The 260,544-nt window shown below is 42.5% G+C and overlaps 3 protein-coding genes across 6 annotated transcripts; all 3 read left to right on the top strand.

Moving 5' to 3' along the window:
• Window positions 1-29,942: 29,942 nt before the first annotated feature.
• Window positions 29,943-47,716, top strand: NOBOX (NOBOX oogenesis homeobox). Its single transcript, XM_063434091.1, has 9 exons — window positions 29,943-30,027; window positions 33,040-33,537; window positions 33,822-33,928; window positions 34,545-34,756; window positions 35,053-35,135; window positions 37,479-37,683; window positions 38,188-38,453; window positions 42,309-42,506; window positions 47,596-47,716. Exons 1-9 carry the CDS (start codon window positions 29,985-29,987, stop codon window positions 47,709-47,711), a joined length of 1,728 nt encoding a protein of 575 aa, XP_063290161.1. The 5' UTR covers window positions 29,943-29,984; the 3' UTR covers window positions 47,712-47,716.
• Window positions 47,717-73,876: 26,160 nt separating this feature from the next.
• CASP2 (caspase 2) lies at window positions 73,877-105,199 on the top strand. 2 transcript variants are annotated; one of them, XM_063434926.1, is made up of 11 exons: window positions 73,877-74,154; window positions 92,475-92,619; window positions 92,730-92,891; window positions 95,688-95,742; window positions 96,941-97,029; window positions 98,775-98,948; window positions 99,403-99,531; window positions 101,336-101,426; window positions 102,965-103,111; window positions 103,837-103,946; window positions 104,765-105,199. In XM_063434926.1, exons 2-11 carry the CDS (start codon window positions 92,476-92,478, stop codon window positions 104,894-104,896), a joined length of 1,233 nt encoding a protein of 410 aa, XP_063290996.1. In that variant the 5' UTR covers window positions 73,877-74,154; window position 92,475; the 3' UTR covers window positions 104,897-105,199. The 2 variants fall into 2 exon arrangements, with proteins under 2 accessions (XP_063290996.1, XP_063290995.1); XM_063434925.1 differs by having other exon boundaries at window positions 95,685-95,742.
• Window positions 105,200-127,222: 22,023 nt separating this feature from the next.
• Window positions 127,223-250,743, top strand: CLCN1 (chloride voltage-gated channel 1). Of its 3 annotated transcripts, none has more exons than XM_063434836.1 (23): window positions 127,223-127,387; window positions 176,556-176,682; window positions 184,105-184,236; window positions 186,553-186,681; window positions 191,766-191,899; window positions 201,803-201,880; window positions 218,126-218,204; window positions 218,627-218,752; window positions 220,569-220,653; window positions 220,922-221,023; window positions 221,489-221,573; window positions 221,645-221,794; window positions 222,434-222,503; window positions 224,206-224,316; window positions 224,838-225,051; window positions 226,813-226,946; window positions 228,888-229,087; window positions 229,664-229,736; window positions 232,881-232,963; window positions 245,699-245,734; window positions 246,716-246,820; window positions 246,982-247,068; window positions 249,410-250,743. In XM_063434836.1, exons 1-23 carry the CDS (start codon window positions 127,343-127,345, stop codon window positions 249,695-249,697), a joined length of 2,673 nt encoding a protein of 890 aa, XP_063290906.1. In that variant the 5' UTR covers window positions 127,223-127,342; the 3' UTR covers window positions 249,698-250,743. The 3 variants fall into 3 exon arrangements, with proteins under 3 accessions (XP_063290906.1, XP_063290907.1, XP_063290905.1); XM_063434837.1 differs by lacking the exon at window positions 127,223-127,387 and adding an exon at window positions 152,332-152,429; XM_063434835.1 differs by lacking the exon at window positions 127,223-127,387 and adding an exon at window positions 162,907-163,535.
• Window positions 250,744-260,544: the final 9,801 nt, after the last annotated feature.

The raw sequence follows: 260,544 nt of genomic DNA, 5'->3' as shown, positions 1-260,544 counted from the left end.
TCTGCTGCATTTTGCCACATCCGAGATAGCCGCCGCTACCTGCTGTTCCTGGAAGGTCAGAAACAGCAGAGATCGTGGGAGCGTGATCTTAAGCCCGCCCTGCCATCAGCCAGCCACTTAGTTCAGACATGAGAGAGCCCGCCAAGCAGTCAGCCAGCCAGCCCTGCCGTCAGCCATTTTCTATCACTCGTGGTAGAGGAGTGATAGAGAGTGGAGCTGATAGTTAAAGCACTGTTATTGTCATGGAAAGCTCTGTTAGGTAGGGACATGGAAAGCTCTGTTAGGTAGGGACATGGAAAGCTCTGTTAGGTAGGGACATGGAAAGCTCTGTTAGGTAGGGACATGGAAAGCTCTGTTAGGTAGGGACATGAAAAGCTCTGTTAGGTAGGGACATGGAAAGCTCTGTTAGGTAGGGACATGGAAAGCTCTGTTAGGTAGGGACATGGAAAGCTCTGTTAGGTAGGGACATGGAAAGCTCTGTTAGGTAGGGACATGGAAAGCTCTGTTAGGTAGGGACATGGGAAGCTCTGTTAGGTAGGGACATGGGAAGCTCTGTTAGGTAGGGACATGGGAAGCTCTGTTAGGTAGGGACATGGGAAGCTCTGTTAGGTAGGGACATGGGAAGCTCTGTTAGGTAGGGACATGGGAAGCTCTGTTAGGTAGGGACATTGAAAGGCATTTATAGAAACTGAGAAAGAAGATGCAACTAAAAAAATCCAGAAAACATGCCCGAAATAGTTGTATCTTCTGTTCCTCAAACAGCAGAGACAAGTGAAAAGTAACGAGAAAAGCACACAATGCTAGTCAATCTTCTCAAACAAAGCGTGTGCAAAGGTTCAAAGCATCAAATTACTGATAGACTCCTTATTACACTCAGTGTACACAGGTTTAAAGCAGCAGGATACGGATAGACTTCTTACCTTTGCAGCTGGCATTATAATTAATCTGCAGTGGTAATGTAGAGCCAATAAGTAGCTGACATGGTTAACAGAAGCGACATTCATTACATATTAAAAATTCAAATCAGATCAGTCCTCAGAGTTACAGCCCCAGTCCTGCAGTTTGAAGCTTCACAACTTTTCAACTAGCCACAGCATAAGTGTCTGAGGTCTCCGTTATAGAGTGGCTGAGCACTTTAAAAAAGATGGGAGTATGTGCAATAGGAGTTAATAAAATTATTCGTTCCAGCAGCACAGAGCTCTGTGTCAGAGTTATTCCCCTTTCCCTTTTCACCACGATTAGATATTGTATAGTAATTTATTTGAGTAAATTTAACTTGCTTAATCAGCCCTCAGGCAGTCACTAGGGCTATTGGGGGAGCAAAAATTACATTTGGTAGGGGCCAGGAGCTGCTGATGCGGTGCTGTTTCCAAGATGGCTTCTTGCTTCTCTCTCCTCTGAGCAATATAACACCTGGTGCTCTCAGGCAATGATGGCCCCTTAATAGAGAGGACAATAGCATGCCTCCACCCAAGGGAAGCTGCCTCTGGTGCTCTGATGGCATCTTCATGGAGTTTCCTAAAATTCCTTCTTAAAGTACACTAGGCATGTGCTGAGCCTGCTGAAACAGGGTAGATTGCAAACCTGCCCCTTTTCTGACATCCCTAGATGCTCTCAAGTAAGCTTCTCCAAACAGCTACCAATGAGGGGGACCTGCAGAACTGAAACCTATTTCAGAACTAAAAGGGACACTATATGTCCCCATATTTTTGTGGCTTAACACCCTCCACTTCAGAAAATAATAATCTGTGTTTCTAAAATACTGCAAATGTCCCCCCACCACTACATAACAACTGGTGGGGCGCTGCTCTAAGTGCCCCTATGTACTGCACATTTTCTTCTAAAAGCCGTCACCAATTGCAAGTTATCGATCATGATCTCTTCTGACAGTCTTCTTCTCTGCTTCTGAAACCAGGCTCATCCTTTGTGGTCTTTTAATGAGCGGAAATTAGCCATGTCGGGACAGTGGGAAGAGTGTGGGTGTGAAGGGGTTAATGCATTCCAGTGTACCAGCTGCTGGATATTATATGTGCCCAAAGCACTGTTTTTGTACTAAAACTTTACAATTTAGATATTAGTCAGGAGACAACCAGAAAGACACAGCGCAGTAACTTGAGAGAGAATGACAGTTCGAGCAGTTAGATTCCTAGCACATACACACATCTTGCTCATGCAAGCACGCAGCATACATGCCAAAGAACACAAGTCCCTCTCTCTCTCTGAGTCTATGCTTAGCAGAATGATAAAATAACAGTAAGGGTTTAACATAAGTGGAGTCCAAGTTGTCACACCCCCAGCAAGGATAGGGCAGATTGGGGTGGTCTTGACCAGACCCAATCACTCTGTACGAATGTATAACATTTCTAACCATGCTCTTGTCTTAAAAGGCCAATGTTTACTTGGCATAATCCGGTCTGTGACACAAATTAAGGCTGTAAGGATAGGCTCTGTCATAGAAGGCAGCCATTGTCCCTGAAGACCGGCTTGAAATACGTGACAACTGTAAAGTCTTGCCCATAAAGATGGGTTGGAACTTTTTGAGGTCCCATACTAGAGCCAGGGTAGTGCATTCTTGGTCAGTAAGGAGTTGTAAGATGGGACACATTTTCTAAAATACCCGGCTGTTCCCAAAAATGCAAGCACCTGTTTCTTAGTCTGGGGAACTGGGCAGTTAACAATAGCTGCTACCTTCGCAGGCTCTGGTCATAGTTGCCCACTTCTTACCCGGTGTCTTAAGACTTTGGTAGGTCACGTGGTCAATCCAGAGGCCCGAATCCTGTATAGCACAGAGTTTTCTTGGGCATCTGGGGATAAGGGTATCTGCCAATAGTCCCTACTTATGTCCAGGATGGTCAAAAAGCAAGATCCAGACAGTCTAAGAGGTCATCTACACGGGGCATAGGGCAGGCATCTGTGATGGTTATGTCATTGGGTCTCTGTGTAATTAGGTAGGTAGTATTATTCAGACTTTTGACCACAGTCCAAGGGCCTGACCATACAGCCCAGAGTTTGTACTGGGTAACAGTCACCAACCCAAGCACTGACGGTCCTACTTAAAAATCTCTATATATATCCGTCCTATCATACCAGACTTATTGCTTGGTCTGGGCCATTAGGAGGTTCTCTCCCAACTCCATAAGGGTTTCTAGCTTTTCCCCAAGTTATAGCACACAGAGAACAATTGGTGTCTCCTTGGAAGAGCACCATCCTTCCCTATATTCCCACAATAAATCTAATGGTACACATACCTTATTGTCTAAATAAAAGTTCAAAGGGTAAAAATTCAATAGATTCCTGCAGTACCTCTCAATATACAAAAAGCAAGCATGGCAGGAAACGTTCCAGGTCTGTGTCTATGAATGCTTTAATCATCTTCTGGAGTGTCCCATTAAAAAGTACGTAGATGCCATCAGTCTGGGGGTGGAAGGGGATGTCTATATTGAACAGCGGTGCGGAACTTGCTGGCACTATATAAATAATAATAATATTGCCCAAATGTCACACAGTTCCCACATCTGCTGCAGAAGTCCTGAGACAGAGTCCCTCTGTCGAACAGGATCTCACTTGGGAATCCTACTGGAGTAAAAATGCAGCCGCAACCTTCTTGGAAAATATAGTGGATTATGCCATTGCTTCAGCATATCGGGTATCATGATTAGTATATATCTTTTTCCTGACTGGCTAGGTTTGGCAAGAGAGCTGATAACATCGACAGTCACCTGCTGAAAATGTTCCCCAATGACTGGTAGGGGTTGAAAAGACCTTCAGGAATGATCGTTATGTTTTCCAACCCATTGACAAGTGACACAGGATCGACAAAACTTGAACAGAATCTCGACTAGCAGAGAGAGGCATGGTGCAATGGGCTTCAGCAGCCCTGCTAGTATATTTATCCACCAGGATGCAGACTAATTCAGCTTGGTCATTCCAGGACAAATAACAGTGATGATAAAAGTCCTGCAGGAAACTGTAAATGTCCACTTTGTCCTCATCAAACCTTTGGAAGGTATGGTATATGACCTTGAGATGAATGCATTTGCTTGACTCTGCCTCAAATAGTGGTCTGTTGTATCTCGTGTCTGGTCCAATTCTTCTAGGACTTGTCACATTACCTCCATGTCAGCTTGAAAAAGACCTCTGTTGGTCGAAACGTTGCTTGGTGTTGCATTTTTTCCCAATAAATCTGCATACGGCTTTAATTTCGAGTGCCTGTGGTCTTCTCTTTTTTGTATATTACCTCCATCATAATGAAATCGGAGACAGGATTAGACGGATAGGCTAGTCTCTCTTCATTCTCTGCTGAAAATGGGTGTCTGCTTCCTCCTGGGAGGTTGCCAAATTCTCTACTGAGTATCCATCTCTTCCATTCTCACCATCCACGGTAAGTGCGACAAGCTCTGGCTTGTGGCGTTGACTCGGGTTTAGAACCTCTGATGGTAGATAAATTACCCTAATGCTGGCACAGCTGCTCATAGACTGCTTTCATTAATGGAACACAAAACACACTCATTAATGGAACACAAAACACACAACATACATAAATATCACTGATTAGCTTACTGTAGTGGGAATTTCTCATTAATCAAAATAACGTCCAAGGGAAGTTCAATTTGATCTGGGCTGGCATTCGGGTATTAACCGGAGTGTTCTTTTTTTTAAGGGAAGTCAATCCCCCCTCCTTTCCTTTCTGGGTGAATAGACAGTTTTTGCTGTGATGCATCTGGGCTGTGCCAACCTGCCTCATTATTTGTAGATTGTGTAAATAGCGACTTGCGTCCATCAAGTTCAGCCTTCCTCACATATGTTTTTTGCTGTTGATCCAAAAGAAGGCAAAAAAACCCAGTTTGAAGCACTTCCAATTTTGCAACAAGCTAGGAAAAAATTTCCTTCTTGACCCCAGAATGGCAGTCAGATTTATCCTTGGATCAAGCAGTTATTACCCTACATTGAAAGATTATATCCTTGAATATTCTGTTTTTGCAAGTATGCATCTAGTAGCTGTTTGAACATCTGTATGGACTCTGATAAAACCACTTCTTCAGGCAGAGAATTCCACATCCTGATTGTTCTTACAGTAAAAAAACCTTTCCTTTGCCTTAGACGAAATCTTCTTTCTTCTAGTCTAAACGCATGACCTTGTGTCCTATGTAAAGTCCGGTTTGTGAATAGATTTCCACACAATGGTTTGTATTGGCCCCGAATATATTTGTATAATGTTATCATATCCCCTCTCAGGCGACGTTTTTCTAAACTAAAGAGGTTTAAATTTGTTAACCTTTCTTCATCGCTGATATGTTCTATTCCTTTTATTAATTTTGTAGCCCGCCTCTGCACTTTTTCTAGTGCCATAATATCCTTCTTTAGAACAGGTGTCCAAAATTGCACAGCATATTCAATATGTGGTCTTACCAGTGATTTATAAAGAGGCAAAATGATATTCTCGTCCAGAGAATGAATGCCATTTTTCATGCATGACAATACCCTACTGGCCTTGGCCACTGCTGATTGACATTGCACATTGTTGCATAGTTTGTTGTCTATAACAATTCCCAAGTCCTTTTCGTGTGTTGTTATCCCTAATTCGCTTCCATTAAGGGTATACGTTGCTTGTGTATTCTTTACACCGAAGTGCATAACTTTGCATTGTTCAACATTAAATTTCATCTGCCATTTAAGTGCCCAGTCCTCCAGTCTATCTAAATCCCTCTGCAGCAAAGTAATATCTTGCTCACATTGTATTATTTTACAAAGTTTTGTGTCATCTGCAAACACTGAAACATGACTTTCAATGCTGTCTTCAAGATCATTTATAAACATGTTAAATAGAAGGGGTCCCAGAACAGACCCCTGAGGGACACCACTTGCCACCTCTGTCCAGCTTGAAAATTTACCATTAACGACAACTCTTTGTACTCTGTTTTTTTTTTTTTTTTTTTAATTCTTTATTTTGTCGTGCATTGAGAAAACAAGATTACATTTACCCCAGCAATGCCACAACGGCTTATGCCAGAGTTTCCATAAACATAGAAAAAACAGCTGCATGGCATGGATAAAACAGTGCACATTTTTTTAATTTAAGAAGAGCAAACTTAGTGTGGTGTAGGTCCTAGCGTGCATGACTATATTAGCTTTTCACTGGTTAGGTTAGTAAGAGTGTCCTAGATAAGACCTGTGGAGTTAAGTAGTACTATAAAATAGGAGCAGGGGATAGGTCTATGTGTCTGGGGCCATGTCAGGTAACTCGGGTAGGAATGTCATCTCACCGTAATCGAGTGACCCTGTAGGAGCTCAGGCTGGTTAGTCATGACCTTTAGTCAGCGCTTAAGGGAAGGAGGCCACCAGATGTAGTAGTAACTGGGTGCTAAGTGTTAATGGGGTTGAACGGGAGACATAAGTACAAGTGTAAAGCACGAGTATTAAATCGCATGCAGTAGCTATATTGCAGTGCCGTGTGTGAGAGGGAACAGCGGGCTATTGCTATGGCATATTTAGTGTCCCCTTGTACCCATCTTGCTCAGCCTATGCCCTTAGCTGTCAGGCACAGTCCAGACCTTTTTGCAGGGTAGCATGAGCCAGCCAGCATGTCTCTTGCATCGGTGGGGACTGGTTCCCTGTAGCTGCCGGCTGTCCTCTCTATGCGAGCTTGAGCACCGTAGGGTCGGGTCTGTGAGGTCCACAGAGGCTGTCGCTGGTGCCTGTTGCGTGCTGGTCTCCGCTGGGTCAGTAGCTTAAGCGCGGTTCTCTGCCGCCTAGAGTGTCGTCGGTGGCTTCTCACCTGGATCATTACCCTCTCGCGCCGGAGTCGCTTGGGCATTTTGGTCCGCCGCCATGTTGCAGTCAGTCTGGTAAGCTGAGCCTGCAAGGCGTTCGTCGGCATAGGAGGCAACTGCTTGAGTGGGTGGCTGCTTGTCCGCTGTGCGGTTAGCGCCTTGGTTGAGGTCAGCTTGTTCTTGCTTGCGGGTATAGCTGATGTGGGCTTTCCTGCTGGCGGGAGCAGTCGCCTGCGATGGCGCCCCTTGCTTGATTGCCTCCTGCTATAAGGTGTGCCTATGTGTCGGGAGCGTGTGTGCGGCAGAGGCGGTGCATACACTTCTGGGGCTTGTATCATGGCTTGGCGTTCTTCCAATTTGCTCCAGAAGGCTGAAAATATGGCATTCAGCCGTGCTATAATGTCATTTCCCGTTATCGTGTGGAGTGTGCCAGTGGCTTTTGCCGCCATTTTGGGGTCAGCAGGCTCCATCTGAGGTCGCCGATCTGCTATCCTGGTGGGCACTCCCGGGACCGGGATAACCCCCGCCGGTCCATAGGGGGGGGAACGAAGGCTCAGTAACCCGTTTTCAGCCGTTGAGGGCTGCGGGGGAGCGGCCGTCTCCCCCACAACACCCATGCTTGCAGGCCGCAGGTGTCTCTCCATTAGGTTTTGTCAGTTATGCTGATTCTTTGGCATCTGCATGTGCCCCTCGATTTTACCTCTCCGGTAGTGTCACTTTGGAGTCGGTTGAGCGCCGTTTATGGCTGATTTACCGCAGTTTTGTCTATTACCGCCGGAGCAGTTCTTTCCTGCGACCGCTCAGTTCAGCGGTCAGGCCCCGCCCCTTTGTACTCTGTTTTTAAGCCAATGTTCTACCCAAGAACAAGCATTTTCATCTAGACCGATTTCCTTGAGTTTGAACAATAATCTTCTATGTGGAACTGTATCAAATGCCTTGGCAAAATCCAAATAGATCACATCCACTGCAACACCCTGATCTATACTTCAACTTACTTCTTCGTAGAATGCAATCAAGTTAGTTTGACACGACCTGTGCTTCATAAAACCGTGCTGATTTTTGCTGATAACCATGTTTGTACGTAGCGGGGAATGTGGTGCGACTGAGAGTAAGGAGACTACCCCAATTCTCCCCCCAATAATGACAAACAACGAATATTGGATAAAACAGGCCACAGCATTTATTAAACTTACAACTGTAGGACTCATCCGAACTTTATTCTTTTTCTTTAATTCAAATATAAATAAACATATAAATATATACATATACATACCATAATTAACATATAAATTACACTTATTGCCCTACAGCCTCCAACTTAAATAACCGTCCTTGCCAACGAACTTAACCAGGTGCCTATGCACCAAAACTTTACCCACTGGTGTCTCGCCTCCCCCTCGTCCAAACCAAAAATTCCCATCATCTTAATTGCTCTACCACCAGCTGGCCTTTTGCTCGGTGGGCACGTCCTATTCGGTAACTTAAAAGTTTACCTTACAGAGCAGGGGAGGTTGAGACCCACCATGTCCATCTCCTGACATTCCATCTGGTCCCCAACCCTGTTGGCAAGGACACGCTCCCCGCTAGCTGTGACGGAACAAAAACAGAAAATTAGGGTGGGTGGGAGGGAAGATGTTTGCTGGCCAGAATCCCAAAAGGCACTGAGGTAAGATGATCCCTGCCCCACTACAAACCCATAACCACTCCCCTAAACACATATAGCCAATTACTAGCACCATCCCCACACTCATACATTGTCCGTTTAGCTGTGCTGACGCCCCAGGGCCTTGTTCTTCTCAAGGAATTCTTGAATATTATCCCTTAATAACCTTTCAAATATTTTACCAGCCACAGAAGTTAAGCTCACAGGTCTATAATTTCCAGGCAAGGATTTTGAATTGAAGAGTGCTTTTTTTTGTAGAAATGTCACTTCTATAACAGAATGCTGTAACAGCCGGGAGGAAGGGGTGGGTATTCATCATTGCTCGATAGGAATCAGCTTCAGCTGTTCCACAAATCCATTCAGAGTCAGATACTCCACTACATACTCCCAACTTCCATCTGTACGCCACAACATTTACTATTATCTGTCATTAGTAAATTCAACTGTTATTATATGCTTGCTCTGTCTCTGATTAACTGCCACCTTCAGAAGGTCTACTTTAACCCCGAAATAGAAGCTTGGAAAGCTCGCCCACCGTCATATTTAATATAACTTCACTGTGTTTGTTGCACAGACAATTGTCGACAACCACCGCCAGACCTCGACTGTTAGATATTGGCTAGATTATGCTTAGCCTTTTCTGCCATTGATCAGTAAGTTATCTGGCTTTTCAGGCCAAGGCTTTACTGACACACTAACACCAACACAATGATGTCAAGGGTAAAAATGACCTACCATTCCCATGGTTTGTAAAGTTTCAGCTCACACCAGACAGATTTGGTCACAATATCCGTTTATGTAGACTGGTAGAACAATCTATTGTAGATGGCACAGTTAAACAGCCAACCGCCAAGGATTACTCTATAACAACTCTATCATTAAATATCTGGTGTAGAGAAAATACAGACTGATCCCACCCAAGGATCAGTAGAAAAATGTCAAATCTCTTATTGAGGTGTAGACAGAACAATTCAGCAGGACTAAAAAACATTCATCAGGTGAGTGTAATATACATGCAAATATATGTCAGAATTAGTGATGTTGCGAACATAAAAATTTCGGTTCGCGAATGGCGAACTTCCTCAAACGTTTGCGAACCGACGAACCGCCATTGACTTCAATGGGCAGGCAAATTTTAAAACCCACGGGGACTCTTTCTGGCCACAATAGTGATGGAAAAGTTGTTTCAAGGGGACTAACACCTGGACTGTGGCATGCCGAAGGGGGATCCATGGCAAAACTCCCATGGAAAATTACACAGTTGATGCAGAGTCTGGTTTTAATACATAAAGGGTATAAATCACCTAACATTCCTAAATCACAATGGATATGGATTGACACCTGACATATGACATATTGACACCTTGACATCGGGATTGACACCTGTCCTCAGAGACCCTGATACACACTGACACAGAGCAGAATAGGGACTGTTCCCCCTACATAGGGTCACTTGGCAGATATGGATTGACACCTGTCCTCAAAGCCCCTGATACACACTGACACAGAGCAGAATAGGGACTGTTCCCCCTACATAGGGTCACTTGGCAGATATGGATTGACACCTATCCTAAGGATCCCTGATATACACTGACACAGAGCAGAATAGGGAATGTTCCCCCTACATAGGGTCACTTGGCAGATATGGATTGACACCTATCCTAAGGATCCCTGATACACACTGACACAGAGCAGAATAGGGACTGTTCCCCCTACATAGGGTCACTTGGCAGATATGGATTGACACCTGTCCTCAGGGACCCTGATACACACTGACACAGAGCAGAATAGGGACTGTTTCCTCTACATAGGGTCACTTGGCAGATATGGATTGACACCTGTCCTCAGGGACCCTGATACACACAGACACAGAGCAGAATAGGGACTGTTCCTCCTACATAGGGTCACCATTTTTAGCCCAAGGCAGCTCATCTCATCAGGCCTTTTTTAATCGAATGTATCGCCCAGTGTCAGTCCCTTCAGGATCCATCCCTCATTCATCTTAATAAAGGTGAGGTAATCTAGACTTTTTTGACCTAGGCGACTTCTCTTCTCAGTGACAATACCTCCTGCTGCACTGAAGGTCCTTTCTGACAGGACACTTGAAGCGGGGCAGGCCAGAAGTTCTATCGCAAATTGGGATAGCTCAGGCCACAGGTCAAGCCTGCACACCCAGTAGTCAAGGGGTTCATCGCTCCTCAGAGTGTCGATATCTGCAGTTAAGGCGAGGTAGTCTGCTACCTGTCGGTCGAGTCGTTCTCTGAGGGTGGATCCCGAAGGGTTGTGGCGATGCGTAGGACTTAAAAAGCTCCGCATGGGGGGCGTGGCCGGACCGCAGACTAAGATGGACATGTAGTCTGTGAGCTCCGCAGCATCCGAGCGCAATCTACCCACTATCAGCAGCATCGAGCCCCCAAAACCAGCTACATTACCCCCAACATGTCAGGGGCGCAGTCCGGAGTCAAATCGCAGCGAAAAAAAAAAAGGTGAGCAGAAAGAAGCCGCTGTATCGGTAGCCGATATGCTTACCTCTCCACGAGGCTCACAGGCCGCACAAGATGGCCGCCGGTGCAGCCCGCATCACTCTCCGGCAGCCACAACGGGCCCGGACTCACCCAGCCCCATTCAGCCAGACATAGCCAGCGTCCTGAACAAGCTGTCAGAAGTCAGGCACTACCTGGCAGGGGAGATCTCCAAGAGCACACAAGCGCTGACGGCAGAGATACACGCTCTGGGCACCAGAACTGCAACACTAGAAGCCAGAGCTGACGCTGCAGCGCAAGCCCACAATCAAATAGTGGCCCACTCACAAGCCGCAGAAAAAAGAATCGCCGACCTGGAGTTAGAAATAGAAGATCTGGCAAATCGTTCCCGCCGGAATAACGTTAGGCTGAGAGGTGTACCGGAGGAGCAAAACGAAGGCCCCCTGGTAAAAAAGATGGAGCTTTTCTTTCACCAACTAATACCCGATATCCCCAAAGACAAATGGGCGATAGACAGGGCGCACAGGGCACTGCGCGCCCGAAGAGCAGAGGGGATGCCGCCAAGGGACATTATCATCAAGTTCCACTATTACTCCTCAAAAGAGGCGGTCATGCAATACACACGCCAAAACACTCTGCAATACCAGGGCGCAACCATCACTGCATACCAGGACTTGTCACCGACGACTTTACAAAGAAGAAAAGCATGGAAACCACTGACGGCGCTACTACAACAACACACAATAAAATACACGTGGGGCCATCCCTTCAAGCTGGTGGCCTTCAAAGAGGGAGCCACCCACACCCTCTTGCCCGGGAGCGACCCACAGCGCTTTCTTCGCAACCTACGCATAGAACCCCCACCAACCCTCAACCTGCAAACGAACCAGATGCCAGAACTCACAACGCTTCAAAGTGAATGGACCGACGCCTAAGTCACAAGAAGGCACGGCGGACACAATAACTTTACAACTGGGGACATTGAGACCGATTTGGTACAGACCGCAGCAACGTATCGCAGCTAAGTACCACTCATTTTCCCTAAAGGGAAGGTCTTAAAGATTCGGGGGGGGGGGGGGGGACACTATACCCAAGGCCCAATACCCCATACCCTTACACTCCAAAGAGAGAAAAACAGTATGTTAAAAAAACAAAATGTGTGTAAATGTAAATATGATAAGTAATGAGTAAGGGACAAATAGACACCAGAGAGCCATTCCCTACTCCGACCTATAAAGCGAAGGGCAATATAGACCATTAGGTATATGGGACAAAAGCTCACTCACTACGAGCAAAGGTTACACAACACTCCCTAGGGAAGAGCAAATAGAGAGAAGAGAATGTCCTATAACCACTACTACTCCTACCCAGTTGGTAGCGGGACTGAACGATAAAAGGCACAACACACACATCACACAATAGAAGGAAAGGGGGGGTGGGAGGAGGGGGGGGTACTCACCCACCCATACGATGAATGGGGTGAAGAGGGGGGGGGGGGTGGGCCAAATGGTGAAGCTACCAGAGGGGGGGACAAACAACCGGACACGGGGCTCACGACACCAAGGCTCGAAAGATGCGAGGAGCATCCGCACCTACCCGGGTATTAACAGTAAAACCCGTGTGATAGGTGCATGCTCAACGTATACTCTGGCGATTTGTAAGACCAGAGAAAATGTGCAAATGTATATATGCAAAGCTGTTTATTGTTATGTAATTGATTTTGATGTTAATGTTTTAACTGTTTTGAATGATGTCACAAAGTCACAGGAAGTTACGAAACAAACGGAAGAGACTGACCTCTTACAGCACCCACCCCACCCATCACTAGATCACTGGGGGCTACACCCAAGCGGTCCGCATATCAGACGACTGATTCCATGACTCTGAACATACTGACAATTAATGCCAAGGGCTTAAACACACCCAACAAACGCAGAATCCTACACAGAGACATTAAGGCTAAACAAGCGGATATCGCTCTAATACAAGAAACCCACTTACCCAGGTCAGCACGCGTACACCTGAAAAATCATATCTACAACACAGTCCACGAAGCGAGGGCCCTGAGGAAAAAAGCAGGAGTGGCCATCCTGATACACAAACAATGCCCATTTAACCTGACTAAAGCACACATAGATCCAGAAGGCAGATATTTAGCTCTTACCGGCACCATACACTCCACGAAGATGCATATAGTAAATGTCTACGCCCCCAACACTCCTGAAACAGGATACTGGGATTCTTTGAAAACGCTCTTAACGCACCTCACAGGTGGCATCTTAGTGATGGGGGGAGACTTTAACGCGGTCCCCTGCCCGGCAATAGACAGGAGTAGCAAACCAGGAATGACTCGCGCACAGGGGGGGGGGGGAGACAAGACAAACTGCTCAACACTTTTCTTACACACACAGGGCTATTAGACGCCTGGCGCATACAACACCCACACACAAAAGACTACACATATTACTCAGCACCACACAACACATACTCAAGGATAGACAACATATACTTAAATGGGGCTGGAATATCCAAATTGAGCCAAACAGAAATCCATAACATCACATGGTCAGACCACGGAGCAGTAACAGCGACCCTGACTAAAATACAGCACCACAGTAGCTGGACATGGAAATTAAACACGTCACTCCTGCAAGACGACACCATACTCAATGACACCAAAAAAGCTATAACAGACTACTTCACCACTAACGAGGGGGAGGATATAGGCCCAACACCACTATGGGCAGCGCACAAGGCAGTACTGCGAGGACATTTCATTAAAATTGCAACCCATAAAAAGAAAACTAAAACGAAGCAGCTCTTAGAACTACAGACTAAATTACGGAAAGCGGAAACTAGACACAAACAGGACCCCACCGCAGATAACTTTCAAACACTCCAAGACCTTAGACATGCCCTGAAGGAAATGTCCATAGGTGAGATCACCAAGGCCCTTACGTGGTCAAAACGCTTTTTCTACGAAAAAGCGGGCAAAATGGACACATTACTGGCTAGGACCCTGAAACCCAGGCCCGGATTTCGACCAATCACGACCATAAAGACACATACAAACACTATAGCTAGCACACCTGAAGACATCAACAAAGAGTTCACTAGCTACTTCAGTCACTTATATAACCACTCCCCCCGCAGTGACAACGAACTCCACCAACACTTGACAAACATAGAGACCTTCCTTAACCACTCGGATCTGCCCATAGTATCAGAGGGAGAAGCCGACCTCTTAAATGAACCGATCGCGCCAGAGGAAATCGCAGCAGCGATCTCAATACTCAAAGGCAATAAAGCCCCAGGCCCTGATGGCTACGATATCCAATACTACAAAGCATTTAAAACAGAACTGATCCCACAACTGACCAAACTATATAACCATTTTATGACAGGAGGAACCCCCGACCGAGACATGGCCACAGCAAACATAGTGCTGCTGCCAAAACCCAACAAAGACGCCACTCAGACCGCCAACTATAGACCAATCTCCCTTATCAACACGGACTTAAAGATATTCGCAAAAATTCTGGCGACAAGACTTGCTTCACTGCTGCCTAAATTAATACACTCAGACCAAGTGGGTTTTATCCCAGGCAGACAGTTATACGAAAATACCCGCAGAGGGGTAGACTTACTATGGCACATGAGACAGACCAAATCCCCATCATTGGCCCTGTCACTGGACGCAGAGAAGGCCTTTGACAGGGTACAAGGGCCCTTTATGTTCCGACTCATGGAAAAGCAGGGATTCCCAGAAAACTACATAACAGCTACCAAAGCACTCTACACGGACATACAAGCCCAAACACTTATTACTGGCGCCCAAAAAACACCTTTCAGTGTAAGTAATGGAACGAGACAGGGCTGCCCCTTGTCCCCGCTCCTCTTCGCGATGGTGTTAGAACCCATGCTGCAAGCCATCAGAAATGACCCTAACATCAAAGGGATACAAGTAGGCACAAAACAGTACAAAGTGGCGGCGTACGCGGATGATGTTCTGCTCACGCTATCCGATTCGAAGCCGTCACTGACACACCTGCATGCGCTCCTACTGGAGTATGGAGAGGTGTCGGGATACAGGGTGAACCTCACCAAATCGGTGGCTCTCTCATTCCATAACACAGAAGAGGACAACACTCATCTAACCAACACATACAAAATTAAACTGGCTAAAGAACAATTCACATACCTAGGGATACAGTTAACAAAAACACATTCCATGCTATACAGGCAAAACTACACAACACTAATGCACAAACTGAAAAAAGACTTTGAGAACTGGTCGGACAAACCAATTACTTGGATAGGAAGATTGCACTCCATAAAGATGAATGTCCTGCCCAGACTCCTTTTCCTATTCCAAGCATTACCCGTTAAAGTCACAAAAAAGGATATAGCCGACATCCAAAAGGCAATAGACGAGTTTATATGGCAGGGAAAACGACCCCGGATAGCCAGAGCGGTGCTATACAATCCAAAGTGGAGGGGGGGCCTAGGACTACCACACTTATACCACTACTATCTAGCAGCACAGATAGCGCAAATAGCACATTGGCACAGCCCTGAGGGCCGACATCAATGGGTAGACATAGAAACCACCCTCATGGGCAAGGACCCACCACAACAACTCATATGGACCCCCAAAAACCACAGGGTAATTCTCAGAACCACCTGCCCAGCAATTCTAAACTCTATAGACATATGGGACAAAACAGCCATAAAATACCAACTCATGAACAACCCCTCCCCCATGACACCGATACTACGCAACAGAGCGTTCCCGCCAGGACTGTGTACAGAAGCTTTTCTAGGAGTTAAAGCCACAGGGACACAAAGATATACTCATCTGTACCAAGATAATCAGGTAATCACCTTTGACCAACTAAAAACTCTAGCACCCCTGACAAACCATGATTTCTTCAGATACATTCAAATCAGAGACTTCGCACAAACAACAGAGGTCAAAACAGCAATACACAAACGCAAAACCTTTTTTGAGCGCATGTGCCTTAGGGAACACATGCCCACGAAAATGATAACAACACTGTATAACCATATAGGGGAGGAATCAGGAGAATGGGGTACGTTAACCTACTGTAACGCTCAATTGTTGATAAGATGGAAACAACTGCAGATTTCTGAGTTTGATAACGTTTATTACTTTAAATAAAAAAGATAATCAAAATGAACTGTCTCTTTAATTCATGGCAGGTTATAACCAGCAGCGGTGTTTGAAGTTGTTTTAGGATAAGGTAATTTTAACACAACCAGCGAGAAGTTCCAAAGTAGGATGCAGATAAGTAGGTGTTGGAATTAAGATTATGAGTTGATGTGGAGCAGATAGCGAACCACTTAGATTTAGGATGGTTATATATTAAGGTTGAGCCAATCTGGTTTACTTAACTTATGAAGGAGTGATGATCCAAATTGGTGATGGAGATTCCAGAGAGAATCGAGGTTGTAGCAGGCAAGAGAATATCCAAAAACAGTCCGAGGTCGTAGGAGAGGAGAAGGAGGGTAAATGATTAAACAGTCCGGGTCCGATACACAGTAGAAGTAATTATTCAGTTTGAAGTTCGCGGGAGCTTTCGAGTTGATCAAGCACTGTGGTGTTGGCGCGGACTCTCTATGAACCCTGGGAACGACCACGTCATAGGAGGGGGAGTGGCCGCGCTCCGAGAACCCGGAAGTCCACGGTTAGCGAATGCCGGAAGGTCTGACAGAACCCCCCTCATAAGAAGCAGCCACCGGATGCTATCAACGAGGTCTGGATGGGTAGCGAGCATGGTACGCGTTGATAAGTCGACGAGCGTGCACCGCGGAGGACGACACCCATGAGTCTTCATCAACTCCGTAGCCCTTCCACCGGACAAGATACTGTAAGGAACCACGATGGATTCGTGAATCGAGAATCCTCTGAACCTCGTATTCCTCTTCACCTTGTACCAGAATGGGATCAGGAGTGGTATGAACATCCCTCATGAAAGGGTCGGAGTGGTGTGGTTTAAGCAACGACACATGGAAGACTGGATGCAGCTTCATGGTAGGTGGAAGTTTCAATCTAACCACGTTTTCGTTGATGAGTGACAATATACGAAAAGGCCCAAGGAAGAGTGAACTTAGTTTCTTTGAGGGACGGTTGGTAACAATGTTTTTTGAAGAGAGCCATACTAGATCACCAACCTTGTAAGTAGGGGAAGGTCGTCTACCAGTATCGAAAAACTTTTTCTGAGCAGATGATGCATTTTTAAGGTTATCACGTAACCTGAGGAAGAGGGCAGACATGAACGAGTTATGGTTGGAGACGTATGGATTAGAAGAAGGAAGTCCTTGATCGGGGAATGAAGAAGGATGGAATCCAAAATTTGAGAAGAATGGAGTCATTTTGCTACTAGAGTGTACCGAGTTGTTGTATGAGAACTCTGCCATTGGTAACCACGTGATCCAATCATCTTGTAAATGAGAGCAATAACATCGCAAGTATTGTTCAAGACATTGGTTAACTCTCTCTGTTTGTCCGTTGGTTTGAGGATGATAGGCTGAAGATAATTTACGTTGAATGTTGAGGGAGGAACACATCTCATTCCAGAATTTGGAGGTGAACTGTGTTCCTCTGTCTGATATGATTTCTTCAGGAAGACCATGAAGTTTCACGATGTTGTTGATGAATACTTTTGCAAGTTCAGATGAAGAGGGTAATTTCTTTAAAGGAATAAAATGGGACATCTTGGTGAAACGGTCTACCACTACCAGAATGGTGGTATGATGTTGCGAAGGAGGGAGTTCTACCAAGAAATCCATTGAGATGGACTGCCAAGGTCTTTCTGGAACAGGTAGGCTCAGTAATTGACCGAATGGTGGATGATGGTCAGATTTTGATCTCAGACAGGTTGGACAGTTTTTGACATAAGATTCTATGGTTCTGTCCTGGCGAGGCCACCAGTAATATCTTTTAGACAGCTCAAGTGTTTTTCTTGTACCAGGATGACCAGCCAGAGGGGAATCATGAATCAGGGAGAGTATTTTATTCCTAAACAAGGGAGGAATGTATAACCTGTCTTTGAAGTAGTACAAACCGTCCTTTTTTGATAGATTGCCTTGTTTGGGAAGTTCAAGATCTTCTTCCTTGAGATGTTTAATATCATCAGTTAATGACGAGATAATACCTATGATTTTAGGAGGTTGAGTTTCATTTGCAGGAAGATCTTGGTGAATTCTGGACAGGGCATCTGCCTTTTTATTTCTGGATCCAGGTCTGTAGATGATTTGAAAATTGAAACGGGAAAAGAAAAGATTCCAGCGTACTTGTCTGGCAGAGAGTGTTTTGTTGGAATGAAGATATTCAAGGTTCCTATGGTCGGTATAAACAATTACAGGAGTGCGTGTGTCTTCAAGTATGTGACGCCAGTTTTCGAATGCAGCTTTAATACTTAATAATTCTTTTTCTCCTACAGGATAATTTCGTTCAGCAGGAGACAAGGATCGTGAAAAAAAAGCTACTGGATGAAGAGGATCTTGAGGCGTTTGGTGTTGAGAGAGGACAGCCCCGATAGCTGTATCAGAAGCATCCGTTTCCATGACGTAGAGAAAAGCAGGATTAGGTAGTTGAAGAATGGGTGCACTTGTGAATCTCCGTTTTAATTCATCAAAGGCTGCTTGAGCCTCTTCGTTCCAAGCAAAGGACCGTTTACTGCTATTGAGCAGGTTGAGGGGATGAGCAACCTTGGAGTAGTTTTTAATGAACTTCCTATAGAAGTTGGCAAATCCCAGAAAACGTTGTAAGTCTTTAGTATTAGTAGGAGTAGACCAGTTGACGATGCAATCTATTTTGGAGGTATCCATACTTATTGAATGAGGGGAGATAACATATCCCAAAAAAGTGATTTCATTGACTTCAAATATACATTTTTCTGGTTTTGCGTATAATTTGTGTGTTCTTAATCTGGATAATACCCATCTCACGTGTTTTCTGTGTTCTTCAAGGTTGTTGGAGTAGATGAGAATATCATCTAAGTAAATGATGACACAAACGTCTAGGAGATCTCGGAAGATATCGTTAATGAAATGCTGAAAGGTTGCAGGGGCGTTACATAGCCCGAAGGGCATGACAAGATATTCGTAAAGACCATATCGGGTTCTGAACGCCGTTTTCCATTCATCATTGGCTTTGATTCTAACAAGGTTATATGCCCCACGAAGGTCAAGTTTAGTGTAGATGGTAGCTGTTCTTAATCTTTCGATCAGTTCATTGATCAGGGGAAGAGGGTAACGATTCTTGATAGTTATTTTATTTAAAGACCTGTAATCGATGATTGGCCGAATAGTCTGGTCCTTGTTTCTTACAAAAAACATGCTGGAAGCGGCTGGTGAACAGGAAGGTCTAATGAACCCCTTCCGGAGGTTTTCATCTAGGTATTCCTTGAGGGTTTTTAGCTCTGATTCAGAGAGGGGATAAATATGTCCAAAAGGGATAGGAGCACCAGGAACAAGGTCAATCGGACAATCATAGGGTCGATGAGGAGGAAGTGTCTCTGCTTCCTTTTTACTGAACACATCAGCGAACTCCGAATAACTGGAAGGTATAGTGGATTCCCTAGTAACATTCAAAATGGGGATGTGTTGTAGACATGTTTTCTGGCAATATGCAGAGTTAAACGTGAGAGAGAAAGGAGCCCAGGTAATAAGTGGGTTGTGAGTCCGTAACCAGTCTATCCCTAATATTATAGGATAAAGAGGAGAATTTATGACATCAAAAATAAGAAATTCAGAATGGACATAATTAGTAGTAGTCCTTAAAGGGACGGTTTCAAGGCGAATGGGCCCCGAGGAGATTAAGGAGCCATCAATAACTCTGACAGAGACGGAATTACGTTTTTGAACACAAGGAATTTTATTTTTTGTAACAAAGGATGAGTCCAGGAACACCCCATTAGCACCGGAATCAATAATGGCCTTAGTCGTAATTCTTTCTTTGTCCCACTGTAATATGAGAGAGACAGAGGAGAAATGAGAGGTTGGTTTAGAAGGAAGTACTCTCATTATAGTCGTGGTAGAACCATGCTTACCGCCTCTTGGACGTTTCAATAGGGGACAGTCTGGGACCACATGTTCTTGCGAAGCACAGTACATGCAGAGGTTCAGTTGTCTTCTTCTGGTTCTCTCTTCTGGAGTAAGAGAACTTCTCACAACCCCTATTTCCATAGGTTCAGCGGGAGTTATAGGTTTCTCCGGTGCCTTTGAAGAGGTGAAGGGTTTTTTCCATAGAGAGCTAGTGAGTGCTTTCTCAGCTTTTCTTTCCCTAAGTCTTCTGTCGATACTGATTGACAGTTGAATAAGTGTATTTAGTGTAGTAGGTAGTTCAGTTCTGGAGAGCTCATCTTTGACAGCTTCAGATAACCCAATACGGAACTGGTTACGTAGAGTTATGTCATTCCACTGAGTTTCAGGTGCCCATCGTTTGAATTCAGCAATGTAATCTTCAACAGGCCGGTTTCTTTGCTGCAGTGTTCTAATGGTTAAATCTGCAGTCGCTTGTTTGTTTGGGTCTTCGTAAAGGAGAGACATGGCTTCAAAGAATTCATCCAGAGAATCCAATATGGGATCATCATTCTCAAGAAAGGAATGAGCCCAGGCCATGGGTTCACCTCTCAAAAATGAAATAACAGAACAAACTTTAGATCTTTCTGTGGGATATGATCGGGGTTTTAATGCAATCAACAACTTGCAGGAATTGATGAACTCTCGGTATTGGGACCTGTCTCCAGAGAATTTTTCGGGGTTGGAGACAGCAGGGTCACTAGCCGAGTGTGTAACTATGTGAGGAGTATGGGTTTGCAAGTCCCTTACATAAGTAAGGATTCTTTCATTGGTGATCTGTAGATCTTGCATGCCTTGAGTGAGAGTATCCACCCTTTGGTTTAATCTGGTGATTTCAGAAGTGAGATCTGCTGTATCCATTAATTAGGCTTGATCAATCTGTAACGCTCAATTGTTGATAAGATGGAAACAACTGCAGATTTCTGAGTTTGATAACGTTTATTACTTTAAATAAAAAAGATAATCAAAATGAACTGTCTCTTTAATTCATGGCAGGTTATAACCAGCAGCGGTGTTTGAAGTTGTTTTAGGATAAGGTAATTTTAACACAACCAGCGAGAAGTTCCAAAGTAGGATGCAGATAAGTAGGTGTTGGAATTAAGATTATGAGTTGATGTGGAGCAGATAGCGAACCACTTAGATTTAGGATGGTTATATATTAAGGTTGAGCCAATCTGGTTTACTTAACTTATGAAGGAGTGATGATCCAAATTGGTGATGGAGATTCCAGAGAGAATCGAGGTTGTAGCAGGCAAGAGAATATCCAAAAACAGTCCGAGGTCGTAGGAGAGGAGAAGGAGGGTAAATGATTAAACAGTCCGGGTCCGATACACAGTAGAAGTAATTATTCAGTTTGAAGTTCGCGGGAGCTTTCGAGTTGATCAAGCACTGTGGTGTTGGCGCGGACTCTCTATGAACCCTGGGAACGACCACGTCATAGGAGGGGGAGTGGCCGCGCTCCGAGAACCCGGAAGTCCACGGTTAGCGAATGCCGGAAGGTCTGACACCTACACGGACAGGTGGGAAAGGGATCTGGGAGAGAAGCTAGAGGGGGAGGAGTGGCGGGACATATGGGACGCAAGTTCCAAGATTTCCATATGCACCACCTTACAGGAACAAATGTACAAAATCTTATTCAGGTGGTACACCACCCCGACAAAACAATGCCATATGGGCCTGAGCCCATCAGACACATGCTGGAGACTATGTGGGGAAAAAGGCACTTACATCCACATGTGGTGGGAATGCCCCAAGGTTAGAATATACTGGAAGGAGGTGACAGACCAGAACTCACGCATATTACAGAAACCACTGACCGCAAACCCATGGGCTTGCCTCCTGTCCAGACCGACCGAGGGGTTAGACAAACATAATCAAAAATTACTAAACTCACTAAATCTGGCAGCCCGCAGGGCGATAGCGCAACATTGGAATAAAACGGACACCCCACCTATCACGCTTGTACGGACGAAAATTAGAGATAACTGTCTGATGGACAGGTTGACAGCCCAAGTGCGAAACACCTCATCCACCTACCGAAAAGTTTGGGAACCATGGGAACAGTTTGACACATGATTCAGGGGACTTAACTCTTAACTCTCAACTGGTGAAACCAATGGTTGGGATAATAACGCTGAGTCAAACAACCCTGTAATACACAACTATGTGACATATGTTAACTAAGTTTATATTGTTTGTTAAATTCATGTTTTAACTAATTACAAAAAAGAAAAATGGACGGTTACCATGAAGGAAACAATGGGCTTCTGCGTAAGCCAAACAAAGCATATGTATTATTATGTAACTGTCAATACCAAAATAAAGAATTGAAAAAAAAAAAAAAGCTCTGCATGTCCTCCATCAACAACACATCTGTAAAGCGTCCTGTCCTTGCCGGTGTGGTCATGGGAGGAGGAGGATTACTTTCACCTCTTCCCCTGTTAGATTCCCGTTGTGCTGTGACATCACCCTTATACGCTGTGTAAAGCATACTTTTTAATTTATTTTGCAAATGCTGCATCCTTTCCGACTTATTGTAATTTGTTAACATTTCAGCCACTTTCTGCTTATACCGGGGGTCTAGTAGCGTGGACACCCAGTACAGGTCGTTCTCCTTCAGTCTTTTTATACGAGGGTCCCTCAACAGGCACGACAGCATGAAAGACCCCATTTGCACAAGGTTGGATGCCGAGCTACTCATTTCCCGTTCCTCCTCCTCAGTGATCTCAATGAAGCCACGTACAACACCACGGGTACCAGATAGGTGATAACGAGCACCCTGGGTTGCCTGTTGTGGTTGGTCTTCCTCCTCCTCCTCAAAGCCACATTCCTCCTCTGACTCCTCTTCCTCACAATCCTCTTCCAGCGTTGCTGCAGGTCCAGCAAGCGATGCTGATAAGGCTGTTTCTGGTGGTGATGGTGACCACAACTCTTCCTCTTCCTCTTCACGCTCATCTACGGCCTGATCCAGCACTCTTCGCAGGGCACGCTCCAGGAAGAAAACAAATGGTATTATGTCGCTGATGGTGCCTTCGATGCGACTGACTAGGTTTGTCACCTCCTCAAAAGGACGCATGAGCCTACAGGCATTGCGCATGAGCGTCCAGTAACATGGCAAAAAAATTCCCAGCTCCCCAGAGGCTGTCCTAGCACCCCGGTCATACAAATATTCTTTAACGGCTTTTTCTTGTTGGAGCAGGCGGTCGAACAATAGGAGTGTTGAATTCCAACGCGTCGGGCTGTCGCAAATCAAGCGCCTCACTGGCATGTTGTTTCGCCGCTGGATATCTGCAAAGTGCGCCATGGCCGTGTAGGAACGCCTGAAATGGCCACACACCTTCCTGGCCTGGCCATGGCATTTTATATATATATATATATATATATATATATATATATATATAAAAAATATATATATAAAAAAAAATCAAATATTTTCTCACCCCTCCTGGGTGGTATGTTTATTCCTCATTCTCGAGTCCTCTACCTGAGGCCTGGGAATTTGAGGGTTCTGCTCAGTATCTTAGCTGTTCCTAGAATGGCGCTCTTCTGGACAGCGATCTCTGGAATCTGTTGAAACCACTCCCCCAACTTGGGAGTCACAGCCCTGAGTGCTCCTATCACAACTGGGTCTGCTACTGCCTTCACTTTCCACATCCTTTCTAGTTCTTCTTTCAGTCCTTGGTATTTCTCCACCTTCTCGTGTTCTTTCTTCCTGAGGTTATGGTCACTGGGTATTGCCACATCCACTACGACTGCAGTCTTCCATTCCTTGTCTACCACCACGATGTCTGCTTGGTTGGCCAGTACTTGCTTATCTGTCTGGATCTGAAAGTCCCACATGATCTCAGCCCTGTCATTCTCAACTACCCTTTGTGGTATCTCCCATCTGGACTTGGGTAGTTCCAGCCTGTATTCTGTGCAGATGTCTCAGTACACAATCCCAGCAACATGGTTGTGCCTCTCAGTTTATCCTGTTCCTGCTAACATCTTAAAATGTGAATCTTGGTGTGACCACTGCGCATGACACCTAACGATATATATTTACCACTCAGCTCAATAATATGAGAGCAAAACGAACCAAGAGAGTCATGCCGGCTCGGATGTCACCCGGATTACCAAGGTCAGATGCTAGGGAACCAGGGCAATCTGACGACAAGTGGGCTACTGGAACAAACCATTCCTGGACATGAAATGAGAACCTAGACCTGCTTGAATGCTACTATAACATCAGACCCAATGAAAGGGGCTACATGAAACATATGTAGGAAGTTTGGATGAGGGAGAGAGGAAGAGAGAGAGAGAACGAGAATATGTTAGTCGGCAAACATTTTTATAGGAACAGAAGGGCCTTAAAAGATAAATAAAGGGGGGCGGGGCCTGGCCGCCGGCCGGATCAGACATGCTTTGTCTGAGCTCCTGCCTCGGAGCTGGTAAATCGGAGTAAACTGCGGGCCAGGGGCACACACCAGCCTGAAAAAGCAAGCACAACATCACCCAAGCGATGGCGATTCCAGGGGTACCCGATAGGACCCCCAACGGCTCCAAAGTCACCTGATCGAGGCCTGAGGCCTACGGGCTTGAGCTCGGGTGGGACGGCCGCTCACCCAGTTCTCCGGCCGGCGGTCTGCCACCCCCCCCCCCCTCTGGGCCGGGGGGGTCATCCCGGTCCCCACGGGCGACCACCACCGCACACAGCTACACTTCTACTCGGATCGAGCACTGTGCAGCGGAAGGCGCATACCAAGATGGCCGACCCCCAGCCATGCGGCATAACTACAAGCAGCGCACAAACGAGCCTATTACCTCGTGGCGGAGAACTGCTGCGGCTCCCTCACCAAGCCCCCCTAGTGCCATCCGAGCTAACGACCTCCCTGGGCATTCCTCATCAGGCAACGATGCAGGCACACAGGAGACTAATTTCCATCCACACAATCGGAAGCTATGACTCCACGCACCGCCAGTGGCCCCAAGGGGTCTCTAGCTGGACTTTCACTCTGCCCACACAAAGCAGCGGACACAGCACACAGGCAGTATTCTACACCCAAAGCTGAAGCTGGAAGACGCACAAACGCAAGTACAACCATGGCGGGCAAATCTCGAAGCAATCAAGCACCAAGCGGGAAATTATAAATGGACTTGATGATGCCCAGGACGCCATCCGAACCAGCGCAGCAGCAAGAGTCGCTAAACTGCTGTATATATGTAACTAGAATTCTAGCAGAGCACTGTCTATTAATTGAGTCTAGCAGACCCCTCTTATTATTATTATTATTTTCCTTGATTTTAATGCAATATTTAGTATCACTACTAACCTGCATAGATATTACCCAAAATTGCCTGAACCTTGCATGAAAGCGAAACCTGGCTAGCTCAGTGGCTCACTGCCACCTGGTGGTCAACCTTAAGCAGTGGAAAGAAACTTACACCCGACACAAATTTACACAAGCCTGTAACTTACTACTAGTAGCATACCGACTTAAATAAGCATGTATAGCTCAGCTATAAAGTTTTATCAACGTACGCCAAACCTGTTATATCTAAAAGCTAAATGAGCTGTTTACATTACCATACCTTTGTAAGACGCTATTGTTTAACCTTTTTCATCTAAAAAATGTATGCATACCCAACTTGTCACAATAATGATATCATATGTCTAAAAAAATCGAGCCTGTCAATGCTGTTGTGGCGACACAGGCAATGTTGTAACTAACTGCATACCAAAAATAAAGATTTAAAAAAAAAAAAGAAAAAAAAAAAGATAAATAAGGAACACACACAAGTACAATATGTGTAGGTATACACCCAAGAATAAACTGGTCTCGCACTGTCAATAGTCAAAGACCTGCATTAAAGGGTTGTGGTTAGACCGACAGGGCAGCTTGGTAATCTGTTGAGAAACACCCTTATGTTCACATATTATTGTAACATGAATCATAGTGCATGCTTAACCAAGGTTAAATGTAAGGAAAGATGAGGATTGCTAGTGCTGATCCTGAGCAGTGGTTAAAAGACACGGTCCTGTTGTGGGTTGCGGTGAGAAGGCTACAGCCATGCGCCTTGAAAGTTGTGTGTCTGGCATTAAAAAGAACGGCATCAAGTACTGAAGGAGGACTCCCCAAGGCTTCCTAGGCAGGATGGTGTGCTAGGAGGCATTTTTTCAGCGGATTAAAACAAGTTTGTGGGAGCCACCGGAATCTGTTTGGCCACGCTGTCTGGCTCTACCCACCATCTGGAGTCTGTTTGCAAGCATATACCACGACTAACACTTGCTACACAATGTAGCCTACCACAACATGGCCATTAAATCTGTTATTATCTCTGTTACCCTCATAAATGGTACATGGAAAATGCCAAGTGTTTTAAATGTGACCAATCATACATTTGATTAAAGTATTGTTTAACTAGAGTGCTGAGAAGAGTTATGTCAGTGGGAGGGGGACAAAGGGGGCACCTTGATGAGACAAATTGGGGCAGATCTTAATGAGATTGTGTCACTGGCTCCACCAAAGCAGGACAATCCCACAAAAAAAGGGTCAACCCAGCCCACTGAGGGGAGGCTAAGCAGTGAGCCTGTTTCAGTCCGGTCTGCAGGGTTCTAGTGCTCTATTCGCTATACTTTTGGGGACATTTCCCTGGTGTCCCTAAATGCAGGACAGCAGGAAATAGGGAGAACGGCAAGACAGGACCCGAAATCGGGATGATCCATCAGCGCCTTTGTCCGCAATAAGAGGCTTTCCATAGCAGCACTCCATTCCTATTCCAACCAAGTGTCCCAATTTGGAAGGGCAGTCCCTATTTTGGGCCCAAATCCCTCTGTTCCTCTTTTTTCCTCCTAATGTCCCTCATTTCTAGGAGCTCCATACTGTTGGCGTGTCTGAGTGTATAACAGAGCTCCACATCAATAATACTCCCAGTAATGTGTCTGAGGGTATAACAGAGCTCCACACCAATAATACCCCCAGTAATGTGTCTGAGTGTATAACAGAACTCCACAGCAATAATACTTCCAGTAATGTGTCTGTGTATAATAGAGCTCCACAGCAATAATACTCCCAGTAATGTGTCTGGGTGTATCACAGAGCTCCACAGAAATAAAACTCCCAGTAGTGTGTCTGCATGTATAACAGAGCTCCACAGCAATAATACTCCCAGTAATGTATCTGAGTGTATAACAGAGCTCCACAGCAATAATACTCCCAGTAATGTGTCTGAGTGTATAACAGAGCTCCACAGCAATAATACTCCCAGTAATGTGTCTGAGTGTATAACAGAGCTCCACAGCAATAATACTCCCAGTAATGTGTCTGAGTGTATAACAGAGCTCCACAGCAATAATACTCCCAGTAATGTGTCTGAGTGTATAACAGAGCTCCACAGCAATAATACTCCCAGTAATGTTACTGAGTGTATAACAGAGCTCCACAGCAATAATACTCCCAGTAATGTGTCTGAGTGTATAACAGAGCTCCGCAGCAATAATACTCCCAGTAATGTGTCTGAGTATATAACAGAGCTCCGCAGCAATAATACTCCCAGTAACGTGTCTGAGTGTATAACAGAGCTCCGCAGCAATAATACTCCCAGTAACGTGTCTGAGTGTATAACAGAGCTCCACAGCAATAATACTCCCAGTAACGTGTCTGAGTGTATAACAGAGCTCCACAGCAATAATACTCCCAGTAACGTGTCTGAGTGTATAACAGAGCTCCGCAGCAATAATACTCCCAGTAACGTGTCTGAGTGTATAACAGAGCTCCACAGCAATAATACTCCCAGTAATGTGTCTGAGTGTATAACAGAGCCCCACAGCAATAATACTCCCAGTAATGTGTCTGAGTGTATAACAGAGCTCCACAGCAATAATACTCCCAGTAATGTGTCTGAGTGTATAACAGAGCTCCACAGCAATAATACTCCCAGTAATGTGTCTGAGTGTATAACAGAGCTCCACAGCAATAATACTCCCAGTAATGTGTCTGAGTGTATAACAGAGCTCCACAGCAATAATACTCCCAGTAATGTGTCTGAGTGTATAACAGAGCTCCACAGCAATAATACTCCCAGTAATGTGTCTGAGTGTATAACAGAGCTCCACAGCAATAATACTCCCAGTAATGTGTCTGAGTGTATAACAGAGCTCCACAGCAATAATACTCCCAGTAATGTGTCTGAGTGTATAACAGAGCTCCACAGCAATAATACTCCCAGTAATGTGTCTGAGTGTATAACTGAGCCCAACAGCAATAATACTCCCAGTAATGTGTCTTCAAACTACAATAAATGTGTTTAGAAATCGGTCATAAGATACAGTGTTCTTCGAAATTACATTTTAGTTCTATAACTTGTTATAAGTCATCTAAACAAGCAGAGAGTTAAATAAAGGGTTACTCTAATCATTTTTAAGTGCTGTTGTATTTAGCACGCCAAACCCTAATTACGCTCATTCCATCTGTCACCAGAGCGCTGATCAGATATAGCGAAATATGTATACACACACACACACACACACACACAAAATGTACTATTTTTATTTTACTACACAGATTCCACATCAGGCAGGCCAGAGTTCCTTCTGCCTATGTCACGCATTGGGGGTCCAACTAGACCTGGGCACAAAAATCTCATGCTGGGTTTTCATCAGAAATTCCGCACATACAGTTTGCTACCAACATGACAAATTCCAATAGCAGAAGTGGTGATGGTGATTGGAGAAACCCTTTATAGACTGCGTCCATCAGTATTGGCTCCCAATAATATAATAAACACCTTGCCAACACGAACAGGTAACCTTTAGTTAGACCACCTGTGTGCAAGCAGGAATTTATAGCTAACTAGGAATTCAAAACTTCAATTAGAAAGCGTTAAACTGCCAGTAAAATCTGGCTTATTCACGCACGTAAATACGCCAGAAATTCACACATGGTTATTTGGTAAATCAATTCAAAGCGAATTTCAAATTTAAGGTAAAGGTAGCCAAACTGGACACAGAGGTGAATCGCTGACACTTTTTACAGTGCAGTCATTCTGGCCCTGAACTTGGAATACACTTTGAATTCCCAACAAATATCCCTTTTTAGAATAACCCTGAAAGAGAATTCCATATTGTATCCTAAACTAGCCAAACAAACAGCTGATGGCTTTCAATCGTTATTTTGGGCAAATATTCTCAGTTTACCGAATAAACGCTGAATGACAAAAAGGAATCATGCTGAGCCGTTACTTTCACACTTGCAGCATGTGAATGCTACATACCAGGGGCAGCATATGAATGCTACATACCAGGGGCAGCATTTTTATGTGCTGTCCATGAACATATGAGCCCTGGGGCTGGTAAACACCTTGAAAATAATGCATTTTGTTTATTACTACTACTAATAAAAAAAAAAAAAACATTTAAATGTAACCCAGTAATAATAATAAAAGGAATAGACAACCCTACCCAGCCCTCACAGGACCCAGCTCAGTAAATTAATAATAATGATAGCCATTAAGATCCAGCTCAGTAAATTAATAATAACCATAATAATATTTCCAGACATTAAGACCCAGCTCAGCAAGTTATTAATATCAGCCATTAAGACCCAGCTCAGTCAGTCTACACTAGAGGAAGCTTTACTCAGCTGATTCTCTTGATGAGAACTGGACCAAACCACTAGCAGCACTAATAGGGGTGCCCTTTGCCCTGAATTGTCCCTTTTCTAATTGAATCTCTTCTCTTCGCTGATTAACTCACTTCTAAAGCAACAGATCGTGTCACTATTTCCCCTGATTAAGGCCAGTCTGTCTAGTGAATTAACTAGTCCAGCACCCTTAATGACACAATTAACTGCCTCCCCCCAGAGGAATGAATGGTACCGACCAACGCACCCTGAACTGGAGAAATTGGGCTAAATCAACGCAGACAAAGTTACAAAGTTTTCAAAAAGTGGAGAAAAGGAAAAAGCTAAAAACAAGGAGAGGATGGAAGGAGATGGGAGCCATGAGGAGGAGAGCAGGCAGCTGGGTAACAATCCATATTAAATCCTTAATGATCTATTTATAATAATTAGCAGCCAGTTAGAGCATTATCTGAGTAATAATCACATTATTGCCCTGTGTGATAAATCATTAGCCCTGGGCCATGCATGATCAGTCACAGGGTTAATATGCCTTATCGCTGTTTATTCTCATTTTCTGCAGGAGGATGTGTGTTATAGGTTTAATGTCTCCATTTAGACCTGTTTACCCCTGCATGGGTGCTGCATGGGATCATCATTTTAATTAACTGGTGGGCTGTTAATTATTGGGTGCATTATTCCCTGATTTTACGTGTTTTTTAACAGAGACAGGTTTTTCAGCAAAGTGAATTTCAGATTTAGGGCCACAATAGCCAACCTGCACGGATTCTCCAAGTCAGCTGTGCTTCCATTTCAGCTACTTCACTTTGAATCCCTGACAAATGTCACTTTAGTAAATAATGCTATAAGTGTGCGAGATCCTCCGATTCTCCTGAATTAAATACATTTCCATTCGCTGTAATCTGTGGCCCAGGATTCCCACGGAGTTACTCACTAAACATGGCCATTCTCCTATTGACTAACTGAAGGCGCCCGCGGTGGTCCGACCATTCGGTGTCCGCAGTAAAATCTTGTATAAAATATAGGATTTGCTTATTTACCAAATATGATTTTCTACCAGTTACAGGCAAATCCGGTGAATAAATTCACTTGTAACTTAGCTGAGGAATTTATTGAAATACACAAAATTTGCCAGGCCAGATAATTTTATTTTAAAAAGCAATAAAAACTTAAGCAAGTTTTAAGTTTTTTGTTTTTTTTAAATTAAAATAATAATTAACAATTGCAATATGACCCCCATTTAACTTTCAGGAACATTTGCTGCATGCAGTGGGGGCATATCTATTAAACAGTGAGCTGCCATTAATACCCCATTACCTTGGCAGGGCAGTGTCGTATTAATAGAATGGAAACTGCTCGCTATGGAGTTAAAATAACTAACTTTCCATTTGGAAGCTATGGCTGCACAACCTCTAAAGCTTGCTTCTGTTATTGGGGAATGGGGCATGATCTTCCATGTGGAGCCTTGGCCCTAGTCCTGCTACCCCCCACCCATTGGTAGCAGCTGGGGCCTCATATAATATGGTTTGGATGGGGGGCTTCGGGGCTCCTTTTATATTGTAGCTTTATCTTTTATTATGTTAATGCCGTCTGTACGGTGAGATGGGGTACCTGTGGCCGCCCATTCGCTAGTCATATTAATTCTCCAACTGCTGGGTGGGGTGTCGAATAAACTGGGACAAGAGACGGGTCACTCCTTGTTCTCATTACATGGGTGGGGGTATAGTTATGAGGGTTAAATTGTGCCCATAGGCCTTTATGGTGGTTTAGTGACTTGGGAAGTTTTATGTCCTAACAGTTTTACTTTAGCCAGATAGAGGTTTGGAAAATCAATGCTTCAGAACTCCGTAGATACTTTCGCCACCTGGTACATTGAATGTTCTTTTAACGCATAGACTCGTTGTGACGGACCGCCTGGCACCCCGACCAGGTACCTCCGTCATTCGCTGCTTCCTAGTACTTGAGAGCACCATAAGTACTGCACTGGAACACTATAACCACCGCACTGGAACACCATAGCCACCGTAAACCCCACAAACCGCTGCAGCTTGGTTGGGGTCTCCCTGTCCTCCACCCACCCTGGACCCAAGACCAGCTTCCAGTGGGTAGACCTCCCCTAGTCCAGAAAGCGAAGCAGGCTGCTCTTACAAGAGCAATCATTGAGATCCAAGGGAATATAGTGATTATAGAGATCCCCAGAGTGAATGTAGCTATCCAATCCCCCAAACACGAGCCAAGACTTCATGAAGGGGTAAACTGTTCTGTTTAATGGCAGCCACAACTGGCCTTTTATGACAGTCCCCATGCAAGGGACACCCCCCCCCCCCCTCAGACCTGAGAGTAGACTACAGTAAAAACATACACACAATTGCATTGGCTCTCGGGTCCAGGACACTCCCATACAAGACAATCCCTCCCCTATGCCTGGGTGATAATTGAGTCAAGAACTGAACTAACTCAACTATCTCCAGGCACGAAAAACACAACTTTTAACAACATCCCAAAAGTACCACCAAAACCCATGGAAACCCCACAAAAGTTACATCACCTGATAGCCCAGATCTGGGTGACCAACATATCCATAAATCACCCAGATCGGTTCAGGGGTTCGGGATTTTCATGGAAGTCATAATTTTGACCGACTGTGCACATTGTCCTATGCCCAAAACAATTCCAGGGAATCAGGGCTAACGGTTGGTCTCTCTGTCTGGAGTACAAAAGTACATAACTAACATGAACAGAGCCTTTTAAAGTGCATTGGGCAAGGTATATCGCAGGGCCTATAGTCCTGAGGCAATAGGCTGGCTAGCAGGCCCCTCCAAGAACCCGTGACGAGGTTCAGTTCTTCACACTCCTAAAACATGCAATGAACTATAACCACTACAGTGCACTATTACCTGGGATTATTTATTTATAAAATATTTTATCTGGAAAGATACATTGAGATTTCTCTCGTTTTCAAGTATGTCCTGGGTCCACAAAACATTGCATTGATTCAATTGGGTACAATAAAACACAAAAACAATATTAATACACAATAAATACAAAACTCAACATAGAACAGGTAGGACATATGTAATCAACCATGACAGGTGCATTCTGTTTTGAGGTATGTAGAGAGGGATCTCTTAAAGGACTTTAGGCTTGGGGAAGATTTGAAAGTGTGCGGGAGGATCTGCCGGGTGCTGCCCCCTGCCCTTCCCCTGATCCTGAGAGCAGAAGCTCCTGCTACATGGCTTATATTATTCTAAGTATCTGTAATACACTGTATTCACTAATATAGAAATCATAAGGAGCAACCAAATTAAAAATTTCTGCAAGCCTGCTCTACATTCAACTGAGATGGCAAATATTATAGTGGGCTATCTCATGTTACATCTCGCTTTGTCTCTCTCAAGTTATCAAGGAGGAGATGGAGCCATCGCTGCTATGCACAGAGAAAGAGGAAGAGCCGGAGGGGTTTGATACAGTTACAGTTACAGGACAACCTGAGGACTTGGTTATAGCCGACCCTGGAGAATTGAACATTAATGCTCCTGAAAATTCAACAAGTGGAAGTGGAAGTGGGCAGTGCCAGCTGAATTTGTTGGCAGTTTGCCGGCCTCTTCCTGAGACGACGGGTGGTTGTTACTCTTCGTTTGATGGAGAGCCCACACAAACTCAAGGATTTATTTCTGCTGGAGGACAGTACCACCCTGTAAATACAGAGCTGGAGGGACATTTCCCTTCAACAGCTCCTCCTCCACGTCGCTCTGCTCGCTGTGCAGCCTCATGTCGAGTTTCCACATTTGCATATGACGGTGGTGGAGATCGGCAAAAGGATAAGTGCCCACCAGAAAATCCAGAGGAGCCTGTAGCACCTTGCAGGAAGAAGAGTCGGACTCTTTACAGCATTGGTGAGCATGGGACACTGCCTCATAGCCACATTTCTGATATTACACTCTTTGCATGCATCTCTTTACTGTCAATGTTTATGCCCTTTCCGCACTCATTTAATCCTATCTCTCTTTATGCTTTGTGGACGAGGTCTTAATTCTAAATCACAGTAATAACTACTGACCTGTTTCTCGAAGTAAAGTTTTTATTCTACTTCTGATTATCTTCTGGTTTCCCTGATTTCAAACAATTTGTGCTGGTAATGTACGTAAACACTGTCTCCATGTGCCGGCCTGTCCTGCAGATCAGTTGCATGAGTTGGAGCGTCTGTTTGAAGAAGACCATTATCCGGACAATGAGAAGAGGAGGGAAATTGCGAATATAATTGGTGTTACTCCACAGAGGATAATGGTGACTTTCTGACTTTTTTTTGCATCTCTCTTTAACCCCTTAAGGACCCAACTTCTGGAATAAAAGGGAATCATGACATGTCACACATGTGATGTGTCCTTAAGGGGTTAAACTCCCTTAATGAGTTGAGGTCTGCTGCATGCTTTGTGTGTATATCTGTGTATTTTCATTCATCACTTGTGGTTTTTTTTTCTTCCAAGGATTCACTTCAGCAAACCCTTGTTCACTCCTGAAATGATAATTGTGATCAAATCCAATAATTGCTAAGAGTATTTAGGAATTTTAATTGGACATAGATGTCCTGGACTTGACATTTGAACCTGGCACGACCCAGCAATATCTGCCAATTCCATTACAGAAATTTGCGAGGGTTCAGAGTAATTGTGTAGCAGTTAGAAGATCCCAGATTTGGTGGTGGGATTCACAAAAAGCACAAGATCTGATTGACATTATTGGGTTTCCAAGTTTGGTGAGAATCAGCATAGCTCTTCTCTGTGCAAGCGAGCAATGCTAAGTTTTACCACCATACTGCTAACTTTCAGGCAAGTTAAAAGGTCCCACTTTTTTTATTTTTGATTGCCATTTTTCCTCCTGAACCACTGAGATTTTCTTCTAGGTCTGGTTCCAAAACCGTCGAGCCAAATGGCGTAAAGTGGAAAAGACCTGCCTGAAGGTTGAAATGAAGCCTATATCCTCTTCTTCAGGGATGTGTCAGCGTGAAATGCTCACTGTTTCTTCTGCTGCTGAACTCTCCCACCCGGAGACCGTCGCCCTCGGTGTCACCGCTGCACATGCTACATATGCCACCATCCCACCAATGCGGAATGGGTAAGAAAAAAAGTGAAAGTAACAGCCTAAGAAAACATAACTAGTTTCTCAATCTTCCTAACTCAGATTCTGGATTATCCATTGTTCGAATGTAACAGAAAAGGTTGTAATGAAGTACCATGTGCTGTAATCTGTGTCTGTAGATTCCTGATTTACCAAACACTCAGACATTCTAAGTTCCTTGAAATGCTCTTTTATATGTAGTTTATCCCTTTTTTAATGTTATTGTGACTGTTCTAGAACTTTGGGATCACCCTAAATTGATTCTATGGTTTTTTTTATCCTCTCATCTTCAGCAGTCTTTCTCTCGTTGCTGGGTCTCAGGCCTGTGATATCATCTCACAACACAACTCCTGCGGTTTCAATGCACCCAATTCAGGTCAGTGAACAGTCATGAGAAACTATCAAGGTATTGCACTAAAGTGAATTTCAAATGTAAGGTCAATACAGCCAAACTGGGACAATTCTCTAAATCAGTTGGCCATTCTGGCATTAATATTGACTTTGAATTCACATGAAATTCTCATTTTAGGGCACTTTTGTGTATAACTTGTTTGCAGACATATATGAAAATAAAAATCTAAATTTACACCATTTTTTTATTTTTCCCCAAAAAAAATGGGTTCTTTCTAACATACAGTAGATGTGACAAATAAAGCTAAATTAAAAAAAGGTTGAATTCATTGCTTTATATGTATTTCTAAGGACACCAAAGGCATTACTAGCAGTGCAACTCACTGAAAATGGCAACAGAATGTAAAAATAATGCCTTAATTTGAGCATAATGCCCACATACAATAAATTCAGTAAGGGCATATAGTTTTAAAATAAAGGTATTTAAAACTGCTTTATCGATCTTTATCAATATCTGGATCGATAGTGTAATCCTAACAGTGAAATGGTAGAGTATATTCACCCCACCCCCTCCCTGACTGTAGGAAAGGTATGACCCATTGAAACTTCCTGTACTGTTTTGAAGCAGGGGATAAGCTGATATTTTCAGCAAAGCTGCATTACATCAGTTGCGTGTGACATCTGGCAGAGAATTATGTTCTTCTACAGGGTGTCACGACTAGTAATGTGGTCCAGCACGCAGAAACTATGTAACTATGTAAACATATACATAGGTAAGAAAAGGAAAATAACAGGATAGAGCGTAAACCGGACCTTAGAATGGCCGGACTAATACGCTAGAGACAGAGAATGGTCAAAGGGAAAGCCGAGGTCAAGGAAGCCAGAAAATACTCAATACCGATAAAACAAGCCAAGTCAGGGAAACCAGAGATCAGAATAACCAGGGAAACGCCAAGGATCAGGATACCAGGAAATCAGAAACACAGAATTAGCACTTTCAGGAAACCAGGAAACTGAAACCACGACATGGCAAAGTAATGGGGAAAGCTAGGGGTTTAAATACCCCTCTCTAGGCTATGATTGGTCAGAGGGCGACCGCACACGTTGGTATAATTTTCGGGGGCGGAGCTACTCTTAGGCGCGACCACGTGGTCGGCGTCATGTTTGATGGTAAGCTCGTGTTGTCGGCGTGGCCGTGCCGGTCGGGCATGGCCGTGAGGCTCGGCGGGCCGGTGACCGCAACACAGGGTTGTAATCATAACTAGGGGATGAGTGAGGCTTTACGGACTAAATTTAATTTTGCAAAATGCAATGAAAGTAAAAACATTTATACTCTATTTGGCAGTGAAATCACTCAATTTGTGGAAGAAACACTCCTATTTATTTTAAATCTCATACAAACCCTTCTTATTGGTTTTACACATTTTGTGCCCTTGGTATTCTATATATACATTACCAAATCCAAGGCCCTATATTTGGTTCAAGTGGAATCACAGAAGCACTCTGAGCCTCTGGCTTTAAGTTGACATCATGCCATCTTATCTTTCTTGGTGTAAAAATACAGAAAATTTTATTTTTTTTACCCAAAAATCTGATTACACCCTGTGGAAAGTTGTGTGAATCACCCGAAGCCACCTGCTGTTCCTCAATGTATTCTTTTTGGGCAGCGAATATATATATATATATATATAAAAGACAGGCCTGCCTACTGGGATATCATAGGTTGTTGACACCAGGGGTGGAGTTAGGACCCCCCTTCCCCAATGCAGCCTTGAGCATGGGTTCATTGAGGTAAGTGGCTATTTGTTCTACGAATTAAAAACCTAATTTTCCTATATTGATTGGTTTCAGAACCCATTGATCTATAATTCACATTCTCCATTCTCTCGATGCCACCATCAGCCAAAATAAAGATACCTGTCGCACACTTCATTGTTTTGCACAACTATTAATAATCAACTGCTGCTTTATCATCTCTCATTTGTTTTCCTCGTCTTACTTTGAATTGGTTTAGTTTTGGTAGCTGTTGTTTACAGCATTTATATAAAGTAAAATTGTAGGATATGATAAAACCTTATTAGTTGATGGACTCATTGAAATTACTGAATATTACAAAAAGTTTGAAAATGAAAAATATTGAAACCAATATTTTAACAATGTGTCGCTTTATATCAGCGGAATGAAGTTATACTGACTTTGGATAAGAGGCCATTAACGGAGAATTTTTAAAATCCGGTTTGTGTTCTGCAGGTTCTAACTATTGGATTTAGAATGTGATAAAGTATTTTACAATCATAAATAAGGATAAATTGCCACAATTTCAGTGATGTGTTTTAATGTGATTACTTTCTTATTTCTCTGTTCCCAGGATTGGGTTCCTCTGGAGAAATGTGCCTCCCTTCATCCCATGAATATCCCCCCACATTTTCCAGCCCCCCACCTCTGCGCCGCGTCGGTCTGCCAATGTCCATGACCTTTAACCCTGGCACTCATATGGTCCCGTTGATGCTGGATACACCAGAGAGTACTTGCACACCTACATCCTCTGATGGAGACGTGTTTACCTATCAGGAGTAAGTGACCATCTCTTTAACCTTACCAAGTCTCAGCACTAACATAGGCCTTAGGGAAATATGAAAGCTTTCCTGGTTAGGAGGAATGGCAGCAGTGACAATGAGTCAACCTGGGTAGACATCTACCCGTTTTTTTTTTGTTTTTGTTTTTTTAAAATATTTATAAAAGAATATGGGCTAAACAGAGCTAAAATGTTGGCCATATTCTGTAAATGCTATAAAACACTACAGCTTGTCTGGGTCTGCGGAGCTTTCTCAATTATTGGACCTGTGTAGCTCAAGGGAGATATCTGGCTAATCCTGCAGGAAAAGCTGGATGCAGGAGAATGTCTTCTTTGCAACATCACCAGATTCAGAGATTTGTCCATGGCTTTCAGCAAGGAACCTCCTTTTTTTTTAGCTGCTACTGTCCCATTTCCCATGTCTAATCATTTATGGTTATTGTAGCTTTTGTGACAATTAATCTGTCCAGAGCCAACACGCAATCTTTGTTTCTCCTTCTAGGTCACCAAGCATGCAGGAGAACATGGGAACAACACTGAGATTTGGAGCCCAGTATTATCACCAAAATAATCAGCTGGGTCATTTCCAAATACCCCAGTACTCCCAATACCAACGACTCCCCTTTCACAATCTCACCCCAACCTCTCCCGAGGACACCCCCTTTTTCACAATGGCAGGAAATAACCCCAGTCTGGTGACCTATGGAAACACTGGAACCTTTTTACAAAGTCGGGCAGGAGGACACATCCTGCTGCAGCCCAGCACAGGTGACATATCGAAAGACAAGTTGTGTTATGTCTGTTTTTGTGGTGGTTGTGATAATCCACCATTTTGTTGTGGTTGTGATAATCCACGATTTCGTGACGTAAAGTCACCATATTATTAAAGGCAGTATTATTCTTAGAGTTATTTACTAAAATGAGTATTCAATTTTCTTTTAATTCCATTAAATAAGGTTTCATCTTTAAAGAGATTCTATAGTATAAGTAATACAGAGTCGTATTCCTTACACTACAGGTCCCTCTCCCCTCCTGGCACAGAAAGGGTTAAAAAAAAAAAACCGTTGAAAATTTACGTGATTCCAGTGCAGATGTCTCACGGCGCTCCGCCTCTTTCTTCAATGTTTTCCTGTGGGGATTTTACTGGATTGCTGGATGCCCTCATGCAGAGCGTGAGAATGGCCAATGTTCGTTAGCTGACCAAAGGTCACCTAGCAAGCAGGAAGTGCCTGTAGTGGCTGTCTGACGGACACTAGGGGCAGTCTTACTCCTGCAATTTAATCATTGCAATTTCTCTAAAACTGCAACGATTTACATTGCAGGACTAAGGGGAACAGGGACTCTGCACCCAGACCACTCCAATGAGATGAAGGGGTCTGGATGCCTATAGTGTCTGTTTAATTCCCTTTGTCTTAACCAACTATTTTGACTTAACCCTAAAAAAACTAAATGTTGGAAAAAATATTAATTGTGTTGGGCACTTATAAGGAGAGCTATTTCTTCTAATATGCCCCCTGTTTATTAAATTGTGACTTTACATCTAACATTTGGGAGAAATCCTGAATTTTATTCTAGATTGGAGGCTCACATTAGGCTTGTTTAAAGTCTCCATTAACTCATGACAGTAATATGAAGCCCCATTCTACAGCGCTACAGAATCTGATGGCGCTATATAAATAATAATAATAATGACCACCTGGTTTAAAATAAACATATATAAATATATATTGAGTAGTCCAATCAGCTGCTTTGAGAATGTCACCTATAGCTGCTCTAGTACTTAAATCTATGTATGCCTGCCATGTCTGTAACACCCCTCGCTCATCAAGCTAGAGTGGCTGTAGGTACCGGTAAAAAAAAAACAGCATACACAAGCTTGCTGCTCAGATCCTGTGTGTTATAGGAGGTGTGGGGAGCTGCAGTGAGCGTGCTGCTCAGGTAGTGTGGGTTATAAGAGGTGTGGGGAGCTGCAGTGAGTGTGCTGCTCAGGTAGTGTGGGTTATAGGAGGTGTGGGAGCTGCAGTGAGCGTGCTGCTCAGGTAGTGTGTGTTATAGGAGTTGTAAGTAGCTGCAGTGAGTGTGCTGCTCAGGTAGTGTGGTTTATAGGAGGTGTGGGAGCTGCAGTGAGTGTGCAGCTCAGGTAGTGTGGGTTATAGGAGGTGTGGGGAGCTGCAGTGAGTGTGCTGCTCAGGTAGTGTGGGTTATAGGAGGTGTGGGGAGCTGCAGTGAGCGTGCTGCTCAGGTAGTTTGGGTTATAGGAGGTGTGGGAGCTGCAGTGAGTGTGCTGCTCAGGCAGTGTGTGTTATAGGAGGTGTGGGGAGCTGCAGTGAGTGTGCTGCTCAGGTAGTGTGGGTTATAGGAGGTGTGGGAGCTGCAGTGAGCGTGCTGCTCAGATAGTGTGGGTTATAGGAGGTGTGGGGAGCTGCAGTGAGTGTGCTGCTCAGGTAGTGTGAGTTATAGGAGGTGTGGGGAGCTGCAGTGAGTGTGCTGCTCAGGTAGTGTGAGTTATAGGAGGTGTGGGGAGCTGCAGTGAGTGTGCTGCTCAGGTAGTGTGGGTTATAGGAGGGGTGGGCGCTGCAGTGAGTGTGCTGCTCAGGTAGTGTGAGTTATAGGAGGTGTGGGGAGCTGCAGTGAGTGTGCTGCTCAGGTAGTGTGAGTTATAGGAGGTGTGGGGAGCTGCAGTGAGTGTGCTGCTCAGGTAGTGTGGGTTATAGGAGTTGTAATTAGCTGCAGTGAGTGTGCTGCTCAGGTAGTGTGTGTTATAGGAGGTGTGGAGAGCTGCAGTGAGTGTGCTGCTCAGGTAGTGTAGGTCATAGGAGGTGTGGGGAGCTGCAGTGAGCATGCTGCTCAGGTAGTGTGTGTTATAGGAGGTGTGGGGAGCTGCAGTGAGCGTGCTGCTCAGGTAGTATGGGTTATAGGAGGTGTGGGGAGCTGCAGTGAGCGTGCTGCTCAGGTAGTGTGTGTTATAGGAGGTGTGGGGAGCTGCAGTGAGTGCTGCTCAGGTAGTGTAGGTTATAGGAGGTGTGGGGAGCTGCAGTGAGCGTGCTGCTCAGGTAGTGTGGGTTATAGGAGGTGTGGGGAGCTGCAGTGAGCGTGCTGCTCAGGTAGTGTGGGTTATAGTAGGTGTGGGAGCTGCAGTGAGCGTGCTGCTCAGGTAGTGTGTGGGGAGCTGCAGTGAGCGTGCTGCTCAGGTAGTGTGTGTTATAGGAGGTGTGGGGAGCTGCAGTGAGTGTGCTACTCAGGTAGTGTGGGTTATAGGAGTTGTAAGTAGCTGCAGTGAGTGTGCTGCTCAGGTAGTGTGGGTTATAGGAGGTGTGGGGAGCTGCAGTGAGCGTGGTGCTCAGGTGGTGTGTGTTATAGGAGGTGTGGGGAGCTGCAGTGAGTGTGCTACTCAGGTAGTGTGAGTTATAGGAGTTGTAAGTAGCTGCAGTGAGTGTGCTGCTCAGGTAGTGTGGGTTATAGGAGGTGTGGGGAGCTGCAGTGAGCGTGGTGCTCAGGTGGTGTGTGTTATAGGAGGTGTGGGGAGCTGCAGTGAGTGTGCTACTCAGGTAGTGTGAGTTATAGGAGTTGTAAGTAGCTGCAGTGAGTGTGCTGCTCAGGTAGTGTGGGTTATAGGAGGTGTGGGGAGCTGCAGTGAGCGTGGTGCTCAGGTGGTGTGTGTTATAGGAGGTGGGGGAGCTACAGTGAGCGTGCTGCTCAGGTAGTGTGTGTTATAGGAGGTGGGGGAGCTGCAGTGAGCGTGCTGCTCAGGTAGTGTGGGTTATAGAAGGTGTGGGGAGCTGCAGTGAGCGTGCTGCTCAGGTAGTGTGGGTTATAGGAGGTGTGGAGAGCTGCAGTGAGTGTGCTGCTCAGGTAGTGTGTGTTATAGGAGGTGTGGGGAGCTGCAGTGAGCGTGCTGCTCAGGTAGTGTGGGTTATAGGAGGTGTGGGGGCTGCAGTGAGCGTGCTGTTTAGGTAGTGTGTGTTTATAGGATGTGCTGCTCAGGTAATGTGGGTTATAGGAGGTGTGGGGAGCTGCAGTGAGCGTGTTGCTCAGGTAGTGTGGGTTATAGAAGGTGTGGGGAGCTGCAGTGAGCGTGCTGCTCAGGTAGTGTGGGTTATAGGAGGTGTGGGGAGCTGCAGTGAGCGTGCTGCTCAGGTAGTGTGTGTTATAGGAGGTGGGGGAGCTGCAGTGAGCGTGCTGCTCAGGTAGTGTGGGTTATAGAAGGTGTGGGGAGCTGCAGTGAGCGTGCTGCTCAGGTAGTGTGGGTTATAGGAGGTGTGGAGAGCTGCAGTGAGTGTGCTGCTCAGGTAGTGTGTGTTATAGGAGGTGTGGGGAGCTGCAGTGAGCGTGCTGCTCAGGTAGTGTGGGTTATAGGAGGTGTGGGGGCTGCAGTGAGCGTGCTGTTTAGGTAGTGTGTGTTTATAGGATGTGCTGCTCAGGTAATGTGGGTTATAGGAGGTGTGGGGAGCTGCAGTGAGCGTGTTGCTCAGGTAGTGTGTGTTATAGGAGGTGTGGGAAGCTGCAGTAAGCATGATGCTCAGGTAGTGAAAGTCTTGGTGGGTAACTTGAATTGGAGTTTGTATGTCCTCTTTCAATGTTGAATCAATTCTTCTCTTTTGTGTTATTGGTATGTATTTTCAGCGGGACTGACCTTTCATGCCCCTCCATGGAATGACATGTATATACAGAACCCGTCCTTCCAGTGCCAGCGGCCTCCGATCAGGGGGACGTGCAACTTACCAGACCAGACACACTACTCACAGCCAGCCTCTTGTGTTATTCAGCATCCAAAAAACACTCCAATACCTCAGACAGCCATCGAGACGGAGAACACAGAGTGTAAGTGACCCAGAATATGCTCCACTACCTTTGTTCTGTGTCCTGGTGAACAGACGCCAGAGAACTTTAAGTTTGGAATTAAAGATATCTTCCAGCGTACAACTCACATTATTTATTTGTTTAAATATAGTTCTATTTTTTTTTAATATATATTTCCATTAATAAAACCGCACTTTTACATCATCTTTAACCCCTTCACGACCATGGATGGTTCAGGACCGTCATCGGAAAAATCCCCTTGAGGACCGGTGACGGTCCTGAACCGTCATAATGGTATTATGTACTTACCCAATCGCCGTCGTTACCCCGGCGGCGATCGGCGTTGCTCCCGGTGTGGGGAGACTGCCATATATGGGATATGTCCAGTCTTTTTTAGTAGCCACTTGGTCAAAAACACTGGCCAAAGTTAGCGTTCATAATTGTTTTTTGCATTTTTAAAACATAAATGTTAAATTTGGCCAGGCTATTAAAAAAGACTGGACATACCCCATATTGAATACCCTGGGTTGTCTACTTTAAAAAAAAATATGTGCGTGTGAGGTGTGATTCAGAGATTTATGACAGATAACAGTGTTACAATGTCACTATTGATACATTTTAAAAATATATATTTTGAAACAGCAATGTCATACTTGTACTTATAGCCCTATAACTTGCAAAAAGAAAGCAATGAGGCACATAAACACTGGGTGTTTTTAAACTCAGAACAAAATTTTGAATCTATTTAGCAGTTTCTTTTCTTTCGCTTTTTTGAGGAAAGTAAAAGATTTTTCAAGCAAAAGTCAAAAAACATGTTTTATTTTTTTTTAATTTTTCACCATCATTTTTTTTTAAAGTTAAGTATATGACCTGATACAAATAATGGTATGTAAAGAAAGCCCTTCTTGTCCTGAAAAAAACAATATATAACTTGTATGGGAACAATAAATGAGAGAGAGGAAAATTACAGCTAAACACAAACACCACAAAAGTGTTAAAAGAGCCCTGGTCCACAGACCAGGCATTTCAAGCAAACTATATTTTTATTTTTATTTATCTATTTATTTATTTAGTGTATAACCCAGTTCAATTGTATCCATGTGTATTTGCCAGAAGTGACATTTCAGTAGACTGGGCTCACAAGGTGTGTACTCTTTGCAGTTAAACAGAATTTTCATCACATACCTTACTTTATTTTCTTTATTTACATTCGTCCATAAAGTTAAGCCTTTTTCAAATCAGTTTTTCTTGTTGATCCAAAAGAAGCAAAAAAAAAAAAACCCAGCTAGGAAAAAATTCCTTTTTCAGAATAACAGTCAGATGTCTCCTTGGATCAAGAAGCTATTCCCCCACTAATTAAATTGTAATGCCTGAATATTATGCTTTTGTAAGTATTTATCCAATTGCTATTTAAACTTCTGTATAGACTCTGATAAAAACACCTCTTTAGGCAGAGAATTATACATCCTTATTGTACTTACAGTTAAAACTCCTTGCTTTGCCTTAGATTACATTTTCTTTTTGCCAGTCTAAAGGTGTGACCTTGTCCTATTTATGAATAGATTTCCAATAAATGGTTTGTATTGGCCCCGGATATATTGGCATAATGCCATCATATTCGCTCCGAGGTGCCGTTTTTCTAAACCAAGCATATTTACATATGTTAACCTTTCTTCATAACTAAAACGCACTCCCTGCATTTTTTTGTAGTGCTATAATATCCTTCTTTAGAACAGGTGCCCAACATTTATTCATATTCAAGATGTGGTCTTACCAGTGATTGATTTATAAAGAGGTAAGACTATATTATCAATAGCCTCCTACTCCTACTGGAACACATTGGATTGACTGAGCGTCAAATTTGATGATATTCAAAAAGGGTTCTAAATTCTTGCCTGGAAATTATAGACCTGTGAGCTTAACCTCTGTGGCTGGAAAAGTATTTGAAAGGTTACTAAGGGATAATATTCAAGAAGTCATTGAGAAGAACATGGTTATCGGCAAAAATCGGCATGGTTTTATGAAGCACAGGTCATGTCAAACTAACTTGATTGCATTCTACGAAGAAGTAAGTAGAAGTATAGATCAGGGTGTTGTAGTGGATGTGATCTATTTGGATTTTGCCAAGGCATTTGATACAGTTCCACACAGAAGATTAGTGTTCAAACTCAAGGAAATCGGTCTAGATGAAAATGCTTGTTCTTGGGTAGAACATTGGCTTAAAAACAGAGTACAAAGAGTTGTCGTTAATGGTAAATTTTCAAGATGGACAGAGGTGACAAGTGGTGTCCCTCAGGTTCTGTTCTGGGACCCCTTCTCTTTAACATGTTTATAAATGATCTTGAAAAAAGCATTGAAAGTCATGTTTCAGTGTTTGACACAAAACTCTTTAAAATAATACAATGTGAGCAAGATATTACTTTGCTGCAGTTCGGCGTAAAGAATACACAAGCAACGTATATTAGGGATAACACACGAAAACAACATGGGAATTGTTATAGACGACAAACTATGCAACAATGCGCAATGTCAATCATCAGTGGCTAAGGCCAGTAAGGTATTGTCATACATGAAAAAGGGCATTCATTCCCAGGATGAGAATATAATTTTGCCTCTTTATAAATCGCTGGTTAGACCACATCTTAAATATGCTGTGCAATTTTGGGCACCTGTCCTAAAGAAGGATATTATGATACTAGAAAAAGTGCAGAGGCGGGCTACAAAATTAATAAAAGGAATGGAACATATCAGCTTTGAAGAAAGGTTAACAAATTTAAATCTCTTTAGTTTAGAAATACGTCACCTCAGAGGGGATATGATAACACTATACAAATATGTCCGAGGTCATTAAAAACCATTGTGTGGAAATCTATTCACAAACCGGACTTTACATAGGACACGAGGCCATGCGTTTAGACTGATAGAAGATTTCATCTAAGGCAAAGGAAAGGTTTTTTTACTGTAAGAAAAAATAAGGATATGGAATTCTCTGCCTGAAGAAGTGGTTTTATCAGAGTTCATACAGATGTTCAAACCGCAACTAGATGCATACTTGCAAAAACAACATTCAGGGAGATTTTTCAATGTAGGGTTATAGTTTCTTGATCCGATGATTAATCTGACTGCCATTCTGGGGTGAAGTTTTTTTTTTTTTCTAGTTTGTTGCAAAATGCTTCAAACAGTTTGGTTTTTTTTGTTTTGTTTTTTTTTACTTTTGGGTCAACAAATGTGAGGAAGGCTGAACTTGATGGACACAAGTCTCTTTTCAGCTATGTAACTCTCTGAACTCTATCTGTAAGACGATGTTCTACCCAAGGGAAAGAATTTTTATTGAGGCCAATTTCTTTTAAACTGAACACTAACCTATTGTGAGGAACCATATCAAATGCCTTGGCAAAATCCAAGTAGATCACATCCACTGCAACGTGCTGTTCTATACTTCTACTTCGTTCTTCATGGAATGTGATTAAATTAGTTTGACGTGACCTATGTTTCATAATCAAATGCTGATTTTTGTTAATATCAATGTTTCTTCCTAGTGAATCCATGAAAATTAATAACCCTTCAAATTCTTTCCCAGCCACAGAAGTTAAGCTTACAGGTATATAATTTTGAACCATTTTTGAATATAGGAACCACATGTACCTTCCACCAATCCCTTGGTACAATTCGTGAAAGAAAAGCATCTTGATAGATTAAAGGATCACTATAGGGTCAGGAACACAAACGTATTCCTGACCCTATAGAGCTAAACCCACCATATAGGTGACTTGAACCCCTATAAAAGTTTAAAACTCACCTTATTTCCAGCCCCGTGCTGGACTGCCGGTGCTGGCTCCACCCCCTTTGTGACAAGATCAAAATGGCCGATTTTTAGCCAATAGCATTGGATTGGCGAAAATCGGCACGGGGGGCGGGTCCAAATGCCGTTTTGGCCAGTCAGGACCTCCTCATAGAGATGTACTGAATCAGTGCATCTCTATGATGAAAATTCTGCGTCTCCATGCAGAGCGTGGGGACGCTGAATGGCAGGGCTGCTTACTGTGCAGCCCTGAGCCAGGAAGCCCCTCCAGTGGCCATCTAAGAAATGGCCACTTGGAGGTGTCCCTAGGGGCAATGTAAACACTGAAAAGGCAGTGTTTACATGAAAATGCCTGAAGGGAGCTATTATACTCACCAGACCAACTATTAAGCTGTAGTTCTGGTGACTATAGTGTCCCTTTAAATACAGAGGTTTGCTTATTTCCACACTTGGCTCCTTAAGTACTCGTGGGTGAATACCATCAGGCCTGGAGCGTTGTTTACATTAACTTTTTTTAGTTGCTGCACCATCTTGTTTTGAGTCATCCAATCACAATTTTTTGCAAGGTTTTTGCCACAATCGTTTGCATATCTCTTGATCTCTTACCATATGGTTCTCCTTATTATATACTGAGGAAAAATTATGTAAAACGTCTGCATTTTCTTGGTATTTATTAACACACCCATATCTGTTTTCAGAGTAGCTACACTTTGTTTTTCTTTAGAATTGATGTTCTTACATTTTTGGGGGGGTTCATTTGCTTTAGCTAAAACTTTATAGTTTAGCCACTCTTATTGCATTTTTGCATGCATTATTGGATACCTTATATCTTGTATAGGATGACTCTGATTTGTGTAAATTAAATACCCTCTTCTTATTTGTAATCTTTTGGTTTACCTTCTGTCTAAGCCACATTGGATTAGATTTGTTTATTTTCTATTTATTCCCCAATGGTGCATCTGAGACATGTACCTTTCTTATATTTGTTTGAAGATATTCCATTTATCCTCAGTGGATTTTTTTTTCACTAAAGAGTTGATGCCGGTCAAAATGCCGTAATGCTGTCCTTCTCTTATTGAAATTGGCCTATTTAAAATGATATGTTTTAGTAGATTAAATTACACTCATATCAGAACATTTACCTTTAAATGGTTTTGCAGTGCTCTCTCAAGATATTTTAAGGTTGTATTGCCTTCTCTGGTGCTACGATATTGTCTGTCTTTGGCATTGTACAATTTCTTCTCCCCTATAAATTATGATCTATTGCATGTTTTTATAACTTTTTGTTTGTTTTTCATTCTTTGATAGCAACCACCGAGGAAGTCACTTCCACCTGCTTGAATATCACACGGGAAGAGACTGAGGATAATAGATTGAAAAGAAACTCCTGTGAAGTTCAAACTCTGGGCATCAATATTGTATGATTTATTTATTTATATACTGTTCCTGTATGTGTTACATATTTGAGTTGTTTCTATTTTGGGTGGAGGGTTCTGTATTGGGTGGCAGCAGAGAATGTGACATTAAAGAAACAGATGACTAATTAAAGTGTTTGTTTTGTTGACATGTTGTCTCCGAGAGTTATTGCCAAACTATTCCAGAAAAGGCTGATCTGTCTGGTTATTCTTCTTATGGGAATATTCAAAATTTCTACATTATTTGTACTTCGATCCTGAGAGTTAAACCTCACAAAGATTGGGACCTCAAAAAAAAAAAAAATACTGCATATAGTCTATTACAAGCATATATATTCTGATGCACCAATGCCCCCCTTCTGAGTGTCCACTCACGTGTTGAGACTAGTCTTGGAATAGTAGAAGTGTGAATCACAAATCTTTCTATTCTGGTGTGGGAGTTGTATACCTGGGAATAATAAGTATAGTCTCACACTGAAGCCTGAGTAGGGCACTATGGGTCAATATATCCTTGTTCGCAATGGATGTGGTTGAGATCTTTAGAAGTTTGTTTCCGTTGGGACCGAATGGACTGTGTTATGATATTTGTGGAGGAAGAATCAAGAGTGGCATCTAGAAGAAACTTAGTATATCCTGCAGTGATGATTTTGTCCATGAAGTGATTCGTTAGAAGATGGAATATATGTTACCAAAAACATGATTGATTGGTCATGTGGGCCATACATGTTAAGCAGGTGATGTAGATTAATTTAGAAATAAACAAATATGTTTAAATGTCTATCTGTTCCTGTCCAAATCTGAGATTATTAAATTGCGTATACGCAGAAGTAAGTTCACACTGACACATGGAGTTCAGGTTAAAAGCACTTCAGAAAATTTAATGGCATCTGGTTAGAAAACGGGTATGCAGACCCTTTTAAAGGCAAAATGACATCATCATTGAATATCAGATAATAACAAATAAACATCATTAATTGGATTAAATGTTAAGTGGCTATATCAGTGTCCACCCATCAATATTATTAATTGGCTCAGGGATTTGAGTGACTAGCTAGGTGTCCTCCCACCGGGAGGTGGTATTGTTCTGGACACGGGTGTGGACAGATGGCTCAAGCGCCATCTCTCCCAGCATGAGGCTTACTCGGTGGGAAGGGGGGCTTGAGCGTCATTTTGGGCAGTTAGTGATGTCAGACTCGTGGTCAGGTGCAAGGTTCTTTTATGAATAGAACATTTCATTAGGCTGGCGTTCTCATGGCCTTCAGATTATACTTTGTTGCAAATTACAGGAGATTCAGCAATTCCGGGGTTAGTCATATCTTTATAGAAAATACAGTCTCTATTCATTATACTAAATGCTGTTAGGAAATTCTGTCATGTAATGTAGACAAAATGGAGGGTCTGTCATAATGTGAGGTTATGTGAGATTAAAATGGAGTTAGTACAATAATTCAATACAGGTACAATAAAGATTTTTAAATAATTCTACATCAGTCCCCCCTATGAAATGTTAGATTCTAAAAAAGATAAACTTTATTGGTTAGTTCCAGAAGACAGGTTAGCCCAAAGGCACAAAACCCTATGAAGTAACGGTTCTTAAAGTCTTCTTAGTTCTTCAGAGGGACATCATAAAATCGACAAGCTTACATTACCATATGGACCTGTGTTATCTGGAGTATAGGCACAACAAGTCATGGTGACAGGTAAACGTTGTTGGTTGCAATAGATATAATAAATGCAAATCAAAATATTATTATTAGCAGTGACGGTTGGGAAAATGGACTCAAACTTTCCTTTTACTGCAAAATCATCTGGTACCCCCCTTGGCACACCTATGGCATCAATATATATATGTGTGTCAAACTTTCCCTTTAGAGGGGTGCTCCTCTTTGTGTTCTGAAGCATGAATGTGGTGTGTCAAGAGTACCTTGTCATGTATTATGTGTATGGACACAATAACCTTGGCTAGGGCACATTTGCTTATGCATTGTAGTATTAAACCTGTCCCACGCTACATCAGCGTAGGTGGACTCGGATCATTTAGTCAATATTAATATCACCACAAACTCAGGATGGGCAAATAATCCTGAGGAAGCTTGGCGTTTGGATCTCTTTAGCTTCACGAGGTCTCCTTTTGGGGTCCTTGGCTTTCCATCGATGGCAGGTGGTCAGGCATTATTATGGCCATCAAACACCTACTTGTTGGTATCTTTTTTAATTTTTTTAACAAGTCATTTTTCCTTTAGAGTCAAAAGTGTGTCAAAATCAACAAATGTTACTTCTCATGTTGCAGAGAGAGAGAGAGTCTTGAATCTGGAACAATGAATCCACTGAGTGATCTCTGCAACTTTCACAATGCACTATTGGGTATATGGTCTTGGTTGTCACATTGATGACCGGCTAGGCTTCTGGCCATCCTGACAAAATGTCTATTATAACTAGTGCATATTTAACCCAGCAGCTCTTTGTCACCTGGATTCTTGAAAGGGATAGTGAGAGTTAGCTAGGTGCTTAGGATTCTCCTCCTCTTCTGCCTGAGCTGTCCTTGGCACAAATAACACAGGATCGGCAGTAACTGATGATTAGAGGAGTAATTCTAGGTGCTTTAGAGCAGTGTTCCCCAACCCCCGGGCCGCGGACCGGTACCGGTCCGTGGATCAAACGGTACCGGGCCGCCCAGGGGTGTGGGGTGTGCGAGCCTGCCGGCTAATGCAGGGCTGGCATTGCCCAAGTGCCAGCCCTGCAATGTGCCTGCGGACCGGAGGGGAGATCAGAGATCTCCCTCCCCGGTCTGCAGGCACATTGCTGGCAGCCGGCAGGGGAGTGAGAGAGGACCCGGAAGCTCTTACCTGCAGCTCCTCCGGGTCCTCCTCTCGCGAGATTTGGAGCGTTGCCGCGGTAACCACGGCAACGCTCCAAATCTCGCGAGAGTGAACTCTAGCCCTGTAACTGGGCTAGAGTTCACCTCACCACCACCGGACCACCAGGGAATCCCCACCGGACCACCAGGGACTAAGAAATGTCCCCCCTCCTCCCAGTAAAGGTAAGAAGGGAGGGGGGACATGAATATATTAATTTTAATTAAATAAATTTAAAAAAAGCCTCCTTACGCCCCATACACACACTGCCCACACACACACACTACACACACTGCCCCACAAACACTGCCCCATACACACTACAAACACTGCCCCATGCACACACTACACACATTGCCCCACAAACACTGCCCCCATGCACACACTACACACACTGCCCCATACACACACTACACACATTGCCCCACAAACACTGCCCCATACACACTACACACATTGCCCCACAAACACTGCCCCATACACACTACACACATTGCCCCACAAACACTGCCCCCATGCACACACTACACACACTGCCCCACAAACACTGCCCCATACACACACTACACACATTGCCCCATACACACACTACATACACTGCCCCACAAACACTGTCCCCATACACACACTGCCCCACAAACACTGCCCCATACACACACTACACACATTGCCCCATACACACACTACAAACACTGCCCCATACACAGACTGCACACACTGCCCCACAAACACTGCCCCATAAACACACTACACACACTGCCCCATACACACACTGCCCCATACACACACTGCCCCATACACACACTACACACACTGCCCCATACACACACTACACACACTGCCCCACAAACACTGCCCCCATACACACACTGCCCCACAAACATTTCCCCCATACACACACTACACACACTGCCCCACAAACACTGCCCCATAAACACACTACACACATTGCCCCATACACACACTGCCCCATACACACACTGCCCCATACACACACTACACACACTGCCCCATACACACACTACACACACTGCCCCACAAACACTGCCCCCATACACACACTGCCCCACAAACATTTCCCCCATACACACACTACACACACTGCCCCACAAACACTGCCCCATAAACACACTACACACATTGCCCCATACACACACTGCCCCATACACACACTGCCCCATACACACACTACACACACTGCCCCATACACACACTACACACACTGCCCCACAAACACTGCCCCCATACACACACTGCACACACTGCCCCACAAACATTTCCCCCATACACACACTACACACACTGCCCCACAAACACTGCCCCCCACACACACACTGCAACTCTCACACACACTGCCACCCTCACATACACACTGCACCGCTCACACACACATACACACAATTTTGAGTCTATGTCTTTATGTGACTGTGTTTGTGATTTTCTGACTATGTATGTGTCTGCGTGTTTTTTTTAATATATGTGACTTTGGTTTTTTTTTGTCTTATTAAATCAAAACAAGCGGGCCACGGAAAAATTATCAAATGTTTACCGGTCCGCGGCGATAAAAAGGTTGGGGAGCACTGCTTTAGAGTATTTAGAGATCAAAGAGTTCATGAGGGTCTTGGATAGGTATAAAGTTCCATGGGCCCTGTAGCGGCACCCCGGTGTAGTAGGGGTTTACGCCGCTGAGAAGGTGTCCTTTCCCCCCCAAGATGAAGTCAGCTAAGGCATAACAGGTTCCCAGTAATTACGAATCCAAGTAATAGCCATCCCCTCCAAGCACGAGACGAGACTCTGTGTTGAGGGTCAAAGTAGGAATGATGTTTATTCTGCAACTCGGGCTTTTATGCCGTACAACAACTCCTCCCCGTATCCGGAGGAGATAATACATTTACAGTGGGAGTCACTCCCACTGTACCGGGCAGAATATTTTACAATTATTACAGGTTTAATAACACACACAATATATAACGAAAATACAATGTGCTACGTGTATTAGGGAACGGAGATCTAAGGGAACAATATACGTGAAAATCCCCTAGATCGGTTGGGCCGTTCGCTAGATACACGTTTGCACCATTTACTCAGGAACCATATAACATAAACAAAAACTCTCTCTTGGATCCGGTGTCTCTATTTCGGTACTTTGGATCTGTCGACCAGCATGGGCGTACGTTACCGGTAAGGTTGAAATTCGTCGTGTGGAAAGTTCGTGAGTATTCGGTCATTAGTTCATGCGGTCAAAATGGCCGCGACCCATTGTTCTCTCCACGTGGCGGTGTGTACCGTACGGATCCACAAGTACCCGAAATCCACAATAATCCAAATACAACGGCAATTCTCCGAGATGGTATCTGTCACTCCAAAAGGGGTCTGTCACACGGCTCCCTCCTAGTGGTACACTCCGGCAGACCTGGCTTGATCCTTTCGGATTAACTTAGGGATGACCGGAATTCACTTGTCCGGAGATTTGTCAAGTTGTCGAGACAGCCCATCGGCGTTGCCATTTAGCTTACCGGGTCGATAGCTGATGGTGAAATTGTACGTTTGCAGGGCCAAGCTCCATCTTAGCAATCGGCCATTGTCTCCTGCGACCCGGTTAAGCCATACCAATGGATTGTGGTCGGTTACCAAGGAAAATTCTTGTCCATACAGATAAGGGGTTAGTTTTTTCAATGCCCATACCAGGGCCAGGCACTCTTTCTCTACGGCCGCATAACTCACTTCCCTCGGTAACAACTTTCGGCTGAGGTATGCGACCGGATGCTCCTTCCCATCTTCCCCGATTTGGCTCAGCACAGCCCCCAGTCCATACATGGAAGCGTCTGTATGTACAAGGAAACGTTTGTTAGGTACTGGGGCAGCCAAGACAGGAGCATTAACAAGAGCATGTTTGAGAGATTGGAATGCGGCTTCGCAAGCGGGAGACCACAGGACCTGTCTAGGTAAATTCTTCTTGGTCAAGTCAGTCAAGGGCTTGGCTACCGTACTATAATCAGGGACAAAACGCCTATAATACCCGGCGGTCCCTAAGAAGGCCAATACTTGGGTCTTGGTATTAGGTGTGGGCCAGTTCGCTACTGCTTCAACCTTGGCAGGCTCCGGCCTCTGGTTTCCACACCCTACTCGGTGACCCAGGTATTGGACCTCGGCCATTCCTAAATGGCACTTCTCGGGTTTTAGTGTCAGGCCCGCGGCCCGAATTTTATCTAGGACTACTCCTATGTGGACTAAATGTTCTTCCCAAGACTCACTGTAGATCGCAATGTCATCCAGGTATGCACACGCAAACTCCTGGAATCCATCGAGGAGCCGATCCACCATTCGCTGGAACGTAGCCGGGGCATTTTTCATCCCGAATGGCATGACCTTAAATTGGTATAGGCCAAACGGGGTGACAAATGCCGACTTGGGGACGGCATCCTCGGCCAGGGGAATCTGCCAATAACCCTTGCAGAGGTCTATGGTAGAGAGATAGTTACCCCTGGCTATGCGATCTAATAATTCGTCTACCCAGGGCATGGGGTAAGCGTCAGTGGTAGTCTTTTCATTCAGTCGTCTGTAGTCGACGCAGAACCGAGTGGTTCCGTCTTTCTTGGGGACTAGGACTACGGGAGAGGCCCAGGGACTGTCTGATGGCTCAATGACCCCCAGCTGGGTCATTTCCCGTATTTCCTTTAGCATCCCGTCCCGGACGGCTTCCGGAATACGGTAAGGGGGTTGTCGGAGGGGGGCCTGCCCTGGGGTTTCTACCTTGTGTATGGCCAGGGTGGTGTATCCTGGCTCCTGGGAGAAGGTACTCTGTTTCTCCCATAGGAGCTGTCTAGCTTGCTCCAGCTCAGTAGGGTTCAGTCGCTCTCCCAGCTTCACTAGGCTAACTGGGTCGGGGTGAGTCTCCCTTTCTAGCAGGTCAGGTAGGGGTAAATTTTCGGGGTCATCAGTAGCTGGGGCACAAACAGCGTGAATATCTTCCTGCCGTTCTTGGTACTCCTTCAACATGTTCACATGAAAGGATCGTTGGATCCTTTCATCTGCACAGCTGGCAATAAGGTAGGTGGTATCACAGAGTTGGGCTAAAACCTTGTAAGGACCCTGCCACGCAGCTTGCAGTTTGTTGTCCTTCACCGGTTTTAGCACCAATACCTTCTGCCCTATTTGGAATAGTCGTTGCCGGGCACCCCTATCGTACCATCGTTTCTGTCGCCCTTGGGCCGCCTGGAGATTCTCCCTTACCAATAGGGAGAGTTGCTCCATGCGGTCCCGGAGTTCCAGGACATATGGCACAATAGGCGTCCCTGCCTGTTCGGTCTCCCCTTCCCAGTGGTCCCGAATGAGATCGAGGGGTCCTCGCACCCTCCTCCCATACAATAACTCAAAGGGAGAAAAACCCGTAGATTCTTGGGGGACCTCCCTATACGCAAATAACAGGTGGGGTAAGAATCTTTCCCAGTCTCTGCAACCGTCCGTAAAGGTCCTCAACATTTGTTTGAGAGTCCCATTAAAGCGCTCACAGAGACCGTTAGTTTGGGGGTGGTACGGGGAACTGAGCAGGGGTTTAATGTGGCACACTTTCCATAACTGCTGTGTGAGTACGGCAGTGAACTGGGTTCCCTGGTCGGATAGGATTTCTTTAGGGAACCCCACCCGAGTGAATATCTTAACCAATGCATCGGCTACTGTCTCAGCTTCAATATTTGACAGGGGTACTGCCTCGGGGTACCGAGTCCCATAGTCCACCACAGTAAGAATGTACTTCTTACCGGATGGGCTAGGTCGCGCTAGGGGGCCTACAATGTCGACGGCGACCCTATAGAAAGGTTCCCCAATGATCGGCATCGACATTAATTTGGCCTTTGGGCGATCCCCCCTCTTACCCACCCGTTGGCAAGTGTCACAGGTTCTGCAGTATTGTCGCACGTCCCGGTTAAACCCTGGCCAGAAGAAATTCTGGGTAATCCTATGGCCCGTGCGACGTATTCCTAAATGGCCAGCTAAGGGTATATCGTGAGCGATCCTCATGATCTCTTGTCGGTATTTTTTCGGTAGCACTAGTTGCTTCTGCGGGACGGGGTTTTTACCTGTTGCGGGCTCCTGGGGGATCCTATACAGTCTATCCCCCACCCACTCGTAGCTTTCCCCATCCGTCCCTAGTTCCTTTTTGTCAGCCTTATCCCTATACTTTCGTAGAGTGACGTCTTCCCGCGTCTCCCTCCTAAAAGTCTCAGGGGTATCCCAGTCTAAGGGGGTCTGTCCTAAGGTCACAGTCGGAGGGTTAGATCTTACCTGGGTCTCCACGACCGGCGGGCCGATTCCAATGGCACGAGCCTGAGCCCGGGTGGTGACAGGGCAGGCTCCAGCAGGGCCTTGAGGAGCGAAAGCGGACAACAGCGGGGCTAAATCATTTCCCAAGAGTACTTCCGCTGGTAGCCCTTTCATCAGGCCCACATTCACTTGGCCAGCTCCCACCCCCCAATCCAAATGCACTCGGGCCGTGGGGAGGCGATGCACCGCACCCCCGGCCACTCTAACGGCCACCGTTTGTCCAGTATGTTCTTTTTCTGGGACCAGGTCGTGTTGGATCAATGTTAGGGTGGCCCCAGTGTCTCGTAATCCACTGACAACTTGTCCATTTACTCGGACTGTCTGTCGGTGATGTTGACGGTTGTCTACGGCAGCCGCATATAGGGGGTTGGCCTCGTGCAAAATTTCCCATTGCTCTTCCCCCAGGGGCTGGGCTTCAATGCAATGGGCCCCTGAGGTAAAGGGCCGGGTGTTCCCTTCAGCGGGCTTCCTCCAAGAAGCTTGTCGAGCTGGATCTAGTGGGCATTTGTCTCTCAGGTGGCCCACCTGTTGGCACCTATGGCACCGCCGGCGGTCCGGGACACTGGACTGGGCGAAGCGGGAGGAAGTGTTGTAGCTAGGTTGAGTAGCGGGGGTGGTTAGAGTAGGGCCGACGGGGCGGCTTTCTACTCGGGGAGCTGTCTTTTGGACCGAGGGGTCGGGTTTGCGGGCGTCTGCGTACTCGTCGGCCAACCGGGCGGCTTCGGGTAGGGTAAGGGGTCTCCTATCCCGAATCCACTCTCTGAGCTCCTTGTCCACCTTTTCAAAAAAATGTTCCAACAAAAACAATTGTAATACCTCCTCCGCGGTGGTAGCTTGGCACCCATCCATCCAGTGGCCAGCCGTGCGTTGTAATCGGCAGGCCCATTCGGTGTAGGAGTCACCGGTTTGCTTTCGGGATTCCCGGAAGCGTCTCCGATATGCTTCGGGGGTTACCGCATATCGGGACAATAGAGCTTCCTTGACCAATCGATAATTTCCCACCTCATGGTCCGGGATCGCCCGGAAAGCATCACTGGCTCGTCCGGATAATTTGCCAGACAAAATTTTAACCCACTCCTCAGAGGGTACTTTATGCAAGGCACATTGGCGCTCAAAGTCCGCTAAGTATTGGTCGATCTCCCCCTCTGTTTCCACAAAATTTTTAAAAGCGGCAAAGTGTACTTTCCTTTTTTCCTCGGGAGTTTGAAAAGTCCCAGCAATTGGACTGGCGCTGGTGGAAGTCTGGCGCCGGTTGGCATCGACCGCCGCAATTACTTGAGTCACGATCCTAGGTGAGGGGTTCGGTCCGTAGTGAGCCAGCCTTACCCTCACCTCGTGGTCGAATCGTTCGTCTTCCGGGGTTCGGACCAATGCGATCTCCGGTTCTGGGTTTGGTTCGACACCCAGTTCGCCATTCTGTTCAGCTAAGTCCAATGCGACCAATTCTGCCAAAATGTCTCTTTTCTTTTTGTTGCTAGCCGAACGACCACGGCTCTCCAACAAGTCCTTTAGGGTAGATCGTTTCAACCTTCCGTAGTAGGCCTCCATCCTGTTTGCTCTCGGTAGCTGTCCCTCTGGGGTGAAAGAACGATCCCGCCGCTGCCACCAATTGTAGCGGCACCCCGGTGTAGTAGGGGTTTACGCCGCTGAGAAGGTGTCCTTTCCCCCCCAAGATGAAGTCAGCTAAGGCATAACAGGTTCCCAGTAATTACGAATCCAAGTAATAGCCATCCCCTCCAAGCACGAGACGAGACTCTGTGTTGAGGGTCAAAGTAGGAATGATGTTTATTCTGCAACTCGGGCTTTTATGCCGTACAACAACTCCTCCCCGTATCCGGAGGAGATAATACATTTACAGTGGGAGTCACTCCCACTGTACCGGGCAGAATATTTTACAATTATTACAGGTTTAATAACACACACAATATATAACGAAAATACAATGTGCTACGTGTATTAGGGAACGGAGATCTAAGGGAACAATATACGTGAAAATCCCCTAGATCGGTTGGGCCGTTCGCTAGATACACGTTTGCACCATTTACTCAGGAACCATATAACATAAACAAAAACTCTCTCTTGGATCCGGTGTCTCTATTTCGGTACTTTGGATCTGTCGACCAGCATGGGCGTATGTTACCGGTAAGGTTGAAATTCGTCGTGTGGAAAGTTCGTGAGTATTCGGTCATTAGTTCATGCGGTCAAAATGGCCGCGACCCATTGTTCTCTCCACGTGGCGGTGTGTACCGTACGGATCCACAAGTACCCGAAATCCACAATAATCCAAATACAACGGCAATTCTCCGAGATGGTATCTGTCACTCCAAAAGGGGTCTGTCACAGGCCCACTGCCCAGTACATGTTTTTGGGTAAACAGAACTTGAGAGTGTTGGGAGTACAGCCCGTCTTCAAGGGTTGCCCCTTTCTGTTTTTCCAGCTTTGTATTTCTTCAGGGTCATTCTTTCAGAAGCTTGAGATCTGCGGGTAGGACCTACATGGTGAGTATAGAAGTTTCTTTAGCGGACACCCTTCTGTCCACTTCCCTTGGTGCACTTGTGGCTTGGTTGGCAGCTTTTGGTCAGCTGAGTGGTGCTTCTTATCTTCCAGATTGATCCAAAATAATGTGCTGCACCCAGGGCATATCTTGAGTCAGTGTAGGTATTGGCATGTCTTCCTTCAGGCATTTTGTATGCCACTGAGAAGGCTGTCAATTCAGCGTCTTGAGCAGATGTGGGTGAGGAAAGTGAAGATGCTTGACGTACCTAATCTTCTGTAGCAACAGCAAATCCAGTATGGTACCTTTCCTCTTTATCCGCAAACAGAGTGGAGTCAGGATCTGGTAAAGCTGCTGCATGCTCTGTTGAAAGGTGTCTTGTTTCTTCTTTCATCTGTTCAAAGCAACCATGAGGAGCAGTAGAAGAGGTTTCCTCACCTATTTCTGTGTGAGATTGGGGGGTATTTGTCTTTCTATTTACAGTTCTCTTGCTGACCCCCCTCTGTAGAGAGTTGTAAATTGATTGTTCATGTTTTGTTCTAATGAGTCAGGTTCCTTTCATGAGATTTCTGGGGACTTAGTGAAGAAAAAAAAACATGAGGGACAGCCACCTCCCTTACAGGTGTCTTACTTCCATGGGAATCTGGGTCAGGACCGCACTATTTCCTTGAGAGTGCCCAAAACAGTTCTTTCATGATGAAGTGCACCTCCACCAGTCTGAATAATTTTTCGTTAGAATAATTTGTCGTTAGTGTGGTATTCCCCCCTGGGAAGTGGCGGAAGAGTGGCCAGAGCAACTTTTCTTCAAAATATAATGTTGTCAGGTAGAGGCAGAGTTGTCTATGAGCGGAGGAAATTGGTAAGGAATAAGAAGGGAGGAAGCATATAAAGGATATAGATATGGTAGTGGGGAGATGGAGGAATGAGTAGTGGATAGAGCGAGAGGGGAAGAAGGTGGAGTAGGAAGGACAGGGGAAGTAGGAAGAGGAGAAGGTGGAGTAGGAGGAGGAGAAGGTGGAGTAGAGGGAGGAGTAGAAAGAGGAGGGAGGAGTAAGAGCAGGAAGAAGGAGTAGGAGGAGAGAGGAGAAGGTGGAGTAGAAGGAGAAAGTGGAGTAGAGGGAGGAGTAGGAGGAGGAGGAAGGAGTAGGAGGAGTAGAGGAGAAGTAGGAGGAAAGAGGAGAAGGTGGAGTAGAGGGAGGAGTAGGAGGAGAAGTAGAGGAGAAGTAGGAGGAGAGAGGAGAAGGTGGAGTAGAGGGAGGAGTAGGAGGAGAAGAAGGAGGAATAGAGGGAGGAGTAGGAAGAGGAGGGAGGAGTAAGAGCAGGAGGAAGGAGTAGGAGGAGTAGAGGAGAAGTAGGAGGAAAGAGGAGAAGGTGGAGTAGAGGGAGGAGTAGAGGAGAAGTAGGAGGAGAGAGGAGAAGGTGGAGTAGAGGGAGGAGTAGGAGGAGAAAGTGGGAGGAATAGAGGGAGGAGTAGGAAGAGGAGTAGAGGAGAAGTAGGAGGAGAGAGGAGAAGGTGGAGTAGAGGGAGGAGTAGGAGGAGGAGTAGAGGAGAAGTAGGAGGAGAGAGGAGAAGGTGGAGTAGAGGGAGGAGTAGGAGGAGAAAGTGGGAGACTGTAGATGAAGGGGAGGGATCGGTGGAAGGAGTAAGCGGGGGTGGGCAGGTAAGGGAGCAGACAGGTGATGTAGCAATGGAGGATACATCAGAAATCAAGACTAGGTAGAAATGCAATGGAGGCTGCAAATAGCCCATGTACAACAACTATTAACTGGCCCTATGCTTTCCCTAGAGAAAAATAATAAAAGGCTAACATGCTCATCTTGTCTGCACAGGCCTCGAACGTTTCACTCCGTGGGTGTCCCGCAGTGGCTAGCCCACCACGTCTCCCACACCAGACTTGTGCCCGTGGAGACAGACGCTATCCCTGACTCTCGTTCTTTATTTTATTAATTTATATCTAACATCTCAAAATGTAATTCCTACTTATATCACAAATATACATTATCACAATTTTATGTCTCGCAAATGGGATAAAATTTATTCTACTCTTCACTGATAATGTATTTTTAAAACATACAAAATAGACAAATAACATTGTCTTCTGCAAAATAAATGAAAAAGATAATGGGGATTCTGTTAAGCTTATAAATAGCTATACATTAATTCACATTTCTTGTTCTCCAGTTTCTGGCTGTTAATGACAATGTACAATGTAATAGAGCAGCAGAAAATGCTAGCAGAATGTTGGTTGCATAGGGAGAGGTATTAGCAGTAGGAAGAGGGAAATGCTCATGCCATTGTACAGAACACTGGTGAGACCTCACTTAGAGTACTGGATACAGTACTGGAGACCATATCTTCAGAAGGATATGGATACCTTAGAGAGAGTTCAAAGAAGGGCTACTAAACTGGTTCATGGATTGCAGGATAAAATTCACCAGGAAAGGTTAAAGGATCTTAACAGGTATAGCTTGGTGAAAAGATGAGACAGGGGAAATATGATAAAAGCATTTTAAATACATAAAGGGAAACAACACAGTAAAAGTGGAGACTATATTTAAAAGAAGGAAAACTACCATAATAAGAGGACATAGTCTCAAAAATAGAGGGACAAAGGTTTAAAAATAATATCAGGAAGTATTACATTACTGAGAGGGTAGTGGATGCATGGAATAGCCTTCCAACTGTAGTGGTAGAGGTTAACTCAGTAGAAGTGGTTAATGATGCGTGGGATAGGCATAAGGCTAAGCACTTGCTGCTAGTAACAGATCTAGAATTAATACACTATAATGCCCAAAAGTCTCAATTCCTATGCATATGCAATAATAAAATATCTGGGCTTACAACAAAAATTATGTTAGTCAGTCTTTTAATCTTGGAGGCAAACATTATCCAGTAAAAAAACAGATTGGAACACACTCCCACCTTATTCATTTGTTAATAGTTATGCTTATAATGTTAACTGGTTCCTTTTCAATTAGATCAAGACATTTTGAAACCAATCCTTAATTGTATTACCATTTGTTCAAGAAATCTTGGTTTATTAGAACTTTCTTTTGTAAATGTTCTTTAAGATAACCCTTCTTCCAGCATGTTATCAATCTTTGTATACAAAGGTCAAACACACTTGTTACTTACACGTGAATCGATACACATATATATTCTATCTACATATTAACCATCACTTGTCACAGACACTTTCCTGATATAGGGAAACTAATAGCAGGATTATTTTAGTAATTGTAACTTTTTTGTTCATAATATGTGGGAATTAAGGAAGACAGCATGTCTTAGGATAGGATGAGCATGGTAGAAGTAGATCTCGAATTGACACGATATATGGGCGGATATGACCTCACTAAGGGCAGAGTGAGGGCACTTAAGGACAACCTTCTTTTGTTCTAGGGGCCATTTTCTTTTTTAGGGCATTTCAGCTTAGCTACACTAAGTTATAGCCTAATAAAATAAATCAGAGAAGCAACATTCTGTTCGGCAAAATGAAATACTAAACTATGGACAGACTTGACGGATTAAATAAGACAAATGAAAACATTATACATTTAACAGCCCGTGAAGCTTTGAAATAACATGGTACAAAAAATAAACTCACGGGATGCAACTAACCTCCCCCATCATTAACCAGCTATTAATCACCCAACACGTCCAAATACATATACAACGCCACGGAACCTGCTGGCGTCCCACAAATGGCAACAACAACAACAACACACAAACCCTAGAAACCTCCTATACGACACATCACTCCTATGTAAGTAGCAAAATACACAATTAGAATATTTTCTAGCAAAAATTCCATTGCTAAGTCTTATCAGTAGTTTCTGAATAACTCTACGGAAGGGACAAATCTGAATTTGCAAGCACGCAACCCCCCCTCCCTCCTCCTCGCGTCCCACAGAAAGCAAGAGAGAGAGAGGCGGGGGAAGGGGGAGAGAGACTGCCAGCAGAATCTCTTTAACCATGTCAATGCTGTACAGCAACAAGACAGAAGGATAGCCACGTTACAGCTATTGCAAAAGCAGAGAGACACAAAAACACAACATTTAGCAATACTCTCAGTGAAACTCAATACAAAACCCCCACCCTCTACCAGGGTAATGGCTAACACAAAATACAAAAACAATTCTTATGATATACATACATTCTTAACCCTTTGTGATTTATTTCTTCCTCAACCCAACCTTCCTGCTGAATAGCCTTCGCTACTTTGTACCATGCTTCAGCAGTCCGCAATAAATCTGTATTATCTGTAAGCTTGCTTTCTTCCCTGTCAGCAATCCACGCCAGCTTTCTGGCTGCAATCTACCACATGAAGGCACAGCAATTTTACACACTTTAGCAATCTTTTCAACACCTTTAACTAGATCACACGCGCTAGCCAGCCCTTATTGGGCTTTTCTAATCCCTGTTCCATTCCCCCTATAAAAGGCGTCCCAGATATAGAGGAAAAAGGTTTTAAACAGAGTGTCTACAATGGTGGACTGCCACTCGAGAGGGGTGGGTCCCCCCAAGTGCGTCTTCCCAAAACGTAGACTAGTCACTAATTGGAGCGAGGTGAGAAGTGTGTGACCAATCACTTCTCTCACAATAGAAATAGGAGAGGATAGTGTATATAACTCAGGAAATATAGAAAAGGTAAAAAAAGTAAAGTGGAATTTTAGAGACAGACACAGGAGTTTGAATGACTCCCAATTTAAACAAAAACAACAATACAATTGAAATACAGTGCATGCATCACAGTTCAAATAAAATCAACAGTAATCCCTTTCCTTTACTCGTGTGACCAAAGTCACCTCCCTCAACCTCGTAGTGTCCCCGCTCGGAGAATGACTTCCTCAAGTCTCACTACCAGCGGCCACAGGAAACAGCAACCATCTCCGACCCGAATCCTGTATAGCCTCCCTCGTTACAGCAGTCCACAAAGTGTGGCCACCTCTATCCTCACCCTCGTAGCGCCCCTATGAACCCACTCATAAGTCTCACTACCCCGTGGTGATGGAGACAGCAATGCCTGCCCGAATCCACACGCCACAAATAAAAAAATTGGAATTCCACCAGCCTCAGCGCTCGAAGCTGGAGGTTACCAGCTCTCTGCAAGCAGAGTTATGTGCACAATGAGGCTAGCTAGGCTATCAAAGTAACACCATGGGGAATCCCCAGGAAGCAATGAGTCTACACCCCTCCACAGATTCCCCCCTCCTCTTTTTCCTTACAGCCACAGCCACGAGGCTCCTAAAAGAGGTAAACAGGCAAAGAAGACCCCCAGGAAAACATCCACAGGTCCACCCCCCTTTTTCCTTACAGCCACAGCCACGTGGCTCCTAAAAGGAGTAAACAGGCAACAGGACTCCAGGCAAATCCCCCGGGTCCACCCCCCCTTTTTCCAAAAAGGGGTAAACAGGCAAACAGGCAAACAGAGGACCCCAGGCAAAACCCCCGCAGGTCCACCCCCCTTTGTCCCAAAAAGGGGTAAACAGACAAACACTCTACCCGGGCACTTAAACTTAAACAGGCCAATTCAAACACACCCAGGCAACAGATAGACTAAATGCAGGTAAACAAGTGAGTAACAAGACACCGGGCAAGATATTACCTGTCTTTGATGTCCTCCCGGGAAGCAGTCACAGACACGTGGACGGGTCAATCAAAGGGGGCTGGAACATACCGGCTAGGTTCTGCAGAAGTCTCTACCGTGTAATCGGAGGTGATCAGTCTCCCTTTCCTTCCCCCCGGATTCCTCCGTCCAACAGCGTCTTCCTTAGGACGGCTTACCGGCCAGAGGCCATAGCCCGATGCCCCACGTTCTGGGCGCCAAATTGATGTAGATTAATTTAGAAATAAACAAATATGTTTAAATGTCTATCTGTTCCTGTCCAAATCTGAGATGATTAAATTGCGTATACGCAGAAGTAAGTTCACACTGACACATGGAGTTCAGGTTAAAAGCACTTCAGAAAATTTAATGGCATCTGGTTAGAAAACGGGTATGCAGACCCTTTTAAAGGCAAAATGACATCATCATTGAATATCAGATAATAACAAATAAACATCATTAATTGGATTAAATGTTAAGTGGCTATATCAGTGTCCACCCATCAATATTATTAATTGGCTCAGGGATTTGAGTGACTAGCTAGGTGTCCTCCCACCGGGAGGTGGTATTGTTCTGGACACGGGTGTGGACAGATGGCTCAAGCGCCATCTCTCCCAGCATGAGGCTTACTCGGTGGGAAAGGGGGCTTGAGCGTCATTTTGGGCAGTTAGTGATGTCAGACTCGTGGTCAGGTGCAAGGTTCTTTTATGAATAGAACATTTCATTAGGCCGGCGTTCTCATGGCCTTCAGATTATACTTTGTTGCAAATTACAGGAGATTCAGCAATTCCGGGGTTAGTCATATCTTTATAGAAAATACAGTCTCTATTCATTATACTAAATGCTGTTAGGAAATTCTGTCATGTAATGTAGACAAAATGGAGGGTCTGTCATAATGTGAGGTTATGTGAGATTAAAATGGAGTTAGTACAATAATTCAATACAGGTACAATAAAGATTTTTAAATAATTCTACATCACAGGTATATGGTGAGTTATGAAGGTAGCATAAGATCAAAAGGCACCTGCCATTCTTATCCCTCCCCTTTTCAACTAATGAGAAGGCAACGTCTGAAATGCTGATTAAGATGGAAGTACCTCTTATATGGACTTTTGAATAAAGAGAGTAAATTAATAGGGTATTTCTCAGAACAGAATTTGGGTCGTGTCCCCAATTAAAATGGGTCTATAGAAAAAAAGGATATGAGTCATCACTCTGTGCCTCTGATAGGGCCATGCGTCTTTTGTAAGGGGAATTTGATCCCTTAGCATTAAGTTATATAAAATGAAGCACCGTATGTAAAAGTCATGGAGTTATAAGTATGTAGACCATCCAACAGTAAGTAAGAAAAATAGTAAAAATAATATTGGGGCAAAGTTTTGAATTGGAACTCGTTTCCAAAGGGGCCAGCCTTGGCAACACCCCACCCATCCAATGGCAGAAAATATTTTGTGTTATTCGAGAACCAATACAAATATGAATTTGGCGTAACCGCTCAATTAGGTCTTCTAGAAACCATTGGTTAACATGTTCTTTTTTTTTTTTTTTTTTTTAATTCTTTATTTTTGTGTGCAAGAATTCACAGATGAGCCGTGGTGCCACAATAGCAGTCACGTGCGCAGATTCAACATACATTTCACATATGGCAACTAATACATGCACAATTTTTTAATGATAATGGTAGATTAATGAGCTTAAGCATGTGGTGTTCCCTCTATATTCGTCGCTAATACTGGCATTTTTAGCAAATGGAGCATAAACACCGGTTTATGTAGGGTTACGATTTGTTTCACTGAGGGTTGTCTGGCATATAGACTGCTATCAGAATCAGCATACGTTTAACAATCATGAAGTGCTAAGGCTAGCAAAAGAGAGTTAATTTTCACATGGGTAAGCTATCGTGCATTAGTCGTTACTAAGAAGTTAACGTGTACAATTTTAGGGAGGAAAGCATGCTAGTTAGGCATAAACGTCATGAGGTCATCAAGCTTAATTAAATAGTTGCATCAATTGATTAACATTAGATAGGTAACGGTTAATCCTACTAGATCAACTTTGCTAGTATATATGTGTTCTGATATGCAGTGCACTATGAGTCCAGAGGTTAGTAAATATGATTATGGCTAGCAGGTTTGACGCACTGGGTTTTTATGCTGATCCTACATCTAACAATGAGGAAATTAGGAGCGCGTTAAGCCGCATGGAATATGGTTATAGAATTCAAACATCCAGCTTTGCTTATTGGTGTAAAAATATTACGGAAAAGTAAAAGAGAAAAGAAGGAGAAGAGACAAAAGAAAGGGAAAGCAGAGAACGTTAGGTGTCAAGTATTACTGTTGCAGTCCATTATGCTCAGCCGATACCGGCTCTGGCAGCTTGACCAGTGGGCCAGGGATAGTTGCCGATCTCTGTGTGTACCGGAGTTGCTGCTACCCTGACGTAGACATGGTGGGCGCCAAGCTTGGAGTGTATGTCGGATTTCCAACCCATCAGTGTGGGTGCGTGGTGTCTAGGTGTCGAGTCTCCTCTCTTGCCCCGGATCTTTGTGAGAGCTGGTGCCCTCCTGCCACGAGCCTGGGGTCCATTCTGGTCCAGGGTCGTCCCTTTCGGGATGGTGCGGTGAGTCATAGTCGTCAAGCTGTGTCGTAGTTTTGCCGCTCTCCGCCTGTGTGGCCAGCACCTTTGGGTGTAGTGCCCTGTTGCTCTCTGCCCAGGAAGGCATACGGTCTTGGATTCATAAGCGTGGATCTTAGTAGTGCCCTGAGGAGGAGTGGGGTCTTGCTGTTGGGGGAATTGTCGCTGTATCTTAGGGCGGCCCGTCTGGTTGTCACGCTCTAGTGTGTGCGGAGGCGGATATGTGTCCCTAGTTTGTGTGGCCTTGCGGCCTGCCATGCCGGCGTTTGGTGTCTGCGCGGCCGCCTGAAAGGCCAGATATGGGTGTCCATAGTGGCGTCGGCGGGTGCTTGGCCTAATCCACGAGGCCACAAGTCGTGCTGCTCGCTGGTAGGTCACACCCCCATCCAACAGCATCGTGCAGAGATTCAGGCAGAGCTGATCTAGGGCCTTCAGGGGGTGGGATGGGTTATGGCTGACCTTTTTCCCTTTTCTTTGTCCTCGCTGGGCGGCCATTTTGGCTGGGCCTCAATTGCCTCTTGGAGTTACTAGTCGCGTGTGCGGGGTGTCCTATTTACGGTTTTAGGGTGCTTGGTTCAGTCGCTTGAATGATTTTGCCGGGATGACCCTCACCGGCCAGGGGGGGGAGATCGGGGTCCTGGGGCTTGCAGCGTTATCCGCTGAGCCGTGGGCGGGGAGGTCGGCCGCCTCTCCCGCGCCTGCACCCTTTGGTAGGCCGCAACCCTATCTCTGCGCCAGGTCGCCTCTCCGAGTCCGGTGATCCGGCTATCAGTGCCTCGAGGTCTCACCGCTACACTGCCGTTTCGTGTGAGAAGTCCGGTGGGATATTTGTAGGTTAGTGCCGCTTGCTTGCCGGTTCTCGCACGGAGCTCTGGCCTTTTGCGACCAGTCCGCTCGGCAGTCAGGCCCCGCCCCATTGGTTAACATGTTCTGAGGCAAATATAGAATACATTTAATACATAAAATATAAATGGTGTACCTTTCATGTCAACCAAGTTTGTTTTAAGTAAGTCAGGAGATTTTTTTGTGAATATTATTTTTATTATTTTCGTCGTTCAGTCGTAGAAAGCATTGAGACTCGCAGGTCTCCAGAATGAATTACATTTAAAAGTAAGGTATTAACATCTGTTCGGACTCGCAGGCCCACACTGTTGTCGGACTCCCAGGTCCCTTGTATCAGTTCTTATGCATTTCTGACAATTCATGCATTTGAGCGTGGTATAATTGAGGATGACCCCAAGTACCAATGTCCTTCGATGTGTAAGAGTAGAAAGTAGTATGTATGTTGTTGAGGTAAGTGGAGTGTGGTCCGTTAGCTACAGTCATTAGAAAAAAGTAAAACTTAGTATCTTTTACACCTTTCCCATTCATCCCCCTTATGTTTCAGCCCTTGCCCCTTAAACACCCGTCCCACTAGGGGACAGAATGAAGTGATGGTGCAGAGGTTTGGTTGACTTGTTTGTTACCAGGGTTGTGCGTCCAATTAGTTGGGGGTTCATGGTTATCTGTGTGAGCCTCCGTTCAGGGCCCAGAGATACCCTATAGGGGCTGGTGCGTTCAAGAGGGTTGGGGTAGATGTGCAGCGTAGGTCGTTGGGGAGGGAAGGGAGAGGTTAGTCGGGAAAGGAAGGGGGTTCGGGTGGGTCTGCTGTCTGCCGTCTCCTGTCGTCTGGAGTGTGAGTTCTGGGTTTTATCTGTCTGTGCCATGATGTCCGTCAGTTCTGAGTCTCTGTTGGTATCCTTCTTTTGCTGTCTCAAGGATCCAATGCGTCCATATGTCCATGTAGGTCGTAAGGGTCGAGTTGGCCGTCATTGTCAGTTCCTCTATTTTCCTGAGGTCTTTCATTTGGCTAAACCAGGTTATTAGAGGGGGTGTTACGCTTTGTTTCCAGAATTGGGGAAGTACTTGTTTGGCTACATTAAGTATTCTAATGGTTATGGATTTTTTGTACTTAGAGTGGGGAACAGCTGTGTGGTGTAGGAGCATTGCTGCCGGTTCCAGGGGGGGGCGGTGCGTCCGAGAATTTCTTTAGAATTGTATGTATCCCCTCCCAGTATGTTTTGATCTTTTCACAGTCCCACTAGATGTGTTTTATAGTACCCTCCTCCCGTTCACATCTCCAGCATAGTTTGGAGTGGTCTGGGTCTATCTGGTGGAGGAGGTGCGGTGTCCTATACCATTGCGTTAGTAATTTGTAAGCTGTCTCTTGCGTTTTACTATGTGTTGAGCAATGGTGTGTGAGGTAGCAGATTCCCACTCTGTGTCTGTGAGTGTGATGCTAAGGGCCACCTCCCATTTTCCCATGGAGAGGGGTATTTCGGATGGGGTTTCGGTTTGCAGCATGGAGTATAGGAAGGATATTCCATGTGGGTGCGGGTCCCGGTGTGCGCAGGCTGCTTCTAGTGTGGTCTGATCTCTAGTGAGTGCTGATCCCTGTGGCAGTGTAAGGATGAAGTTGACCAGTTGGGCGTATCTAAATTGGTGCATGAAGGTCGGGGGTGTTTCTCCCAGCAAGTCTGTTGGTTTTTTACATTTTCCTGCCTGGAGGATGTGGTGTAGGCGTGGTGATGTGCCTGGAAGGATGCTTTTGAGGGCCCTTGGGTCTAGTCCCGGGGGGAAGTCGGCGTTGTGTGTCAGTGGTAGGAGGGGAGATGGTTATGGCAACATGTTTCCATTCCTCGATGCCCTCCTCCACACTCTCAGGGTGTGCTTTGTGTATACGGACATTTCCCCCCTCTCGGCCGTGTCTCGGCCCCAGGGTAGTCCAGAGAGCGGTCTGCCCGCCTCCGACTCCTCTACTGTTTTCCAGAGTTTGTGTACTTTGTCCTTCGACCATTCCATTACTCTCTGTAGGTGTGTAGCCACGTAGTACCGGTGAAAGTCTGGGAGGGCTAGTCCCCCCTTGTGCTTGGGTCACGTCAGTGTGGAGAACTTCATCCTGGGCCTCCCCCCATTCCAGGAGGCGTGGGAGGAAATAATTTTTTATGACTTGGACTCTTCCCAGCCAAGATATATGCGGGTATGACCATTCTCGTCTTTCACTTGAAAGTGTTGCAAACAGCATACAACGTCTCTAGGGGGGGGGAAGACTGGTGCCCCACTGGGCCTAAGGGCACTGTGTGCCCTAACAAATTCGATGGGTGCCGTGCTTGGCCTCTGCAGGCGGGCATTTAATATCTCTGTCAGGGTGCCACGTATTGGGGTGGTCTGGTCCAGTTCCTCGGGTAGGCCCCTTATTCTTATGTTCTGCCTTCTCCCTCTGTTATCTAAATCCTCCACATGGAGGGCCATTTGGTGAAGTTGGACTTCTTGTCTTTGAATGGTGCTCGTGGTCGCGTTCTGTGCCGACACCACGTGGTCACAATCCGCCTCCAACTGGGCCAGTTTGTGCTGGATCCCCTGCATATCCCCCCTTAGGGCATGGAGTTCCCCTGCAATGGATATTCGCGTCTTTTAGGTCAGTTTTGGTGGGTAAGTTACTGATTATTGGTACCCAGTCCGGCTGGGCTTGGGGCGGATTGGGTCTGTGCGATACCTTTTCGTGGCGGTCGTCCTGCGGTGAGGTCTGGCGTGCTAGGCCCGAGGCTTCTGAGTCACTCGAGGCCTGTGAGGTTTGATCGGCCTGAGCAGTGAGGTATTGGCGCATGCCCGCTGGCTGGGACCCCCTCGGGGTGCTGGTAGTCGAGGCAGCCTGTTGTGGTTTGTGCGTTTTGCCCATGGTTGCGCTGTTTGAAGCAGGTTAGGCGGGTATTGGTGTTGAGCCTGGAGGTAGCACTCGGTTTACGCCGTCATCTCGTCCCGCGTCCAGGCCACGCCCCGTAAGTCAGGAGATTATTGGAGTGGCAATCTCCAGTGATTGGGAAGCAACAAGAGTTTATCACCGGCATCGCCCCAATGAATGCTAAGGAGGGGTGTGGTGACTGAGATGTGTCTCCAGAGTTGAGTAGTTTATGAAAAAACAATAGTAAAAAAAGGGGGTTATAACATAAAAAATACCAAAAGAACTGTGTTTTAATATGACCGGTCTCTCCTTTTGGCCTTCAAGATTCCTGTGCTATCATACATACATTGTGTCAACTAGAACTCTAAAGAAACCTTACTTTATTAATAAAGTGGACAACATGGTAAAAAAACCAGACTTTATTCTGGACCTCCTCTCCACTCCTTATCCAGGTGTATCTTCGCCTGATGTCAATCTGACGTTTTCATTTAGGGTCATTATTATGTTAACCAAACTTTGCCAAACAATTATAAGATTTTTACTAGGATAAGTCACTAGTTATTAGTCGATTTGTCTGGGTTTAGAGCATGTGACCGCTGGCCAAGATAGCAGGACAAGTCCCCTGTTGTTTATATATTACACAGATATGAGATATATTACATGATTTATTACACAGAGTGAGAGCTGAGGTATATTATATTTTCTTTATTACACAGAGAGCTGAGGTATATATTATATATTACACAGAGAACTGAGGTGTATATATTATATATTATTTATTAGAGAGCTGAGGTATATATTATATGTTATTTATTACACAGAGAGCTGAGGTATATATTATATATTATTTATTAGAGAGCTGAGGTATATTATATATTATTTATGAGAGAGTTGAGGTATATATTATAAATTATTTATTACTCAGAAAGCTGAGGTATATATTATATATGATTTATTACACTGGGAGCTGAGGTATATATTTTATGATTTATTACACAGGGAGCTGAGGTATATTATATATGATTTATTACACAGGGAGCTGAGGTATATTATATATGATTTATTACACAGAGAGCTGAGGTATATATTATATATGATTTATTACACTGAGAGCTGAGGTATATTATATATGATTTATTACACAGATAGCTGAGGTATATTATATATGATTTATTACACAGGGAGCTGAGGTATATTATATATGATTTATTACACAGAGAGCTGAGGTATATTATATATGATTTATTGATTTATTACACAGAGAGCTGAGGTATATATTATATATGATTTATTACACAGAGAGCTGAGGTATATATTATATATGATTTATTACACAGAGAGCTGAGGTATATTATATATGATTTATTACACAGAGAGCTCAGGTATATATTATATATGATTTATTACACAGAGAGCTGAGGTATATTATATATGATTTATTACACAGAGAGCTGAGGTATATTATATATTATGTATTACACAGAGAGCTGAGGTATATTATATATGATTTATTACACAGAGAGCTGAGGTATATATTATATGATTTATTACACAGAGAGCTGAGGTATATTATATATGATTTATTACACACAGAGCTGAGGTATATATTATTTATTACACAGAGAGCTGAGGTATATTATATATGATTTATTACACAGAGAGCTGAGGTATATATGATATGATTTATTACACAGAGAGCTGAGGTATATTATATATGATGTATTACACAGAGAGCTGAGGTATATTATATATGATGTATTACACAGAGAGCTGAGGTATATTATATATGATTTATTACACAGAGAGCTGAGGTATATTATATATTATGTATTACACAGAGAGCTGAGGTATATTATATATGATTTATTACACAGAGAGCTGAGGTATATTATATATTATGTATTACACAGAGAGCTGAGGTATATTATATATGATTTATTACACAGAGAGCTGAGGTATATATGATATGATTTATTACACAGAGACCTGAGGTATATTATATATGATGTATTACACACAGAGCTGAGGTATATATTATTTATTACACAGAGAGCTGAGGTATATTATATATGATTTATTACACAGAGAGCTGAGGTATATATTATATATGATTTATTACACAGAGAGCTGAGGTATATTATATATGATTTATTACACACAGAGCTGAGGTATATATTATTTATTACACAGAGAGCTGAGGTATATTATATATGATTTATTACACAGAGAGCTGATGTATATTCTATATGATTTATTACACACAGAGCTGAGGTATATATTATATATGATATATTACACAGGGAGCTGAGGTATATATTATATATGATATATTACACAGGGAGCTGAGGTATATATTATATATGATTTCTTATACAGAGAGCTGAGGTATATTATATATGATTTATTACACACAGAGCTGAGGTATATTATATATGATATATTACACAGAGAGCTGAGGTATATTATATATGATTTCTTACACAGAGAGCTGAGGTATATTATATATGATTTATTACACACAGAGCTGAGGTATATTATATATTATTTATTACACAGAGAGCTGAGGTATATTATATATTATTTATTACACAGAGAGCTGAGGTATATTATATATGATTTATTAGAAAGAGAGCTGAGGTATATATTATTTATTACACAGAGAGCTGAGGTATATTATATATGATTTATTACACAGAGAGCTGAGGTATATTATATATGATTTATTAGACAGAGAGCTGAGGTATATATTATTTATTACACAGAGAGCTGAGGTATATTATATATGATTTATTACACAGAGAGCTGAGGTATATTATATATTATGTATTACACAGAGAGCTGAGGTATATTATATATGATTTATTACACAGAGAGCTGAGGTATATATTATATATGATTTATTACACAGAGAGCTGAGGTATATTATATATTATGTATTACACAGAGAGCTGAGGTATATTATATATGATTTATTACACAGAGAGCTGAGGTATATATTATATATGATTTATTACACAGAGAGCTGAGGTATATTATATATGATTTATTACACACAGAGCTGAGGTATATTATATATGATTTATTACACAGAGAGCTGAGGTATATTATATATGATTTATTACACACAGAGCTGAGGTATATATTATATATGATTTATTACACAGAGAGCTGAGGTATATTATATATGATTTATTACACACAGAGCTGAGGTATATATTATATATGATTTATTACACAGAGAGCTGAGGTATATTATATATGATTTATTACACACAGAGCTGAGGTATATATTATATATGATTTATTACACACAGAGCTGAGGTATATTATATATGATTTATTACACAGAGAGCTGAGGTATACTATATATGATTTATTACACACAGAGCTGAGGTATATTATATATGATTTATTACACAGAGAGCTGAGGTATGTATGATTTATTACACTGGGAGCTGATTTTGTTGATGGTTTCTGATATTGACCAATCAGTAAAAAGCCCGCGAAACCTGGCTGACGTCACGGAGTGGGCGGGGCTAGTAGTGCGCAGGTGCGCGGATTGTGGAGCCAGGCGCGGGGGGTGCTGGGATTCCGTGGCTCCCCGTGGCCGGTGTTCTGGGTGGGCGGAGCCTGTGCGGGGCCGTCACTGAGCCCAGGTCGGTGGAGTCAATCCGGTGACGGACCCGGTGACCCCGCGGCCCCCCCGGCCGCCTCGCGCTGACAGCCTTCCTGTGTTTTGGGTTAGGATCACGTGACGGGGCGTGGCCTGGCTGAGGGGCGTGGCTTGTTACTTCCTCGCTCGCAGCTGCAAAGCTAGGTGAGTTGTGACGTCACTTCATCACTGAATGGGTTAATGACTGTGTTAGAGTGCAAGCTCCCTGGGTCAGTGTATACTGGCAGGGCTAATAGAATGCAAGTTCCTGGGGTCAGTGTATACTGGCAGGGCTAATAGAGTGCAAGCTCCTGGGGTCAGTGTATACTGGCAGTGTTAATAGAATGCAAGCTCCTGGGGTCAGTGTATACTGGCAGTGGTAGTGTTAATAGAGTGCAAGCTCCTGTGTCAGTGTTAGGGTTAATAGAGTGCAAGCTCCTGGGATCAGTGTTAGTATTTAATAGAGTGCAAGCTCCTTGGGTCACTGTTAGGGTTGTAGAGTGCAAGCTCCTTGGGTCACTGTTAGGGTTGTAGAGTGCAAGCTCCTGTGTCAGTGTTAGGGTTAATAGAGTGCAAGCTCCCTGGTCAATGTTACGGTTATAGAGTGCATGCTCCTGGGGTTATTGATATTAGAGCACAACCTGTTGCGGTGTATGTGTGCTGGCAATGCAGGGTGATAGTAACAACCCCTGGATGTTGGGCTAAGGTAACATCCCCAGTTTCTGGTACTTGGAAACCAGAGTAATCTGAATGTACCTTTCCTGGTTAAATACTTTATTATTTGAAGGGGACTCGCCACTACCAAATAACGAAGTCAGTGTTTTGTAGATATACCCCCAAATAATAATGTAGTATTTAATTATGTATTATTTTCACTTGGTTTATATCTAAACACAGCCTGGAAATGATGCTGATCTCTTGTCTGCACCCTTTACAATCCATCCCCTTCTTACCCCTCCCAGACCTTCTGTGGCTGTCTAATCACATACTCTTAAAGGATCACTATAGTGTCAGGAAAACAAAGCGTTTTTCCTGACACTATAGTGCCCTGAGGGTGCCCCCTCCCGTGGCGCTGAAGGGGTTAAAACCCCTTCAGCCACTTACCTTAATCCAGCGCCGGGCTTCCTCGGCGCTGGTGACCACTCCTCCCCCGCGGCGTCAGCTCCCCCGTCTGACGTCAGCGGAGCCGAATGCGCATTTCTCAATGCTTTCCTATGGACGCTCTGTGCGATGGAGGCGAAATGTGCCTCCAGCGTCGCAGATGCTGCCATAGTGGCTGTCCGGAAGTCAACAACTAAAGGGTGGATTAACCCCCTAAGACCGCAGGACGTACTATGCCGTCCTTATTTTGGTGGCTCTAAAAGCCGCAGGACGGCATAGTACGTCCTGCGATCTTATGTACTTACCCGGTCGCCGGCGATCCCACGCCGGCGATCGCGGTATGGGGGACTTACCCGGGAGCCCAGGGAGTCCCCCTGCGTCCTCTTCAGCCGCCCAGGGCCATGTGATCGCGAGGTCCTTGCGAGGACCCCGCGATCACATGGACGGCATAGCCGTCCAAGGCATTGCCAGCAGGGGGAGTGCCTGTAATGACAGGTACTCCCCCTTTTGTCTGAAATACAAATAAAAAATGTTAAAACAGTGTAAAAATAAATTATATATACTTAGATCATATATATATTTATTATATATATGATCTAAGTATATATATACACACATATACACACATACACATAAATATGCATACACTGTCTACGTGTATTTTAATATTAATATATACATAATTATATATATATATTAATATCAAAATACACGTACAATGATATTGATTAAATATATATATAATTTTCATTATATATATATTTATATATAATAAAAAATAAATATATAAATACGTTAAAAAAATAAATAAAAAAATAATAAAAAAATAATGAAAAAAAATAGATAAAAAATATATAAACATGCGTAATTTCGTTCTAACTGTATTTTAAAATTAATATATATATATTGATATCAAAATACATGTAGAACGAAATAATATATATATCTATATACATAAGTATATACGTATATATCACTATGTATATACCTATATATAAATAAAAATAATTAAAAAAAATTATATACATATATATACACACATATATATATACACACATATATATATAATAATTCTACGCATATATTTATGTAATAATTTTACATAATTAGGTCATTTTATTAATTACAATTTGCAGGACCTGCCTGCCAACCCAGGCCAAAAGTTCAGGGAATTACATTGTCTAGCACTATATTTAACTCTGTAACTTTCCAAGACACCATGAAACCTGTACATGGGGGGTACTGTTTTACTCGGAAGACTTCGCTGAACACAAATATTAGTGTTTCAAAACAGTAAAATATATTACAACGACGATATCGTCAGTGACAGTGAAATTTTTTGCATTTTTCACACACAAATGGCACTTACACCGACGATATAATTGTTGTGATACGTTTTACTGTTTTGAAACACTAATATTTGTGTTCAGCGAAGTCTCCTGAGTATAACAGTACCCCTCATGTACAGGTTTTATGGTGTTTTCAAAAGTTACAGAGTCAAATATAAGGTTTGCGTTTCAGTTTTTTCACATTAAAATTCGCCAGGTTGCCTTTGAGACCGTATGGTAGCCCAGGAATGAAAATTATCCCCATGATGGCATACCATTTGCAATAGTAGACAACCCAGGGTATTGCAAATAGGGTATGTTCAGTTTTTTTAGTAGCCACTTAGTCACAAACACTGGCCAAAATTTGCGTTCAAATTAGTTTTTTGCATTTTCAAATATTAACACTAACTTTGGCCAGTGTTTGTGACCAAGTGGCTACTAAAAAAGACTGGACATACTCAATTTGCAATACCTTAGGTTGTCTACTTTTGCAAATGGTATGCCATCATGGGGGTAATTCTTATTTCTGGGCTACCATATGGTCTCAAAGGCAACGTAATCAATCTGGCGAATTTCAATGTAAAAAAACTGAAATATGTAACACGCTATATTTGACCCTGTAACTTCCCAAAACACCATAAAACCTGTACATAGGGGGTACTGTTTTACACGCGAGACATCGCTGAATACAAATATGTGTATGTTATTGCAGTAAAACAAACAGTATTATGACATTCACAGTTAGAATGTCACGTAGAACTAAAAAAATGTAAAAAATTCTTATTTTCTCCCATTTTTTAAATATTTTTTTCATATTAAATTATGTTCCATACCTAAATATTTGATGTAAAACGAAAGCCCCGTTTCCCCTGAATAAAATGATATATAATAATGGGGGGTGCATTTAATATGAAAGGTGAATTATGGTTGGACAGACATATAGCGCAAATGCCAGGTTTTGTTTACGTTTTTTTTGGATCACAACTTGTACATTTGGCTGCGGTCTTAAGGGGTTAACCCCAAATGTAAACATAGCCGTTTCTCTGAAACGGCTATGTTTGCATCTGAAGGGTTAAAACCTGAGGGACCTGGCACCCAGACCACTTCATTGAGCTTAAGTGGTCTGGGTGACTATAGTGTCCCTTTAATGCAGCTCAATGAGAAGTATTTGCAAGGCAGTTGCTTTGGGCGATTGCTGCCTCTTCAGTTCAGTTCAGCTGAGCTTATAAAACCAGGAAGTAACAGGACCAATTATCTGATTGACAGGTGTGGGGAGGGATGGGGGGGGGGGGGGGGAGGGACAAGGTCAATTTATAAAAGTGACAATTTTTATTGAAATCTGCACTTTTGGAAAAATGAAAAAAAGAAGACACACTCTTCACATATAAAGCATTTCAGCAAGATAGGTGTGTGTCTAGTGTTTCTTTAATCCAGAAGTTGAAATGATGTGGCACTCTTTTAGGGAAAAAGGTATAGGAACCAATGCTCCTCCGGTACTTTGTAGTAGAGGCCCGCAACCTCTCAAGCGGTAGAATATAAATCATATAAAACGGGGTAGGTGCTGAGCCTAAATAGTTCTTATTTGGATATATGCAACAACAAGGAAAAAGAACAGAAGAAACTAATAGTGTAGTATATTAAAACTGTTGTTGGTATAAATAGGATACAAATGTGCACACACACTTTTATGGAGCTTCAATGTAACTCCAACTTATGTGCCTGGGCGAATGATCCCCACCTAAGGATTTAGTGCAGTGCAGATGCTATGTGGTCGTAGTTGTAGAAGGTATCCTCAGTATTATTATTGTATTATTTATATAGCGCCTTCAGATTCCGTAGCGCTGTACAATGGGTGGACTAACAGACATGTACCGTAATTGAAACCAGACAACTGGACGTACAGGAACAGAGGGGTGGAGGGCCCTGCTCCATTAGCTTACATTCTCATAAAAATAACAGATAAAAATCTTAGTATAGTTTAGTATATTGAGCTTTGAAGCAGGGGTAGGTATAAATATAAAACATGCACTCACATGTAGTCCAGCCCTAAGATTTGCTCCAAAAATAGCGCGGGAAGTGGTATGATCATCGCTCAAGGATATAGGTGTAGTCATGTTATGGTACTTTTTGAAAGTAAACCAAAATGTTCAAAGTCTATCTGTTCCTGTCCAAATCAATAAATTAAATTGCGTATATACGCTGAAGTAATTAAGTCTGACACACGAGGTTCAGGTTAAAATAACTTCGAGGAAGTTTATTGGCAAGTGAAGAAAAAGCGGGCGCGCAGGCCCTTTTAAGAGGCATTTTGCGTCATCATTGATTATTAGAATATCAGCAAATAAACATCATCAATTGGATTAATTGTTAAGTGACGGAGTTAGTGTCTTACCTATTGGTTAGTAAAATTAAGAGGTTAGTCCCGTGCCCACCCATCAGAGGTGGGATTATTCTGGACACGGGTGGGGGACAAGGGGGTCCTAAGCGTCATTTTACACGGTCAGTGATATCAGGCTTTATGTCCAGGTGCAAGGTCTCTTATGAATAGAACATTTCATTACTACTGTGTTCTGTGGCCTTCAAACTGTACTATCTTACAAGCTCTTAAGGAGTAGCCAGCAAGTCTTAAGGAGTAGCCAGCACCTCCTGGTACTTGTCCTTGAAGGAAACACGGTCTTTGTCTACTGTACTAATTGGGTTGAGAAGTTCAGTCACGTAATGTAGTTTTAAAATGAACAAGTTAAGTCATGAGGACAAAATGGAGGATTGAAGAAGTCAGGTTAGGAGGACAAAATGGAGGACGAAGTCACAGTATAAAGTTAAAATGGAGTTAGTACAATAATTCAATACAAGTACAATAAAGATTTTTAATAATTCCACATCAGTCCCCCCTATGAAATGTTAGATTCTAAGAGATAAAACTTTATTATGTTAGTATCAGAAGACGTGTTAACCCAAAGGCACAGAAACCCCGTGGCTGCTAGCTAGATGTTAATGCAAAGTGCAAGGCTGTCCCTAGATCTGACCCTAATAGGCTAACCATCCGTCAGTATGGCTCTCGAACGCTTCACACCCAAGGGTATCCCATGGCAGCTAACCTACCACTTCTCCACATGGGGCCTTTACCATTCACTGACAGATGCTGTCCCTAATCTAGTCCCTTCCTAGAATTCCTGCACTTTATCAACAAAGGGGATAATTTGCAGCGGCAGACAGGGTGAGTTGATGTCTTGGAATTCTTGGTCATCAACTTCGAGATGGGTCAAAGTGGGTGTTGCTTGGTCAACAGTCTTCATGAGGGATTTTCTCAGACATGGGAGGACACAACAAAAGAGAAGAGCAAAAATAAAAAGAAAAATTAGTATAGCCATACCAATCTGCATTAAAGCCTTTTGCCATCCTGTCATCCAACCAAACCATCTTTCCCAGGGATCTTTTATCCCAGAATTCCTTTTTAACTCTTCAGACAGGTCATTTAATTTTTCTATAGCTAGTGTGACTTTACCATTAGGGCCTGTGTTTTCTGGGATGTAGGTACAACATGTCATAGTGTCGGGCAAAATCTTACAAACCCCTCCTTTTTCGGCTAAGATCATATCTAGGGCCATTCTATTCTGGAAAGTCATTTGGGATGTGGCCTGCAACTGTTCGGCCAACCCCTGGAGGGCGTCTCTGGTGTAATTGACAAAACGCTGTTGATTATAATAAATGTAATTTATCCAATTTAGATTCTTGTTTGCGGTAACTATGGTAAAAATTGATTCAAATCCTGCAGCAACCTCATCTCTTGCTTTAAACTCATTGGGTACCCCCCTAGGCACCCCGATGGCATCAATGTAAATGTGAGGGTCAAAACTTCCTTTTACTGGGGCTTCACGTTTAACCTTAGTGTGGCTGGGCCCATGGGTGTTGAGGTGTGTGTCAGAGATAATGTGGATAGGCATAATGGCCTTAGTCAACGTACACTCCCCCCACCACGCTGTGTCCATTCTGGATCTTAACTGTAAATCCCCACACAACCAGTAAATATCTCCTAATGACCTAGTGTGATGCTGCAGTAAACGTACGGGGACAGTTCTGTATGTAGCACAATAACCTTTGGAAAAGTTACCCACAAATTTACCAATACCATCGTACATGGCATAGCAAGTGTAATTACCTTTATATACGGTAATACCATCAGGGGGTTTGACATCGTTGGCTAGGAGAGGATACTCCTTTGTCCATGCAATACATATGGACCTGTTAAAATTATAGTGATAGGCAAAAAGGCTTAAAATACATTCTTCTATATCTACAGGTAGGATTAAAGGTACGGTACCCAGGTGAGGCCGGGCACCGCCACACACATAACATGCGGTTCTATTATGCTTATTAGCATTATATTTCATCCATTCTAACCATAAATTTACATCATGAAAACCTGTTTCAGCGGCCATGGTATCTTCAAAAGTGGGGTTAGCAATGGCCATCATGTCCTGAAAGGTCTGGATATGGGGTTTTAATGGGTTAGGGACCATATGGGTGGCCCCTTGCCACTCAGAAGAGTTGCACATATCTTTAAGGTAGAAATGCCCTAATTTCTGGTAGGAACCCCTTTTCCAGTACATTCCCATCACATACTGGTCTGCATCTGTTGGGCTTGGGTGCTCAATGTTAAGGATTAATTTCATTGGTGTGCTCCCCCCAGGCTTTCTCAGAGTCATTCTCTGGAGAAGCGATCTACCATGATCATCTACTTTAGCTACGGCACTTTTTGGTTTGTAACCCCAGGCAGGCCCGGCATTCCATCCCGCTGCCCCCCAATGATCACAATTGTGCCCCCATTGTTTGTCAACTACACAAACATATGGGTCTTTCGAATGAGGGATATCTCTATAGATGCTCTGGATTTGTGGTGTGGGAAATGGGCATTCTACAATATCACAATAGTCAAAGGTATAGGTAGCCACCTGGGTGCATGATGAATTATACCAGAAGGTGTACCCACTAATGTCTTTGGTAATGGCTACTTGCTGGGCCTTCATAAGGCTAATTAAGGAGAAGATGTACCAGAGATACATGTTTGTGCGATATTCGCTTCCTCTGGGGCAGGAGATTTCTTGCAGTGGGAAGCGTGGATCCAATTTGGCCTACCGGCCAATTTGACGGAGGTTGCGGTAATCAGGAGAACTTGGAATGGACCGTCAAATCTCGGTTCTAGGGTATTTTTCCGCACAAACTTCTTAACCAGGACCCAATCTCCGGGGAGTAGGTTATGGGAACCTGTATCCAATTCGGGATCTGGAATTGAAGAGAAAACTTGGGCATGTATTTTGTTTAGGACATTTGCAAGTTCAGTTACATAGTCTACTAAAACATCTGATTGGAGTTGCAACTGCTGCGGATAATAACAACCTAGTCTGGGTGCTGTCCCAAATAGAACCTCATATGGGGACAGTGAATGCTTCCCTCTAGGTGTGTGCCTAACACTGAATAGAGCTATTGGTAGGCTTTCTGGCCAGGGCATCTTTGTTTCTTGTGACATTTTTAACATTCTGGTTTTTAGAGTGCCATTCATGCGCTCCACTTTACCACTACTTTGTGGGTGGTAAGGGGTATGGAAGGCTAGGGTCACCCCTAGAGCAGTCCAAATTTCTTTAGTCACAGTTGCTGTAAAGGCTGGGCCTTGATCACTCTCAATGACTTCTGGGAGTCCGAATCTGCATACAATATCTGTAATTAGGCGCTTTGCGGTTGTCTTTGCAGTGATATTGGCCACTGGGTAGGCTTCTGGCCAGCCTGAGAACATGTCCACTATTACTAGTGCATATTCATGGGGCCCACTCTTGGGCATTTGGATGTGGTCAATTTGAATTCGTTGGAAGGGGTACATGGGCTTTGCCAGGTTCTTTGCAGGCACCTTGACTGGTCTTCCCGGGTTGCATTTTGCACAAATAACACAGGCTTTGCAGAAGTTGCTTATCAATGTTGTGATTCCGGGTGCTTCATAATACTTCTGTATGAGGGCGGCCATCAGTTCTTTTGACAGGTGTGCAGGCCCATGTGCCCATTGGACCACTGCTGGGTATAAATTTCTGGGAAGACAAAATTTGAAGTTGTTGTAATATATTCCGTCCTTTTGGACAGCTCCTTTCTTTTTCCATTTCTGGATTTCTTCAGGAGTGACTGCAGCTTGCTGTTCTTGTAAAATTCGCAAATCAGTAGGAAGAGTTTGCAGAGCAAAAATAGGGACTTCTTCTTCTTGTCCGGACACTTCTTCATCCACTTCCTGCAAATCCCTGGCCGCTAACTTAGCAGCCTGATCAGCCAAATGGTTGCCCTTTGCTTCATCTGTATCCAATTTCCCATGGGCCTTTACTTTCAAAACGGCCACTTCTTTGGGGAGTAGGAGGGCATCCATTAGCTCCTTGATTGCAGTGCTGTGTTTGACTGGTGTACCGGCGGTGGTAAGAAATCCTCTAGTCTTCCAAATTAGGCCGAAGTCATGTGCCACGCCTAGAGCATATCTTGAATCTGTATAGATGTTGGCACGTTTTCCTTCGGAAATTTTGCATGCTGAAGTCAGAGCCTGTAATTCAGCTTCTTGTGCAGACATTGCTGGCGGTAAGGATGATGATTTAATAACTTCATCTGTTGTGGTTACGGCATATCCTGTATGATATGTTCCTCCTTCATCGGCATATCTCGATCCGTCCACAAACAGGGTAAAATCCGGATCTGGTAATGGGTTCTCATGCACAGTTGGTAAGTGCACTGTTTCCATTTTCATCTGTTCAAAACAGTCATGAGGTGTTTCTGGGTCATAATCATTCTTTATGACCAGATCTTGAAATTCCTTTTCCAGGAAATGGCGTGGCCATGCTTCTAGAAGGTCAGTTGTTGGGTATTTGACAATACCATTTTCCTGTAGCTGTTCTTCATTCATGGTGGCCCATAGTTTTGCCATGGGCCCAAGATCATTCCATGACCTTGTCTTCAACTTGGTAACAGGAATATGTGGGATAGCAGTATCCCAATGACGGTAAAGGTAGTTAAGTTGTTGAGGTAGCTGGATCAAGACCATACTATTGCCGTTAGAGTCACAATAGAAGTCTTGTGCAGTAAGCTTTACATCGGTCCGGTGGTAAAGCTCATCTTCATAGCAAGGTTCAGGGGTAATGTTCGGTTTGTACCACATGGTGCAGAAGGCGTGATCCGGGCCTTCACAGAGAGGTTTTTCGCCTTCATAAAATGTCAGATGTGGATGCATGACTTTCTTGATACATCCACAGAGCAGGTGAATGTAGGTTTCATCCGTGATAAATCCATAATAGATACCCCCCTCAGGGAGTGGAAGAAGAGTGGACGGATTAAGCACTTGACATCTTTGTATGGAAATGTTGTCAGGCAAAAGAAGATGACACTGTAAGCGCAGATGTCTGGCTGGAGACACGTGCTTGAGCTGGACTTGGTTGATGATGGCAGAAATGTCATGAGGGGCCAAAACAACCAGAGGGTGGCCAAGGACCAGGTCTGAGGTTCTTTCTATGAGTTCTCTCGCAGCAAAAACAGCCCTGAGACAGGAAGGAGTCCCTCTGGCCACAATGTCCAGTTGACATGAGAAATATCCAATAGGCCTCTGGCGGCCTCTAGAGTCATTAGTTTGGGTGAGGACTCCTGTAGCATGGCCTTGTCTTTCAGAGACGAATAATTTGAAAGGTTTGGAGTAGTCAGGTAGGCCCAAGGCAGGAGCTGAAGCAATGGCACGTTTTAAAGCATCGAAATTGTCCAGGGCGTCATTGGTCAGACAGAACGGGTCAGACTTAAGAGTGTCATAGAGAGGTTGCATAAGCAGGGAGGCTTCTGGGATCCATGCTCTGCAGTAGGAAATGAGGCCTAGGAAGGCATGAAGAGACTTTGAAGTCCTTGGAGGTGGAATGTCCAGAACAGTTCTTACCCGGTCCCGAGTAAGATGTCTGGTACCTTGAGATAGGCAATGTCCAAGGAAGATCACTGAAGATTGACAGAATTGTAGCTTGATGAGTGAAGCTTTGCATCCTTGTTCTGCCAAATAGGAAAGAAGACTGATTGAACACCTTCCAGTGGTGGGAATATCATCTCCACACAGCAGTAGATCATCCACATACTGAAGCAGGACAACTTCTGGGTGCTCAGCTTGCCATGGGTCAAGGATGGTGCCCATGGCCTTAGCAAATTGACTTGGAGAATTTTGTGCCCCTTGGGGCATGACAGTCCAGGTATACTGTTGCATTTCATGAGTGAAAGCAAACAGGTATTGACAGGATGGGTCCAGTGGGACACTGAAAAAGGCATTGGCCAGGTCAATAACTGTGAAGAATTTTGCAGATGGTGGGACTCCAGAGAGCAGAGTATGAGGATTTGGTACAAGAGGGGTGTCCAGGACGGTAGCTTCATTAACAGCACGGAGATCCTGAACCATCCTGTACTTCTCTGGTTCACCCTTTGGAGTTTTCTTTTTCACAGGAAATAACGGGGTGTTGCATTCAGATTTACATTTGACAAGGGCACCCTTCTCCAAGAGTGCCTTGATGTGGACAGAAATTGCAGCAGACTGTGCTGGTTTTAATGGATATTGTGGTTTTCTTGGTAACTTAGCTCCTGAAATAAGCTTTACCACCACAGGGGGAACATTTAGGTGACCTATGTCCTCTGGGCCTGAGGACCATAACTTAGCGGGCACCTGTGTTTTTAATTCCTCTGGGAAATTGGACCTTAATTCTGCTGCCTCCTCACGGGGCTTTTCTAAATGCAGCATCAGAGGCAAAGAGCATAGGGCTGAAGTGTCTGATACAGACAGAGGTGTAAACATTTCTACCTGCCCATCCGGGGTAAAGGTGATGGATGCTTGCAGGCGTGAGAGGACATCAGCACCTAACAGGTTAATGGGGCATGTGGAGGATACTACAAAGCGAGCGAGCAGGCTAGAGCCAACTCGTAGCGGGGTTGTTAGAGGGCTATGTCTCGGCTGGCCATCCACTCCAACACAAGAGACATCAATATTGGACAGGAAAGATGGGTCTGGCAAGTCTCGTTCTCGCAGAACACTACGGGCTGCACCTGTGTCAACAAGGAATGTGGTAGGGTGGCCTTCAATAGGCAAAGTCACTGTAGCGAGTGGCCCCCCTTTATCCCCTGTAGACACTGCCATTACAGGGGTTACAGACACAGGCTTGCCAGTCTCCTAATCGTCCGGTTCTTCAACAATTGGAACCTTTGTCTCGGTCCTGGGGCCTGGGGCAGGCTTAGAGAACTTCTTGGGTGCCCCTGGTTCCTTTTTAGGTTCCGGACAGTCGCCTCTGTAGTGTCCCTGAGCCCCACAATTGAAACAAGTTACATCTTCTAACCTGACTCTCTTGGTGCCAGAGGTGACGGGGGTAGCGCGAGCTACCATGAGGGGAGCTGGATTGGATCTTCTTGGGGTCTGAACAGATTCCAACCCTCTAGCAACTAAAAGTAGGGTATCCAGGGGAACAACCTTGTATTCAGGACGCGCAGCAATAATTCCCTTGCGTATAGAGTCTTTAACACCTTGGACAAACGCACCTGACAGCATTTGTGAATGAATCTTGTCAGTAAGATCAAACCCCAAATCTGTGAACATTTGATACAGTCTTGCATGAAACCTTTCCACTGATTCTCCTTTATCTTGAATAACATCAGTAAGGCCAGCAGCCTGATCCGCAAGTTTGTCCTTAGCCCATTCTCTTAATTGGGTGCAAAAAGTTACTCCGGAGGGGTAATCAACGTCACTGCCGAGCAGATCCGTACTGAGGTGTCGGGCCATGCTTGGCCAATATGCATCCCCTGCTTTTATAGCACAAATGCTCAGTAGATCACGCCATGCTGCGGAATAAGTCTTTTGAATTTGAACTATCCCTCGGTAGAAGGGCATAGGCTGTTTTTCTGGGTCAGGGAGTGATTTCATTAGAGCACTAGCTTGAGTGGGATTGAAAGCAACATATTTAGGAGGGGCCTGTTCTCCCCGACCCTTGTGGCCAAAGGGGTCATCGATAGAACGATGAGTTGGGGCTCCCGCAGCAAGCTCCGATGAGACATGGGACACCCTGTCCATCTCGTCATCATCGAATTCTATGATATTGGCTCTTTTGCGTGGTGCAGGGCCCGAATGAGGTGAAAGGATCGGTGGTTGGGAACGAGCCCCAGATGCAGGGGTGGCTAGTGAGTCATAACCTGGGGATAGGTAGTCACCGGGGATTACCGGCATCAGGGCCGAACTGGGGGCCGCCATATTGGTGGCCGGAAAAGGTGTTACATTAGGGTTAAGGGAAGGGGTGGCGGCCATGTTAGATGTGGGCACATCCGGAGCAACCTGTGCCGGACTGGGCATAACCGGAACCTGGGGAGTGGTTTGGGGAAGGGGTAGTGGATATCCGGGATAGGGCAGGGCCATGGGATATGGGAAGGGGTAGGGCCAGGCTGGGGAGGGAAAGGAGGTGGGGTATTGGACTGGGGCGGAGATGGGAGGGGACGGAGAGGGATTGGTAGGGGTGGGTGTAGAGGGAGGAGCTGGGGTGAGGGTGGAAGAGGTGGTTAGCTGGGCGGATGAAGAGGGGAGGGGATCATTAATGGAGAGGGAGTGTAGGGAAGGAATGGCAGATGAAATGTTAGGGGGAGGTATAGCAGGTAGCGTAGGGATGGATGAGGATGATGGGAATGTTAAAGATGGGGCAGGGGAAAAGAAAGATCCATCAGAATTCAGGACCGGGCAGACAGGGGAGGTAATGGGATGGGTATTGGGAGTGGGGAACATAGTCAGCTGGCTATCACTTGTTGCTGACTGAATCTTGGGGATAGACATTCCCTGGGCGCCGGTTTTGGGCGCTGGCTGAGGGTAGACCCCAGTAACACAATTATTATGATACACAAACAATTTCACACCTTTGTGATTTATCTCTTCCTCAACCCAACCTTCTAGCTGAATAGCCTTCGCTACTCTATACCATGCTTCAGCAGTCTTTAATAAACCATTATCTGTAAGCTTGCCTTTCTTTTCTGTCAGTAACCTACGCCAACTTTCTGGTTGCAATCTTCCACATGTCGGTACAGCAATTTTACATACTTTTGCAATCTTTTCAACACCTTTAACCATTTCCTCACCCTCTCTGTCTTCGACTAAATCACATGCTAACCAGCCCTTACTGGGCTTGCTTAAATCCTGTCCCATAATCCCTTTACCCCTATACCAGCGTCCTAGATATAGGGAGAGAGAGGGAAAACTGAACAAGAACGTCTACAATGCTCGACTGCCACCCGAGAATCGTGGGACTTTCTCAGGTGCGTCTTCCCAAAACGTAGACTAGTCACTGAATCCGCCTACCCGGGGTGGTAGACACGGATTGGAGCGAAGTGAGAAGTGTGTGACCAATCACTTCTCTTTTAAGAGAAATGGGAGTGGATAGTATAATAATATAGGAAGCTTAGAAGAGATGAAAGGCAAGGAAAAATCCTTAGAGACAGACACAGGAGTTCATGAGACTCCTAATAAAACAGACAAGACAACAATACAATTGAAATACAGTGCATGCATTACAGTTCAAATAAAATCAACAATAATCCCTTTCCTTCTACATGTGCTTACTCCAAAGTCACCTTTCTCAACCTCGTAGTGTCCCCGCTCGGAGAACGACTTTCATAAGTCTCACTACCAGCGGCCAAGGATAACAGCTAACACCGGTCCGAAATCCTTTCCAGCCTCCCTCTACTCTGCAGTCCACAAGAATGTGGCCACGTCTATCCTCATTCCCGTAGTGCCCCTATAAAACCCACTTTATAAGTCCCACTACCACGTGATGCGAAAAACAAGCAATACCTGCCTGAATCCCCCCCGGAAACTGAGTCCCCTGCCACAAGGCTCAGTCTCCTACCACAATTAAATAACCAGTGGATCTCCGGCTCAACTAGAGCCGAAAGGTCCGGGCCAGGACGTCCCCAACTCAACTAGAGCTGGATGGTCCGAACGTGCACAGTGAAGCTAGCTAGGCTATCAAAGTGACACACCATTGGATCACAGGAACCTATGATTCTACACAGATCCCACAGTTCCACCAACTTCTTTTTCCTTACAGCCACAGCCACGAGGCTCCTAAAAGAAGTAAACAGGCAACAGAGGACCCCCAGGAACACATCCACAGGTCCACCCCCCCTTTTTCCTTACAACCACAGCACAGTGGTTCCTAAAAGAGGTAAAACAGGCAACAGAAGACCCCCCAGGAACGCATCCACGGGTCAACCCCCCTTTATCCCAAAAGGGGTAAAATACAAACAGATAGACAGACACACTGAAGACCCAGGCAAATCCTCTCAGGTCCACCCCCCTTTATCCCAAAAAGGGGAAAACAAGCAAGACAGAACCCCAGGCAAATCCCCTGCAGGTCCACCCCCCCTTTATCTCAAAATGGGGAAACAGGCAAACAATTCAAACACAATTCAAACACACCCAGGCAACAGATAGACTAAAATGCAGGTAAACAAGTGAGTAACGAGACACCGGGCAAGATATTACCTGTCTTTGATGTCCTCCCGGGAAGCAGTCACAGACACGTGGACGGGTCAATCAAAGGGGCCGGAACGTACCGGTGGCTCTGCAGAAGTCTCTACCGTGTATCTGGAGGTGATCAATCTCCCTTCCTTCCCCCTGGATTCCTCCGTCCACCCTTGTCTTCCTTAGGACGGCTCACCGGCCGGACATAGCCCGATGCCCCACGTTGGGCGCCAAGTTGTTATGGTACTTTTTGAAAGTAAACCAAAATGTTCAAAGTCTATCTGTTCCTGTCCAAATCAATAAATTAAATTGCGTATATACGCTGAAGTAATTAAGTCTGACACACGAGGTTCAGGTTAAAATAACTTCGAGGAAGTTTATTGGCAAGTGAAGAAAAAGCGGGCGCGCAGGCCCTTTTAAGAGGCATTTTGCGTCATCATTGATTATTAGAATATCAGCAAATAAACATCATCAATTGGATTAATTGTTAAGTGACGGAGTTAGTGTCTTACCTATTGGTTAGTAAAATTAAGAGGTTAGTCCCGTGCCCACCCATCAGAGGTGGGATTATTCTGGACACGGGTGGGGGACAAGGGGGTCCTAAGCGTCATTTTACACGGTCAGTGATATCAGGCTTTATGTCCAGGTGCAAGGTCTCTTATGAATAGAACATTTCATTACTACTGTGTTCTGTGGCCTTCAAACTGTACTATCTTACAAGCTCTTAAGGAGTAGCCAGCAAGTCTTAAGGAGTAGCCAGCACCTCCTGGTACTTGTCCTTGAAGGAAACACGGTCTTTGTCTACTGTACTAATTGGGTTGAGAAGTTCAGTCACGTAATGTAGTTTTAAAATGAACAAGTTAAGTCATGAGGACAAAATGGAGGATTGAAGAAGTCAGGTTAGGAGGACAAAATGGAGGACGAAGTCACAGTATAAAGTTAAAATGGAGTTAGTACAATAATTCAATACAAGTACAATAAAGATTTTTAATAATTCCACATCAGTCAGTATCTCTCCATAGGTATGTATATAGAAAGATACAAAATAAAAACAATAGCGTCTGACCTACTTGAGCAGAGACGAGCAGGGCTGGAACTGGAGGACGGATGGCTCATCTTAAAGGGACACTGTAGGCACTCAGACCACTTCAGCTAATTTAAGTGCTGTGACCCTTTTGCACTTAGTGCTGCAATGTAAAACATTGCAGTTCCAGAGGACTAGGAACACCTCTCCAAAGTGTCAGATGCCATCGAATGTGAGCATTTGCCCACTCAAGTCTGTTACGACGTCGAACTGCAGTCAGGTCAAGACCCCAATGAGGACGATGAGCATGCAGATGAGCTTCCATGAGACGGTTTCTGACAATTTGTGCAGAAATTCTTTGGTTATGCAAACCAATTGTTGCAGCAGCTGTCCAGGTGGCTGGTCTCAGACGATCTTGGAGGTGAAGGTGCTGGATGTGGAGGTCCTGGACTGGTGTGGTTACACGTGGTCAGCGGTTGTGAGGCCCGTTGGATGTACTGCCAAATTCTCTGAAACGCCTTTGGAAATGGCTTATGGTAAAGAAAGTAAATTCAATTCACGGACAACAGCTCTGGTGGACATTCCTGCAGTCAGCATGCCAATTGCACGCTTCCTCAAAACTTGCGACATCTGTGGCATTGTGTTGTGTGATAAACTGCACATTTTAGAGTGGCCTATATTGGTGGCCAGCCTAAGGCACACCTAATCATGCTGTCTAATCAGCATCTTGATATGCCACACCTGTGAGATGGATGGATCTCAGTAAAGGAGAAGTGCTCACTAACACAGATTTACACAGATTTGTGAACAATATTGGAGAGAAATAGGCTTTTTGTGTCCTAGATCTTTAATTCCAGCTCATGAAAAATGAGGGCAATAACAAAAGCGTTGCACTTAGAATTTTGTTCAGTGTATATAAAAAATAATAAAATAAACAGTAACAGTAAAAAAATAGATAAAACCGTATCGATAGTACACTTTTGTCAAAGTACTTTTATTTATAAAAAAATTAAAAACAGTAACAAAGAGAAAAATAGATAAAACCGTATAAATAGTACACTTAAAGTAAAAGTAATTACAATGTTCTTATTACTTCACATAGGGAGGATGTAGGTAGCAGGACACTATAGTGTTATTAATACATGTTTGTATTTCTATTATTATAATGTCACTTTAACACGGCTAAACTTATCCTATGATTGCTGGGAGTTGTAGTTGAATTTCCTGTTTTCTACTTTAGAACAGCTGAGTTCGACCTCCATGGCATCAGGTACAACAGTATTTAGTCATTACTGAAGATTTCCAGATTAATTTGTGTATTGGTTCTTGGATCATTACTTTAACATCACATGTAAATTATTCTCTACAGCAACCGAAATGTTTAATTTTTCTGGTCTTGTGTTACATGTTAAATGGCTGCAGAGGGTGATTTCTATCCATAACAAAACAAAAAACAAACCACGTGCTTCTTTCTCGTACAGCTATTCTGTGTTCGCGGTTTGGCCAGCTTTGTCCCCCCTCACACCCTCTTTTTCTTAGTCATTGCTTAGTTCCTTGGCTGCTGTGTATTAACCCTTTAACTCATTTGTTACAAACCATGTGATTGAGGAATCCCCATAACATTAATAATGTGTTAGCTGATGGTCACTGAAATAAATCCCCTTGTTTTGTAAATAGTGTGTTTGATTCTGGTAAGCGTTTACAGGATGTCTAACAGATGCTTAGCTGAGGGTGCAGCTGGATGGGCCGTTTTCATTGTAAGCCCTGTACACTCAGCGTACAAATCCGCCATTGTGTCTTCCTGAAGGTCTGTGTTTAACACCCCCTCTTTTGATCATACATCTGCTTTGTGTTGGCTCGTTTCACTCTCTCCCTCCGCGTCAAGCTGTCTCTTGTTTTGTTCTTTTTCTCCAAAACCACTTCCGCTTTGCTTACTTATTTAATTTGGAAAGTGCTGATATTTCTGTCCTGGGAAGTACAAATGATACGATACGCAAGGTTACATGTTTACCTGTCCTGGCACAGGAAGCTGTAATTCAGTTATATTCCATCTGTATGTAGAATGGACAGGGGATTGGGAAAATTCCTACGTTCCTTCCTGATAAAACTCCTCTAATTAACCTGTTAAAGTCTGCGATATCACATGAATATTGCTTTATTCTCCTGGATGTTCGACACACTAGATACCATTTAATAGCTATATCAGTCTTCTGTATATCTTAAGGTACAACACAAATCTACTTCTCCACCCCCTGCACTTGTTACTAGACTGTCTTAGAGAGTATTGTACCCTTTCAGTGACTCGCACATGGTTTCAGTTTGTGTTTTGGTTTGGTTGCAGCCGGTAGATTTATTTGAGAAACTAGCTAAACATTTCTGCAGATTTTCTGTAATAACCGTTTGTTTTCAAACATTTTTTATTTTGATCTAGTTTGCTTAACTTTGCAAATGAAAATGTGTGCCCTTGCATTGAGTACCGTTGTGACTGCGTTGTGTTTTCTCTCCCAAGGATGGTGGGAGGGATGAAGGACTGCCACAGGCAGGTTTTGTTGAAGTCACGGATTTTTCTATCAAATAATATGGAGCCTGATGAAGTGCTGGAGCATCTTGTGGCCAAAGAAATCTTGACAAATTTAATGTATGCCAGAATCAAGGTAAGGGGAATAGGAAGATCAATACGGTTTTGAGTGACGTTTTCTTAACAAACATGTGTAACAGTTAAAGTTAAAATGACTTAACCTTGGCATTTTCATTTACCTTTCAGGCTTTTCCAGTGCAATATGATCAGAATATTGCTTTACTGACTATGCTTCCAAAACGAGGGCCAAAAGCATTTTCTGAATTCTGCAATGTTTTACGAGAGACTGGCCAGAAGTATTTAGCTGAGGAACTGGAAAATAAGCTATGTTCTCCTGACACACCAGAGGTGGGTTTCATCATCAAACATGCTCAGATGCCCTGTGTCAGAGCATTGATAGGATAATGACATAAATCCACAACTGGTTCTGGTTTTATGTTGGTGCTTTGAGGCACAAGTGCTTTCTAAGGGACACTGGAGCTAACTGCTTTAAAGCCTCCACTGTTTATTTAGCTTTGCGCCACACAGTAGCCTACATATTCACAAATGATTACTAAGCACCTTCCGTAGAGAAAAGAAAGTAACAGAGATACATTAATTTGTATTAAAATATATATACTGATCAGCCTCACATTAAAACAACTGACAGGTTAAGTGAATAACATTGATTATATAATTACAATGGCACCTGTCAAGGGGCGGGATATAGTAAACAGCAAGTAAATCAGCTCTTTTCACGTGTTAAAAGCAGGAAAAATGGACAAGTGAAAAGATTGGGTAACGGGGTAAGAACAACTCCAAAACAGCAAGTCTTGTGGGGTCTTCCAGGTATGCTTTGGTTAGTACAAGGAAATACAATCAGTGAACCGGCGTTAGGGTCGTCGGCGCCCAAGGCTCATTGATACTTGTGGGGAGGGAAGGCTAGCCCGTCTTGTAGCTCAAATTGCTGAAAAACGTAATGCTGGCCATAATATAAAGGTGTCAGAAAAACAGTGTATGGAGTTTGGAGTATGGGGCTGCATAGTCCCAGACCTTTCAGAGTGCCCACCGCCAAAACCGCCTTTAATGGGGATGTGAGCGTCAGAATTAGACCACTGAGCAATGAAAGAAGATTGTTTGGTCTGATGAGTCACATATTTTTTAGATCGGTTGGTTGCCCAGGTCTGTGTGCGTTGTTTACCTGGTGAAGAGATGGCAGCTGATTGCACTACTGATCTTAGAGCCATAGTAAATGATTGTAGTATCCAATAGCAATCCTCAATCTTTTCTGGAAGAGGCACAGATTAGCCTGGCGACACATTCATCAATTGTAACTTATTATGTATTAAATGACGTTCTTCAGTGTCGTACCAGCCTTTGAGAAAAACCGCACCATTATACTAAACTGGTGGATATAGAATGCCTTCTCTATAAAGGTTGGGCCTGCTGAAGGTAGGCATGGTGACCCAGTTTTAGGTTCTGACAAGGCACCGATCAGTGTAGGATGTAAAAGCTTAAATATAAAGCGTAAAAATAGACAAAGGATATAAAAATACACCAAAGTGTTATTAGAACTAGGTAATCTGACTTTGCTAATGCTTGTGATGGAGTATACTAATTTAATCATTTCCTAAATAATACATTTGAGTCCCAGTAATGTTGGCCTCGATTTGCAACTATTAGTCACTGTTCTTCATAGCAAATTCTAAGATAGAGAGAAAAAAAAGTGAAACAGAATATTTTCTGTAAGAAATATTAATAAACCAATTGAATTGCTGCAAAAAAATAGTTTTTACAATAATATTGGTTAGGTCTTAAAAGTAGCAACATATTTAAAAGGTCACTATAGTCACCAGAAAAACTACAGCTTAGTTGTTCTGTTGAGTGAAGTCAGTCCCTGCAGGCATTTTGTTGCAAACACAGAAAAAAGGCAGTGTTTACTTTACAACCTAGGGACACCTCCAGTGGCCACTCCTCAGACGGCCACTAGAGGTGCTGCATTGTGTGCAGCACTGGCGCTCAGCGTCTCCTCTTTCTGCATGGAGACGCTGAACTGTCCTCATAGAGATGCATTGATTCAATGCATCTGTATGAGGAGATGCTGATTGGACAGAATGGCGTTTGGCTCCGTCCTCGCCCGCCTCCTTGGCTGAGATCATCTAAATGATCCTATTGGAAAGCATTGTGATTGGTTGAAATCATGTCTTCTGATAATGGCAGTCAAGGAGGCAGACATGCATAGACATGGAAATAAGGTAAGATTTTACTATATCTGTGGGGGCTAGATAGGGATTTTAACATTATAGGGTCAGCAATACACGTTTGCGTTCCTGACCCTATGGTGTTCCTTTAATATTTGCACAGCAGATTCAAAAACTGTCCAAACTAGAGCAGATTAAAAACTGCTGAAGCTTTTTGCACTCCCTTTTGGCTTGGAGAAAAACCAGTAGTATTTTACAAATTTCTTAATAAGACATTTACAATGACAAATACAATTATCTATATAGCACCAACATATTAGGCCGCACTGCACAAGAGGTAAACAAGACAGCAAAACATGTTTGACAAACAGAATCAATTGGTGAAGATAGCCCGGTGCAAACAAACTCACAATCTAAACATTCATGTTCTTGTTTTATTCCTCACATAATGGACAGAATAAATAAATTGGTTTATTGGAGCTATATACCTGCCCCCAGCTTTCACAGGTGTAAGATCCCTGTTTTTTTCCAGTCCTTTATTTAAAGTGAAGCATTAGTTAAATCTCCTGTGTCCGGAATGGCATTTTTTTGCATTAGTCGTTTCTCTAAGCATTTGAGTATTTTGAAAGAATTCCGACGTTGAATTCTATAATATATTTTAGCTGACTGAGAGTTGGAATACTTATCCCAGTTTCCTGCTGCTTTCTAAGTGTGCTTGCAACTTGTTTCTTGGGGTGAAAGGGTTAGAAATCACAATCTGTCTGCACTAGAACAAAATAATGATAAAAATATCCCTCTCACTCAAATTAGATGGAAGGCAATGCTTCTTTCTCAGTCAGTTTCTAATGCCTTAACCTGTGCCAACAAATGGGAATATAGATTTGTCTTTTATCTCTGTATTCTAGCTCCTAACATCCATTTACCGTGCTTTGTTTATAATAACATCTTTCTCTTGTTGCAGCAGAAATCCTTGCCATACCCTGTAAATGAGACAGGCGTCAGAAGAATGCTCTGGACAGGTAAATATTTGCGGATACAATTTGTTACATTGCCTCCTTTACCTGTGCCCAGCATGCACCACCCTCTTGTAACAGTATAAGTGAAGAACTATGAGTAAAGGTACGCCGTCAATTTAAAATAAGCATCCTGGGAGATTTTATAAACTTGTGCAAATAGCTCTTTTCATGTTTTCCTCATTGAAACTACACAAGACATATTCTTAATTTTGTGCAGCTTTTAAATGAGAGCTGTTTTCCATATCCAGTCAGTTTATAGGACGTGTGACGTTCCATCATTTAAAGCTGTTTTGGACTATAATTAGCTGATTTCCTTATCCTTGTCTCTGTAAATTTCACTGCAGAATATGTGGTACTGGTTCAATTCTCACAGTTGTAGGTTTGATCACCCAGACACGCAGCCCTCACAGTTCATCCATCCAAGGACAATAAAACAAGTGCTATTGAGTAACTTAATATCTGTAGTAGATGCACACATTGTCAGTTAGCCAGAAATCGCTTAGCTGCAATGTTAATTCTTTCAAAAACTTTAATCTGCATTTTCCTGACTGTCATTTTTGTCATATATTGAATTACTGAGCTTCAAATAAATCTAATAATGGAGTTCAAATTAACAAGTTTGGAAGAGCGAAGGTGTTGCCATGTTAATTTCAGATATTTGATCATTTAAACAACAATGAACACGGTTGGTTTGGGTGAAACTACCAATTGTCTTGAGGAACTAATGTTACTATATTTAAAGAACATTTATATTTTCTTCACTGGGGAATCCATTTTTCCACTAATGTATACTTCTTTCTTGGTTAATGAATTCGATCTTATTACACATAATGGTGGCTGAGGTTTCACATAGACACTTGTAAACAATTAAAGCCAATTAAATTTTTTATATTGGCAATTATTCTTGGCAAGACAAAACTTGTAAGGTAAACTAAACCTGTATTCTAATTTTTCTGACTTTTTTACAATAAACCGTGTCGTATGAAGAGAATTAGAAGATGCATAGATGAAATGATTTCTCAATTAACCGGAATAAGAATAAAACTTCCTGTGTTTCCGTGTGAATAATCTCTGCAAGATGAAAGACTACAAAAGTCAGACTAAACAGACCGATTTAATCATGGAAGCTCCCAGCTGTATTTGTTTTGTGGGAGGGGTCACCGCTAAGACGATATTCACGTTAACCTGTGTTTTCTTTCAGAATCCCCTGACTATTCTATTGATGATGGAGATGGCCCGATCGTGGTTTCGTTTTGCAGTGTTGATTTCTACCTGGCTCATCATAATGAGGTCAGTAAATCTCGAAACGTTCCTATTTCAAAATCGATACAGAAAGTCTCTAAAGTGAAGGCATTATGGCTGACTGAGATTATCAGTTCTCTAAAGGGAAACAGTGGGCAAAACTATGCTGTATTTTTTATGTATTATATTTGTGAGTTCAAGTGTTTTTAAATAAAACAAAACAAAAAAAAACAACATATTTTAAAGACCCAGAAATTTTACAGCTTAGAAAATCTGACTGTACCTTCAAGCAGATTCCTCCCTCCCCAGAAAGATACTCCACCAACCAGAAGCCTCTCATTTTGATATATGGGTTCTAATCTTATGGAATAAGTCGTTTATACCCAGAGAGCAATTTACTCATCACATATCATTATGAGCTGATGTCTAAGTATAGCTCAGTTTGGCAGGGGTAAAGAAACAGCCATTGTCCCGGACTCATTTATGCCATGTTATCCTGCAGACTCTGCTTTACCTTTAGAATTATGCTATGTACATGAAGCATTAGGGCAGTGGTTCCAAACCTTTTTTCAACTGAGTACCGCTTGGCAGCCTATTACGATAAATTGTACCCCTCATATTATCATAATGTTTGTTATTATAATGCTCTTTTTTTCTGCCCCAAGATCTCCCTGCTTTTCCTCTGTCCCAGGCTCCCTTACCTCAGGCTCCCCCTGCTTCTTTTCTGTTCCAAATAAGCATAATGTATATATTACACATTTACATACACAGATTTACATACACACAAACACCGACAATCATCCACATACACAGATACAAACACTGCCACACATGCTGATGCACAGATACAAACACTGACACACATGCAGATACACACACAGATGCAAACACTGACACCATACAGCTTCACAGACACACTAGTACACGCACTGACACACATGCAGATACACAAATATAAACACTGCCACATACGGATACACACACTGGCATGCATACAGATGTACAGACACACATACAAACATTGACACACATGCAGATACACAGATACAAACACTGCCACAACTGCAGATACACACACACACACTGATACAAACACTGACAAACATACAGATGTACAGATACACAGATTCAGACATACACCCTGACATACATGCAAATAAAAACACTACAGACACTTAAAACACAAACATTCAGGTCCCAATTTTAGCCACCCTTCAGTTTTCTTGCTGGAGGGTGGCTCGCTGTTATACCTTCGGTGCAGCTGGTTTGAGTGGGCTCGGAGAAAGTGACAGGCTGCCACTTCCTTCCAGCTCTCCATCTATTAAAGCACGCAGTGCACGACTGGGCCCCTTGTGACAGATGTCCCTTGAATGGCTCTAGGTGCATGGGCCACCCGACGGACCTGCAATTCCCAGCCTGTGTGGTGGGTCTGCACCGGCGGCAGAACTGCCATTACTGATTTCTTTTTGTGTACCACAAAGGCACAGAATTGTACCCCTGCGAGTACATATACACAGGTTGTGAACCCCTGCATTAGGGGACCATGGTTATGGTTCCTGGCATCTTATGCAAAACAAGGGGCAACACAGGTCTGACATGATGACAGACCAGTAACAGAACCATTGTTTACCATGAAATCCTACACAACTGCATACCATTTGACATAGTATCACCATTTAGTAAATAATGATACAGTGTTCCCTCATACCAGTCCAAAATCACTGCTGCTTAGGTGATGAACTTTTTATAAAAAATAAATACAGAGATTGAACCTAATTTTCTGTCTGCATTAGGCGTACAAGCTTACCTCTTGTCCACGTGGTCTCGCCTTAATCATCAGCAACACAAAGTTTTCTACTCCAGACTTGGATTTTCGTCATGGGGGAGATGTGGATTTGGCCTCTCTGACGCAGCTATATTCCCGTCTGGGTTATAAAGTTATCCCACACAATAATCTAACCGCTCAGGTAACAAAGCTGGAACTGCAGGTCTTTATTGCAAAGTTTTTACTCACATACAGCACTCTAATAACCCTTACACGAAATACAATGTACACGTGAACCAATTGCTTTAATGGCTCACATACAGCACTCTAATAACCCCTACATTAAATACAATGTACACGTGAACCAATCGCTTTAATGGCTCACACACAGCACTCTAATAACACCTACATTAAATACAATGTGCACATGAACCAACTGCTTTAATGGCTCACATACAGCACTCTAATAACTCCTACATTAAATTCATTGTACATGTGAACCAACCGCTTAAATTACTCCCATACAGCACTCTTAATAACCTATACATTAAATACAGTGCAGAACCTGTAAAGTAGACACATACTAACAGCTCTAGAAACTCTCTCTGCAAACATGCTGCATGTGTAATGTTATCTCCTTTTATCTCCTACCTCAGGACATGCTCTGTAAACTAGACACGTTCTCCAAATTTTCAGAGCATGCAGATCTGGATTCATGCATTGTAGCCCTTCTTTCTCATGGGGTTGATGGTGCTGTGTATGGGACTGATGGCCAGCTGGTCCAGGTATGTAGGTCATCCTAAATCCATTAATCACATGAGAGTGGATGAAGGCTTGTGGTGGGGAGCGGCCTGTAACTGAGGAGCGGTGGGGAGCTGCCTGTAACTGAGGAGCAGTGGGGATGAAGGCTTGTGGTGGTGAGTGGGCCTGTAACTGAGGAGCAGTGGGGATGAAGGCTTGTGGTGGGGAGCAGCCTGTAACTGAGGAGCAGTGGGGATGAAGGCCTGTGGTGATGAGTGGGCCTGTAACTGAGGAGCAGTAGGGATAAAGGCTTGTGGTGGGGAGCGGCGCAACAATTGAGCAGACTTGTGGTGTGGAGCGGCCCTGTAACTGAGGAGTAGGGAGAGGAAAGATTGTGGTGGGGAGCGTCCTGTAACTGAGGAGCGGTTGAAGGATTGTGGTGGGGTTCCGGTCTTTAACTTAGGGAACAAGGGGAGGATGGATTGTGGTAACTGAGGCGCAGGGGAAGGTAGGATTGTGGTGGGGAGCTGCTTGTAACTGAGGAGCTGGGGGAGGAAGGATTTTGGTGGGGATTGGGCCTGTAACTGAGGAGTAGGGGGAGGAAAGATTGTGGTGGGGAGCGGCCTTTAACTGAGGAGCGGGGAAAGGATTTTGGTGGAGTGTAGCCTGTAACTTAGGAGCAGGGGGAGAATGGATTGTGGTAAGGAGTGGGCCTGTAACTGAGGAGCTGGTGGGAGGAAGTGTTGTGGTGGGGAGCGGGCCTGTAACTGAGGAGCAGAGGGGAGGAAGTGTTGTGGTTGGGAGTGGGCCTGTAATTGGGGAGCAGGGGGTGGATGGATTGTGGTGGGGAGTGGGCCTGTTACTGAGGAGCCTGGGTGAGGAAGTGTTATGGTTGGGAGCAGGCCTGTAATTGAGGAGCAGGGGAGAGGAAGCATTGTGGTGGGGAGCGGCCTGTAACTGAGGAACAGGGGGAGGAAGGATTGTGGTGGGGAGCAGCCTGTAACTGAAGAGCAGGGGGAGGAAGGATTGTGGTAGGGAGCGGCCTGTAACTGAGGAACAGGGGGAGGAAGGATTGTGATGGGGAGCGGCCTGTAACTGAGGAACAGGGGGAGGAAGGATTGTGGTGGGGAGCGGCCTGTAACTGAGGAACGGGGGAGGGAGGATTGTGGTGGGGAGCGGCCTGTAACTGAGGAACAGGGGGAGGAAGGATCGTGGTGGGGAGCGGCCTGTAACTGAGGAACAGGGGGAGGAAGGATTGTGATGGGGAGCGGCCTGTAACTGAGGAACAGGGGGAGGAAGGATTGTGGTGGGGAGCGGCCTGTAAATGAAGAGCATGGGGAGGAAGGATTGTGATGGGGAGCGGCCTGTAACTGAGGAACAGGGGGAGGAAGAATTGTGGTGGGGAGCGGCCTGTAACGGAAGAGCAGGGGGAGGGAGGATTGTGGTGGGGAGCAGCCTGTAACTGAGGAACGGGGGAGGGAGGATTGTGGTGGGGAGCGGCCTGTAACTGAGGAACAGGGGGAGGAAGGATCGTGGTGGGGAGCGGCCTGTAACTGAGGAACAGGGGGAGGAAGGATTGTGATGGGGAGCGGCCTGTAACTGAGGAACGGGGGGAGGAAGGATCGTGGTGGGGAGCGGCCTGTAACTGAGGAACAGGGGGTGGAAGGATTGTGGTGGGGAGCGGCCTGTAACTGAGAAACAGGGGAGGAAGGATTGTGGTGGGGATTGGTAACTGAGGAGCCGGATGGAAAATTACTTGTCTGATTACTAAGTGCGAGTAGGAATTGTATTTATTTGTTGTAGGATGTTTTCCTTGATATTTGCTAACGCTGTGTGTTTGTGTAATAGCTGCAGGATGTGTTTAGAATTCTGGACAACGCTCACTGCCCACATTTACAGAACAAGCCTAAAATGTTCTTTATACAAGCCTGCCGTGGAGGTGAGCTCTGCACAAACTTTGGTTTTTTTTCTATTTTCTATGTATAATTTTTTTTCCTGTAGGTTTTTGCTGCCAGTGCTCTCTCAATTCAAACATTTTGGTTTGTACGACCTTTCAGATTTCGGTTGTATATGCCAGTACAAACAATGGATGCTGCAGAATTTGTGGGCTTTTTATGGTTAATTTATACATTTCCAGCCAAAACTGTAACCTATTTATTTCCAATGCTGTTTTAAATGGCTTCTTACTCCTAAATGCACGAACATGACAGTCCTGTTTAAAGAGAGGCGGCTACAGGGGGAGGGGCGGGCTGAATAGGTAGTTTAAGGATTTATTCACTAAACTAGGAGTTGTAAATACACAAAGCATATTATAGGTCGATTTAACCCGACTGGTAAAATACTTTTGAATTATAAAAATACGATGTAGTATGTTTGACATGGCTACTGTGGAGTCCTGTCATGTGTGATAGAGACGTACTGCATACCGCACTCACCAAGTAACCCAGGTGTTCTGAAGCCAGGACTGGCCGGGCCTCCCTTCCAAGATATACAGAATAAATAACGGTTCAGGCACTCCGCGCTAACAAAAATAGCAGCTTTATTTGGGGCAAAACAGCTAAATTTCGGCCCTACCTAGCTTGATAAAGACCCGGTAGGGTCGAAACGTTGCTGTTTTTGCCCAATAAAGCTGCTATTTTTGTTATCCCGGAGTGCCTGACCCGGTTTTTATTCTGTCATGTGTGATGTCCATAGCACTTAACCTTAGATCACCCACTATTAAGATTATTCACTAAACTGAAAAGAATTCTGATGGCAAATTCAAATTGAGGCGCCAAAATTCAGGCTAAAATAGCAAATTTGGAAACCTTCTCCAACTTATCTATAGTTTTATGGCAGTTTTAACCTCAAACTTGATTTCAGTTCAGTATACTTGATAAACATTTCCGTGTCTTTTGCAACTCGTAGCATCCAGAAAGTGAAACAGAAAGTGTCGGGTAGGTAACCGCAAGCTAAAGTGCTTTATGGGTCTAAATGATTCCTGTATCTGAAGTCTGTAATTTTTTGACAGATTATATAAAAGTGGTTATTTCTATAGAAATTGGCACTTTTATAACTGGTGGCAGAAAACTGCTCCCTGGCTGCCACTTATACAACCTTTGCAAGATGCTTTTTATTTTATTTTTTATTTCCATATACCACCAAAGAAGACATGCAGAAAAAATACATACATCTACTAAACAGTTAGGAATTCCAATGGAGTATTCCTTTAATATGCCTATGTGTTAATTCAATGTGATTGTACACGTCCACTTTTGATATCCATATTCTCTAAGACATAATGAGGAAATCAAAGTTTAAAGACCTCTCACAGTTTCTCAGCGCTGATTTACTCCGCACAGGACACTGGTGTTGTTATTTATTTTAGGTGTTGCTATTTTTGTATAATTAGGGATTATTTATTAAAAAACAAACAAACAGAAAAGCCGCAATGTCTCCTGCTGTTCTGAATACTTTTAACACATGTTTCCATCACAGAAGAGACAGACAGAGGAGTTGATCTGCAAGATGGCAGGGAGCAGTCCGCCTCTCCCGGCTGCGAAGAGATGGACGCTGGAAAAGAGTCGGTAAAAGTGAAACTGCCAAAGCAGTCTGACATGATCTGTGCCTACGCTTGCCTCAAAGGTGAGGGGGCACTGTTACTTCTAGTCATCCTTAAAGGCTTCTAGAGCACCAATTAAACAAAGCCTGTTCCCATCTATCAATTAGTTTGTTGGTTTCAATATATTCTATTAGATCAATCATATATTTCAATCGAATCTCTATTTTATTTAAAACCGGGGTAGTCAATCTTTTAATACTTACCGCCCACTTGTGTATCTTTGTTGATGGTAACATTTTCTTACCGCCCCCTGTGCCGCAGCTACTCAATTTGTTTAGCTGAAGTTTAAATATGTACTTATTTTTTATTTTTTTTCTACTTTAGGCATGTTTATTCATATATAATTTAATGAATTTCCGCATCTCCATCGATGCAGTGCCTGCTAGCTCGAGAACTGTTTAAATTTTAAGAAAAATAAAGTTAAATGTGAAAACAATAAAGTTTATTGAAATTATCATAAAATATTTTGTAAATAGAGGAATTTAAATTATTTCAGATTTTCCGATGCCTGTGAGCATGATCTACACACCGCCCATTTTATTAAGTTAAAGTTATGGTACTTAGAGTGTTCCATTAAGGACTGTGCATACACACCTGCCAGTTTTGTGTTTGATTTACTCAAAGTAATTTTATCAGTTTAGAAAAAGACAATAATTTAAAATTAAGGAAAACCTTGTTACTATTATTTTGAATTATTTTTGTTTCCTTTCTAACTTTTTTTTGTATGTTTTCCTTATCTCTGGCTCAGGGACTGTCTCTCTGCGGAATACAAAGAGAGGATCCTGGTTTGTAGAAGCACTTATCTCTGTTTTTTCTCAGCATGCCAAGGACACACATGTGGCTGACATGTTGGTGAAGGTAATAATCCGTTACATTCTGTGTGTAGTCCAGGGATCGATGAAGTTAGGAGCTGGGTTATATTTATTTTAAAAACACTCCATATATGTATACTTTCATTGGCTACAAATAAACGTCAATCACAAATGTAATAAATGCATGCATGAGTAATATATGGCTCCTAACAAGTTCTGGTGTTGTAATTGTTCCTCTTCCTTCACCATGCAACCTCAACTTTCCAGTTACTTAACCATGATGTACCCTCTGCTACTGCTGCTGTATTTGGGTCCGCCTGCTAAAGAGTAAGCTGTGATGAGTTGACAAATGATATAAAACATTCGGCCAAAGTTGCAAAAAAATCTCTACATTTTTAGTTTTCACTCATCACAGCTCACAGCAAATCAGTTCTACACCCCAAAGTGTGGAATGGCACTGCGGCTCTGACCCTGAATATCCCATAAAGCTTTATCCTTCATCTTTTATTCTCCATGCTGGTACACGCACAACTATTTAATTCCATTTTACAGCATTAAGCAATATGTTGGTGCTCTTTAAATAATAGTTTGTGTCTTCCTTTCATACTAAGCTCCAAGGTTTTAGTAACATCATGACTGTTTTACATGGCTGCAGTGCTGGGTTCTGGCAGCAATTAGACTGTTGGTTTCCTGATTTTATCAAATTAATCGTGATTGTTAAGCAATGCCTTAGAAGTGGGAATGTAACTAGTGAATTCACTGTTCTTTCCCTGTTTAGCTTTTAAATGAAAACCCCTTTGTCAATGTCTGGTGCTGATGTATGTAATGGGTCGCACATCCTGACTCTTGTGGTGTCTTTTTTAGGTGAATGCATTGATAAAGGAGCGCGAGGGGCACGCTCCGGGCACCGAATTCCATCGCTGTAAAGAAATGTCCGAATATTCCAGTACTCTGTGCCGCAATCTCTACCTTTTCCCTGGCATTCCTGGCTTATAGTGGTTCTGTGAATACTGCCACAATGAGCCAGCTCTTAGATACATGGTGTTTGCAATATGCGAATATGCTTTATTTTTTTGCAGAAATCTTCTTGTCTTCCAGATTTTTTTTTATGTACATTTTTTTATAACTGATAAATATTGTATATCTTATAGTATTATGATACTATTGTGGCTCAGTTGCTTCCCCAAAGAGTTACTCTCACTGAGTGAGAGAATTCCTGAGTGTCCGCTCATTTTAAACCCTATGTACTACAGAGGTTCTTGCTGGTTTCTGTTCAATCAGGAAATCTATGGAGCTTATTCCTTATTCCTTATTCCTTTTTACCAAGCTATCTCTGATTGATGAAGCATTTCTGATTCAGGGTGCAAGCTTGTAAGGGACCCTTTATTCCTTAACCTGGTATTATGCCAACTACTCCCCCCTCCACTGAAACTTTTACAAATCATGACTTTGTATTATTATTATTTCGCCTGCACGGCCTGTAGAGAATAAGCCCCTTTCCGTTATTACACGGGGCCGATTTTCCAAGTGGCGAGAAATTAGACATTCCACAACAATCGTCACACAATAAACCAGTGGATACACCCTTACTCGCAGTATAATTACTGTATTTTACAAAACTAAATTTATTTTTAATAATGAATACAGCTCGTATTCCAAATATCATGTGCATGTTTTTGTCCTGAACCACCTTCTAAAAATTTGGCATATACTTAATGCCAAAAATGTCACGGGACCAGCTACGTTTATTGCGTCCGCCTTTGTGGCGACCTCTGTCTCAGGTCTGTCTCACACTGCCAATGTTCTATGTGTTTATGCTCACCAAACCTTTTCTGCTAACAGGATGTGTTATATACCATATGTCACTTTATTTTATACAACTATCAAATGATAATAAATTTTTTATTACAATTCGTGTTTTGACAGGTCATTCTCTGAACAGAAACATTTAATGTAAAGCTGAAGGATTAATGGGAGCCAAATTGTTTCATCATTAAAAATGCATATCAGTGTATTAAGCAGTATAATGTATTATTGAAGTATTGTCACATTTAATGAGATACATGTTGTCCAGGAGGTATGCCTCTTCGCTTATTGTTATCTCCCTGTTAGGGCTATTAATGGGCTGTTTCCTTCTTATAATGTGACTTTGAAACACCAACTAGTTGGCAACCGTTACATTTCAGGGCTTTTCAAAAATGGTAAAAACACAATTAAATTGTCTGATTTTAATGAATGCATTGTTTGTAGACCTCTTACAGTGCTTGAAGAGGAAATTACTTCTATCTGGAAGTTGCAGACTTAATTCAGATTGCACTTTGATGAAGCACCGAGGCAGGGACTCCCATTCTCCCTACAGATTACCCACAGGTAACTGCGACCAGGACTGGCTGTCAGATGGCAGCTTGACGTTGATGTGACCAGGGTATTCGGAGTGCGTGGGTGTAAGGAGCGTGATGTTTATTCTATTTGGTCACATTTATCACCTCAAATATTGTATTGTAACACCTATATTTTGGGGTGTATTTCTTTTTTTTTATGTTTGTTTTTTTTTTTTACATTACATTAGTAGTATTCAGGATTTTTTGCATTTCTGTTTTTGTTGTATTGGACCCACTTAATACTGTTTATTTCATGTTTACTTCATTGATCATTTTTTAGTGGTACACGCAAAATGCTAGACAATCTGTTAAAACCAAATATTAAAACTACTTTTCTCTAGTTAAAGTAAGCAAACGTAGATAGCTGGTTCATAGGAAATAAATAGAATGAAAAAAAATTATTTAGTGTGCCACCCGTTGGTAGAAGAAGAGAAATGGGCACCAGAAACCAAATGCTGACGGTAACTAATGTGAGACAGTTACGACTGAGTTTCATATAGCACAGTGATAGTCCAATAAGCTAGCTCCATTCTCTTATCCATTTCCCAATCAGGGGAGCTCCTACCTGCGCCCTATTAGCGGTGCCGTAGCAGACCATCTGTCCAGTAGCCATGTAGCCCAGTTCTACAAGTTGTGTGCAGTCTCCCCCCCCACACCCCCCAAGGAGTATAAGTGAACAGGAACACTGCCTCCCAGCCTGGCCGCTATACTATTAGTTGACTACGGCTTCAACAAACGCAGTTTTTGTTGGTACTTGGGCAAACACCTAACCCGACATCTCTGCTATCTCGTCTGGTCTCTCTAGAAATGAAGGTGGATTAGCGGAAGTTGTTCGCTGCCTGCAGAGTATTGGATGTAGTAACCTTGTCCCAATACAATACAGCAATAAGACCAGAATTTAGGTCTTGCTCCTCCCTTCTCCTGCACTTTTCTGGTTTCAAACATGCACCAAAATTATGGCCCCAGAAACGAAGCAGAGATGCATATTATTATATTTTATGTAGACTGGAATAATCCCCATTGGTTCACTGGGGGAATGAAATGGACTCCACAAATATAATCAGTTGCTTGAGGACTGGACTTCACGCCCTCAGGACTGACAATGCTCCGGTAGGTATCACCGGAATGTAGAGGGAATGCAAGCACTGTCCAATGCTATTTAGAGGAATCCCTAAAAGTCCTTCTTTCCTCATGAAGTAGCCGACTAGTCTTGGACTTTTTGCTGGCAGCATGGAGAATATGTGTCCTCGTACAGTGATCAGTAATGTTACTGCAGAAAGCATTCAGACCCCTTCATTTTTCACACATTTTTTAATGTTTAATGCTAAAAAAAATTAAATTAATTTGTTTTCCACATCAATCTACACTCCCCTTATACCATAGTGACAAAGGGGGGAAAAAATTATTTTAAATTCTTTGAAAATTGATTAAAAAGAAAATCTTGAAACCTCACATTGACATAAGTATTCAGACCCTTTGCTACAGCACTTGAAATTTAGCTCTGATGCATTGCATCTTTCTGGATCATGTTTGAGATGTTTGTACACTTTGATTGGAGTCCACATCATTTGGAAAGACACACAGCTGTCTATAAAAGGCCTGAGCTGTAATTTCAGAGCAGAGCTAAAATCACGCTGTAAGTACAAAGGAACTCGGGCGAGGATCAGATATGGTGATCGCTACAAACATTTTTGGCTGCATTGAAGGTTACAGAACACAGTAGCCATCAGAGTTTTTAAATGGAAAATGTTTGGAACAACCAGAACTCTTCTAGAGCTGAGCAATCTGGGGAGAAGGGCCTTTGTAAGAGGTGTCCAAGGATCCGGTGGTCACTCTGGGTAAGCTCCAGAGGTCATGTTTAGAGACAGGATAACACTAAAACACTTCATTGGTCTGGCCTTTATGGAAAATTTAAGGTACTTGAAAGCCTGCTTGGAATTTAAAAAAAAGCACCAAAAGGACTGTCAGACTGTGAGAAATATTATCTGATCTACCAAAGTTGCCCGCTGCTGCAGGTTCACAGCAGATTCAGCTAACATAGTCAGGTTAATCAGCAGTTTGTCAGATAAAGATATATTTTGACCAAACATGGTCGCTCAGCCAGATAAAATTTGACATTTTCTCAGAGTGAATAAATACGCTTTATATTAAAAATAAAATTATTAAGTTTAATTAAATGTAGTAAACATTTAAAAGAGTACAAATTCAATGACAAATGTTCTTTAAACATGCTACTATGTATCCCCTTATTAACACTTTCAGTTTGTCCACCGACTCAGTAGGTTAATATAACTCGTGTGCACTTTACTAAATTGACTCTGTTCACCTATCAAGACCTTCGAGTGCCTAGAGATTAGTGAAATGAAGTGCGTGCAGCTTTAACATGTGAATAAGATTTAAATGATTTGTTAGTGACATAAGAAATCTTTGTTCATTAAATGTGTGCTCCTTTTCATTAGATGTATTCTTCTACATCCCAATGAACAATTAAAAGAATTTCCTGCATTATTAAGAGCATGCCAGTAGGTGGCGTAAGTATTCAACACAAAAATACTAGCTATGTCTATGCCCTATCGCTCTACAATTATGTGTGTGCAGAAAAAAGTCATGTTTGAAATAACCAGTTTAGAGTGAACGGTATGTCTGCAATGCAACCAAGACCTGAGGTCTTAAATTGGCGCTCACACTTGGTAGATCTAATGTGTTGGTTAGATTACAGTGAACTACAACTCCCAGAAGCCCTTGGGAAAAGCTTATCATTACCACAGAAAATGAAGTTATATTGTGCATCAGAAATGTTGATAAATTTTAATATGTTAATGTTTAATCATGTGATACCCTTTCCAGCTGCTAAAGACACAGAAGTCACACTGTTTTGAAAAGTTGGATAATGATGTACAAATACAGTGCTGGCCTGGTGCTGTAATAATGCAGGGCACGGTAGTATACTTTAAATATTGATGGTAATTATTACAGCAGGGGGTACAGTGCTGGCCTGGTGCTGTAATAATGCAGGGCACAGTAGTATACTTCAAATATTGATGGTAATTATTACAGCAGGGGGTACAGTGCTGGCCTGGTGCTGTAATAATGCAGGGCACGGTAGTATACTTCAAATATTGATGGTAATTATTACAGCGGGGGAGGGAGGGGGGGTTACAGTGTTGGCCTGGTTCTGTAATAATGCAGGGTTCGGTAGTATACTTCAAATATTGATGGTAATTATTACAGCGGGGGGGTTACAGTGCTGGCCTGGTGCTGTAATAATGCAGGGCACGGTAGTATACTTCAAATATTGATGGTAATTATTACAGCGGGGGGGAGGGGGGTACAGTGCTGGCCTGGTGCTGTAATAATACAGGGCACAGTAGTATACTTCAAATATTGATAGTAATTATTACAGCCGGGGGTAAAGTGCTGGCCTGGTGCTGTAATAATGCAGGGCATGGTAGTATACTTCAAATATTGATGGTAATTATTACAGCAAGGGGTACAGTGCTGGCCTGGTGCTGTAATAATGCAGAGCACAGTAGTATACTTCAAATATCGATGGTAATTATTACAGCAGGGCGTACAGTGCTGGTCTGGTGCTGTAATAATGCAGGGTATGGTAGTATACTTCAAATATTGATAGTAATTATTACAGCAGGGGGTAAAGTGCTGGCCTGGTGCTGTAATAATGCAGGGCACAGTAGTATACTTCAAATATTGATGGTAATTATTACAGCGGGGGTACAGTGCTGGCCTGGTGCTGTAATAATGCAGAGTACGGTAGTATACTTCAAATATTGATATTAATTATTACAGCGGGGGGGGGGGGGTTACAGTGTTGGCCTGGTTCTGTAATAATACAGGGCACAGTAGTATACTTCAAATATTGATAGTAATTATTACAGCCGGGGGTAAAGTGCTGGCCTGGTGCTGTAATAATGCAGGGCATGGTAGTATACTTCAAATATTGATGGTAATTATTACAGCAAGGGGTACAGTGCTGGCCTGGTGCTGTAATAATGCAGAGCACAGTAGTATACTTCAAATATCGATGGTAATTATTACAGCAGGGCGTACAGTGCTGGTCTGGTGCTGTAATAATGCAGGGTATGGTAGTATACTTCAAATATTGATAGTAATTATTACAGCAGGGGGTAAAGTGCTGGCCTGGTGCTGTAATAATGCAGGGCACAGTAGTATACTTCAAATATTGATGGTAATTATTACAGCGGGGGTACAGTGCTGGCCTGGTGCTGTAATAATGCAGAGTACGGTAGTATACTTCAAATATTGATATTAATTATTACAGCGGGGGGGGTTACAGTGTTGGCCTGGTTCTGTAATAATGCGGGGTATGGTAGTATACTTCAAATATTGATAGCAATTATTACAGCGGGGGAGGGGGTTACAGTGCTGGCCTGGTTCTGTAATAATGCAGGGTACGGTAGTGTACTCCATACAGTGATAGTAATTATTACAGGGGATACAGCGCTGGCCTGGTGCTGTAATAATGCAGGGTTCGGTAGTGTACCCCATACAGTGTTAGTTATTATTACAGGGGGGTACAGTGCTGGCCTGGTGCTGTAATAATGCAGGGTTCGGTAGTGTACCCCATACAGTGATAGTAATTATTACAGGGGATACAGCGCTGGCCTGGTGCTGTAATAATGCAGGGTTCGGTAGTGTACCCCATACAGTGTTAGTTATTATTACAGGGGGATACAGCGCTGGCCTGGTGCTGTAATAATGCAGGGTTCGGTAGTGTACCCCATACAGTGTTAGTTATTATTACAGGGGGGTACAGTGCTGGCCTGGTGCTGTAATAATGCAGGGTACGGTAGTGTACAACATATAATGATAGTAATTGTTACAGAGGGGGAACAGTGCTGGCCTGGTGCTGTAATAATGCTGGTTACGGTAGTGTCCTCCATATAATGATAGTAATTATTACAGGGGGGTACAGTGCTGGCCTCATGCTTTAATAACACAGGGTTCTGTAGTGTACCCCATACAGTGATAGTTATTATTACAGCAGAGGTACAGTTCTGGCCTGGTGCTGTAATAATACAGAGTTCGGTAGTGTACAGTAATAGTAATTATAACAGAAGGGGTACAGTGCTGGCCTGGTGCTGTAAAAATTCAGGATTCGGTAGTGTACTCCATATAATGATAGTAATTATTAAAGGGGGGTACAGTGCTGGCCTAGTGCTGTAATAATGCAGGGTTCGGTAGTATACTCTATACAGTAATGGTAATTATTGCAGGAGTACACTACTGGCCTGGTGCTGTAATAATACAGGATTTCGGTAGTATACTCTGTGACGAACTGAACCTCGTCACGGGTGTTTGGAGGGGCCTGCTGGCCAGCCCCTTACCAAAAGACTATGGGCCCTTTTAAAACACTATGTGAACAGACTTGGTTTGTGTATTTCAACTATAAGGTTCGGGTACCAAACAGCCGCACGAACCGGAGACCACCCTGGAACTTGTTAAGCCTAATTGACACTTTGTAGCAATTTCCACCGCAGTGTTCTAAGTGTTCGTCTAGGTGGGCGCATTTCCTATGAACGACCGCGAGGTGGAGGCCATCTTGTTCGCACGTACGCAGGCAGGGGTGTTTTGTCGTCGAGTTCATGGAACTATTTTCGGACACTAAAACTCTCGAACACCGCTGGACTTCCATGATCACCTGCGTTTGGTTCTATAACACTTAGAAAAGCTCTGGTCGAAACGTTCCCACGAACAAGGGGAACAAGCTCCAGGGTAAGAACTCTGACTCTGTTCGGTAGTTTGTTCGTTTTTAAACTACCGTACAAGACCGATTGCAAGCCCTGATTCTCTGGAACTGTTTTGGGCATGGGACCATGCGTGCGGTCAGTCAAATTTAAGACTTCCAGGAAATTCCTGAACCCCTGAACTGATCTGGGTGATTTTTGGTCACCTAGATCAGGGCCATCAGGGTATGTAACTTTTGTGGGGATTTTGTGTGTTTTAAAGTACTTTTGGGGTGTTTGTAAAAATTAGTTTTTTTTGTGCTTGGAGATAATTGGTTTAGATTTGTACAGTTCCTGATCTAATTATCTCTCAGGCAGAGGAGGGATTATTCTATTTTCTTTGGGCGTGTCCTGGACGTGAGATCCAATGTGATTGTGTATTTATATCTACTGTAATCCGCTACTCAGTGGTCTTACGTGCTCCCGTTACAGTCCATAATGAATGCGGCGGCTAGACTTGTCTTCCTGTCCACCCACACTGCCCACGCTTCACCCTTCTGTCAGTCCCTACATTGGCTTTCTGTAAGATATAGAGCTCAATTTAAAATTCTGGTTCTTGCTTTCAAGTCTCTACATAATGCTGCTCCCACCTATATATCCTCCCTAATAAACAAGTATGTCTCGTCTAAGCCCTTACGCTCTGCTGAAGACTTACGTCTATCTTCTGTCCGTACTCCCACCTGGCTATGGTGTTCCTGTACTAGGAAGCAGTGATTGATGGAGGTACCCGGCCGGGGTGCCAGGCGGTCCATCACATGCTCTATACAGTGATAGCAATTATTACAGGGGGGTACTGTGCTGGCCTGGTGCTGTGATAATACAGGGTACGGTAGTATACTCATTACAGTAATCATAATTATAGTGCTGTATTTGTATTAGGGTAATAGTTACGGTATGATAGAACCTGTCAGTAGATGATCCATTACGGTTATTCCATAAGATGTAGGGATAGTCTGAGCCATTGACGTGAATATGGAGCAGTTTGGGGGTAGTAAAATGGTTTGGGTAATAAATCTGAGCTTGTTCCCCATTTCCAGTTGCTTATGTCAGATTCTACATTTGTCACAGTTATTTTACATTATCTTTGTGCGTTAAGGTTTTATCTAAATTTCCTAAGTGGTTGTGATTTATTGTGTTAATTGCTGTCTTATATGTACTGTAAATCACTTCTACATATTGTCACATTCCCAGCATGCTCAGGGCTAAATACTTAAAAACCCATTGGAATTTGCCTGCTATCATTCCAGGGATTAACGCCTATTGTGTGCAGCAAACTGGGCTCCTTGCCAGCCTTTTAACCCATTGCCTGCCTGAGGAATTCACTGTGCATGCAGGGGGGCAATTATTACCAAACAAGGTTAATGCACAACATCTCTGAGAGAGAAAAACAACAGTTTTCTGATAATTTTGTATACTAATTTGAAGTGAGATATGCTGTATGTTCAGAGCAGCTAATTTTATTAACCCTATATACAGTATACACAGGAATCAGCGTGTGAACATTGTATGCAGAGCAATGTGTGTCAGTAAACACAGAGCAGTGTCTATGCATCGATTTAAGTGAACCCCCCACTTACAATTTTGTGTGCATCTTCTAATCACCCCTTAGTGCCATATCCCCTTTACACACAATGTGTGTCTTTATTCCAGAATATGCATCTTTTAAACCCCATGTGATTCTGTAACCCCCCCAACCCCATGTCTTTATTTTGAACCCCATGTGTTTGTTATCTGCCTTTTTTGTCAATTCCCAGCTTTACCCAATTATGTATTTTAACCTCTTTTACCCCATCCCACACACCCTAAGCCGTCATCAGACGTTTTGTTGTTCTTTACAAAACTACATGCAGGGTCTCTCCAACACACGCAGGATACCGAACAGAAAAACACATCACAGAGATACCCAGACACACACTCACAGAAATACCCTGACACACTCAAAATACCAGACAGACATACACACTCACAGAAATACCCCAACACACACTCTGGGTACCAGACAGAGATACACACTCACACATATAACCTGACCCATACTCACAGAGATACCCTGACACACTCTGGATATCAGACACAGCTACAAACTCCCAGAGATAACCTGACCCACACTCACAGAGATACTCTGACACACTCTGGATACCAGACAGAGATTCACAATCCCAGAGATACCTCGACACATACTCAGGATGCTAAATAGAGATACACACATATAGAGATACCCCGGCACACACTCCTGATACCAGACAGAGATACTCTGGATACCAGACAAAGATTCACAATCCCAGAGATACCGCAAGGTAAACTCTAACACACATTCACTAAGATACCCCGACACACACTCCTAAAACCAGACCAGATATACACTCCCAGAGATACCTCGACACATACTCAGGATGCCAAACAGAGATACACACACTCAGGATACCAGACAGACATAGACACTGGCAAACATACTCTGACACATTCACTGACAGAGATAACGCAACACACACTGAGAATACTACACAGAGATATACACTCCTGTAGCTACCCTGACACACACTCTGGATACCAGACATAGATCACACTCCCAGAGATACTCCAGCACACACTCAGAGAGAAACACAGACAAACCCTCCCAGAGATACCATGACACACACTCTGGATACCAGATTGAGATACACACTCAGAGAGAAACACTGACACGCCTTCCCAGAGATGCTCCAACACACACTCAGAGAGAAACACTGACACACCCTCCCAGAGATACCCTGGATACCAGACTGAGATACACACTCACAGATATACTTTGTTCAACATACACACAATCACACTGATAAATACATACACAGTGCTACAAATATGCACAAAATGTGCTACACACACTCTGCTGCACACAGACTATGTTACACACATGCAGAAATATTCATTGCTAAAGGAACATGCTGCTACATGCACATACAAGGCTAAACACACACACTCTACAGCAACTGCTACACACAAACACTACTACAAGCACACGGCTACACACACTACTACACTTGCATAAACTACACTTGCATTACACTCACATCTATTTCTAAAAATACACCCACTTACATACACATACTACTGCTATATATAGTATACATACATACACACACACACACACACACACACATACATTTAAACTGCTGTTTTATTTAGCCAAACTGCTTTTCTGTATGTTGCTGTATATTGTCACAGGACGTGTCTGTGTGTTGCTGTATATTGTCACAGGACGTGTCTGTGTGTTGCTGTATATTGTCACAGGACGTGTCGGTATGTTACTGTATATCGTCACATCACGTGTCTGTGTGTTGCTGTATTTTGTGGCGGGACGTATCTCTCTATTGCTGTATATTGTCACCGGACTTGTCTGTGTATTGCTGTGTATTGTGACAGGAACTGTCTGTATCTTGCTGTATATTGTCGCAGGACATGTCTGTATATTGCTGTATATTGTCACAGAACGTGTTTTTATATTTCTGTATATTGTCACATGACGTGTCTGTATGTTGTTGTATATTGTCACAGGACGTATCTGTATAATGTTGTATATTGTCACAGGACGTGTCTGTATATTGTTGTATATTGTCACAGAATGTGTCTCTCTATTGCTGTATATTGTCACCGGACTTGTCTGTATATTGCTGTGTATTGTGACAGGAACTGTCTGTATCTTGCTGTATATTGTCGCAGGACATGTCTGTATATTGCTGTATATTGTCACAGAACGTGTTTTTATATTTCTGTATATTGTCACATGACGTGTCTGTATGTTGTTGTATATTGTCACAGGACGTATCTGTATAATGTTGTATATTGTCACAGAACGTGTCTGTATATTGCTGTATATTGTCACAGGACATATCTGTATATTGCTTTGTATTGTCACAGAAAGTGTCTGTATATTGCAGTGTATTGTCGCAGGACTTGTTTCTTTAATGCTGTACATTGTTGCTGGACTTGTCTGTATATTGTGGAAGGACCTGTCTGTATATTGTTGTATATTGTCAAAGGACGTGTCTGTATATTGCTGTATATTGTCACAGAATGTGTCTGTATATTGCTGTATATTGTCACAGGTCATGTCTGTATATTGTTGTACAGTGTCACAGAACTTGCCTGTATTTTGCTGTATATTGTCACAGGACATGTCTGTATATTGTTGTCTATTGTCACAGAACGTGTCTGTATATTGCTGTATATTGTCACAGGACATATCTGTATATTGCTTTGTATTGTCACAGAAAGTGTCTGTATATTGCAGTGTATTGTCGCAGGACTTGTTTCTTTAATGCTGTACATTGTTGCTGCACTTGTCTGTATATTGTGGAAGGACCTGTCTGTATATTGCTGAATATTGTCGCAAGACTTGTCTCTTTATTGATGTACATTGTTGCTGGACTTATAATGTGGCAGGACCTGTCTGTATATTGCTGTGTATTGTCCCAGGAAATGTCTATATATTGCTTGATATTGTCACATGACTTGTTTGTTTCTTGCATATTTATATTGTTGTGTTGCAGCCTGTGAGCCTAATGTCTCTGTCTCGTTATATGTTTTTGTTAATATTTTATCCCATGTATATGGGTACAGTGTGTTTCCGTGGGAAGGAGTGAAATTATGTCACCCATTAGCTGGGAGAATTCCTGTGTGACATCGTTTTCCTGGCTTCCCACGGATAGTCTCTCTGTTCACTGATTGAAATATTACCTTAACTGCTGTCACTGTTGCAGAGCCTGACGTAACCTCCCCATTCACTGACGCTCTGTATTCGCTCCTCAAGTTGTATGATGCTGCTGTGTAAAATTCTTCCAGTTAGATATGTTTCTAGTTCGCATATTTTAACATGACAGGCACACAGTCGGATTTACGACATATGCGCTAACCTTACCCCAAACCCCATTAAGACACGGACACAGGTTATACTTTTGGAAATATTAGTCCACAGCTTTATTAATTATTAATTAAGGAATAACAAATAGGGTCATTGCCAACAAATATTATTAAAGCCAACATCCCCCATATATACATAACATACCACTGGCAATGACCCCACAATAATGACAATAAATAACAAACTAATTAACATATTAAACACAGATACTGGCCGTCCAATATGACCACATTTCCACCAGATTAATGACACCGCTGCATCCCCAGGTTCGGAGCCACCGACAGGCTCGAACCAACACTGCCTAATCCACTCTAAAACTCTGGATGCCCACTTCCTCCTCCATCTACCCCCCGATTTAACCTGGCCATTCCCTGGTACAGCTCAGGACTTGACTCCTGAGCGCCCCCTACCACACCTAAACAGGGCCTGTTGAAAGCCCTCCTGAAGGCCCAAAAAAAAATACCCCACATCCGACAGATGTACACCATCCCTCCTGAAGTACCCAGAAACTATGCCTTCCAATTCCCCGTGCCTCACTGCCACTCCACCTATCTGCCTAATAAAGACCGCCATGATTTTATTGATTTGTCCCCGGCACCGAGCCATCGCGGCCGGTTTCTTGGCATGTCGCCAGTGTAACCGAGGAACCATCTTGGACCACGCCACCACCACACCTGGAGTCAGCTCCCATAGCCGGTGCACATCCATCTGGCCAATTCTTTCTTTGGGACAATGCCCAGATCATTGCCTCCAGCGTAAATTAACAGTTCATCCGGAACGGTGCCCCTTGCCACCCTTCGGAAAATTTCCCCACTAATGCCTTGCCAACCAAAACCCCGAAAACCAAACCACTCCAGTGTCACCAATGCCAGAGGAAAGCCCAGCTGCACTCCTTATTTCCGAACTATGGCTCTCTTCAGCGCCCAGTAGATGTAAGAGTGGCCCACCAACCAGGCCACCCAACCTAAAATGAAAACAGAATCAGTGACAAGGCATAACTCTTACTTATGAATCCTCTAAGCATGCCGTCCCGAACCGCCACATCTCCTCCGGACAGGCCTGTCCTTCCTTTCGCGCCCCTGGAGCCGCCATCTGAAACCTCTCCCTCTATGAACGAGACAAGGAATCAGCCACCACGTTTAACAAACCAGGCACATGACGCGCCCGAAAAGCAATATTAAAAGACATACAAAACAATAAAAATCGCTGTAATAAGCGTACCACTGGGACCGAAGATGCGGATAAGCGGTTAACAGAATGAACCACCGACATATTGTCCGTAAAAAAGATATCCTTCCTGTCCTGCAACACCTGCCACCACCAACGGGAACAACTCAAGAAACGCCAAATTACGGCTAAGAGGACTTGCTTTCCACTGAGCAGCGCACCACCTGTCCGCCAAATATGCCCCAAAACCTATGCTCCCCGAAGCATCTGTGAACAACTCAAATCCGCCTTCATGGCCCCTGAGACCCTGACCAAGTGATGCGGAGACTGGACCACACAAGTTGCCCTCGCCAAAAAATAGCTAAAGACTCTCCCCATGGGAATTACCCTAAACGCAAAATTCAGACTGCCTATCAAAGAATGCACACAATCAACTTATCCCTAGGCAGCTGACATTCCCCCGCCACCGAATCAATCTCCAACCCAAGAAAACTGAGACAAGTGGTAGGGCACACCGTCTTGTCGGCTACCAGGGGTACCCCAGACGAATCCACTCATTCAAAAGACCGCAAGGTATGGCCACAACGGTCCGACCCAGAAGTGCCCACACACAAGAAGTCATCGAGATGCACTAAGGAACCCCCACCCGAGTCCTCCTTCACCACCCACTCCAAAAAGGAACTAAACTTTTCGAAGTAGGAACTTGAAATGGAGCAGCCCATAGGCAAGCAAAGGTCCACAAAATAGGCCTCATAGAACATGCAACCTAACAGATGGTGACAATCCGGATGGATTGGCAGTAATTAAAAAGCCGACTCCACATCAGCCTTCGCCATCAAAGCTCCGCGTCCTGCCTTCCGAAACCAACTCAACCGCCTGGTCAAATGATGCGTAGGAGACAGAACACAGTGCCTCATCAAGGTAATCATTCACCAAAGAATCTTTCGGATATGACAAATGATGGATCAGGCTAAACTTACCCGGTTCTTTTTTTTAGGCACCACGCCCAAAGGCGAAATCCGTAAGTCTGCCAACGGAGTTTGTGAGAACGGCCCCGTCATCCTACCCAGTTGAACCTCCTTAGCCAGTTTATCCCAAACCGCCTCCGGATGCTCCGTAACAGATTTCAAGTTGTCACACAATCGACCCAAAACCCGTTCCTTGAAAGGCATACAAAACCCCTTTGAAAACCCGTCTAACGAGAACTGTGCGTCACCCTGGTTACCGTAACGCAATGGCAATATCGCACCGACCTTCACCGAGGTTGCCCCGAGTGGAAGTGGATGGCGTGGAAGTGGATGGCGCCACCGCACCCCCGGCCACGCTTGAAGCACCCCCGTAACCCGAACATTAGTTCTTAAACTTACATGAGGCTTGCATTGACCTTCAGTAAACATCCAACAGAACCCTTTCTTTTGACTGGCCGACGAAGAGGAGGTTGATCCTGCGCCGGCCCCACCCTGAAAGGGGGCAGCTCTCTGAGCCATCATTAGTTTCATCCATTGAGGTAGCTCCATCTGGTCCCACCGCATCCCCGGATTAGCCGACAACCTTTGACGGAACTGCTTGTGGTACTTCCACCAAGCCAAGCCCCCATAAGTGCGATAAGCTTCCCAGATCCTGTCCAAATAGCAGAAAAACTGAGAACACCGCTTGGGAAACTTCTCGCCCAAGACACTAGCCAAAATGCAGAATGTCCGTAGCCAATTCCCAAAAGACATAGTTATCTTCCAGCACCTTTGTCTCTTTTTTCCTCCTCCTCTTTCTTGGCATCTATCTTATCTTCCTCCTTCAGATCAATATATTCATCCAAAGGAAGACAGTATGCAAGTTAGATAAATTGGCGCAAATTTTTTTAAAATAGACGATGGATATAAACAGCAGCACCAGCAATATACCCTGGTAAAATGGTACACAATAATACAAAAAGAGAAAAGTGCTAGTGTATATTCATCCAAAGGAAGAAGCGAGAAGATCTTGAGGAATTCACCCCGCCAAATCTTCTTCTTCATGTCCGATTTTAGATGACAACCCAAATGCCCAGCGAATGACACGTGTAAATTCTGCCTGGCTACCTCGGGGATCTCACCTAACAACTCCGCACCACCGCCGATGTCCCCGACCCGAGTGAAGTCACCACAGTCCAGTTGATGCCACCACACTCCGGCCTGTCAGCGGACCCCACACCTGACTAAAATGCGCCACGACAGCCCAAGAGTTAAGAAAGGACCTCAAGCCATCCGAGAGATTCCCAGAGTGTAGTGCAGAAGAAGACTCACCGCCAGAACCCCCTGCCATAGAAGCCCGCAGTCCTTCCATCCACCTGGAGAGGTTCAGGAGTAGCATCCTAACTTCTGCCTTCAGCCGCCGGGTCCTGCCTCAGGACCGTAGGAGAAGGAGTTGCTGACCTGCGGGAAGAATACAACCTGGGTAGTCTGCTCATAGGAGCCCCAACCCGTCCATCCTCCCCACGTTGCCGACCACATTCCCTGTCCTCAAAACGCCTGACCCGATTGGCCGTACGGGGTAAGCCAACCTAGGCGACCTGTAAGCCCTGCTCCTTGCCCTATCCTTGGAAGAAGTTGAACGCCCCCTGCTGTAATGCCTTACAGAACGGCTCCTGTCTCTGCTGCGTCGATCCGCCGTGGACATCTATCCTTGTTTCGCCTGGTGCTATCCTTGCAACACTCCTGATAAGTAGCCTGACCTGGAATACTTGGTGACCCGCTATCCCTCATACTAGAGCGGCGCTCTCTGTGCTCCCGGACAGCATGACTCCTCCAATCCGGCCTATCCACTGGCCCGGCTCCATGTAGCCGTACACTTTCTCTCCCACCTGTCCCCCGCACGGGCCATGCTGCACCCCCAGGCCCCGTTTGGGTCACATCCCCGCTATCAGGGCTCCTCTCAAGCCTGTTAGGCCTGCCTGGCACCTCCCTGGCTGTAGAACCGATATGTCCTATCCCTGGCTGGCTGCCTGAACCAGCCGTCGCCCTTGCTGACTTAGCCCCATTTGTGACAGTGTCCTAGACCGCAGCTGACCGATACCCAGCCGGGGCCATACCAGACTCCTTCCTGACGCCTGGACCCCCACTACCCATTACCCATCCATGCCCCTGGGCACCCACGTCTTGAACTTCCCACGGATACAAGGCCCAACTGCCGAGTGCAGCAGGGGTGTCTCCAACGTTGGTCGCAGACCTGGCGGCACTCCCAGCCTCGGCGAAGCCCGCCGTCCTGCGCATCCGACCTTTCCTGCCAGCCATCATCCGACGGGGCGCAGCCTGACCTGAAAGACGCAGACGTGCTGCCTCCCGTCCCCGACCTGCTCCAGCAACACCGTCTGACATGGACCGCCTGCCAGGGGCCTCCGCGACCAACACCTCAGGCCCAGCTCTGGAAACGTCTGCCACGGGATCAGCTCCTGGGGTTGGGTTCCTTCTCCGTGCCAGCACCGTACCGGGGCTCAAATATTGGAGAGGCCTCGTCATCTTGAAATTCTTGTTTGTTTGGTTATGCTATAAACCTGAAATTTTCATTTTATGCTAAAATACACAAGCCGAAAATACCTGGCAGTGAAATTTCCCAAATGTGCTATTAAGGTTAAAATGTGAAATACCCTTCGGTTTCCCAGCAATTCCCTTTTCTTAATTTCCTTTACACCAACATACCTTAATACACAGTGGCAGATCATGAAAAATTAATTTGTAGAGCTGATTTTAGTTTCGTGCTGAACTGCAATTTGTTCTTAATCGGGGTCGATTTGGTGGAATTCCCAAACTCCGAGAATTTTTTTTACCCGAATCACAAACCAAATGATGTCTGAGCCGAGTCCGTTTGATTCATGATTTGGCACCAAAAATAGAAATGACTGTTAAGAATAAAAGTTTATTCATGGCTATTAGACAGTCACGAAATATTTATTTTATTAACAGTCCTAGAGAGAAGTGACCAATAGACACATTATAGGAGGAGCTGTAAAAAATGATCTATATTTACTTACCTTCTGTTTTCCCTCTTTTGGTTGCTTTTTTACTTGATCTGTGAACCAAATGGTAGAAAATGTTCCTATCACTATAAAATCAATAATTTGTATACTATTATTATTATTAATATTATGTATATATTTTGAGATGCATTGATTGGCACATTTTGTAGCAATGTTGGTTTATCTTATTTGTTTCCCAAACTAGTTTTTTGTTGGTCACACGGCTGAAATTTGGCAATCCCAAAAAATGTTTATATTTGGGAACAATGTTTCAACAAAACAAATTGCTCGCCATACACAGTTCTGCCGATTTATAGTTACTGACCATGATACAGTGCGGCATGGAACATCAATAACATTGTAACATGTAATAGCAAAGCAATAACACCGTAACATGTAATAAGAGCAATAACACCGTAACATGTAATAACAGCAATAACACTGTAACATGTAATAACAGCAATTACACAGTAACATGCAATAACAGCAATAACACTGTAACATGTGATAACAGCAATAACACAGTAACATGTAATAACAGCAATAACACCGTAACATGTAATAACAGCAATAACACCGTAACATGTAATAACAGCAATAACACAGTAACATGTAATAACACCGTAACATGTAATAACACCGTAACATGTAATAGCAAAGTAATAACACCGTAACATGTAATAACAGCAATAACACCGTAACATGTAATAACCGAAATAACACTGTAACATGTAATAACACCGTAACATGTAATAACAAAGCAATAACACCGTAACATGTAATAACAAAGCAATAACACCGTAACATGTAATAACAAAGCAATAACACCGTAACATGTAATAACATAGCAATAAACACTGTAAAATGTAATAACAGCAATAACATTGTAACATGTAATAACAGCAATAACACCGTAACATGTAATAACACAGCAATAACACCGTAACATGTAATAACAGCAATAACACCGTAACATGTAATAACACAGCAATAACACCGTAACATGTAATAACACAGCAATAACACCGTAACATGTAATAACAGCAATAACACTGTAACATGTAATAACAGCAATAACACCGTAACATGTAATAACACAGCAATAACACAGTTACATGTAATAACACAGCTATAACACCGTAAAATGTAATAACAGCAATAACACCGTATCATGTAATAACACAGCAATAACACAGTAACATGTAATAACAGCAATAATATTGTAACATGTAATAACACAGCAATAACACCGTAACATGTAATAACAGCAATAACACTGTAACATGTAATAACAGCAATTACACAGTAACATGCAATAACAGCAATAACACTGTAACATGTGATAACACAGCTATAACACCATAAAATGTAATAACAGCAATAACACTGTAACATGTGATAACAGCAATAACACTGTAACATGTAATAACAGCAATAACATTGTAACATTTAATAACACAGCAATAACACCGTAACATGTAATAACAGCAATAACACCGTAACATGTAATTACAGCAAAAACAATGTAGCATGTAATAACAGCAATAACACTGTAACATGTAATAAAACAGCAATAATATTGTAACATGTAATAACACAGCAATAACAATGTAACATGTAATAACAGCAATAACATGTAATAATACAGCAATAACATTGTAACATGTAATAGCAAAGCAATAACACCGTAACATGTAATAGCAAAGCAATAACACCGTAACATGTAATAAGAGCAATAACACCGTAACATGTAATAACACCGTAACATGTAATAGCAAAGTAATAACACCGTAACATGTAATAACAGCAATAACACTGTAACATGTAATAACACCGTAACATGTAATAACAAAGCAATAACACCGTAACATGTAATAACATAGCAATAACACCGTAAAATGTACTAACAGCAATAACATTGTAACATGTAATAACAGCAATAACACCGTAACATGTACTAACAGCAATAACATTGTAACATGTAATAACACAGCAATAACACCGTAACATGTACTAACAGCAATAACATTATAACATGTAATAACAGCAATAACACCGTAACATGTAATAACACAGCAATAACACAGTAACATGTAATAACACAGCTATAACACCATAAAATGTAATAACAGCAATAACACCGTATCATGTAATAACACAGCAATAACACCGTAACATGTAATAACAGCAATAACACTGTAACATGTAATAACAGCAATAACACTATAACATGTAATAACAGCAATAACACCGTAACATGTAATAACAGCAATAACACTGTAACATGTAATAACAGCAATAACACTATAACATGTAATAACAGCAATAACATTGTAACATGTAATAACACAGCAATAACACTGTAACTTGTAATAACAGCAATAACAACGTAACATGTAATTACAGCAACAACACTGTAGCATATAATAACAGCAATAACACTGTAACATTTAATAACATAGCAATAAACACTGTAAAATGTAATAACAGCAATAACATTGTAACATGTAATAACAGCAATAACACCGTAACATGTAATAACACAGCAATAACACCGTAACATGTAATAACAGCAATAACACCGTAACATGTAATAACACAGCAATAACACCGTAACATGTAATAACACAGCAATAACACCGTAACATGTAATAACAGCAATAACACTGTAACATGTAATAACAGCAATAACACCGTAACATGTAATAACACAGCAATAACACAGTTACATGTAATAACACAGCTATAACACCGTAAAATGTAATAACAGCAATAACACCGTATCATGTAATAACACAGCAATAACACAGTAACATGTAATAACAGCAATAATATTGTAACATGTAATAACACAGCAATAACACCGTAACATGTAATAACAGCAATAACACTGTAACATGTAATAACAGCAATTACACAGTAACATGCAATAACAGCAATAACACTGTAACATGTGATAACACAGCTATAACACCATAAAATGTAATAACAGCAATAACACTGTAACATGTGATAACAGCAATAACACTGTAACATGTAATAACAGCAATAACATTGTAACATTTAATAACACAGCAATAACACCGTAACATGTAATAACAGCAATAACACCGTAACATGTAATTACAGCAAAAACAATGTAGCATGTAATAACAGCAATAACACTGTAACATGTAATAAAACAGCAATAATATTGTAACATGTAATAACACAGCAATAACAATGTAACATGTAATAACAGCAATAACATGTAATAATACAGCAATAACATTGTAACATGTAATAGCAAAGCAATAACACCGTAACATGTAATAGCAAAGCAATAACACCGTAACATGTAATAAGAGCAATAACACCGTAACATGTAATAACACCGTAACATGTAATAGCAAAGTAATAACACCGTAACATGTAATAACAGCAATAACACTGTAACATGTAATAACACCGTAACATGTAATAACAAAGCAATAACACCGTAACATGTAATAACATAGCAATAACACCGTAAAATGTACTAACAGCAATAACATTGTAACATGTAATAACAGCAATAACACCGTAACATGTACTAACAGCAATAACATTGTAACATGTAATAACACAGCAATAACACCGTAACATGTACTAACAGCAATAACATTATAACATGTAATAACAGCAATAACACCGTAACATGTAATAACACAGCAATAACACAGTAACATGTAATAACACAGCTATAACACCATAAAATGTAATAACAGCAATAACACCGTATCATGTAATAACACAGCAATAACACCGTAACATGTAATAACAGCAATAACACTGTAACATGTAATAACAGCAATAACACTATAACATGTAATAACAGCAATAACACCGTAACATGTAATAACAGCAATAACACTGTAACATGTAATAACAGCAATAACACTATAACATGTAATAACAGCAATAACATTGTAACATGTAATAACACAGCAATAACACTGTAACTTGTAATAACAGCAATAACAACGTAACATGTAATTACAGCAACAACACTGTAGCATATAATAACAGCAATAACACTGTAACATTTAATAAAACAGCAATAATATTGTAACATGTAATAACACAGCAATTATACCGTAACATGTAATAACCGCAATAACAACGTAACATGTAATAACAGTAATAACATGTAATAATACAGCAATAAAATTGTAACATGTGATAACAGCAATAACACTGTAACATGTAATAATACAGCAATAACACTGTAACATGTAATAACAACAATAACACTGTAACATGTAATAACCGCAATAACAGCGTAACATGTAATAACACCGCAATAATACTGTAACATGTAATAACACCGCAATACCACTATACCATGTAATAACACAGCAATAACACCGTAACATGTAATAACAGCAGTAACACCGTAAAATGTAATAACAGCAATAACACCTTAACATGTAATAACACAGCAATAATATTGTAACATGTAATAACACAGCAATAACATTGTAACATGTAATAACAGCAATAACACCGTAACATGTAATAACAGCAATAACACCGTAACATGTAATAACAGCAATAATATTGTAACATGTAATAACACAGCAATAACACCGTAACATGTAATAACAGCAATAACACCGTAACATGTAATAACAGCAATAATATTGTAACATGTAATAACACAGCAATAACACCGTAACATGTAATAACAGCAATAACTTTGTAACATGTAATAACACAGCAATACCACTTTAACATGTAATAACACAGCAATAACACTTTAACATGTAATAACAAAGCAGTAACACTGTAACGTGTAATAACAGTAATAACACCATAACATGTAATAACAGCAATAACATTATAACATGTAATAACACCGTTAAATGTAATAACAGCAATACATTAACATGTGATAACACTGTAATACACAATTACCATCTCTACACGGTAACATGCTGCAGCACTCTGTCAAACAGTGAGACACTAAGTTATTCCTGGGTCTCCATGTGACAAGACGGATGTCTCAAGTGACAGGTGATGTCTCCAGCATTCAGTGAGCTCTCGAGTGACAACCGGATGTTTCTTTGCTCTCACAGTGTTAGCCCCCCAGTGTGAGGCTCTCATTGAGAGCCCTGTATGGGGGGATCTAAGCCTTGCTACAGCCATGCAGGGCTTGGAACTGCACCGTCCCAACATTAACTGAGCTTCGCTGTCTGTTTCTTTGTTTGGCAGTCTCTGGTTATGGGTGAAACACCCAGGAAAACGCTTACTTACCATCATACCCTGGTGAGTCCCATCATATCCCATAATTTTGCTGAGTACCTCATGCTGACAAACACCTACCCACTGCCGAGTACCCCATTCTGACTAACACTCACTGCCGAGTACCCCATGCTAACCCACTGTGTAGTACCCTATGCTAACACCTACCCACTGCCGAGTACCCCATGCTGACTAGCACCTACACACTGCGTAGTACCCCTTGCTGACTCCCACCTACCCACTGCCGAGTACTCCATGCTGACTAGCACCTACACACTGCGTAGTACCCCTTGCTGACTCCCACCTACCCACTGCCGAGTACCCCATGCTGACTAGCACCTACACACTGCGGAGTACCCCTTGCTGATTCCCATCTACCCACTGCCAAGTAATCCATGCTGACTAGCACCTACACACTGCAGAGTACCCCATGCTGATTCTCACCTTCCCACTATTGAGTTACCCGTGCTGATTACCACCTACCCACTACTGTGTACAGCATGCTGTGTCCCAACTACCTACTGCAAAATAACCCATGCTGTTTCCAACCTACCTACTGCAAAGTAACCCATGCTGATTTCCCCCTACCCAGTGCGAAGTCACCCATGCTGATTCCCACCTACCCACTGCCAAGTACCCAAAGCTGACTAACACCTATCTGATGACTAGCACCTCTAGTACCCAATGCCATAGGTCTACTGCCAGTATCCCATGCTGACTAACATCTACCCGCTGTCAAGTACCCATTGCTGATTGACTTTTGCCACTTCTGAGTACCTCATGCTGATTCCCTTGCAACTATGTTGAATATCTCATTATGATTCTCATGCAATAGCCTTGCTGATTTCTTCCTACCCCTGCTAAGTAGACGTTGCTGATTTCTTCCTACCCCGGCTGAGTATCCCATGTTGATTTCTTCCGACTCCTACGGAGTATCCCTTACTGATTTCTTTCTACCCCTGCTGAGTAGTCATTGCTGAATTATTCCTACCCCTGCTGATTTCTGTTCTACCCCTGCTGAGTATCCCTTGCTGAGTCCTCAAGTACCCCCTAACATTCCAGGATTTAGGGATTACCCTGTGGTGTCTAAGGTGTTTTTAGAAAACAAAAACCAAAAAAACATTTTAGACACAACAAGGTAATCCCTAAATCCTGGACCGGTAGGGGGTACTTGAGGACTGGGTTGGGAACCCCTGCTCTAAAGCCCTACTGAGAATCCTATGCCGATTTCTTCCTACCCCTGCTGAGTATCCCTTGCTGATTTGTACCTACCCCTGCTGAGTATCCCTTGCTGATTTGTACCTACTCCTGCTGAGTATCCCTTGCTGATTTGTACCTACCCCTGCTGAGTATCCCTTGCTGATTCCTCTAAACCCCTGATTAGTATCATTTTCTGATTTATTTCTACCCCTGCTAAGTATCCCATGCTGATTTCATCCCACTCCTGCTAAGTATCCTTTGCTGATTTTCATAATCCTGCTAACTCTCATCTATTCCATCTCAATATGTTCCTATCCTTACTATTCTGGGTTTCACCTTTCACCAAATGGTGATGAATACTGGTGGCCCACCCATTGCTTCTTTGTTTTAACTAGTTTTGCTGAGTCCCCCCACCAAACCCTGCTGATTCACACATAATGGTTCTGAGTCACACCTAATGCTACCTAATTACATTTAAAAAATCCATAATGTTAATTAGCATTATGGGGTCTGATCGAACAACCCCAGTCCATCTTAATTTCAAGTCCACCCGAACCCTGCCGAGTCCCTTTAAACCTGCTGTGTCCATTCTAACTCTGCTGAGTCCGTCCTAACTCTGTGCCTATCCTAACTCTGAGCCCACCCTAACCTTGCTGAGCCCCTTTAAACCTGCTGTGTCCATCCTAAATCTATGTCAGTCCTAACTCTGAGCCCACCCTAACCTTGCTGAGCCCCTTTAAACCTGCTGTGTCCATCCTAAATCTATGTCAATCCTAACTCAGAGCCCACCCTAACCTTGCTGAGCCCCTTTAAACCTGCTGTGTCCATCGTAAATCTATGTCAATCCTAACTCTGAGCCCACCCTAACCTTGCTGAGCCCCTTTAAACCTGCTGTGTCCATCCTAGCTCTGCTGAGTCCCTTTAACACTGCTGACTTGCTTGAAAATACCACAGAATGCTGGGAGAGGTTGAAAACTATGAAATTACATCTTTAGCTATAAAGATAGTTTCAATAGGGATGCATTTTTGAGTTATTGCAGTATTATCTGATATCTGATGGCACTAAGAGTTTTCACACTGTGATATCTGCATGCCATGTGATCAGTGCTAATTGGTAGTTATCAATTCAGTGAATGCTAAACCTGTTAAAAATCAATTTTCAAGCCCTTGCCTTCAATAACCATATTTTATTCAGGATATTCCCCCTGTCCCTCGAATGTAACTAACCTGCTTGAATGTAAGCTACCTGCCCATGTTCCTGTTAATGTGACTTGCCTGCTCTTTCACCTTAAATGTAACCTGTTTACCCTTGCATCTGTGAATGTAACCTAGCTTCCCCTACACCTATTAATGTAACCTACCTACCCCTGCATCTGTGAAAAAACATATCCCTGGGTAGCTGAGGATAATGTGAGTAACATATCTATATTTCATGAATATCCATTTGGTACTTTCCGAACTGCACCGTGTGGAAGTTTGACCGGCTCGCAACGAGGTTGTATCCGACCAAGAGTTCCAGAGAATTGGTAGAAAGAGCCGGTCTCGGTTCGGATGGATTTTCACGAAAACCGCCATAGATATAGTAAAGATGATTCGTGGAGAATGCTCCCCTGGTTCGTCTGTTTGAAACTCCCGAACGCCGTTCTTCTACCGTGAGTGGCAACAGTTCGGATGGGACTTCCATAGGGACCGGGTGTTTCTGCGAGTGCCATGCCCAAAACAGTTCCAGGCACTCGACGACCAAGTCCCGCTGGCCGCATTCGGGAGTTAAGATGGCCGCCGTCCATTGTTCTCACCACATGCATTTGTATGCACGAAATGGCGGCCACCTGGGAGCATTCAATTAACTTGCGGTTTTCGTGTAGTTACACAAGGTTCTATTTTCTAATTGATACCCAGGGTGGTCTCCGTTTTACCGAACAACGAAAAATAAACAAAATAATCCAGTGAATAAAATAGCAGGGAGTGGAAACAACCAAACGGGTTGTGGGAAATCCTTCAAAGTAACCTAGCTTCCCCTACACCTATTAATGTAACCTACCTACCCCTGCATCTGTGAATGTAACCTAGCTTCCCCTACACCTATTAATGTAACCTACCTACACCTGCATCTGTGAATGTAACATAGCTTCCCCTACACCTATTAATGTAACCTACCGACCCCTGTATCTGTGAATGTAACCTAGCCCCTACACCTATTAATGTAACCTACCTACCCCTGCATCTGTGAATGTAACCTAGCCCCTACACCTATTAATGTAACCTACCTACCCCTGCATCTGTGAATGTAACCTAGCTTCCCCTACACCTATTAATGTAACCTACCTACCCCTGCATCTGTGAATGTAACCTAGCTTCCCCTACACCTATTAATGTAACCTACCTACCCCTGCATCTGTGAATGTAACCTAGCTCCCCCTACACATATTAATGTAACCTACCCCTGCATCTGTGAATGTAACCTAGCTTCCCCTACACCTATTAATGCAACCTACCTACCCCTGCATCTGTGAATGTAACCTAGCTTCCCCTACACCTATTAATGTAACCTACCTACCCCTGCATCTGTGAATGTAACCTAGCTTCCCCTACACCTATTAATGTAACCTACCTACACCTGCATCTGTGAATGTAACATAGCTTTCCCCTACACCTATTAATGTAACCTACCTACCCCTGCATCTGTGAATGTAACCTAGCCCCTACACCTATTAATGTAGCCTACCTACCCCTGCATCTGTGAATGTAACCTAGCCCCTACACCTATTAATGTAACCTACCTACCCCTGCATCTGTGAATGTAACCTAGCTACCCCTACACCTATTAATGTAACCTACCTACCCCTGCATCTGTGAATGTAACCTAGCTTCCCCTACACCTATTAATGTAACCTACCTACCCCTGCATCTGTGAATGTAACCTAGCTTCCCCTACACCTATTAATGTAACCTACCTACCCCTACATCTGTGAATGTAACCTAGCTTCCCCTACACATATTAATGTAACCTACCTACCACTGCATCTGTGAATGTGACCTACCTTCCCCTACACCTATTAATGTAACCCACCTAACCCTGCATCTGTGAATGTAACCTAGCTTCCCCTACACCTATTAATGTAACCTACCTACCACTGCATCTGTGAATGTGACCTACCTTCCCCTACACCTATTAATGTAACCTACCTACCCCTGTATCTGTGAATGTAACCTAGCTCCCCTACACCTATTAATGTAACCTACCTACCTCTGCATCTGTGAATGTAACCTAGCTTCCCCTACACCTATTAATGTAACCTACCTACCCCTGCATCTGTGAATGTAACCTAGCTCCCCTTACACCTGTTAATGTAACCTACCTACACCTGCATCTGTGAATGTAACCTAGCTTCCCTACACCTATTAATGTAACCTACCTACACCTGCATCTGTGAATGTAACCTAGCTTCCCCTACACCTATTAATGTAACCTACCGACCCCTGTATCTGTGAATGTAACCTAGCCCCTACACCTATTAATGTAACCTACCTACCCCTGCATCTGTGAATGTAACCTAGCCCCTACACCTATTAATGTAACCCACCTACCCCTGCATCTGTGAATGTAACCTAGCCCCTACACCTATTAATGTAACCTACCTACCCCTGCATCTGTGAATGTAACCTAGCTTCCCCTACACCTATTAATGTAACCTACCTACCCCTGCATCTGTGAATGTAACCTAGCTCCCCTTACACCTGTTAATGTAACCTACCTACACCTGCATCTGTGAATGTAACCTAGCTTCCCTACACCTATTAATGTAACCTACCTACACCTGCATCTGTGAATGTAACCTAGCTTCCCCTACACCTATTAATGTAACCTACCGACCCCTGTATCTGTGAATGTAACCTAGCCCCTACACCTATTAATGTAACCTACCTACCCCTGCATCTGTGAATGTAACCTAGCCCCTACACCTATTAATGTAACCCACCTACCCCTGCATCTGTGAATGTAACCTAGCCCCTACACCTATTAATGTAACCCACCTAACCCTGCATCTGTGAATGTAACCTAGCTTCCCCTACACCTATTAATGTAACCTACCTACCCCTGCATCTGTGAATGTAACCTAGCTTCCCCTACACCTATTAATGCAACCTACCTACCCCTACATCTGTGAATGTAACCTAGCTTCCCTACACCTATTAATGTAACCTACCTACCCCTACATCTGTGAATGTAACCTAGCTTCCCTACACCTATTAATGTAACCTACCTACCCCTACATCTGTGAATGTAACCTAGCTTCCCTACACCTATTAATGTAACCTACCTACCCCTACATCTGTGAATGTAACCTAGCCCCTACACCTATTAATGTAACCTACCTACCCCTACATCTGTGAATGTAACCTAGCTTCCCTACACCTATTAATGTAACCTACATACCCCTACATCTGTGAATGTAACCTAGCTTCCCTACACCTATTAATGTAACCTACCTACCCCTACATCTGTGAATGTAACCTAGCTTCCCTACACCTATTAATGTAACCTACCTACCCCTACATCTGTGAATGTAACCTAGCCCCTACACCTATTAATGTAACCTACCTACCCCTACATCTGTGAATGTAACCTAGCTTCCCTACACCTATTAATGTAACCTACATACCCCTGCATCTGTGAATGTAACCTAGCTCCCCCTACACCTATTAATGTAACCTACCTACCTCTGCATCTGTGAATGTAACCTAGCTTCCCCTACACCTATTAATGTAACCTACCTACCCCTGCATCTGTGAATGTAACCTAGCTCCCCTTACACCTATTAATGTAACCTATTAATGTAACCCACTTACCCCTGCATCTGTGAATGTAACCTACCTGTTCCTACACCTTAAATGTAACCTACCTGCCACTGGCCTGCACCTCTTAATGTAACCTACCTTCCCCGGTACCTTGTATGTAACTTTCCTACCCCTACACCTATGAATGTTACCTACCTGCCCCTGTAACTTGAATGTAACCTACCTGCCCCTGTACCTGTGAATATTACCTACCTACCCCTGTACCTGTAAATATTACCTACCTGCCCCTGCGAATTTAACCTACCTGCCCCTGTATCTGTTAATGTAACATACTTTTCCCTGTACCTTGAATGCAACCTACCTGCCCCTGTACCTGTGAATGTAACGTACATGCTCTTGCACCTCAAATGTTACTTACTGTCAGGGTACCTGTGGTCTCTACCTCCGAAAGAGGTAGAGACTTAGCCGTTCCTCCATCCAGACGGTCTGATGGCTCCCTTCCTCGCGGTCTATCCGGTCATGTTAAGCGGCCGCGAGGGAGTGACTGCCTTTTTCAGCATCACGACCGGAAGTCGACGGCAGGACCTACCCGGAACGACCTGTCAGTCAATTGCTGCAGGACCAATCAGGAAGCCTCGGAGGCGTGGTTACTTTCCTGAACAGGGTATTTAACGGAGCTTCTTTCTTTAGCTCATTGCCCTGTCGTGGTCCTAGCTTGCTAGTCACTCAGTGCTCTGGTTTTCTGGTTATCCCTTTTGGTTTTGACCCGGCTTGTTTGCTCTACTCTGCTTATCTCTGTCTCCCTTGATTCGGCTTGTCTCTCGCTTACCTGTCTTCTGTTACCCTCGACCTCGGCTTGTCTTTGACCATTCTCTACGGTACTACTTACGTTAGTCCGGCCATTCTAAGGTCCGGTATACGTATCTGGCTACTGTTTGTACTCTGCGTGTTGGATCCCTGTCCCGATCCTGACATTACGACAGGGCCAATGGATCCTGCAAGTACAAACAGTCAGCTTGCTTCTCCTGATCCTAGGTTTGAAGCCACGGATCACAGAATGGATCAGATGGCGCTTGCGTTACAGGCACTTTTATCTCGTGCCAATAACCCACCAGAGGAGATACATAATACCCCTATTTCTCCTGTCAGTTCAGGTCTAGAGGTAGCCACAGTGGGTGCTTCTTCTCGCATTACCCCCCCAGTATGCTATGGTGGGGCTCCTGAGAAGTGTCGTGGTTTTTTAAACCAAATTAGTATCCACTTTGAATTGCAACCTCGCTCCTATCCTACAGATAGGGCAAAGGTAGGATTTATTATCACCCTACTTATTGAGAAGGCTCTGAGATGGGCCAACCCATTATGGGAAAACGATAACCCATTAGTGTATAACTATAATGCATTTATAGCTGCTTTTAGAAGAACATTTGACCCTCCAGGTAGAAAGGTGAATGCAGCCAGATTACTGTTGCGCCTGAGACAGGAGAACCAAACACTTGTGGATTATGCACTAGAGTTGAGGTCTCTGGCGTCAGAAGTCAAGTGGAATGAGCAGGCGTATATGGATGTATTTTTGAATGGCCTATCTGATGTAATCCTTGATGAGGTTGCTACTAGAGAACTCCCTGAGAATTTAGAAGACTTAATTTCGTTCATCTCTCGTATAGATGAACGTTTAAGAGAGAGACAGAACACTCGAGAGAGGAATCGGAGACCTTCTTTTAGGTTAGCCCCCGCTTTTCCAAGTCCTGACTCCACAGTATCTTTGCTTCCTGAACCTATGCAGATAGGGTATACCCGCCTCTCTGAGGAGGAAAGACAGTACAGGAGAAGAGAGGGTTTGTGTATGTATTGTGGAGCCAAGGGTCATTTACTCTCGAACTGTTCTAACCGTCCGGGAAACGCTCGCACCTAAGTCTCTCTAGAGGACAGGCCTTGGGTGTTTCTATTTTGTCCTCTACTCCTAATTATAAAGATCACAGGCTTCTGCTACCAGTTTCCTTAACTTGGGAGAAGGAAGTAGTCAGGGCTATGGCTTTGATAGATTCCGGTGCTGCTGAGAATTTTATAGACCAAGCCTTTGCTATTAAAAACAATTTCCCATCCCAGCTAAGGGAGACACCCTTGGCCGTTGAGGCCATAGATGGTAGACCACTACTAGACCCTGTTATCTTTCGTGAAACCGTACCCATTAATTTAAATGTTGGTATCCTACACGTGGAGAATTTATCTCTTTTGCTCATTTCGTCCCCTTCCGTTCCCATAGTTCTGGGGTACCCATGGTTGAAGAAACATAACCCTATTATCGATTGGGAGTTAGGGGAGATACTCTCGTGGGGCCAGGGCTGCCAGGAAGGGTGTTTATGCAAGGTTTCTCCATTAGCTAACATTAACATACCGGAGAATCCTACTCAGTCCACAGAGGGACAGATACCAGACCTTTACCTAGACTTAAAGGCAGTATTTGACAAGAAGAATGCCGATTCTTTACCGCCCCACAGGTCATTCGATTGTAAAATTAAGCTTCTACCCGGGACTATGCCTCCGAGGGGTCATGTATATCCTTTGTCTGTTCAGGAAAACTCGGTTCTAGAGGAGTATATTCGGGAGAATTTAGAAAAGGGATTCATTAGGAGGTCTTCTTCTCCGGCCGGGGCTGGGTTCTTTTTCATTAAGAAAAAGGATGGCACGCTGAGACCTTGTATCGATTACCGAGGCTTGAATAAAATAACTGTCAGAAATGCCTATCCTATCCCACTGTTTACCGAGTTATTTGATCGTCTTAAGGGCTCCAAAATCTTCACTAAGTTAGATCTCAGAGGGGCATACAATTTGGTGAGAATCCAGCATGGTCATGAGTGGATGACGGCATTCAATACCCGGTATGGCCACTACGAATACATGGTTATGCCATTTGGACTTTGCAATGCTCCTGCAGTATTTCAAGATTTGATTAATGAGGTACTTAGGGAGTTTCAACATGATTGTGTTATTGTTTACCTGGACGACATACTAATACACTCTAAGGAGATTGAGACTCACCATAGACAGGTCAGAAAGGTATTACACAAACTTCTGCAACATGGTCTATACTGCAAATTGGAGAAGTGCAGTTTTGATCAGTCTCAGACAGACTTTCTTGGGTATGTGATTTCTGGGGAAGGTTTTAAAATGGATCCTGAAAAGCTCCAATCCATTTTAGACTGGCCTTTGCCCAAAGGACTCAAGGCTATCCAAAGGTTTATTGTTTTTTCCAACTACTATCAGGGCCGGATTAAGAGCACACTGGGCCTGGTGCTGACAATTATGATGGGCCTAATTACGGAATTTTATCAACCAAAAACACTAAATCAGTCATACCTCCCAAGCGTCATGTATCTGATGGAGATGGTACTGGAGGGAAACTCATAGGATGCAGCTATAAGAAAACACATACTCTATGCTAATCTCTCTCTAATTTATGCTTTCATCTTTCAAGTAAATCCATAACCCCTAACAGCAGTGTCCAGTGAAGCAGGAAGTCAATGGGCGGGGTAAAAGGGTGGGCCACTGGCGCGAATCACGTGACAAGACCTGCCAAAAGGGGAGAACATGCCCAAAAAAGGGGGCATGTCTGTCCAAAGAATTGGAAGGTCAGCCTGGCATGAATGCATGTCAAGCTGCCCGCCAATCCTGCAGGCTGTCCAACTTAGGGCATACTATGCAGACAGCAGCCTGAGCTTGACATAAATGCGTCTAATGATGAGCTCACTCCATGCTTTCTAAGGACTGTCCCCTAGCACTTGCTGGTCCACTTTTCTCATTACCTTCTTACTAGCAGGCAGAAGTTCCTGGTATACAGTCTGAGACAGAGAAAAGGTGTATGTAGTAAGTGTAAATGAAAGGGGACATGCCATAGTGTTAGAGAGACCAACGTCTGCATTACCTAAACTAATTTTATTGTCAGCCAGTCCACACAAGTTTTTTTTCCCCATACATCCCTCTTAAGCTTCCAAACTTAAAGGGACACTATAGTCACCAGAACAACTACAGCTTATTGTATTTGTTCTGGTAAGTAGAATCATTCCATTCAGGCCTTTTGCAATAAACACTGTCTTTTCAGAGAAAATAACTCCACTGGCCACTCCTTAGATGGCTGCTAGAGGAGCATCCTGTGGCAGTACTGCCTAGTGTGCAGCACTGCCATTCAGTGTCTCCACCCTCTGCATGCAGACACTGAACTTTCCTCATAGAGATGCATGGATTCAATTTATCTTTATGAGGAGATGCTGATTGGCCAGGGCTATGTTGAGCTTGTGCTGGCTCTGCCCCTGATCTGCCTAGTTGACAGTATCAGCCAATCCTATGGGGAAGTATTGTAATTTGCTCAGAGCACCACTTCTGATGATGTCAGCAGACAGTTAGTTCAGATGCAGACCCAGCAGCATATTTTACTATACTTAGGGAGCCAAGAAGGGGCCAAGGTGGTGGTTTTAACATAATAGGGTCAGAAATACATTATTGTGTTCCTGACCCTATAGTGCTCCTTTAAGCAAGAGTATGTGAAGAGTAGTTAGGGTTGCCACCTTTCTTGAAAAAAAATACCAGCCTTAATCATTTGTATAATCACAAGGAGTGACATCAGAGAAAATTCTGTAAAATCACCAACAAACTACTCACAGTTTGATTCTGCTGTATAGATGGATTGCTCCCAGTGTCTCAGTCTCGCAAGTCACACAGTGTATCACAGTGTCAGTGTCCCCATGTCACCCAGTCTCCCAGTGTCCCCATGTCTCAGTGTGTCCCCATGTCACAAGGATACTGGGGACACAGTGAGACATGGGGACACTGAGAGACGCAGGGACACTGAGAGACGCAGGGACACTGAGAGACGCAGGGACACTGAGAGACATGGGGACACAGACACCCGGGGACACAGAGACATGGGGACACTGCGAGACATGGGGACACTGGGAGACATGGGGACACTGAGACATTTAGGGAAACTGGGAGAAATGGGGACACTGAGACACTAGGGACACAGACACTGGGAGACATGGGGACACTAAGACACTAGGGACAGAGACATGGGAACACAGACACTGGGAGATTAGGGGACACTGGGAGACTAGGGGACACTGGCTGGGAGACAGACACTTGGGGATACTGGGAGACATGGGGGCAGTATTGGACATAGACATGGGGACACTGGGACATATAGGGACACTGGGAGACATGGGGACACTAGGCACACTGAGACACTAGGAACACAGACACTGGGAGACATGGGGAAACTGAAACATTTGGGGACACTAAGACACTAGGGACAGAGACATGGGAACACAGACACTGGGAGACTAGGGGACACTGGGAGACTAGGGGACACTGGCTGGGAGACAGACACTTGGGGACACTGGGAGACATGAGGACAGTTGTGGACATAGACATGGGGACACTGGGACATATAGGGACATTGGGACACATGGGGACACTAGGCACACAGAGACATGGGGACACCGAGACACTAGCGACACTGGATGGGGGACATGGGGACACTGGGAGAAATGGGGACATAGTGTCTCCGTGTCCCAATGTCTCAGTGTCTCCCAATGTCCCTATGTCTCACAGCATCCCCATGTGTCTCAGCATACCCATGTGTCCCAGTGTCCCCTAGTGTCTCAGTGCCCCCATGTTTTCCAGTGTCCCCAAGTGTCTCAGTGTTTCCAGGTCTCCCAGTGTCTGTGTCCCCATGTGTCCTAGTGTCTCAGTGTGTCCTAGTGTCTGTGTCCCCTAGTGTCTCAGTGTCTCCATATGTCCCCTAGTGTCTCAGTGTCCACATGTGTCCCCTAGTGTCTCAGTGTCCCCATGTGTCCCTGCTGCCTTTCCCCCAATCCCTCACTTACCTGAGCTGTAGAGCTGCTGTCTGGACTCTGTGCTGTGTTGCTGCTCCCCCACGGATCAGTGAGTAGTAGAGAGAGGCAAGGATATGCTGTAATTTCCTATCCCTGCCTCTCTCCACACACAGTGACCCCTACTGCCCGGTGCTGGTATTGCAGAGTAATCTCCATTTATTCTGAGAAAAATACCTGCATTTGTATTGCCGATATTACTGCAATACTGGCATGGCCAGGCAGCCTCAAATACTGGCTGTGCCAGTAAAATACCAGTCAGGTGGCAAACCTAAGAGTAGTGTGTGTAAAAAAAAAATTTTTTTTTTTTTTTTTTTTTTTTTTATGGGCCTATTCCATGGGCCTGGGCCTGGAGCTGCAGCTCCATCAGCCCCTATGTTAATCCGGCCCTGACTACTATAGGCGCTTCATTAAGGGATACTCCTCTATCATTGCGCCTATTACCAATATGACCAAACAAGGGGCTGATACTAAGATCTGGTCTAAGGAAGCTCTCGTTGCTTTCAAGACTCTCAAGGAACTTTTTGCCTCGGCTCCCATTCTAGTCCATCCTGATACGACTCTGCCTTTCTTGCTCGAGGTCGATGCCTCTGAGACAGGAGTTGGGGCTGTTCTGTCTCAAAGGTTAGGGGTGGACAAACCGTTACACCCTTGTGGTTTCTTCTCTAAGAAATTATCTGGGCCTGAGAGCAGATATGACATCGGGGAGAGGGAACTGTTAGCGGTCATTAAGGCTTTAAAGGAGTGGAGACATTTACTGGAAGGGACATTACACCCTGTTACTATTTTAACGGATCATAAGAACTTGTCTTATATTGGGGAGGCTAAGCGCTTATCCGCCAGACAGGCTCGCTGGTCCTTGTTCCTCACTCACTTTAATTACGTACTTACTTATAGACCTGGTTCTAAGAACTCTAAAGCTGATGCTTTGTCTCGTCAATATGAACCATCCACTATAACTGAACCAGTCCTGTCCTCCATAGTTCCTAAGGGGAATATCATCGCAAACACGAATCTCAGGATTCACTCTCCATTGCTTTCCGAGATCATGAAGTTTCAGCATTTGGCACCCAAACAGACTCCTGGGGATCGACACTTCGTTCCTGCCGCTCTCCAACTGGAGGTGCTACGCTGTCTCCATAACAGCAAAGTGGCTGGGCATCCTGGCATCCGCAAAAAATATGCTCTGGTCTCTAAAGATTTTTGGTGGCCTGACTTACGTAAAGATATTAAAGAATTCATCGGGGCATGTGAGGTTTGTACCAAGACCAAGCTACCTCATTCGCTTCCATGCGGATTTCTGCACCCTTTAGAAGTTCCTGAGAAGCCTTGGTCCTGCCTGGCTATGGACTTCATTGTCGATTTGCCTAGCTCTAAAAAGCAGACTGTCATCCTCACTGTGGTGGACAGATTTACTAAAATGGCTCACTTCATTCCCTTACCTAAACTCCCATCTTCGCCCGAATTAGCGGAGATATTCGCTAGGGAGATTTTCCGTTTGCATGGGATACCTTCCCAAATTGTCTCTGACAGAGGCTCCCAACTTGTTTCCCGTTTTTGGAAATCTTTCTGCTCCCAACTAGGCATCAAATTGAATTTCTCCTCTGCTTATCATCCTCAGTCCAATGGAGCTGCTGAACGCACTAACCAAAAAGTTGAACAATATTTACGTTGTTTCGTTTCTGAACACCAGGACGATTGGGTCGGTTTGATTCCTTGGGCGGAGTTTGCACATAACAATCTCATTTGTGATTCTACGCATTCTAGCCCTTTTTTCTTGAATTATGGCTTTCATCCCTCCATCCTTCCTTCGGAGTCTTTTTCTCAAGGGGTACTGTCGGTGGATGTTCATGTTGCCAATTTAAGGAAGTTGTGGGATCAAACTCGACAAATCCTGCTGCACAATTCTATGCTGGTTATAAAACATGCTGACAAACGTAGAAGGGCAGCACCGGTGTTTGTTCCAGGCGATAGAGTATGGTTAAGTACTAGAAACATTCGGTTAAAAGTGCCGTCCATGAAGTTTGCTCCTCGATATATTGGACCTTACAGGGTTCTGTCTCAAATTAACCCAGTTGCGTATCGTTTAGCGTTGCCTAATGCCTTACGCATCCCTAATTCATTTCATGTTTCTTTGCTAAAACCTCTAATATGTAACAGGTTCTCCTCCACGATCGCCCCTCCTCGCTCGGTTCAGGTGGAGGGTCAGGAGGAGTATGAGGTCAATTCCATCGTTGATTCTCGAATCTCCCGGGGGAAATTGCAATATCTGGTCGATTGGAAAGGGTATGGTCCTGAGGAGAGAAGTTGGGTACCTCAGGAGGAGGTGCATGCTCCCCATCTCCGCAGGGCGTTTCACTCTCGCTTCCCTTCTCACCCTGGTGTCTTCCGCCCGGTGGGCGTATCTGTGAGGGGGGGTACTGTCAGGGTACCTGTGGTCTCTACCTCCGAAAGAGGTAGAGACTTAGCCGTTCCTCCATCCAGACGGTCTGATGGCTCCCTTCCTTGCGGTCTATCCGGTCATGTTAAGCCGGCCGCGAGGGAGTGACTGCCTTTTTCAGCATCACGACCGGAAGTCGACGGCAGGACCTACCCGGAACGACCTGTCAGTCAATTGCTGCAGGACCAATCAGGAAGCCTCGGAGGCGTGGTTACTTTCCTGAACAGGGTATTTAATGGAGCTTCTTTCTTTAGCTCATTGCCCTGTCGTGGTTCTAGCTTGCTAGTCACTCAGTGCTCTGGTTTTCTGGTTATCCCTTTTGGTTTTGACCCGGCTTGTTTGCTCTACTCTGCTTATCTCTGTCTCCCTTGATTCGGCTTGTCTCTCGCTTACCTGTCTTCTGTTACCCTCGACCTCGGCTTGTCTTTGACCATTCTCTACGGTACTACTTACGTTAGTCCGGCCATTCTAAGGTCCGGTATACGTATCTGGCTACTGTTTGTACTCTGCGTGTTGGATCCCTGTCCCGATCCTGACACTTACCTGCCACTGGCCTTCACCTCTGAATTTTACTTGCCCTTGCACCTGTAAATGTAATCATAGAACACAAAACCTGTCCCTCACTACATATGTGGGGTACAGAAACATCCACTCCACTTCCAGAGGCTGCACCATGAATATAACCTGCATGCCCCTGTGCCTGTGAATATTACCTGCGTGCCCCTGTGCCTGTGAATATTACCTACCTGCCCCTGTGCCTGTGAATATTACATACCTGCCCCTGTGAATTTTACCTACCTGAATCTGTGAATATAACCTACCTGCCCTGGTGCCTGTGAATATTACCTACCTGCCCCTGTGCCTGTGAATATTACCTACCTGCCCCTGTGAATTTTACCTACCTGTATCTGTGAATGTAACCTACCTGCCCATGTGAATTTTACCTACCTGTATCTGTGAATATAACCTACCTGCCCCGGTGCCTGTGAATATTACCTACCTGTATCTGTAAATATTATTACCTGCCTCTGTATCTGTCAACCTGCCCCTAATTAAAAGGCATCAAACGGTTTACCAACAAATGAAATAACAAATAATAATATAGAGTAACTGTTGACTAGGGTGGCGGCACTGAGGCCCAATCTATATGCCTCAGACCACAAGAGGATGTGACACTCCGACTGAGTACCTCCGCCAATCAATGCTCCTAGCGCTTGCTGAGGACTCCGAGCACTCCAACCGACACCATCAGCACTGCGGACCCCACTTCCAGCGATGCAGCTGCGCCGGGGTCTCGCCGTCTCTCACCCACCAACAAATGAAATAACAAATAATAATATAGAGTAACTGTTGACTAGGGTGGCGGCACTGAGGCCCTGTCTATATGCCTCAGACCACAAGAGGATGTGGCTCCAACCTAGTCCTGCAGCAGAGCACCCAGTGCTTTCGTCCAAGCAAAGGCAAAATGGACCCGCAGGGGAGATCTTCGGCTTGCACCTCACATAGATGCTCTGCAAGGGCCCCCCAATACTCCCAATAATATTAGGGGGAAACAGCATAACCGAAACTTGGCAACAATCCGGCTGAATAAACCGACAGCTACCACAGGAGAGTCGAAAACTAAACCGGGCAGAGCGGCGAGCTCAACTAAGCAGGCCATGCACCGGGAGTGACGGACCGCTGACACTCCAACTGAGTACCTCCGCCAATCGATGCTCCTAGCGCTTGGTGAGGACTCCGAGCACTCCAACCGACACCATCAGCACTGCGGACCCCACTTCCAGCGATGCAGCTGCGCCGGGGTCTCGCCGTCTCTAACCCACCCTGGATCCACGATCAAGATCCAGCTCCAAGTGGGTGAACCTCTCCTAAATCCAGAGAGCGTAGCAGGAACAAATCAAGCTCTTACAAGAGCTTACTCTGGGGAGTAAGTGATTATAGCAATCCCTTCCCCCAAGCATGAGCCAAGGCTTCAAGAAAGGTGCAAGTAGGTCTGGTTTATTGAGGGCTACCTGCCCGGTATTTATGCAAGTGTCCACCAGGTGGACACTCCCCTAGGGGACCTGATGGAACAATGGGACACATATTGGATATTAGCCAATCACAGACAATACAAACAAAACACTCCCACAGTGACATCACAATCCCTCCTCTCTATCCTGGAGATAATTGGGAAGTAATCAAATTATCTCCCAGGACAGAGGCAAGACTCCATTAACCACATGGTTACAAAAAGACATCAAATTACACAATGTTACAATTACTACATAAAACATATACATGCAACATATCCCCAGATAGCTTAGATCTGAGCGCACATTATTACCGAATGGCACTCAGATCACATACTGTAGCGGAACGCTGGTCTCTCACAGACTGTTTCCGCTGGTAGTCCAGGTGTGGCTCAGGAACCAGCAATCACCCCAGGCACAATAGCCACACCGAGAGTATAATCCAGCAGCATAGTAATCACCATCAGCAATAAAATCCAATAATATCCCATCACCTTTCCCAATCACTGGGCGACACACAGTATCAGGAGTAGAACTCAAGTTTAATGGCAATATTCCTGCTTTTATGAGATTCTCCCATGCAAGGGAGGGACTCACCATAATTATTACAGTAACCAATCCCATAGACGTTACCTCCCACACATCTCCTCCCCTTAGCTTAACAGTTAACATAATTATACAGTGCATACTTTTCCCCAATTCTTGGATGTACCCTAAATATGGAAGATACACCTATAAACATGGTTAGTTATGAGAAGGTAAAGATTTGACCGACCGCATGGGTAAAGTAGCCGAAAATAGTTCCATGAGATCTGGCCCTGCGGTGGGACTCTGTTCATGCCTCAAAAGTCCCGAAAGGCTATGCCATCCATAGTTAAGTTTGTAACCGGATGAATCCCCTAGTTCGTGGGATTCATCCTACCGAACAACGGGCCGTTCTTGCGTTTCCATCTGTACTTTCTGAAGCCCTGGAGGTCTTAGCGGTGTTCGGTTAGTCGAGTGTCCGTTTTTAGTTCCAGACACTCGACGACCAAACACCGCTGTTCGCAGGTTTAAGATGGCCGCCACCAAGTGTTCGGCTGCCGAAATGGTGGCCACCCAGGGAATACAGCCGAGTGTTCGTGCGTTAAGGGGAATGTAACAAGCAATCAGGGAGGTATACAGCCACACGTCACACCAGGGTGGTCCGGTGTTCGGTAGATTAAGTTCGTATACCGAATGCAGGGAGACAGTACAGTGTTAGGGGAACAATCAAACGAATGCTTCATATACAGGACAAAGTACCGAAAGCATTTTACAACCCACAGTCTTGCAGACAGCTCAGTGTTCTTTGCTGCATAACTTATATAGTCTGAAGTCTTTGCAATGTTATTTTATATGACCCTGGCGGGTTCTTAAAGGTCCAGTAGTGCCCTACCAAAACTCCCATTAAGCCCAGCCATATTGTTAAAAGGGTCCCATCTTCCCGGGACCATAATCACTGGGCAGGCGGCGAGGAAGCAGCCCCCTCCAGGAAACCAGGGCAGATTCTTGTACAGCGGCTAGTCCGCTACACATACATAAAGTTCTATCGCCATGGAGCCAAAAGTCTTTTCCATAGTCTTTCATTACATGAATAGGCTCCATGGCATAGCTATCTGGGGTAGCACTACTCACATACTGAAAGTCCCGAACATCCCGGCAGAAATACACAAATAAACCTTTCTGCAGGGTAAAATACAGCTATCAGCACAGGGGCCATAGTCGGAAGGCAGGAGGCTAGCCAGTAGTCCCCTCCAGTCACAAGTGGCGAAGTGCACTTCATCACACCGGGCAACTAACTTCTCTGACTAAAGAAAAAAATAAACCGCTTCTACAAGGAAGTCCTCCGACAAAAATCCAGGGCTGTAAAACCTACAGAGGAGAAGGCTGGAAAGGCCTTGAAATAAGGTATGATGAGGCCCCTCCCTCCTGCCACACAAAGTATCTACGCAGGTGCATTACCCTCCAAGGAGACAACCCCTTGATTTGTTATGTACCCACTACTAAGAAGATAAAGGGAGACACTGGTTATGCATGCAACAAGTTTTTTTGTGTAAAACTGTTATGCTACCCAAAATTGGCACATAAATTAGTGCCTTTTTTGCCTGTTCTGTAGTGAGAAAAGTCATCTCTTTGCCAGTTATCTATCTGCCAATCGTCGCTCTGCCAGTTATTTATCTGCCAATCATCTCTCTGCCAGTTATTTATCTGCTAATCATCTCTCTGCCAGTTATCTATCTGCCAGTCATCTCACTCAGTTATCTCACTGCCAATCATCTCTCCGCCAATCATCACTCGCCAGTTATCTATCTGCCAATCATCTCTCCTGCAGTTATCTCACTGTCCGTCATCTGTCTACCAATCATTTCTCCACTAGTTATCTCACTGACGGTCATCATTCCGCCAATCATCTCTTTGCCAATCATCTATGCCAATCGTCTCTTCTGCAGTTATCTCCCTGCCTATCATCTCTACACTAGTCATCTCCCTGCCAGTTATCTCTCTGCCAGTTATCTCTCTGCCAGTTATCTCCCTGCCAGTCATCTCACTGCCAGTCATCTCTCTGCCAATCGTCTCTCTGCCAGTTATTTATCTGCCAATCATCTTTCTGACAGTTATCTATCTGACAATCATTTCACTTTCAGTTGTCTCTCTGCCAGTCATCTCTCTACTAGTTATCTCTCTGCCAATCATCTCTCCTGCAGTTATCTCACTGTCAGTCATCTGTCCACCAATCATCTCTTCACTAGTTATCTCACTGCCAATCATCTCTCCACCAATCATCTCTCAGCCAGTTATCTCTCTGACAATAATTTCTCTGCCAATCAGCTCTTAGCCAGTTATCTCTCTGCCAATCATCTCACTTTCAGTTATCTGACTACCAATCAACTCTCCACCAATCTCTGCCTATCAGCTCTCCACTAGTTATCTCTCAACCAATCATCTCTCTGCCAATCGTCTCTCCTGCAGTTATCTCTCCACTAGTTATCTCTCAGCCAGTTATCTCTCCACCTATCATCTCTCCACTAGTTATCTCACTGACAGTCATCATTCCACCAATCATCTCTTAGCAAATCATCTATCTGCCAATCATCTCTCCTGCAGTTATCTTACTGTCAGTCATCTGTCCACCAATCATCTATCCACTAGTTATCTCACTGACACTCATCATTCCACCAATCATCTCTTAGCCAATCATCTATGCCAATCGTCTCTTCTGCAGTTATCTTTCTGCCAATCATCTCTTCACTAGTTATCTCTCTGCCAATCATTTCTCTGCCAATCTCCCCTTAGCCAGTTATCTCTCTGCCAATTGTCTCTCCTGCAGTTATCTCTCTGCCAATAATCTCACTGCCAGGTATCTCTCTGCCAACTTTTTGTATTTTAATATATTTTCTTTTTTTATTTTATTACTACTGATTTGCTTATTATGAATAAATAGTTTGCAACTAACTGCCTACTTCTTGTGTCTGGTGGCTGTATCTGCAGTTCCCAGTGGCTGTGTCTGGTTGCTCTAGCCATTGGTTATGTTTGGCTGGTGTGCCCAATGGCTGTGTCTGCTCACTGTGCCCAGTAGCATTGTTCAGTGATTGTGTACAGTGGCTGTGTCTGCTCACTGTGTCTGCTTTCTGTTTCCAGTGGCTGTGTCTGCTCGCTGTGCCCAGTGGCTGTGTGCACGCTGTACCCAGTGGCAGTGTCTTCCCTCTGTGCCCAGTGGCTGTGTCTATGCCCAGTTGCTGTGTCTGCTCGCTATTCCCAGTAGCTGTGTATGCTTGCCGTGCCCAGTGGCTCTGTCTGTACTCTGTTCCAGTGGCTTTGGCTGCTTTCTGTTTCCAGTGGTTTTGTCTGCTCTATTTGCCCAATGACTGTGTCTGGTTGCTCTACCCATTGGTTATGTTTGATTGGTGTGCCCAGTGGCTGTGTCTGCTCGCTGTACTCAGTGGCGATGTCTGCCCTCTGTGCCCAGTGGCTCAGTCTGCTTCATGTGCCCAGTGGCTTTGTCTGCTTTCTGTTTCCAGTGGCTCTGTCTGCTCTCTGTGCCCAATGACTGTCTGGTTGCTCTATCCATTGGTTATGTTTGGTTGGTGTGCCCAGTGGCTGTGTCTGCTCGCTGTGCCCAGTGGCTGTGTCTGCTCGCTTTGCCCAGTGGCTGTGTCTGCTCGCTGTGCCCAGTGGCTGTGTCTGCTCGCTGTTTCCAGTGGCTTTGTCTGTTTGCTGTTTAAAGTGGTTGTGTCTGCTTGCTGTTTAAAATGACTTTCCCTGTTTGCTGTGCCTAGTGGCTATCCCTGTTTGCTGTGCCTAGTGGCTATCCCTGTTTGCTGTGCCTAGTGGCTATCCCTGTTTGCTGTGCCCAGTGGCTATCCCTGTTTGCTGTGTCCAGTGGTTGTGTCTGTTTGCTGTTTAAAGTGGTTGTGTCTGTTTGCTGTTTAAAGTGGTTGTGTCTGCTTGCTGTTTAAAGTGGTTGTGTCTGCTTGCTGTTTAAAATGACTTTCCCTGTTTGCTGTGCCTAATGGCTATCCCTGTTTACTGCGCCCAGTGGCTATCCCTGTTTACTGCGCCCAGTGGCTATCCCTGTTTGCTGTGCCCAGTGGTTGCCCCTGTTTGCTGTACCCAGTGGTTGCCCCTGTTTGCTGTACCCAGTGGTTGCCCTTGTTTGCTGTGCCCAGTGGCTATCCCTGTTTGCTGTGCCCAGTGGTTGCCCCTGTTTGCTGTACCCAGTGGTTGCCCTTGTTTGCTGTGCCCAGTGGCTATCCCTGTTGCTGTGCCCAGTGGTTTCCCCTGTTTGCTGTGCCCAGTGGTTGCCCCTGTTTGCTGTGCCCAGTGGTTGCCCCTGTTTGCTGTACCCAGTGGTTGCCCTTGTTTGCTGTGCCCAGTGGTTGTCCCTGCATGCTGTGCCCAGTAGCTGTCGTTTCTTGCTGTGTCCAGTGGCTTTGCCCTGTTGTGGGATTAGAGGAATAGGCAGAACATGTTATGGGGTTAATCTGTGCGATGAACAAGTGATGACAGACATTTCAGATTTTCTCTCTTTATTTCTCTCTGTAATGTGTAAGCTCTCTCCATACTGTGTCTGTCCCATTATTCTCACATTTCTCTATGTTTTATCTGAAACGAGCAGAATGGATGGAGACAACAATTCTCTTCCATCACATTCTTTTAACCTGGTAAGACTGCCACCCATAATTGTTTCACATTGAGTGACAGTATACAGACTGGCAGAGCACATTGCATGACAGTATACAGACCAGCAGAGCACATTGTGTGACAGTATGCAGACCAGCAGAGCACATTGCGTGACAATATACAGACCGGCAGAGCACATTGTGTGACAATATACAGACCGGCAGAGCACATTGCGTGACAATATACAGACTGGCAGAGCACATTGCATGACAGTATACAGACCAGCAGAGCACATTGTGTGACAGTATACAGACCAGCAGAGCACATTGTGTGACAGTATGCAGACCAGCAGAGCACATTGTGTGACAGTATACAGACCGGCAGAGCACATTGCATGACAGTATACAGACCGGCAGAGCACATTGTGTGACAGTATACAGACCAGCAGAGCACATTGTGTGACGGTATACAGACTGGCAGAGCACATTGTATGCCAGTATACAGACCAGCAGAGCCCATTGCATGACAGTATACAGACCGGCAGAGCACATTGCATGACAGTATACAGACCAGCAGAGCACATTGTGTGACAATATACAGACCGGCAGAGCACATTGCATGACAGTATACAGACCAGCAGAGCACATTGTGTGACAGTATACAGACCAGCAGAGCACATTGTGTGACGGTATACAGACTGGCAGAGCACATTGTATGCCAGTATACAGACCAGCAGAGCACATTGTATGACAGTATACAGACCGGCAGAGCACATTGTGTGACAGTATACAGACCAGCAGAGCACATTGTGTGACAGTATACAGACCAGCAGAGCACATTGTGTGACAGTATACAGACCAGCAGAGCACATTGTGTGACAGTATGCAGACCAGCAGAGCACATTGTATGACAGTATACAGACCGGCAGAGCACATTGTGTGACAGTATACAGACCGGCAGAGCACATTGTGTGACAGTATACAGACCAGCAGAGCACATTGTGTGACAGTATACAGACCAGCAGAGCACATTGTGTGACAGTATACAGACCGGCAGAGCACATTGTATGACAGTATACAGACCGGCAGAGCACATTGTGTGAACGTATACAGACCAGCAGAGCACATTGTGTGACAGTATACAGACCAGCAGAGCACATTGTGTGACAGCATACAGACCGGCAGAGCACATTGTGTGACAGTATGCAGACTAGCAGAGCACATTGTGTGACAGCATACAGACCAGCAGAGCACATTGAGTGACAGTATGCAGACTAGCAGAGCACATTGTGTGACAGTATGCAGACCAGCAGAGCACATTGCACGACAGTATGCAGACCAGCAGAGCACAGTGTGACAGTATACAGACCAGCAGAGCACATTGTGTGACAGTATACAGACCAGCAGAGCACATTGTATGACAGTATACAGACCAGCAGAGCACATTGTGTGACAGTATACAGACCAGCAGAGCCCATTGTGTGACAGTATACAGACCAGCAGAGCACATTGTGTGACAGTATACAGACCAGCAGAGCACATTGTGTGACAGTATGCAGACCAGCAGAGCACATTGTATGACAGTATACAGACTAGCAGAGCACATTGTGTGACAGTATACAGACTAGCAGAGCACATTGTGTGACAGTATACAGACCAGCAGAGCACATTGTGTGACAGTATACAGACCAGCAGAGCACATTGTGTGACAGTATGCAGACCAGCAGAGCACATTGTATGACAGTATACAGACTAGCAGAGCACATTGTGTGACAGTATACAGACCAGCAGAGCACATTGTGTGACAGTATACAGACTAGCAGAGCACATTGTGTGACAGTATACAGACCAGCAGAGCACATTGTGTGACAGTATGCAGACCAGCAGAGCACATTGCATGACAGTATGCAGACCAGCAGAGCACAGTGTGACAGTATACAGACCAGCAGAGCACATTGTGTGACAGTATACAGACCAGCAGAGCACATTGTATGACAGTATACAGACCAGCAGAGCACATTGTATGACAGTATACAGACCAGCAGAGCACATTGTATGACAGTATACAGACTAGCAGAGCACATTGCATGACAGTATGCAGACCAGCAGAGCACAGTGTGACAGTATACAGACCAGCAGAGCACATTGTGTGACAGTATACAGACCAGCAGAGCACATTGTGTGACAGTATACAGACCAGCAGAGCACATTGTGTGACAGTATACAGACCAGCAGAGCACATTGTGTGACAGTATACAGACCAGCAGAGCCCATTGTGTGACAGTATATGGATCAAAGTATGTGACGCACACTGAATATCCCCACCATCTCTCCCATTTATCCCACACTTGGTGTGAGTCCTTTACTTTGTTACTGTATCCCCATAATCTCTCCCCCATTTACCCATACTCAGTGTGCGTCACATACTTTGTTCCTGTATCTCCCACCATCTCTGCCCCATTTACCCTATACTCAGTGTGTGTTACATACTTTGTTCCTGTATCCCCCACTAGCACTCCCCCATTTTCTCATACTCAGTGTACATCACATACTTTGTTCCTGTATCCCTCACTATCTCTCCCCCATTTACCTCATACTCAGAGTGTCACATACTTTGTTCCTGTATCTCCACCATCTCTCCCCCATTTACCCCATACTCAGAGTGTGTCACATACTTTGTTCCTGTATCCCTCACTATCTCTCCCCCATTTACCCCATACTCAGAGTGTGTCACATATTTTGTTCCTGTATCCCCACCATCTCTCCCCCTTACTACAGAACGGCCGTGTTTAGGCTACTTCACAACCTTTCGAACTTCATCCCAGCCCTCATCTCCGACTCCTTTAGCGAATAGATACTTAGTCATTGCTGACTCCCCAGCATTGAACTTGTTTATCTTATCTCAATGAGAAATTATATTTATCACATTTTCTAAGCAATTCATTAGCTGCTCATATTCTGCAGAAGCACGGCTTTTGGGAAATAGCTTCAGCCTCTGCGTGCTTGAATGTAAGTGAGGTGAACTAGCCTAAAGTATTTCCAGACCTCACTGAGTGAAAACAGGTAACTGCAAGCATTGAATGAGGTGGGATTACTCACAGGTAATGGCAAACTGTGGGTATTTGACAGGTTCTGTTTATAATTACATTTAAACACAGGTGATAACGTGAGATTGGGTAATTGGACTGGGATTCAATGGCACAAAGTGATCCAAACTAAATGCATGGATTTAACAGACAAAAACAGCTGTGTCAGGGCAAGCAGGAGGCACGGAGGTGTAAAGGGACAGCCGTCAAAGCGAGGACACAGGTAGAATAAAGTTATAAATCAAATAAAGGTCACACAACACAACTCCTGGGAGAAAAGGGAACGGACTCGCTGGAGAGGGAGCGGTCTCATATCTATGGAGGGTGGGGGAATGGTGCATTAAAAGCACAGGTGAGACAGACCTTTAACAGATATAAGGAGCTGTCCTGTCAGTGAGGGGGTCCTGGGTTTACCCAAAAATTGCATGTTTTCACAGTGATACAAAGTAAAGGTCTAGACAGAACTGAGATGTCAAAACGACCAGCACTTGTACCAGTGAGGGTAAGTCTCTATACAAAACCTTGAGTAGCATTCAGTGTTCAGGCAACATATTGTGCATCTTTTAATACTTACACAGCACCTTGAGTATCCTAGAGTGCTCAGGGAGCTTATTGAGCATATTTTAATATTTGCATAGCACCTTGAGTATCCTAGAGTGCTCAGGGAGCTTATTGAGCATTTTTTAATATTTGCATAGCACCTTGGGTAGCCTCAAGTGTTCAGGAAGCATATTGAGCATCTTTTAATATTAAAAACAGCACCTTGAGTAGCATTCAGTGTTCAGGAAGCTTATTGAGTATCTTTTAATATTTACACGGCACCTTGAGTAGCCTCAAGTGTACAGGGAGATTATTGAGTATCTTTTAATACTTACAGAGCACCTTGAGTGGCATCAAGTGTTCAGGAAGCATATTGAGCATCTTTTAACATTTACAGAGCACCTTGAGTAGCATTCAGTGTTCAGGAAGCTTATTGAGTATATTTTAATATTCACTGAGCACCTTGAATGGCCCCAAGTGTTCAGGGAGCTTATTGAGTATCTTATAATATTTACACAGCACCTTGCGTAGCCTCGAGTGTTCAGGGAGCTTAAAGAGTATCTTTTAATATTTACACAGCACCTTGAGTAACCTCAAGTGTTCAGGAAGCATATTGAGTATTTTTTACTATTTACACGGCACCTTAAATAGTGTTCAGGTAGCTTATTGAGTATCTTTTAATATGTACACAGCACCTTGAGTAGTCTCCAGTGTTCAGGAAGCATATTGAGTATCTTTTAATATTTACACAGCACCTTGAGTAGCCTCCAGTCTTCAGGAAGCATATTGAGTATCTTTTAATATTTACACAGCACCTTGAGTAGCCCTGAGTGTTCAGGAAGCTTATTGAGCATCTTTTAATATTCACTGAGCACCTTGAGTGGCCTTGAGTGTTCAGGAAGCTTATTGAGCATCTTTTAATATTTACAGAGCACCTTGAGTAGCCTCCAGTGTTCAGGAAGCTTATTGAGCATCTTTTAATATTCACTGAGCACCTTGAGTAGCCTCCAGTGTTCAGGAAGCATATTGAGTATATTTTAATATTTACACAGCACCTTGAGTAGCCCTGAGTGTTCAGGAAGCTTATTGAGCATCTTTTAATATTCACTGAGCACCTTGAGTAGCCTCGAGTGTTCAGGGAGCTTATTGAGCATCTTTTAATATTTACAGAGCCCCTTGAGTAGCCTCCAGTGTTCAGGAAGCTTATTGAGCATCTTTTAATATTCACTGAGCACCTTGAGTAGCCTCCAGTGTTCAGGAAGCATATTGAGTATATTTTAATATTTACACAGCACCTTGAGTAGCCTCCAGTGTTCAGGAAGCTTATTGAGCATCTTTTAATATTCACTGAGCACCTTGAGTAGCCTCCAGTGTTCAGGAAGCTTATTGAGCATCTTTTAATATTCACTGAGCACCTTGAGTGGCCTTGAGTGTTCAGGGAGCTTATTGAGTATTTTATAATATTTACACGGCACCTTGAGTAGCCTCGAGTGTTCATGAAGCATATTGAGTATCTGTTAATATTTACACAACACCTTGAGTAGCCCTGAGTGTTCAGTGAGCTTACTGAGAATCTTCTAACCCCTTAAGGACCAACTTCTGGAATAAAAGGGAATCGTGACATGTCACACATGTCATGTGTCCTTAAGGGGTTAATATTTACTGAGAACCTTGAGTAGCCTCTAGTCTTCATGAAGCTAACTAAACAACTTCAGTCCCTGTGCCGCAAACTTTTTTTTAAGGACAGATTCAGTTACCTCAGGTGCATGGACATGAGAAAGCTTTCATTGGGGTATAAAAAGATAAGAAATGATTTGGCTAATTGATAGAGAAAGAATAAATGTGAGAGATATAGGCGTGATGGGTGAACCTATATGAAAAATTATATACAGGAATGATGCCAGGTCTGGAGATTTTGGGTTGGTTTAGCTATGTCTGATTTGAATTAGGATTATACCGAATTAGGAGTGAATAAAATTAGAAATGATTGTGAGTATAAATTAGTTGAATTATAAACTAGTGGATTAAGAGTGATTGTGATTCCAAACTGTGGCGTCACTAACCTCGCCACTGCGTCCTGGAGAAGCCTGGTTGCTCGCCTGCTGCCTCAGGACTATGGCCCCTATGTTAAAACTTTTATTCCCCCCTGTAGAAATGCTTGTTCGTGCCTTTCTGCTATGGTGTTCGTTAAATTCAATTTACCGAACAAATGTACAAATGACCGGACCACCTGGGTATGGAGTGTGCAGGCAATTGACCTCCTAGAAGCTGCGGTTAACCGCAGTTTAATTGACGAACGGTGGGTGGCCGTTGTTTGTATAGCCGAACACGTGGCGGCGGCCATCTTAAACCGTTGAATGGCCAGTGGTGTTCAGTTACAAAACTCTGGAACTGAAAATGGACACTTTTCTTCACGAAGCCGCCGACCCATCTTCTCATGCATTCCTTCATTTATCCGAACGCCGGGCCATTCGGGACTTTGGTTATGTGAACAGTGCTACTCCAGATAGCTATCCCATGGAGCCCATTTGTATACCGAAAGACTATGTGAAAGGCTCCATGGCGATTGAACTATATGTATGTGATCTGAGCGCCATTCGGTAATAATGTGCGCTCAGATTTACGCTATCTGGGGATATGTTGAATGTATTTGTTTTATGCAGTAGTTATAACATTGTGTATTTTTATGTCTTTTATTGCCATGTGTATAATGAAGTTTTGCCGTTATCCTAGGAGATAATTGAATTCCTTCCCAATTATCTCCAGGATAGAGAGGAGGGATTATAATGTGCATGTGGGACTGTTTACTGCTAAACTGTTCTGTTAATGTCCAATATGTGTCACAGATTTCCATTAGGTCCCCTAGGGGAGTGTCCACCTGCCCAGTGATTGTTGTGATTTGGGGCAAAGTCTGAGCTGCAATGATTTGCTTGTATTGTTCTGTAAACATTGAGTTTATTTAATTTTAATGAATGACAGCATTATAGTATTAGAGGGGGGAAGGTAAAGGACCCTGGCTGGCTTCATGGCCCAGATTTGGGGTAAGCAGATCAGAGTACGATATATTGAGAGCCATGTTTAATATTGTAATATTTAATTCCTCGGTGCCAGATATCTCACCCTCTATCCCACTTGCCTTTTTCCTATCACTTACTTCAGACAAGGATGTCACGTTCACAGTAAATGATGTGGAACACAACTGCAGATTTCTTAGGACTTTGATCTTTTATTAAGACACTTAGATGGAACCGAGACTTCAGTTCCAGAATTACAATTACTGTTGAATTACTGTTGTAAAATTACTGTTTCTTTAAATAATAAACGGTTTGTTTAATTTAGCATTGACAAGGTTCAGAATTCAATAGAGTCCGTTATTCTTGTTAACAGTTCAACTTATAAGAGATTAATACATTGAAATTATCAGTATCAAGAATGGTGCAGCAAAACTTAAATAGTACTTGTTTTGAGGGATGCTGTAGCAGGCTTGCTGAACAACTTAACAGCAGACTTTAGTATGAAGAAATAAGATTAGGTACAGCTGAACTTGAATAATACAAGACAGGTACAGCTGAACTTGAATAATACTTGATTTGAGGAAATTGCTGGACAACTTGATAGCAGACTTTAGTATGAAGAAATAAGATTATCTGTAGCAAGACAGGTACAGCTGAACTTGAATAATACTTGATTTGAGGAAAGCTGTAGCAGGATTGCTGGAGAACTTGATAGCAGACTTTAGTATGAAGAAATAAGATTATCTGTAGCAAGACAGGTACAGCTGAACTTGAATAATACTTGATTTGAGGAAAGCTGTAGCAGGATTGCTGGAGAACTTGATAGCAGACTTTAGTATGAAGAAATAAATCTTTAGCATTGTAAGCTCTTAACTCAGAGACTGTAAGTTACTTAACTTATAGAAGTAGAGGGATTGTGTCCCCAGCTCTCCTCAGAGGCGGTTGCTTCAGTGAATGGTTTCCGAGAGTGCTGGTAGTTGTCTGTGATGAGGAGAGATGATGGGGACTTGAATATTCCTCCAGTCCGGTCTAGTAGCGAGTGGTCGTCTCAGCGAGGTATGTGAGCCGGTGAGTTTGGCGCGGTACGCGTTTCAATAATCCAGCATCTATCAGCTGGTGCGGTCGCATTAAATAGCAGACCGCGGCAATGGGGGTGTGGCTAAGCTCCGTCAAACCCGGAAGTATGAGGAGACATCGGGAGGCTTAAGGCCTGACAAAGGATTAGGATCTCCCTGGCCCCCAGGCGAGTTACTGTCAGGATCGGGACAGGGATCCAACACGCAGAGTACAAACAGGTACAGGGTACGTATACCGGACCTTAGAATGGCCGGACTAACGTAAGGAGTAAACAAAGAATGGTCTAGAGACAAGCCGAGGTCGAGGGAACGAGAGAGCAGGTAAGCGAGAGACAGACCGAGTCAAAAGGGTAATAGAGGTAAACGAGGTAGAACAGACAAGCCGGGTCAAAACCAAAGAGACTGACAAAATACAAGAGCACTGAGTGACTAGACAAGCTAGAACCACGACAGGGCAATGAACAAATGTAGAAAGCCCTACTTTATACCCTGGTTCCAAACAGGTAATCACGCCCCCGACGAATCCTCATTCGTGCTTGGAACTTGATTGACAGATCGGGTCGGGTTGTCGTCATGACGTCGGCTATTGAGTGCCGCGTCATAAAAGGAAGTAGATCCCTCGCGGCCGGCTTGTAAACGACCGAGGGGACCGCGAGGAACGAGTGATTCAACCCTTTTGTAAGGAAGAACGTCCAAGTGTCTCACCTCCACAGAGGTAGAGACAACAGGTACCCTGACAGTACCCCCCCCCCCTCAGAAACGCCCTCCGGGCGGAAGGAACCGGGACGAGATGGAAAACGGGAGTGAAAAGCCCTGCGGAGGCGAGGCGCATGCACATCCTCCTGAGGTATCCAAGACCTCTCCTCAGGACCATATCCCTTCCAATCAACCAGATATTGTAACTTCCCCCGAGATATACGAGAATCGATGATGGAATTGATTTCATACTCCTCTTGTCCCTCAACCTGAACAGAGCAAGGAGATGAAGCAGTGGAGGAAAATTTGTTACATACTAGGGGTTTCAACAAGGAAACATGAAAGGAGTTAGGAATGCGTAAGGCAGATGGAAGAGCCAGACGATACGCAACAGGGTTAATTCGAGTCAAGACCTTGTAAGGTCCAATGTAACGAGGAGCGAATTTCATAGAAGGAACCTTCAAGCGAATGTTTTTGGTACTCAACCATACCCTGTCCCCTGGGACAAAGACTGGAGCCGCCCTTCTATGTTTATCAGCGTGTTTCTTGAACAACATGGAATTATGCAGAAGAATTTGTCGAGTCTGATCCCACAACTTCCTCAAATTGGCCACATGAACATCAACCGACGGTACTCCTTGGGAAGGAGAAACCGAGGGAAGAATGGAAGGATGAAAGCCATAATTCATGAAAAAGGGGCTAGAACGAGTAGAATCACAAACGAGATTGTTATGTGCGAACTCCGCCCAAGGAATCAGACCAACCCAATCGTCCTGGTGTTCGGAAACGAAACAACGCAAATATTGTTCAATTTTTTGATTAGTGCGTTCAGCAGCTCCGTTGGACTGGGGATGATAGGCAGAAGAGAAATTCAATTTGATACCCATTTGAGAACAGAATGATTTCCAAAAACGGGAAACAAATTGGGAACCTCTATCGGAAACAATTTCGGAAGGTATCCCATGTAAACAAAAAATCTCTTTAGCGAATATCTCAGCCAATTCAGGAGAAGATGGAAGTTTAGGTAAGGGCACGAAATGAGCCATCTTAGTAAACCTGTCAACCACCGTGAGAATCACAGTCTGCTTTTTAGAAACAGGTAAATCGACAATGAAGTCCATAGCCAAACAGGTCCATGGTTTCTCTGGAATTTCCAAGGGATGTAACAGCCCACATGGAAGCGTCTGAGGTCGTTTAGTCTTCATACAGACCTCACATGCTTCGACGAAATCCCTAATATCTTTACGTAATGAAGGCCACCAGAAATCTTTAGCTATTAAGGAACATGTTTTACGAATGCCAGGGTGCCCAGCCACTTTACTGTTGTGAAAGCATTGTAAGAATTCTAGTTGGAGTTCAGCAGGAACAAAGTACCGTGACTCAGGACTCTGTCTAGGAGCCAGATGTTGTAACTTCATAATCTCGGCAATCAACGGAGAATGAATCCTGAGGCTAGTGTTGGCGATAATGTTGCACTTGGGAACTATAGAAGACAAAACCGTCTCAGATATAGTAGAAGGTTCATGTTGGCGAGACAAAGCATCGGCCTTAGAGTTCTTAGAACCAGGTCTATAAGTGAGTACGTAATTGAAGTGGGTAAGGAACAAGGACCAACGAGCTTGTCTGGCGGATAAGCGCTTGGCCTCCCCAATATAAGACAAGTTCTTGTGATCCGTCAGAATAGTAACAGGATGCAAGGTCCCCTCCAATAAATGTCTCCACTCCTTTAAAGCCATGATAACAGCTAGTAGTCCCTGTCACCAATATCATATCTGCTTTCAGGCCCAGATAGTTTCTTGGAAAAAAAAACACATGGATGTAATGGTTTATCCACGCCTAACCTTTGAGACAAGATGGCACCTATACCTGTCTCTGAGGCGTCTACCTCGAGTAGGAAAGGTAAAGTTGTATCGGGGTGAACTAAAATTGGTGCAGAAGCAAAAAGTTCCTTAAGTGTCTTGAAGGCAACGAGAGCTTCAGTAGACCAATTCTTAGTGTCAGCCCCCTGTCTGGTCATATTGGTAATAGGAGCAATAATGGAAGAGTATCCTTTAATGAAGCGCCTATAATAATTGGAGAATCCAATAAACCTCTGAATGGCCTTGAGACCCCTGGGTAATGGCCAATCTAAAATAGACTGGAGTTTATCCGGATCCATCTTAAAGCCTTCCCCAGAAATCACGTAACCAAGAAAGTTTATCTGAGATTGGTCAAAACGAAATTTCTCCAATTTGCAGTACAACCCATGTTGTAGGAGTTTGCGCAATACCCTTCTGACTTGTCTGTGGTGGGTCTCAATCTCTCTAGAGTGTATTAGTATATCATCCAAGTATACAATAACACAATCGTGTTGAAATTCTCTAAGAACTTCATTGATCAGATCCTGAAATACTGCCGGTGCATTACAGAGCCCAAAAGGCATTACCGTGTACTCATAGTGCCCATAACGAGTATTGAACGCTGTTTTCCACTCGTCTCCCTGCTGAATTCTCACCAAGTTATACGCCCCTCTGAGATCTAACTTGGTGAAAATCTTGGAACCCTTTAAACGATCAAAGAGCTCAGTAATCAAAGGGATTGGGTAGGCATTTCTAATAGTTATTTTATTCAAACCTCGGTAATCAATGCAAGGCCTTAACGTGCCATCCTTCTTATTCACAAAAAAAAAACCGGCCCCGGCAGGCGAGGATGATCTCCTAATGAATCCCTTGTCTAGATTCTCACGGATATACTCCTCTAAGACTAAGTTCTCCTTAATGGATAAAGGATATACATTGCCCCTCGGAGGCATAGTACCAGGTAGGAGATTAATCTTGCAATCAAAGGACCTGTGTGGAGGTAACGTATCAGCATTCCTCTTGTCAAAGACTGCCTTTAAATCCAGATACAGAGACGGTATTTGTAAGTCTGTAGACTGGATGGAGTTAACCGGTGTATTACCTACGCAAAGTGGTGAGACTTTCTGTAAATACCTGTTCTGGCAAGCCTGACCCCATGAGGTTATCTCCCCTAGCTCCCAATCAATAATAGGGTTATGTTTCTTTAACCATGGATACCCCAGAACTATAGGAACAGAAGGGGACGAGATAAGCATAAGGGATATACCCTTCATCGTGTAAGATGCCGACAGTCAAATTAACAAGTATAGTCTCATGAGAAATAACAGGTTCAGATAATGGTCTACCATCTATGGCCTCAACGGCCAAGGGAGTGTCTCTTAGCTGAGATGGGATAGAGTGTTTGGAAACAAAAACTTGGTCAATAAAGCTCTCAGCAGCTCCGGAGTCTATCAATGCCATAGTCTTTATTACTCCCTTCTCCCATGCTAAAGAAACCGGTAGCAGAAGCCTGTGATCTTTATAATTGTGTATAGAGGACAAAATAGAAACACCCAAGGCCTGTCCTCTAGAGAAACTTAGGTGCGAGCGTTTCCCGGACGATTAGGACAATTTAGGCGAAGGTGCCCTCTTACTCCACAATACATACACAAACCCTCCTTTCTCCTGTACTCTCTCTCTTCTTCTGAGAGGCGAGTATTGCCTATCTGCATAGGTTCAGAAAAAACTGGGATAGTGGTTTGAGGACTTTGAAAAAAAGGAGCTAGTTTAAAGGAAGGTCTACGAGTATTCTCTCGAGTGTTCTGTCTCTCTCTTAAACGTTCATCAATACGAGAAATAAAAGAAATTAAATCCTCCAAATTTTCAGGAAGCTCTCTAGTAGCTACCTCGTCTAGAATTACATCAGATAATCCGTTTAAAAATACGTCTATATAGGCCTGTTCATTCCACTTAACTTCTGCCGCCAAAGACCTGAACTCTAGTGCATAATCCACAAGGGTTCGGTTGTCCTGTCTAAGGCGCAATACTAATCTAGCTGCATTGACCTTTCTACCTGGAGGGTCAAAAGTTCTTCTAAAGGCAGCGACAAAGGCATTATAATTATAGACTAACGGGTTATCATTCTCCCACAGAGGATTGGCCCATCTCAGAGCCTTATCAATGAGGAGTGTGATAATGAATCCAACCTTTGCCCTATCTGTAGGGTAAGAGCGAGGTTGTAATTCAAAATGAATACCAATTTGGTTTAAGAAACCACGGCACTTCTCCGGAGAACCACCATAACGTACAGGGGGTGTAATACGGGAAGAAGCACCTACAGTGGCTACTTCTAGACCTGAACTTACAGGGGAGATGGACGTGGCTCGCATCTCTTCCGGTGGATTACTAGAACGAGATAATAACGATTGCAGCGCTAGAGCCATCTGGTCCATTCTGTGATCCATGGCATCAAATCTAGAATCGGAAGAACCAACCTGAGTGTTTGTACCTGCAGGATCCATTGGCCCTGTCGTAATGTCAGGATCGGGACAGGGATCCAACACGCAGAGTACAAACAGGTACAGGGTACGTATACCGGACCTTAGAATGGCCGGACTAACGTAAGGAGTAAGCAAAGAATGGTCTAGAGACAAGCCGAGGTCGAGGGAACGAGAGAGCAGGTAAGCGAGAGACAGACCGAGTCAAAAGGGTAATAGAGGTAAACGAGGTAGAACAGACAAGCCGGGTCAAAACCAAAGAGACTGACAAAATACAAGAGCACTGAGTGACTAGACAAGCTAGAACCACGACAGGGCAATGAACAAATGTAGAAAGCCCTACTTTATACCTTGGTTCCAAACAGGTAATCACGCCCCCGACGAATCCTCATTCGTGCTTGGGACTTGATTGACAGATCGGGTCGGGTTGTCGTCATGACGTCGGCTATTGAGTGCCGCGTCATAAAAGGAAGTAGATCCCTCGCGGCCGGCTTGTAAACGACCGAGGGGACCGCGAGGAACGAGTGATTCAACCCTTTTGTAAGGAAGAACGTCCAAGTGTCTCACCTCCACAGAGGTAGAGACAACAGGTACCCTGACAGTTACCAAGCACCGCCCCTAGGCCCTTGTCCAACTCCTGGACCCTCGGCTGTATTAGGTGGCCATCGCTATCCCTCTCTCTATTTGCTCCCCTCTGTCTGTCTCTCTAAGTGCCCCCTCTATCTCTATCTCTTTTACTATCTGCCCCATCTCGCTCTTTCTCAATCTGTCCTATCTATCTCTCTCTATATATCTGCCCGATCTCTCTCTCTGTGTCTCTCTCTGACCCCTTCTTTCTCTTTCTTTCACTTTATCTGCCCCATCTCTCTTTCTCTCATTTTATCTGCCCATCTCTTTGCCCCTCTCTATCTATGTCCCATCTCTCTCCCTATTTTTCCCCTCTTTCTCTCTCTGTCTTCATTCTCGCTGTCTCCCATTCTTTCAGTTGTTTTCTCTCTCTCATTTTCTCTCTCTCTCTCACTCTCTTTTGGCACGAGACAGTGCTCTATATCTCTTATTAAAGTCCATAAAACAATTATTATTGATTATTATTATTAACAATGATTATTAATGGCTGTAGTGTCAGGACTTTAGTCAATTTGCGTGTCTCTCCATTTTCTGAGTATCTTCCTCTTCACCTAACGTCCTACAGCCAGTCTCAGTGTGTTCTTTCGCCCCCACTGCCAGTGACACTTTCTGTCTCTGGCTGTCTCACTGATATTTAATAGCTCAGGTTTTGCAAGCAGTCACGTGACGCTCTATATATATCTATATATCTGTATACCTGTGCATGCACCCAAACTTAGCTCCTTCCTCCTGGAGTCTCTGAGGATCAGACCACCGCTGAGTGGGTGAGATTTCCATTGAGATTCAAGCAGGGGCACAGATGAGACAGTTGGAGGTTATGTAAAAATACTCTGACTCTTAACAGTCTCTTTCCAGAATAAGAAGAGAGTTAAGGACAGTTAGTAAAGAACAGAACATGTTTAATGGAAGGTCCAAGAACAACCACAGAAGAAAAGAGACAGATGCTTTATACTAGAATACAATCACAATAGAGAGAGAGAGACTCGTGGATTTAAGTAGGATTGACCCCTTAAGGAACCAAAGACGTGTGAGGGAATGAAAGACAAACACGGGCAAATAAGAGACCACAACTGAGGGGGGGAAACATCAGTTGAAGAGAGATCTGGTTGGGTGAGACACATCTGGTGGAAAGGAAGTGACTTTGCATAAGTTTGAGGTAGAACTCATACATGGAACTCGCTAAGGAATCAAAAACGGATGCCTGTAAGTCAGGCTGGTGGGGAGATGATTTTCAGTACCAATATATTCAACTGCGAGACTGCTCCAGCTATGGCATCCCCTGCCAAGCAACTTCACCTTCACAGGACACCCCAGGGGAGCAGGTCACCCCACAAGCTAAGGTAGGGCCAGAGATCAGCCGTATGCAAGGAATGGGGGTTTACACAATTACACATTTTAAGGATTCGATTTCTTGTGGGTATTGAAAGACCTGGGTGTTTTTGTGTGTGGTGGAGGGTTTAATGGGTTTAACAGCATGGGGTGCAATTGAGATTGCTGCCATATATTATTAGGGTGCATCTACCAAAGTAGTAAAATAGGGAGTTTGAGTGAAAGAAGCATTTCTATCTGGATACAGTAGGATTATCGGGGAGAGTCGTGAATTACAGAGTCTTGGAGGTCTCATAGACTGGATGATTCTCATAGACAATTAGTTCTTTTGGGTACCTTGAAGCAGTGAGAGGCTAGTATGCAACGAATGGCCTCCTTTACCTGAGATTAGTCATTTTATAAACTTTATAAGGTTTACTGATAGATTCCAATGGAATTATACTGAATCAATTGTAACAGCTGCACCCTGATGATGTATGCATGTTTAGGTAAATTTACCTTATATTGGATGTTAGAGCCTCCCTCCCTGTCATAAGGTCCTGGGTTTACAGGGTCAAAGAGTGAGTGAGTGGAATAGTAAATAGGGCTTGGTTGGAGACCTATAAGCCCTGTTTTTAAAGATAGTACATTGTATCTGTGAATATATTATTTGCTAATAAGGTACGTGGAGTTAACCAATGGGAGGCCATTGTGAATAGCAGCTGAGCCCTGTCGTTGTATCTACGAGTTAAATAATAATTCCACTATCTGAATACATTGTAATTGGTAATTACTGCCATAAACCAGACTTCTTTCTACGGCCTCGACAGAGCCTAAAAACTCCACCATTGGTATCATCTCCTCGGCATTATGTGTGAAGCTAAGAACCACGTGTACTAATTCCTGTACTGTTTACAGGGAATTAGGCAGTAAATGAGGGGGAGTCATTTCAGGAGAATTGGGATAGGTGTGAGTGTGAGTTCTCTAAACTGTTTCCAGAAAGTTATGGTATATGTGAGTGTGAGTGTGGGGGAGTAATTCCAGGAGAGTTAGGTGCTGAGTGCTCTGTACTAATTAAAGTATATGTGAGTGTGATTGCTCTGTACTAATTCCTAGGGAGTTAACGTGTATGTGAGTGTGAGTGCTCTGTATTAATTCCCGGGGAGTTAAGGTATATGTGAGTGCTCCCTTATTAATTTGTGGGGATTTAATATATATGTTAATGTGAGGGTTCTGTACTAATTCCCAGCGAGTTAGGATATATTTCAGCTTTGCACTAATTCTCGGGGAGTTAGGAAATATGTTAGTGTGAGTTCTCTCATTCCCTGGGGGTTAGTATAAGTGTGAGGTCTTCATACTAATATCCTGATGGGTAGTATGAGTTCTCCATTAAAATTTCCTGGGTTCCTCATTATAGTTCCTCATTATAATCATCTGTGGGTTAAAGTATGTGTGCGTGTGAGTGCTCTTGGTGTTAGGGTATCTGTGAGTATATGTGCTCTGGGAGTATGAGTGAGTGTAAGTTCACGACCCATGTTCATAGATTGAGAGGTGGTATCACTTTCCTCCTAGTCCCAGATCACCTTCCTGCCCTATTTTTAGATTCCTAATTTACGACGATGCCGGTATTTTCCTGGGGTCATTTCTATGGCAGAAATCTCAGTTCAGTTCAGTCCATTCAACTCACTGTAATTCACTGTATATCCTAATGGATAAAATAAGACAAATCACAGCTTATTGTCAGATCTGACACAAATTGGGGTTTATTGGTTCAGGAAATTCCCACCAATTCGTTCTCCAGCAATTCCTAAATGAGAGACAAAAATTAACATCAGCAGAGAACCCATTGACCCCCGAATCACTGTGGAAAGGCCCTGGTCTTCATCTTCCCTGACCCACCGTGCAGTGCATGAAGGGATTAATGTAAATAAAGGGAGTACAGAAGACCCCATTAATAACCAGGAGAAGTTCTTTCCAACCCTGTCAGCCAAGGAGCTAGGGGTGTGAGGTCAATATCTAATAGGTCTAGTGAACCCCTAATTACAATTGGACCTAAAGTCTCTCTCACTGTGCCTGCTGTGAGTTGTGTAATGGAGCTCCAACCATCCTCTTAGCTGGAGTATTGAGTATACACTTGGCTCTGTAATCTGGTGATTTAGAACTGTCAGGTACCCTCTGTGATGAAATGCCACTGGGGCTGTGAGTCTGCCACTTCAGACAGGGATCCTCACTGAAACCAGGGTCATGCTATATCTCCTCCAGCTGGTCTCAGTGTGCAGGCCCATCTGCCAACGCCTTCTCCTTCAGGCAGGTAGGGATCCCTCTGCCTGCCCTGCTTCTCCTAGGCAGGTAGTAACCTGTCTGCCTGTCCAGCTTCTCCCAGATAGATAAAGACCGCTCTGCCTGCCCTGCTTTCAACTTCTGCCTCTACAAAGGTCATTGCTGTGCTCAGGCCCTGCTCTTTCTTAAAATGTCTCTGGGACTAAGGAATAATGCAGCCAGCAAGCAAGTCCAAAAACCCTACTACTCGAATCGCTGAACAAACCTGACAAGGCACACAGTACCCAATGGAATAAACACACAATGCTTTATTTTGAACAAGGTCTAGCCTTTGGTGACTTGTTCTGTAACATGTGGTGAAAAACATTTACAATACAAATATGCAGAACATTGGAGAACAAACAATTATAATTAACACATGAAATATATAACACAAGTAACTTTTTCAAACAGAATAAAAATAAATAATATGTACATTCAACTACTTATTTGGTTGCACTAATTTGCATACCTGCATTATGTAAAGGTACACATTTCTATTCAGTCAGCAGAGGGCACTTTAGAGTTATCAGAATCACAGTACCAATGCACCAGTTGAACATTAACTGCTACTGTCACAACACCCTGCAACTGTAATATACACAAGGTGATGTAAACATAAGAGTCCTCAAGGGACCTACAGTGAGGGAAAAAAGTATTTGATCCCCTGTTGATTTTGAATGTTTGTTCACTGACAAAGAAATGATCACTTTTTACTTTAAATGGTAGCTGTATTTTAACAGTGAGAGACAGAATAACAAAACATTTTTTTCCCCATAAACGCATGTCAAAAAAGTTATACATTGATTTGCATGTCAATGAGTGAAATAAGTATTTGATCCCCTAGCAATCAGCAAGATTTCTGGCTCCCAGGTGTCTTTTATACAGGTAACAAGCTGAGATTAGGAGCACTCTCTTAACCCCTTAAGGACCAAACTTCTGGAATAAAAGGGAAACATGTCATGTGTCCTTAAGGGGTTAAAGGGATTGCTCCGAATCTCAGCTCGTTACCTGTATAAAAGACACCTGTCCACAGAAGCAATCAGATTCCAAACTCTCCACCATGGCCAAGACCAAAGAGCTGTCCAAGGATGACAGGGACAAGATTGCAGACCTACACAAGGCTGGAATGGGCTACAAGACCATTGCCAATAAGCTTGGTGAGAAGGTGACAACAGTTGGTGCAATTATTTGCAAATGGAAGAAACACAAAATAACTGTCAGTCTCCCTCGGTCGGGTGCTCCATGCAAGATCTCACCTCGTGGAGTTTCAACGATCATGAAAACGGTGAGGAATCAGCCCTGAACTACACGGGAGGATCTTGTTAATGATCTCAGGGCAGCTGGGACCATAGTCACCAAGAAAACAATTGGTAACACACTACGCCGTGAAGGACTGAAATCCTGCAGCACCCGCAAGGTCCCCCTGCTCAAGAAAGCACATGTACATGCCCATCTGAAGTTTGCCAATGAACATCTGAATGATTCAGAGGAGAACTTGGTGTAAGTGTTGTGGTCAGATGAGACCAAAATCGAGCTCTTTGACATCAACTCAACTCGCCGTGTTTGGAGGAGGGGAAAAGCTGCCTATGACCCCAAGAACACCATCCCCACCGTCAAACATGGAGGTGGAAACATTATGCTTTGGGGGTGTTTTTCTGCTACGGGGACAGGACAACTGCACCGCATCAAAGGGACGATGGATGGGGCCATGTACCGTCAAATCTTGGGTGAGAACCACCTTCCCTCAGCCAGGGCATTGAAAATGGGTCATGGATGGGTATTCCAGCATGACAATGATCCAAAACACACAGTGAAGGCAACAAAGGAGTGGATCAAGAAGAAGCACATTAAGGTCCTGGAGTGGCCTAGCCAGTCTTCAGACCTTAATCCCATAGAAAATCTGTGGAGGGAGCTGAAAGTTCGAGTTGCCAAACGTCAGCCTCAAAATCCTTAATGACTTGGAGAGTATCTGAGAAGTGCTGCAAAATCTCTCCTGAGATGTGTGCAAACCTAGTGGCCAACTACAAGAGACATCTGAACTCTGTGATTGCCCACAAGGGTTTTGCCACCAAGTACTAAGTCAAAGGGGTCAAACATTATTTCACTCATTGACATGCAAATCAATTTATAATTTATAATTTTTCTGGATTATTTTTATTTTTTTAATTCTGTCCCTCACGGTTAAAATACACTTACTATTAAAATGATAGACTGATCATTTGTTTGTCAGTGTACAAACGTTCAAAATCAGCAGGGGATCAAATACTTTTTTCCCTCACTGTATGTAAAGTGTCAGTCTTGGGTTCCCTTTGATGGTGACTGTCATCATACCTCCCGACTCTGGGATTGATGCTATCACTGTAAAGGGGGCTGAAACTCAATTTAAAAGGACGTTACCAGTTCAGCTTATTGAAGTGGTAATGGTACCTGGAGACTTACATTTCTCACATTGTTGAAATGGGGCTTTAAAGATGAGCTCATAGCTCCTCCTACCAACCCTGTCAATCAGAGCCAGGAATTACACTTCCTGACTGTCAGCAACCATATCCTGCACAGCCAAACACAGCACCAAGAATCAGAGTCATGAACACTCCTTGGACTTACAAGTCCCTTCATACCAGCAGTGCTGTACCTGCTCACTGAATGTATTTTTGGACTCTTTGACTCACAAGGACTTGTAGGAGCAGCTTTGATGTCTGCTTTAAAGCCTGGCTTCAGTAAACGGAACAGTTCCTAATGTGTCCCTTTAAGGGGATTGACATATATTACTAGAGGTGCGCATGTAAACCAACAAGTAGGACTTGAAGTGTAAACAGGGGGGAGTATTTTAAGAAATCCACTGGTAATTAGAGGATCTATAGAAACTCTGGATTATAATAACTTCTCACCTTGGGAGGGTATGGGACTAGATGTACAAATGAATCAAATGCCTTTTAATGTGCACCCAAACTAAGCGATTTGTTGAGAATTTACATAATATAGCTTTATTTATTTATTATAGCAGCAAAATGTGTCTGATTCTGAAGTACACATTTAGGGTCTATTGTTTTTTTAGCCCAAATTGTTTTGCTAATTTGTATTAAAAATGTGTACCTTAATAAATATCACTCAACTAGGTCATAGTATAGGAACATAGTAAGTGAGATTAAAATGGACTCATTTCAATGAAAACCAGTTAGGGCCACCTTGCACACCCATTCCTTCAAGCAAGATGAACTCCTTATCCAACTATATTTTTCAGCAGATTTCGAACCTTGGCCGAGGGCAAAAGCATTGTTCTTCTGTCTGGTGCGTTCTGAAGAAGAACAGCCTATGAGTCCAAAAATGGGTTGATGAGCAAATAGTCTCAAACCATCCTGACCCCTATTGCCCCATTAATATCCGTACAACCCACTGCAAATTTAATGAACGGACACATCACTGCCAACAATGGTTCCCAGAAATTTACCCTCTGGAACTGGAATATTTCGCCAAAACTCTTCTATTTTTCACTGTTTAGGTTAAAAGTTTTCATCCTCTTGTCAGTTTTCCACAATTCCCCTTTTAGTAAACAAACCCCCGAATTAAAATTGGACCCTGTGCTCATCACGTAATGCCAGCTGGCCTGTGAATGTGGACGCATTCTGAACATTATTGGAGATCACTTCATGTGGCGTGACATTCCTGTGTTCTATATAATAAGCTTTTCAATAAACCAATTAAGCCTCACTAACCTCTGACATTATCTCATTGCATGATCACGTGATCCCATTTTTACCTAATTTACTTCTAGTTTGTGGCAGCCGATCCTGGGTGAGTCAGGTATAGTATTGATCTAGATAGAAATAGAAAGTTCTTGTGCAGGAAACATTGATTTATGAAGATCTTTCACCTAAAAGTTTGACATTAATCAAATTAGCATAAAATATGTCTACATTTGTTATTACATTTCATAAAACACTAATTATCTGGTATTTTAAGAGGGCACGTAAGACTAGCTTTAACTCTTTTTTTGAACCATTGCATTGATGACATATTTAAAAAAAAAACATTCAAAAAAAGAAATACTCACCTTTGAAGTTCCTGAATTTACTGTTAATAATAAATAAACACATTGAAACAATGGGGGTGGGACAGAGCATTGTGATTGGCTGAAAACTGAATCCAGACAATCTACGTTAGCAAGAGATTCAGACGGATGATGTTCAGGAATATGAATTCATAGCGCACATATTTACCTAACATGTAGATGACTTTTATTATTATTGCTATTAACTCTATGTATTATTTTTGCTACTTGACAGGCAGATTTAGACTATCCTATAGCTTCACCTGTAGTGTAATTGTTTACATGAATAATTTGTATCACTTGTAATTATTTATAGCTAATTGTCCACCTCCAGACAGCAGTTACATTGTAATGTCCATATCCATTTAGTGTAAAATATAATGGGGGAGAGTGGGGGGTTAATTGCCGTGTGAGCTGCTGTGTTCCCTGAGTATTCTACAGACAGCAGTTACATTGTAATGTCCATATCTCTGCAGTGTAAAATATAATGGGGGAGAGTGGGGGGTTAATTGCAGTGTGAGCTGCTGTGTTCCCTGAGTATTCTACAGACAGCGGTTACATTGTAATGTCCATATCCCTTTAGTGTAAAATATAATGGGGGAGAGTGGGGGGTTAATTGCAGTGTGAGCTGCTGTGTTCCCTGAGTATTCTACAGACAGCAGTTACATTGTAATGTCCATATCCCTGTAGTGTTAACGATATTGGAGGTGGGGGGATTCGGATAATTGCCCCCTCCAGTGTGAGTTGCTGTGTTCCCTGAGTATTCTACAGACAGCTGTTACATTGTAATGTCCGTATCCCTTTAGTGTTAACGATATTGGGGGTGGGGGGGAGTGTTTGATAATTGTCCCCTCCAGTGTGAGCTGATGTGTTCCCTAAATATTTTACAGACAGCAGTTACATTGTATTGTCAGTATCCCTTTAGTGTAAAAGAAATTGGGGGGTTATGGTTAATTGTTCCCCTCTCCTGTGAGCTGCTGTGTTCCCTGAGTATTCTACAGACAGCTGTTACACTGTAATGTCCGTATCCCTTTAGTGTAAAATATATTGGGTGGTTATGGTTAATTGTTCCCACCAGTGTAAGGTGAGGTTGAGATGACGGAGAGTTTGCTTTGGCTATCAGATATTAAGCCAGGGGTGAGATTTGGATAGTAAAACAGAAAAACAGGTTGCGCCAAATAACATACAAAAGATATAAAAGAGATGTAAAAAAATACAGTAAAAGTAGTCCTTATAGTAGTCCAGAGATAAAAAAAAAGGTTACAAAAATTACCAGATAATACGACACATCCTAAAAGTAATAAAAGTCCTCCATCCAATTTTCATAAAATGCTTGTGGAACCACTTCAATCAGTAGCAGCATATGAAAAGAAACACGAACAGGAAACGACCAATAGTGCAGCCCCTGAGGAGCCAGGCAGGGCCTAGGCAGGAACAAGGACATGTGAGTGTGAGGGGAGTGAATACAGAGGTATGTGGTAAAGTGGTTTGGGATGTGGGTGGAGTAGTTTGGGTAGATGGGTGGGCTAGTATAAATAGGTTGCCATCTTACAGTACAGCAGCCATCTTAATTATCAGTTGGGAACAACTTGGTAATTGCTGGTTGTTGTGCTCGATATATTTGATTATCAAGTGCTGTTTGCGGCCAGGGTATGGATATCGAAGCTGTCCTCTGGGCTGAGGCCTTACAAGGCCGAATTTTTTTTCCCAGTCCGGCCCTGTTCAGCGCTGCTCCAATCCCTCTTTTGTGTGCTTTGAGATTTGGTTAGTAGGTTTTGGTTATGGGATATTTACTCAGGAGTAGGATTTGGATAGTTGGTTTTAGTTATGGAATATTAAGGAAGGATTGGGTTTTGGATAGGTGTTTTTGGTTATGGAAATTAACCCAGAGCAGGGATTTGGATAGTTTATTTAAGTTATGGGATATTAAGCCAGACTTGAGATTTTGATAATTTGCTTTAGTTATGGAATAATAAACCAGGATTGAGATTTGGAAAGTATTTGGTTATGAGATATGATAGTAGAATCGGGGTTTGGGTAGTTGGTTGTGAATATCAGACTTTGAGACAGAATTGGGGTTTGGACTGTTGGTTTTTGTTATCAGGATTGGGTTACTGATAGATGGTTTTGGTTATGGGATATGAAGAGAGGAATGGGATTTGGTACTTTGCTTTGGTTATCAGATATGAACCCAGCATTGGGATTTGAATAGTAGGTTTTGGTTATGGGATATTAAGCCAGGATTGGGATTTGGCTAGTTTATTTATTTATGGGATAATCATTATGATTGGGATTCGGATTGTTGGTTTTGGTTATGGGATATTAATCCATGATTGGGATTTGGATCGTTGGTTTTGGTTATGGGATTTTAATTCATGATTGGGATTTGGATAGTAGGTTTTGATTATGGGATATTAAACCAGGATTGGGATTTGGCTAGTTTATTTATTTATGGGATATTAATCCATGATTGGGATTCGGATCGTTGGTTTTGGTTATGGGATATTAATCCATGATTGGGATTTGGGTCGTTGGTTTTGGTTATGGGATATTAATTCATGATTGAGATTTGGATAGTAAATTTTGGTTATGGGATATTAAGCCATGATTAGGATTTGGATAGTTGGTTTTGGTTATGGGATATTAAGTCAGGATTGGGAATTGGATAGTTTATTTATGGGATATTAATCCATATATTGGGATTTGGATCATTGGTTTTGGTTATATGATTTTAAACCAGGATTGGGATTTGGATAGATGCTTTTGGTTATGGGATAATAAACCAGGATTGTGACTTGGATAGTTTGCTTTGGTTATCAGATATGAACCCTCCGTTGGGTTTTGATTTTTGGTTATGGGATAATAAACCAGGATCGGGATTTGGATAGTTGGTTCTGAATATCAGACATTAAGCCAGAATTGGGATTTGTATTGATCTAGTATAGGTTATGGGATTATAAACCAGAATTGGGATTTGGATAGTTGGTTTTGGTTATTGGGGTATTAAGTCAGGGTTGGAGTTTAAATTGGTGGTTTTAGTTATGTGATAATAAACCAAGATTGGGATTTGGATAGTTGGCTTTGGATAGGAGATAATAAGCCAGAATTGGGATATGGATAATTGGCTTTGGTTATGGTATATTACGCCAGGACTGTATTTAGATGGTTGGTCTTGGTTATGAGATAATGCACCAGGATTGGAATTTGGATAGTTTCATTTGGTTATCAGATATGAACCCAGCATTGAGATTTGGATAATTGACTTTGGTTATGGGATATTAAGCAAGGACTGTATGTGGACGTTGGTCTCGGTTATGGGATATTAAACTAGGATTGGGATTTGGATAGTTGGTTTTGGTTATGGGATAGCAAACCAAGACTGGGATTTGAACAGTTGGTTTTTATTATGGGATAATAATCAAGGATTTTGATTTGAATAGTCTGCTCTGGTTATCAGATACGAACCCAGGATTAGAATTTGGAAAGTTGGTGTTGATTATGGAATATTAAGCCTGATACTGGGATTGGAATAGTTGGTTTTGGTTAATGGATATTAAGCCAGGACTGGGATTTGGATAGCTGGTTTTGGTTATGGGATATTAAGCTAGGATTGGGATTTGAATAGTTTGCTTTGGTTATCAGATGAACTGCACTGGAACCGCACTAGAATTTGGATAGTTAGTGTTGGTTATGACTAGGATTTGGATAGTTGGTTTTGGTTATGGGATAGTTGGTTTTGATTATGGGATATTAAGACAGTATTGGGATTTGCATAGTTGGTTTTGGTTATGGGATATTAAGACAGTATTGGGATTTGGATATCTGGTTTTGATTATGGGATATTAAGACAGTATTAGGATTTGGATATCTGGTTTTGATTATGGGATATTAAGACAGTATTGGGATTTGGATAGTTGGTTTTGGTTATGGGATATTAAGACAGTATTGGGATTTGGATATCTGGTTTTGATTATGGGATATTAAGATAGTATTGGGATTTGGATAGTTGGTTTTGGTTATGGGATATTAAGACAGTATTAGGATTTGGATATCTGGTTTTGGTTATGGGATATTAAGACAGTATTAGGATTTGGATATCTGGTTTTGATTATGGGATATTAAGACAGTATTGGGATTTGGATATCTGGTTTTGATTATGGGATATTAAGACAGTATTGGGATTTGGATATCTGGTTTTGATTATGGGATGTTAAGACAGTATTGGGATTTGGATAGTTGGTTTTAATTATGGGATATTAAGACAGTATTGGGATTTGGATATCTGGTTTTGATTATGGGATATTAAGACAGTATTAGGATTTGAATATCTGGTTTTGATTATGGGATAATAAGACAGTATTGGGATTTGGATATCTGGTTTTGATTATGGGATATTAAGACAGTATTGGGATTTGGATATCTGGTTTTGATTATGGGATATTAAGACAGTATTGTGATTTGGATATCTGGTTTTGATTATGGGATATTAAGACAGTATTGGGATTTGGATAGTTGGTTTTGATTATGGGATATTAAGACAGTATTGGGATTTGGATATCTGGTTTTGATTATGGGATATTAAGACAGTATTAGGATTTGAATATCTGGTTTTGATTATGGGATATTAAGACAGTATTGGGATTTGGATAGTTGGTTTTGGTTATGGGAAAGTGAGACAAGATTGGGATTTGGATATCTGGTTTTGATTATGGGATATTAAGACAGTATTAGGATTTGGATATCTGGTTTTGATTATGGGATATTAAGACAGTATTGAAATTTGGATATCTGGTTTTGATTATGGGATATTAAGACAGTATTGGGATTTGGATATCTGGTTTTGATTATGGGATATTAAGACAGTATTGGGATTTGGATATCTGGTTTTGATTATGGGATATTAAGACAGTATTAGGATTTGAATATCTGGTTTTGATTATGGGATATTAAGACAGTATTAGGATTTGGATATCTGGTTTTGATTATGGGATATTAAGACAGTATTGGGATTTGGATATCTGGTTTTGATTATGGGATATTAAGACAGTATTGGGATTTGGATAGGTGGTTTTGGTTATGGGATATTAAAACAGTATTGGGATTTGGATAGTTGGTTTTGATTATGGGATATTAAGATAGTATTGGGATTTGGATATCTGGTTTTGATTATGGGATATTAAGACAGTATTGGGATTTGGATAGTTGGTTTTGATTATGGGATATTAAGACAGTATTGGGATTTGGATATCTGGTTTTGATTATGGGATATTAAGACAGTATTGGGATTTGGATATCTGGTTTTGATTATGGGATATTAAGACAGTATTGGGATTTGGATAGTTGGTTTTGATTATGGGATATTAAGACAGTATTGGGATTTGGATATCTGGTTTTGATTATGGGATATTAAGACAGTATTGGGATTTGGATATCTGGTTTTGAATATGGGATATTAAGACAGTATTGGGATTTGGATATCTGGTTTTGATTATGGGATATTAAGACAGTATTGGGATTTGGATATCTGGTTTTGATTATGGGATATTAAGACAGTATTGTGATTTGGATATCTGGTTTTGATTATGGGATATTAAGACAGTATTGGGATTTGGATATCTGGTTTTGATTGTGGGATATTAAGACAGTATTGGGATTTGGATAGTTGGTTTTGGTTATGGGAAAGTGAGACAGGATTGGGATTTGGATAGTTAGTTATGGTTACTGGATATTAAGCCAGGATTGAGATTATGATAGTTGGTTTTGGTTATGTGATATTATGCCAGGATTGGGATTATGGTAGTTGCTTCTGGTAATGTTATAATAAAATATGGTTGGGATTTTGATAGTTAATTTTTGTTATTTCATATTGTGCCAGGATTTGGATAGTTGATCTTGGTTATGGCATAATAAACCAAGGTTTGGATAGTCGATGTTTGTTATGGGATATGAAGAGAGGATTTGGATAGTTGGTTTTGGTTATGGGATAATTAGCGAGGACTGGAATTTGGATAGTTGAATAATAAACCAGGCGTGGAATTTGGATAATTGGCTTTGGTTGTAGAATAATAAACCGAATTTAGGATTTGGATCATTGGCTTTGGTTGTGGGATAATTAGCCAGGACTGGAATTTGGATAGTTTTTTTTGTTATGGGATAATAAGCCAGACTTGGGATTTGGATAATTGACATTGGTTGTGGAATTATAAACCAGACCTGGGATTTGGATCATTGGCTTTGGTTGTGGGATAATTAGCCATGACTGGAATTTGGATCATTGTTTTTGTTATGGGATAATAAGACAGGACTGGGATTTGGATAGTTGGTTTTGGTTATGCAATACTAAATCAGGCTTGGGATTTGGATAATTGACTTTGGTTGTGGAATAATAAACCAGGCTTGGGATTTGGATAATTGGCTCTGGTTGTGGAATAATAAACAATGAATTTAATTGTATAGTAGGGTTTGGTCATGGGATAATTAGCCAGGATTAGGATTTGCATATGTGCAATTGCTTTGGATAAGGGGTACTTGGTAGAGATTGGGTTTGTACTTTCTGTGAGAATTTTATTTTGAGATAATTATTATTTGACTGCTGTTGTGATTTTGGAGGGGTAATGATTGGAGTACATGAATCAGGTTGGGATTTAACTTGTCATTAATGTTCTATGCTCACTTCTCATAGACCTATGGGCATTATACAGAGGAACTGTCCCAATTTGCTCGAAAAGAAGCAGCTAAATTATTGCAAGAGAAGCAAACTGCAACCAAACCACCAGACGTGAAGACAGAGTGTTACTCCAAATGCCAAGGTAAATGAATTGCATGGCATCATGTGCTGTGCCATATTGGGTGGGATTGCGGTATAACGTGTTTACTGCATGTAAAAGGGTCTCATGACATATTCTGTAACATTATGTGTAATATGAAGATCATTGTTATGTATTACTTTGCCGTGATTCGGTATCACATTTTTCCAAGCTTTCTATCCAATTTTATTGTGTTGTAGAATGTGTAACAAATCACATGATGCAGATGATGTTATGTCTTATTAAGATGTTTTGTTTTAACAGTTTTCATTTTGTCTGACGTTGTTTCATGTTGCTTTATCTTAATGTTTTAAAGTAGTGTTTTTTTGTATTGTATTGTTGTAATACTGTATTTGTACTGCGGTGTAGTATAATGCTATGGTGTATACTTTATCATGTGATAGTGTATGGTATTGTGGTGTAGTATAATGATATGGTGTATACTTTGTCATGTTGTAATAGTGTATGGTATTGTGGTGTAGTATAATGCTATGGTGTATACTTTGTCATGTAATAGTGTATGGTATTGCGGTGTAGTATAATGCTATGGTGTATACTTTGTCATGTTGTAATAGTGTATGGTACTGCGGTGTAGTATAATGCTATGGTGTATATTTTGTCATGTTGTAATAGTGTATGGTATTGTGGTGTAGTATAATGCTATGGTGTATATTTTGTCATGTTGTAATAGTGTATGGTATTGTGGTGTAGTATAATCATATGGTGTATACTTTGTCATGTTGTAATAGTGTATGGTATTGTGGTGTAGTATAATGCTATGGTGTATACTTTGTCATGTAATAGTGTATGGTATTGTGGTGTAGTATAATGCTATGGTGTATACTTTGTCATGTTGTAATAGTGTATGGTATTGTGGTGTAGTATAATGCTATGGTGTATACTTTGTCATGTGATAGTGTATGGTATTGTGGTGTAGTATAATGATATGGTGTATACTTTGTCATGTTGTAATATTGTATGGTATTGTGGTGTAGTATAATGCTATGGTGTTCTAATGCTTTGTCATGTTGTAATATTGTATGGTATTGTGGTGTAGTATAATGATATGGTGTATACTTTGTCATGTTGTAATAGTGTATGGTATTGTGGTGTAGTATAATGCTATGGTGTATACTTTGTCATGTGATAGTGTATGGTATTGTGGTGTAGTATAATGCTATGGTGTATACTTTGTCATGTTGTAATAGTGTATGATATTGTGGTGTAGTATAATGATATGGTGTATACTTTGTCATGTTGTAATAGTGTATGGTATTGTGGTGTAGTATAATGCTATGGTGTATACTTTGTCATGTTGTAATAGTGTATGATATTGTGGTGTAGTATAATGATATGGTGTATACTTTGTCATGTTGTAATAGTGTATGGTATTGTGGTGTAGTATAATGATATGGTGTATACTTTGTCATGTTGTAATAGTGTATGGTATTGTGGTGTAGTATAATGCTATGGCGTATACTTTGTCATGTTGTGATAGTGTATGGTATTGTGGTGTAGTATAATGATATGGTGTATACTTTGTCATGTTGTAATAGTGTATGGTATTGTGGTGTAGTATAATGATATGGTGTATACTTTGTCATGTTGTAATAGTGTATGGTATTGTGGTGTAGTATAATGCTATGGTGTATACTTTGTCATGTTGTGATAGTGTATGGTATTGTGGTGTAGTATAATGATATGGTGTATACTTTGTCATGTTGTAATAGTGTATGGTATTGTGGTGTAGTATAATGCTATGGTGTATACTTTGTCATGTTGTAATAGTGTATGGTATTGTGGTGTAGTATAATGCTATGGTGTATACTTTGTCATGTTGTAATAGTGTATGATATTGTGGTGTAGTATAATGATATGGTGTATACTTTGTCATGTTGTAATAGTGTATGGTATTGTGGTGTAGTATAATGATATGGTGTATACTTTGTCATGTTGTAATAGTGTATGGTATTGTGGTGTAGTATAATGCTATGGCGTATACTTTGTCATGTTGTAATATTGTATGGTATTGTGGTGTAGTATAATGCTATGGTGTATACTTTGTCATGTTGTAATAGTGTATGGTATTGTGGTGTAGTATAATGATATGGTGTATACTTTGTCATGTTGTAATAGTGTATGGTATTGTGGTGTAGTATAATGCTATGGTGTATACTTTGTCATGTTGTAATAGTGTATGGTATTGTGGTGTAGTATAATGCTATGGTGTATACTTTGTCATGTTGTAATAGTGTATGGTATTGTGGTGTAGTATAATGATATGGTGTATACTTTGTCATGTTGTAATAGTGTATGGTATTGTGGTGTAGTATAATGCTATGGTGTATACTTTGTCATGTTGTAATAGTGTATGGTATTGTGGTGTAGTATAATGCTATGGTGTATACTTTGTCATGTTGTAATAGTGTATGGTATTGCGGTGTAGTATAATGCTATGGTGTATACTTTGTCATGTTGTAATAGTGTATGGTATCGCGGTGTAGTATAATGCTATGGTGTATACTTTGTCATGTTGTAATAGTGTATGGTATTGTGGTGTAGTATAATGCTATGGTGTATACTTTGTCATGTTGTAATAGTGTATGATATTGTGGTGTAGTATAATGCTATGGTGTATATTTTGTCATGTTGTAATAGTGTATGGTATCGCGGTGTAGTATAATGCTATGGCGTATACTTTGTCATGTTGTAATAGTGTATGGTATTGTGGTGTAGTATAATGATATGGTGTATACTTTGTCATGTTGTAATAGTGTATGGTATTGTGGTGTAGTATAATGCTATGGTGTATACTTTGTCATGTTGTAATATTGTATGGTATTGTGGTGTAGTATAATGATATGGTGTATACTTTGTCATGTTGTAATAGTGTATGGTATTGTGGTGTAGTATAATGATATGGTGTATACTTTGTCATGTTGTAATAGTGTATGGTATTGTGGTGTAGTATAATGCTATGGTTCATACTTTGTCATGTTGTAATAGTGTATGGTATTGTGGTGTAGTATAATGCTAAGGTGTATATTTTGTCATGTTGTAATAGTGTATGGTATTGTGGTGTAGTATAATGCTATGGTGTATACTTTGTCATGTTGTAATAGTGTATGATATTGTGGTGTAGTATAATGCTATGGTGTATATTTTGTCATGTTGTAATATTGTATGGTATTGTGGTGTAGTATAATGATATGGTGTATACTTTGTCATGTTGTAATAGTGTATGGTATTGTGGTGTAGTATAATGATATGGTGTATACTTTGTCATGTTGTAATAGTGTATGGTATTGCGGTGTAGTATAATGCTATGGTGTATACTTTGTCATGTTGTAATAGTGTATGATATTGTGGTGTAGTATAATGCTATGGTGTATATTTTGTCATGTTGTAATATTGTATGGTATTGTGGTGTAGTATAATGATATGGTGTATACTTTGTCATGTTGTAATAGTGTATGGTATCGCGGTGTAGTATAATGCTATGGTGTATACTTTGTCATGTTGTAATATTGTATGGTATTGTGGTGTAGTATAATGCTAAGGTGTATATTTTGTCATGTTGTAATAGTGTATGGTATTGTGGTGTAGTATAATGCTATGGCGTATACTTTGTCATGTTGTAATAGTGTATGGTATTGTGGTGTAGTATAATGATATGGTGTATATTTTGTCATGTTGTAATAGTGTATGGTATTGTGGTGTAGTATAATGCTATGGTGTATACTTTGTCATGTTGTAATATTGTATGGTATTGTGGTGTAGTATAATGCTATGGCGTATACTTTGTCATGTTGTAATATTGTATGGTATTGTGGTGTAGTATAATGATATGGTGTATACTTTGTCATGTTGTAATAGTGTATGGTATTGTGGTGTAGTATAATGATATGGTGTATACTTTGTCATGTTGTAATAGTGTATGGTATTGTGGTGTAGTATAATGATATGGCGTATACTTTGTCATGTTGTAATAGTGTATGGTATTGTGGTGTAGTATAATGCTATGGTGTATACTTTGTCATGTTGTAATAGTGTATGGTATTGCGGTGTAGTATAATGCTATGGTGTATATTTTGTCATGTTGTAATAGTGTATGGTATTGCGGTGTAGTATAATGCTATGGTGTATATTTTGTCATGTTGTAATAGTGTATGGTATTGTGGTGTAGTATAATGATATGGTGTATACTTTGTCATGTTGTAATAGTGTATGGTATTGTGGTGTAGTATAATGATATGGTGTATATTTTGTCATGTTGTAATAGTGTATGGTATTGTGGTGTAGTATAATGCTAAGGTGTATATTTTGTCATGTTGTAATAGTGTATGGTATTGTGGTGTAGTATAATGATATGGTGTATACTTTGTCATGTTGTAATAGTGTATGGTATTGTGGTGTAGTATAATGCTATGGTGTATATTTTGTCATGTTGTAATAGTGTATGGTATTGTGGTGTAGTATAATGCTATGGTGTATATTTTGTCATGTTGTAATAGTGTATGGTATTGTGGTGTAGTATAATGCTATGGTGTATATTTTGTCATGTTGTAATAGTGTATGGTATTGTGGTGTAGTATAATGATATGGTGTATACTTTGTCATGTTGTAATAGTGTATGGTATTGTGGTGTAGTATAATGCTATGGTTCATACTTTGTCATGTTGTAATAGTGTATGGTATTGTGGTGTAGTATAATGATATGGTGTATACTTTGTCATGTTGTAATAGTGTATGGTATTGTGGTGTAGTATAATGCTATGGCGTATACTTTGTCATGTTGTAATATTGTATGGTATTGTGGTGTAGTATAATGATATGGTGTATACTTTGTCATGTTGTAATAGTGTATGGTATTGTGGTGTAGTATAATGCTATGGTTCATACTTTGTCATGTTGTAATAGTGTATGGTATTGTGGTGTAGTATAATGATATGGTGTATACTTTGTCATGTTGTAATAGTGTATGATATTGTGGTGTAGTATAATGCTATGGTGTATACTTTGTCATGTTGTAAAAGTGTATGGTATTGTGGTGTAGTATAATGATATGGTGTATACTTTGTCATGTTGTAATAGTGTATGGTATTGTGGTGTAGTATAATGCTATGGTTCATACTTTGTCATGTTGTAATAGTGTATGGTATTGTGGTGTAGTATAATCATATGGTGTATACTTTGTCATGTTGTAATAGTGTATGGTATTGTGGTGTAGTATAATGCTATGGCGTATACTTTGTCATGTTGTAATATTGTATGGTATTGTGGTGTAGTATAATGATATGGTGTATACTTTGTCATGTTGTAATAGTGTATGGTATTGTGGTGTAGTATAATGCTATGGTTCATACTTTGTCATGTTGTAATAGTGTATGGTATTGTGGTGTAGTATAATGATATGGTGTATACTTTGTCATGTTGTAATAGTGTATGATATTGTGGTGTAGTATAATGCTATGGTGTATACTTTGTCATGTTGTAAAAGTGTATGGTATTGTGGTGTAGTATAATGATATGGTGTATACTTTGTCATGTTGTAATATTGTATGGTATTGTGGTGTAGTATAATGCTATGGTTCATACTTTGTCATGTTGTAATAGTGTATGGTATTGCGGTGTAGTATAATGCTATGGCGTATACTTTGTCATGTTGTAATAGTGTATGATATTGTGGTGTAGTATAATGATATGGTGTATACTTTGTCATGTTGTAATAGTGTATGGTATTGCGGTGTAGTATAATGCTATGGCGTATACTTTGTCATGTTGTAATAGTGTATGATATTGTGGTGTAGTATAATGCTATGGTGTATACTTTGTCATGTTGTAATATTGTATGGTATTGCAGTGTAGTATAATGATATGGTGTATACTTTGTCATGTTGTAATAGTGTATGGTATTGTGGTGTAGTATAATGCTATGGTGTATATTTTGTCATGTTGTAATAGTGTATGGTATTGTGGTGTAGTATAATGATATGGTGTATACTTTGTCATGTTGTAAAAGTGTATGGTATTGCAGTGTAGTATAATGCTAAGGTGTATATTTTGTCATGTTGTAATAGTGTATGATATTGTGGTGTAGTATAATGCTAAGGTGTATACTTTGTCATGTTGTAATAGTGTATGGTATTGTGGTGTAGTATAATGCTATGGTGTATACTTTGTCATGTTGTAATAGTGTATGGTATTGCAGTGTAGTATAATGCTATGGTGTATACTTTGTCATGTTGTAATAGTGTATGGTATTGTGGTGTAGTATAATGCTATGGTGTATATTTTGTCATGTTGTAATAGTGTATGGTATTGTGGTGTAGTATAATGCTATGGTGTATACTTTGTCATGTTGTAATAGTGTATGGTATTGCGGTGTAGTATAATGCTATGGTGTATACTTTGTCATGTTGTAATAGTGTATGATATTGTGGTGTAGTATAATGCTATGGTGTATATTTTGTCATGTTGTAATAGTGTATGGTATCGCGGTGTAGTATAATGCTATGGTGTATATTTTGTCATGTTGTAATAGTGTATGGTATTGTGGTGTAGTATAATGCTATGGTGTATATTTTGTCATGTTGTAATAGTGTATGGTATTGTGGTGTAGTATAATGCTATGGTGTATATTTTGTCATGTTGTAATAGTGTATGGTATTGTGGTGTAGTATAATGATATGGTGTATACTTTGTCATGTTGTAATAGTGTATGGTATTGCGGTGTAGTATAATGCTATGGTGTATACTTTGTCATGTTGTAATAGTGTATGGTATTGCGGTGTAGTATAATGCTATGGTGTATATTTTGTCATGTTGTAATAGTGTATGGTATTGTGGTGTAGTATAATGATATGGTGTATATTTTGTCATGTTGTAATAGTGTATGGTATCGCGGTGTAGTATAATGCTATGGTGTATACTTTGTCATGTTGTAATAGTGTATGGTATTGTGGTGTAGTATAATGCTATGGTGTATACTTTGTCATGTTGTAATAGTGTATGGTATTGTGGTGTAGTATAATGATATGGTGTATACTTTGTCATGTTGTAATAGTGTATGGTATTGTGGTGTAGTATAATGCTATGGTGTATATTTTGTCATGTTGTAATAGTGTATGGTATCGCGGTGTAGTATAATGCTATGGTGTATATTTTGTCATGTTGTAATAGTGTATGGTATTGTGGTGTAGTATAATGATATGGTGTATACTTTGTCATGTTGTAATAGTGTATGGTATTGTGGTGTAGTATAATGCTAAGGTGTATATTTTGTCATGTTGTAATAGTGTATGGTATTGTGGTGTAGTATAATGCTATGGTGTATACTTTGTCATGTTGTAATAGTGTATGGTATTGTGGTGTAGTATAATGCTATAGTGTTCTAATGCTTTGTCATGTTGCATCGTTTTGCAGCATGTTTACAGAGGGTCAAGCAGTACTTTATCCAGAAACTTGGAGAAGACTGGATATTCCTGGTTCTTCTTGGACTGGTCATGGCTCTTGTTAGCTGGAGTATGGACTATGCCAGCGCAAAGAGTCTGCAAGGTAACCCAGCTACACAAGTCTAACAAGTCTAATAGATTATTAGCTAAAGAATTACAATGTAACAGTTTTTTAACTGGAAGAGTCCTGGGATGTCCTCTTATGGGGCTATATAATGCTTCTTTGGGGGCAGCAGGAGGCCAGTGTTGGAGTTGTGAGATTGGCAATACAGGCATGATGTAGCTAAACCAGCTACCCATCTCCATCTGTCCCCCCGAGCCACCCATATTTATTTATTATTATTTATTTATTATTGCCATTTATATAGCGCCAACAGATTCTGTAGCGCTTTACAATATTTTGAGGGGGGGGGATTTAACTATAAATTGGACGATTACAAGAGAACTTACAGGAACGATAGGTTGACGAGGACCCTGCTCAAACAAGCTTACAGTCTATAGGAGGTGGGGTATAAAGCACAATAGGACAGGGAATAGCAATCAAATAAGGTGGAGTGAAGCAGAGCTGGAGGAGAGAGTAAAGCACTGCCCTATAGGAGAGAGCAATATACAGGTATGTGAGGTAGAGGTTACTTTGGGAGGCCATAAGCATTCCTAAAGAGATGGGTTTTAAGGCACTTCTTAAATGACACCCACATGACTTCTTGTAGTATGGCCAAGCTGCACTTTCTCTTTCTGAACAAACACAACACCCAGAGAAACTGGCCGCAATATTAGGAGAGAGACACAGGATTTACGGCAAACGCGGCTTCTTCTGTGTCCTCCCTCTGACATGTTTTTTTTTCATCTTGGGTACCTTTACCCCAATTCTTTTTAAAGGGACACTATAGTCACCTGAACAACTTTAGCTTAATGAAGCAGTTTTGGTGTATAGAACATGCCCCTGCAGCCTCACTGCTTAATCCTCTGCCATTTAGGAGTTAAATCCCTTTGTTTATGAACCCTAGTCACACCTCCCTGCATGTGACTTGCACAGCCTTCCATAAACACTTCCTGTAAAGAGAGCCCTATTTAGGCTTTCTTTATTGCAAGTTCTGTTTAATTAAGATTTTCTTATCCCCTGCTATGTTAATAGCTTGCTAGACCCTGCAAGAGCCTCCTGTATGTGATTAAAGTTCAATTTAGAAATTGAGATACAATTATTTAGGGTAAATTACATCTGTTTGAAAGTGAAACCAGTTTTTTTTTCATGCAGGCTCTGTCAATCATAGCCAGGGGAGGTGTGGCTAGGGCTTCATAAACAGAAGCAAAGTGATTTAACTCCTAAATGACAGTGAATTGAGCAGTGAAATTGCAGGGTAATGATCTATAGACTAAAACTGCTTTATTTAGCTAAAGTAATTTAGGTGACTATAGTGTTCCTAACCCCTTAAGGACCAAACTTCTGGAATAAAATGGAATAATGACGTGTCACACACGTCATGTGTCCTTAAGGGGTTAAACGGTAAGCTCCTGTTGACAGGACCTTCTTCACCTCTTGTCTCTCTCTCAATGTTATGGTGTCTGTCAATGACTTCTCATCAGATTGCACATAATGTTGCAGCTACATAAATGCCAATATTAATAATAATGTTAATAATAACCATTCCCAGACTATATTAGCATTTGAGTGCACAATGAATATGTAAGCCCATTGTCTTGGTGCGATATCGTTGTAATAATTAGACTCCAGTTTCTAGAGTACATAAGGGTGCGATATCGTTGTAATAATTAGACTCCAGTTTCTAGAGTACATTACAGTATAAGGGTGTGATATCTTTGTAATAATTAGACGCCAGTTTCTAGAGTACATTACAGTATAAGGGTGTGATATCTTTGTAATAATTAGACGCCAGTTTCTAGAGTACATTACAGTATAAGGGTTTGATATCTTTGTAATAGTATCTAGAGTACATTACAGTATAAGGGTGCGATATCGTTGTAATAATTAGACGCCAGTTTCTAGAGTACATTACAGTATAAGTGTGCGATATCTTTGTAATAATTAGACGCCAGTTTCTAGAGTACATTACAGTATAAGGGTGCGATATCGTTGTAATAATTAGACGCCAGTTTCTAGAGTACATTACAGTATAAGGGTTCGATATCTTTGTAATAGTTTCTAGAGTACATTACAGTATAAGGGTGCGATATCGTTGTAATAATTAGACGCCAGTTTCTAGAGTACATTACAGTATAAGGGTGTGATATCGTTGTAATAATTAGACGCCAGTTTCTAGAGTACATTACAGTATAAGGGTTCGATATCTTCTTTTTGTTATTTCTTTAACAATTAGATGCCAGTTTCTAAACCATGTTACAATGTGAATATGGTATGTACGTTCCATTTTCCTGGGGCTAATTTGATGTCTGTTTTCAGCCTACAGGTGGATGTTTCAGAGCGTGTCACATAATGTTTGGTTGCAGTACCTCGCGTGGGTTTCTTATCCGCTCATCCTGATATTGTTCGCTGCCGTTTTCTGCCATATTGTATCTCCACAGGCTATAGGTAAAGTACGGTAAATGGGATATAATGAGAAATGAAACTAAAATAACTAACATTAACATCTACAGTAACTGAGCTTGAAAGAGGCTTTTTAATGTGAAATAAAAAACATTTTGGGTACAGAATTCAGCACATATTACTGCCACCCATCATTCTTTATCACACAGTCTGCAGCAAAGTCAAGGTCTATTCTAGGAGCAATGAGCACACTATGGGAAGACACCATGTGCTAGACAGACATTTCCTATATGGGGTCACTGTACCAGATAATATTTATACATTATGGTAGAATTTCTAGGAAGAGGCATTCCCAGAATTCACAGAAAACCTGTTGCTTCCAATTTAATTATTCAGTCACATGACCTATTACCCATGTATCCCTAGACAATATCAAGTAAATGAGACAGGTGCTCCTCAATGCCCTTTATTGACCAGAAGTACTGAAAGGAGCAGTGTAGGCGCCATCATTTTATTACGAGATATTGAACACAACTCTAAGAAATTCTATTATAATATTCACTCAGGTTATTACCATATATGCTGGGATTAGTGGGCTTTACATAGTTGTGAATGGTCAGTTGTTTACACTGATTAGTTACAACATTAAAACCACCTGGCTAATATAGTGTAGGTCCTGCTCATGTTGCCAAAACAGCTCTGATGCATCGAGGCATGCACACCACAAGACGTCTGAAGGTTTCCTGTGTTATCTAGGAAAAAGACATTAGCGGCACATCCTTTAAGTCCAGCAACTTGCGAGGTTGGACCTCCATAGATTGAATTTATTGTTCCAGCAGATCCCAAATCAGATTGAGATTCAACCAAGACCTAAATTTCAACCAAGACCTAAACTTCTGCTTAAGATTTTATGCTTGGAGACTGTAAAATAACGATAAATAATGTGCTATAATGCTAGGCACTTGCTCTTTGCTTGTTGCCTAACAGGAGCCATTGTAACGATATCATCAATGTTATTCATTCACCTGTCAGTGGTTTTATGCTGTAGCTAATCAGTGTGTGTGTGGATATTATCAGACAAACACTGGATCTAGGCTTTTAAGGGTGGCAAAGCATTATGGAGGATGTGGTTTACAGCTGTGTCCTACCTTTTAAATATAAGTAAGTGGTCTACCTTTTGGCGACCACTGTTTAAGGGTTATCCCATAAACTCCTGTGGCACGGATAACCAGAGAGCCCAAAGTCATGTTTTATTCTTGGAGTGAAGAGTGGGAAACACTCCGGCTGTACAGTGGGTTTGTTTTCTGAATATCACATTGTCCAGTCTGTCCTTCATACTCATCGTGATACAACTCCTTGAGCTTAGTCATTTAATTGAGGTTCTATAATTAAACACCGTAACCTGACTAATCTTTGTGCAATGGAGAGAGGGGTATTTTTACTCACCCAGGGAGCTCAGTGCTCAATCATAAACCTGAAGCAACTGCTCAGCCCTGCAGACCCCAACTCAGGTACAAGTGACTAAATGTCATAGAATGAGCAGAGAGGAAGGGGTCTGCCTGCTGTGACAATTTAATTCTTCTATTATAAAATCAGCAAATGATTGTCTGTAATCTGGGCTTTATTCATTCAACAGGAAGCTGTGCTGTCAACAGCACTATACATTTATGCTGTATACCTACTGCACCTCCCTCTACTGTAATGTAACCTGTAAAGTACTGAGTACACATGTTAGCGTTATATAAGTAAAATATACATACACTGTATACCTACTGCACTTACTGTGCATCCATCTACTGTAATGTAACCTGTAAAGTGCTGAGTACACCTGTTAGTGCTATAAAATAAAATATACATACACTGTATACCTACTGCACTTACTGTACCTCCCTATACTGTAATGTAACCTGTAAGGTGCTGAGTACACCTGTTAGTGCTATATAAATAATATATACATACACTGTATACCTATTGCACCTCCCTCTACTGTAATGTAACCTGTAAAGTACTGAGTACACCTGTTAGCGCTATATAAGTAAAATATACATACACTGTATACCTACTGCACTTACTGTACCTCCCTTTACTGTAACGTAACCTGTAAAGTGCTGAGTACACCTGTTAGCGCTATATAAATAAAATATACATACACTGTATACCTACTGCACTTACTGTACCTCCCTCAACTGTAACGTAACCTGTAAAGTGCTGAGTACACCTGTTAGCTCTATATAAGTAAAATATACATACACTGTATACCTACTGCAATTACTGTACCTCCCTCTACTGTAATGTAACCTATAAAGTACTGAGTACACCTGTTAGCGCTATATAAGTAAAATATACATACACTGTATACCTACTGCACTTACTGTACCTCCCTTTACTGTAACGTAACCTGTAAAGTGCTGAGTACACCTGTTAGCGCTATATAAATAAAATATACATACACTGTATACCTACTGCACTTACTGTACCTCCCTCAACTGTAACGTAACCTGTAAAGTGCTGAGTACACCTGTTAGCTCTATATAAGTAAAATATACATACACTGTATACCTACTGCAATTACTGTACCTCCCTCTACTGTAATGTAACCTATAAAGTGCTGAGTATACCTGTTAGCGCTATATAAATAAAATATAGATGCACTGTATACCTACTGCACTTACTGTACCTCCCTCTACTGTAATATAACCTGTAAAGTGCTGAGTACACCTGTTAGTGCTATATAAATAAAATATACATACATTGTATACCTACTGCACCTACTGTACCTCCCTCTACTGTAATGTAACCTGTAAAGTGCTGAGTACACCTGTTAGTGCTATATGAATAAAATATACATACACTGTATACATACTGCACTTACTGTACCTCCCTCTACTGTAATGTAATCTGTAACGTGCTGAGTACACCTGTTAGTGCTATATAAATAAAATATACATACACTGTATACCTACTGCACTTACTGTACCTCCCTCTACTATAATGTAACCTGTAAAGTGCTGAGTACACCTGTTAGTGCTATATGAATAAAATATACATACACTGTATACCTACTGCACTTACTGTACCTCCCTCTACTGTAATGTAACCTGTAAAGTGCTGAGTACACCTGTTAGCGCTATATAAATAAAATATACATACACTGTATACCTACTGCACTTACTGTACCTCCCTCTACTGTAATGTAACCTGTAAAGTGCTGAGTACACCTGTTAGCGCTATATAAATAAAATATACATACACTGTATACATACGGCACTTACTACTGACTTTTCCAATTGATTGAGAAATCAAGGTATTCCCCGTCAGATGAGCATACGATTATATTGTTTCAAGATCCCGACCTATAATGAGTTACTCTCCAGATATTTATCAATACCAACTTTTAAAAAATGCTACAACACAATTTAGCAGCTCAGTTAAGCAATGAGGGCAGAACACAACCCAAAAAGAAAACAAGTAACTGCCTTCACGCACATAAAGAAGTTGAAGGAATCTCTGAATCTGGATGACCTGGTACTGTACAATATGCCAATTTCAAGTATATCTTGAACTTCCAATTTGATCTTCGTAAATTATGCTTACGCTAATGAATTTCTTCCTGTTTTAAATCATAGTATTCATCAAATCATAGTTGCAATGGACCTAAAACGATATTATAGTCACCAAAACAACCTTAGCTTAATGAAGCAGTTTGGGTATACAAATCATGCCTATGAAGTCTCAATTTAAATGTTTTTATCTCCTGCTCATGCAGGGCATAGATGACTATTAACAGAGCAGGCAATACATTTTGAATTAAACAGGATTTGCAATAAAGGAAGTGTAAACATTAGATCTTACTTTACAGGAAGTGTTTAGGAAGGCTGGGTCAGCAACATGCAGGGAGGTGTTACTATGGCTGTATAAATAAACTCATTTAACTCCTAAATGGCAGAGAATTGAGCAGTGAGATTGCAGGGGCATGATCTATACACCAAAACTGCTTCATTAAGCTAAAGTTGTTTTGGTGACTATGCTATCCCTTTAATGTATGTATCATTACTTCCTATTCTTTGCTGCTGGGATGAACTAAAGAAAGTTAAAAGCACAATGTGACGGTAGTAATCTGTATCACCGTACAGTATATCACTTTCCCAATAGTAAAATAACTTCAATAATCCACAGGAACAAATATCGCTGGTATCGCAAAATAATCCACACATGAGCCAAGGCTTAATGCTTGAACAAGACTGGTTTAATGGAAGCAACAGGCATTCAATGTATACAGTACAAGCTCCTCCTCTGGGCCAGGCTAGATCATTGAGTTTCAGTAACATACTAAACTCAATTATCTGCTGGCCAGAAAAATGAAATTTTTTCACAATTTTTTAAATTATACTTTATACATAACATAGCAATATAAAAACCCACATCCCTGGATAGCTGATGATACTGTAAGTAGCATATCCAAATTTCACGAAAATCCATTTGGTAGTTTTCGTGTCGCATCGTGTGGTAGTTTTCGGTCTCCGTTCGGATAAAATTACACGAAAACTACTATAGCTGGCATGCAGATGGTTTGTGGAGAATGCTCCCCTTGTTCAGTTGTTTGGAACTCCCGAACGCCGTTCTTGTGCTGTGAGTGGAAATAGGTCAGACGGGACTTCCATGGAGACCGGGTGTTCGTGTGAGTGCCATTCCAAAAAAAAAAACAGTTCCAGGCACACGATGACCAAGTCCTGCTGGTCGCGTTTGGGAGTTTATGATGGCCGCCATCCATTATTCTCACCACGTGCGTTCGTATGCACAAAATGGCGTCCACCCAGGAGCATTCGATTACTTTGCGGTTTCGTGTGGTTACATAGTGTTCCAAGTTCTAATTGCTACCCAGGGTGGTCCTTGTTAGGTAAAACGAACAATTTACCGACTGAACAAATAAAATGAATGCTTTCCAAGTACTTAGATAGCAGGGAGAGGAAATAGCCGAATGGATATGGGTGAATACAGGAGAATCCTTCACACACAATATTCACCTTTTGTCTAATTAACGATTTTTTTTATAGTTAAATGTGTAGCTGTTCTTGATTTTACCACCCATCGAAGTGTGACATTGATTAGAATGTTTGGTCCCTCCACAGGTTCAGGTATTCCAGAGTTGAAGGTGATTCTGCGGGGAGTTGTGTTAAAGGAATATTTGACTTTGAAAGCTTTTGTGGCAAAAGTCATTGGACTGACGGCATCGCTGGGAAGTGGGATTCCACTGGGCAAAGAGGTGAGCTGTGGATCTTCACTCATCAATAAATGTAAAAAGTGTTGATAGTGCTTGAAGTAACACTTGAAGCAGTGTATGAAAGAGACACATTTATTCAGGCTTTAAATGGTATCACTTTATTCCTGTTGCAATGTATCGCTATGATTATTTTACGACATACACTGACAGGGTTATATGTACAATGTCAGCATTTTTTATTGGCATCACAGCAGTATCGAAGTAAAACATGAATTCTCTTATAAATAGTGGATGTTAACATTGCGCGGTGAGTTTTGTAATGTGTTATGTTGTATCATATTGTGTGACGGTGCTCCTGTACTCTGACCAAGTACCTGCTCCAAATCTGCTTCCTAGCCATTGGGGAAGGAGTGTTCTCGTTTTCACCAACCAGCCCAGGTGCTACATGAGTTCTCCGCAGGCGTGTTTTCAATTACTTTCGCCAGTCCGTTTAATTCAATTTGATCAAGTGAAAAAGGGAAACTGCTCATATCAAAATACCCGAGCAACTACCAACGATATTTCTTTCAACATCTTGTGTAAATGCGTGCGCAGTACGTCTTCCATAGAAAGCTATGTGGGGACTGGCTTAGATGGAGATCACATTCTCTTTCTGATTAATGAGGCCATAGGTGGGACAGAGAGAAACTTCCATTTGCCATATAACAGTGTATATTTGGTGATTTATTAAAAAGCAAATCAATGCTCACGTTTTCTGCTTTTATTTTTAAAAGCACACTACAAACCCCAATAGGACTTCATCTTGCAGGTTAACAGTGTCGTTAATAAATGCCTGATTTAGAGAGAAATGGGCTATTTTACAGATTGTCTCCCTCGTACACTGTGTAATCTAAACACACTTTCAACTTTCCAGCATTAAAAATTTATGTATTTTTTTTTTTTAATGACTCTGGACTGTTTCTTCAAAGCTTTACCTAGTAGGTCAGTAAATGTTTTGACGATATATTGTGTCTGTGATTCTGATCTCTGACCTCAGAATCAGTGTCATAAAGCAAGACCAAGCGATAGTTTTAGCAGTGAGGCTGCAGTCAAAGCTCATTTAATAATTTTAATAAGGAAATATAGGATTATAATGTACATATAATATTTATAAAAGCAATGCTTCTTACAGCCTCAAACCTTTTACATACCCATACAAACTTTGACATTCTATAATTAGCACTTGTTTTAAACCCCTGATAAATAATCTCAGATGTACTTTCACAGTAACATTCATCACCACCAAAATATTTGTATCGCTGTCCTTAATTAACGCTGTAAAACGCACACTCCAGGCCAGTAAAACGTAACTGAAGGACTTTTTACATATCAATGACACCAGATCTAATCCGTGTCTGTCACAGGATCAGGAGATCCTAAAATAACATGAGCTTGGTGTAACGAGGAGTCCCTGCAAACAGATCTGTAGGGGGCTCCTCATCTATTTAAACCTTTAGTGTAACAATGTCATATTTACAATGTAAGGGTGCACCTAGACCAAATAGAAAAGATTCCTCAAACCCTTGTAAAAAGGGCCTTGGAAACTCTCTTAAAGGAACACTATAGCGTCAGGAACACAAACATGTATTGACACTTTAATGGTAAATAATTAGTTACGTCCCCGGCCCCCTCTGATTTTACTCTACATTTTACCACTACATCAAGCTCTATAGTATACATTAAGCTGTATACTACACATTAAGCTCTATACTACACATTAAGCTCTATACTACACATTAAGCTCTATACTACACATTAAGCTGTATACCGTACATTAAGCTCTATACTACACATTAAGCTCTATACAGTACATTAAGCTCTATACTACACATTAAGCTCTATACTATACATTAAGCTCTATACTACACATTAAGCTGTATACCGTACATTAAGCTGTATACTATACATTAAGCTCTATACTATACATTAAGCTGTATACTACACATTAAGCTCTATACAATACATTAAGCTCTATACTATACATTAAGCTCTATACTACACATTAAGCTCTATACTATACATTAAGCTGTATACTACACATTAAGCTCTATACAATACATTAAGCTCTATACTATACATTAAGCTCTATACTACACATTAAGCTCTATACTACACATTAAGCTCTATACTATACATTAAGCTCTATACTACACATTAAGCTGTATACCGTACATTAAGCTCTATACTACACATTAAGCTCTATACTATACATTAAGCTGTATACTACACATTAAGCTCTATACAATACATTAAGCTCTATACTACACATTAAGCTCTATACTATACATTAAGCTCTATACTACACATTAAGCTCTATACTATACATTAAGCTCTATACAATACATTAAGCTCTATACTACACATTAAGCTCTATACTATACATTAAGCTCTATACTACACATTAAGCTCTATACAATACATTAAGCTCTATACTACACATTAAGCTCTATACTATACATTAAGCTCTATATTACACATTAAGCTCTATACTATACATTAAGCTCTATACTACACATTAAGCTCTATACTATACATTAAGCTCTATACAATACATTAAGCTCTATACTACACATTAAGCTCTATACTATACATTAAGCTCTATACTACACATTAAGCTCTATACAATACATTAAGCTCTATACTACACATTAAGCTCTATACTATACATTAAGCTCTATATTACACATTAAGCTCTATACAATACATTAAGCTGTATACCGTACATTAAGCTGTATACTACACATTAAGCTCTATACAATACATTAAGCTCTATACTATACATTAAGCTGTATACAATACATTAAGCTCTATACTACACATTAAGCTCTATACTATACATTAAGCTGTATACTACACATTAAGCGCTATACAATACATTAAGCTGTATACTACACATTAAGCTCTATACAATACATTAAGCTCTATACTACACATTAAGCTCTATACTATACATTAAGCTGTATACCGTACATTAAGCTGTATACTACACATTAAGCTCTATACAATACATTAAACTCTATACTATACATTAAGCTGTATACAATACATTAAGCTCTATACTACACATTAAGCTCTATACTATACATTAAGCTGTATACTACACATTAAGCGCTATACAATACATTAAGCTCTATACTACACATTAAGCTCTATACAATACATTAAGCTCTATACTACACATCAAGCTCTATAGTATACATTAAGCTGTATACTACACATTAAGCTGTATACTACACATTAAGCTGTATACTACACATTAAGCTCTATACTACACAGTAAGCTCTATACTACACATTAAGCTCTATACTACACATTAAGCTCTATACTATACATTAAGCTCTATACTACACATTAAGCTGTATACCGTACATTAAGCTCTATACTACACATTAAGCTCTATACAGTACATTAAGCTCTATACTACACATTAAGCTCTATACTATACATTAAGCTCTATACTACACATTAAGCTGTATACCGTACATTAAGCTCTATACTACACATTAAGCTCTATACTATACATTAAGCTGTATACTACACATTAAGCTCTATACAATACATTAAGCTCTATACTATACATTAAGCTCTATACTACACATTAAGCTCTATACTATACATTAAGCTGTATACTACACATTAAGCTCTATACAATACATTAAGCTCTATACTATACATTAAGCTCTATACTACACATTAAGCTCTATACTACACATTAAGCTCTATACTATACATTAAGCTCTATACTACACATTAAGCTGTATACCGTACATTAAGCTCTATACTACACATTAAGCTCTATACTATACATTAAGCTGTATACTACACATTAAGCTCTATACAATACATTAAGCTCTATACTACACATTAAGCTCTATACTATACATTAAGCTCTATACTACACATTAAGCTCTATACTATACATTAAGCTCTATACAATACATTAAGCTCTATACTACACATTAAGCTCTATACTATACATTAAGCTCTATACTACACATTAAGCTCTATACAATACATTAAGCTCTATATTACACATTAAGCTCTATACAATACATTAAGCTGTATACCGTACATTAAGCTGTATACTACACATTAAGCTCTATACAATACATTAAGCTCTATACTATACATTAAGCTGTATACAATACATTAAGCTCTATACTACACATTAAGCTCTATACTATACATTAAGCTGTATACTACACATTAAGCGCTATACAATACATTAAGCTCTATACTACACATTAAGCTCTATACAATACATTAAGCTCTATACTACACATTAAGCTCTATACTATACATTAAGCTCTATACTACACATTAAGCTCTATACAGTACATTAAGCTCTATACTATACATTAAGCTCTATACTATACATTAAACTCTATACTACACATTAAGCTCTATACTATACATTAAGCTGTATACTACACATTAAGCTCTATACAATACATTAAGCTCTATACTACACATTAAGCTCTATACAATACATTAAGCTCTATACTACACATTAAGCTCTATAGTATACATTAAGCTCTATAGTACACATTAAGCTATATACTATATATTAAGCTGTATACTATACATTAGGCTATATACTATACATTAAGCTCTATAGTATACATTAAGCTCTATAGTACACATTAAGCTCTATAGTATACATTAAGCTCTATAGTACACATTAAGCTATATACTATATATTAAGCTGTATACTATACATTAGGCTATATACTATACATTAAGCTCTATACTATACATTAAGCTGTATACTACACATTAAGCTCTATACTATACATTAAGCTGTATATACTATACATTAAGCTGTATATACTATACATTAAGCTATATACTATACATTAAGCTGTATATACTATACATTAAGCTCTATACTATACATTAAGCTGTATATACTATACATTAAGCTGTATATACTATACATTAAGCTATATACTATACATTAAGCTGTATATACTATACATTAAGCTATATACTATACATTAAGCTCTATACTATACATTACATTAAGCTGTATATACTATACATTAAGCTGTATATACTGTACATTAAGCTGTATATACTATATGTAACGGATCACCTGGCACCCCGACTGGTACCTCCGTTAATGGATGCTCCTAGCGCTTCCTGAGGACTCCAAGCACTCTGGCAGACACCACAATCACCGAATCCGAGAAAACCTTTAAATTCTCCCAAGCATATGAATGCTGTAGACCATTGAATAGGAACCATATGAATAGGCTTGTACTCCTAGCAGTCAACTGGAACAGCATGCAATAAATCCTTCCCCCCAATAATGAGACGACACATCACTTTGAGGGTAAAAACAGGAACTCTGGACTGGCTCATCCAGCCTGGCTTTTATTACAATAATCCACATACAGGCCACACCCAGGGGGAGGCATAAAATAACCAATCACATACATGGTTCAGCCCACACATCCCCTCCCCTCAGATGACATTAAACCCAATTATCCGGTACACTTTTCCAGCCAAGTTCTGGATGTACCCCAAAAACAGGGGGTACACCTTTAAATCCAGCATCGCTGGATAGCCCTTATTCAGGGGGACAACATATCCAAAATTCAAGTCATTCGGATGAACAGTTCGGGAGATATGAGGTTCCAAAGATTTGACCGACCGCATGGGTAAAGTATTCGAAAACAGTTCCATGCATTTTGGCCCTGCGGTCGGTCACAAACAAGGGAATGAAAACAGACGAATTGCCTGTGTTATAGAGCCTGGAGAGGGTTTGAATGAATTCCCTTGTTTGTGGGGTTCTTTCTACCGAACGGCGGATCATTCGGTAGTTTCTATACGAATTTCTGGAAGTATGGAGGTCTCAGCGGTGTTTGCCTAGTCAAGTGTCCGATTTTAGTTCCAGACACTCGACGGCAAAACACCGCTGTTCGGTAGTTTAAGATGGCCGCCGCCACGTGTTTGTTTCCCGAATGGCGGCCACCCAGAGGACAAAGAATACATTACACTGATTGCCAATTACCCGTTTGCAACATTGTTGCAAACTGTAATTGGAGGCACACTTATTCCTGGGTGGTCTGGTTGTTCGGTAGTTTCACTCAATATAATGAATGGAGTGATTCTACCGAACAATCAGATGAATGCTGCATACATATCACCCAGGTTAAACTTAACACATGAATACATATACAATATTACAGGCAGCACACTAGAACATGCTTCACAGTCTTAAAGGGACAGTAGTCCCAAAAGTCCCAATGTGTCCATAGATGCTGTTAAAAGGGCCAGTAGCAGCAATATACAGTACAATATGCCCAAATATAAATCTTTAACTGTACCAATTTTCCAGGGGCCATAGTCAGCAGGTAAGAGGCAGGCAGCCAGGCCCCTCCAATGCCCAGTGGCGAGGTAGGTTCCGCCACACTATACATTAAGCTCTATACCATACATTAAGCTCTATACTATACATTAAGCTCTATACCATACATTAAGCTCTATACTATACATTAAGCTCTATACCATACATTAAGCTCTATACTATACTTTAAGCTCTATACCGTACATTAAGCTCTATACTATACATCAAGCTCTATACTATACATTAAGCTCTATACTATACATTAAGCTCTATACTATACATCAAGCTCTATACTATACATTAAGCTCTATACCGTACATTAAGCTCTATACTATACATCAAGCTCTATACTATACATTAAGCTCTATACTGTACATTAAGCTCTATACTACACATTAAGCTCTATAGTATACATTAAGCTCTATACTATACATTAAGCTCTATACTATACATCAAGCTCTATACAATACATTAAGCTGTATACTATACATTAAGCTCTATACTATACATCAAGCTCTATACTATACATTAAACTCTATACTACACATTAATCTCTATACTACACATTAAGCTGTATACCATACGTTAAGCTATATACTATACATTAAGCTCTATACCATACGTTAAGCTCTATACTATACATTAGGCTATATACTATATATTAAGCTGTATACTATACATTAAGCTCTATACTATACATCGAGCTCTATACTACACATTAAGCTCTATACTACACATTAAGCTCTATACTATACATTAAGCTGTATATACTATACATTAAGCTCTATATTATACATTAAGCTGTATATACTATACATTAAGCTCTATACTATACATCGAGCTCTATACTACACATTAAGCTCTATACTACACATTAAGCTCTATACTATACATTAAGCTGTATATACTATACATTAAGCTATATACTATACATTAAGCTCTATACTATACATTAAGCTGTATATACTATACATTAAGCTATATACTATACATTAAGCTGTATATACTATACATTAAGATATATACTATACATTAAGCTGTATATACTATACATTAAGCTCTATACTATACATTAAGCTGTATATACTATACATTAAGCTCTATACTACACATTAAGCTCTATACTACACATTAAGCTGTATACCATACGTTAAGCTATATACTATACATTAAGCTCTATACCATACGTTAAGCTCTATACTATACATTAGGCTATATACTATATATTAAGCTGTATACTATACATTAAGCTCTATACTATACATCGAGCTCTATACTACACATTAAGCTCTATACTACACATTAAGCTCTATACTATACATTAAGCTGTATATACTATACATTAAGCTCTATATTATACATTAAGCTGTATATACTATACATTAAGCTCTATACTACACATTAAGCTCTATACTACACATTAAGCTCTATACTATACATTAAGCTGTATATACTATACATTAAGCTCTATATTATACATTAAGCTGTATATACTATACATCGAGCTCTATACTACACATTAAGCTCTATACTACACATTAAGCTCTATACTATACATTAAGCTGTATATACTATACATTAAGCTATATACTATACATTAAGCTCTATACTATACATTAAGCTGTATATACTATACATTAAGCTATATACTATACATTAAGCTGTATATACTATACATTAAGATATATACTATACATTAAGATATATACTATACATTAAGCTGTATATACTATACATTAAGCTCTATACTATACATTAAGCTGTATATACTATACATTAAGCTATATACTATACATTAAGCTGTATATACTATACATTAAGATATATACTATACATTAAGCTGTATATACTATACATTAAGATATATACTATACATTAAGCTGTATATACTATACATTAAGCTATATACTATACATTAAGCTGTATATACTATACATTAAGATATATACTATACATTAAGCTGTATATACTATACATTAAGATATATACTATACATTAAGCTGTATATACTATACATTAAGCTGTATATACTATACATTAAGCTCTATACTATACATTAAGCTGTATATACTATACATTAAGCTCTATATTATACATTAAGCTGTATATACTATACATTAAGCTCTATACTATACATCGAGCTCTATACTACACATTAAGCTCTATACTACACATTAAGCTCTATACTATACATTAAGCTGTATATACTATACATTAAGCTATATACTATACATTAAGCTCTATACTATACATTAAGCTATATACTATACATTAAGCTCTATACTATACATTAAGCTGTATATACTATACATTAAGCTATATACTATACATTAAGCTATATACTATACATTAAGATATATACTATTCATTAAGCTGTATATACTATACATTAAGCTCTATACTATACATTAAGCTCTATACTATACATTAAGCTGTATATACTATACATTAAGCTCTATACTATACATTAAGCTCTATACTATACATTAAGCTGTATTCTATACATCAAGCTCTATACTACACATTAAGCTCTAAGTCTATACTATACGTAGTTATTGTGGCGACTATAGTGTCCCTTTTAACCCCTTAAGGACCAAACTTCTGGAATAAAAGGGAATCATGACATGTCACACATGTCACACATGTCATGGGTCCTTAAGGGGTTAATGTGTATGTTTTGGCCCATTTGCTATTTGCGCATATATAGATACGGCTCCTTTTACTTTTATCAGAATAAAAAAACTAAACTGAGATTGTTAGGTGATTACTCTCCAATTATCAACCTGGCCAGTTCCTGACATTAATTATACAAACCAAATTAATCCCTTTCAATATTTTATTTTCACTTTTTGACAAAATGTGCTGTAATATTAAATTATTTCAAAGACAAACAATACATTGTATTTGTTTCCATTCCAAGTTTATTGATATTGTAAGAAAGTAAAGTATCTCACTATTCTCCTTGAAGGTGGCTTTAATTTACCATTAGGACAGACGCTCCTCGAGTCTGGAGGAGTGATAATCCTAATTTACAAGAATCACTAAAAAAATTATTTGTTTCCCAGTACTTGAAAAGATTGCAATATTATTAATAATAACCTTACACTAATTAATCCCTCAGACAGCACAGTAAAATCAGCAGGGCCTTCTCCCCCTCTTCTCTCTATCTGTATTGTCTGTCTATGACATCAGATCCCCATTCTATAATCGTACAGCGCTGCAGGAATATGCCATTAATAGTAATATATTCACTAACTGTAAATCTGTTCATGTATAAATGTGTAAGCTGGACATATAAGCTGAATATATAACTATGTATGTGGGTTTGTAATTGTTGGTATAACTGTAGTAGTTATGGTGCTTAGAGCGTCCCTTTAAATACAAAAGGAGAAGAACTCCTTGCCTGTTCTTTGATCTAATATCTTTAGCACTTTTATACAAATATATTTATATACCTGCCTATCTTCTTTCTCTGTCTGTCTGTCTGCCTGTCTGTCTGTCTGTTTGCGTGCCAGCATTGACAGCATTTTACTCTTTTATATCTCCCTTCCCAGGGCCCATTTGTGCACATTGCCAGTATTTGTGCTGTAGTCCTCAGCAAGTTCATGTCTGTTTTCTGTGGCGTTTACCAGGTAAGGAGCTTGTCTGTCTGTGTTTGTTACTTTGTGACTGGTCGTGCTTGTTGACTCGTGGCCTCCCGTGGCCCTGCCCCCGTGTCTGCTGGATATATTGTCAATATAGGATGGAATAGGATTGGCTCAGGCTGCTGCTTTGTGTCTGACCTCCTGGGAGGGAAATATAATAAATACAATTGGCTATTTACTAAATGAGTTATGCGATGATATGGGATGCACAGTGCCACGTTGTATATAGTAAAACAATCACACAGGGTTATTCACAAAGTGAGAATTGCCGGGAGTTCAATGTAACTGAACTATAACCTGAGCCGACTCATACAATGTTTCCAGCTCTGCAATTTTAGCCTTAAATTCACTTCTTACTTTAGTGAATATCTCTGGCAATGTACAAGATCCATTACCTATAGCATTTTTAATATTATGACAAGCCCCATCCAAATAGATATGACATGTGATGGAGGGTGTGATGTGGTATTGGAGTGTGTGAGATTGGTTAAGGAAGGTGTGAGAAAGGTTGAGGTGGATAGGGGAGGGTGTGAGGTGGTAGGGGAGAGTGTGAGATTGTTAAGGAGGGTGTGAGAAGGCTTGAGGTGGGTAGGGGACGGTGTGCGATGGGTAGGGGAGGGTGTGTGATTGGTAAGAAGGGTTTGAGGTCATAAGGGAGGGTTTGAGATTGTTAGGGAGGGTGTGAGGTAGTAAAGGAGGGTGTGAGGTTGTAGAGAGGGTGTGAGGTGGGTAAGGTAGGGTGTGAGGTCTGCCGGGGAGGGTGCGAGGTGGTAGGCAGCGTGTGAAGTGGGAAGGGTAGGATATGAGATTGGCAGGGGAGGGTGGGAGGTGGTAGGGAGGGTGTGAGATTGGTAAGGAGGGTGTGAGGTCGTAGCGGAGGTTGTGAGAGTGTGAAGTGGGAAGGGGAGGGAATGAGATACACATAAATGCAATAATTGTAAATAAAATTATAGCTTCCATATACATTTGCGTTTACTTTGAGGATAAAACTGGAAGTAGTGTATGACTGTGTGCAGGTACCGCATTCATTGACATTCACAGAGATGGAGCTGGCGCAATCTACGTCTTCTGGATGGATTTCGAGATAACTGCCCCATTTCCCACCGCTAGGCACCAGGGAGCTCAGGCTGTTATTCATTATTCATACAGAATGTTTTTACAGATTTTAAAGCTTTTAGTGTATTCACGTGTAAGTTTTTTAAGAATTTTTTAATATTTATTAATTTTATAGTTAGCTTCTGCATGTTTCCATTCCAGGCTTTTTTTGTTTTATCTTCATAGTGTGAATGACAGTGATGGGATTATGTGGCACTTCATGTTGTTTCCAAATCTGTTTGTCCCTTTGAGTTATTCACTAAAATTCAAATTTCCTAATGTCCTAATCAGGGAGGTTTGGAATCTTCCTATGTCCCATAGTGCCATGTGTCAGGTGCGGACATATTGGCTAAGTTCCCCGCGTATCCCTACCGTGGGCAGACTTTCTTCACTATGCAAACTCTGTCTGTGCCAAGCCCTCCCGGGGCAAAGCTGGATTATTTTTACTGCGTCTTTAAACAGTATAAAAAAAATCATTAGTTGCATTGGGAATAATTGATTTAACTTGGCCTTTTTTGGAGTTGGCAAAAAGAAGAGTAAAAAGAAAGAAGACTTCTGATATTAAGTATATATATTTTTTATCTTGCAGGGATTGGGGATCCTAGTTACCCGGAATGGGTGTTGGTGGGACTGATTTCAAACCCCCCACTGATAATTATTTAGAGCTGCCACTTACCACCCATCTGTTGGGGTTTGGGAGGGGACAGTAGGTCCCACCCTTGAATATTATAATCAGGGCCCCCACCCATAATCATATTTTTATTAGTGATATTGCAGAAGGTCTTGATAGTAAGGTATGTCTTTTTGCTGATGATACTAAGATATGTAACAGGGTTGATGTTCCAGGAGGGATATGCCAAATGGCAAATGATTTAGGTAAACTAGAAAAATGGTCAAAGTTGTGGCAGCTGACATTTAATGTCGATAAATGCAAGATAATGCATCTTGGACGTAAAAACCCATTATTTCTGATGACTTAAAGGTAGGCAGACAATGTAATAGAGCAGCAGGAAATACTAGCAGAATGCTTGGTTTTATAGGGAGAGGTATTAGCAGTAAAAAGAGGGAAGTGCTCATGCCATTGTACAGAACACTGGTGAGACCTCACTTGGAGTACTGTACACAGTACTGGAGACCCTATCTTCAGAAGGATATTGATACCTTAGAGAGAGTTCAAATAGGGGCTACTAAACTGGTTCATGGATTGCAGGATAACATTTACAAGGAAAGGTTAAAGGATCTTAACATGCCGCCCTAGGCAAAAGTAAAGTTTGCCGCCCCCCCATGTGACATCACAATGCCCCATCCATATGATCTGCCATGTTAACTAACGCCAGTGCTGGAGTGCCGCCGTGTTTACATTAAAAGGCCTGCAGGGACAGGCTATAGACACCAGAACCACTACATTAGGCTGTAGTGGTTCTGGGGACTATAGTGTTTCTTTAATGTGAGGTAAATTAGAGATTAGTGCCACGAATAATATACTAGATTGCCTACTTACAACCAGATGAGGATGATGATGGGCTCTAGCTGCAGTCTGGCTCCACTGGTCTGGTGTAGAACAGGCTCTCTGGAGGCTGTTTGTAACTGTGGTCACAAAAATCAATGTTCTGGGAGAATGGGAAGCAGCTCCATTTTTGGGGGGCCCTTTACACAGCTCAAGGTCTGGGTCCCAGGGTCCACCTTCATGTTCCACCAATGAGTTTGTTCACAGGGGGTGGAGTGTGTAGGGGATGTCCTGATATGTGTGTAAGGAATGCATTGTGTGAATCTGTGTTTGTATGTGTAAGGGCTGCAAGGTATGTTTCTGTGTATGTACGGGATGCAGTGTGTGCGTCTGTAAGGGGTGCATTGAGTGTGTCTAAGGAATGCATTGTGTGTTTCTGTGTGTGCAAGGGATGCATTGTGTGTAAGGGTTGCATTGCATGTGTGTGTGTGTCTGTGTGTGTAATGCATTGTGTGTTTTTCTGTGTGTAAGGGGTGCATTGTGTGTGTGTGTGTGATGGGTGTCAATCTCTCCCCCCTCCCTTGTCACTCTCTTCTCCCCCCTCCTTTGTCACTCTCTTCTCCCCCCTTGTCCCTCTCTTCTCCACCCCTCCCTTGTCACTCTCTTCTCCCCCCTTGTCCCTCTCTTCTCCACCCCTCCCTTGTCACTCTCTTCTCCCCTGCTTGTCCCTCTCTTCTCCCCCCTCCCTTGTCACTCTCTTCTCCCCCGTTGTCACTCTCTTCTCCCCTGTTGTCACTCTCTTCTCCCCTCCCCACTCTCATTCCCCCTCCCTCCCCCATCAATTTCCCTCCCTGTCAATTTCTTCCTCCCCTCCCTGTCAATTTCTTTTCCCTCTGTCAATTTATCCCCCCTTTCATTTTATTCCCCCCCCTTTCAATTTATCCCCCCACCCTCCCTGTCAATTTATCCCCCCCTTTCTATTCCCCCCTCCCTTTCAATGTATCCCCCCACCCTCCCTGTCAATTTATTCCCCCCCCTTTTAATTTATCCCCCCCTTCCCTTTCATTTTAGCCCCCCTTTCAATTCCCCCCCTTCCCTTTCAATTCCCCTCCCTTCCCTTTCAATTTATCCGCCCCCCTCCCTTTCAATTTATCCCCCCCTTTCAATTCCCCTCCCTTCCCTTTCAATGTATCCCCCCTTTTCAATTCCCCCCCTTTCAATTTATCCCCCCCCTTTCAATTCCCCCCTCCCTTTCAATTCCCCCCTCCCTTTCAATTTATTCCCCTCCCTTTCAATCCCCCCCCTCCCTTTCAATTTATCCCCCGCCCTTTCAATTTATCTCCCCTCCCCCCCCCCCACTTCTATTGTAGCGTGGCCGAGCTCTGTATGGTCCGCGGGTACAGGGAACTTTTGTTTCCTGTACCTGGCCGGACTAAAAGGAAGTGCACACTCAGTGTGCACTTCCTTTTAGTCCGGCCGGGTACAGGAGACAGATGCTCCCTGTACCCGCGGACCATACAGAGCTCGGCCACGCTACAGTGAGGGAGTGACAGGAGGGAGCGCTGAGCACTTCCCTCCTATCAGCCCCTCTTCTCATGCTGCGCCCGGGCGGTGCGCCCTCATGGACGCACCAGCCCGGGCAAAGCTGCAGCTGCCTGAGGCTCTCTGCAGAGCGCTCGGGTGGCTGCAGCACGAGGGGGGCTGGCGCTCCTGGCGGCGCCCCTCCCCAAGGGGCGCCCTAGGCGGCTGCCTAGTCCGCCTTACAGGTAGCGCCGGCCCTGCATGTATAGCTTGGAGGGAAGATGAGACATGGGGCATATGATAGAAACATTTAAATACATAAAGGGAATCAACACAGTAAAGGAGGAGACTATATTTAAAATAAGAAAAATTACCACAACAAGAGGACATAGTCTTTAATTAGAGGGGCAAAGGTTTAAAAACAATATCAGGAAGTATTATTTTACTGAATGGGTAGTGGATGTATGGAATAGCCTTCCAGCTGAAGTGGTAGAGGTTAACACAGTGAAGGAGTTTAGGCATGCGTGGGATAGGCATAAGGCTATCCTAACTATAAGATAAGGCCAGGGACTAATGAGAGTTTTTAGAAAATTGGGCAGACTAGATGGGCCGATTGGTTCTTATCTGCTGTGACATTCTATGTTTCTATGTAATACCTGACTCTAAGTGTAGAGACCTTGTGTCTATATAATCTACACAAACTCTTCTTTGGGTAATGGAACACATGGTTAACTGGAGTCCACAGGTAAGGTTTTAAAATTGATTGTTTTGTGATTTTGGCAAAACAATCAACCAATGAGGACCTACATACAGATTCAAATATGGAATTCCAGACTGTATTCCATATGTATTTTATTTTGTTTTACCAGTTTTTTCAGTGTTAATTTGTTTTTATAATTGTTACGATTTTTAAAACTTTACCAGGAAGGTGTAATGTGTGGGGGATAAGATATAATAAAAAGGAAGTGCAGGATAAAAAGGGGATAAGATACACTAAAGGGGGAAATACATTTAAAAGAGATTATAAGAAATACAAAAGGGGTAAGACATTTAAGAGGAGAATTAAGCGACACACATGTGAATATGCATTTTTGGGGGGCATAGTGGAGGGGCACTATGCACTATGTGCAGCCAAAAATAATTGCACCAGCCCTGTGTGTATCTGTATACGTGTCAGCATATACATCTGTGTGTCTGCATGTGTGTCATTGTGTTTATCTGTGTATCTGTATATGTGTCAGCATATGTATCTGTGTTTCTGCATGTTTGTAATTGTGTTTATCTGTGTTTCTGTGTATCTGTATGTGTGTTAATATTTGTATCTGTGCGTCTGCATGTGTGTTATCGTGTTTACCGATATGTCTGTGTATCTGTACGTGTGTTAATATTTGTATTTGTGTGTCTGCATGTGTGCCATTGTATTTATATGTGTGTCTGTGTATCTGTATGTGTGTTAATATTTGTATGTGTGTCTGCCTGTGTGTTATCGTGTATACCGATATGGCTTTGTATCTGTATGTGTGTTAATATTTGTATTTGTGTGTCTGCATGTGTGCCATTGTATTTATATGTGTGTCTGTGTGTTCTGTGTGTGCTAATATTCGTATCTGTATGTCTGCATGTGTGTTATCATGTTTACCGGTATGTATGTGTATCTGTATGTGTGTTAATATTTGTATGCTGTTGATCCAAAAGATGGCAAAAACCCTGGATTGTAGCCATTTCCAATTATGGCACAAAAAGGGGAAAAAATCCTTCTTGACTCCATAATTGCAATTAGATTTCTCATTGGATAAACAACCTGTTTACATACATATCAGTTATAATCTTTAATATTCTGTTTATGCAAAAAAGCATCCAAGTCTAAAAATATCTATAGAATCTAATAAGGCAACATCGTTAGGCAGAGAATTCCACATCTTTATTGTTCATACTGTAAAGAATCCTTTCCTTTGCTGTAAGTGAAAACACCTTTCTTCCAGTCTCAATGGGTGACCTCTTGTCTATTGTATATTCCTGCTAATGAACAGGTGTCTGCATGTGTGCCATTGTGTTTTTATATGTGTGTCTGTGTATCTGTATGTGTTTTAATATTTGTATCTGTGTGTCTGCATGAGTGTCATTGTGTGTACACGTGTGTCTGTGTATTTGTATGTGTGTTAGTATTTATACCTGTATATCTGCATGTGTGTCAGTGTGTGTATTTGTTTGTCTCTGTATCTGTATGTGTGTCAATATTTGCATCTGGGTGTCTGAATGTGTGTGTCTTTGTATCTGCTTGTGTGTCAGTGTTTGAATCTGTGTTTGTCAATATTTGTATCTGTATATATGCATGCGTACCATTGTGTGTATCTGTGTGTCTGTGTATCTGTAGGTGTGTCAGTATGTGTGTCATTGTGTGTATCTGTGTTTCTGTGTATCTGTATGTGTATCATTGTGTGTATCTGTGTGTCTGTGTATCTGTATGTGTACCATTGTGTGTATCTGTGTGTCTGTGTATCTGTAGGTGTGTCAGTATGTGTGTCATTGTGTGTATCTGTGTGTCTGTGTATCTGTATGTGTATCATTGTGTGTATCTGTGTGTCTGTGTATCTGTAGGTGTGTCAGTGTTTGTATCTTTGTGTTTGTGTATCTGTTTGCCTGCCAATGTCACTAGATTTGTTTTCAGTGAACCAGAGCTTAGTGACAGATACTAATGAGGTAGTTCTCGAAAGGATGTAGGATTCAGCATGTTGTGCAATGTGCGTGGCTATATATATCTCTGTTAAAACTAAGCAGTGCCGTTAGTTATTTCAAATCCCCATATTGCTGACTATAGTCCAGCTGGGTGCAGCTGGCACTGACGAAGAACTTGGGGAAAATAAATCTCATTAAGTATTATTTGTTTTTTTGTATCAACCTGCTGACTGCATTATTAGAGAGAAAAAGCAAAAAAAGTTGTCTCTGCGGAACACGTCATGCAATACGTGTTCAATGAAGTTAATACTAACCAACGTTATTAATATTTGCAATATTACTAAGTCATAACAGGGAGGAAAAGTGACTGAAGCTAAGTGTGCCACTCCTGAATATTAGTATTAAGTGAATCTTGGAACAGTGTCTGAGTGACTATGGAGAGGACATTGTGTTTGTTATCTCAGAGAAAGTACTTTTATCTCCTTGATAAATTATAGTCAATTACTGAACAAAACAAGATGCTATAATAGTGTTTAATAATCTCTCCTTAGACATGATTGGCCAGCTCCATAGTTTGTGAATTCCTGAGGGATATACACAATAGTGTGTGGTTAAACTATACATGTTTCATTTAAAACCACAATATACTCGACAGCTTGTGGTACCTGCTCGGGAGACGCATTCTGGGATTAAAATAAAAATGCAGAATATGAGCAGAAGCAGATTATTACACATTCACATCAATGTTCAAACTTAATATAAGGACCTCTCAAGGGATCCGAGAGCTGCAGATTGAGAAAAGACCACAATTTAAAAGGGATAATCTAGAGATTTTATTAAAGACACGGAGGCTCATATTATGCATAACTCTTTCTTTATTTCCTCAGCAGCAAAGATAGAGGAATATAAATATTGTCAAAATGAAAGAAAAACTAAACAGGCATAACAGTCAGCCAATCACATAACAGAGGAAGTAGCTATATAAGTCCTGTGTCTCCCACAATCCCCCTCTTTCTTTGCTGCTTCCTCAGACAGCTAAGTATCCATGTTTAGCTCTCTTACTTGTTATACTTTGATTGTGGTATTTCTTGTTATTATTGCCATTTACTAATTTTACTTTGGTATTGTGGTTATTGATGCATCCCTTGTTTAAATGTATATGCATCGTTTTTATTTGTTGTGCTCTTAGTGTGCCTTGGGGATCCCTGGGGGTTTTTCCCCTTTACCGGGAGATTTTTTCTCTCCCTGCCTTTCCCTTGCTCCCTCGCGGGTGCAAACTGTGATTTTTGCCGCGGCCGGTCCTTGCTTCACGACCGCGGCTACGTGCACTTTCCCCTGCCCGCTCACGGTCTTACCGCGCGGGCAGAGTGCACGCGCCCCTTCCCCCGACGGGTGCACGGCCGCGAGCACTCCCTCGCGTGCGGCGGCCATTTTGGACGGACCTCCATGCGGTCTGCCTCCTAGTTGCCGTGCAGTCGGTCGCCTCGATCCCTCCCGGGCACACTAACGGTCTGACTATTTTCTTATTGCTTTTTCTCTGTGGGTTACTCAACCCTTTTTAGTTCCCCCCTGCCCCATTTCGTTAGTCTAAAGTTGGCTCTTGCAAACTATAGCCAACATGCAGGATAGGGATGATGGGCCTGCAGATCCCTCAGGGGACTTTACCATGGAGACTACTGAGAGTGCTATGGCCTCTCAGGAATTTCAAACATTGCTTGAAGCCACTATGGCTTCCTCCCTGCAGAAGGCTATTGCCTCAGCCATGGGGGCTGTCTCCTCCTCATTTACCCACTCCCTGCACTCGATGGTTTTACCTACCGTTACCGCCCCAGCTTCCCAGGGTGGGGGGTCCCCTTCCCCTGCCCAGACAGTGCCTGGGGCACGTAAGGCTAAGGCCAAATCCAAAAATGTCGGCTCCCACTCCTCGATGCAGGTGCTACCTGCCTTGAATGACTCGCTGGAAGCGGTCACTGATAGCGCGCACCCCACGCGCAAAAGAGCCCCTGGCCGGGCTAAAAAGGCTAGACTATGGAAAAGGGCTAGAGCCCTGGATGATGGGTCGGATACCGACCGGAGTGTGGAGGATGAGTCCGACCATATGGGATATGACTCCTTCGATGAAGGTGAATCTGGCGAGGATTTGCCCCTTACGGGCGTGACCCCCTCGGGCTCCTCCGCCATGGCCAGTGGCCACTTATTAGACGCCTCTGGGGACACCAAGGCGATTCTTGACCCGCAGGGTAACCCCCTGTTCGACCCTGATGACCTGCGACACCCCAGGTCCGCTGAATGGGTTCCCCCAGACCATATTGCCCAGTACGTGGCTAAGCGTATTCGCACCCCGCTCTCTAAAGAAGGCCGCAATAAACTGCGCGCCGAATGCCCGAGGCCTTCCCTCCCCGGCGCCGCCGGCAGAACCCCGGATATTGATCCCCAAATTGCCCAATTTCTCAATAAGTCGGGCTGGAAGCCCAAGAAGGGCCTCGACCACTCCCTGAAAGGGTGCCAGGACAAGATCCTGGATACTCTGGGGCCCCTATCTAAATTATACGAGCTTCTCGAAGCTGCCAAATCCGGAGACTCAGTTTTGGATATGGATGTGGCCATTGGATGGGTCCAGCGGGCTATTTGCCTGCTGGGCAATGCTAATACAGCTATGTCCTCCGAGAGGCGTAAGGCGATCCTCCTAAAGATCGACCCTAAACTGGCCGCTATGACGGTGACAGAACCTGACCCGACTGAGGAGGGCTTACTGTTCGGCTCCTCCTTTGTCAAAGACATGGGCTCCTATGTGAAGACCTTTACCGCAATTGATAAGGCGCAAGCGAACATGAAGCGCATGTTCGCGCCCAAGGTTTTTGGAGGGGCCGGGCGTAGCAGGAGCCGTCCGCCTGGCCGCGGTTACAGAGGCTCATTCCGAGCACCCAGGGGTTCCTTTTTTCCGTCACGAGGCTTCCAAGACCCGAGAGCACCCACCTTCTTCCCAGCCAGAGGCAGGGCTTGGGGCTCCAGATACCCCCGCAGTGGCGCTCCAACCAGACGTCCTTACGGTGAGTACCCCTTCTTCCCCTCCCGCTCAGGTTCAGGTAGCGGGGAGGTTAGCCTTGTTTTACCACAGATGGGTGGCACTGACATCAGATGCTTGGGTACTACAGTGTGTAAGGGGATATCGCCTAGAGTTCGTTTCTATGCCTGTCCAGTTTTGTCCCCCCAGAGAATTGTCTCTTCCACCAGATCAGGACAAGATGATTTCCGCGGAGGTCGTGGAAATGTTGTCCAAGGGCGCAATAGAGGAACTGCCGTTCGCCGCAAAAGGCTTTACGAGCAACTTGTTCCTAGTACCAAAGAAAGGGGGCGGAGTTCGCCCCGTGATAAATCTTCGCCCTCTCAATGCTTTCCTGCGTTACCAACATTTCCAGATGGAAGGCATACACTGCCTCAGAGATCTTTTACGCCAGTCGGACTGGCTGGCCAAACTGGACCTGAAGGACGCTTACTTCACGGTTCCCATTGCTGCGGACTGCAGGGACTACCTGCATTTCACTTGGCATGGCCGACGATGGCGCTTCACCTGCCTGCCTTTTGGTCTCTCTTCGGCTCCTTGGTGCTTCACCAAGCTCTTGAAGCCGGTAGTGGCATTCCTCCGAACCCGAGGGGTCCGTCTCATTATTTACCTGGACGACATTCTGATCTTGTCCCAGTCAAGGGCGGACCTCCTACTACACTTAGAATGGACGACCGACCTTTTACAAGGTTTGGGATTCCTGATCAATTGGGACAAATCGGTCCTGACCCCCGCCCAGTCGATAGAATTCCTGGGCTTCAAAGTGGACTCCGTCCAACAGTTTTTATTTCTACCGGATTCCAAGATGAAGGCCATTCGGAAGGAAATCCGGAGGGCTCTTCGTGTCTCGGACTTGTCAGTAAGACAATTGGCGAGAATTATTGGCCTCCTCGCAGCCTCTATTCAGGCGATCTTCCCGGGCCCACTACATTACAGAGCCCTCCAGCGGCTCAAAGGTTCACACCTTCGGCTGGGTCACTCCTACGAATCCCGGATACGCTTGGACGCGGAATCCAGAGACGAGTTGGAATGGTGGTTGGCACACATGGAGGCGTGGAACGGGAGAGCCATTTTCGGCTCCGTCCCGGACGTAGTGATAGAGTCCGATGCCAGCTTGCACGGCTGGGGCGCTCGTTGTGGAGACGTTTCCACAGGAGGCAGATGGTCCGACGTGGAGAAGTCGTTACACATCAACTGCTTGGAACTCCTGGCAGGGGCATTCGCGATCCGCAGCCTTACCCCAGGGCGGGCGAATTGCTGTGTTCTGCTCAAGATGGACAACGTGTCGGCGGTCCGTTACATAAATCACCTGGGCGGCACGAAGTCCAAAATGTTAGCGATTCTAGCGAAAGATTTCTGGCAGTTCTGCCTCTACAACAACGTCTCAGTGACGGCGGAACACATTCCGGGTCTGGACAATTCGGGAGCGGATTGGAATTCCAGACACTTAAGAGACTCTGGCGACTGGCATTTACACGCTTCAGTGTTCCAGGGCCTGGACATGTTGTGGGGAAAATTCCAGATGGATCTGTTCGCATCTCGGCTGAACACTCAACTGCCGAAGTTCTACAGTTGGAGGCCGGACCCGGCGGCGGTGGCGACAGATGCCTTTCTCCAAGACTGGCCGCAGGGTCACCTGTATGCCTTTCCCCCGTTCAACATGATCGCACGCACGATCTCGAAACTGGTTCGCCACGATTGTCGTGTGGCGTTGGTCACCCCTCTCTGGAGATCTCGACCATGGTTCCCTCGCTTGATGGAGTTGTCAATAGATTTCCCTCGGCTGATACCAGTCTTCCAGGACCTCCTTCTGGATCCGGATGGGAACTCACACGACCTGGTGTTGCAACACCAGTTGCCCCTGATAGCATGGTTCCTTTCAGGGGACCCTGGGTTGTCTCAGACGTTCCGCAGACAACTCTCCTGCTCCTCGATAACGCCTGGGCCCCAGGCACACGAACAGCTTATCGAACTTCATGGAGATCGTGGTCTGGTTGGTGCATGGAACGGGCAGTGGATCCCGTATCTGCCCCTCTACATTTGATACTGGAGTTCCTCACGTTCCTGTTTGACTCGGGCAAGGCGTACCGCACGATTAACCTATCCCGCTCGGCTATTTCAGCCGGACACAGGGGTTTGGATGGTTCCCCTGTCGGCAGACATCCTTTTGTATGTCGCCTTCTCAAGGGTATTCGCCTTGCCCGTCCTCCTCGGCCTCGTTTCTCTGCATTTTGGGATGTCAACGTGATGTTGCAGTTCCTCTCATCTTGGTACCCTAACCAAGAATTGTCTTTAAAACGTTTGTCATCCAAGCTGGTGATGTTACTCTGTTTGATCTCTTGCAAGAGGATCTCTGACGTCAGGGCCCTGGATTGGGACGCCGTTGCATTCACCCCAGAAGGCGTTACTTTTGACATATCCAGGAGGACGAAATCCGCATCCAAGTCGTTTACTTACCCGAGGTTTTCTGGTTGTCCGGCACTCTGCCCAGTGGATTGCGTCAAAGTTTATCTAGATGCTACACGTTCCCTTCGCTCCGCGGATCTGCATGATTTGTTCTTATCTTTTAAGTCACCTCACCGGCCAGTTTCGACACCTACTCTGGCACGTTGGGTGCGTTGGCTACTGTCTTCTGCAGGTATAGACACCTCTGTTTTTACGCCTCATTCTGTACGGGGCGCGATGGCTTCGAAAGCATCCTCAGTCGGATGTCGTCTAGAAGACATTATGCGAGCGGCGGACTGGTCCAGAGAATCGACCTTTCGAGATTTCTATTTCAGACCTATTGAACACATCGCATCTCGAGTAGTGGCACAGCTTTGAACTTGCATAATATGAGCCTCCGTGTCTTTAATAAAATTCCCAGATTTTACTAGTAACATGACGTAAAGTCATGATTTTATTAAAGACACGGAGGCGAGTATTATTCCCGCCCACCCTCCCGGTGTGGATTCTGGGAAATGAGATGCTTCGGTGCTATTCAGGTATGCCTTTCAATTAGGTCTGTATTTATTTCATGTATTTATATCATATATTTGCATCATGTTTTTGTATGATCTTGACCATTTTATGCTGGATCCTAATTTTATATATTTTCTATTCCAGAATACAGTTTTTTGTATGGCTCCTCACGGTTATGTTTGGTAAGTCTACAGTTTTGAGTTTGGAAATTACCATATTTTTCTATCTTTTTTAGCTTGAAGTTTTCGTATTGTTTCCCGTTTCCTGTTTGGATCAAGTGGGACATCGTTATCTTACCTGGTCTTCGGTTTTCGCAAGAAAGAGGGGGATTGTGGGAGACACAGGACTTATATAGCTACTTCCTCTGTTATGTGATTGGCTGACTGTTATGCCTGTTTAGTTTTTCTTTCATTTTGACAATATTTATATTCCTCTATCTTTGCTGCTGAGGAAATAAAGAAAGAGTTATGCATAATACTCGCCTCCGTGTCTTTAATAAAATCATGACTTTACGTCATGTTACTAGTAAAATCTGGGAATTTTGATGGCAAGCGTAAATAAAATGAGAAATGTAATGCCATTTTGGAGGAAAAACTATATTTGTTGGATTTCGTTTCCTGAATCGGCTCACTAGGGGAGGTTGAACTTGTCAAATTTGCTACTTTTTCACATCAGCATCAGTATACAAAGAAAATATGAAGTTAAAGGAGAAATGAAACCTCCCTCGCCAGTGTCTTCACGTGTAGCCAACACATTAGTCCTCTGATGGGAAATGTCAGGCTGCGCCATCTCGGCTCACTGAAATTTCAAAAGACTCATTTTAACACATTCAAAGAGATTGAAGTGTAGTTAGAGAGTTATGGGATGTCAACTCCCACAATCCTCAGCTGGAGTGGAAAATGTAGCTTGTGGCTGCAATACTATCTTCTTTGGTGGATTACAAACCTCATAACACTCAGCCAAGGAGGGGGTATTGATAGAGAGTGCCCCAATCGGATGATATTGTTACATGTTGTTACATTGTACATTTTATTGGAAAGTAATTGCTAATGACTGTGACATTGTGTAATCTCTCCATGAATGTCCCATACATACAAACCCATACATTGTATATAGGACCCTCTCCGGAGCCTGGATCTGTTGGCAGCTGGCTGCGCTGTGGGGGTTGGATGCTGCTTTGCTGCACCCCTTGGAGGCAAGTGCCGTGACTCTTAACCCTGTGTGCACCACCTGGAGCTATTCTTTCACTCACCTTACTGACTGATGGCCTTCCAGCCAGGTTCACGGAGCTTCTCGGTCTTGGTGGCAGTTCTGGGATCTACATGGCTAGTGGGAGACCTTCACATGTAGCTATTGAGAGACATTCAGGGATCTATGTGGCTAGTGAGAGATCTTCATACATGGTTAGTGACAGAGCTTCATGGAGCTAGTGAGAGAGGTTCATGGAGCTATGTGGCTGGTGAGAGACTTTCATACGGTGCTAGTGAAAAAGCGTCATATGTGACAAGTGAGAGATCTTCATACATGGCTAGTGACAGAGCTTCATGGAGCTATGTGGCTAGTAAGAGAGGTTCATGGAGTTATGTAGCTAGTGAGAGAGTGTCATACGAGACTATTGAGAGAGCTTGATACGTGGCTAGTGAGAAAACTTCATGAAGCTATATAGCTAGTGAGAGAACTTCATGGAGCAACGTGGCTAGTGAATGATTTCTAAAGAAGGAGAGGTTATCAGAGTTACGTGGCTAGTGAGAGAGGTTCAGGAATCTGTGTGGCTAATGAGAGAGCTTCATGGAGCTACATGGCTAGTGATAGATTTCTGAGGAGTGAGCATTTATGGTAGCTACGTGGCTAGTGAGAGAGCTTCATGGAGCTACATGGTTAGTGATAGATTTCTGAGGAGTGAGCATTTATGGTAGCTACGTGGCTAGTGAGAGAGCTTCATGGAGCTACATGGCTAATGAGAGAGATTCTAGGAGCTATGTAGCTAGTTCGAGAGATTCAGGGATCTATTCGGCTAATGAGAGAGGTTCAGGGAGTTATGTGGCTAGTGAGAGGGGTTCAAGGAGTTATGTGGCTTTTGAGAGAGGTTCAGTGAGCTATGTGGCTAGTGAGAGAGGTTCAGGGAGCTACGTGGCTAGTGAGAGATTTCTGAGTAGGGCGAGGCTATGGGAGTTATATGACTAGTGAGAGAGATTCAGGGAGTTGCATGGTTAGTGAGCGAAGTTATGCCAGTTGCATGGTTAGTGAGAGAGGTTCAGGGAGCTACCTGGCTAGTGAGAGATTTCTGAGGAGGGAGAGGTTATGGGAATTATACTTGTGGGGAGGTGGTGAGAGAGTTTAAAATAACGTTTAAGACAGGGAGAATCATGGATCACCATGTGATGAGTTCAGAAAGTATGACTGGAGGTACATGGAGCTACTCTGAGGGCAAGAGGTTCCAAAAGAGGGTGGGGATCTTGCAGCTACAGTGCGTAAAATGAAAATTCAGCAGAATAGTCCTGTAGCCCGTCTTCCCTGCTCCTGGCCCGAAGGATCTCTCTGCCTTGTGATCTGTATCCAGGCTGTCCCTTTACTATATATGTATATATGTGGGTGTCTCTTCTCCGTTATTTGATCATTGCTAGCTTTCTCCATCTTCTACTAATGGTCTCACTCTTTGCTCCACTTGTCCACTTCCACAATGCAGGGCCGTTATGGGAAAGAGGTTTAATCTGAGAGCTGTCCATACGACCCTCTTTCATGGTCTTTGATTTGATATTGTTTGCACTGCTTTGTTGCTTGTGTTGTGCTTAAGTGGGCTCCCCATAGGGAATTGTTTCCTGATATCTGGGAAACCCTCATACACAGAGGCTGGAGATGTCTGCCAAGTGAGGTGCAAGGTAAGTACTGATCAGACTTCAACTGGCACATGACTCAAACCCACCCTAAAAGAGCAGAATCCCTCTCCCTGTCTCTTACCCCTGTCCTTTGCACCCCATGCAATTAGTTTGTACCAGACTTGGCCCTGGGTTATATTTTTCACAAACCTTTTCTGCAATGCTAAGCCTTAACTATGGAACGCACTTAGCTGATTTCTGTCACTCTGTGTGAGGATTTGAGAGATCAGGAAAACAATCTTCATGGGGAACCAACCATGAGCACAACACCCGTTCCATCATCTCGTTTTGAGGATACTGATGCATGGCGACTCTCTCTCCTGCTTGGCTTCATTTTCCTGTACCATTAAAGATCTTCCCATCTTCCAACCTCCTCCCTGGTCTTCTCATACTCCTCATCTTCCTTTACTGAGGTCTTTCATTTTCCTTCTGATTCTCTAAATTACTTATATGTCTTCTCTCCATCTCAATATCTTCCATTTGTCCTCCCCTTTCTGGCTGGCTGTTCCTCTGCTAATCCAATGTGGTCTCTGGTTCCGGTGGTGGTCCTGCTTTCTCCTGCCTATCGTGGGGTCTCCACCTTCTCTCAGTAGCAGGCGTATTATTACGCTGACGTTCTCACTGTGGGATGTGCAGTTGGTGTTGGATGTTGCTTTGGAACCCCTCTGGGAGGCAAGTGTAACAATCGAAAACTCAAACTGATAAGGGTAGACCTCACCTATTATTGCAAAGGGCGACATAATGAATTACAAAACAAGGCTACAATATATCATCACACACTTCTTGGAAGCACACCAGACAAAACACAAACATATTCAGCTTCTCTGATAGAGTTGAACACATGCATCAACACACAAATGCATGCTTTAGAAGGAAACACTGATAATAGACATACAGGGTTATTTACTGAAGTGAGAATCTTCAGGCCCAAGAAGCCTGACTTGGAGATTTTTTTAAGGTTGTCTACATAGGCCTTAGATTTAAAATTTCCTCTTAATTCCAGAAAATTCCCATTTAGTGAATAACCCAGATAGTCTCCTGGTTTTGTCGTTGTGTAACTCACGGGGGATTTGTGTCATTGTGTGGTTTTCTAGGTGTCCTGTTCAGCATTGAGGTTACATCATCCTATTTTGCTGTGAGGAACTATTGGCGAGGATTCTTTGCAGCCACGTTCAGCGCATTCATCTTCCGTGTCCTCGCAGTGTGGAATAAGGATGCAGGTTGGTGGCCATTCGTAGCTGTGTCTCCACAAGTCATCTAACACAATGTTCTAATTTGGCAGTGCCACTTCTATCTTTAGATCAGATGCAGCAATATAATTTTGTGTCCAATGAAAACATGTTGAAAGTGAAGTACAAGAAGAGGACAAAGATAAAGCTTTTTGTTGGTAAAGATCTAATGAAGAACACAGAAATAATCCAGTAATGAGATATCTAATGATCACACCTATTATACAATGTAACACTCATACCTTCCACCAGAGGGAAACCTTGCGCCTGATGCTGGGCTGTAGATGGGTTTGACATTCGAGTTTCAGAGATTGCTCTATAGCAATTTATATACCTTAATTGAAGAAATATATGATTTAACTGTAAATACTGATTACATGATCACATGCAGACACGTTCATTAAGCTGCACTGCAAACTACAAATACCTATAAGCAGGTTATTTGACCGCTTTTATTTAGCTAGTTTTTTTCACACCAACATGTGTTTTTACGTTTATATCAATAAGAGATACTGTATGCTGTCTAAAACTTTCATTCTCCAAAAATTGGAATAAAAATATGAATGAATAAATGAAAAAAAAATAAATTGTGTATGTAAATTAAGACGTGTGAACAAAACAAAGGTGGGGGTCTAGCAGCCCAAGGTAAAGGGACTGGAAGATACCCACCAACAATGTATTGCTGGGCTAATCTCCCTGAGCTGAGTGGGGGTAACCCAATGAAGAATATAAAAACGGGGTTAATAACTCCCCGTATAGCAATACCTACAGAAATCGATAGTAGTGTAACTTAGTAGATAGTTAGGGACTGGAAACTAAATTAACTCTGTTATCTGAAAATGGTGGATATCTATCCAGTGCCTAAGTTTATTAAACAGTACACTTAGCTAAGGTAACACCATACCAAAAGTCACTGTCTCCTTAAAAAAATTCAGATAAACACATCCAAGGACACTAACTATCAGGACATGGAGAACGGGAGGTTTTAGGGTTCATTCATTTGGCTTCCAGTCCCTAACTATATACTAAGTTACATTACTCTCGCATTCTGGGGTATTGCTATACAGGGTGTTAGTAACCCGTATTATTATTTTGAGTGTACATCACTTACTTTATTGATTTGGGGACGTCTTATCCCTTCTTCTCGTTTTTTGTACGGACATTATTGTTACAGATGCTCTAATGTCACAAATGTTTCTATTGTCCTTAGATGTTTAATAAAAGTTTTATTTTTATCTGTGACTTTTCTCCCTCATTTGGTGCCTCCCAGCTGTTAGGTCCAGAATTGCGTGTTTTTTGTGCATATTAACATAATTGTAAATGTTAAGTTTGTCTGAACAGCGATATATATATATATATATATATACACACACAAAGTTCCTATTTTAGCAAGTGTTTAGATGCCAGCTATGATTTTTATGTTCCAAATACATGTTATGATAAGATCTTTCCAAACAGAAATTACTAGTAGCGAAGGGGTTAAACAGATATATCTGCAAACAGTAACACAGATATATACCAACACAGCTGAGGTCCGTGAATCCCGGCATGGAACCGGAGCCATGCTGAGAAATTAACTCTTATAGTGATGGGATAATTCCGGTCAATCGTGCGTGAAATGTTTTCCAAGGCGACCAATCACAGTGTTCTAACACAAATCAAGGGGAGAGTTTGAAAGCCTCTACTGCCATCACTTTCGGTCAGTCTGGACCCCTCCAGCTATTCATCTGGGGACCTGGATTATGATTCTTTTCTTCAATCAGAAAGTTTTTTATTTTAGTTATTTATTTTTTGTTATCTCTTTTAGTCACCATCACAGCGCTTTTCCGCACCAACTTTCGCATGGAGTTTCCCTTTGACCTTCAGGAGTTGCCAGCGTTCGCTGTGATTGGGTACGCAATGTCTCTGATGGGTGGATGGACCAAATGATAGATATTCAGATGGATAGATAGATAGATAGATGAATAAAGATTGACAATTTTTAGAATAAAATAGCTGTTCAGTGAATCAATGTTGATAATTAGCTCGGGAAATGGCTCCCAATCTGAGATGACATAATTTAGAAAGAATCCCATCCTATATCTATATCTCAGATTTATAGAAGAGAAGGACTGTGGGCTGATGGTCCAGCAATGTGTCATGTAATGTCTTTCCACACAGGATTTGCTGTGGATTCCTTGGGGCGTTCTTTGTCTTTCTGAACCGTCACGTGGTCCTGGGAATCCGCAGACACAAGACTCTGAGCACCTTCCTGAGCCGCTAGTAAGTCTCAACTGCTCCAGGACGTCTCCGGAGCCAGTAAGGCCTCTCCGATATTGTAACATTCAGTATTACACATGTCAGACAAAACGCAAAATTACGCTGCAATTCCTGTGAAATTGCCAAACTAGAGATAATCTCCAATTCCAACACAACATGTTTAGCGGTAAAATCAAGACAGCCGTGGGCATCTATGTACGTATCATGTTTCTTCACAGAAATAAAACACAGAATACATTTAACAAGCTGCTATTTGCATCTTTCAAATTTTCACAATTATACTGAAAGTAAGGAAAGTAAAAAGTATATATATAGGATGAATTATTATTTTTATTACATTTATTGGAAACACATTTCTTATGGTTGTTATTTTAATGCTGTGCAGAGTTCATGTTCTGAATGGTTGCATAAATCTCTTTTATTTCCTGTTATCCCTCTCTCCCCCTCTCTGACATGATTTGATGCAAGTCGTCTTATTTATCCAGCGGTAATAACTTTCTCCATCGCGACACTGACCTTCCCCCCAGGATTTGGGCAGTTCATGGCTGGAGAGGTAAGATATATGTTCATCGGGGGAGGATAGTCCTACTGGGAAACGTTTATTAAGAGTTTGTATCTCCTCAGCTAATGCCACGCGAAAGTATCACCGTTTTGTTTGATAACAACACTTGGACCAAGCATGTGGGTGACACGTCAGTCCTTGGGCGTTCTGCTGCCTTCATCCACCCAAACGTGAGCGTCTTTGTCACGCTGCCCCTCTTCTTCATCATGAAGGTAAAGATTGAGAAAGAGGATTCTCTGTGAATCATGTAACGTAACGATGCAATGAAAACATTTCTGAAGGTTAAATCATGGAGAACAAGAGAACACTGAAGTAACATGTAACAGGTCTGAGATGTTTCGTGTTCATATTTCACACACCTTGTCAAAATCAACGAGTTGTCTGTCCCACTTACCGCCTGCCACACGGTCCAAGATTTAACTACATAGAATATGCTTATCCTGATTTAATACCTATATATGATAGGTTTTTCCTGTGAGCTTTTTATAATATGGTGTTAAATGGACACAGTTATTTTGAAGGTGTATATAACATAACATTTATATATTTTGAGGAATGGTCCAAACACCATAACTACTTCATAGCGCTGTAGTGCTTATGGAAGCAGAAGCCTGATGGTACTGCCTATAGTCTGCCAGTATTGCCTAATGGTACTGCCTATAGTCTGCAAGCATTGCCTGATTGTACTGCCTATAGTCTACCAGTGTAGCCTGATGGTACTGCCTACAGTCTGCCAATGTTGCCTATATTCTGTTAGTGTTTTCTTCAAATGTAACCTTTAGTTTTCAATAGTTGCCAGGTATTATAGCCTGTATTCTGCCAATAAAAATGTCTTGTGATTCTCTTTCTAGTTTCTGATGTCGGTCATAGCCACCACAATGCCTATTCCTTGCGGTGCATTTATGCCGGTGTTTGTTCTCGGTAAGTGAAGAAAAGTTTGAAAAATGGTACATGCGTAGACAGGTGAATAACCCTGACATCTGTAGTTTATAAACACACCACCTCTTTATTATCTTCTTCTTTTGCTTAATCCCTGTCCTCACAAAGTCCTAACTCCATCCTTGCTGGGTCTGTTTGTTTCTGGCATGATAATGGTTTGGGGGCACCATGCTTTCTTGTGTCTGTTCATGTCTGGCATGAAAATGGTTTGGGACCAACATGCTTTCTTGGGTTTTTACATTTCTGACATGATAGTGTTCCATGGGTGCCATCCTTGCTTGGGTCTGTTCATTTCTGACATGATAGTAGTTTGGGGGCACATTTCTGACATGATAGTGTCCCATGGGCACCATCCTTAATTGGGTCTGTTAGCTTCTGACATGATAGTACCTTGGGAGCACAATCCTTGCTTGGGTCTGTTTGTTTCTGGCATGATAATGGTTTGGGGACACCATATTTTCTTTGGTGTGCTTGTTTCTGACATGGTAGTGGTTTGGGGGCACCATCATTTCTTGGGTCTGTTTGTTTCTGGCATGATATTGGTTTGAGGACACCATTTTTTCTTGGGTCTGTTTATTTCTGACATGAAAGTGGTTTGGGGGCTATCCTTGCTTGGGTCTGTTCGTTTCGGACATGATAGTGGTTTGAGACTATGCTTGCTTTGATCTGTTTGTTTCTGGCATTATATTTGGTTTTAGGGTACCATCCTTCCTTGGGTCTATTCGTTTCTGACATGATAGTGGTTTGAGGGCACCATCCTCTCTGTGGCTGTTTGTTTCTGGCATTAGAGTGGTTTGGGTTAATCAATCTTTCTTGGGTCTGTTCGCTTATGTCATGATAGTGGTTGGGGGCACCATCTTTTCTTTGGTCTGTTTGTTTCTGACATGATAGTGGTTTGGGGGCAACATCCTTGCTTAGGTATGTTTGTTTCTGGCATGATAGTGGTTCTAAAGCTCCATCCCTGTTTTAGTTTTAATTGATTTTGATTGCCACCATCACTGACCTTGCACTATATCTTGTCACCGAGCCTGTACTCCTTGCCCTGATATTTGACCTAAGATTCATTCATCTAACGAAAGGACTCAGCAATCTAATCAACTTTTAAGCTCAACTCACTAGGAGTGCATATCATTTTGTCACTGAGGATTCAACCTCTGTAGACATCTCTAGGGGTTATTTTATACATAGGTCAACTTTAAGTTCTTACATCAAGAATTTTTCAATGTGGGTCGAGAAAAGCAAACACCTGATGTATAATATGGAAGAAATTTCAATTGTTTTAGCACATTTGGATTTATTCATATATGTGTAGTGATGTCCCGAACTGTTCGCCAGGAACCGTTCGCCGGCAAACATAGCTTGTTCGTGGCGAACGCGGCGGGCGAACATATGTGATGGTCGGTCCACCCCCTATTCGTCATGGAGGTGGGAGGGTCTGGGAGGGAGGGTCTGCTGCTGATTGGCTGGAATGTGTCTGCTGACTGTGAGTTACAGGGTCAAAGTTTACTCAATGATGACGAATAGGGGCGGTCCGACCATCGCATATGTTCGCCGACCGCGTTCGCCACGAACAAGCTATGTTCGCTGGCGAACGGTTCCTGGCGAACAGTTCGGGACATCACTATATATGTGTAATTCATTTTTTCAACACAGAAATCATAGATGAAATGTATATATTTTCTAGGTGCTGCCTTCGGAAGGACAGTCGGGGAGTTAATGGCATATCTTTTCCCCAACGGGATTCTGTTTGATGGCATTGTCTACAAGATCTTACCTGGCGGCTATGCTGTGATTGGTAAGTATCTGACTCTGTTATCCATTTAAGTGTTATTATATCAGCCATATGTTTCTCAAACTTTATTTAGAAGTGGTTTAATATAGGATCCATGGCTACTTTTACATGTCTGGTCAAGGCAATGTAGCACCAATGCTGCTTTCACAGGTCATGAGGTAACAAGGTTCCTTCTAAAAAGATCTCTACAACCATACGCCCTGAACTACAGATCTCATAAATATTACCATGGCAGGGGTTTATTTAATATCTTCTTTAAAAAGTTTTGGGAGTACCAGGGAGTGTTTATGATTTAATGTTTTAATATTATGAATAAATGTTTGCATTTTGTAACATATTAAATTGTCATCAATGCCATCCTCAATATTGAGTGTTCCTGTAACTTCTTTGTAGCTGAAAACATCCATTTTGGTGAAAAGGTGACATGCTTGTTGTTGTCTATAATATACTATTCATATGAGGCAATACAGTTTCTATTGTTGTCTCAAATATCTTACATGATTTCTTTTTGGACTGTCCCTCAGGGGCGGCCGCACTCACTGGAGCAGTCACTCACACAGTCTCAACAGCCGTCATCTGCTTTGAGCTGACGGGGCAAATTTCCCATATCCTCCCTATGCTTATTTCTGTCATTATGGCGAATGTGGTTGCCCAGAACCTTCAACCTAGTCTTTATGATTCCATCATCCAGGTTAAGAGGCTACCATACCTTCCGGATCTGTCATCCTGCCACGTTAGGTGAGATAGCCAAGGTCTAGCCTGGAGCCCATGCAGCTGAGCAAAGGAAACGTTAAACCGTCACACAGCCAGTTTTCTGAATTCGAGCTAGTGGAGGACTCTCAACCAGTCACACAAAGAAACCGATGCGTGTTTGTAACTCACATGATGTTTAGGTGATAGTGGGGAGAATTGACAAGTTTCTTTGTAACCAGGAAGGGAGGAATCTGCACTCATCTAATAAATTAAACCAGACCACAGCTGGACTGGAGGCTGGCAAACCCCATGTATCAGAGTCAGAACATAAACAGCAATGCTTTGACCTCCAATTAGGTTTTTATCAAGCTCATTGGACGTCAAAGAGTTGCTGTTTATCTTCTGACTCTCCAAATTAATCTGCTACCATAATAGCCTGTATCGCATTGTTTTTTACAAGGGCATGTTTTTTTGCTCAGAAATCTAATAATGTGATCAGTAGTTTTTAGAATGCGCAGGGAAATTTATTTTCTATCCTGCTCATAGTTTGCATTTTAAGTGATCCTGCGTCCAATGTATTTTAATACTATCCAACAGTAATCCATGTATTTTCTATAAAACACATTATAAGCACTTAATCCAAAATATTCTATACGTTCTTTTTATCATAAAAAATATTTTAGTCATTTTGAAGAATTCAATCAGGTACAGGAACACTCTAAACACCAAAACAACTTTAGCTAAATGAAATTGCTTTGGTGTATAGATCATGCCCCTGCAGTCTCCATGCTTAGTATATGCAGCCTAGACGTGCCTGATCCTCTCTATAGGGATGTGCCAGTTCCTTTCTATAAGTGGAATGTGCCAGTTCCTCTCAATAAGTGGGAAGTGACAGTTCCTCTCTATAGGAGACATTCCAGTTCCTCTCTGTAGGGGATGTGCCGATTCCTGTCTATAGGGGACATTACATAGGGGACGTACCAGTTCCTGTCTATAGGGGATGTGCCAATTCCTCCCAATAAGTGGGATGTGCCAATTCTTCTCTATAGGGTATGTGCCAATTCCTCCCCATAAGTGGGGTGTGCCAGTTCCTCTCTAGAGGGGACGTGCCAATTCCTCTCTATAGTGTATGTGCAAATTCCTCTCTATATGGTATGTGCCGGTGCCTCCCTATAGGGGACATTCCAGGGGATGTTCCAGTTCCTCTCTATAGGGGATGTGCCGGTTCCTCTCTATAGGGGATGTGCAGGTTCCTCTCTATAGGGGATGTGCCAGTTCCTGTCTATAGGGGACGTGCCAGTTCCTCTCTATAGGGTATGTGCCGGTTCCTCTCTATAGGGGACATTCCAGCTCCTCTCTATAGAGGATGTGCCAGTTTCTCTCTATAGGGGATGTGCCAATTCCTCCCAATAAGTTGGATGTGCCAGTTCCTCTCTATAGAGGATGTGCCGGTTCCTCTCTATAGGGGACATTCCAGCTCCTCTCTATAGAGGATGTGCCAGTTTCTCTCTATAGGGGATGTGCCAATTCCTCCCAATAAGTGGGATGTGCCAGTTCCTCTATATAGGGGACGTGTCAGTTCTTCCCTATAGGGGTCGTTTCATCTGCTCTCTTTTGGGGATGAACCTGTTCCTCTCTATAGTGGTGTTTGTATCCAAAGGCTGATTCTGACATCCCCTGCACAGCTTATTTTAAAGTAATACATTATTTAATCTGATATTTGCCCTATGCTGTGGAATACCTAAAATGTACAGTTTCCAGCCAAGTGTGGATATTCTGAATGAAAGCCTGACTTTTCTTTAACAGTAAATACAATATATTTGTGGAAGACATTATGGTGAGAGATATCCGGTTTATCTCATCGCGCTGTACCTACAAAGACCTACTTGATGTTCTGCAGAGCTGCACACATAAGAGTCTGCCCCTAGTGGAGTCGGCAGGTAATGCAATTTGTATGGAAATAAATACCTTTATTATTATTATTATTACGATCATTTCTATAGCACTAACATATTCTGTCATTTTACAATGGGATATAATAGCAAATAAGAGACAAACGATTACACTTGTTAACAGGTAATGAGGTGTGTAGCGGAGAGCTGATATAGAAACATAGAAACATATTCCACAGCTATTCTCCACTTAAGATCCCAGTGAGGCTCAGGAACAAGTATTATAAATCCATAGAGTAGTAATTCCAGCAGGTAAAATAATCCAACAATATCCCAACATCAATCCCAATGACTGGACGACACACAGCATCAGGAGCAGAACTGACGTTTATTCCCACAGCCTCCTTTTAAGACATTCTCCCATGCAAGGGAGGGATTTGCAATAATTAAGACAGTAGCCAATACAACAATAGTTAACTCCCACACATCTCCTCCCCTCAGAGTGACTCATAATCCTCTTAACTATACTGTACATTTACCCCAAACCTGGATGTACCCCTAAACTAGTAGATAGCATAAATCTTAGGGTACCGCCAGGTAGCCCTGATCTGGGTGAAGAATATATCCAAAATTCACCCAGATCGGACCAGGAGTTCGGGAGTTAGGTGGAGGGTGAAGTTTGACCGACCGCACACGAGGTGGTATCCGAAAAAGGTTTCTATGTGTTTTGGCCCTGCGGTCGGTCTCCGTTCGGCAGTTAAATTGCATAGAAATCCTTGCCATCCACAGCCTTTATTCCCTTGTTCGGTACATTGTTTTAACCGAACGGGGGCTGTCTAGTCCCTCCGTTCGGGAGTAATGGCACTCTGGAGGTCTCAGCGGTGTTCGGTTGTTTGAGTGTCCGATTTGAGTTCCAGACACTCGACGACCAAACACCGGTGAGATTTTTGTGCGTAAGATGGCCGCCGCCCGTGGTTCGTATACCGAACAGCGGCCACCCAGGCACTTAACCAATATCAATTAGCCTGCGGTTTTGAGAAGTGTGAACCCTTAACGAGGCGCACACTTCTCACTGGGGTGGTCTGAGGGTTCGGTAGTTTCATTCGTATGAAAACTACCGAACCCTCATACGAAAATACATGCATTTTTACACTACACAGAGATACAATAAAAACTAATGCAGTTTTACACAAATTATACAGGATAGGCTTAATACAATCCGCTACAAGGTGAATGATGGCTGTTTAATGAGATTACACTTCTGGCACCCTTTCAGGCAGCGATTGAGAAGTTATGGCATTGCTGCGGGCTGTGAATATCATCATACTTAGCCATCCAGAATGCCCAACATGATGGGACTCATAGATTGCAGCATCAGGGCTATCACACGTCATTGATTTCTGCATTGGAAAATATCCCATAAATCGGCGTCAAGCTTACAACGACAGGCACACGAATCCAAAATCAATAAATCAATATGGTGGAAAATATTCCATCTGAGCTTTGCTCGCAGTGTGGATGTAATAAATGTCAGCACAGCACAGGCAATGCTGACAGGAGCTGGGGCCCATTTCTTATTAGCCCCAAATCCCTTGTAATATGAAGAGAGACATGTCACCTCCATTTATTTCATTAGTAGCAGTGCCGCTTTAATGGAACGATTGGCGTTAATCATACTGCACGGAGTGAAGGGGCAGAGATTTAAGGCAGTGGATGAAGGGCTAATACAGCGGGTGTGGACTATACTCTGAATTATCACATTGTGATTTATAGAACACGTGGTATAATTCATGGTTTTAGGAGGAGCTTAGATCCATACACGTGGGAGGGGCAATGTGATTTACCCTTTTGCTGAGTCGCTGATGATTATTAATCAGTGGCGCATGCTTGGTACACACACAAACACTGTACTTGTAACGATAAATGGCACGCAGTCCTAGTATTCTGAAATAGAGAATCTCTGATTATAATGAAACGTTGCTTTTTCAGAGTGTATGGTACTGCTGGGCTCCATCGAGAGGTCGGAAATAGTTGCTTTACTGGAGAGGAGACTATCACGGGAAAGAAGACAGCGTTTGGCCTCCCCCCCATACAAAGGCCAGAGATTGACGGACCCACCGGGGAAGAGAGACTCCTTCCAATATGTAGATGAAGAAGACATGGCGGGAGAAGAGGAAGTGAAGAAAGAGGTGAGGAAGGGCAGGTCTGTACTGAGGAAATGGGGGTTTATCATACTCATCATGCCCAAACAAGTAGATAGAGTGCACAATAATTACTAATGGTGCACACTGTTATATCTGCCAAAAATAAAACTCAGTAATATCATCAATACATGAAAATCTCTACCTTGTGAGTGTCAAATAAGAATGTCAAATAAGAACACCATGGGCTGGATATTGAGAAAAAGTTACCAATAAAGGAAAAAGACGAGGAGCACTAATAAATATATATTTACATTTTTACTCCTTTTTTCCCTCTATTTGTCTCTGAATATAATATTTAGTTATTAATTGACATCAATCATCTATTTCCCATCAATCATCTCTTTTTTGATGTCACGGAGGAATCTCTAAGTCATGAACAGACATGCTCTCCCAGTGTTTGGGAATATTTCCAAATGGCGTTTCGGAGTTATGGAACTTGGAAAATTGTCATTAATGCGGATGAATTGCACTTAAGACAAGTTCAGACGCACAAGTCTAATTGATATTATGAGAAACAGCAAACACAATGTAAACCTGTTTTGATCTTCTTCCTCTTTGTAGCTCGTTGAAGAATGTAATGGGCCGATCACCCCAAAAAGCTCTTGTGAGGCCCCCAGTGCTTCAACACAACAAGGTAATGCCTCAGTCTCACTTCTGTAGTGGATCATTTTATGATAACAGCACATGTCACTGTAACAGGGCTCAGTCTTCAAGTGGAAATATCCCTTTTTCAAAAAGAGACCTTTCAATATTTTATAGCCCCCTGCCCCCGCGTGTGAGCTGCTATGTTCCCTGAGTATTCTACAGACAGCAGTTACATTGTAATGTCCATATCCCTTTATTGTAAAATATATCGGGGGATTAATTGCCCCCCTCCAGTGTGAGCTGCTGTGTTCTCTGAGTGTTCTACAGACAGCTGTTACATTGTAATGTCCATATCCCTTTAGTGTAAAAGATATTGGGGGGTTTGGTTAACCCCTTAAGACCGGAGGGCGTACTATTACGTCCTTTTAAAAGCGGCTCTAAACGCCGCCGGACGTAATAGTACGGCCTCCGGTTTTTAGTAACTTACCCGGTCGCTGGCGGTCCCACGCCGGCGATCGCGGTTCGGGGGACTCCCAGGGAGCCCCCCGCGGCACGTCCGCCCTCCAGGAGCCCTCCCGGCCATGTGAGAGTGAGGTCCCTGCTGCATTGCCAGCAGGGGGACCAACTGTAATGACAGTTGGTCCCCCTGCTGGCTGAAAATAAAATAAAAAATGTTTAAAACAGTGTAAAAATAAATAAATTATATACTTAGATCATATATATATATTATATATATATGATCTAAGTATATATATACACATATACACACATACACATACACCGTCTAGGTGTATTTTAATATTAATATATATATATAATTATATATATATATATTAATATCAAATTACACGTAGACTGATACTGATTAAATATATATATAATTATTGTTATATATATATTTATAAATAATATAAAAAATAATAATATGTAAATACGTAAAAAAATTAAATAAAAAAAATAATTAAAAATAAAATATTAAAAAATATATAGATGTGTTTTATTTCGTTCTAACTGTATTCTGATATTAATATATATATATTTATATCAAAATACACTTATAACGAAATAATATATATATCTATATACATAAATATATACGTATATATCACTATATATATACCTATATATAAATAAAAATATTAAAAAAAATATATATATATATATACGTATATATACACATATGTATATATATACATATATTAATTCTACACATATATTTATGTAATAATTTTACATAATTAGGTATCCTAATTAATTACAATTAGCGGGACCTGCCTGACCACCCATGCCGAAAGTATAGGGAATTTAATTTGCTAGCACTATATTTAACCCTATAACTTTCCAAGACACCATAAAACCTGTACATGGGGGGTACTGTTTTACTCGGGAGACTTCGCTGAACACAAATATTAGTGTTTCAAAACAGTAAAATGTATTACAACCATGATATCGCCAGTAAAAGTGACGTTTTTTGCATTTTTCACGCACAAACAGCACTTACAGGGACGATATTATTGCTGCAATACTTTTTACTGTTTTGAAACACAAATATTTGTGTTCAGCGAAGTCTCCTGAGTACAACAGTACCCCTCATGTACAGGTTTTATGGTGTTTTCAAAAATTACAGCGTCAAATATAAGGCTTGTGTTTAATTTTTTTCACATTAAAATTCGCCAGATTGCTTACGTTGCCTTTATGACCCTATGGTAGCCCAAGAATGAAAATTACCCCTATGATGGCATACCATTTGCAATAGTAGACAACCAAAGGTATTGCAAATGGGGTATGTCCAGTCTTTTTTAGTAGCCACTTAGTCACAAACACTGGCCAAAATTGGCGGTTTTTGCATTTTTCACACACAAACAAATACAAACGCTAACTTTGGCCAGTGTTTGTGACCAAATGGCTACTAAAAAAGACTGGACATCGCTTATTTGCAATACCTTGGGTCGTCTACTATTGCAAATGGTATGCCATTATGGGTGTAAATTTATTTCCTGGGCTACTATACAGTCTCAAAGGCAACGTAACCAATCTGGCGAATTTCAATTTCAAATGTAACACGCTATATTTGACCCTGTAACTTCCCAAAACACCATAAAACCTGTACATAGGGGGTACTGTTTTACACGTGAGACTTTGCTGAATGCAAATATGTGTATTTTATTGCAGTAAAAGCAAACAGTATTATGACATTGACAGTTAAAATGTCATGTAGAACGAAAAAAATCAAAAAAAATCTTATTTTCTCCCATTTTTTTCATATTAAATTATGTTTCATAGCTAAATATTTGATATTAAATGAAAGCCCTGTTTCCCCTGAATAAAATGATATATAATAAGGGGGGGTGCATTTAATATGAAAGAGGTGAATTACGGTTGGACAGACATATAGCGCAAATGCCAGGTTTTGTTTACGTTTTGTTTCGTTCACAACTTGTACATTTGGCTGCGGTGTTAAGGGGTTAATTGCCCCCCTCCAGTGTGAGCTGCTGTGTTCCCTGAGTATTCTACAGACAGGAGTTATATTGTAATGTCTGTATCCCTTTAGTGTAAAAGATATTGGGGGGGTTTGGTTAATTGCCCCCTCCAGTGTGAGCTGCTGTGTTCCCTGAGTATTCTACAGACAGCAGTTACATTGTAATGTCCGTATCCCTTTATTGTAAAATATATCGGGGGATTAATTGCCCCCCTCCAGTGTGAGCTGCTGTGTTCCCTGAGTGTTCTACAGACAGCTGTTACATTGTAATGTCCATATCTATTTATTGTGTAATATATTGGGGGAATAATTGCCCCCCTCCAGTGTGATCTGCTGTGTTCCCTGAGTGTTCTACAGACAGCTGTTACATTGTAATGTCCGTATCCCTTTATTGTAAAATATATTGGGGGATTAATTGCCCCCCTCCAGTGTGATCTGCTGTGTTCCCTGAGTGTTCTACAGACAGCTTAATGTCCATATACCTTTATTGTGTAATATATTGGGGGATTAATTGCCCCCCTCCAATGTGATCTGCTGTGTTCCCTGAGTGTTCTTCAGACAGCTGTTACATTGTAATGTCCATATCTCTTTATTTGTTTCCATTAGGAATGTATGATACAAGACTTCCTTTAATGTTGGTTACAATGTAATACAAAGCTGTGGCATTTGTTTCTTTATCTCTCCATGTGTATTATTTAAACTTTGTCTCCACAGCCAGTTTGTATCAGAGGTTTCGCTCAGCTGCCCAGAGCATCTTCTGCAATCCCGAGGAACCGAAACCAGAAGAGATAACACAGGTCAGAGAACATTCCGGTTTCCCTAGAGTTTGGTGGAGGAATGACTAGCAGGGTTAGAGAAGACAGATCAGGGAGCAGGGAATGTTTGGTAAAGGAATGACTAGCATGGTTAGAGCAGACAAATCAGGGAGCAGTGTGTGTTTGGTGGAGGAATGACTAGCAGGATTAGAGCAGACAGATCAGGGAGCAGTGTGTGTTTGGTAAAGGAATGACTAGCAGGGTTAGAGCAGACAGATCAGGGAGCAGGGAATGTTTGGTAAAGGAATGACTAGCAGGGTTAGAGCAGACAAATCAGGGAGCAGTGTGTGTTTGGTGGAGGAATGACTAGCAGGATTAGAGCAGACAGATCAGGGAGCAGTGTGTGGTAAAGAAATGACTAGCAGGGTTAGAGCAGACAGATCAGGGAGCAGTGTGTGTTTGGTGGAGGAATGACTAGCAGGATTAGAACAGACAGATCAGTGAGCAGGGAATGTTTGGTAAAGGAATGACTAGCAGGGTTAGAGCAGACATATCAGGGAGCAGTGTGTGTTTGGTGGAGGAATGACTAGCAGGATTAGAGCAGACAGATCAGGGAGCAGTGTGTGTTTGGTAAAGGAATGACTAGCAGGGTTAGAGCAGACAGATCAGGGAGCAGTGTGTGTTTGGTAAAGGAATGACTAGCAGGGTTAAAGCAGACATATCAGGGAGCAGTGTGTGTTTGGTGGAGGAATGACTAGCAGGGTTAGAGCAGACAGATCAGGGAGCAGGGAATGTTTGGCGGAGGAATGACTAGCAGGGTTAGAGCAGACAGATCAAGGAGCAGGGAATGTTTGGTAAAGGAATGACTAGCAGGGTTAGAGCAGACAGATCAGGGAGCAGTGTGTGTTTGGTGGAGGAATGACTAGCAGGATTAGAACAGACAGATCAGCGAGCAGGGAATGTTTGGTAAAGGAATGACTAGCAGGGTTAGAGCAGACATATCAGGGAGCAGTGTGTGTTTGGTGGAGGAATGACTAGCAGGATTAGAGCAGACAGATCAGGGAGCAGTGTGTGTTTGGTAAAGGAATGACTAGCAGGGTTAGAGCAGACATATCAGGGAGCAGTGTGTGTTTGGTAAAGGAATGACTAGCAGGGTTAGAGCAGACATATCAGGGAGCAGTGTGTGTTTGGTGGAGGAATGACTAGCAGGGTTAGAGCAGACAGATCAGGGAGCAGGGAATGTTTGGCGGAGGAATGACTAGCAGGGTTAGAGCAGACAGATCAAGGAGCAGGGAATGTTTGGTAAAGGAATGACTAGCAGGGTTAGAGCAGACAGATCAGGGAGCAGTGTGTGTTTGGTGGAGGAATGACTAGTAGGATTAGAACAGACAGATCAGCGAGCAGGGAATGTTTGGTAAAGGAATGACTAGCAGGGTTAGAGCAGACATATCAGGGAGCAGTGTGTGTTTGGTGGAGGAATGACTAGCAGGGTTAGAGCAGACATATCAGGGAGCAGTGTGTGTTTGGTGGAGGAATGACTAGCAGGGTTAGAGCAGACAGATAAAGGAGCAGTGTGTGTTTGGTGGAGGAATGACTAGCAGGATTAGAACAGACAGATCAGCGAGCAGGGAATGTTTGGTAAAGGAATGACTAGCAGGGTTAGAGCAGACATATCAGGGAGCAGTGTGTGTTTGGTGGAGGAATGACTAGCAGGATTAGAGCAGACAGATCAGGGAGCAGTGTGTGTTTGGTAAAGGAATGACTAGCAGGGTTAGAGCAGACATATCAGGGAGCAGTGTGTGTTTGGTAAAGGAATGACTAGCAGGGTTAGAGCAGACATATCAGGGAGCAGTGTGTGTTTGGTGGAGGAATGACTAGCAGGGTTAGAGCAGACAGATAAAGGAGCAGTGTGTGTTTGGTGGAGGAATGACTAGCAGGATTAGAACAGACAGATCAGCGAGCCGGGAATGTTTGGTAAAGGAATGACTAGCAGGGTTAGAGCAGACAGATCAGGGAGCAGTGTGTGTTTGGTAAAGGAATGACTAGCAGGGTTAGAGCAGACATATCAGGGAGCAGTGTGTGTTTGGTAAAGGAATGACTAGCAGGGTTAGAGCAGACAGATAAGGGAGCAGTGTGTGTTTGGTGGAGGAATGACTAGCAGGGTTAGAGCAGACAGATCAGGGAGCAGGGAATGTTTGGCGGAGGAATGACTAGCAGGGTTAGAGTAGACAGATCAAGGAGCAGGGAATGTTTGGTAAAGGTATGACTAGCAGGGTTAGAGCAGACAGATCAGGGAGCAGGGAATGTTTGGTAAAGGAATGACTAGCAGGGTTAGAGCAGACAGATCAGGGAGCAGTGTGTGTTTGGTGGAGGAATGACTAGCAGGATTAGAGCAGACAGATCAGGGAGCAGTGTGTGTTTGGTAAAGAAATGACTAGCAGGGTTAGAGCAGACAGATCAGGGAGCAGTGTGTGTTTGGTGGAGGAATGACTAGCAGGGTTAGAACAGGCAGATAAAGGAGCAGTGTGTGTTTGGTGGAGGAATGACTAGTAGGATTAGAATAGACAGATCAGCGAGCAGGGAATGTTTGGTAAAGGAATGACTAGCAGGGTTAGAGCAGACATATCAGGGAGCAGTGTGTGTTTGGTGGAGGAATGACTAGCAGGATTCGGGCAGACAGATCAAGGAGCAGTGTGTGTTTGGTAGAGGAATGACTAGCAGGGTTAGAGCAGACAGATAAAGGAGCAGTGTGTGTTTGGTGAAGGAATGACTAGTAGGATTAGAACAGACAGATCAGCGAGCAGGGAATGTTTGGTAAAGGAATGACTAGCAGGGTTAGAGCAGACATATCAGAGAGCAGTGTGTGTTTGGTGGAGGAATGACTAGCAGGATTCGGGCAGACAGATCAAGGAGCAGTGTGTGTTTGGTAGAGGAATGACTAGCAGGGTTAGAGCAGACAGATAAAGGAGCAGTGTGTGTTTGGTGAAGGAATGACTAGCAGGATTAGAACAGACAGATCAGGGAGCAGTGTGTGTTTGGTAAAGGAATGACTAGCAGGGTTAGAGCAGACATATCAGGGAGCAGTGTGTATTTGGTGGAGGAATGACTAGCAGGATTAGAGCAGACAGATCAGGGAGCATTGTGTGTTTGGGGGAGGAATGACTAGCAGGGTTAGAGCAGTCAGATCAGGGAGCAGTGTGTGTTTGGTGGAGGAATGACTAGCAGGGTTAGAGCAGACAGATCAGGGAGCAGTGTGTGTTTGGTGGAGGAATGACTAGCAGGGTTAGAGCAGTCAGATCAGGGAGCAGTGTGTGTTTGGTGGAGGAATGACTAGCAGGGTTAGAGCAGACAGATCAGGGAGCAGTGTGTGTTTGGTGGAGGAAAGACTAGCAGGGTTAGAGCAGACAGATCAGGGAGCAGTGTGTGTTTGGTGGAGGAATGACTAGCAGGGTTAGAGCAGACAGATCAGGGAGCAGTGTGTGTTTGGTGGAGGAATGATTAGCAGGATTAGAGCAGACAGATCAGGGAACAGTGTGTGTTTGGCGGAGGAATGACTAGCAGGGTTAGAGCAGTCAGATCAGGGAGCAGTGTGTGTTTGGTGGAGGAATGACTAGCAGGGTTAGAGCAGACAGATCAGGGAGCAGGGAATGTTTGGCGGAGGAATGACTAGCAGGGTTAGAGCAGACAGATCAAGGAGCAGTTTGTGTTTGGTGGAGGAATGACTAGCAGGATTAGAGCAGACAGATCAGGGAGCAGTGTGTGTTTGGTGGAGGAATGACTAGCAGGGTTAGAGCAGACAGATCAGGGAGCAGTGTGTGTTTGGTGGAGGAATGACTAGCAGGATTAGAGCAGACAGATCAGGGAGCAGGGAATGTTTGGTGGAGGAATGACTAGCAGGGTTAGAGCAGACAGATCAGGGAGCAGGGAATGTTTGGTGGAGGAATGACTAGCAGGGTTAGAGCAGACAGATCAGGGAGCAGTGTGTGTTTGGTGGAGGAATGACTAGCAGGGTTAGAGCAGACAGATAAAGGAGCAGTGTGTGTTTGGTGAAGGAATGACTAGCAGGATTAGAACAGACAGATCAGCGAGCAGGGAATGTTTGGTAAAGGAATGACTAGCAGGGTTAGAGCAGACATATCAGGGAGCAGTGTGTGTTTGGTGGAGGAATGACTAGCAGGATTAGAGCAGACAGATCAGGGAGCAGTGTGTGTTTGGTAAAGGAATGACTAGCAGGGTTAGAGCAGACATATCAGGGAGCAGTGTGTGTTTGGTAAAAGAATGACTAGCAGGGTTAGAGCAGTCAGATCAGGGAGCAGGGAATGTTTGGTGGAGGAATGACTAGCAGGGTTAGAGCAGACAGATCAAGGAGCAGTGTGTGTTTGGTGGAGGAATGACTAGCAGGATTAGAGTAGACAGATCAGGGAGCAGTGTGTGTTTGGTGGAGGAATGACTAGCAGGGTTAGAGTAGACAGATCAGGGAGCAGTGTGTGTTTGGTGGAGGAATGACTAGCAGGGTTAGAGCAGACAGATCAGGGAGCAGTGTGTGTTTGGTAAAGGAATGACTAGCAGGGTTAGAGCAGACAGATAAGGGAGCAGTGTGTGTTTGGTGGAGGAATGACTAGCAGGGTTAGAGCAGACAGATCAGGGAGCAGGGAATGTTTGGCGGAGGAATGACTAGCAGGGTTAGAGCAGACAGACCAAGGAGCAGGGAATGTTTGGTAAAGGAATGACTAGCAGGGTTAGAGCAGACAGATCAGGGAGCAGGGAATGTTTGGTAAAGGAATGACTAGCAGGGTTAGAGCAGACAGATCAGGGAGCAGTGTGTGTTTGGTGGAGGAATGACTAGCAGGATTAGAGCAGACAGATCAGGGAGCAGTGTGTGTTTGGTAAAGAAATGACTAGCAGGGTTAGAGCAGACAGATCAGGGAGCAGTGTGTGTTTGGTGGAGGAATGACTAGCAGGGTTAGAACAGGCAGATAAAGGAGCAGTGTGTGTTTGGTGGAGGAATGACTAGTAGGATTAGAACAGACAGATCAGCGAGCAGGGAATGTTTGGTAAAGGAATGACTAGCAGGGTTAGAGCAGACATATCAGGGAGCAGTGTGTGTTTGGTGGAGGAATGACTAGCAGGATTCGGGCAGACAGATCAAGGAGCAGTGTGTGTTTGGTAGAGGAATGACTAGCAGGGTTAGAGCAGACAGATAAAGGAGCAGTGTGTGTTTGGTGAAGGAATGACTAGTAGGATTAGAACAGACAGATCAGCGAGCAGGGAATGTTTGGTAAAGGAATGACTAGCAGGGTTAGAGCAGACATATCAGAGAGCAGTGTGTGTTTGGTGGAGGAATGACTAGCAGGATTCGGGCAGACAGATCAAGGAGCAGTGTGTGTTTGGTAGAGGAATGACTAGCAGGGTTAGAGCAGACAGATAAAGGAGCAGTGTGTGTTTGGTGAAGGAATGACTAGCAGGATTAGAACAGACAGATCAGGGAGCAGTGTGTGTTTGGTAAAGGAATGACTAGCAGGGTTAGAGCAGACATATCAGGGAGCAGTGTGTGTTTGGTGGAGGAATGATTAGCAGGATTAGAGCAGACAGATCAGGGAACAGTGTGTGTTTGGCGGAGGAATGACTAGCAGGGTTAGAGCAGTCAGATCAGGGAGCAGTGTGTGTTTGGTGGAGGAATGACTAGCAGGGTTAGAGCAGACATATCAGGGAGCAGTGTGTGTTTGGTGGAGGAATGACTAGCAGGGTTAGAGCAGACAGATCAGGGAGCAGGGAATGTTTGGCGGAGGAATGACTAGCAGGGTTAGAGCAGACAGATCAAGGAGCAGGGAATGTTTGGTAAAGGAATGACTAGCAGGGTTAGAGCAGACAGATCAGGGAGCAGTGTGTGTTTGGTGGAGGAATGACTAGTAGGATTAGAACAGACAGATCAGCGAGCCGGGAATGTTTGGTAAAGGAATGACTAGCAGGGTTAGAGCAGACATATCAGGGAGCAGTGTGTGTTTGGTGGAGGAATGACTAGCAGGGTTAGAGCAGACATATCAGGGAGCAGTGTGTGTTTGGTGGAGGAATGACTAGCAGGGTTAGAGCAGACAGATAAAGGAGCAGTGTGTGTTTGGTGGAGGAATGACTAGCAGGATTAGAACAGACAGATCAGCGAGCAGGGAATGTTTGGTAAAGGAATGACTAGCAGGGTTAGAGCAGACATCAGGGAGCAGTGTGTGTTTGGTGGAGGAATGACTAGCAGGATTAGAGCAGACAGATCAGGGAGCAGGGAATGTTTGGCGGAGGAATGACTAGCAGGGTTAGAGCAGACAGATCAAGGAGCAGGGAATGTTTGGTAAAGGAATGACTAGCAGGGTTAGAGCAGACAGATCAGGGAGCAGGGAATGTTTGGTAAAGGAATGACTAGCAGGGTTAGAGCAGACAGATCAGGGAGCAGTGTGTGTTTGGTGGAGGAATGACTAGCAGGATTAGAGCAGACAGATCAGGGAGCAGTGTGTGTTTGGTAAAGAAATGACTAGCAGGGTTAGAGCAGACAGATCAGGGAGCAGTGTGTGTTTGGTGGAGGAATGACTAGCAGGGTTAGAACAGGCAGATAAAGGAGCAGTGTGTGTTTGGTGGAGGAATGACTAGTAGGATTAGAACAGACAGATCAGCGAGCAGGGAATGTTTGGTAAAGGAATGACTAGCAGGGTTAGAGCAGACATATCAGGGAGCAGTGTGTGTTTGGCGGAGGAATGACTAGCAGGATTCGGGCAGACAGATCAAGGAGCAGTGTGTGTTTGGTAGAGGAATGACTAGCAGGGTTAGAGCAGACAGATAAAGGAGCAGTGTGTGTTTGGTGAAGGAATGACTAGTAGGATTAGAACAGACAGATCAGCGAGCAGGGAATGTTTGGTAAAGGAATGACTAGCAGGGTTAGAGCAGACATATCAGAGAGCAGTGTGTGTTTGGTGGAGGAATGACTAGCAGGATTCGGGCAGACAGATCAAGGAGCAGTGTGTGTTTGGTAGAGGAATGACTAGCAGGGTTAGAGCAGACAGATAAAGGAGCAGTGTGTGTTTGGTGAAGGAATGACTAGCAGGATTAGAACAGACAGATCAGGGAGCAGTGTGTGTTTGGTAAAGGAATGACTAGCAGGGTTAGAGCAGACATATCAGGGAGCAGTGTGTATTTGGTGGAGGAATGACTAGCAGGATTAGAGCAGACAGATCAGGGAGCATTGTGTGTTTGGGGGAGGAATGACTAGCAGGGTTAGAGCAGTCAGATCAGGGAGCAGTGTGTGTTTGGTGGAGGAATGACTAGCAGGGTTAGAGCAGACAGATCAGGGAGCAGTGTGTGTTTGGTGGAGGAATGACTAGCAGGGTTAGAGCAGTCAGATCAGGGAGCAGTGTGTGTTTGGTGGAGGAATGACTAGCAGGGTTAGAGCAGACAGATCAGGGAGCAGTGTGTGTTTGGTGGAGGAAAGACTAGCAGGGTTAGAGCAGACAGATCAGGGAGCAGTGTGTGTTTGGTGGAGGAATGACTAGCAGGGTTAGAGCAGACAGATCAGGGAGCAGTGTGTGTTTGGTGGAGGAATGATTAGCAGGATTAGAGCAGACAGATCAGGGAACAGTGTGTGTTTGGCGGAGGAATGACTAGCAGGGTTAGAGCAGTCAGATCAGGGAGCAGTGTGTGTTTGGTGGAGGAATGACTAGCAGGGTTAGAGCAGACAGATCAGGGAGCAGGGAATGTTTGGCGGAGGAATGACTAGCAGGGTTAGAGCAGACAGATCAAGGAGCAGTTTGTGTTTGGTGGAGGAATGACTAGCAGGATTAGAGCAGACAGATCAGGGAGCAGTGTGTGTTTGGTGGAGGAATGACTAGCAGGGTTAGAGCAGACAGATCAGGGAGCAGTGTGTGTTTGGTGGAGGAATGACTAGCAGGATTAGAGCAGACAGATCAGGGAGCAGGGAATGTTTGGTGGAGGAATGACTAGCAGGGTTAGAGCAGACAGATCAGGGAGCAGGGAATGTTTGGTGGAGGAATGACTAGCAGGGTTAGAGCAGACAGATCAGGGAGCAGTGTGTGTTTGGTGGAGGAATGACTAGCAGGGTTAGAGCAGACAGATAAAGGAGCAGTGTGTGTTTGGTGAAGGAATGACTAGCAGGATTAGAACAGACAGATCAGCGAGCAGGGAATGTTTGGTAAAGGAATGACTAGCAGGGTTAGAGCAGACATATCAGGGAGCAGTGTGTGTTTGGTGGAGGAATGACTAGCAGGATTAGAGCAGACAGATCAGGGAGCAGTGTGTGTTTGGTAAAGGAATGACTAGCAGGGTTAGAGCAGACATATCAGGGAGCAGTGTGTGTTTGGTAAAAGAATGACTAGCAGGGTTAGAGCAGTCAGATCAGGGAGCAGGGAATGTTTGGTGGAGGAATGACTAGCAGGGTTAGAGCAGACAGATCAAGGAGCAGTGTGTGTTTGGTGGAGGAATGACTAGCAGGATTAGAGTAGACAGATCAGGGAGCAGTGTGTGTTTGGTGGAGGAATGACTAGCAGGGTTAGAGTAGACAGATCAGGGAGCAGTGTGTGTTTGGTGGAGGAATGACTAGCAGGGTTAGAGCAGACAGATCAGGGAGCAGGGAATGTTTGGCGGAGGAATGACTAGCAGGGTTAGAGCAGACAGATCAAGGAGCAGTGTGTGTTTGGTGGAGGAATGACTAGCAGGATTAGAGCAGACAGATCAGGGAGCAGGGAATGTTTGGTGGAGGAATGACTAGCAGGGTTAGAGCAGACAGATCAGGGAGCAGGGAATGTTTGGTGGAGGAATGACTAGCAGGGTTAGAGCAGACAGATCAGGGAGCAGTGTGTGTTTGGTGGAGGAATGACTAGCAGGGTTAGAGCAGACAGATCAGGGAGCAGGAAATGTTTGGTGGAGGAATGATTAGCAGGGTTAGAGCAGACAGATCAATGAGCAGTGTGTGTTTGGTAGAGGAATGACTAGCAGGATTAGAGTAGACAGATCAGGGAGCAGTGTGTGTTTGGTAAAGGAATGACTGGCAGGATTAGAGCAGACAGATCAGGGAGCAGTGTGTGTTTGGTGGAGGAATGACTAGCAGGATTAGAGCAGACAGATCAGGGAGCAGGGAATGTTTGGTGGAGGAATGACTAGCAGGGTTAGAGCAGACAGATCAGGGAGCAGGGAATGTTTGGTGGTTGAATGACTAGCAGGGTTAGAGCAGACAGATCAGGGAGCAGTGTGTGTTTGGTGGAGGAATGACTAGCAGGGTTAGAGCAGACAGATCAGGGAGCAGGACATGTTTGGTGGAGGAATGATTAGCAGGGTTAGAGCAGACAGATCAATGAGCAGTGTGTGTTTGGTGGAGGAATGACTAGCAGGATTAGAGCAGACAGATCAGGGAGCAGTGTGTGTTTGATGGAGGAATGGCTAGCAGGGTTAGAGCAGACAGATCAGGGAGCAGTGTGTTTGATGGAGGAATGACTAGCAGGGTTAGAGCAGACAGAGCAGTGTGTGGAGGAATGACTAGCAGGATTAAAGCAGACAGATCAGGGAGCAGTGTGTGTTTGGTGGAGGAATGACTAGCAGGGTTAGAGCAGACATATCAGGGAGCAGTGTGTGTTTGGTGGAGGAATGACTAGCAAAGTTAGAGCAGACAGATCAGGGAGCAGGGAATGTTTGGTGGAGGAATGACTAGCAGGATTAGAGCAGACAGATCAGGGAGCAGGGAATGTTTGGTGGAGGAATGACTAGCAGGATTAGAGTAGACAGATCAGGGAGCAGTGTGTGTTTGGTGGAGGAATGACTAGCAGGGTTAGAGCAGACAGATCAGGGAGCAGTGTGTGTTTGGTTGAGGAATGGCTAGCAGGGTTAGAGCAGACAGATCAATGAGCAGTGTGTTTTTGGTGGAGGAATGACTAGCAGGATTAGAGCAGACAGATCAGGGAGCAGTGTGTGTTTGATGGAGGAATGGCTAGCAGGGTTAGAGCAGACAGATCAGGGAGCAGTGTGTTTGATGGAGGAATGACTAGCAGGGTTAGAGCAGACAGAGCAGTGTGTGGAGGAATGACTAGCAGGATTAAAGCAGACAGATCAGGGAGCAGTGTGTGTTTGGTGGAGGAATGACTAGCAGGGTTAGAGCAGACATATCAGGGAGCAGTGTGTGTTTGGTGGAGGAATGACTAGCAAAGTTAGAGCAGACAGATCAGGGAGCAGGGAATGTTTGGTGGAGGAATGACTAGCAGGATTAGAGTAGACAGATCAGGGAGCAGTGTGTGTTTGGTGGAGGAATGACTAGCAGGGTTAGAGCAGACAGATCAGGGAGCAGTGTGTGTTTGGTGGAGGAATGGCTAGCAGGGTTAGAGCAGACAGATCAGGGAGCAGGGAATATTTGGTGGAGGAATGACTAGCAGGATTCGGGCAGACAGATCAAGGAGCAGTGTGTGTTTGATGGAGGAATGACTAGCAGGATTAGAGCAGACAGATCAGGGAGCAGGGAATGTTTGGTGGAGGAATGACTAGCAGGGTTAGAGCAGACAGATCAGGGAGCAGGGAATGTTTGGTGGAGGAATGACTAGAAGGGTTAGAGCAGACAGATCAAGGAGCAGTGTGTGTTTGGTGGAGGAATGACTAGCAGGATTAGAGCAGACAGATCAGGGAGCAGGGAATGTTTGGTGGAGGAATGACTAGCAGGGTTAGAGCAGACAGATCAGGGAGCAGGGAATGTTTGGTGGAGGAATGACTAGAAGGGTTAGAGCAGACAGATCAATGAGCAATGTGTGTTTGGTGGAGGAATGACTAGCAGGATTAGAGCAGACAGATCAAGGAGCAGTGTGTGTTTGATGGAGGAATGACTAGCAGGATTAGAGCAGACAGATCAGGGAGCAGGGAATGTTTGGTGGAAGAATGACTAGCAGGGTTAGAGCAGACAGATCAGGGAGCAGGCAATGTTTGGTGGAGGAATGACTAGAAGGGTTAGAGTAGACAGATCAAGGAGCAGTGTGTCTTTGGTGGAGGAATGACTAGCAGGATTAGAGCAGACAGATCAGGGAGCAGTGTGTGTTTGGTGGAGGAATGACTAGCAGCGTTAGAGCAGACAGATCAGGGAGCAGGGAATGTTTGGTGGCGGAATGAATAGCAGTGTTAGAGCAGACAGATCAAGGAGCAGTGTGTGTTTGATGGAGGAATGACTTGCAGGGTTAGAGCAGACAGATCAGGGAGCAGGGAATGCTTGGTGGAGGAATGTCTAGCAGGGTTAGAGCAGACAGATCAGGGAGCAGGGCATGTTTGGTAAAGGAATGACTAGCAGAGTTAGAGCAGACAGATCAGGGAGCAGGGAATGTTTGGTGGAGGAATGACTAGCAGGGTTAGAGCAGACAGATCAAGGAACAGTGTGTGTTTGGTGGAGGAATGACTAGCAGGATTAGAGCAGACAGATCAGGGAGCAGTGTGTGTTTGATGGAGGAATGACTAGCAGGGTTAGAGCAGACAGATCAGGGAGCATTGTGTGTTTGTTGGAGGAATGACTAGCAGGGTTAGAGCAGACAGATCAGGGAGCAGTGTGTGTTTGATGGAGGAATGACTAGCAGGGTTAGAGCAGACAGATCAGGGATCAGGGAATGTTTGGTGGAGGAATGACTAGCAGGGATAGTGCAGACAGATTAAGGAGCAGTGTGTGTTTGGTAAAGGAATGACTAGCAGGATTAGAGCAGACAGATCAGGGAGCAGAGAGTGCTTGATGGAGGAATGACTAGCAGGGATAGTGCAGACAGGTCAGGGAGCAGTGTTTGTTTGGTAGAGGAATGACTAGCAGGGTTAGAACAGACAGATCAGGGAGCAGGGAATGTTTGGTGGAGGAATGACTAGCAGGGTTAGAACAGACAGATCAGGGAGCAGGGAATGTTTGGTGGAGGAATGACCAGCAGGATAAGAGCAGATAGATCAGAGAGCAGTGTGTGTTTGGTGGAGGAATGACTAGCAGGATTAGAGCAGACAGATCACGGAGCAGTGTGTGTTTGGTGGAGGAATGGCTAGCAGGGTTAGAGCAGACAGATCAGGGAGCAGTGTGTGTTTGGTAAAGGAATGACTGGCAGGATTAGAGCACACAGGTCAAAGAGCAGTGTGTGTTTGGTGGAGGAATGGCCAGCAGGATTTGAACAGGCAGATCAGGGAGCATTGTGTGTTTGGTGAAGGAATGACTAGCAAGATTAGAGCAGACAGGTCAAGGAGCAGTGAATGTTTGGTGGAGGAATGACTAGCAGGATTAGAGCAGATAGGTTGGGGAGCAGTGAATACTTGGCAGAGGAATGACTAGCAGGATTTGTGCAGACAGATCAGGGAGCAGCAAATACTTGGTAGAGGAATGACTAGCAGGTTTCGAGCATACAGGTCGGGCTGAGCAGCGAGTGCTTGGTGGAGGAATGATTAGCAGGATTTGAGCAGACAGGTCGGTGAGCAGTGAACACTTGGTGGAGGAATGACTATCAGGGTTAGAGCAGACAGGTCAGAGAGCAGCGGGTGCTTGGTGGAGGAATGACTAGCAGGATTGATGAATGCTTTGTTTAATGACTTATGAGATTAGAAGAGTCTCTCCTTTGCTGCAGTACTGGATGTTAGGATATGGAGAAAACTTTAATTATCATCATATTTGGACATGAGCTGTAGAACTGCACACAAACTGCCTAACTGGTGATGAAGGAAAGATCAGTCTCTTAGGAAGATCGCCGCCACAAGTTGATGGTACTTAGTGTTGACTGCTTTCTTATTTCTCTGCAGGTATCTGAACCTGAAGATACTATGAGACCTGAAGAGGTAAGAACATTATGGAAGAATGAAAGACAGTAAAAACATGGCAAGAGACGAGACAGCTAGGGGCGTGGACTAGAAGGGAGGAGGTTGTAAGAAGCCACATTTAGGGGACACAATTCACATTAAGCACTATCACTCTTATAGTGCTAATTACATTAGGAAAGGAGAACAACATAAGACGACATCTCCTTGGTGTTACATTCATGGGCATGTGATGTGGATGTGGTATGGCCTTTGTGAAGTGCAGAGAGGGCAGCTCTGTGTTTCAGGAATAATTTGAATAGGATGAGACACAGTATGAATGCACACACCCTGATAAATTAATTTCTACATATCTATGGAGCATCTTCCCATGGCTCTGGAAAACTTGAGAGGCCTCACACACCATTTATTTGACCGACCGCAGGCATGGTCGCATGTCCAAAACCGTTCCAGGAAATCCAGGCTTGTAGTCGGTCTAGTTCGGTAGTTTGAAAATGAACAAACTACCGAACAGAGTCAATAGTCTTACCCTGGAGCTTGTTCCCTTCATCCAGACGAATGATCTCATCGAACAGTGCCTTTCTAAGTTGAATAGAATCGAACGCAGGCAATGATGGAAGTCCAGCAGTGTTCGGGAGTTTCTGTATCCGATTTTAGTTCCACTGCGGTAAGAAACGTTCCAAGTTGTTAATAGCTGTTAACAAGCTCCAGGGTGGTCTCTGTTCGTGCGGCTGTTCGGTAAACGAACCATATAATCCCAATTGCACAAACAGAGACTTTTACATTATTTTTCACAGGGTCCATAGTCTGTGGGCAGGAGGGTGGCAAGCAGGCTCCTCCATGAGCTCATGGCAAAAAGGGGAGTTTGTCACAATGTTATTCCCTTACACTCAAGTCAGTTATGTGTTCAAATAGGCTATTTTAGTATAAAAGGTGAAATTCACTTAGAACTATTGACGAGTGATACTCTAGTGAAGGCTTTTTATTTTCTTTTGTTTGCAGATCCTGGTCTGGGAGCAGCAGGAACTTGCGAAGACGGCCTCATTTGACAGCTGTCTAATCGATCCATCACCATTCCAGCTGGTGGAGAGGACGTCTCTTCATAAAGTGAGTTGGAGAGACATATATTTATTTATTCATGTCTCTTAACCCCTTAACGACACATGACATGTGTGACATGTCATGATTCCCTTTTATTCCAGAAGTTTGGTCCTTAAGGGGTTAAACAGCGGATATTACATGTCTCATTGAATGTCTTGTTCCTGCAGACGCACACGCTTTTTTCGCTCCTGGGTCTCAGCCTGGCATATATTACCAGTGGTGGAAAACTTAGAGGTGTCATCGCATTGAAAGAGGTGAGAAGTCTGAACGCAATGAGTATAGGAGGGGACGGAGTAACATTGAAAAGCACACTTTGCTTTGGTGTTTTTTGTTTTTTTCCCATTGTACCAATTACTTAACAGGTCATTACAATCTAGAATCGATATAGAATCTATATTGTATAATAATAATTATTAAACATCTGAATATTTAAGGACTTTTGGTTGTTTTGCATGATCAAATTCCCAAAAATCTCACAACTTTTTTCCTGCTGGTGCTGAATTTCGAACTTTTTATAATCTTAAAACCAGCTTAACGTCATAGTTAATCACACATTCTTGAGAACGATGTTCCAAATTTCTATAGTTGGCAACAAAATAAAATGGATCCATTTTGGAAACATTTGTGTAATGCGTGCTGCGTTTCAATTTGACACTGATATGGGTGTATATTTCTGTATATAAAGTGCATGTCTTGTGTTATCAGCTTTGCTATGTTATTTTGTTATATTATTTGTCCTTTAAAATATTAATGAGGAATAATTGATATACATTTTATAAAATTCAGGGCCGGTGTTTGTGCCAACACTGTGACTAGTGATTGTGGTATTGGTTAATTACCAATCTAGTCTATGCATTAAACCACAGATTCATTTTATGTCTAAGATAACCAAATTGTACAACTGCAGCTATACTGGCCTTAAACTGATTTCAAGGGAACTCCTGCCAAATCATGGGTCAGTGGAAAACAGGGCAGTTAATGGAATATTGACATCGATGCAGGATAGACAGAATATATCATTGTACAAACTCTCATACAGATCAGTATATTACAGGATATCTTGGAAACCTCAGGAATAAATGCTGCTTATCCTCCCCCTTTATGAGCCGCTAGACCGGCGAAATCCCTGTCGATGGGCTCACTGAATCCTAGTTAATTACCAATTTTGAGATTTTGGACACATTGTACCCTCTTAATATTTGGGAGATTTGGCTATAGGAATATAGTGATAATTTAGTTCAGCCAGTTTAATTTAGTTTGCAGTTACAGTTGGCATTAGTTATTTAGCCTGATAGCTCAGGTGCCCTCAAAGATACAATCATGGAGTTAAGACATTACATTAGGTGCCCTCGAAGGCGCAATCAGGGAGTTTAAACATTACATTAGGTGCCCTCGAAGGCGCAATCAGGGAGTTTAAACATTACATTAGGTGCCCTCGAAGGCGCAATCAGGGAGTTTAAACATTACATTAGGTGCCCTCGAAGGCGCAATCAGGGAGTTTATATATTATATTAGGTGCCCTCGAAGGTGCAATCAGGGAGTTTAGACATTACATTAGGTGCCCTCAAAGGCGCAATCAGGGAGTTTAAACATTACATTAGGTGCCCTCGAAGGCGCAATCAGGGAGTTTAAACATTACATTAGGTGCCCTCGAAGGCGCAATCAGGGAGTTTATATATTATATCAGGTGCCCTCGAAGGTGCAATCAGGGAGTTTAGACATTACATTAGGTGCCCTCAAAGGCGCAATTAGGGAGTTTATATATTATATTAGGTGCCCTCGAAAGCCCAATCAGGAAGTTTAGACATTACATTAGGTGCCTTCGAAGGCGCAATCAGGGAGTTTATATATTATATTAGGTGCCCACTAAGGCGCGATCAGGGAGTTTAGACATTACATTAGGTGCCCTTGAAGGTGCAATCAGGGAGTTTAGACATTACATTGGGTGCCCTCGAAGGTGCTATCAAGGAGTTTATATATTATATTAGGTGCCCTCAAAGGCGCAATCAGGGAGTTTAGACATTACATTAGGTGCCCACGATGGCACAGAATTAATATAATCTTGATCTCTTCGTGGTCCTTTTTCTGCTTCTTGTAGCAATCACATTTAACGCCATATATGGCGTGGGAACTTTGTGTGCACCAGGTCTATTATTTCCTGACATTTAATACTCAGATTGTGGCATTGATATGGATATGCTACTTATTTAATACATTGTCTTAATCACGAGTAACAGATATAACTGCACTGACAAACCTGCATTTTCTTGCTTCCCAATAAATATTTCTAATCACATTGCTTTTAAAACTCACACATTCTTTATTTTTATAGCGTCTACAAAAGTTATGTTTTAACTCATATGTATATGTACTAGGAAAAACTTTCTTCTTTACAAACTACTTTACTTATGGGGTATCCCCACCTTTTTTTCCTCATCATTCATATGATTTAGCTCTATGTCTTTATTTAATCTTAGAGAAATAATCACTGGTGCAGATAACTGTGTTAATGATATCTTCCGCTGTATAGTGATATCCATAAGATGCTGACTGTGTTGAGAATGCGGGTGGCCTGATTATTTGGTTTTATTGCAGCTTCAGAAAGCAATAGAAGGGACAGCTCAGTCTGGTGTCCGATTACGTCCTCCTTTCGCCAGTTTCCGTGATGCCAGCCGCAATTTGTCTCAGAAGAAAGTCCACAGACCGGAGCCTAAATCTCCTCCCTCTCCTGACCCTTCAGTGCTCCTCGATGAACCCATCACCATTGCCACCCCAGATTCTGAACTGGACGATTTGTCAGGACAAGGGTCTGAAAATGTGTCACAGATTCTTAAAGACTTTCAGGTGTCATCAGATCATAGCGACGATGATGCCCCACTGTAATTCTAGGGACGTTGGGTGATACTCGACATTGCTATGGCATGGTCCAGTTACATTTCATTTATCTTAAGTGGTACAAAAAATACAGGACACTATGTGCTACAACAACACCACAAGGTATCACATAACAAGGTATTATCTTACCTATTACAAGGTATAATATTACAAGGTATTATATTACCTTATTACAAGGTATCACATTACAAGGTACTATCTTACGTTGCTACAAAGTATCACAGCCTTTCTTCGTTCCTGTTACCCAAACATATATAAGGTATGTTATCCCTGCAAAATCATGTCACTGAGGAGCGTGGGAACATTTTAAATAATGTATATGGTATCTTTTGTGTATGGAACCATTATTTGGAATAGCATAAAATGATGTAAAAAAGTCAGATTGGAGAACATTACCCAGAAGCTGCTGTTTTACCCAGTATTGCCTGGTGCCCTGCCCTCACCAGCTGTGTCCGCACACAGAGCAAGTGGATGCCAAGTGGTTTTTCTATCGAATTCTGAAAGCTGGGATTCTATGCTTGTAATGTTGCCGCAGGATTCATCATGTACAATGATTCCAGACATGACTTTTAAATGGACAAAAAACACAATCAGTACATCTTCAGGCTAGGGCTCCCTGTGAACTTTCTAAAATCATTATATTGTGCAGGGGTGGGAGGCCTATAGGGGAATTCAGAAACCACGCACATTTTTACAGAGAGTTTGAAGGACAGGGTTGTCGTGGGTAACAGAGTATGTTAGTTAATTAGGTAATAGACTATGCAAGCAATTTATATTTAAATACCACGAGCAGAGAAAGCACCGAGAGTGAATTAACACAGTACGGAAAAGAAAATGGGACTGACACGGTCACGTGGTAGCTCTAATGATATTAAATTCTGCATTTTCTGAGAATGTATTTAAAACAATCACAGTGCAATTTCAGAACACACTCGAGGAACAAAATCACATTACTGGGGGTTTACTGAATAACTTTCCCATTAAAATCAGTTAAAAGCAATTATATTTGTAATAAATGATTTATTTACACTACATCTGCTTATCTCTGCTATTTCCTTTCCATGTTGGGTTTTATCTCAGTTTTACAATCCCTATTACTGTGGGACATGTTATATACTGTTATTCACCGACGTTCGCACAATGACTGCTGTAAGAATCAGTTAACATGTAGCCATTCTTTGATAAACAAGTATATTCTAAGCTTTCCAGAGCCCTTCATTGGTTTACAAACTTCATACAGATCCTGATCATTTCAAAGCATTTACAATGCTGTGCTTTGTCCAGGTACTGGCTGCATTTGTTTGGGTCCAAGTTCTCCAGGTCCAAGTTTCATAGTTGCATAGACTGAAAAGAGACATGCGTCCATCAAGTTCAGCCTTTCTCACATTTGTTTTTGATTTTGATCCAAAAGAAGCCAAAGAAAATAAAAAACGTTTAAAGCATTTCCAACTTTGCAATAGACTAGGAAACAATCCCTTCTTGACCCCAGAATGGCAGTCAGACATCTCCTCGGATCAAGAAGCTATTACCCCACTAATTAAAAATTATATCCCTGAATATTATGTTTTTTGCAAGTATTTATCCAGTTGCTGTTTAAACTTCTGTAAACACGCTGATCAAACCACATCTTCAGGCAGAGAATTCCATAACCTAATTGTTCTTTCTGTAAAAAAAACCTTTGCTTTGCCTTAGACTAAATCGCCTTTCTTCCAGTCTAAATACGTGACCTTGTGTCCTATGTGTAGTCCTGTTTATGAATAGATTCCCAGATAATGGTTTGTATTAGCCCCGAATATATGTGTATAATGTTATCATATCCCCTCTCAGGCTCTGTTTTTTTAAATTAAAGAGATCTAAATGTGTTAACCTTTTTTCATAGCCAAAATGTCCCATTCCTTTTGTTAATTTTGCAGCCCACCCCTGCACTTTTTCTAGTGCCATAATATCCTTCTTTAGAACAGTTGCCCAAAATTAATAAATCACAAAAGTAAAAATCTAGTCAATATATAAAGAATGAATTGAAAGAAAGATACACTTAAGGTTTTAAGAAAAAAAGGGGGATAACCCCTAAATAGGGGGCTCGGGTAGCAGACTCAGTATACTTCGGGTGTCAGCCTATCACTACTGCGTATCCAGCAGCGGTTGACTGACACCCTGTAATAGTGCTACCTCAGTGTATTACGGCTGGTCCTCGGACCAACTCTGTTCACATTTATTCTTTCTTTTTTATTGGGAAAAATGGGTGGCTTAGTGTGAGAGTAGATTTTATTAAGGGGTGCCCTCTAAGGCACATTAGCTTTCAAAATCAGGAGTATTAGGTCATTTATTATCTTTCACTTTTCCTCTCCACTTCATAGCTGTTCTATATCGGTATTAGAAACATAGTTACAATAATATATTGACTAGAATTGGTTACATTCTATTTATTCCGATTTTTTCAAGATAATTTATAAACATGTTAAATAGAAGGGGTCCCACAACAGAACCCCGAGGGACACCACTTACCACTTTTGTCCAGCTGGAAAATTCTCCATTAATGTTGTACTTGTTGTACTCTCCCTTTAAGCCATTGTTCTACCCAAGAACAATAATTTTCATCTAGACCATTTTATTTGAGTTTAAACACTAATCTATTTTGTGGGACTGTATCAAACGCCTTGGCAAAATCTAAGTAGATCACATCCACTGCAACACCCTGATCTATACTTCTACTTACTTCAGCTTAGAATGTTGTTAGGTTAATTTGAAATGACCTATGTTTCATAAACCCATGCTGATTATTGCTAATAACAATGTTCTTCTCAATGGATTTTATCCCTTAATAACCCTTCAAATACTTTCCCAGCCACAGAAGTTACGCTCACAGGTCTATAATTTCCAGGCAAAGATTTTGAAAACTTTGTGAATATAGGAACCACGTCTACCTTCCTCCAATCCACTTGTACATTTCCTGAAAAAAAGGAATCTTGAAAGATTAAATACAGAGGTTCGCTTATTGCCACACTAAGCTCCTTAAATACTCAAGGGTGAGTACTGTCTGGTCCTGGAACATTGTTTACATTAACATTAACTTTCTTTAGTTGCTGAGGCATCTTGTCTTGAGTCATCCAATCATAATTTTTCCACACGTTTTGTCAGATTCTTCATAGGAAGAGGAGCAGGGAATGTGTTAATCCTGGGCTGGCAACCACTGGTATTGAGGATGTTTTCCAAACAGAGATGGAATTCTTAGAATTAGATACATTACACCAGCAAATTAATGTTCAGACAACATGCGTCAGAAATCTAATAAATTATCCAAATGGAAGCATTTCTTGCTGTGGTATCAACTGCCATAACATTCCATTCATATCTCTATAATCTTCTCAGTGTGCAATTTATCTCACTCAGACATCAGACCGATGGTTTACTCAGACATCAGACTGAGGTCGCAATCAGACATCAGACTCAGGGTTTCACTCAGACATCAGACTGAGGGTCTCATTTAGACATCAGAATAAGGGTCTTATTTAGACATCAGACTAAGGGTCTCATTTAGACATCAGACTGAGGTCTCATTAAGACATCAGACTGAGGTCTCATTAAGACACCAGACAGGTCTCATTAAGACATCTGACTGAGGTCGCACTCAGACATCAGACTGAGGTATCATTCAAGCATCAAACTGAGGTCACACTCAAACATCAGACTGAGGTTGCGCTCAAATATCATATTGAGGACGCACTCATACCACTAACTTTTATTCCATTTAAATGCAAACAGCAGAAACTACATATGGAAAACCAAATATATATTAAAACCTGAGAGAGGTGCAGAAAGAAAAGGGCAGACCGAGCTGGACGTGTTTCGCTATATCCAGTGCAGTTTGCCCCTTTGTTTCTGTATTCCCTCACTTGTCTGATGAGTACTGATTACCATGGTTCCAGTTATTACTGTTTGAATTTTGACTTTAGAGAAAGTTATTTCATTTTTAATTGTCCTTATAATGAGTGAAACCTCAATTTGATGTTACACTATGCAGATTGCTTCGTGGTTCATTCGGGGCATTTATGGATTCTTCATTGTCCTTGAACGACCTTCAACGTGCTGCCCAGCAAAATGTGAAATTCATGTGCTTCTAATGTGAACTAGTTATTATATCGCCTGTGATCCCAAAGTATCTACAATGGTTATTGTTTCCACAGCCACACAATCCCTGCCAAGCACAAGGAAGATTTTGTGTGTGTTCCTTAATAAAATTAACCAAAACCCCAATATCTTTAACACTAAAGGGATATGGACATTACAATGTAACCGCTGTCTGTAGAATACTCAGGGAACACAGCAGCTCACACTGCAATTAACCTCCCACTCCCCCCCATTATATTTTACACTAAAGGGATATGGACATTACAATGTAACCGCTGTCTGTAGAATACTCAGGGAACACAGCAGCTCACACTGCAATTAACCCCCCCACTCTCCCCCATTATATTTTACACTAAAGGGATATGGACATTACAATGTAACTGCTGTCTGTAGAATACTCAGGGAACACAGCAGCTCACACTGGAGGGGGCAATTATCCAATCTTAAAGTAGTAAATATTAATTCATGAAGTAACTATAAAATACTCATATCAATATTTTTTTTAATTCTAGTTCCCCTAATAGGAGGAAAACGATTCAATCGTACTGGTTCTGTTTTATTTTATTTCTGTGGATAAGGGAGTTCTATAAAAGTTGTATATGGTTTCCATTATTTTATCTCATTGCTGTCCCTGGACTAATAAACTTTTCTGCATTTCAGTCACGTGTAGTGGAATATTAAACACAATTTGAAAAAATCCTCAATGAGATTTTATGAAGGTTTAAACCAAGTGCCTACGCATTTCACATCTGTCATAAAGGACCAGCATACCTCCAGCTTGCTTCCATTGTTCTAATCTTAACATTTTCAAGACATTTTAATAAAGCCCTGATGAATGCTTGTCAGATTGGGAGATAATGGCCAGTGAATCTGGGAATTGGCAGCAACCCTCGCATTTCACTGCCTTATTACCCAACAATGCATTGAGCAAGGTTTTCTAATAGTTGCAAACAGGAATGGTTGAAAAGTGTGCAGTCTCTATGGAAAAATTATTTTAGTTTATTGGAGGACTATTCACGTTTAGAACGTTTTCCCGATTTCCAGTTTTGAATTCCTTTATAAATGCCCCCAATGTATCCTCACTTTCTGCCAGACATTAATATATAGATTAGGTTTGTGTGTCCTAATAAGCCCATCGGAAACTTGAAATAAAATCATTCAATCAAGAAATAAGGAAATTGTGTCATGTGAATTCTTAGTACTTTGCCCTTTAATATATTGTGTGTTTTGCAGCCATGGCAATAAGGCACTGACACCTCATCTGTCACTTGTCCGCAGTTTATTCCATGCACCATCACGCATGCTATCTGTCCAAGATTCACCCATTATATAGATATTCCTGCGTGCGTCAATATATATATTTATATATGTATGTACATACATATCATATATATATATTCAGAAATTGGAAATCCAAAGAAGCACAAGGCAAGAGAAGAAAACAGACAGAGAGAAAAAATAAAAAAAAAGACATAGATATTGCCCTGTGTAAATGGACAGATTAACCCTATCTCTGCCGTAGAACCCTGCAGAGCATTGTGGCTAGGAAGACATCTGCAGACCACAAACTAACAGAGACTGAGTGACGCTTTGCCCATTCAGAATTTGGCAGCTTTTCACAAATGGCATGAAACATCAATAATTATTATAGCACAGAGAGCTTGTTGATCTCTATAGAAAACACGACATTGCGCACAGAGCATTGGATGTAAATGTATGACATTATAGCAGGATAGAAGTGAGCGTTGGCAGAGCATTGCAGCCAATGGGACAGAGAGCAATTCCACTTCCTAATAGTAACTAGCCAGGTCTTGGGACTGTTCGGTTTACAGTACGGGGTCCTTTACAATGATACTTCATGGGATTTCTACATAGTCCATGTTGGAGAGCTATAAACAGGAATCCTAAGGCAACATTCTAAAAGGGGTGCAATTTGCAGGAACATTTCAGCAGTTTCCATGACGACTGCTTTCCATTTAGAACTTTGCTCAAGAATACGTGTTTATAAATACCCCAGGGCATGCTTTGAATTGTGATCTCAGGATGTTGTTAAACTGGGGGTGGGGGGGGGGGGGAGCTTATGGCAGCTATAGTTTGGTTGTTCCTGTTTAGTGAGAAGTCCCGTGGGCTCCCGTGCGAGGGAAGGCACAGATTACGGAGTATTTCAGGCCCATGGGCAGAATAGATTTAATAGTCATCTAGCGGTAAAACAGGGTCGAACCAATGGACAAAGGAAAAACTCCAAATGCTTTCAATGGGATTCCTTCTCGTTGATAAATGGTATTTTCCTCTGGTTCTTCCTGTGTTTTGCAGCTGGTGGACCTTTTTGTTACATTAAGTTGCCCGGTTGGTCAATCCCTAATAATGCCCAATTAAAATCAATCAAATTGCTGTGTTAAATGATACTTGGTGTTCAACAAACAGGCCCCAAAAGGCATCAAATCATCTCGACTCCTTCACTACCAAGATGTATGTAGACACACACTAGCAAACACAATTATTTATAAAGAAACAGATGTTGTTATTTGAGGTGAGATTGGTAAAATAAATAATTATGTTTAATGAAGTCATCTTTCAGCTGTTGTTGGGATTGGAATCTCTTATTTACTGAATAGCTGAAATCCTTGCTGTGTTGGGACTGTGTGGATAAAAGAGCCATGAAAGGTTGTCTAAAAGTGTTCTAAGTGTAGAAGGACATTCTCTCTCACTTCGCAGAGCAGAAAGTAGTGATGGTACGAGTTCTGAGCTACATCCTGTACATAAACCACCGCCTCTGCATCTTCTTATACCAATATTACATTTCAAAAATTGCAATTTAGTGTTTTAAAACCAAATTCTCAGTGAAGGGCTTATTGCTCCCAAATTCTACTTGTATTGTCCCCAAAATTTCATTTGTATTGTTGACTACTAAGATAATGTTCGAGTTTCACAGAATCAATATTTGTATTTGATATTGACATTAATTATTTTAGGTGAGTGACATCACAGACAGGATAAAATGTACTAATTATTTTACACATCACTTACATACACAATACATAGTATATTGTGTAACGCGTGTGTTAATATTTATATATACAGCAGTGTCATTATACACGGATATATTATATAATATACAGCAGTGTCATTATACACGGATATATTATATAATATACAGCAGTGTCATTATCCACGGATATATTATATAATATACAGCAGTGTCATTATACACGGATATATTATATCATATACAGCAGTGTCATTATCCACGGATATATTATATAATATACAGCAGTGTCATTATCCACGGATATATTATATAATATACAGCAGTGTCATTATACACGGATATATTATATAATATACAGCAGTGTCATTATACACGGATATATTATATAATATACAGCAGTGTCATTATACATGGATATATTATATAATATACAGCAGTGTCATTATCCACGGATATATTATATAATATACAGCAGTGTCATTATCCACGGATATATTATATTATATACAGCAGTGTCATTATCCACGGATATATTATATAATATACAGCAGTGTCATTATCCACGGATATATTATATAATATACAGCAGTGTCATTATACACGGATATATTATATAATATACAGCAGTGTCATTATACACGGATATATTATATAATATACAGCAGTGTCATTATCCACGGATATATTATATAATATACAGCAGTGTCATTATACACGGATATATTATATCATATACAGCAGTGTCATTATCCACGGATATATTATATAATATACAGCAGTGTCATTATCCACGGATATATTATATAATATACAGCAGTGTCATTATCCACGGATATATTATATAATATACAGCAGTGTCATTATACACGGATATATTATATAATATACAGCAGTGGTGTCAAACACTGATATTATATGGCATATATTATACATGATAATTTTATAATGTACAATTGGTATTATGAACTGATATAATATACATCAGTGGTATTATGCACTGATAGCTATATATATAGATTATCCTGCAGTGTATTATAAACTAAGATTACATATAATATAAACCAGCAGTGCTGATATAATTCAGCATTACCGTCATTTTACACAGAAATGTCAGATCTCACTGATGTTATACAACGCTGATATTATATATTATACAGAACATTATTACATATAATATTGTGTATATCTAATGAAGTTATCACTCATCGCATACTATATATAAATTATATTCCAGTGTATCTCTGTGGATTATAGCAGTGATATTATACCGTGCTCATACAGTATAGGTATATGTAGCTTACCAAGTACTACTGTGAGCTCTAGATAATTTAAGATATTACTACAGATATTATGCAATAATTATGTCATTAAGTTCTGATATTCATCACGCTATATTATATCCATCTGATATTACACAGCACTGATAATATAACATTGATATAATACAATGTTCAAAGACATTAAAGAAAGTGCAAAGATAACTATTAAATAACACTGATATTATAAAGTCTCAGCGTTATCATATACAGCAGTGATATTACATTATTTACCAGCGCACTATTTAACCTCAATTTTAGGATATTTCATGGATCTTCTATGTAATATAGCTGTACAAAATAAATCATAAAAAACAACGCTGTGGTTTACTGTATACCATCGCAAAATGACATAAACCGGAATCAGAAATAAGAAACGTATACAGTGTTGATATGATATATCATCAATATTATAGTGTACTGATGTGAGACAATAATTAAACTGATATAATACAGGGGGGATATTATACATGGGTGATAACATAGTACGGAGAGTATACGTCAATTATAATGTACATCACTGATACACTGTAATCATAAAACAGAAATTATCTTACAGACGGCTATTATACACCACTAATATTAACAGTACTGATTAAAAAAATGCAAGTTATATCATACAATAATTATATAGTATTTCTTCATTGATTGGAGATTAAACACAATACAAAATATTTTAACTTATGTCACTCATATTTTACAGCAATGATATAAAGAAATGATACAAAGTACTGATATTATACAGCAATAATATTGTACAGTACTATACACAGTGATTATATACAGTGCTGAAATTGTTTGGTAATATTATACATTCATTATATAGAGTGCAGATATTATAAAGTGCTGATATTGTACACTAGTAAATTTTCATTATTATACAGTAATTATATCCAGAACCAATATTAAACAGTGTTGATATTATTCAGTGCTCATATAATAACGAGACATCATTCAGTGCTGATACATTGTATTATAGATTAGTGTTATACATTTCATATTACACATTGTTTATAATATACAGTGCTGTATGATGTAGCCTATATAATGATGGCAACTAGTAGACGCACAGCATGAACATACTTTATTTAGTGGCCCAGTCGAGCACCTGAGGCCTGCATAGGCTCCTTTAAGTTAAAGGGTCCCATGAAGGTCCTGGTGCTGGACTGGAGCCTGTGGTCAAATTCGGACAGTGTGCTCTGACATTTCTGTGGGCAGCTGGGGGCCCCTGCATCCCCCATTCTGGTTTACAATGCTGTGCAGCTTAATGTATATGGTCAGGAGGAACTGCATTATAAGAGCAGTCAGCACAGCTACAACAAGGAAGATGGAGGACTAAAAGAGAAACACATGCAAATGCCAAAATAAGGGAGGAACGGTAAGAGAGAGTTACGCCCCAAGCTATAAATTGGGAAGGAGACCCAGAAATTAGGTGGGGGAGAGAGATGCTCTTAAACAAGGTCGTACAAGAGGCAAAGACACACAGAAGAGATCAGGGGCATAGCTAGGTATGTGTATGTTAGTTTGTTAGTGTGCCTGTCTGAGTGTCTCTGTATCTGTTAGTTTGTGTCTGTGTGCCTGTCTGAGTGTATGTGTCTGTTAGTTTGTATCTCTGTGCCTGTCTGAGTGTCTCTGTTAGTTTGTATCTATGTGCCTGTCTGAGTGTCTCTGTGTCTGTTAGTTTGTATATGTGTGCCTGTCTGAGTATGTCTGTTTGTTTGTATCTGTGTGCTTGTCTGAGTGACTCTGTGTCTATTAGTTTGTATCTGTGTGCCTGTCTGAGTATCTTTGTGTATGTTAGTTTGTATATGTGTGCCTGTCTGAGTGTCTATGTGTCTGTTAGTTTGTATCTGTGTCTGTCTCAGAGTCTCTGTGTCTGTTAGTTTGTATCTGTGTGGCTGTCTGAGTGTGTCTGTTTGTTTGTATCTGTGTGCCTGTCTGAGTGTCTTTGGGTATGTTAGTTTGTATCTGTGTGCCTGTCTGATTGTCTATGTGTCTGTTAGTTTGTATCTGTGTCTCTCTCAGAGTCTCTGTGTCTGAGTTTTTATCTCTCTGCCCCATGAAATAGTATGGCCAAGAAGAGGAGAGTGGGCTGGCAGGTAAGGGAGCTCTTTGATCTTACCACCAGCCATGCCGAATCCTACCCTGCCTGTGTAGACAAGAGACAGAAACAGAATAATGAAATTAATATTATACGAATAAGCATGGGAATAATTTGGAGTTTGTAAGGTGCCAGAATCAAATACATACTAAATATATGGCATGTAGTAAATGCAATATAAATTATATATAGGGATATAATAACAGCAGCTCTCTTCTATCTAAGATGTGTATCTACAACTCAACGTCATAAATAATACAGTAATGATAGCACAGATCCATGTCATACATTATGCACTAAT

This window comes from Pelobates fuscus, chromosome 10 (genome assembly GCF_036172605.1).
Source record: "Pelobates fuscus isolate aPelFus1 chromosome 10, aPelFus1.pri, whole genome shotgun sequence".
NCBI lineage: Eukaryota > Metazoa > Chordata > Amphibia > Anura > Pelobatidae > Pelobates > Pelobates fuscus.
Note: the sequence above shows the minus strand (reverse complement) of the source record. Positions and strands in the feature narration are given on the sequence as shown.

Coding starts and splice junctions, on each gene's coding strand:
- NOBOX (XM_063434091.1), top strand. CDS start 29,985: ATGGAAGGAGATGGGAGCCATGAGGAGGAGAGCAGGCAGCTGG. Junction 30,028..33,039: donor GGAGGAGAGCAGGCAGCTGG/GTAACAATCCAT, acceptor GTCTCTCTCAAG/TTATCAAGGAGGAGATGGAG. Junction 37,684..38,187: donor GACGTGTTTACCTATCAGGA/GTAAGTGACCAT, acceptor TTCTCCTTCTAG/GTCACCAAGCATGCAGGAGA.
- CASP2 (XM_063434925.1), top strand. CDS start 92,476: ATGGTGGGAGGGATGAAGGACTGCCACAGGCAGGTTTTGTTGAAGTCA. Junction 92,620..92,729: donor TAATGTATGCCAGAATCAAG/GTAAGGGGAATA, acceptor TTTACCTTTCAG/GCTTTTCCAGTGCAATATGA. Junction 95,743..96,940: donor CAGAAGAATGCTCTGGACAG/GTAAATATTTGC, acceptor GTTTTCTTTCAG/AATCCCCTGACTATTCTATT.
- CLCN1 (XM_063434835.1), top strand. CDS start 163,365: ATGGAACTCGCTAAGGAATCAAAAACGGATGCCTGTAAGTCAGGCTGG. Junction 186,682..191,765: donor TGTATCTCCACAGGCTATAG/GTAAAGTACGGT, acceptor GTCCCTCCACAG/GTTCAGGTATTCCAGAGTTG. Junction 229,088..229,663: donor AAGAGGAAGTGAAGAAAGAG/GTGAGGAAGGGC, acceptor TCCTCTTTGTAG/CTCGTTGAAGAATGTAATGG.